This window comes from Danio aesculapii, chromosome 1 (genome assembly GCF_903798145.1).
Source record: "Danio aesculapii chromosome 1, fDanAes4.1, whole genome shotgun sequence".
NCBI classification, from domain to species: domain Eukaryota; kingdom Metazoa; phylum Chordata; class Actinopteri; order Cypriniformes; family Danionidae; genus Danio; species Danio aesculapii.
In genome coordinates this window covers 48,781,866-49,070,223 of record NC_079435.1, presented here as the reverse complement: position 1 = coordinate 49,070,223, position 288,358 = coordinate 48,781,866, and the positions used below count along the sequence as shown (strand labels likewise).

The following is a 288,358-nucleotide window of genomic DNA, read 5'->3' as shown; positions in this document are numbered from 1 at the left end:
ATAGTAGGTAAATATAGTTTGACTGAACAAATCAATCAAAGCGACGTTCAGATACTGGTGTCAAATATCATGTTAGAAGTGTTGCTACTGTAAGTTAATGGGTAGAGCTTTGTCTTACCCCAGAAGGCACAGGGCGTCAACATGACGTCAGATTGACGTCATACCCCAGTGTCGTGGGGGTGTTGCATTTTGTTTAGAAATGCAAATGACGGGTTGACATTAGAACCCAACGTCAGGCCGACGTCAATGTTCAACGTCCAACCAAAAAATCAACCAAATATCAACGCCTAATGATGTTACAACTTGACAGTGTGTGGACGTTACCACTATGATGTCTATCAGATGTTGGATATTGGTTGCCATACCTCACGAATAAATGTCAGTATTTGACGTCAATATGACGTTGGTTTAAGATGTTAGCTCGACGTTGGATTTTGGCCACTTTCTAACACAATCTAAAATCTACCAAATATCAACGTCATTTGATGTCATTATTGGACATCAAAATAACGCTGTCCTTAGACGCTGGCTAGACATTGAATTTTGGTCACCTGACGTAACAACCTAAATCTAACCCAATATTAACATCTTATAACGTTGTGTGCCTGCTGGCACTGTACCTGAAGCCGAATTTGTCCATGGAGACGGAGAGGTGGCGCGGCTGACTGGAGCACCCGTAGGTGTTGCGATCGTCCATAGGGATGATGTCTACATCACTGAAGATAAAACAATCATAGTCGTACTCCTTCAGCGCCTCTGCGTAACCCACATTGAGCAGTTTGGCCCTGTTGAATGTGTTCTCTCCATCCTAAACAAGCAGCATATAATGAAGATTAGATGTCATGCACTGTAAAAACGCTGGATTCCACACAATTTCTTCATGTTGTCCCAACACAAATTAATTATGTTCATCATATTTCCACACACACAGTCAAAAAATGACTTCTGCTGCTTGTTCAAACTACTTATTTAAAATGAGTTGAATCTGCATAATTCTTAAGTTTTTTTGGGGAAACAACTTCATTTTTTTTACTTTAATCCACTTTAATTTGCTAAAACAATTAAGTTAACTTAATCGATTTGTGTTGTGACAGCATTTTTACAGTGCATTTTTAGTGAATTGTACATAAAAAAATTAAGTTGCCCCCAAAGAACTTATGAATTGAGTTGTTTCAACTCATTTTAAATATTTAGTTTAAACAATCAGCAACAGATTTTTTTTTGCACAGAGTGAAGAAAACAGAGTGAAGAAACTGAAAACTTATTTCCAATACCTAATAAAAATACTTAAGCATGTGATTGTGACATTGTATCTCACAATGTTTACCTTTTTTGTCACAATTGCAAGGCTGTTCAAATTACTTATTTAAAATGAGTTGAAACAACACAATTCTTAAGGTTTTTTTGGTGAAAAACTAATTTTTTAAAGTTAAATCCACTTTAATTTGCTAAAATTAAGTTAACTTAATCAATTTGTGTTGCGACAGCATGAAGAAATTGTGTGAAACCCAGCATTTTTTACAGTGCATTTCAGTGGATTGAACATAAAAAATTAAGTTGTCCCCAAAAAAACCTTAGGAATTGTGTCGTTTCAACTCATTTTAAATAATTTGAGTAAACAAGCAATTGGAAAACCTATTTCCAATACTTAATAAAAATAATTACGAATTAGATTTTTTTTGTCACAATGGGGTATATATATATATATATATATATATATATATATATATATATATATATATATATATATATATATATATATATATATATTCTTACAATTGTTTTGATTATTATCATTCTGTCGTATGTCACTAATAATTTGTTGTGTTGGTTAGAGCCATAGACAGATTTCCACTCAGGTGGATAATAAAGTAATAAAGACATACATTGCAAGAGAAAAAAGTTGTTGAAATTAAAACAAGCTCCAATAAGAAACGTCTTTCTTTTAAGTAGGAATGTAAAATTGTACATAATAAAAATGCATATTTCACTCCAAAACGATCACGAATGCCTCACAAATTGAAGAAAAAAAGTAAAAAATGCAGCCTCACAACCTGATATATTGCGGCTGCCAGATTATTAATGTCAATTCACAACATTCTATTTTGGTCTGCCCATACTGTATTACATTTCTTTTTATAAACAATGAACGTTTTTACCACATACTATCACGTTTCTGCTGAGTCATGATAACACAGCAAAGTGCAGATATAGTGTGAGATATTAATTTTGAAGCTTTAATGATTATAACAAGCACTTTTAACTTACATAGGACTAACATCAATTTAAATGTGTAATTTATTCTTTGTTGCTAACATTTTATTTGGGTCAAAATAATTTTGTAAAAAAATATTGTTGAATATAAAGGTTTATTTGATTCTGCCGATTCTGTTTGATAAGAATGTAATAACCACAACTAATTCAGTCAATCAGACATGCATGCATTAATAAACAAATACAGGCAAAAGCACTAAGCAAAAAAACTTCATCCGTCTCAGTTTTCATGGCAGTTTGCATGCTGATTTTCATGTGCACAAGGTGAACAGAGCATGAAAAAGAAAAAGAAAAAACAGGTCAAGGGAATCTAGGAAATAAAAATAAAATAAAATAAAATAAAATAAAATAAAATAAAATAAAATAAAATAAAATAAAATAAAATAAAATAAAATAAAATAAAATAAAATAAAATAAAATAAAATAAAATAAAATAAAATAAAATAAAAAAAAAAATAAATAAAGAAAGAAAGAAAATATAAAATAAAGTAAGATCATTTTAGCTTTCGCTGCTAGGAAAAATATACTGATAAACTGGGTCAGTGACAATCCCTCATCCTTGAAAGGGTGGCACAATATTATTAGGGAAATGATTGCGTTAGAAATTCTTACCTGTGTCATTCATATGTCCACTGAGTTTTTTCATCAAGTCTGGACTCCTTACTTAGACCTTATTGATGTTTCTTTAAGCTGCATTTTGAGTTTAGGGTATGTCATAATTGAATTTATGTATTTTATTTCATTATTATTTTATCTTTATATGCTTTTTTCATTTTGTTTGTTTATTTATTTTCGTATTAATATTATCATTGCCTTTATGCTATTATTTATTTATTGTCACTTTATTATGCATGAATGTACGTATTCTGTTTATTAATTTATTCTTTTTTTTCTTTAGCTTTGCATTGTTAAAATAGGCATTGTCTGTTGGTGTGTTTCAATGTATTTTGTGATTAATAGTTGAAATGTTATTAAAAGATAAATAAAATATATATAAATAAATAAATAAAAATAAAGTAAAATAATTTTTAAGATTTAAAAAATAATAAATAAAAAAAAATAAAAAAAATAAATAAAATAAACAAATAAAATATTAAATAAAAGAAACCGGATATAAAAAAAATAAATATTAAATATTAAATAAAATAAAAATATAAAATAAAAAAAATTATAAATAAAAATAAATAAATAAATAAAATATAAAAATAAAAAATAAAATAAACAAATAAATAAAATAAAATATAAAATAAAATAATATAAATAAAAATAAATAAAATAAATATAAAATAAAAATAATAAATAAATAAATAAATAAAATTTAAAAATAAAACTCAAATAGATTGTAATGTTTTCTTTGCATTAATTATTTACAGATTTGTCTCAGGCGTTTGAACCACACTCTACAACAGTGTGCATTATTAAAACTAATGGACACTCAAACAAGTGTGGTTTTGAATGAATCTCAATGGCAGTTACATTTGAGCTCATGTTAAAGGGATATTTCACCCAAAACAGAACATTCTGTCATCATTACTCTCCCTTCACTTGTCACAAACCTCTTTGAGTTTCTTCTGTCAAACGCAAAAGAAAACTTTTTGAAGAAAGCTAGAAACCTGTAACCATTGTCTTTCGTAAGCTTTCCCTACTATGGAAGCCAATAGTTACCCAATTCTAACATTCTTAAAAAGAAAAAGAAAAGATAAAAGAAACTCATAATAGTTTGGAACCCCTTGAGGGGTAAAATAAATAGTGAACTTGCCCCTATAAGACTAAGCTATTGACGCAAGCAGCTTCTATAATGAACAAATACTTCAGATTCCAGATTGCATTTTTAACATTGCAGTCAGCAACAAAATATCCCACATTAGGTCATAATATGCACTTTTAAATGCATAAAATTGTCCACACACCCAATTAAACAGAGAGAAACAGGTGTTATATGTCCTCTTTGGGGGGTTTCAGACTACAGTTTTGCTTTGTTATTATTGCACAGGAAGTTTTAAAGAAGTCATACCAAGCATGCTGACTATGCAAAGCCAAGTCCACCTATTTCCATACTTCAAGGTGAACATCACCTGAAGAAAAAGCCAACACACAACAGTATGCACACTATCTATCTATCTATCTATCTATCTATCTATCTATCTATCTATCTATCTATCTATCTATCTATCTATCTATCTATCTATCTATCTATCTATCTATCTATCTATCTATCTATCTATCTATCTATCTATCTATCTATCTATCTATCTATCCTGTATATGTTATTTATTTTCTCCACTTGACCAATAATATCAGATTCGGTATTATTTAATCAATAATTGACTGAATTTGAATTTTAATAATGCATTAGTGTTAAACTAATAAATGCCCCATAATTATTGTTCATTATTAGTTCATGATAGTAAATACATGAACTAACATTAACTAATAAAACTTTATTGTAAAGTGTGACCAAATTTTGGAACTTGTGACAAACTTAGGACATGCTATGATTCAGATGCCTGTTGATCCACTTTTAGCAGCAATGACCTAAAGCAATCATTTTCTCTATGACCTTATCAGTCTCTCAGATCATTCTGGAGGAGTTTTCAGGACAATATCTGGACTTTGATTGAACTATTGCAACACCTTGATTTTTTCTTTTTCAGCTGTTCTGTTGTAGATGTGCCTGCGTGAAAACCCTGCCACCTAAAGCTGAATCTCAACTTAGTCAAACTGACAAAAGAAATTAAGTTAAACTTTGTACAGTTGTAAGTTGAAACCTGATTAACTGATTAAAATGAGTTAAATAACCATTTTGGAACGTAACCATTTACGTTCACACACGTAAAGCTCCAGACCAACAAACTGTTTAAACTGACTTATTTTGAATGACTTATTTTTGTTAAAGCAACAGCGAAGGAAAATTAGTATTGAACACATCACCATTTTTCTCAGAAACAAATTTCTAAACGTGCAAAATCCATATATGCGAAAATAAATAAATTTAATTCGTTTACTAATGAAGTTATGTGTAATAAAATGAAATGACGCAGGGAAAAAGTATTGAACACATGAAGAAAGGGAGGTGCTGAAAGGCAGTGAAAGCCCAGACAGCAACGGAAATCTCTCAGTAATTCTTCAGCAACCTTCTGCCCTTCTTCATTGTAAATTAATATCAGCTGCTTCAGTCCAACATCTGCATTATCAAGCTGATGAAGGTGAAACCAGAGTGGACATTTTAGCGAAACAATGATCCAAAACACAGCCAAGGAAACTCTCGAATGCTTTCAGAGAAAGAAAATCAAGCTGTAGAATGGCCCAGCCAGTCCCCTGACTTAATCCAGTAGAAAATACAAATTAAAGATCAGATTTGATAGACGAGACCCACAGAACCATCAAGATTTTTACACTCTGTTGAAGTCTGTGAATAACTCACACCTGAACAATTTATGTGACTTCATTCTCTATATGAGAGGCGTCTTTAAGCTGTCATCACCAAAAAAAAAACTTTTATATGAAGTATTAAACATGTTTTAGTAGTTCAGTGTTTCTCCTTGTGTCATTCCATTGTTAATACACAAAACTCATTTTTCAGATTTTTTTGTTTTGTTTTATTTTGATGTTTGTATTGTTTGGGTTTTTACCAAAATTTGGTTCTATTCCAGGTCAACAACTCCTTTAGAAATATTATTCCCAGAAAAAAACATGACCTGTTCAATGCTTATTTTCCCCACTGTATTTGTTCAGGTTTTATTTAGCAAATTTTAAGACTTGCCAAAATCAGATAATTTATTATGTCCCTATATAGACAATTTGGAATTTCATATTTTGTCAAAAACTTTTTTACATGACCGTATACAGAAAATGTTGAGGAAAATTTATTCCAGGACGTTATCTTTTTTCCTCTGTCACAGTGTAAATACATCTAAGAGCCAAATATACATCTTTTACACCCTGCGGCTGTAATTTTTGCGGCTGTAGAAAAATCTAACATTGCGATATTTTTTTATTCTGTGATATATATTGCGATACGAATACAGTTTCACTAGGTGAGTTAAATACAAACTATTTGGAATTTTTAAAAATAATTTAAGATTAATTGGGATGACTGTCTCCTGTATAGACCATTTTGAGGAATGTAAACAAAAACAATGGCCCCAACGTATTTCATGTTTTACATTTTTAATTTCCATAGCCTCCAAAAAGAGCCACATATTGATAAATAATGTTATGATAGCTGTTTTAACATTAAGTTATGATTGAATTGCCTCTTATTACAGTTATGAAATAGTTTGATAACAAGCAGGAAATGTTCATGGACAAAGACATACATTGAAATGGTCTATAGGAAAGCATAAAATATAATAAACAATCTACAAGCATAGATAAACTCAATAAAGAAAAATATACAAATTAAATAAGCAGCATTTTATTGTTTTATTGTTATATAAATTATAATCTACACTCAACATTGGGTATACTTGCGATGTGTCTATTGCGAATGATTACATTACGATAGGGCTGCATATCGTTTCAGCATTGATATTGCAGTATTACAGTTGATAATCAGCAATGAAGAATGTACAGTGTTATTTTACATTGAATTTGATTATGTGGGATGTGACAAAATATAAAAATGCTGATACATCATGATAATTCAACCCGCGATACAATATTAAGTATAAGTATACATATTTATTTAAAAGGTACAAAAGATCTGAATTCATTAATCAGCCTTGCACTGCTACTGTTTATCACTTAAATGGCATAATGGTACATGAGGTGGCGCTTCTCGTAATGGAGGATCGAAAACACATTAATGTTGCAATCCTACAAAATATATGTGCTGTTAATAGAAGAAATGCATCTTATTACTTTTTGGTGCATTTCCCCCTTCATTTATGTATATATATATATATATATATATATATATATATCATGATATATTGTGGATGGTTTTCCTGTGATATATTGCTGATATCACGGGCAAAATATTGTAATAATATTGTTTTGCATGTTAACCTGTGATTCCCAGCCCTATTCAGTTACTATACCTGAGTATCTGACTACTTAGTTCACTTTTGCTCTTGCATCTTTTTTATTTATGCTTGCAGTTTGTTTGATTCATTCTGCTACAAGACTATACCTATTCAATAATAAATAGAGCAATTCAAAATTGCATTTATAATCATTGTATATATATATATATATATATATATATATATATATATATATATATATATATATATATATATATATATATATATATATATATATATATATATATATATATATATATATATATTAGTGGTGGCCGCCTGACAAAAATGTGCCCTTCTGAATCAAATCAGCAGGATGCCCTTCTGGATCTTTCACTTACTTCGAAGACACTACTGACGTTTACATGGACATCTGTAATCTAGGTATTTGCCTTAATAGACAATGATATAATTAAGGTGTTTACGTGAAGTGCTTTCATGTAAGAGTTTCCTGTAATTTTGGGTGACTTTAACTTTCACTTGAACTCATAAACATTTCATTTATGCCCCCGTGACAAACTGGGGAATTAGTTGGATGCAAATAAGAAGTAAGGACTGGTGAGAGTGTTATGAAATTTAATAACACAAGCCAAATGGAAAGAAAAAAACTTTCGCATTTCGCGATGTGTGTGTGGGGTCCTTTACCGACAGCTGCGTGTGTGGATCTTGTCAGAAATTTTGGCGAAAAGTCCTACATGACGTTAATAGTTTGACTGCAATGTTTACTTCAATAATGCCACTAATATATGCATAGTCCACTCTTCATAGTAGAACAGTTTCTCAAGTAGTTTGTGATGCATTGTGGAAACAGGAGATGAGCCCCTGGTCTAATGCGCCACCTGGCTTAAGAAACCCGTTCTCAAAGACTTACTTTTAGGCATTATTTGGGTAGCACACATATTCTGAATGCCTTCGGCAGAATTCAAATGAGCCATTTTAATCTAGATTAAACTAGATTAATTCCAAGATTACAGTGAGATTAATGTACATCCAAAAAATTAATCTATGCCCACCTATAATATATATTTATATATATATATATATATATATATATATATATATATATATATATATATATATATATATATATATATATATATTGCAGAAAAATAATATATTGCAATGTCAGATTTTTCCAATATCGTGCAGCCCTACATTACAATATCGATGGTGAAACGATATATTGTGCAGCCCTAGTAGAAATGAATAATAAGTGAGTTTCTGTACCTGTTCTATGATATAAATCCCATAATCGAGCTGCTGTCTCTTTAAAATGGGGTGAAGGTAGTAGAGCCAGTATTTGAGGTGTTCTTCTCTGTTTCTGTATGGGATGATTATTGCCACTTTTTGCAGAGCCACACATTTGGTGGGTTTAGACCTGCCGCCCATCGTCAGATGCTCATTGCCTTTACGCACCAAATTAAAATCCACCGGGGTCGAAAATTCAACTCGCAGTTGACCCACTGAAAGAGAAATGGGGAGAAAGAGCATGACGATGATGCATATAGTGTTTATACAAATGAAAGAGGAAGATACCACTTATGCAACAACTATTTACTTCTTGTTTCAAACTAGCCTGCTTCCTTTACATTTCCTCCTTTGCCCCTTTAAGTCTTTGTATTTAAATTTTTTACTTGTCTTTTCACTCTTACTGATAAGAAGGCAAGGCATTATAACAATAACGATAAGTGACTAGAATAAAAAATAAATATCTATTAAATATACCTTCTGTAACTTTCATGTAAGTGTTCATTGTAAAATTCTTTAGGGTTATACACACACCGGCCACTTTATTAGGTACATCTGTCCAACTGCTTGTTAAGGCAAATTTTTAATCAGCCAATCACATGGCAACAACACAATGCATTTAGGCATGTAGACATGGTCAAGACGATCTGCTGCAGTTCAAACCAAGCATCAGAATGGGGAAGAAAGGAGACTTTGAACGTGGCATGGTTGTTGGTGTCAGACAGGCTGGTCTGAGTATTTCAGAAACTGCTGATCTACTGGGATTTTCACACACAACCATCTCTAGGGTTTATAGAGAATGGTCCGAAACAGAGAAAATATCCAGTGAGCGCCAGTTCTGTGAGGTCAGAGGAGAATGGCCGGTCTAGTTCAAGCTGATAGAAAGGAAACAGTAACTCAACTAACCACTTGTTACAACCAAAGTATGCAGAAGAGCATCTTTAAATGCACATCACGCCGAACCTTGAGGCAGATGGCTACAGCAGCAGAAGACCACCATAATCTAGTACCTTGTTGAATCTAAGCCACACAAAGGATTAAGGCAGTTCTGAAGGCAAAAGGGGGTCCAACCTGGTACTAGTAAGGTGTACCTAATAAAACGGAAAGTGAGTGTATTTAACAATAAGTTTTTCTTTCAAGAAAAAAATTTCCAAAATATTAGGTGTGTATCACCACTGTCAGCATCCTGTAGTGACACTTGCACTTGTGTTTGCAAACTTAATGAACAGGATTAGATGTAACATTTCTAAATCTGACAGTCATTGCTGATGTTTTCATGATGCAACATTATTTATACTTTCTATATTGCTTAAAGAGACAGTTCACCCACAAACTGGAAATATACAGATCATTCATTTACTTCTTTTGCTGAAACAGGGAGCAGAAGTATGCAAAGTAAATAAACTCCTATTACAAATGTACAGTTTAAATATGGGTTTAGTAATTAAAAATGAAAGATGCTCATCAAGCAATTTAAGAGAGAGTCTTTTAAAAATTACATTTAGACTCACAAATAATGCATTTTCTGAATGTTTTAACTAACCCAGGCTCATTCTGATAACATACCGATATATATATTTCAGGAGAGCACCAAAGACGTCTCAGGAGGTACGTTTTTTAGCAGTTTTTGTTTACACGAATCCACCAGAGGCCACTGTGTACGCTTTTTAGATATCAATTTCTCTCGCGAGTGCCATTTGCTCCTGCTGCTCTCGCCTAAATCCACCAGAGGCCGCTGCTGACTGACTGACTGATCGACTGACCCACTCTCGTCCCTCTTTAAACCCAACCAACAGTGTTTTCAAAAGCACCAATTAACCCTTAACCCGTTTTCAGATTTTATCATATTCTCACACTGTTATTTACTTGTTTATTTTATTTATTGGCTTCTGTTTTTGTCTTAGCCACTTTCTGAAACCATTATTCAGCGGACTTGAACCCCGTCGTTGTGGTCAACTCCTCTCTGCATCTCAAGTCCGCCAAAAAGCATAGCGAGCTACTGGACAAACTGGTAACAGCGGGAAAGCCATCCATATGTAGGTAAGCGGTCAGCTGGTAAGCACTGAAAGGAACGGAGTCATACCACCCTGTAGCGTTTGTTTTAAAGATAAGGCTACATTATTCACGATTTTCGGATATATATATAGGGTTACGTTTTCAGAATGACCCTATGTTGGTTTTAACAGTCGATCAACACATTCACCCAAAAATGAAACTCATCCTTTACTTGGCCTTTTCTTGTTTCAGACCTGTTTGAGTTTATTTCTTCTGTTGAACACAGAATAAGATATTCTGAAGAAAGCTGGGGACCGGTAAGTATTAAGCAGTTACAGGTTTTCAGATTTCTTCAAAATATCTTCTTTGTGTTCAACAAAAGCAGTGGTGTAACGTAACAAATTACAAATACTCAAACTACTGTACTTGAGTAGGTTTTCTCAGGATTTGTAATTTACTAAGTAGTTAAAAAAAATTTGTACTTTTGCTTTCCCTTGAGTACATTTTTAGTGCTGTATTGGTACTTTTATTCCACTACTTTCCTTCAACTTGCAGTCACTACTTTATTTTTTCTTGTCTATGGGGATTAGTCCTGGGATTCCAGTCCAATCAAATCGCACAAAGAAGGTAATTCGCACCATACTGAACTACCTCAAGACATGGGTGCTTTATGATTGCAGCAAACTGTTTGGAAGCATTAAAAGTGTCTGTTTTTTTAAGAAGATGTCCAAAATCTTTACACGCATTGACCCAGAGACTGTTTAGATGCATGTCACTGATAAGAAGATGACGTATGTTTACTGTATGATGACCTTAAACACCCAGCAGGCACAAGACGTCAACATGACGTCAGATTGACGTTGTACCCTAACGCTGTGGAGACGTTGCATTTTGTTGAAAATAAAAATCGGGTTGACATCAGAACTCAACGTCAGGCCGACATCAATGTCCAACGTTCAACCTAAAACCAACCAAATATCACAGTCAAATGACAGCTTGAGGTTATGTGGACGTTGCCACTATGACGTCTATCAGACGTTGGATTTAGGTTGCCATACCTGACGAACAAATGTCAGTATTTTACATCCATATGACGTTCGTTTAAGATGTTAGCTCGACATTGGATTTTGGTCACTCCAACACAACCTAAAATCAATCAATTATCAATGTCGTTTGATGTCGTTACTGGACATCAAAATATCATTGTCCTTAGACGCTGGCTAGACATTGAATTTTGGTCACCTGACGTCACAACCTAAATTTAACCTAATATTAACGTCTTATGACATTTTGTGCATGCTGGGCAATAACTAAATGCACTACAGAATGTCGTTTACACACATCCACAAATTAGATGTAAATGCATCAGCTTTTTACAGTGTAATACTCACTACTCGCAAGTACTTTTAAAAGGTTTATTTTTTACTCATTCTTTGAGTGAGAATATTTACTTTTACTCTACTCTACTGTAGACTTGCGCTACATTTTTATGAAAGTAATAGTACTTTTACTTAAGTATGAATTTTCAGTACTCTTTCCACCACTGGACAGAAAAAAATACTGGGTTTGGGGAAGAAACTCAAGGTTTGGGACCACTTGAGGAGGAGTAAATTAAAAAAATTTGTGTGAACTACCCCTCCATACTCCATATCAGAAAAAAATACCACACCACAGAACAAAAACTTTCACTTTTAAGTTAACTTTAACTTACCCAAAAGTGGCGAAGTTTCAGGACACGACTGTAGTACTTCGGCAGGTTTCTCTTCGTCATCATTAATGACAGTCTCGTTATTATAGATACGTTTATATTCAACTACGTCAAGTGTTTCATTGACAGTCTGTCCTAACTCTCCGTGAGTTTGTGAATTAACTATATCAGAGATAAATGAAATGTGTCGATAATTCCTAAATTTAACTAAAGGCGACTCTGATAAATAGAAAATCAGTGCCACGATGAGGTGAAGCCCGCAGAGCAACACGAGCACGACGCAGGCTTTAGTAAAGAATCCCACCGACTCCGACATTCTCACAAAACTACAGAGACCGGTTCATTCACGAGGAATAAAAAGTCCTAAAACTAAAACACATCTGTCCGTTCCTTCATAGAATGACCAGCGTAGTCCCTCTCAGAGAGTTTTGTGATAGCGATCGCGTACGTCCACGTCCAGTCTTTCCGGCATTGATGAAGATCTGTCTTGAAGAGCGAGGTCCTCTGAAGTGACAGCAGTGGGCGTTTACTGTGTGCACTTGAGAGAAAACTACTTGTAGAAGGCTGGGAAACAAGTGTGATAGCTCAACCTCCAAGAAACCCTCTAAACATAATACATTTTGTAAAGATGCTCTTTAAGATTGCAATTATTTGATAGTACAATTAAAAAAAACAACACAGTAATTTTATTTATTTATTTAAATTATTGTAATACTACCTAGATCTATATCGTAGGCAACTATATATATATATATATATATATATATATATATATATATATATATATATATATATATATATATATATATATATATATATATATATATATATATATATATATAATGAAATACATTAAATATATTCCCTTGGTGTCAAAGCTGAATTTACAGCATTATTTATCTAGTCTTCAGTGTTTGATTATTATTATTATCAATTTGAAAAGCTGTAAAGCTTCATCTTTTTGTTAAAACTATGACATGTTATGCCATTCAAAGATAAAAAATATATTCATCAAGGACAAAAGTAATCAAAAGTGAATTTAAAATAATTTATAACATATAGTGCTCAGCATAATTGAGTACAACCCATTTTTAAATTGAACATTTTTTATCCATTTTTCGTCAATATAGGCAATGTATTTTTGTTGCATTTAAGCAAAACAGTTTAAATGCAAGGTAAATATTGCAAACAAAAGTACAATCTACAAAATTTCAACTAATTTTTTACTTCCAGTGATTTTTCCTTTTTTTTTTTTTTATTTGTATTTAATATTTTTCTATAACTTATAAATTTGGGTGTAGTAGTTTTATGACCGTTATCATAAGTTATTTTGTTAGATAAGCTCCAGATTTGACTTCATTACTGACTAATCTATTGTACATGCACAAATATAATACTGTATAGCTTCCTATTAAATTATGAGTTGTGAGGGGTGTACTTATATATGCTGAGCACTGTATGTAATAGACATATAATATATAATATACACTTTCCAAACAGCTTTTTTCAAATCTCTATTCATGATTTGGGTCTATGTTATAAAATTTAAATGTACAAATGTAATCAAACATATAATATGTCAAAGATGCCAAAATGATAAAATATGTCTCAAATAAAGCTCATACGTCTCGTGTAAAAAGAAGAGATAAGTAAAAGAAGAAATAAGTTGAAGTAATAGACGAATGATGTGTGTGGTGATGGGGTGGGCAAAATAATAAGCTTGTGCTTCATCCCGCTCCATTTTCGTTTAAAGAATTGTTTTTTGTATGATTTTTCTACTCGAAATTAATCAAATCAAATCAAATCAAATCAAATGATTGATTTCTGAAGTCAAATACACTGAAGACAAGTAATGATGCTTAAAATACATTTATAATTAAAATAATATTTCAGAATATTGGTGTTTTAATGACAGATCAAATATATAAACCTCAGTGAGATGTTTTAAAAACAAAAATAATATTTACTTCCTTAATATGAATAAATAAGATCTTCTCAAGTAATCCTTTTATTTTCATAGACTGTAAAACAATTTCAAGATAAGCTTTTTTTGCCTGTTGATGGATTCTTTTTAAGTTGCAATATATATATATATATATATATATATATATATATATATATATATATATATATACACAAATATTGTATATATTTTGATAAATAAAATAAATGTAGAAATAAAAATCTGTAAAAATCAGAAAAAGAAAAAAGCCAGTAATTGTTTTTGTCATAAATTGTAATACCCAAAAAGTTAAGGTAACTCAAAGTTTTTGAGGAAACCGATTGCTACAAACCATTTGAGTTAGGAAACTAATCTATATGAGTACTGTGAATCTACTCCTTTTAAGGTGAAGTACTGAGGTAGTTATTTAACTCATTACCTTCAACACTGAGTTCAAAACTCTTTTCAAGAGTTCCCACTTAGATATGCTTGGCGTATAAAGCAGGTAAGATAAGCATGCTGTCCCGGGAGAGAACCCTGAGCTCGGAGATATTTGAGTCCAGGGCTCCCGCCCGGTTGATAAGCATATTAGGAGATCCGAGATCAGGTAGGTCTCGAGAGCTCCCCCTTTAGAAAAAGGAGGAAAAGGAGGAGATGGGGTGGAAGGGGGATTCTTCCAAACGAAGATAGAGCAGTAGTGAGAAAATGATCCATTTATAGTAAACTAGGATCATTCTGATTGGATTATTACTGATTACAGATGAGTGGCCAGACGTGCTCAATCAAATCACATGCTCCTCTCGAAATTAGTTTAAGAAACTTCACTTCAAATGAGTGGAATTAACTTTCTGTAAATTTTGAGTTAACCACACTCATTTTATTTGGTAAAGTTGACTGTTGGTTTTTAAAGTGTGTGATTTTCCTGTTCCTGTATGTGATCTTCGTGACATGTCATTGTTTTGATTATTATAGTAATAATCTGAGTTGCACAAAACGAGTTGAACAAACTCCAGGCTGTTTTTCCAAAAGAGTTTTACTCAAAAATGCTTTTAGTGTAAAAAAGACGCATGTGGACTGGGAGTGACTTAATACAGGTGTCAATCTGCTGGAGGGTCACAGCTCTGCACAGATTAGCTATACCCAATAAATACCCACACCTGATCAAACTAATTGAAGTGTGTTAAAGCAGGACTGGAACTAAACTCTGCAGTTCTGACCAAAATGAACATTACCAATATTATTTGACAATTTGAAAGTAATTGAATATATAATATTCAAATACAATCTACAGTGCTCAGCATATATAAGTACACCCCTCACAAATCTATCTTTTAATTTATATTTTAATAGGAAGCTATATAATATTATATTTGTGCATATACATTAGATTAGTCAGTATTGCAGTGTTAATTTTGACAGCACATTTTGATTTAGTTTTAGTCTTAGTGTTCTGAATCATTTTAGATTTAGTCTAGTTTTAGTCAACTAAACTTCAAGGGAGGTTGGGGGTTAAATTACGGGAGTTTTCTGGGAGAAATAACAAAATGAGAGGGTGGCGGGAGATGGGTCTGAAATACGGGAGACTCCCAGGAAATACGGGAGTGCTGGCAGGTAAAAGTGCGCTTTACTTCAAGGCAGTTTTGTTATGTTGCATGCGACATCAAATACATCATTATGTTGTATTTGTCTTGACGTCAAACATGAATGTTTGTTTTCTCTCATCTGTTGCCATTTTATTATAGTTTAATCTGACAGACGCCCCTATGGAAGATGATGTAATCGCATCCCGCATTTACTGTGAAGCAGTTACTATTCAAGTGTGTGTGTGTGCGTCATGTGTCACACACTAAGATTAATTCTGGATGTTGGATAATTTCCAAAAAATGTCCCTCAATTACATTCTTGTTTTTATTAGTTAACGAAAATGTCAGTATATTATAGTTGTCGTCATCATCACTTCATTTTTATTTAGTTTTCGTCTAGTTTTTGTCAGTAGAAACTTGTTTGTCACGAAAATCATGACGAAAATTTTTCCTCAGCGGAATTAACACTGCAGTACTGAAGCCAAATCTGGAGTTTATCTAACTAACTTACAATAACAGTCCAAAAACTACTACAAATTTTAAAAAGAGGAAAAATCAGGAGAAGCAAAAAAATTGAAAAATTTAGTTGAAATTTTGTAGGTTGTAATTTTATTTTGCAATATTTAGCTTTTTTGTAATTGTATTATCTTTTAATTTCTAAATATGTTCAGTGACTAAATTTTTTTATTTTATTTATTTTTATTATTTTAATAAATATATCTGTTAAATAAAGCTGTTTTGTTTAAATGCACCAAAATACACTGCCTATATTCACTGAGAAATTGATAAAAATATAACATTTCAAAATGGGATGTACTCAGTTATGCTGAGTACTGTAAATCATTCTAATTCGATATAAATAAATTATTAGCAAAATAACTTAAAATGCTATTAGTGTATCTTTAATTTAGAGCAAAAAGACCACCTTAACGCGAATTTACCTGGGTAAAAACCCAAACCGGCTTTACGCAATGGGCCTCAGGAACTGAGTTTGACACCCCAGCTCTAAACCACACTAAAACCTGCCCCAGAACAAGTTAGTTGTGTAGTGTAAATTACCTTGGTGATAAAACCGGATAAAAATCAAACAAAACATGAACTGAAAACCCAAACTGGCTTTGTGCAACAGGCCTCAGATGATAATCATTGTTTATGATTCAAGTGTGTTGATTAGTCATTGTGTATACTGTAAATCCCTCATGCTTGTAGGTTTCCTGTTGTAAACTGCAGGTAGTGAATCAGGTCTGTTCATTTTTCTTGTCAATTTTTTGTTTACTTTCATCAAATGCATCGGTTATCAACTCCAGCTCTTACAATAAGCTCAATCAGCCAGTTCACCTCCCAGTCCTCCCTCAGGGTGAGCAACATGCCATTGAGCACTTTGTTTAGGAATTTTGTGGTCACCAAGTAGATAGTAATGACACAGCACGCTATGGCTTTTTTGTTTTAGTTTGGTTAGAAGGAACAAAGTAACTAATACCTCTCACTATACCCCTCATTACATTCAGTATGTCAACTTGTCATTGGTGTTAAGTAGTTCTTCTTTCACTGCGTGTGAATTGTATGTGAAAAACGCTGCACTGCCACTACTTCATAATAATACAGAACATCCGGAATGTATTCACAGTGCTTAAAATTTTCCACTTTTTTTTATGTTACAGCCTTATTGTAAAATGGATTAAATTAATTTATTTCCAAATTCTACACACAATACCCCATAATGACAATGTGAAAAAATATCTTTTGAAATTGTTGTAATTTTATAAAAAAACCCCTGAAAAATCACATGTACAGAAGTATTCGCAGCCTTTTCTGTGAAGCTCTAAATTGAGCTTAGGTACATTCTGTTTTCACTGATCACTCTTGAGATATTTCAGCAGCTTAATTGTTCACCTGTGGTAAATTCAGTTGATTTGACATGACTTGAAAAGGCGTACACCTGTCTATATGAGGTCCCAGGGTTGACAGTGCATGTCAAAGCACAGACAAAGCATGAAGACAAAGGAATTGTCTGTAGACCTCCGAATCAGGACTGTCTCGAAGCACAAGGCTGGGGAAGGTTACAGAACAATTTCTGCTGCTCTGAAAGTTCCAATGAGCACAAATTTGACACAGAACAAATTTCCCTGGTTTGATGAGAATGAAATCAAACACTCTGGAGTGAATGCCAGGCGTTACGTTTGGAGAAAACCAGGCACCGCTCATCACCAGGCTAATACCATCCCTACAGTGAAGCAAGGTGGTGGCAGCATCATGCTGTGGGGATGTTTTTCAGCAGCAGGAACTGGAAGACTAGTCAGGATAGAGGGAAAGATGAATGCAGCAATGTACAGAGACATCCTGAATGAAAACCTGCTTCAGAGTGCTCTTGACCTCAGACTGGGACGACAGTTCATCTTCTAGCAGGACAATAACCCAAAGCACACTGCCAAAATATCAATGAGCTTCACAACAACTCTGTGAATGTCCTTGAGTGTCCAGCCAGAACCCAGACCTAAATCCTATTGAACATCTCTGGAGAGATCTGAAAATGACTGTTCACCATCACTTCCCATCTAACCTGATAGAGCTTTAGAGGTACTGCAAAGAGAAATGAGCAAAAATTCCCAAAGAAAGGTGTGCCAAGCTTGTGGTATCATATGCAAAAAGACTTGAGGCTGTAATTGCTGCCAAAGGACCATCAACAAAGTATTGAGCAAAGGCTGTGAATACTTATGTGCTCGAGATTTTACAGGTGTTTTATTTTAAATAAATTTGCAACAATTTCCAAAAATCTTTTTCACATTGTCATTATGGCATATTGTGTATAGAATCTTCAGGAAATAGATGAATTTAATCCATTTGGGAATAAGGTTTGTAACATAAAAAATGTGAAAAAGTGAAGCGCTATGAATACTTTCGGGATGCACTGTACTCCCTGCTCTAATATAGTCCATGTTCATGGCCATTGCTCCACAATCCAGGCCTCCTCCTGTTCCATGGTAACTGTCCAGTCAATTCACCTTTATTTGTATAGCGCTTATACAATGTAGATTGTGTCAAAGCAGCTTCACATAAAAGGTCACAGTAAATAGGAACAGTGTAGTTCAGTTTGTAGTGTTCAAGTTCAGTTCAGTTCAGTTCAGTTCAGTGTGGTTTAATAATCACTACTGAGAGTCCAAATATTGAAGGGCAAATCCAACGATGCACAGCTCTACAGATCCCGAACCATGCAAGCCAGTGGCGACAGCAGAGAGGGAAAAAAAAACTTCATTAATGGCGGAAGTGAAGAAAAAAAACCTTGAGAGAAACCAGGCTCAGTTGGGCACGATCATTTTAATTTCTCTGCTGGCCAAACGTCTTGTGCAGAGCTGCAGTCTCAGTGGCGGAGGCTGGAAGCTGGCCTCAGCAAAGTCTTTCATTGCTCCACAGATCACTGCAAACAAACCAAATACTGGACATTAGTTACTAATTACTAAAACAACGTGAGATGATACCAACACTAACAACATTCCTTACCATTTACTCACATAGGGGAGGTTCTATTTTTATTTTATTTTATTTTATTTTATTTTATCTTATTTTATTTTATTTTATTTTATTTTATTTTTATTTTATTTTATTTATTTTATTTTTTATTTAACTTTATTTAATGAAATTTTTTGATAGAGAGTGTTTTGTATGTTTATGTTTTATGTCTTTATGTCTATTTGTGTTGTCACTATGTGAATTTTTTGTGTTGCACTGTTATGAGATGAGGACTCGACTTTAAACAAATCTACTGTCGGGTATAAATAAAGTAACCTAACCTAACCTTACCTAACATAACCTTCTTAAACTTTTATGAATTGTCTTCTTCTGTTGAACATAAAACAGGATACACTGAAGAATGTTAGAAACAGCAGCCATTGACATCATAGAAGTAGCAAAACACTATAGAAGTCAATAGCGACTGTTTTCCTACATTCTTCAAATGATCTTTTTTTGTGTTCAGCAGAAGAATAAACTCAAACTGGTTTAAAACAAGTAAACAGTGAGCAAAGAGTTTTCATTTTTGGGGTACTGTCCCTTTGATTAAATATTTGTATTCTGTCTTTCAGCAAATGCTTCCTTATAGTAAAAAACATTACACCACAACGCAACGTGTTTGTTTATATGTCACTTAAATTCAGCATCACTTATTCATTATACAGGTAACCTTTTTAAAACCGATCTAGCCCAGTCTTTAGGCTACTAAAAACTGATGACGTATTGTTTTCTATATGTTCGTGTTCTGACATGGAATATGCTGGGAATCACCTGCGTCACATTTTTGATTGACAGCCAGTGACGTCCTCTGTGTTTAAGTCTTTCTCTTCAACCACTGATAGGATTTTTAAAAACCCATTATCTGGCTGCAGAACTCCACATTTTTAATTGGGTTTTAACATTCATTCATTCATTTTCCTTTTGGCTTAGTCTCAGCCTTTATTAATCTGGGGTCGCCACAGCGGAATGAACCGCCAACTTTCATTCATTCATTTTCTTTGCGGCTTAGTCCCTTTATTAATCTGGGGACACCACAGCAGAATGAACCGCCAACTTATCCAGCGGATACATACTCATTCACTTACATACACTACGGACAATTTGGCTTACCTATTCACCTATAGCGCATGTTTTTGGACTTGGGAAACCGGAGGACCTGGAGGAAACCCACGCAAATATGGGGAGAACATGCAAACTCCACACAGAAACGCCAACTGACCCAGCCGGGGTTTGAACCAGCGACCCTCTTGCTGTAAGGGCACGTGCTACCCACTGCGCCACCGTGCATCTCTGGGTTTTAACATTACATTTGATGACATCAAGTACAATAATAAAAAATTTAATTTAAATAATGAGAAAATAAATAAAACTAATCAAAAATTAACAAAAGAAAAATGTAAACATTTTGTAATGTAGTAATTAAACAATTTAAGTCAGAGGAAAATTCTGCAGATAATGGTAATGATGGTAACGATGAAGACAATTTACATTTGTGAATATAATATTTAGGGGCGACACGGTGGCTGAGTAGTTAGCATTGTCACCTCAGCAAGAAGGTCGCTGGTTCGAGTCCCAGCTGGGTCAGTTGGTATTTTCCTTCGGGTGTTCCGTTTCCCCCACAGTCCGAAGACATGTGGTATACAGTAGGTGAATTGGATTAACTAAATTGGCTGTAGTGAATGAGTTTGTATGGATGTTTCTCAGTACTGGGTTGCAACTAGAGGGGCATCCGCTGCGTAAAACATATGCTGGATAAGTTGGTAGTTCATTCCGCTGTGGCGACCCCTGGTGAATAAAGGAAAATAAATGAATGAATGAAAATTTGAAACCATTATAATAGATAAATAGTTTCAAATATATTTAATTTTAAGTTTAGGTATAACTAAGTAGCTATAAATTATTAGCCACAAAAGACAGATCGATTTGAGTGTGGCTTTTTTGCATAATTTGTGTGTGTGTTCTCTGAAACTAAAAACAAACCTACCTGGGTAAATCTGAAACTGCCTTTGTGCAACAGGCTTCAGGACTCTAGTGGATTGAGTGACTTAAAGTTTGGAGAGGACATTAACCCTACTGCACAGTATTTACACCATTATGTCCCGCATGTCACATTAAAAAAGAAATGTGCCACATTTTCGTGTTTGTTGGCTTTTAATTGTTATTTTAAGTGATAGTTTAGACAGAATAAAATTTTCTACCATGAAACTCTATGCGCACACAGGTTGATAGGTCACCTAACCTGCTCCTGCGTCAATAACATGGCGTAGGAGATTGGTTGTGTCACCTCGGCAGCCAATGAGCTTGCTCCTCATCATTTTAAATGCTCTGCATCATTTTACGCTGGCATCAATTTTTTGTTAATTACAAACTCTGGGTTTATATCAAACACAAACTCTGGGTTTATAATATCAAGCATTGTTATATAATGTGATATAATGTTGATTTTAATTCTGGATTTTGTTGAGCTTCATGAACCACACACTGAGGACGAAATATAATGATCAGTGGTGGAAAGAGTACTGACAAATCATAATGAAGTAAAAGTACTATTACTTGCCTAAAATGTAGTCCAAATAGAGTAAAAGTATCTGTTGTAAATATTACTCAAAGAGTAAAAAGTAGCCCTTTTCAAGTACTCAAGAGTAGTGAGTATTACCCTGTAAAAAGCTGAAGGGTTTACATGTAATTGTGGATGTGTGTAAACGTAACATTCTGTAGTGCATTTAGTTATTGCCCAGGCAACACACAACATCATAAGACATTAATATTAGGTTAGATTTAGGTTGTGACGTCAGGTGACCAAAATTCTATGTCTAGCCAGCATCTAAGGACAATGTTATTTTGATGTCCAGTAACGACATCAAACGATGTTGATAATTGGTTGATTTTAGATTGTGTTGGAAAGTCACCAAAATCCAACATCAAGCCAACATCTTAAACCAACGTCATTTTGATGTAAAATACTGACATTTGTTCATCAGGTACGGCAACCAAAATCCAACATCTGATAGACGTCATAGTGGTAACGTCCAAACAACTTCAAGCTGTCATTAGATGTTGATATTTGGTTGATTTTGAGTTGGACGTCAACCCGATTTTTAATTCCAAATAAAATGCAACGTCCCCACGATGTTGGGGTACAACTTTAATCTGACATCAAGTTGACGTCTTGTGACATCTTCATTATGATGTGATTTACCTTCTTGGTTGGACAGGAATCACATGACTGATTTTTCTAATCACCAAAGACAATAAAAAATTTAAGTAGTGGCAGCAGGTTGAAGGAAAGTAGTGAAGTAAAGTACCAATACAGCACTAAAATGCACTCAAGGGAAAGTTAAAGTACACAATTTTAAAACTACTTAATAAATTACAATTTCTGAGAAAAACTACTCGATTACAGCAATCTGAATATTTGTAATTGGTTACTTTACATCATGATTTATTTTATTTATTATTTTGCACATTTTGAAGTTTGTCTTGTTTCTCATGTTATGTTGACGCCCTTTCTTATCAACTTTCAGATAGCCAAGTTTTACCTGCTGGTAAGTATTGGGTTATAAATAGATTTATTGTTTTTTTGTTGCAAATCACTTCTTGTACAGTTTTTATAATTAAGTTAAACCTGTTTACGAGGAAGCTAAGTCTGTTGATAGTCAAACCAGGCCTGCGTATCAAGTTGCAAATTTTAGTGTCGTGTCACTGACTTTGAGGTCACATGGACAATGTGAAACATTCATTCATTTTCCTTTGGCTTAATTGCCACAGTGGAATGAACTGAAATAGCATATGTTTTACACAGCAGATGCCCTTCTAGCTGCAACCCAGCACTCGGAAACACCCATACACACTCATTCACACACACTCATTCACTACACACTCATTCAATTCACCTATACCTTTGGACTGTGGAAGAAACCGGAGCACTTGAAGGAAACACGCCAACACGGGAGGAGAACATGCAAACTCCACACAGAAAACGCTAACTGACCCAGTCGGGACTCGAACCAGCGACCTATTTGCTGCGAGGTGACAGTGCTAACCACTGAGCAACCAATGTGTGAAACAGACATACGATATCTTATTCTGCAAATTATTACATCACATCTCTAATTGGACGACTGTAAAATTGGATTGCTTCAGAAAGTTAAAATTGTAGATTTATTTTAAAGACACAGATATTACTTTGGCCTAAATGTTAATAAAGATTGTAGTAATAGTTTTAATCAGCATAGTTTGAAAGTTTTTATACTTTTTTGTCATTTGTATTATGTCAATGAAGTTTTTTACTGTATGAGGTAAATGAAAATGTGTAAGATTTCCTTGGAAACTAGCTGACAAAGAGGAAGTTATCACTGACTGACTTCTGATTGGACAGTTTTTGTCTCATCAACAGCGCCCTCATGTGTTGATTTCATTGATTAGGATTCCCAGAAAATACTGTCATCAATCCTTATAGAATAGAATAGAATAGAATAGAATAGAATAGAATAGATCAAAATAAAGTAGGTCAAAATAGAATAGAATAGAATGGAATAGAATAGAATAGAGTAGATCAAAATAAAATAGGTCAAAATAGAATAGAATAGAGTAGAATAGAATAGAATAGAATAGAATAGAATAGAGTAGAGTAGAGTAGAGTAGATCAAAATAAAATAGATCAAAATAGAATAGAATAGAACAAAATAGAATAATCAAAATAGAATTGAATGCCTTTTATTGTCACTGTACACATATACAATGTACATATACATGTGCGATGAGATTAAGTGCATCTCACTACTCAATGCAAACATGTAATATAGTGGTCTCCTGTTATTCGCACTTCATCTTTATCATAAGTTCATATTTTGTTTTTATATATGCTTATGTTATGATTATAAATGATGTGACATTTAATTAGATTTTCTGATCATTTCTGATTATTTTCCATTACATAATTCTGATCACTTCTCTGGATTAACCAATTTGTGCATCTGCAAAATAATTCAGAGATTTAACAACATAAGCAGTAAAATTTAATCTCTAGCCATTATTGAAATCTGAAATTTGCACAGGATGACTCAAATAGGGGAGCACTCCCACACAAAATTATAATTTACAGTAAATATAGCGTTTTTTTGACCATGGCATTACAATGTTCAGTATTTACATCACTGTTAATAAATGCTACAGCATAGAATAGTGCTAATTATAGTCTAGTGAACAGCTAAACTGTAACAAATAATATACTTTTGTTTTTAACCGTAAGCCTAAACTAAAAATATACTGTAGTAAAAAGAATACTGTTGTTGTAGAAAACTACAGTACTGGCTAATTTGTTCATATTACTGTAATTACCACTTTAGATAAATTAAAATTTGGTTCAAAACACCAGTATCTACTATAAATTATAACTTAGGGCTGTAGCCTAAATCCAAACTCATTTGAGTAACGCTAGGCCTAAATATTTGAGTAAATTAGTTACTTTTCAGATGATTTCAGATATTAGCAACTTACTCGCTTGACCTCACAAAAATAAACCATGATTTTTTATGCAAACAAACATATACAAACAAATGTATTGTATTAGTTGTATGTAACCACAAATTTACCATGGCTTTGCAATAATAACCAATGTTTAATCATGAAGTAACACTGGCCAACTACTTCAGGTTATAATGTTTATCTTCATAAGGGTCTTTACCCTTTTTTGCCTTTCAAAAACATAACAGGTGACGTGGTGGCGCAGTGGGTGGTATGTTTGCCTCACAGCAAGAAGGTCACTGGTTTGAGCCTTGGTTGGGTCAGTTGGCATTTCTGTGTGGAGCTTACATGTTCTCCCCGTGTTCGCATGGGTTTCCTCTGGGTGTTCCGGTTTCCCCCACAAGTCCAAAGACATGGTACATGTGAATTGGGTATGCTAAAATTGACCATAGTGTATGAGTGTGTGTGAACGAGTGTGTATGGATGTTTCCCATTGATGGGTTATGGATGGAAGGCATCCGCTGTGTAAAACATATGCTGGATAAGTTGGCGGTTCATTCAGCTGTGCGGACCCAATAATAAAGGACTAAGCCGAAAAGAAATGAATGAATGAAACTCAATTCTCAAAACTCAAACTCAATTCCAACGTAATCTTCGCAAACTGACTGAGAATGTCAGACATACAATCAATCAAATGTTGGATGACCGTTGACCAGGCTGGGAGATGACTAGCCTAAAACCAGCTTAGCCAGGCTGGGAGCCCAGCCAAAACCAGCTATGTCCAGCTTAAACCAGGTTGGTCAAGGGTTTTAGCTGGTCATTTTCCATCCTGACCAGCTATGACCAGGCTTGAAATGGCTGGAAACCAGCCTGGAAATGGCTGGAAAAAAAAAAAAACTAAATCAGTTAAAACCAGCTAACAAGCCTAGGCTGGTTTAAGCTGTTTTTTTGTTTGTTTTCAGTATTAGGAAATAATCAACATACCGTGCAGACATCAAACAGAAACTTTGTTAGGGGTTAAATAAAACCATAATCTGAAAAAACCCATCAGGCCATAATTTTTATAGGTGGCTAAGATGAATGAAGAATTTGAGGAAAATAAGTAAAGAATTTGCAGTCAATTTTGTTGTGCAAAATCACATGTCTCCAGACCCAACAAATAGAAGCAAACGTATTTTCCTGCTAAGTTACACTTTGTAGTCAGTTTGTTTCTGCTACATTAAAACAGAAGTAATGTCGCCATCTATAGGATATTAAGTTTCTGTTTTGATCTGAGGTCAAGAAGAACTGATGGCACTGATTTTTTTCTGGGATCGCATCTAGCAACTTCGACACTGGTATTGAATCGTATAGAACTTAATTAAATTACCATCAAGATAATCATGCTGCCTAGTTTGGAACGTGGTGATCGACCAACTCACTAACTTGACTAAATCTAAAGTCGTTTCGTTAGTTGAATTCCGCCATTTTGTTCTGTTGATGTCTGTAAAGCTATTTTTGGCGCAATCTGTAGGTTTTTATTAAACGAGCTGGCTAACATGTTTTGGTTCGTCTGCGAGTTTATAATTAGTACGAGTTAAATATAATTAAAGCGACAGTGAAAAATCATTTACTCACCCTAGGTTGTGCCAAACCCTACATTTATTTGTTCTGCTGAACACCAAGGAGGGAGTTGGAAGAATGTCAGTAACACAAACATATCTCACCCTTTAACTGCCATAACATCCTAGGGTGATAAGATCTGTACTAGAATTGTTAACTTGTAATTGTTATTTTCACTGTACTTTAGTTCAAGGATGTTTTTTTTTAGAAGGATACTTTTTACACATGTCAGAAGGTTACTTATCAGGTAAAAAAGTGAAGTCTAAGTCATCTGTTGTAGTTGAACAGCAGGCCTTATCTGTGTTTGGACTCCTATTACACAGTAACAGTACAGTCAATAAAACACACCGGCACATCTCTCTTCAGTAGTGAGTGGCCTAAGTCAAAGGTCGTGCAGTCATGTGACTAGATATATCCATATCCTCATTCATGAAGTGAAAGCTGTACTTCATGTCAGTATATTGGAGCTCACGTTGTTATGAAGCACATCAAACTTAGGGCCTAACAGGTGTTTGTGTTCACTGAACGGGAGTCATCAGATACCTCAGAAATCATGTGAGTTACTTCTGCTTTTAATACTGCTTTTCGAAGAAACAGAGAATATATGACACTATACTTGAGAATATTAATAATATAGTAGTAGTAGTAATATATGATGCTAACATATGATAATGATTTAGTATTGAGATGTTTATAATCTTGTTTATAATACATTCAATATTTATTTTAAATTTAAAGTACTTCTGTTGTGTATTTTGGTTGTTTCCTTAGTGTTTCGTTAATAAATCCATCTATAGTGTTTATTAATTTCGTTATTTTACTATGACACATTGAAAATCACATGTAAAATGTTTATTTAACAAATAGCTGAATAATTTTTTATTACTGTTTTAATTTGATTTTTAGTTTTAAACATATTCCTAACTAACCCAAAATTTTCAGAAAGGAACCTAGAACACAACTATCTTTACAAAAGAAGTAAAAATGGCTAGTTCCAAATACAGTTGTGTTACAAGTGAGTTACATTCTCTGAGGCAATATTTATTATTTATTATACAAGATATTGATATTACACAAATGAATAAAAATTAATTATTTAAAATAAGCTGATTGTTAATGCTTAAGAATTTAATAAATATTATAAAATGGGGAGAATTGGGTTTTTAATGCAAACAAAGATCTTCGTAATGTCGCAATAATAAATTGGGGCATTTTTTTTCTGTTGATTAAGGGAAGTGTTTTTAGGTTAATAGTGTGTAATAAATCTTATCTGTTGATATTCAGATAGATAATGTTTTGAGGACACAATGACTTATATAATAACAGTAAAACAATGAGAACTGTCCCTAAAATAATGTTACTTTTGTTTTAATAAGTTGGTTAGTTTATGTATTGATGCTAATTTAACAGAATGTATCACTGTTTTCATTTAGCTTTGGTTTTATTTATGCTATATTAATGCTGTTCAGTCGCAGTCTCTGTTTTTCAGTCTTTTCGGATTTAGTTTTTCTTTCTCATCTCCTTTCTTGTATAGGGTGGAATGTCAGAATGGGATTTCAGTGGATTTATTCCTTCATTGCACTCTTGTTCCTTCTGTGAGTAATGACTTTTTCTCCAAAAAATGCTCTTTCACCTCAGAAAAACATGCAACTCTTTCTCGAGAAGAGGAGGGAAGTGATGCTTCACTATTAAAGGGGTTCTGTTGTGCTTTTTTACAACTTCAACTTCCTTTAGTGTATAATGTTGCAGTTTTGAGCCTAAAAACAGATCTGCAAAGTTACAAAATTCAAACCCAAAACATCCCAATACTGTATTGTTTACAGTACTGTGCTACGATACACCACAGGTTACAGTACACTGTAAAACCCAACAGTCAATCTTTATCAATGAAATGAGTGTAGTTAACTCAAAATTTACTGAAAGTTAATTCTACTCATTTGAGTTTTGAACTTGAAGTTAATGTGTTAATTAAATACCTCATTACTTTAACTTAAATGGAGTAAGTTTACAGTAAACATATACAGGTAGATTAATTTTTTAACCTCAAATGGTTTGTAGCAATCAGATTCCTCAAATGATTTGAGTTGCCTTAACTTATTGGGTTTTACAGTACTCAGTTGATTTGAGTTCTCTTCATTTATTGGGTTTTACTCTGCTCAAATTGCTTCATTTACTCAAATGGATTAAGTTCACAGTACTCATTTGGATTCGTTTTTGAACTTAAATGGTTTGTTACAATCGGTTTCCTCAAATGGTTTGAGTTACCTTAACTTTTGGGTTTTACAGTGTAGTAAAAACTATTGTATACTACAGTATTTATTAAAATTTCCTGTTCACTATAGTTAACACTACAGTATGCTGTAGCACTCATTAGCAAAGTTGTTGTAAATACGAAAATAGTGTTATAACTGTAGTAGCCTATGGTTCAAGAACACTATGGTATGATTTACTATAAATTAATATAGTATTTTTCACATGGACTGTTTGAAATCATTGTGTAGCTCACTTTGTTTCCCCTGCTTTATCAGTATTGATACATCCTTACACGTCCACATTTGTAATATGGTTGTATAATTTTCTCTGTTTCAGGTCTTCATTATGTTTCTGCTCTCATTAGTACAGCGGCGAGCGAGGGCTCAGCCTTTTGAGGACCGCTTTCCATATCTCAAGGGTAGATTCGGCATTGTGGTGTGAGTTATCTTTAAACAAAATCTGTAGTTGTACATTTTATATCCATCTTTGCTTTCAATTGCTTTTTTGTATGTTACTTTGCAGGCCATTAGACTTCATTGGCAGTCTAAGTAACCGATGGTCTTACGGTTTTGCATTTGGTGCCATTGCTCCCAGCGTGATTCAGCTCTTCTCTGAGTCCTACGCACCATTTTATGTGCCTAATTGGGCTAAAGGTAGTTTATCTGTGCTGGTAATAAGTTTATCATATTTTCTACAGATGCACTCCTCTACAAAATCATCCCAACTACATTATTAATTATTTCCACATAGAGCTATTCAAGTTTTTGGGTGAAAATCTCAATATATAAATCACATAAAATAAAATAAATTGCAATGTATGTTTTTTCCCCCAATATCGTGCAGCCCTACTTAAAATTGATCTGAATTTGTGTCTCTTTCAGCCATTGTGTACTTGATAGGAGCGATAGAAGTTGGTGTGGCCTACATGCCGTTCTTTGCTTGTCTTTCAACACCACACCGAGTGCTAGGAGGGGTTTTAGGTCTTCTCTACACACTCATGTGGTACATAAATTACTCCAAAACCTTTAGTCATCTGTCTAATTCTCTGTTTGCTTCTTAGTAATACTGCTGTAAAAGTATACAGTATGTGTGTTGTTGAACTGACTGTGTTGATCTGTGTGTTTTGCAGGCTCATTGTGAGACTGTATGACACGATAAGCTGTCCTGCTGGAAAGGTTAGTGAGTAAGATTAATAATTAACTTTATTAATTATTTACTTAATGATTTTCATGTTAAAATTAGGTGTAATTCCCTCAGTGTTTTAAGCATGCATTAACTGTCCATAATATAATATAATATATATAATATAATATAATATAATATAATATAATATAATATAATATAATATAATATAATATAATATAATATAATATAAAATAATATAATATAATATAAATATAATATAATATAATATAATATAATATGATATAATATAATATAATATAATATAATTATATAATATAATATATATATATAGGTTGCAGCTGGAAGGGCATCCGCTGCGTAAAACATATGCTGGATAAGTTGGCGGTTCATTCTGCTTGTGGCAACCCCAGATTAATAAAGGGACTAAGCCAAAAAGAAAATGAATGAATGAATAATATAATATAAGATATATAATATAATATAATATAATATAATATAATATAATATAATATAATATAATAATATAATATATGATATGATATGATATGATATGGTATGGTATGATATGATATGATATGATATGATATGATATGATATGGTATGGTATGGTATGTATGGTATGATATATGATATGATATGATATGATATGATATGATATGATATGATATGGTATGGTATGGTATGGTATGGTATGGTATGGTATGGTATGGTATGGTATGGTATGATATGATATGGTATGGTATGGTATGATATGTATGGTATGGTATGGTATGGTATGGTATGGTATGATATATGATATGATATGATATGATATGATATGATATGGTATGATATGATATGGTATGGTATGGTATGATATGATATGATATGATATGATATGATATGATATGATATGATATGATATGAATATGATATGATATGGTATGATATGATATGACATAATAGTTCAGACAGTAGATGACAACAGTATTTAAATTTTTTTTTCTGATTGCAGATTTAGGTCCTTATGAGAAACCAATCATCCTGTGGCCGTTCTACCTGTGTCTGTTTTTCCTGCTGGGACGGTTTGTTTACATCATTGTGAAGGCAGTAAGAATCCATCTGAAGCTACAAGCCGATGAGGTCAGATCATGGAGCAGTCTATTCTCATTTTTAATTTTTACAATTCACATTTTTTCCCAATTTTCAAATATGGTTCAGTAATTAAAAGAGTGCATTTTAACATTCCAACTTAAATAACAATACAGAAATGAAGCATTACTAAATTAACATAGGTTTTTTATTTTAACACTCAAATTACTTTTTAAATCTTTTGAAATACTCTCAGAAATGATGGTACTGCTTTTCGAACATTCTTTTTGCATTGAGAGGCACCTTTTTTGAATGATTTACTAATGGCTGCGAGCCTTTTGCACACTGTTTATGCGCCCTGTGCACCTTGCGTTTAACCACTCGCAGTTGAAAACAGTGAACTCTGAGTGGAAAAAGCATCACGTCAGTCACGTCTTTTTCATTCTCCAATCAAATAAAAGCAGAGGCGGGGTTTCCGTTGAGATGACTGCAGTGTTTGTGTTGTCAAGATGACTACAGGAAATTTTGAAGATAGAGGAGAGACTAATGATACTGTTTTGAGTTATCAAGAGCTGTATTGAATGACTCACAAATCTTGAATATCACAATATTATTTAATATTAAAATTATAACAATATCAGCAGCAACACTCACGCACAAAACACTGCTGATTCAGTCGTTGCCTAGCAACATAAAAAGTGCGCTGCACTTCTTTTTTCTCGTCAACAAAAAAGGCACTGTGGTGCGCCTTGCATTTTCAAAACGGAAAAGCGTGTTCAGTGTGATCGGCCCCTAATGAGACCACAGTGTTCACTTGTGCATCCTAAAAATGTTATTTTTATAACATTTTATAACACATTCATAATGCCTCTTACTTGCTGACATTATTTTCAGCAAATACAGCTAGAAAACTCTAATGACAGACGGCTGCTTCTCACTCAGGGCTGTTTATGCTTATGAGGGAGTGATTGTCACTAATGAATGGGACTTTCTCCCTCTGATGGCATGTACAAATAAAAAATGTTATTCACAGTGTTTCTGCTGACTCTTTTTATGAACTGTGATTAAAAAAATAGATTAAATACATTTTTACCACTAGAGGCTGGCTATATTCACTTAGTGTTGCTACACATCTGCGTTTTAGCCACTTACAAAAGTCCCCTTTTGTTTGTAACTAGAGAATCCATATTGATACTTTAAAGCTACCTTAATCCTTATGTTTCACTCTAAGAAAGTTTTTGACCAGTTATTTTGGTTAAATTGTGTTTAACCAGATAAAATGTAACATGAAATTACACAGATTATTAACATTTAATATTCAGGTATCCTGCAGAATTACTAGTAAAATATTATGTACTGTCATCTAGTCAAAATTATTTATTAAAACTATTATGTTTAAAAACGTATTAAAAAAAAAATCTTCTCTCCATTATTGAACAGCACTTGGGTAATAGTTGAAAAAGAGTTTTAATAGTTATTAATTTTACTTCTGCATATTTATAAATTAACTTACTTCTCTGATAAACAGAATGAAGAGGATCTCCATTCCCATCAGTTCAGATATGTACAAACTCTACTGAGACGTCCTCCTGAAAGGTACACTTTCACCCAATATGAACACACATTAACTACCGCTGTATGTATTCACAGACATTTTGTACTGCTACTCTATTATCCTTTAGCCCACAACCGAAGAGTTGGTTCAGAAGAAAAGTGTACGACTGGGATCCATACTTTAAATTCCCTAACAGAATGATTGGCACATCCATTATCTCCTTTATTGGCTTGTACATGGTAAGTTGGCTCTCAATATTTTAAGATTTTGGATTGCAATAACTTAACACAAAGCCATTCAGGTGTGTTGTGTGTATGTAGATGACACTAGCAGACTACAGATTGAGCGAGTACACCTTTGACAAACTGGACTCTTTGAAGGACTCACTTGAACAGATAGCATTGTCCTGCAATCAGACTGAGAGTGTGTTCACATACCTCATTCCCAGCATCAATGAGTTCAGCATTGTTGCACGAAGTAAGATGTGGTCTTCTTTTTATAGTCTATTTTATTTTATTTTATTTTTTTATTTTATTTTATTTTATTTTATTTTATTTTATTTTATTTTATTTTATTTTATTTTATTTTAAAGTTTCTTCAGTTGCAAAACTTAGTCCAAAGTCTAGTCTTTGTCCAAAGACATGCGCTATAGGTGAATTGAATAAACTAAATTGGCTGTAGTGTAGGTTTGCGCATGTGAGTGTATGGGTGTTTCCCAGTACTGGTGGTTCATTCTGCTGTGACGACCCCTGATGAATAAAAGGACTAAGTCGAAGGAAAATGAATGACTAATGTTCTCAGAATGTTATCTAAAATTTTCTTAGAACATTGCATCTAAATAATATAGATTTTCTAAAAAACGTTTCCCTAACGTTCCCAATATGTTATAAAAAGATTATTGTGGAAGGTTGTTTCAAAACAAAACGTTTTTTAGACAATATATTGACATTATTTTTGGTTATAATAACGTTACTCAAAAACATTCTTAAGTTATTTTTACGTTCTTTATAATATTTTAATGTTTTTCTATCAATCTTAGAAGAATGTCCCAAAAATATAATATTAAAATAATGTTGCATGCTAATACAGTATATGCACAATATTTAAGGAATGCTATGGAATGTTTTGAGAAAGTTCGCTATTATCTGGGTGACTTTAAAAAATATATATTAAAATGTAGGCCAAACCTTCGACTGGCTGGGATGGATGGATGGATGTTGAAAAATAAACTGGATGGATGGATGGATGAATATTGAAAAATAAATTATATGGATGGATGGACGGCTAGATGAATGGTTGGATGGATGGATTGATATTGAAAAATAAACTAGATAGATGGATGGATGGATGGATGGATGGATGGATATTGAAAAATAAACTAAATGGATGGGTGGATAAATATTGAAAAATAAACTTGGATGGTTGGTTGGTTGGTTGCATGGATGGATGGATGGATGATTGGTTGGTTGGTTGGTTGGTTGGTTGCATGGATGGATGGATGGATGGATGGATGGATAGATAGATGGATGTATGGATGGATGGATGGTTAGACGGTTGGTTGGATGGATGGATGGTTGGGTGGATGGATGGATGGTAGGATGAATGTTGGAAAATAAACTGAATGGATGGATGAATACATGATGGATTGTTGGTTGGATGAATGCATAAATGGTTGGATGGATGGTTGAATAGATGCATAAATGGTTGGATAGATGGATGGATGGATGGATATTGAAAAATAAACTAGATAGATGGATGGATGGATGGATGGATGGATATTGAAAAATAAACTAAATGGATGGGTGGATAAATATTGAAAAATAAACTTGGATGGATGGTTGGTTGGTTGGTTGCATGGATGGATGGATGGATGATTGGTTGGTTGGTTAGTTGGTTGGTTGCATGGATGGATGGATGGATGGATGGATGGATGGATAGATAGATGGATGTATGGATGGATGGATGGTTAGACGGTTGGTTGGATGGATGGATGGTTGGGTGGATGGATGGATGGTAGGATGAATGTTGGAAAATAAACTGAATGGATGGATGAATACATGATGGATTGTTGGTTGGATGAATGCATAAATGGTTGGATGGATGGTTGAATAGATGCATAAATGGTTGGATAGATGGATGGATGGATATTGAAAAATAAACTAAAAGGATAGGTGGATGGATATTGAAAAATAAACTAAATGCATGGATGGACAGTTGGTTGGACGGTTAGTTGGGTAGTTGGATGGATGTATGAATGGTTTAATGGATGGGTGGATGGATGGAGGGTTGGATGGATGGATATTGAAAAATAAACTAAATGCATGGATGAACAGTTGGTTAGACGGTTAGTTGGATGGATAGATGGATGGGTGGATGGATGGATGGATGGATGGATATATAGATAGATGGATGGATGAATGGGTGGATGGATGGATGGATGGATGGTATGTTGGATGGATGGATGGATGGATGGTAGGTTGGATGGATTGATGGATGGGTGGATGAATGGGTGGAGGGATGGATATTGAAAAATAAGATGGATGGATGGATGGATATATGGATGGCTGGTTGGTTGGATGGATATTGAAAAATAAAAATGTTTAAAACTGACAAGAGATTTAATATTTAATATTTTTCCAGGGTCTTGGTTGGCGACAACCATTTTTTCCACGCTGACATCTGTTACTTACACATTTCATGTGCTGGTATGTTACAGGTATGCTCACCTTAGCATTTTTTGTATAAATTCTTTCATAATTGCCATTAAATCATTAAAAGTGAGCTGCACATCTGACTGCAGGAAACATTTGAAGAGGTTGTGGAGGGGACAGAAGTCTTTTCTTCCAGAGAAGTTTCATAAGCCAAGTCCTGCAGTCAGTGTGGTGAGTAAAGATTTGAGTTTTCATCTCAGACTGAGGCTAACAACAACAAACAGTAGCATTTTAAAATAGGTTTGCAGATCATAATGCCAAATGCTTCTCTTCTCAGGCTGCCATAACAAGATATTCAGGCTGGCAGATTGCTTTCACTCTGTGGGGTATGTACTGTAAAACACCCCCAAATTCACACTATATTGTTCAGTTTCATGCTGTTGGAGGATTAGGTGAGGTCAGCTGATAGAGTTTATCATCTGTTCAGAGAGGTCATTAACTTCCCGGCCATCGTTTTGTGTTTGAGTGAAGTATTTGATGATGACATAATTGACTATATTGATTTTTTTTCCTCCAGGGTTTCTGATAGTTCACTTCGTACAGTTTCTGTTTGCCTTAATGTTTGTGTATGGAGTTGTTTTACCAATCCAGAAAGGACACATTCTCAGCTGGCTTGCCAATGTAGGCATCATTCTGTGAGTCCACTGAAGTTACCTCTTAACTAAATTGCTTTTTCAGAAGACATTTTTTAATATGACAGCATTATAACTTGAGTAGTCAAGTTTTTCTGTCATTTATTTCCATGACTGCAAAGCCAAGTTTTTATTCCAATCTTCGGTGCCACATGATCATTCAGAAATAATTTAGCTGATTTTAACATGTTAATCAATGTTTTTTCAACATTTAGTTTTTATTATTAATGTTGGAAGCAGTTGTGAAACAGTGATACATTTTAAACATGGTTTGATAAAGAAAATAAATATACAGTTGAAGTCAGAATTATTAGCCCCCCTGAATTATTAGCCCCCTGTTTATTTTTCCCCAATTTATGTTAAACAGAGAGAAGATTTTTTCAGCACATTTCTAAACATAATTTAAGACATTTTCAAGACACTTCTATACAGTTTAAAGTAACATTTTAAGGCTTAACTAGGTTAATTAACTTAACTAGGCAGGTTAGGGTAATTAGGCAAATCATTGTATAACAATGGTTTGTTCTGTAGACTATCGAAAAAGGGGCTAATAATTTTGACCTTAAAATGATTTTAAAAAATTTTAAACTGCTTTTATTTTAGCCGTAATAAAGAAAAAATATTATCAGACATACTGTGAAAATTTCCTTGCTCTGTTAAACATAATTTGGGAAATATTTAAAAAAGAAAAAAATCAAAGGGGGGCTAATAATTCTGACTTCAACTGTATATATATATATATATATATATATATGTGTGTGCTGGAAGCACATCCACTGCGTAAAACATGTGCTGGATAAGTTGAAGGTTCAGTCCGCTGTGGCGACTCCTGAATAATAAAGGGACTAAGCCGAAAAGAAAATGAATGAATATATGTATGTAGATATAGTGTGTCCACAGTCATATTGGCGTGATATTAAGACAATAAGCCTCTTTTTTAAAATTTCCTGACGTTAAAATAGGATCGAAATACTTCTCATTTTGAGGCCGACTGCAACATGACGTAGGAGTGAGGTTTCCCCGCCCACTGAATTGATTGGCAGCTGCATATTAACACGTCTCCAACATCTGAAAGGTGTAATAAATAATGTGATAGGTGTTTTGAGCTGAAACTTTACAGACACATTCTGGGGACACAAAAGACGTCTCTTAAATCTTGAAAAAGGGGTAAAATAGGTGCTAAATCTTAGGCCTTAAAAAGTCTTAAATCTACTGAAATGTTGTGTTGTAGGTCTAAAATCGTTTTAACAGGTCTTAATTTTAGTGTTAATTGGTTTTTCTTAATTTTATTATTATTGTAGACTGAAGTAATTGACCGCCATGTTTTGTTCCATTCTTGGAAAGGATTATAGGGTTTGTGAATGGATATATTTGAAAATAAATAAAAAAATATTCGAAAATTATAAAATCTTTTCTAACTGGGATATTCGTTTAGCCCTGTATAAGTCTAAAATGTAATTCTTAATGGCCTTAAAAATGTCTTTAAAAGTCTTAAATTTAACAGAAACTCTGTTTAACAGAGCAAGGAATTTTCCCACAGTATTTCCTGTAATATTGTTTCTTCTGGAGAAAGTCTTATTTGTTTTATTTCGGCTAGAATAAAAGCAATTCTTAATTTTTAAAATCATTTTAAGGTCAATATTATTAGCGCCCTTAAGCTATATATTTTTTGATTGTTTACAGAACAAACCATCATTATACAATGACCTGCCTAAATAACCTAGTTAAGCCTTTATATTGTACTTTAGGTGGAATACTTGTATCTTGAATAATATCTAGTAAAATATGAAAAGAAATCAGTTATTAGAAATTAATTATTAAAACTATTATGTTTAGAAATGTGTTGAAATTGGGGGAAACAGAAATTGGGGAAAAATAATCAAGTGGGCTAATAATTCAGGAGGGCTAACAATTCTGACTTCAACTGTTCAAGTCTTTACTGGCATTTTGAATGCATTCTTACTGAATGAAATATGAATTTATTCCCAATAATTATAATAATAATAATTCCACTTTTTTTATTAGTGTACTTTTTCATGCATTCAAACATTTTGACATATGGAGAACTAGTCTAATATTTATCTAGAACATGCATAAGTACCACTAACCTGTGTTGTTTTTTATGTATTTGCAGGTTGACAATATTTATAGTGATAGCTTTGGTGGTCCTGCAGATTATTTTGGTCCAAGTGTTTTTCCTGCAGGACAAACTCTCACCTGAAGACAAAGAAAAGCCCCTTGCGATAAACAATAGGTAATATGATTTCCACACCCACAAAAATATTTTAAATTCTTTAAATTTGACTGACGACTGGCTCAGTGGTTAGCACTAACTATTGTATATTCGTCGCTGGTTTGAGGCCCGGCTGGGTCAGTTGGCATTTTTGTGTGGAGTTTGCATGTTCTCCCCATGCTTGTGTGGGTTTCCTCTGGGTGATCCGGTTCCCCCACAGTCCAAAGACATGCGCTATAGGTGAATTGGATGAACTAAATTGGCCGTAGTGAATAAGTGTGTGTGTAAATGAGAGAGTGTATGGATATTTCCCAAAACTCTGTGCAGCCGGAAGGACATCCGCTGCGTAAAACAAATGCTGGAATAAATGGTGGTTCATTCCGCTGTGGCGACACCTGATAAATAAGGGACTAAGGGAAAATGAATGAATAAATATGAATTTAATCAGTCATAATGCTAAGGTGTTGTCTAAAGGGATTTCTAAAATGATTTGAGAGATAAAAAATATTAAACATAAAAAGCATTTCACTTTTTTTTTTCTAAAATGAACAATTTCTCTCTTCTTTTTCCACAGAAAAGCATTCCACAGCTTCAATTACTTTTTCTTCTTCTATAATGTGATTATGGGGTTGAGCAACTGCATTTTACGCCTTGTGAGCAGCTGCATTGTGGGAACATGGCTGGTGTCACGGATTGATAGGACCATCATGCAACGGGGCTATGAATCCATGGATCCAGGTAATGTATTCATGTATCCAATTTAACTGATAATTAGAATGTTAATTATCTTATAAATGATAATTTTAATTTAAATGTCATGATCCGATCTCGTTAAATAAATGTAATTTGAAATGTATTTATCAAGTGCATGATCATGACCTTTTGAATTATACAGTTGTTGAGATGAATGCACCAAAATCTAAGTACTGCATACTTCACCATTGAAATAAATTATCATTTTAAAATAACCTAATTAAGTATTTTCAATGAATTATTTTTACCTTTAATAATATAATTCTAATACAAGGATTTATGTAGTATTTTTGCTCAGTGGTTAATTTTCATTCTTTTCTTTTTTGTTGTGCAGGATACAGTACATGGATAGGAATGATTTTTGCTGATCATTACCACAGTAACCCAGTTATGGTGTCTTTCTGCCATCTGCTGCTTGGCAGAACACTGGAGAAAGGAGGACCTGCAGCGTCTTCCTATGCAACATTTAGCAATAACACAGGTAATAATAATAATGACAGATAAAAGACAGCACAGATGTCTTTAAATTGCCCCTATTATTCTTTTCTAGATATTACCTTTATTGTAGAGCATTATATAACAGTTTGTGAGAGGCTTGCAGATTTGTCTCTTCAAAAGAAGAACTGCCCCAAATGAGTGATCAGTTTTTTTCCAATCTTGCTTACTGCACAAAAATATGCAGGTTTTTAACAATTAATGCCAGCCTATATTTCTCATTAGCTCATTAGTTCACCCAAAAAATTTATTCTGTTATTCATTACTCACCTGGGTGGCACGGTGGTCCAGTGCTTTGTAAGAATGTTTCTGGTTCCCCCACAGTACAAAGACACCTTTAGATGGGTGAAACAAAATTAGTTGTAGTGTATGAATATGTTTGTATGAAAGAGTGTATGGGTGTTTCCCAGCACATGGGGTTCATGGGTTGTGGCAGGAAGGGTATCCGCCAGTAAAACATATGCGATAGTAATTTGTGTTGCATTCCAAGTAATTTGGCAACTCATGAAAGCAGGGACTAAAGCCATGGTCGGTCACACTAGAGTTTTAGCATGCAAAAGTCTGTCGTACGTTGCTGTGAAAAGGGGCAGGATAAAACAAGATGACGTGAAACTGATGAAATTTGATATTTCTGTACAGGGAGGTCACGTTTTAGTCTTCCATTGGTTTCATGTAATCACCTGATGTGAATTAGAAAGTCGGAGTTCCCCATGCTTAAACTGAAATGCAGCAACATGCGAAACTTGTTGCAAGAGCTTGCGTTCTGGTCTGCTACATTCGTATAGGTATGAACGGATGTCTATGGGACAAAAGTGCATTGTGACCTTGGTTTAAGCCAAAGGAAAGAAAAGGGGTCTGGATGCTGTTCCAATCTGAGCTGCATGCAATGCTTTTTAATGCCCACACTTAACCCCACCCCTAACCCTACCCCTCGCAGTGATGTCACTAGCTCTATTGAGTGCATTGTGTCTGACATTGCATCTCTAAGATATGCAGTCTCAGCTTGCAAATCCAAGTCTGCATTCAGATACTATTGACGGAAAGTGCGTGTGTGAACAAGTAGTAACTCATATACCTCATGTCATCCCCTGAGGCTTTCATTCATCTCAGAAAACATATTAAGAGAATTTAAATTAAATCTTAAAGCCAAATACTATAAAATTTACTTCATCTTTGTTTTCAGGGTGTGCGTTTACTATGAGCAATACAATGTCTGCGTACTATGTGAATATGTCATAATGCCCGTTGTAAATGTGTGATAGAAGACAAAGGTGAACAAGGTCATTTTTACAGATTTTTTTGGTTGTATCTGTGGAGTTCTCGGATTTCATATAAAATATTTTTATTTGTCTTCTGAGGATGAATTGAGGTCTCAGGGGATTGCAACAATGTGAGGGGGAGAATAACTATTAACAATAATAAGAACATTCTTTTAGGGTGAACTTACTCTTTGACGATGTCTACTTTGACTTTGTTTCCCCAATTAAGAGTTAATTTCATTTATACTAAGGGGCTGTTGAATAATTTACTCTGATTGGCTGTTGAACGTTCTAAGGTGTGCAATCATTTTCAGGGAACCGCACTGCGGCGAATGATTTCAGTGCCGACAGTCAAAATTCAGATCAAAACAAAGAGGATGAGCTTCGTAAGAAACTAGTGCTACACACAGGTACTACTGCTAAAAACTACAAGACTAAAACCTGACAAATGTCCTTAAAACATCTGAACAGTGTCTTTAGGTGTGGTAACCATAGTGTAAGCAGAATAAATGACTCCAGTCCATTGAATTATGAAAAAATAACATCCTCAGTAACCCGAGGTGTGCATTATTTCTGCACAGCCTGTCATTTGTGTCAAGAAGATGCTGTTTTTCGGAAGCAGATCAACTCTGCAAATACTTCCAATGGATGAGGATTCTGAAACTGAAAATCAATGTCAATATGTAATGTAATGGGCATCTTGTTTTTGACAGAAACCAGACCTGGCCATCTGACAATCTACAAATCAGTAGAGTGCTTTAGAGAGAGCAAAACCTTTAGCAAACCATTTGAAAAGAGATGATGCTGCAGTGTATGATAGATCTCTAAACCAGCATTAGGCACCTTTGAATTGATATATACGAGGCGCTTTATTAACCCTATATCAGGTAGAGAAGCATTCAGTATATGGTAACGTCATTGACATTGAATACAATATATTTGTTTTAATGCAATAACATTTCAAAAGTCTTGTAATAACCCCCAGTAACACAGTTTTCATGCTTTATTAACCCTTTATCAGGTGGAGAACCATACAGTATATGGTAACTTCATTGACATTGAATACAATATACTGTTAGGTCCATTAATATTTGGACATCGACACCATTCTAACATTTTTGGCTCTATACACCAACACAATTGATTTGAAATGAAATGGGATGTGCATTAACTGCAGACAGCTTTAATTTGAGGGTATTTACATCCAAATCAGGTGAACGGTGTAGGAATTACAACAGTTTGCATATGGGCCTCCCACTTGTTAAGAGTCCAAAAGTAATTGGACAATTGGCTTCTAAGCTGTTCCATGGCCAGGTGTGTGTGTTATTCCCTCATTATCCCAATTACAATGAGCAGATAAATAGTCCAGGGTTCACTACAAGATGTAAATCATTGGTGAGCCTAAAAACAGGAAGGCCAGATTAAAGTTCTCAAAAGCCTTCACAGTGCTGGAACAACATCCTATAGACAGATGAGATCAAGACCAACTTGTACCAGAGTGATGGGAAGGGAAGAGTATGGAGAAGGAAACTAACTGCTCATGATCCTAAGCAGTGAAGCATGGTGGTAGTAGTGACATGGCGTGGGCATGTATGACTGTAATTGAAATTTGTTCTCTTGTATTTATTGATGATGTGACTGCTGACAAAATTCAGTAGGATGAATTCTGAAGTGTTTCAGGTAATATTTCTGCTCATATTCAGCCAATACTTCAGAACTCATTGGACAGTGCTTCACAGTGTAGATGGAGAATGACTCAAAGCATACCGCAAAAGCAACCAGAGTTTTTGAAGGGAAAGAAGTGGAATGTTATGCAATGGCCAAGTCAATCACCTGAGCTGAATCCAATTGAGCATGCATTTCACTTGCTGAAGACAAAACTCAAGGGAAAATGCCCCTAACAACAAGCAGGAACTGAAGACAGTGGCTGTAGAGGCCTGGCAGAGCACCACCAGGAATGAAAGCACAGTGTCTGGTGACGTCTGTGCGTTCCAGACTTCAGGCAGTAATTGACTGCAAAGTATTTGCAACCAAGTATTAAAACGTGAAAGTTTGATTTTTGATTATTATTCTGTCCAATTACTTTTGGACCCTTAACAAGTGGGAGGCACATATGCAAACTGTTGTAATTCCTACACCGTTCACCTGATTTGGATGTAAATACCCTCAAATTAAAGCTGACACCTTGTTTGTTTCATTTCAAATCGATTGGTGTTGGTGTATAGCGCCAAAAATGTTAGAATTGTGTGGATGGATGTCAAAATATTTATGGACCTAACTGTATATTTTTAATGTAATAACCCCCAAGTTACAGTTTTCACGGTTTATTGACCCTTTATCAGGTGAAGAACCATACAGTATATGGTAACTTCATTGACACTAAATACAATAAATATTTTTTAATGCAATAACATTTCAAAAATCTTTTAATCACCCAGAGTAACAGTGTTTTAATGATTATTTCAATGAGTGCCCTAAAAAGGGTTAACAGAAGTCTGTTTTTCTGTGTGTTGGTTTAACAGGGTGTTCAGTAGGGGGCAGAGTACGCCTGCGCTGGCTTGTCCTTACAACACTGCTGAGGAATCCTTCACTCATCCTGCTGAGAAAGACAAAGAAACTGCCACAGACCGACAGTCCTGACCCGCTCCTCTTGGCCCGAGCCATCACCTCACAGGCTCAACAAGCAGATGCAGTCTGTAACAAAACTGCTGAGACAGAACCAGCACCGCTAGACATCTGAAAGAGCTGAAGCGTGAACTGGATCTTGGAGAGCAAGAGTATCAGGGTTTCTCTCTGTGTAGAGACACTGTGTAGAGAGAGCTTTTTGTCTCCTTTTTGAGGGTCATTGATATACTATTGCACTACGTTTGGAGATGTAGACGTTTTGTTTTTGTACAAAGGGTGAAAATGGTTGATGGATTTTCTGGATGCTAATTTTTTTGTTCAATAAAATGCTCTTGAGAATGAGAATCTACTTTAATGTGCAACTATGCTCATCAAGCCGTTAAAAAGTCATCAGACAATTGAACTCAGACAAGTCTGCATTTGGAGATGCGCCGGATTCTTGTCATGAGCTTCTAATTATCCTTTTATATTTCTTTTGTTTGTATTTTGTAATACAAAATGCACTCTTAAAATAAAGGGGTTTTAATGGCATTTTACATCTGTGGAATCCACAAATATTTTAGTATTGGGGGAAAGGTGTGTTTTTGATTATGCAATTGTTTTCACACTCTTTTGTACGTCTGTATTTGATGTTACCATAATTATAATTCAGTTATTTGAAATAAAGAAAGATAGGCCCATGTCTCTGAAAGGATTTGGTCAAATCATCTGTAATATCTTTGTCTGATTTGTTTCTTCTATTCTTTTTATAATTTGATAATTTAGGATGGTATGGTTGTCATATAACCAGAGATGGGTATAACTCATAACTACTAGCTACTGGGTATAATTTCTGTATTGTTATTATATTTACTGGGACACAATAATGCTATGCATTGCATTGATATTCATTACAATTAGTAAAGTCAATATAGTTTAGTTACTTGCATTACAAATAAAGTGTTAAGAAGAAAAAAATAGTTACATTAATAGTTAAATTAAAATACGTTCCTACTCTCATCTACGGTCATGAGCTTTGGGTCATGACCGAAAGGACATGATCTCAGATACAAGCGGCCAAAATAAGTTCGCTTTGCAGGGTGGAAGGGTGCACTCTTGTAGATAGGGTGAGGAGCTCTGTCACCTTGGAGGAGCTCGGAGTAGAGCCGCTGCCGCTCCACATCGAGAGAAGTCAGCTGAGGTGGCTCGAGCATCTGTTTTGGATGCCTCCTGGACGCCTACCTAGGGAGGTGTTCCAGGCATGTCCCACCGGGAGGAGGCCTCGGGGAATACCCAGGACACGGTGGAGGGACTATGTCTTTCGGCTGGCCTGGGAACGCCTCGGAGCTGGAGGAAGTGTCTGGGGAGAGGGGGATATATATATATATATATATATATATATATATATATATATATATATATATATATATATATATATATATATATATATATATATATATTTATTTATTTATTTATTTATTATTATTTTTTTTTTTCTGTAATATTTTTAAATCAACATTAAATTACTGAAAAAAATACAATTTTTACTTGTAGAGTATTTTTTAAGGTTGAAGTGTTTTTAAAGTAACTTATTAAGTAATTAGTCATTTAAAATCTTTTTACATGTAGTAATTAGTAATGTAATGTAACATAAGTAGTATTCAGTCATTTGTAATAATTACTTTTTTGGAGTAACTTACCCAACTCTGCATATAGCCCACCATAGACATGTTGTTTTAAAGAATTCCTTGGTAGGCCTAGTTATTAAGTTATCAGCATGTATAGCCTCATTCATTTATTTGTACTAATAGTAGTCTATTATACAATATCCTTTCAGAGGCTTGAGATTTTCTCCACTGATTCCTCCGTGAATAGTTTATAAATTTAGTTAGTTCGACACTGGTGTGTGAGCGCATGACTGTCATCACCCTGAATTCCCTCATCAGCATGAGGTTTATTTAGCATTTTTTGCCGTCAGCGAAGTTACAGAGCAATATTATCCATTTTTAATTTGTGCTTAATATAAATGCTGAAGAAGAAGAATTATTATCCGAATTATTATATTATCAGCTTTTCGGGGAAGTCCTTTTTAAATAGTCATGACTTTTGGATTTATTTGTTAAATAATGACCGGGATTATCCGTAGCCGATTTTATTTTGTTTTTTATAATGTTTATTTACGTATTTTGGGCGGTTTGACATTTGACCTCAGTACTTCTTCGGATGACGTATTACGTAGTTGGAGAGGTGTAGTCGCGATTACACGTGCGTGTGCGCGCAGTAACGGCGAAAAAAAAACAAGCGTGAAGAGAAAGCGACAGGTGAGTTTTAATAAATCTTCGATTAATAATGAGATAACTGAAATACTATTTCATGGTTTGTGAATTAAATAAGTGTACGCTAAAGAAGCGTAAAATAAAGTAAAATCAGACACATTTCCTTTAGCTAATGTTAGTTAATTAACGTTATGTGGTGAAATTTAACGACATCCTTCATATCGTCCACCTAAATTCTTTTAGATATTTAATCATTCAGATTTAATCAAGCAGATTTTTGCTCAGTTTTTCCATAAAACTTTGACTTTTGTTTTGATGCGTAATATGGAAAGTTGTCCACCATTAAAATGTTGTATTTTGTTGTCAGCTTGACAGACACGTGAGCTGTAGTAACGTAATAAGTCGATTAATGCAGAGATTGAAGCAATAATTGACGTATTTTACGGTTTGAGGGTGAAAAGTTTCTTCCTAGTCTTTGAAAAACGTAAAAAATAAAGTTATTTTAGGTACATATGGTTTGTTTAGCTAGTTAATTACTGCCTGATGATATCTAGCCTTCATCTCTTCCCGCTTAAATAGTTATTCATGTTATATAGAAGTAATTATTGCTAATATTTTCCATAAGAGTGGGTCATCCTTAATGATGCCTCATACATAATGAGTCCTGCTTACAATATAAAATTTCTGTGGGCTGTTTGTTCTAAATCATATTCATAATCTGTACGACGCATAAAACCTGTTTGCTCCCTAGATGGGAAGATACATATATTTTAGTTGTTTTTAGTGAATGCGTATATGTTGGTTTCGTCTTTTTTGTGGAAAAAAATTGGAGGTGAAATAAAATGATCAACAAAAATGAATCAAAACAAAGCTGTTATTATAGACTTTACATATAACTCCAGTGACCTGAACAAAATGTTTTTATTCAAAGATAAACTGTTTTGCATGCGCCTTTGGGTATGATCAATGCCTTTAACGTTATTGTTATGTACTGTTACAAAATTAATTATTAACCACAAACATAACTTATTAATCCTTCAAAACATTATATTAACATCTCTGACTTCAAATGTGCCTGTGATGCCCATGATGCTGTCCAGCTAGGCATGGGCCGCTATAAGATTCTGATGGGATGATAACCTTGGATATAAATAACACAGTGTCGCGGTATTGAGATTACTGCTCTAAAATATGTTCTTTTTAAATGTCAGGGTAAAAAACAAAAACTTTTTCCCTTTTGATCACAATATATTTTAATTTAGGAAACATTAAATATATTTTGGAGCAGTAAACATGTCTGGCTAATTAATTAAAATGAATCATTGACTTCTGCTGTCTTCATTTGTTTTTACAATTTAAAACAGCATATTTGGATATCTTTTCAATAGACGCTGTTGTCCTTAAAAAAAACAAAACAAAAAAATGTAAATAAAAAATCATACCTTCGGAACGGTAAAGCAGAAAATTTTGACGGTTTTACAACCTTGACTTTTCCAAACCGCGGTTATACCTTGAACAGGGTTATCATCCCATGCCTATGTCCAGCTTGGAACTCTTTTAGGTTATAAACATGCTTTCTATAATGGGCACAGATGTGGATGTCCTTATAACACTGGCTTTATGCTTAAATGCAGGATGAGTGACGTGGAGTTGGTTAAGAAGATGCTGCGAGCTGTTCTTCAGAGCAGTAAGCACGGTGTGGCCATGGCCCGACTGCAGGGAGATTACCGGGCTCTGACAGGAGAGATGATTCCCTTCAGGAAGTTTGGACATGCCACTCTGGAGAGTTTTCTGCGCAGCATTCCTGGCGTTGTGCGGCTCGAACGCTCCATTGCTGGAGAGGTGATGCATTCGTAGATGACATGTCATATGTTTAAACAGGATGTCCGCCGATCCTTAGATCTTAAATGCCATAGTATAAAGATAAGGCCTTAATTAGTCTTAAATCTGTGTTTCAGAGGTCTTAAAAATGCAATCGAGCTGACCCCATAAAGATTTTTTTTCTGCTTTCTGTCTATTTTTCACTCAGAAATAGGCAGAACCCAATAAAGAAATGCTTGTGAGGATTTTGTTTCCACAAGCAAATTTTGTGGGGATTTCACTCTGTTATAGATTTTGACAGCTGTGTCAACCCGTACATTAGCAAATAAAGAAGTAGAGATGTATCGATCAACTGGCCAGGGAACTAAATCAGATTGAGCGGCCTGACTGATGATTCTGCTGCATGCCAATTATTATTATTATTAGTTATTATGAGTGAGCTAAGACCATTTTGATTTTTTTTTACTCTTTTTATCTAAAATAAAGAGTGTTAAGGATGCTAATTACTTAAAAAGTCTTAAATGTTACCCTTAGAAACCTGCAGATACCCTGTTAAAAACTCTGTGTCAGAGTGTCCGCGGGGTCTTAAAAAGTTTTAAAAGTTGATAAATCAATGTAGAGAAATTTAAGGCCCTTAAAAAGTCTTAAATACAATTTTGCAAGGTAATCAATTTGATATCATTTTTGATTATGCAATGTATGGTTGTATGCTAAAGTTCGCCTGAATTAAATCTGCGTAAATCAGGGTGCTATATAGTTTTTGAAGTCAATGAAATCCTGCTAGATTTGACATCATGCTGCTTTGTTTACTGCATAAACCAAGGCAACACCGTTATTTCTGCAGCTCTATAGGTGCCAACCAGCTGGATTAGCTAGATTTAATAGATTTTTAGTCAATATATGAATAATGTTTTAGTTTTGGATTAGTTTCTTACATTAATATTTACTAAATATACTGTAATTTAAAATCTCGCCAGTGTTTCTGGTTGAAACCCTAAAGTGGTTATAAGGTCTTAAAATGTATGGAAAGAGTCTTAAAAAAGGTCTTAAAAGGTATTGAATTTCACTCGCTGATTCCTGTATATACCTATGTGTATGAGCTTCATGATGAGCATCAGTGAGGTTAATTGTGTCTTTGTTTGGCAAAGGGATGGGGGTAAAATTGAAATCAGTTACTTGTTAATCAGCCGTCTGTATTTTAAATATAAAGCTAATAAGTCTCAAAATATTATGAACAGACATGCTGTTGTTTTTTTCTACTCCTTAAATTTTAGCATTCTATGCCAAGTTCAGACTGCTATTTTTCAAAGTACTTGTGTCATGGATGTTTTCACACTGCATGACTATCTGAGGTTGCGTTCTGTCGATGCTGTGTCTACACTGCAAGATTCATCAGCGACAGGATTTCACACTACATGATTTAAGATAGGAAGAATCGCTGGCACCTTTGTTCAAACTACGTTTCACAACCAAACGCATGCGAGAAGTGACATGGAAACAACGCGAGGTCACGTAGTATATCTTTTGTTAACTACTTAATGAGAAGGAATCCTTAAGTGGGGTAGAAAATGTATTCTGCTCACCTGGCTTTAAAGGGAACTAGCAATTTCTCTCAAACTTGTTTTTTTTTTACCCGGTTGTGGGATTGCTCAGATGACACGTCAAATAGACACAGGTGCTCCTGCCAAATCTCCACTAGTTTTTTCTCCATTTCTTGGGTCCATATAGACTGAAAATGAGCGCTTTTAACTTCTCATTTCACACTTATTTGAACACATTTCACACAGCATGATTTGAATCGCCGACAGGTCTAGATATTTATATTCATCGGCAATTCTCTCAGGTTGCGTCTTTGATCGTTGAGACTGTGGGGTTGTTACTTGCATGTATGAGTACCGATTTGCCTGTGATTTCAGCCATTTGTCAGCAATTTCTCAAAACCTGTCACCGAGTCAAAATCCTGACTAAAATCATGCAGTTTTAACTCGGCATTAGTAAAGTCAACTTACACCATACATCTTAAAACATTATTAAAAATAATTAAATACATTAATATCAACTGAAGTAAAATTTATTAAAAGCTTATTTTATTTTTATCTATGTGTTATTTAAATTATGTATTACATTCTTTAAGATACAAACTAAACAAAGAAAATTTCAATAAAATATACACACAACCAAAATGAAAATGTCAGAAAAAAATTAATTAAACTGGCAATTTAAAAACTATAATAGCATCTTGTTGCCAAAATAACCCTGCTAAACTCAATGAAAAAGTAATTTTCAGGTGTTTAACCTTGATATTACAGTCCACAGTCTATGTAATGTAGCATGTCAAAGCCAAACTAAAATGAAATGGGCTTGTCTGATTGTAGGTGATGTGTTTTGCTGGCGTGTGTGAGGAGACGGCACACATCGCACAGCTGGTCGCCCGGCAGAAGGATGTGAAGAAGACCGGCTGCTCTAAATTATTAAAATTCCGAATGAGAACGAGGACTTCCCATCTATTTTCACATAATGGTAACATCCAAATACACAAACAAGAAGAGTTTTAATAATTCAGTTTGGAATTGAAGAATTTAAGGAATTGTTTACCTCAAATTAAAATATTCTTACTATTTAATGTCCCTCAAGTGGTTTCAAACATTTATGAGTTTCTTTCTTCTGTTGAACTCAAAGAAGATATTTTGAAGAAAGATAAAAACCTGTAACCATTGACTTATGGAAGACAAAGACTACCATAGCTTTTTTCAAAATATCTTCCTTTGTGTTCAGCAGAAAAAAACTCATAAAAGTCAAGGGTGAGTAAATAATGACAGAATTTTCATTTTTGTGTGAACTATGCCATAATTTATCTAATCGCCCTTGTACGTTTAACTTTTTGACATTTGGAAATGCTAGTTTGTGTGCCCACATCCCAAAAGGGAGCTTATTAAAAGGTTTTATTGCTCTCCCTTTGCCCACCAAGCTTGTCTGTATACGTGGGCTGAATATCAGTGCCAGTTGGTTGCGATTGCAGCCTATTGCTACAAACTGTTTAGCATCCAGCACTGTCATGCAGGCCTTAGAGGTATGTGCTTGTTTATTGGTTTGGTTGAACTGTTTTGGTCTTTGCAGTCAAACCTCGCTTGTCTCTGCGGCAACCGAGCAACATGACTCATCCCGGTCGAGGCTCTGTGACGAGTTTTTTACTCTACCCAGCGGAAGCTTTACAGTACCGACCTGCCCTCTTCTAGGGCTCCAGCTTGGCAGATGAACAGGAAATCACCAGTGTGAGTGACGTGAGACAAAACACTTGATCATCAGACTAAAAGATTCTCAATAAATCCAAATATGTGTATGATTTTAGGCCTGAGAAGACTTCGTTTGTACTCAACAAAATCAATACAAATATAAAGACTCCGCCCAAAAAGACCAGTGGGACACCAGGTAAGCATTACTTTGTGCAGTGAAAAATATTTAAAAATAACCCAAGTTAGTACCAAATCTAAAACTTTTTCTGCCCTGATACGCTGTAGAAAAAATATCATTTACAGTTTTTCTCAATTGCTTTGGCTCAGTTCTCGATTTAAATTTTTATTTTTCAAACCAATAAGTTTAAAACTCTGAACTATTAGCTTATTTTTCACTTAAGCGTGGTGTTTCTTATTGGTTTAAGCAAATGCTTTGGTGCATGTGTGCAAACAGTAGGTACTATTTTCTGTAGTTTGCACAAAAACTGATTGCATATGGCCGGTTGATCAAAACTGATGAGTCAGTTTTTATTTAAACTTTCCACAACTTCTCACTCATTTTTCAGTGTGTAAGTAATCACACTAAAACAATCTATTCAATTATCAAACATTTATATATGCACAGTTATACCCTAAATATCTAATGCTGACATTGTAATGTCTGCTAAATTGGTAAATTACTTGTAATTGCAATGCAATTTACATCATCTGTTTAACCAATCAGTTTTGGGAGCATAAATATACATGTATATATGTATGTATGTATGTATGTATGTATGTATATATATATATATATATATATATATATATATATATATATATATATATATATATATATATATATATATATATATATATATGTAGATATATATATATGTATATATATGCCTATATATATGTATGTGTATGTGTAGATTGCCCACAGCACAATCACTACCTTTTTTTGAGAATGGAGAACTTCCACAATCCTAAACTGCATCAACATGCTTGTGGAAGAGCAATTGGAAGACGAGTAATCTCTGGCAAGGCTAACAAGAGCGACAGGATGTCCACAAGAATATTTTTTTTTCATAGATGCTATTTTGTTGTATTGTTTTTGTTTATTTGTGGTAACATACAGTAAGAAATATGAAATATACAGTACAGTAATTGAACAAACAAGATTGCACTTTAAATGTTATACATTCATACAAAAATAAATGTACTGTATGAATACAAATGTTCATATTTTTGTCTATGTACTATTGATTCTTTTCAACAGATATAAGTTTTTTTTAATCTTAATGTTCTTGATTGACTGTCTTGCTAAAAAAAACAACTAATTTTGACCTGCAAGGCTCACACGATAACAAATACACTTTATGATTTGATGACAAATTACTGACATGATAAATAGATTTTGAAGCATGAATGAAATGTTTTGGGTGAGTAACTCCATTTTGCAGAAATGCAATAAGGTTCTGACGTTCCATCAAACTGTTTTGACATTTGCACTCACAGTTTAGAAAATGTTAAATTGTTTCAAAAAATGTGCCAAAGCAATTGAGAAAAAATATATAAAAAAAAAGTAAATTAGCATTTTTTCTGTTTTATTTTTCTATAATCATTCTATTAATGTTCGTTTTTTTGCTGTTGCATAAGCTCTGTGGTTACTACAAGGTTTTGTTTTTGAAGATTAACTTGATGTACAAAACCTCCAAGCATAAACTTTTTGTTGTTTACATAACTCATTATCTGCAACTAAAAACTGATTTATCTAAAATATCTTGTTGTTTTTTTTTGGAAGAAACCAGATTGGTCTTAATCTCTGGGTTGCTAAAATTGTATTTGTTCGGCATATACCAGTTTAGCCTTAGATTGCTTAAGGTGTATAAGCGGTTTAAATTCGATGTGATGTTTGTTTGTGTTGCTGTCTTCAGCTCAGCAGAAGCCTGTGAACCGAGCTGATGTTGAGCTGGTTCAGGGTCGAATCAAACAGCTTTTGCAGAAATACTACAGTGGAGTCTGGCTGTCTAAAATCCCTCAGCTCTACAAGAACATGTTCCAGGAAGATCTTCACCTGCTTAAGGAAGTAGAGAAGTGGACACACATTTGCACTGTGAGAAAACTGAAATAGACAACACACAACTACAAAAATCCACCATGCTTCTCTCTGTCTAATCCTTTTCCTTTTTTAACTACAATAGGTTATTTTATCAGGGCTTATTATTTTTTTTATTATTATTATTATTATTATTATTATTAACAAACATTTAATTGGATTAAAAAAAACTAGGGGTGCAATGGTTCAATGTATTCATGGTTCGGTATGTATCATGGTTTTAGAGTCACGGTTTCGGTACAGTACGGTTTGTGCTATGTTTAGAAAAAAATGGCTACAGAAAAATTCGAAGAACAATATACATATTTATTGGGTAACAAACATCTGACAATGCAATAGGCTTCACACATATGACTGTAGATTAAAATGTTCTCATTAAGTCAATACAAATAGGGCATTTTGTAAATTGTATGTTCAAATAAAAGGCTTAAGAAAAACAAAGAGAGAAAAAGCTTAAACTTCCCCTTTTTTCTGTTTTACATTTTGACACAGTCTCAACAAATTATGCAGATAATAATTATGTCAACACCTCTTAATAATTGAGCTCTTTTAGAGTATTGATTAATGATTCCTTCTTTTGACATTACCAAGGCAGCAACGCATTTCTATTAACAATTATTCCAGAGAGCTTCATTATCACTTATCAGCACTATCATAGTGAACAAAACTTAAGCAAACTGAACCACGGATCACAGGGCGCACCGGACCGTGGGAGGACAATGGGATGATACGATTTTTTACCAAGAACCGTTGCATCCCTAATATATGCAGTCATGGAAAAGTCATGGAATTTTGATATGGCATTTTCTATGCGTATTTTCTATAGGTTAGTTGTCTGTACTAAATATTTTCACATTATTAGTGCTGTGTAAGCATTATTTCAATACAATTTACATAGATAGAAAAATGAATTCAAACTAAATAAATTGCTGTGTGTTTTTCAATATCGTGTAATAAATTTTAAACATGCATTGTTATTATTATGATTTATTATGTATCTGTAAGCATTAAAATTTACTTAAAAGCCATGAAATTTTAGTAAAATGTGTTTGAACCCTGGATATAATTTAATAATACAAATTTTTAATAATAAATAAAAAGAGGTCACTATAAAACCTCTTGCAGAAAAAGTTCTTGTTAATTTTTTAAACGTCAAAATGAACGCTCATCTAGAAATGACACAAGGACAAATAAATAAAAGTGTACACGATTTTAATAGGTGTTATAAGATGTTTGTTTTGTTTCTCTTATCTGTCCTTAGGTTGAGAAGCCGCGCAGCAATAATATAGTGGACCGTCTGGTGTATCCTTTCTTGGAACCAGTCCCAAAAGCAAGCCCTGTGCCAGTTAAATCACCATGCAAGCAGTCTCCTAACACTGCCTCATCAAAACAGCCAACACTTACTCAGAAAACTACCCGCACTTTCAGAACTCTTGCTATTAACATCCCTCAGTCAACCCCCAAATCCCAGACACCCCTGAGTCCAACATCACCTAACTCCACCATGATGGAGTTTACTCTCTCTGAAACCTCCAAAACTCAGCCCCCCTCGCCCATCACCCCTCCCTCCACTCCACCAGCTCACCAGCCTCTGACTCCAGAGCTCAAGGAGAAGCTGCGGCAGCTGCTCAATAAATACAGCCAGGGCCTGTGGGCTCATGCACTTCCTCAGCTTTTCCAGGAGGCCTTTGGGTAGGAAAACGTTGTATGTTGCCTACTTTTTCACTTTGCAATGCCTCTTGTGATTTAACTAATTGCGACGTTTCAAATTGCGATTAATTTCAATAACCCTTATAAAAAAAGATAGATAGATAGATAGATAGATAGATAGATAGATAGATAGATAGATAGATAGATAGATAGATAGATAGATAGATAGATAGATAGATAGATAGATAGATAGATAGATAGATAGAGAATTATTCAATTTTATATATTTTTTTAAATATTTTTTTAATTTTATTATTATTTTTTTAATGTTGTTTTTTTCAATGTCTTGCAGCCCTAAAATAATGCACTAACAACATTTTATTGATACAGTTTCCTTTTAGACTGCATTTAGCAAACAATAAACGTCTTTCATTTTTTATTTTATATTTTCTTTCTTAATTTGAACTTTCAAAGTGGATTTCAAATTTCAAAGTGGATCATTTTTTGACGAAATTGTTAGTAAATAAAAATAATTAAAGAAAATAAGTTAAAATTTAATATAAATATTGTACCGTAGTGTTAATATTTTTGTCATATTTTATTCTTTATTCAACCTTGATGAATATACAGTAACTAATGTCTTTAAAAAGTTTAATCATACCAATTCCAATCTTTTGTATGATTTTTTTTAATAATGATTTCATATCAGGCTAGGTCTGGGAGATTAATTGAAATTGACATTCAGAACCAATAATCGATCAATTTTTTTCCAGGTCAATTTTTTTCAATTACCTTACCGTGTGTGGAGTCACGTGACCCCACTCTGTTACTTTTGTGTTACTTTGCACTACATTAACGATGATTGGAAGCTGTGCCAGAGAAGTCTTGAGACGGCATATTTTCCATTACATCAAAATGATTATTTGATATTAAAACATTTGTTTACAGAAGATGCAAGAAATGCATTGTTTAAAATATTATTTACAGGATATACAAGAGTTGTTTTATTTAGAAGACAAATTGCTTATTTTTTACTTTTAATATGAAATACATTGAAACTATTTTGTTTTCAAAAGTGCAAGCTATTTATTTGTGACTTCAGGCAAGGTGTGTTTAATTTCAGTTGTTCAACATTGATGTTCATGAAATAATCATAGATAATAGTGTGCGTTTCCTTCAATTATTTTAAAATCAAGTAATGCACCCTTCATTCAAAAATCTCTCACTTGTAATATGTGAGCATATTTACTGTACAAAATCTGTCAGTGAACTTTAAGGGCAAAATAAATAAAATCATCGTTCATTAATCGTAATCGAGTTAAAATGTTCAAATCATCAAGATTTTGATTTTAGGCCAAATCGGTCAGCCCTATAGCAGGCATCAGTAAATAGTTTTTTTAAAAAACATGATGGCTATCTCTCTTTTTTTTCTCTTACAGTGGGCATCCTCTGAAATACTTTAATTTCTGTTCTTGTGTCTCAGCTGTGCATTTCCACAATATGTCCTGGAGGATCTGTCTCTGTTGGCAGATACATGTATGGTTGAATACCCGATGCCAGACAATCGAAAGAGAGCCATACTCTACACACTGCCGTGCCAGGTGCAGACGCAGCCTCGTTCTCGCCCACCACCATTGGTCCTACCCTGCACCAGCAACCCGCATGTTCCTCCTCTCATTATACCGCCCACAGACTTTCACTCGGTTTTAGTGATCGAGATCAGCAGCACCAACAACGTTGTAGTCAGGTAGCACCAACTAAATCAGAACTGTACTATTAATACATAATACATCTCTGGTACATCTGCTTTGTTTAAAATTGTTGCTGTTTTTTTAGGTTTGCGGGCGAAGGCTACTCTAAATCTCTAGAGATGATGGAAGAGGAGATGCAAAACTTCTATAACAAAATTGGAGCAGGACTTTGTCTTCTTTCACCAAAAGTTGGACAGCTCGTGGCAGTAGCTAGTAGCGATGGTGCTATGCTGAGAGCTCAAGTCCACCAGCTCTCAGAGGACAAAGTTAAGGTAGTACAGAGATTTTCTCGCAATATATAAAAACAGACTTATGGTGGCTTGAGAAAGCCAACATACTTTTATACTATAACTTATTTTCATCTTCCGTCTTCTTTTTCTAAAGCCCTGCTCACAATGTGAGATTTCACCCACGATTTTGTCATCTGAAACAAATTTGGGAAATCCTAAAAGATTCCTGAAATGAAGATTTCAGACACACTCCGGCAGTGTGACAAAAGCTTCAATGAGTGTCAGTACAAGAACCAATAGGAGCTCTGAATTTGATGACACAATCTATGTGACAGCTCAAATGACAGCGGGGAAATGCCAAAACAGTTTTTTTCTTCCTGGTTTTATTATTGAGACGCCGTTTGCAAAAATGCCGCTACAGAGTGTTTACGTTTGCTGTGAGAAATCAGAACGCGGGATAGTGAAAGTGTCATGGGTGGATGACGTCAAACTCCGTGGGCGTTTTCTTTCATGTTTTGTGCGTCTTCGTTGTCGTTCAGTCTTACTTTATGACAGCTGAGATCTTACAGTGTGACATGGGAGCCATGTTCGTGCAGTCTGACATGCTACATTCATTCAGGATTATAAAAAAATCGCAGTGTGAGCCAGCCTTAAGTTAATACTTTTAAAGATGCATTACTAAGAAAATAGAATGAGGGATTTATTAGCATTTTGTTAAACCCTGCACTACAGAAAAGTTCAATGACCAAACAAGGTGTCAAATGCAGCTCAAAGTACTAGCAAAACAAGTCTGAACTCGCATTATAAGGCCCCGTTTACACTGCCAGTTAAATGTGAACCAATTCCGATTTTTTTTCTCATATGACACACAAATCAGATCTGTTCTATGACCGTGTAAACACGCATTCGGATATTCAGAGACCGGTTTCAGGCCTCCTTCATATGTGGAAATAAATCAGATATAAATCGAATATGTGACAATGCGACTATCATGTAAACAGGCAGATCGGATTTATTGAGGCATTCCGTTTTGTACGTCATTAACCTGGCAACAATGTGGTACTTCTCAACGGTTAAATAACGTAGAAGGAAGAGCGTGTGTGGAGATGCTGACACGGTAAACATCAACAAAAGAGGAAAGTGGTCAATTTGCTCTCGTACCCATAAATTCCTCTGAATGGTGGAGGACACCATATATAAACCATTGGCGCAAGCTGCGATGAAGGCCCTTTCCCTCCTCCGCCTCAAAATCATTTTAAAGTTGCGTGAACTTCGAACTTTAGCAGAGCTAAAAGCAAGACAATTTCTTCCATCGTGGCTAGTGTGGCACGTATGCTAGAACCCACCTTTACGCGTGCGCGACGTCGTAAATTGTATAGCAAGTGTAAACGCGTGAATTGGATATAGGTCTCAATTAAAAGAACATGTAAACAGACAGGCAAAAAAATCAGATATAGGCAACAAATCCGAATTGGGCATCAAGACCTGACAGTGTCAACGGGGCCTAAGAGAGCTTAAATTTTAAGAGGGGAAACTCTGAATTGTTATAAAGCTTAATGGCATTATTAAACTTCAAAAGCTGATTATTTCATTAATTAAATGTGAGATGAAAGTGCTTGGTGTTAAAAAGCTTGTTCAATTGTAATACCCTTCCAAATGTATTGTCTTGGCCCAGTGTTTCTCCTGTTTTTCACAATTGTGCTTTTGTTTCATCTCAATTTTAACTAGTTCACCAAGAAACACAGAAAACTGCACCAAACTTTAACACTTCTCACTGGATTTTGCAGTGCTTTTGATCCTTTTCTTTGTCATTTAATGCTGTGTTGCTTCTAAATGTGTTGCTTCTAAATGTTTTCTTGTTTTATGTTCTGTTTCATGGAAACATAATACTATAAGTTAGTTTTCGAGCCCTACTGTACTATATATCTTTCTCTAAATGGCAAGTAATGCTTGAGCGAATTAACAGAAGTCGATTTGCATTAAATTTCATTCAAATTCTTTCTTTTTTAGGTTTACTTTTTGGATCACGGCTTCTTTGATTTGGTTAGCAGGAAGACGATTTTCCAGCTGAGAGATCAGTTCCTGACTCTTCCCTTCCAGGCAACCACATGTCAGCTTGCAGGTAGTTTTCATGAGAATTCTATGTTATATGTGTGACATGGTATTAAGCTGATTTGTACTTCTGTGTCAAGTATTTGCTGCGTTCTGTCTGTGCTGCTCTGGCAATAACATTACTAGCAAAAACTAGTAGGCAGTGTAAACCTGTTGAGCAGTGTGATGCTACTGTAGAAGTAGCTCATGCTCGCACTCAAATTAATGATGAGAGAGGCGGAAACTGCCAAAGTGTATTTGCCATGCCGTTGTGTCCAAGCCAACCAATCACAAGTTTTGCGCTCTAACATGTAGTTGCATTTTTTTTTTACCACATGAGCTCAATTCAGCAGAATAGTTTGGCCTTTATCTGATATAATTAGTTTTTGTGTTCAGATTCTTGGTCTTTGTTTTTTTTAGAGTGTTCATACTAGGGCTGATCAATATATCATTTGAGCGTAGTTATCGCAATGTGTATATCTGAAATAGTCACACCGCAGGATAATGTTATATAATTTATTAAAGATTATAAGAAAAATCGATTAGCCTATTAAATATTAGTATTTTTTTAATTATTTATACAGCGATGACCTTGTTATTTTACATTTGATAGTTCAATTTCTGTCCTTGAATACTGTTAGACTCCCTAAAAAGCCCTAAAGCACTGTTTATGTATTTATATATGCTTGTACTTTATTATAATTTATGCTGATGCACTGCATAGAAAAAGACTTGATCATCCAAGTCGATCTAAATTGATGAAATCTTTTTCAAATAGAGCTATTCAAATCATCTAAAGAAATTTCATTCATATCGCAATATACATCGTAGCAAAGCAAAATATTGCAATGTCAGATTTTTCCAATATCGTGCAGCCCTAGTTTATACAGTCCAGGCCTGGAAAAACGATTTTAGAAAACAAATAAACCAAAAATATTTCGGAAAAGTCATGGAAATTAGTTAAAAATATCTGTGTACTTGAATATATTTGAGATGATTAATAAAATCATTGGGTACATTTTAAATACAATTGCACATTTCATCTTTTCACGTGATGTTGTTTGTGAAGGGTAAAAAAGCAACTTGCAGTTTCAGCTTCGCCTCTTGCATTCATCGTAATTCAAACTATATTTTGAGTGTGGTGTCCAGAAACAATCTCTAACTACAGGGGAAAAATACTGTGGGTTCTAAAAGCTCATTTGTACGATTACAAGTCTCATGAAAACACAAGGCAACATTTCTAAAAGAATTTCACAGCAAGACACTTTCTCAAAACTATTTTACAGATATAAAAATAAATAGACTACATAGATTGTCACATATTTTTTGATATGCTGTAAAAAATCTGAACTTGCATTTTTCTATTTACCACATGTATTACATTACATTACATTGGGTCATAAATATTTTTTAATTAAAATATTAGTTTTTATAAGCACATAACAGAACAAAAACATTTACACAATCTTATATTCTTTATAAAAATTATAATAAAAAAACTGTTTAACTAAGATGTGAAATAAAAAAAAAACATTAGTCCATCCAAACATGCACCACAGAGAATAAATAATACAGGCAATCAAGTTCTACTTGGTCAAACTCAAAATATTGAAAATGGAGAATGGAAAAATTAAGTAAAAGTGTCCATGAATCAAAAGTGCCCTACTTTCAACTTTTTAAAAAGAAGCAAGGAAGAGGCCATAGATTTTTTTTTCAAACTTTTTAGAAGCATCTTCCCTTGCAAAATGAGTTCTTTCAAGCTTAAGAGCAGCAACCGTTTCAGTCAGCCATTTATGAAAAGTAGGTGATAAAATGGACTTCCAATCCATCTAGATCACACTTTTAGCCACCACCATACCAAGCATAATAGACATTTGCTGATTATGTGACCAAGGTCATGAATATTTACCTGAAAGTTTTGAAATTCAGTTTTGAATTTTAGTAGTAAAAATGTGTATGAACCCTGTTTTTAGGTCTGGAACCATTCAGCACAAATGTGGTCGTTCTGAAGACTCTGCAGTCATTAGCTGTCGGTCGATCGCTGCTGGCTGAGATTGTGGAGCGAGAAGATATGCCACTTGTTGTGCTGTATGACACTTCAGAGAACTATGATGTCAATGTGACCGCTGTATGCTTGAAGGCCCTGCAGGATAAGTCCATGGAGAATCCTCTACAGGTCTGTGAGCTTTACAAATAAATATATATATATATATATATATATATATATATATATATATATATATATATATATATATATATATATATATATATATATATATATATATATATATATATAATTAAACATTTAAAACAAAAAAAGGCGTGTTTTCCTCCGTCTTTGCTCTTCAGGTGAACAGTGTATATGCAAACGTGTGTGTCACAAATGTGTGCTCTGATGGCAGTGTTTACTGTCAGTTGCCTTCTCGAGGCCAGGCCAAACTCAAAGACATCATGGACAAGATTGAGGCACATTTCATCTCTCAGGTAAAATTGTTCAATTCAACGATTTTGAGATTGTTGTTTGGAGGTTTATGTGATTGTGGGAGGATTACATGTCGTTTATTTGTTTATAAGTTAACATGGGAGCTGTTGGTGTCCAGACCGTTCTGCGGGAAAGTGTGTCTAGCCAAATACAAAGGCAAATGGGCAAGAGCAGAGGTGAGTTGTTCTGTGTTTCTCTTCAACACTCATGTCGTATTTTAACTCTCCACATAATCATTTAATTGGAAATTAGGACTGCAAGGTATATCAAAGTAGAATCTAAACTATAGTTATCAAACTGCAAGTGCTGCAACCCACATAGTTTATTTATACACATGATACTTGGCCTGTCACGATATCTATTTTTGATGGTACGATATATAGTAACAAAATTTATTGCGATAAACGAAATTATTGTAATATTAAGACCATTTTGACGCTATAATAGCATCACAATGCAAGTACACTCTTCCAAAGAACACATAATATATTTTTAAGAATATTTATTTTAATTATAGTCGTTTGAACAATTTAATAAGCAGGCATTAGAATCAGAATGTGAAAACGGATATCCTAAACAAATAAATAATAAATTTTAACATAAATGTCCAAGGTAAAAAGAACTAGAAAAAAGTAACAGATCTATTTTCAGTCATCATGCATCCACATGAAAATATACTTTAGTAATTTATATTACATACTACAGTGTTTTTTAACCATACTAACACTGACACCTCCAGTAGAGATGGAGGTGCTGCACAATCAGCTAAAATGTGGTTAGAACAGGGTTTTTTTATTTATAAATGGGCAATATATATTGCACTACCAACAATTATTGAGGACATGGATGCGTGTTGTACGATATATTGATTATTGTGACAGGCCTACATGATACAGTGTTCTTATTTTACAGTAAAGGCTGCTCTCATGCATTTAGAAATGCAATGTGCCACTCCTTCAATAAATATACAATGAAATGTGTTCGTACAATTGGTAATAACCAGAGTCATAAAATCATTAGGACCTTTGTGTGTTTTTAACTAGACTAAAAGCTCATTTGTTTAATGTTTGAAAATAAATGTATATCAGTGTAAATTTGAGCACCTATGACCACAACACCATGTAGATCAATAGTAATCGCTTGCTTTAAGAAAAAAAAAATTCTGCATTTTTATTCATGCAGATGCTTAGGGCTCGGCAATTTGACCTTTTTTTTCTGACAAAAAATGCTTGGAGTTGAAAGTTATTAACCTATATAATGTGTGTGTATATAAATGCTAAAGTAAAAAGCTGTCGTTTAAAGATCAACTATATATATATATATATATATATATATATATATATATATATATATATATATATATATATATATATATATATATATATATATATATATATATATATATATATATAAAATCAACTTTTATAATTATAAAAATATAAATTAAACCAGTTTATATAATTACCATGAAAGTAAGCAACAGTAAAAGTAAACTCATAATTATTGTTAAAAACTGTTTTATCAGTTGAAATAAATTACTCACATTAGGCTAGTGGGTTGCATTTTATTGCTTTTATTTATAACTACAGGAACCCAGACGGGAGCGTCACGTGTTAGGATGAAAACTGATTTTCATTCAAACAAATCGATGTAAACTTCACACTCGAGTTAATTGATAAAATTGATTTATCGCCCAGCCCTAGTAGATGCACTCCCTACAAAACAACACTTGCTGCATTCAAGAAACGACTAAAAACTCAACTATTTAGTCTCCACTTTCCCTCCTAATCTGTAACTGCCTCTCTGGCTATACCACTAACTGTGCCCTCTCAAATTTATGCTTTGCTTCTTGGACTTTACACACCTGAAACTTGTCTATAGCACTTGTTCACTGCTGCTCTTATAGTTGTGTAAATTGCTTCCTTGTCCTCATTTGTAAGTCGCTTTGGATAAAAGCGTCTGCTAAATGTCTAAATGTCATTCAACTATTACTCATTTCCATGTACAGCTATTCATGTCATCCAGTGTAAATTCTTGTCTTTATATTACATTACATTTTGCTGATCTAAATATAACCATGTTTGTTTTGTTTTTTTTTCATGTACAGTCCTGACGTGATTTTATTGTTTTAAATAATTTATTTCTATATATATTTTTAATTTAAACATTTTATTTGAATGTTGGTTGCATCTATGTTTAGATCATTAACCTTCATGGCAGTCAGGTGTTAGACATCCTGTTTTTGGATCTGGGGATTCCTGCTTCTCTGGAGGTTAGTGAGCTCAGAGAGATCCCACCGATCTTCCTCAAAGAGCTCATCACCATACCTCCTCAGGTACACGCAGTCACCTCGCATTCATTTCCATTCAGCTGTACGTGTATGCTGCTTCACATTAGTCTGCTTAATGAATGAAAATACATGTTTCTGCCTTTGTAGGCTATAAAGTGTCTCCTGGAGGATCTGAATGTGGACAGGGCTGTTTGGCCTCCTGAAGCTGTCCTGTGGTTGAGAGAGACTGTGCACAACAAAGCTCCCAGTTGCATGAAGGTATTGATCATCAAGTTATTGTTGTTCCCTTAGAGATGTACAGTCAAACTAGAAACTTATACAGACACTAGATGAAGTTTTAATTTTTATTTACAAGTGGGTGCAGGATACTATGGTATGGACTATGGAAGGACACCAACAATGCATTGTATTGAGTGAAAATCATCAATTTTTTTCTCGTATCCCAATAATTATTAGAATATAAAGTAAAGATTACACTGCATAAAGACATTAGCACATTTTCTACTGTAGTTATATCAAAATGTGAAACTTTTATTAGTTTTATTATGAACTTTTATTAAAGGGCACCTATAATGAAAATCATCTTTTGTAAGCTGTTTGGACAGGACTGTGTGCAAGTATAGTGTGTCCACAGTCATAATGGGGTGTTATAAAGACAATAAGTCTCTTTTCTTAAAATTTCCTGATGTTAAAATAGGATTCAAATTTTGAGGCTCACCGCAATGTGACGTAGCAATGCGGTTTTCCCTACCACCGAATGTATTGACCGCCGCATATTAACATGTCTCCGTAGTAACACGTATAATCATATCAACATGACAGGACGTGCGCAAAGCAACTGGGATTAAAGATCTGTTCGGCTCGCTGTGATCATAAATCATCATCAAATGTGATCAGGAGTGAGTTTAAAACGTTTTTAAAACCATGCCCTTGTGTAATGAATTACATCAATTTACTTCAGCTTTACTTCATCACCACAGCTTTTGGTGGTTTGTGGACACTAAATTAGGTTTATTTTGTACATTAACATAACCAATATCCATACAGCAGTGGATATAAACATGTATCCTGTCACATTTGTGTGCAAAAACAGTGCAAAGTTGAATGTGAGCGCTGTGTGTGTGAACTTTGTAACAACATTGTGTGACTCATCGTTTTAACTCCACAACAAATACATCAAATAATCATTGGGAAAGTTCTTACTGTAGTATTTCTCACAAACGTTACATGAGATCTGCTTCCTTCATGTCTGTCACTGTGCTGTTTATCTGATGCAGCAGAGGCGGAGATTGAGGCACATTCTGACAGGCACATGGGAACGGTGGGCAGGGAGAACCTGCATTAAAGGCACAGGCCACTAAAACAGCTACAGTGTGTTTAAAGCAGATAATTCCAATATTCTGAAAGGTATAATAAATAATGTGATGGGTGTTTTGAGCTGAAACTTTACAGACACATTCTGGAGACACAAAAGACGTATCTTATATCTTGAAAAAGGGGTAAATTAGATTTAATGCCAATTTTCTCTTTTTTTGGAGGCCTTTGATATTTTTAAAATTGTTGTATCTGGGCTATATATTATCCTATCCTAACAAAATCATACAAAAATGGAAAGCTTATCTGATGTAGATATTTCAATTATAAAAATTACCGTTATGCTTAGTTCTAAGCACAGAACTAAAGCAAATAAATTGTGATGGCTTAAGAAGCTGAAAGTATCTAAATCATCTTTGGTCTGACTGTCGAACTCTTTCGGTCATTTAGTGAAAGTTCTTGTAGATTCATACGACATCTAAACAGACTGTTACAATGTACACTATTGTTTGTGTTTAGATAGTGAAGCTTGACGAGACCAGAACTGTGCACATTTACCTCTTCTGTGGCAATGAGGCTCACGACCTTCACGACAGTGTAAACCGCCAGCTCGCCTCCTGTCCTTTCTGGAAGCAAGACGTCTACGCCAGCAAGATCAACAAGGCTTCAGAACTGTTCTCACCTGAGGCAGGAGACACATCCGATTCATCTCCTGCTCCATCTAATGCCCTCACACTGCCCCCTCAGTTGAACTTACCACTGGTTGGACAGAATATGGATGTGTTTGTGTCTGTCGCATGCCACCCCGGACACTTTGTGCTGCAACCATGGCAGGATCTGTACAAGCTGGTGGTGCTGATGGGAGAGATGGTTCTGTTTTACAATAAACAGGAAGTCACCCCAGTCGATATCCAGAAGAATAACGTCTATGCTGCCAAGATTGACAACAAGTGAGATGTGAATGGTATCTCTGATCATAGTTATTCCATCTTCTACAGAAAATGCTTAACTCTCTTTTTGTTGTGATCTTTCTCTTTATTTATAGTTGGCATCGTGTTTTGGTTAAGGGGCTCCTGACCAATGGCTTGGTGTCTGTGTATGAACTTGATTATGGGAAGTACGAATTGATCAACTATTCCCAGCTCCAGCCGCTCATCGAGGAGTTCAGGCAGCTACCGTTCCAGGGCATTTCTGCTCAGCTGGCTGGTAAGAGACAAGCTGGAGCCCACTAGAGCTAAAACAGTAATATGTTTTAATAGATTTGACTTTTTTCAGCCCAAATTTTTGACATTTTTGCTCTGAAATTGCTTAAAGTCATAGTTTACTCATAAATGTAAATTTGCTGCTAATGTACTCAAGACATCAAATATCAGTGTTTCCCCTAGGTTAACCGTTGTTTTTTGGGAGGGGTGGGGGGGGGATGTGTTGAAGGTGCGGCGTGGCTGTTCAGACTGACACAGACACAAGGAGTCATGGTGTTAATTTGTTTCTTCTAATGACAGCAGTAAAAAAAACTGAACCATTATTTGAACTGTACAACCGTACAAGCTAAAAATTAACATTTATTTTTTATTCACAAAGTGTGCAGCTTTTGTCACTGCAGTGAATCTTTATGGGCTTCTGGAAGAACATTTCAAGTACACTACTAGTACATTGATATTAGTATACCTACTAAATAAAGTATACTTTTATACTTGACCTTTACTTAAGTATACTTCTTTTTCCTAAGGGTATAATTACTAACTTACTTAGTAAGATCACTCTTGTACAGCGTTAATCAAATTATGTGCTATAACATGTAAAACAGGATCATGAAAGGAACGCTTAAAAAGCAACTCATGTAAACACCTTAGTCTTATTATTCTCTTAATTAGATTAAAGCAAATAATTTGATTACTGATGTCCATGTAAACGTAGTCAGTGAAGACTTGTTAAGTTAATTGATTGGTTTGTGCAAGAAACTGAACATTTACAGCATAATTGCCTTAACAGAATATCTATATAATCTATATTCAGTGAATTAAATCAATAATGGTAGGAGACCAGTTCAAAGAAGAGTGTTGCGAATCTGTATCCAAGTTCAGGGCATTTAGCTGAAGAATCCAGGGTGTTCACAGGGTGTTATGCCTTAAGTCTTAAATTTACTGAAATATTGTGTTATAGGTCCTAAATAATTTTACACAGGCCTTATTTGTATATGTAAACATACCCAATTGGGTCAACACTCATCCAATCATCAACAGTCCACCTGAATAGAACTCTTTCTTACAATAACATGTTTAAAAGTTCTCCATGTACTTATTATAGGCTGAAATTTTCTAAGTCTGAAATTTTATTCACAGTGGTCTTAAGTTCGTAAAATCAGCCCTAAACCGAATAGATGCAGCTACAATCCTTGCGATTATGTTATGACAGATTTTTCTCTGAAATGCTTGTTTTCAGATGTCAAGCAAGAGGTCTGGTGTGAGGAAGCGTCCATGGTGTTTCGTAACCATGTGGAGAAAAAGCCTCTGGTGGCCCAGATCGAGTCCATTGAGGAGGGCGAGTGGCCCTGGGAGCGCAAAATCTCAGTCTACCTAGTGGACACCACACAGGAGAGCAACGACATCTGGATCCACAACATTATGAAGGAGTTTTTAGATGAGATCAGCAGAGATGCTTGAGACTCTCAGAACTGCACTTTCCCAGTACATTTGCTGAAACCTTGATCCACAAGACGTGTTTGGTGGACGCATGTCATGTTAGCTCATTTTATTTTTGTACGTTCCTGTTATCAGTTGTCGTTCTGAGCGCTATTGGCAAAGAGACTTTATTTTTTGTCGTTAATAATAATATGTCATTCCCATAATAAATTGTTACCTGAACATCTACCCTTACTGTCTTTGCAATAGGGTCATTTGTCTTAGTTTGGTTTGCTTTTTTTTGTGAAAGACACTAATACTTTAGCATCGTTTGTGCTTTTTGATTTTGCACTTTGGTTTGTTTGCTGTGTTTTATGTTGTATACAAGGAAAATGTCCTGATTGTTAAAGAACGTTTGTGTTTAGGTGTTCAGGTTTGTTGTATTAAAAAAAAAGACACGACACAATTGCGTGACTGTCGTTTTTCACTGCAACATAATACAGCCTTAAGTTTTGAGGAAAGCCTCTGATTGGTGGGAAGAATGAAAAGCGTCACTTGATTGGCAGGACGCCGCGGTGGGCGGGGCCAAGCACTCGTGCTACTCCGGGTTTGTGGAAACTCTTTGATCACCACCGACTGGACTTGTTGAAAAGGGCTCGAGCGGTACCTACATCTAATATTTGGACTTTTCTCCGCCGTGTCAGTCGTCGTTCTTCTATGAAACGTGGACTTGAGGATTCATTTCTAGAGGCTGCAGCGCGTTTGTGTGAATTAACAGCTCCGAAAAGAAACCATATCTGGTCAAAGTATTCAGCTGTCACATGCGCTATATATAGTGTGGGATAAGCGCTGTCTGAAGTAAGTGAGAATGATAGACGCTCCGGCACTAACACGCTTTGTTTTCCTCAACAAAATGCCTTCAAACACATACATGAGCTAAGCTCGGTGAAAACAGTTTATTTGAAGAGCAAAAGTTGTTATGAGTTTAGAAATGTGTTTTTTAATGTATGTGTATAGAAGTTCTATATCTGGTAAGCAGCTGAACTTAAGTCAGTGACTTATTAAATGAAGTGGAAAAGCAGTTTGTTTGCGGAGATGAAAATGTGTTTATAATTACTAGTTCATTGATTGGGGAAATCTAAACTGGATGTATGATGGAGTTTACTGGTTAATGTCCTTCTGTTGGATCCACCAAGGACAATGGAGATGGTTTAAAGAGCAGAGGCCATCTTTCAGTTTAACTAGTTACCTCATCCTAAAATCTATTATCATATTATATACTATATAACTGCATTTATCTGATGTTTAAAATATTCTGTATTCATTATTTCTTTATTCATTTAGCATGCGTATTAGAGAAACCGGGAATCCACAGGGTCCTAAAATGTTTTAAATTTCAAAAACAAAATTTTAGGCCTTAAGAAGCCTTAAAGTCACTGAAATAATGTCTTGTAAACTGTAAAAATTGCTGGGTACTACACAATCCATTTATGTTGGGACAACATGAAGGAATTAAGTTTTTACAACTTTAAGTGGATTGAACATGAAACAAATTGTCCCAAAAATCCTCAAGAATTGTGTTGATTCAGCTCGATTAAAATAAGTAGTTTAAACAAATAGCAAACATAAATGTTTTGAGTGTAGGTCTTAAATAATTTTAAATGGGTCTTAATTTTCTTTTGTTTATCTAAAGCTACCTAGTCGATCCAATCACCAACAATACATCTTAATAAAACTTTTATCAAAACTATATTCATAACATATATTCAGTGTTTGTGGGGTCTTAAAGTCTTACATTTCAAAAATAAATTTTAGACTTTAAAAAGTCTTAAATTCACTGAAATATTGTCTTATAGGTCTTAAATAATTTTAAACAGGTCTTAATTTTCCTTTGTTTATGTAAAGCAACCCAATCAATTCAACACGTATCCAATCACCAACAATACATCTCAATTAAACTTTTAGTAAAACTCTGTTTATAATTAATATTATAACAGTTTGTTGTGCATTTAGTTTATTAAAATTGTTATTTTTAAAGAGTTTTTTTCTTTTTAATATGTACAGTATACAACTAGGGTCTGCTTGTTTTTGACATGTTATTTAAAATATGTGGCTAGAAAATTACTAATTTGAATTAGTTTTTTGATCGGGCGTGTAAAAAAAAAAAAAAAAAAAAAAAAAAAAAAAATATATATATATATATATATATATATATATATATATATATATATATATATATATATATATATATATATATATATATATATATATATATTTATATTCTAGGCCATTTTTAAAAATCCTTAGTGTTTAGCCCTATACAGTATAAGTCTAAAATTTCATTCTTGATGGACTTAAAAAAACTTGGACTTTGTGAAACTTGCAGAAAACCTGAGAAAGCAAACTGACGTTCACTGACACATTTAAACGTCAAGGCTGCAAATTAGTAAAGCATATTTACTCTCCATAGTTAAAGCAAAGTTAATTTTTTTCTGCTTACCCAGTATGACAGTGAAGAAGTACCTCAGATGCTTTGAATAATCCACTTACTATATATACTGTGCTACTGTATAATGCTGATTTTCATCAATGCCATCTACACTACCTGACAAAAGTCTTGTCGTCAGTCCCAGTTGTAAGAGCAGCAAATAATAACTTGACTTTTAGTTGATCATTTGGAAAGTGCCGGAAGGTAGATTATTCAGAAGAATCATCTGTTGAACTGCACCCCAATCATCACACATACTGCAGAAGACCTATTGGAATCCGCATGGACGCAAGATTCTCACAGAAATCAGTCAAGTTTGGTGAAGGAAAAATCATTATTTGGGGTTACATTCAGTATGGGGCATCCGAGAGATTTGCAGAGTGGATGGCAACATCAACAGCCTGAGGTATTAAGACATTTGTGCTGCCCATTACATTACAAACCACAGGAGAGGGCAAATTCTTCAGCTGCATAGCGGTCCTTCTCATACTTCAGCCTCCACATCAAAGTTTCTAAAGGTCAAAGTGCTCCAGGGTTGGCCAGACCAGTCACCAGAAATGAACATTATTGAGCATGTCTAGGGTAAGATGGAGGAGGAGGCATTGAAGATGAATCCAAAGAATCTTTATGAACTCTGGGAGTCCTGCAAGAACACTTTCTTTGCCATTCCAGATGACTTAATTAGTAATTAAAAGTATTTGGAGAGATGTATGGATGCAGTCCTCCAAGCTCATGGGAGTCATACACAATATTGATTCTTTTTCCACTGCACCATGACTTTATATTCTATACTGTACATCAGTTCTGTTAAGTGACAAGACTTTTGTCTAAGCAAAGTCAGACCTTACTGTCGTTATTAAATAATTACAAATCAAGGCATGATCATATTTTATTTTGGTAAAATAAGTGGAATCTAGAGGTCTTTGCCTTTCATATGAGCCACTTCTGATACCAAATGATCAACTAGAAGTCAAGTTAGCATCTGTTGTTCCTAAAACCTGGATAGGGGATGACATTTGTCAGGTAGTGTACATGAACTGTCTTGAACAGGCCCATAAATGTATCTGTCTCTCTTGTCTGCACTTAGGTCCTGTGGTTTGGGGGCTGAACAGTTCCTGCTTTTTTTTTTTTTTCTTATTATCTTTTTTTCTGTCCGCTTCTTCCCCATTTTTATCATTCATCATGCTTCGTAAGGAGATGGAGAAGTACCGGGATGTGGATGAGGATGAGCTGTTGCAGAAGCTCAGTGAAGAAGAGCTCCGAAGACTCGAGGATGAACTTGAAGAGCTTGATCCTGATGTAAGTGCACTTAAAACACATCTCCGATTAGACCTTAAGAGCTTCATTAATTCCCACATGATTTATGTGCACGTACAGCTCAATTGTCTCTAAATACTGCTTTAAGAAAGGTTCATAAATGCCTACATTAAACCTCTTTTTCTTTTCTAGAAATTTGGTATTTGTACTGAGTTGTTACATGAAGGAAGCAAGTTGTATTTATTTAGTTTTGATTTATTATTATTATTATTATTATTATTATTATTATTATTATTACTATTATTATTATTATTAATCAGCATGGTGTTGCTACTAAAAGTAGTAAATTTTTTTGTCTGGACTCAGTTTCTATATGGACTATGATTTAGTTTTTTGTATAATGGTGTTTGTCTGAACTGTGTTTTATCAAATGAATGTGACTGCCTTGTACAGTGGACTGCATTTAAACCATCTAGGTTTAATGCAACCAATGCAAACACTCAAAAATTAACATTATGGGCAGCTTTTGCATAGAGGGAAATTATGGTTTTAGGGTGTTTTGCTCAAGGGCCTCAGAATAAGGATTAAATGTGGAAGAGACCACCATTCATTAACTTTACTCACATAAACTGAACCCACAACCTTTACATAGGTTACAAGTTCTACTCTCTAAACAGTAGATAACCATAGAAATGTAAAAATACCACTTTATTCCTGTGGTTTTTGCTGGTCTGAACTGTAGTTTTGTTTGAACTGTAGTTTTTGTTTGAGTCTGGTTTCTTTGTTTTAACTTTTTTTTGGTGGTGTTCAACTGGCCTGATGATAGTTTTACAGTATTAAAGGGTGTTTGTTTATTATTTTAGATAATGTTATGATGTACAGTATAATGTTTGGTGTTTGCTATACTTTAAGAAGCCCACTTTATTCCAGTGTTTTTGTTTTACTGGAATTTTGTTTCAAAGTCATCTTTGATCAGCTTAGCCTTTTAACATGTATGATGTTTGTTTGACAGGAATGTGTTGCTATACCTAGTCTGGTTTGCTTGCTTGCCCTGGACAATTTTTTAGTGGGGTTTATTTGAGTGTTTGTTAGACTGTTTCATTTTGTTGTACCTTATTTAGGGCAAGATGACTATATATAAAAGGTCTAACGATAAAGCGTATTCGCATTGAACCGTTCGGTACAAGACTTTCGGTTCGGTACGGATTACAAACTGAACAATTCAGTCATCCCAAATGATGTGACAGGCAAAATACTGCAATCCTCGCCCACCTCCAACACGACTCCAACCCCCCCAACCATTGAAAACTGCTGTATCGAAAACATACTGAACCGTGACACCACTGTGTCGTATCGAACCGAACCATGATTTTTGCGAACACCACTTATATATATATATATATATATATATATATAAAACAGTCAACTATTCCAGCATAGGTTTACGCAGCGGATGCCCTTCCAGCCGCAACCCAGTACCATGAGACACCTATACACTCTCACATTCACACACACACACACACACTAATACACTACGGCCAATTTTTAGTTCATCCAATTCACCTATAGCACATGTCTTTGGACTGGGGGGAAACCAAAGCACCTGGAGAAAACCCACACGAACACGGGGAGAACATGCGAACTCCACACAGAAATGCCAACCGGCCCAGCCGGGACTCAAACTAGTGACCTTCTTGTTGTGAGGCCACAGTGCTAACCACTGAGCCACCGTGCCGCCCTGATTTAGTCGTTTGTTGGAGATTGTCTTAGATGCATCTTATTTAAGAAGCCCACCTTATTCTTGTCATTTTTATTCATCTGGAATTTAATGTAGTACGGCTAGACTATGGTTATTACTGCATGCAGAAGTGTTTTTTGTGGCATTTGTTTGACTGGGTTGTGGGTTTTGTTTTTCTATAGTGCTGTTTGTTTTCTAGACTCTAATTAAACTGTAGTCTAGCTTTTTCTAGCATTGGACATTGTTTCAGTGTAACTTTAGTTTGAGAAAACAACTTTCTTGTTGCAGTTTTTGTTCATCTGGATTTTAATACAGCCATCATTGTTTGGCTAGAAACTATGGTTACGTTACATTACGTTATGTTGCGGGGCGGCATGTGGTTAGCACTGTCGCCTCACAGCAAGAAGGTTGATGGTTTGGGTCACTGCTGGGCCTGTGCCAATTTCTGTGTGCAGTTTGTTCTGCGCGTGGGTTTCCTCCAGGTGGTCCGGTTTCCCCCACAGTCCAAATACATGCGCTATAAGGGAATTGGATGAACTAAATTGGCCGCAGTGTATGATTGTGACTGTGAACGAGTGAGTATATGGGTGTTTCCTAGTACTGGGTTGCAGCTGGAAGGGCATCCGCTGCAGAAAACATATGCTGGAATAGTTGGCACTTCATTCTGCTGTGGTGACCCCTGATAGATAAGGGACTAAGCCGAAGGAAATTGAATGAATGAATGAATATTAAATGGCATACGGTAGTGATTGTATTTTTTGTGGCATTTGTTTGACTGGTTTGTGGGTTTTGTTTTTCTGTAGTGCTGTTTATTTTCTGGCCTCTACTCTAATTAAACTGTAGTCTAGCATTTTCTAACATTGGACATTGTTTCAGTGTAGTTTTAGTTTGAGAAAACCACTTTCTTGTTGCAGTTTTTCTTTTTCAGGCCTGTGTTGCATCACACTGACGTTTCCGAGTTGACTATCACAGTCAGGACTGAGACGTTTCACAGTGGCTGCTGGAGTGGGCATTGTTGTATTGCGGTGGTATTTTTGGGAACACGTTGTAATAAAAAGTGTTCTTTTTCTCACTCAGACCACAGTTTTATATTTGCTCTTCAGGAATCTGGTTTGACTCCAGCATCTAAGCACTTCTTGACAGATTTAGACACAGCTTGAAGATAAATGGCCAGCTGCAGAGATGAGGGAAAAGAGAATTTCTTCTCCCATCCTGAAATGTTCAACCTGAGGTGCAGAAGTTTACCATAAATACTGCTGCTGGAACAAAAATTAATCTGTGCGAATGTAACAAAAATAAACATTCCCCACCAAAGCAGAGCCTTTCCCCGAAACATTAAACTGTGCTTTAAATGTACTAGTGGAAATCTCTTCTTTTAATTATTTTAAATGTCACTTTAGGATTCATCTCCGCCTCCATTTGTTGGGTTTTATCTGAACTAAGAATAAACAGTTTCAAGGTGTCCTATAAAGTTCTGTTCTCTCTGAAATGCTGTGTGTTCTGGATTCTGTCACCACATTTAATGCGCACATACATATACAGTACACATCCCCCAGTCGCTCTGCGGGCCTTTTTTCTGGATATGGGCTGATAGGCTGAAGAATGTTATCATTGCTCTGTGTGTTTCAGGCAGCACAAGAGCACTAGACACAAGAGAGAAAACCTGGTTTAGCTCAAGCTTAAGAAATCTGATAAAGTCAGAATTATTAGCCCCCCTGTTTTATTTTTTTCCCCAATTTCTGTTTAAAGGAGAGCAGATTTTTTTTCAGCACATTTGTGAACATAATAGTTTTAATAACTCATTCCTAATAATTTATTTTATCTTTGCCATGATGACAGTAAATAATATTTGACTAGATATTTTTCAAGACGCTTCTATACAGCTTAAAGTGACATTTAAAGGCTTAACTAGGTTAATTAGGTTAACTAGGCAGGTTAGGGTAATTAGGCAAGTTATTGTATAACGATGGTTTGTTCCGTAGACTATCAAAAAAAATTAGCTTAAAGGGGCTGATAAAATTGACCTTAAAATAGTTCTAAAAATGAAAAACTGCTTTTACTCTAGCCGAAATAAAACAAATAAGACTTTCTCCAGAAGAAAAAATATTATCAGACATCCTGTGAAAATTTCCTTGCTCTGTTAAACATCATTTGGGAAATATTTAAAAAAGAAAAAACATTCAAAGGGGGGCTAATAATGACTTCAAATGTAAATTACTTTTTTTTTCTTCTTCAGTAGGACAAATATTTAGTAGCTTGTAGCACTTTTTGAGGCAAGAACATTTACAGTGCTCAACATATGAGTACACCACTCACAAATCTCTCATTTAAATTAATAGTTTCTATAGGAAATGGTTTACAATATTATATTTGTGCATATACATTAGATTAATCAGTACTGAAGCCAAATCTGGAGCTTATCTAACAAAATAATTTATGATAATGATCCAAAATTAGTACACCCAAATTTATATGTTTTAGAAAAATATTAAATGAAAAAAAAAATAAAAAAAAGAGCAGAATTCAAGAGAAGCAAAAATGGATAAAATTTCATTGAAATTTTGTAGTTTGTAATTAGTTTTTCTAATATTTTTCATGAATTTAAATGTATTATCTTTCTGTTTCTAAAGATGTTCAGTGACTAAAATATTATTTTAATAAATAAATTTCCATTTAATAAATCTGTTTTGTTCAAATGCACCAAAATGTATTACCTACAGTTGAAGTCAGAATTATTAGCCCCCCTTTGATTTTTTTTTTTCTTCTTTTTTTAATATTTCCCAAACTAAGTTTAACAGAGCAAGGGAATTTTCACAGTATGTCTGATAATATTTTTTTCTTCTGGAGAAAGTCTTATTTGTTTTATTTCGGCTACAATAAAAGCAGTTAAAAAATTTTTAAAGCCATTTTAAGGTTAATATTATTAGCCCCTTTAAGCTAATTTTTTTAGTCTACAGAACAAACCATTGTTATATAATAACTTGCCTAATTACCGTAACCTGCCTAGTTAACCGAATTAACCTAGTTAGGCCATTAAATGTCACTTTAAGCTGTATAGAAGTGTCTTGAAAAATATCTAGTAAAATATTATTTACTGTCATCATGACAAAGATAAAATAAATCAGTTATTAGAAATCAGTTATTAAAACTATTATGTTTAGAAATGTGTTGAAAAAATCTTCTCTCTGTTAAACAGAAATTGGGGGAAAAAATAAACAGTGAAATAACATATAAAACAATGTTTACTCAATTATTACGTTTACACTATTATTACTGTTAATCCTTAGTTATTTTAAAACTTCACCCAAGTAATGTTACATTATGAAGTATGTACACTTGTGCAATCTTTCACCTAAACTGATACTAAAAATCTTCAATAATGTTCTACTGAAGAAAACATTGTCTCACCTCCTGCAAATCTTAATTTTGGCAGAACTGTCCCTGTAATATTTCAATATGATAGTTTGATTTCAGAACTAATGTTTATGAATGATACTGTTTTCAGAACGCACTGTTGCCGGCGGGATACAGACAAAGGGATCAGACTAAGAAAGCTCCGACAGGAACGTTTCAGAGAGATAACCTTCTGGCTCACCTCGAGAAACAAGCCAAGGAACATCCAGACCGGGATGATCTAGTTCCCTACACTGGTGAGAAAAGAGGTGAGAAATGCAGAACAATGAGAACTTTTAGAAATGAATCTTTTCACTTAATCTTTCCTTAATGTGTCATTAAGTGAATGTGCTTTACATCATAGGATAAATCCTGAATTATTATTTATTTTGTCCTTAAAGTTTTTACTTCTTGTCTAGTATGGATAGAATTAGATATTGGGATTAGTAACAATGTACAGTAACTAAGGGTGTGACGAGACACTTACTCCACCAGACGAGACATGAGATTGGGTTCACGAGAACGAGGCCAGATCTTTACAGTATTTTAAAGAAATCTTCAATTATGGAATACATGAATGGAAAATATTTTATTCAACTGAAAAAAAAATCACAAATTGCAAAACTATTTACGTGCTTTTTAAAAAAAACCTACTTGTATTGATTGTTATTTTACTTCTATTTTAATGAGTTCTATGTAGTGAAGGCCATGCAAACACCGCAAAATATTTGCTAATAGATGAATGGAAAATACATTTTTATTCAACTGAAGAAAAATCACAAAATGTAAAACAATTCAGGTGCTTTTTTAAATCAACTTGTAATGATTGTTATTTTACATTTAATTAACTGTGCAATAAAGGACATGCAAACACTGCTAAATATTTAGCTATAAACTCTACTGACAGGCTTCTTCCCTGTACAATTTCACATGAGAATCAAACTCCTTTCCTTAAACTTTTAAAAAAAAAATGTATGTAATCATGTCATTTTTTTTGTTTTTAATTTTTCAACAGTTTCACAAACGGAACAGCTTCCGTTTTTTTTTCCGGACAGCATAAATGTGTGTTCAACGATCATTATAATGATGACTAAGGCTTATATTGTCGCAAAATGCAGCTAAAAGTCCTACACAACAGAAATAGTTTGATTTCGGCGTTTACATGTCTGTACTGCACTTTAATAATGTGACTGAAATAGAAATAGTCCACATTTCTTAATTCGATAAGTGTTTCCAACGATTATGACTTTAAGCATATCTAAAGTGCTATTCCATCGTATGTTATGAGCCGTGGTTAATAGCGTAATAATAATGCGTGTGGCTGCAGTTGTAGCAGCCTCTGCTTTTGGATGCTGCAACCTTTGAACTCTGGTGAAGAAAAAAAACGGTAACTTAACACTCACTCGCCTCAAACACGTGACGTGCAACTCCGAGACCAGCCTGTCAGGTGTGTGCAAAGCACTTGATGTGCGGTTCTAATCCAATCCTGCCTCCAATCTTCAGTGCTAAATTCACCCTCATGCTCCATCATAACATCACAACTCATCACACAACTTTTTACCTCGACGAGAAATCTCATCGCGATTTAGTCTCATGAGATCTCATAGCCCGAGATCTCATCACATCCTTAACAGTAACACATTATATTGACTTGGATTACACTTTTTGATGGCTTCCTTTAAACATGTTAGTGATTATATGTACGTCAACTAAGATTTATAAGCATATCATAGACTTATAGGGTTAGTGAAACAAGCTGACGTACAGTTAACAAAATTATTAGTCCTCCTGTAAATCTTTTATTCTTCAACAATCATTTCCCAAGGCTGTTTAATGGAGGGAAGATTTTTTGCAACATATTTTCAAACATAAAAGTTTGACTAATTTCTAATAGCTAAATTCTTTTATCTTTGCCATGATGGCAGTACATAATATTTTACTAGTTATTTTGCAAGATACTAGTATTCGGTTAAAGTGCAATTTAGGTTAAGGACGTCAATGTTGTTAGACAACATAGAATAAACAATTTCTTAATAGGGCTAATAATATTGACCGTGGCATTTTTCTTTACATTTTTCATTGCAGCCAAGCGAAAAGAAATACCACTTTCTCTTGAGGAAAAATAAAATAGGAAATACTGTCGAAAATGTTCTAGCTCCGAATTACAATTTCACGGGAGATAATTAGTTTGTCTTCAACTGTTCTTGTAAAGTCCCTTAGACCCTGTTTTAGAATGTGTTTTAGTTGATCAGATGTTTGAATTCTCTACTTGTCCACTTTCTTGATTTCTTTGAAGCCTTTTCTGTGGCTGTTTTCTAATCTTTTATTTTTTATTTATTTATTTTAAAAGAAAGAAAGAAAAGGTCATCTCTGTTTGCATATAAATGTAAAAGACTGCTCTCAACTTCAGCTCTGATAACCTCAAAACTAGACCGAATGCTGTAGAACTGGTTTATAACCAGGACTGGTAAGAGAACATTGCATTTTATTGTATATTTATATTAATAACTACACTGCACAAGTCCTTGGGTTACATGTATTTTTGTCAAACTCTGCAAGTGGTAGCACTTATTAAGCATCTTATTAATTACTCAGAAATGTGTTTACAGAACAGGATTGAGCACTAAATGTTGAACTTGTCCATCAATGTGTACATGGCCAGTGTTAAACAAGCATTATCAATGCTGAAACGATGGCCCATACTATATATTTTAAAAGATTTAATATATGAGCAATTCCATGCAAATGTCAACCTTGCCACGGAAAAAATTAAGTTTTCGCCAAAATAGCAAAACCGTTTCTGTGTTTTTTTGTGTGGGCTTGTATTTTACAGTGCTTTAAAAATACTCAAAAATGTTTTCAAACAATTATATTTGATTTACCAAAGTCACACAAGTGGCAATTTCACATCCGTCACATGCATAACAGAGAGACGTCACATCCATAACGAAGCTTTTTCCTCATAAATGCAAACTTGTAAAATCAATCATGTTTGTTCTATAGAGAGCCAACTTTTATCCTTTTGATTAGCCTCGTTTCCTTTGGGTTGTGCAGTTTAATTCACAGAATTTCTACAAAGTATGTTGGATACTGTAAACTTGCAGACTTTTTTTTGTCACATCCATATCGCATGTTCATTTTCCTCATTTAAAATATAAAACAAGTTTACAGATTGATCTTTTTTGCTCCCACAACTCTGTGGCTAGTTGTTTTGAAAAATAGAGATGTTTCAATATAATGTTAACATATACTTCCTTGTCAATTTATGTTTTGAGATTTTACTGCAAATGTCACATCCATAATGCTGGAATTGCTCATATACAGTTTAATACATTTTCCCTCTTGCTCTCTGTATTTGTGTAAATGTGTGTTTAAAGGAAAACCGTGGGTGCCCAAGTCAAAAGTTGTTGACCCTCTCCTGGACGATGTCACTCTGGAGCCTGAACTAGAGGAGGCCTTATCGAGCGCTACTGATGCTGAACTGTGTGATATAGCAGGTACAATACAAGGATTCAACATTCATACATTCTTAGGATTCAAGACATTAAAATGTGTATTTATGATATGTGTAAATATAATTCTAACATTATATGTTTGTGCACAATAGAGTTTAAAAAAGTCATTATTCTTTAACCTTACTTCATCTTGATTAAGTCATTATTGAATTCAGCACTTTCTACTCACTAATTTCTTTATTAATTCATATTAAATGGGTGTCAATTTATTGACTTATTCTCACTTCCTGTGTGTGTGTCTGTCTCACTGTGTGCATCTGTCGGGTTTTTCCTATAGTTTTCTCCACTCCATTTTCACGTCTTCACTCCTCCTTCTGTCTGTCCACTTCCTTGCTCCATCATTATTAGGCTACGGATCCCTCCAGTAGGTTTATTTGCAACATTGCATGCTGCTTAGTGTTTGCATGGTATGTTCAGCATGTGAAGTTATCTGCATAATCCATGATCTTACTGTCCTTTTCTTTTGAGACGCACTTTAAACTCACAAGAAAGAGCCGCAACGTTCTTCAAACTTCATTGTTTTGTTTTAAAAAAAGGAATTTATCATACAGATTTGAAGCAACAGGGTAAATAATACATTTTTATTTTGAATTGAATTAGTTCTCCACATGTGCATGTCCTGAAACTGCGTGTACCTCTCTTTTTTTCCATAACAATGACTCATCCATGTGCGCTACAGACACAGGCCTACCAAAAAAGGGGAACAAAGTTTTCTGTAGGCTAAAAAAAACCCTTCTCACTGTCAGCCACTTACTTTTCCCCTCATTTAGCATGATGGAGCGGTTTCCTTTAAAATGAGGTCAATAGTTTTTTCTTTGGGAATCTCGGTATAAACGCTTAACAGTTGTACAGTATATGTACTGTACAGGCAGATTGAGCTTCATATGGGAATGAGGTTAGTTCAGTTGTCTTTGGCGCAGGGTCAACAATCAGATGCGGTTTACACGCCAGACTCATAAATTGCACTTTCCTCTCAACTCGCTATACAGATGTTTTGCTGTGCTTTTTCATGTTTAAGTCTGTACTAGTTTGACTGACTGCATTACTGCTCTGATTCTGGCCAATTTATTAGGTACAATTTATACACCAGGTGTTAGTGCAAATACCTAGTCAGCCAATCATACATTGGAAAAGCAGTACATTTAGGCATGTAGGACAACCTGTTGAAGTTCAAACCGAGCATCAGAATGAGGAAGAAAGGTGATTTAAGTGACTTTCACTGCATTCTTTATGGGTGGGTTAATCCCTATGCCCTAATCACTTTGAAGGGTTTACCCTCCAAAGTGACAGCTTTGAATGGATAAGGGCATAGGGAACGCAGTGTTTTTTCCCCAGGTCTTTTAATTGACATTTTACTCTCTAATACAACAATTTCAAACTCTTTTAAAACTAGAGACGAATTATCTTTGCTCCAAAATAGCCCCCATTCCACTGCACCATTTCTATACATTATATTATGCACATACTTAATCTGTTTTACATTATATATATATGCATAAGCAAATGCAAGTAGATACAAGTTCTCTTATATGTTCACTTATCTATTATACATATTCACTCACCGGCCACTTTATTAGGTACACCTTATTAGTATGGGGTTGGACCCCCTTTTGCCTTCAGAACTGCCTTAGTTCTTCGTCGTATAGATTCAACGAGAGATTTTGCTCCATATTGACATGATAGCATAACGCAGTTGCTGCAGATTTGTCGGCTGCACATCCATTATGCAAATCTCCTGTTCCACCACATCCCAAAGGTGCTCTATTTGATTTATGTCTGGTGACTGTGGAGGCACTTTGAGTACAGTGAACTCATTGTCATGTTCAAGATACAAGTCTGATAGGCTTTATGACATGGCGTGTTATCCTGCTGGAAGTAGCCATCAGAAGATAGGTACACTGTGGTAAGTGCATGTGGAACTGCAGCAGATTGTCTTGACCATGTGTATATGCCTAAATGCATTGAGTTGCTGCCATGTGATTGGCTGATTAGAAGTTTGCTTTAATGTCGGCGCCAGTGGTGTAGTGGTTAGTGCGTCGACACATGCATTCCAGTGCTCGCGGCGACCCGAGTTCGATTCCGCCTCGTGGGCCTGTACAAATCCTTCTCCTCTCTCTGCTCCCCATGCTTTCCTGTCAGTTCTCTCTACTATTCTATCCAATAAAGGTGAAAACTCAGAAAAAAATAATTATAAAAAAAATAAATAAAGAAAGAAGTTTGCTTTAACAAGCAGTTGGACAGGTGTACCTAATAAAGTTGCCGGTGAGTGTATATAAAATGAATCACAATAGGCTTAGAAATATAAAATAAAGAAATAAAATTAAATAGATAAAAATTTCAATAAAATGGAGGGAAGAAAAAATGTGAGCAGCAAATCAGAAAGAGCTTTATTGCCAGGTATGTTCGCACATACGAGGAATTTGTTTTCGTAACAGAGCTTCTACAGTGCAACAGAATTGCAGAGACAGGACGAAAAACAGAGAATAAATATATTTTAAAAAATAGAAGTAAGTAGTGAGTGCAAATATACAAATTGACAAGTGTATGTAGAGCTATATTACTATATGCAACGTTATATGTGCAGCTGTTATGTGCAAATTGGCATGTAAAGGGTGTTGTTAAATAAGTGTATATGTGTATAAAAGTGTATAGCAAGTAGTGATGTTGGTTCCGCAATTATTATTATCAAGTGTTCATGAGATGGATTGCCTGAGGGAAGAAACTGTTTCTGTATCGGGCTGTTCTGGTGCGCAGTGCTCTGTAGCGTTGACCAGAAGGTAAAAGTTCAAAGAGGCAGTGTGCTGGGTGTGAGGGGTCCAGAGTGATTTTGGCAGCCCTTTTGCTTTACTTTGAAGTAGCTAGTTTTGAGCACTTCGGTTTAAAACAACACTTCAATATGGTGGCCATGATTTTCAGAGAGTGATATATTCCATTTGGAAAGCACTAGTTGATTGGATGTTGGTGACAGATGTGCTGGTCTGAGTGTTTTTATCTCTAGGGTTTGCAAAGAATGGCTCGAAGAAGAAACTGAAAAAATATACAGTCATCAGCAACAGGCAACAATAACTCAACAGCTTGCTGCAAAAAAGATCTGCAGAAAACATCTCAGAATGCTCGACATGTCCAACCTTGAATCAGATGAAAGCTACAGTGGCAGAAGAGCAGGCCGGTGACACTCCTGACAGCTGAGGACAGCAAACTGAGGCTAGAATTCAAACTTGACCATGGCAGTAGCTGGCTTTCCATCACCCTGTGTTAATGTGTATTTTGAAGTATTGCTTGAGAAATGAGTGATGAAAATGCCAAATTTCGAATAAAAAATTTCCTTAATTCGCAAAAAAGTTTCTATGCTTGCATGAGATGGTTTTGGACTTGGCAAAAAAAGTGTTAATGCGAATGATGGGAAAACGAAACACTTTGGGTGAATAAACTTTAATATAGTGAACATTACACCCATGTGACTAAAGGTAATACTTCTAATGAAATTAAAAAAAGAACTGAAATGTATGGTGGCCGAGGGAGCTTAACATGCTGCAATTTAAGTAGCTGTATTAATGACAATTTTGAGCAAAATCCGGCCAAAATGAATTTCGTTTTAAGTTTCGGAAGTGAACTTTTTGGGGGAGTTAGTTTTGGTCCTAAACACCTTTGAGCTACCATTGGTCCGTTACTGTTACGCTATCGGTCAGTGTGTCCTGGAATGCCTTTTGAAGTAACTCTTTAACCTGTTTCATAATTAAGCAGGTCAGAGTCAGAGAGGAAAAAAACATTCAGCACAAAAACACTAAGTTAGCAACATGAATAAACTGGAGGGTTGAGTAGCAGAGCAGGTACAGATGTATCCACACATGTACATTGCTCGCAAAGAGATTTTAAAGACTCTGAGCACAACCGCGTCTGATAAACTTCTAAACATTGTTCCATATAGAAAATAGAAAGTGAATGTGGCATGCCATGGTGGTGCTTCTTGCTGGAGAAGGCTGTTTGGGTTCTGTGAACCTGTTATTCTCTCATACCCGCTATTGTTGTTGTGTTTAGCAGTCCACTTGAGCAGTGTGACACATTTACAACCGCGCATACTGTAGCCTTTTCAAACTTCTTTTTGGCCTCAAATGAAGAACAAAAAAGAACTTTGATTGAACTATTCTGATGCCTTATTCAGCTGTCTCCATTATAAGTGCTTTGTTTACTGTTGGTTACTAAATTACCATTACTATAGTCAACCCCTCTAACAATTCAATTGAAACAAACCTAATTTGCGTTTCGTTTTTTTTTTTTTTTTTTTTTTTTTTTTTTTGAACTTTGTAAAAATTCGCTTGATGTTAAGATGGAGACCCAGCCACTCAAATGGCCTCCACAGTCAGCAGATCTCAATCCATTAGAGCAGCTTAAGGATGTGGCGTAAATGAAGAATCCCATTATTGATGTGCAACTGACAAATTTGCAACTGTGTGATTAATATTATGTCAATATGGAGCAAAAATCTCCAAATTTTGAATTGTTGAAGCACATTGTCGAATATATGCCACATTGAAATAAGGCTGCTCTTAAGACAAAAAAGAGGCTTAACCAAGTCCATGCAAGGTGTAGCTAATAAAGTGGCCAGAGAGTGTGTTATAAAATATAATGTATGTGTATTATATTTTATATGATTCATTCATTCATTAATTCATTCATTTTTTTCAGCTTAGCCCCTTGTTTATCTGAGGCCAACTATTCCGGCATATATTTTATGCAGTGAATGCCCTTCCAGCTGCAACACTGTACTGGGAAACAACCATACACTCTCACATTTACCCAAGCACTCAAGCACTACGGGTAATTTATATTATTCAATTCACCTACAGCGCATGTCCTTGGACTGTGGGGAAATCCGGACGAAACCCATGCGAACACGGGGAGAACATACAAACTCCACTGAGAAATGCCACCTGGCCCAGATGGGACTTAAACCAGCGGCATTCTTGCTGTGAGGCAACAGTGCTTCCCACTGAGCCACTGTGCCACCTATCATATACATATACGTCAAAAATAGCAGCTGCAACTCCTTTTGTTAAGAAGGTCGTATTAATGGTAGCTATTAATACTTTTAAACTTTATTACTTATTTTAAGCTTGTCTAACACTATAAGCAGGGGAAAAAATAGACTGTGACCCCTTTCCTCCGTCAACGTCATCCATCTTCAGTTTTCCCCCGCTTTCTAAATGTGTATTTCTCTTTCCCTTGCTGCAGCTATTTTGGGCATGCACACACTGATGAGCAATCAGCAGTATTATGAAGCTTTGGCCAGCAGTACCATCGTCAACAAACAGGGCTTGAACAGTAAGTCCGTTCAGCAGTCATCTTGTACAGTATTTTTGACTGAATTGATGTTTTATATTTGCCGGCTTGATTTGTCCCTCAGGTTTGATTTACTGCATGCAATGTTTTATTATAAAATAATGTTTATATAAATATATATATATATATATATATATATATATATATATATATATATATATATATATATATATATATATATATTTATTTTATTTTTTTTTTTTTTTATAATAATAATAATTTAATAATTTTTTTTACTTTATTTATAGAAGTTTTTATGAAAACATAAAACCCAACAGTGTACATCATGTACAGTGCATCCAGAAAGTATTCATAGCGCTTCACTTTTTCTACATATTTTTGTTACAGCCTTATTCCAAAATGGATTAAATGCATTTATTCCTCAAAATTCTACATAATACCCCATATTGACAATGTGACAAAAGTTTTTTTTTAATTGTTGCAAATTTATTAAAAATAAAAACCCTGAAACCCTGAACCCATTGGCAGCAATTACAGTCTCAAGTCTTTTTGAATATGATGCCACAAGCTTGGCACACCTGTCATTGGGAATTTTTGCCCATTCCTCTTTGCAGTACCTCTCAAGCTCTATCAGGTTGGATGGGAAGCAACGGTGTACAGCCATTTTCAGATCTCTCCAGAGATGTTTAATAGGATTTAGGTCTGGGCTCTTGCTGGGCCACTCAGGACATTCACAGAGATGTTGTAAAGCCACTCCATTGATATTTTGGTGGTGTGCTTTGGGTCATTGTCCTGCGGGAAGATGAATCGTCGCCCCAGTCTGAGGTCCAGAGCACTCTGAAGCAGGTTTTCATTCAGGATGTCTCTGTACATTGATGCATTCATCTTTCCCTCTATCCTGACTAGTCTTCCAGTTCCTGCTGCTGAAAAACATCCCCACAGCATGATGCTGCCACCACCATACTTCACTGTAGGGATGGTATTATTCTGGTTATGAGCTTGATGTAGCCTGGTTTTCTCTAAATGTATCGCCTGGCATTCACTCCAAAGAGTTCAATTTTAGTCTCATCAGACCGGAGAATTTTGTTTCTTATGGTCTGAGAGTCCTTCAGATGCCTTTTGGCAAATTCCAGGCTTCCGTCTGACCACTCTACCATACAGGCCTGATTGGTGGATTGCTGCACAGATGGTTGTTCATCTGTAAGGTTCCCTTCTCTCCACAGAAGAATGCTGGAGCTCAGACAGAGTGGCCATCGAGTTATGATCACCTCCCTGACTAAGGCCCTTCTCCCCCGATCACTCAGTTTAGATGCCCGGCCAGCTCTAGGAAGAGTCCTGGTGGTTCCAAACATCTTCCACTTATAAATGTTGGAGGCCACTCTGCTCATTGGAACTTTCAGAGCAGCAAAAAAATTTCTATAACCTTCCCCAGCCTTGTGCCTCGAGACAATACTATCTTGGAGGTGTACAGACAATTCCTTTGTCTTCATGCTTGGTTTGTTCTTTGACATGCACTGTCAACCCTGGGACCTTATATAGACAGGTGTATGCCTTTTCAAATCATGTCAAATCAACTGAGTTTACCACAGGTGAACTCCAATTAAGCTGCTGAAATATCTCAAAAATGATCAGTGAAAACAGAATAAAAACAGCCTCACGGCAAAGGCTGTGATTACTTATGTACATGTGATTTTTCAGGTTTTTTATATTTAATAAATTTAAATTATATATTTTTTATATTTAATCTTTTTTTACATAATATTTAGGAAATAAATGAAATTAATCCATTTTGGAATAAGGCTCTAGCATAAAAAAATGTGGAAAAAGTGAAGCGCTATGAATACTTTCCGGATGCACTGTGTATATGTTAACAAATTGATCTCTTATTATGTTATTACCTGATACCAACTGGAGCATGCTCCAAAACACTAGCAAACAATACAGCAAACAGTTATACAGCGCCATCAAAAAAAATCTCAGCCAGACTAATGGAATAAGAAACAAAATAAAAGTAGCTTGTGATTAATGTGAGTAGTTGTATACTGTGTATTATTCTATTAATGTGATGTAGTATTGTGTTATAATGTCTGGCACTGCCCTGTATGCTTTGTTGTAATTAAAAGATGTATTATATATACACACACAGGTGTAATCCAGTGTACTCAATATAAGCCAGTGCCAGATGAAGAGCCCAATGACACAGATGTAGAGGAAACACTACAGAGAGTCAAGAGCAACGATCCAGACCTCACAGAGGTGAACCTAAACAACATCAAGGTGCCAGTTGCTCTCATTTATTTACACTTTCTCTCAGAGGTTCTGTATTTCTGTATGTAGTTTTAATGGTTTTCTCCTTCAAGTATGTTGTATTTTTCTTTATTCTGGTGATTCTTAGAATATTCCAGTGCCAACTTTGAAAGCATATGCTGAGGCTCTTAAAGGGAACAGTGTTGTGGAGCGTCTCAGCATCGTCGGCACCAGAAGTAACGATCCTGTAGCCTTTGTGAGTTCAGATTTTTTTTAAGTTCTGTAAAATTCTAAATAAATAAATAATCAATGGATCAGTAATGGTGTAGAATATAAAAAAGTAATTACATGTAGAATAACTATGTGAGCATACAGTTGAAGGCAAAATTGTTAGCTCTCTTGTGAATTTTTTTTTATTCCTTTTTAATAATTTCCCAATTTCAAGTGGTGTTTAATTTTCACTATTTCCTAAAATATATATATATTTTTGGAGCATTTTTACGGAGACCTAGAACTGACTTGATGGTGGGGGAAAAAATGGGTGGAATTTTATAACGTTTTTGTGTTATCTCGCAAAGATGTTTTTCATCAAACACTTCCTGTTCACTTCATACATGTCAACCCTCCCATTTTTGCTGGGATTCTCCCGTATTTTACAATTCTGTCCCGCTATCCTATCATGAACTATTTTCCCATAATTCTCATATATTTTTAATCTTGAAAGCTCGCTGAAATTAATATAAAAATGTCTGCATTCACTTTCTTTCCATTAAAGCTGTGCGTCGATCATCGCCCTTCAAATGCAACCTCTGAATCAGCGAATGCATGTATAAGCGCTGACTGACGGGCGCGCTTTGTATGATAAACTGATCCCAGATCAGCTTCTGTACATGCCATTTAAAAAATATATTTTTCTATTTGTTTTTCTTCTTCCACCCATTTTTTTTCCCCAACATCACGTCCCTTCTGGGTCTCTGTAAGTTTAAGTTTGCCTTGAATAAAAGTATTTTTGAAATACTAATTCGTTTAATATTAATTCAAATTAATTTAAATGGTCAAATTATTAGTCCCCTTAGGGTTTTCTTTTTAAACAACTGTTGTTCTCATTTACCTCGCTTGCGTAGTTAACCTATTTAAGCTTTTAAATTGCCCTTTAAGCTCAATTCGAGTATCTTTCAACATAAATAGTAAAATATTATGTACCGTCATCACGACAAAGACAGAACAAATTAGTTATTAAAACTATTATGTTTAAAATGTGTTGGAAAAACTCTTGTCAAACAGCTAGAATTTTTTTTAAAGGAATAAAAACTTTACTGAAGGGCTAAATAATTTGACTTCAAATGTAAAATTAAATAAAAATGTAATTTTATTAACCTGGAATGCATTTAATTGAAATGAAATAATGTTAGAAAAAATTTTTGAAATCTGTTTTTAAATAAATACTGCTTTTAAAAAAACCTGTTCATCTATAAATGCTGAAAAAAATAGTAGTATTTTCCCACAAAAATATTGACCATTTAAGAAAGCACGACAGTTTTATTCATTTATTCATTTTCTTTTCGGCTTAGTCCCTTTATAAATCTGAGTTCGCCACAGCGGAATAAACCGCCAACTTATCCAACACATGTTTTACGCAGCGCATGCCCTTCCAGCTGCAACCCAACACTGGGAAACACCCATACACACTCATTCACACATACACTACGGACAATTTAGCCTACCCAATTCACCTATATTCACCTATATCTATATGTCTTTGGACTTGTGGGGGAAACCGGAGCACCCGGAGGAAACCCACGCGAACGCGGGGAGAACATGCAAACTCCACACAGAAACGCCAACTGACCCAGAGGTGTTTGACCAAGTGGAGTTTGCATGTTCTCCCCGTGTTCGCGTGGGTTTCCTCCGGGTGCTCCGGTTTCCACCACAGTCCAAAGACATGCGCTATAGGGGAATTGAATGAGCTAAATTGGCCGTAGGGTATGTGTGTGAATGCAAGAGTGTATAGGTGTTTTCCAGTGTTGGGTTGCGGAAGGGCATCTGCTGTGTAAAACAGCTGGATACATTGGCGGTTCATTCCACTGTGGCGACCCCTGATTAATAAAGGGACTAAGCCGAAAAGTAAATGAATGAATGAATGAATAATAATGAAATGCTTCTTCAGTAGCAAATCAGTATTTCACATCGATTTATGAAGGATCATGTTACACTGATAAGTAGAGTTATGATGCCGGAAACAACAATAAACTCAATTTTAAAATCAATTAAAATGGATCAAAATAGTCACAATTTATTTTAAGGTATTATTTTATTACTTTTGCCTCAATAAACTCCTAATTTGCTGTGTATTATAAAGTTATTATGGTAGCAGTTGGCTTCAGATATTGGATAGGATTTGCGATGTAGAATCATGAAATCAAAATCATGTACTTCATAAGTACAAATAAACAACCACTATTTTAATAATAGGCAGCCATACTGAGGTAGAAACATCTGGAAAATATTTGACAGAAAAAAATAAAGAAATAAATGTTTTTAAGGCCTCATTTGTTTGATCAAAAATACAGCAAAACAGTGATATTATGATGCTGTTAACAACAATAAACTCTGTTTTAAAACAAATTAAAACAGATAAAAATACATCATATTATATTTTAAGGGTACTATTCTTTAAATTGTGCCTTAATAAACTTCTAATTTGCTGCTTATTATAGTTATTATAGTAGTAGTTGGGTTAATATATTGGGTAATATTAGCAATGTAGAATAAGATCACGTACTTTATAAGTACAAATAAACAACCGCTATTTTAATAATAGGCTGTCTCACTGAGGTAGAAGCGGTTTTAGAATTGATATTGGTTATTATTGAGTGAAGTATTTTAGATATGTGCATGTTTGGGATCTGGAAATAAAGAAAAAATAAAGAAAAACATGTTTTAACGCTGCATTTGTTTGATTACAACAAACAACAAACTTTGTTTTTTTAAAAAAGTTACAAAATTAGTTTAAAATAAGTTAAAATAGATATAAATGCTGTCACATTTTATTTGAATGAATTCTGCCTTAATAAACTCATAATTAGCTGTTCATTAATGTAGTAGTTGGGTTCAGATATTGTGTAGGAATAGCGATGTAGAATAAGTACAAATAAAGAACCCATATTTTAATAATAGGCAGGTAATAAGCCACTGGTTAATAGTGAAAATTGGTACTTAAGCTAAAGTATTACCACAATTTTGACCACAGAATGTGAGTGCTAGTGCATGTGTTAAACATTGCGTAATGGTTTCCAGGCACTGGCAGAGATGCTGAAAGTGAACACCACTCTGAAGAGTCTAAACGTGGAGTCAAACTTCATTACCGGAGCTGGAATTCTGGCTCTCTTGGAAGCCTTAAAGAGCAACACTACACTGCAGGAGCTCAAGATTGACAACCAGGTACACACACACACACACACACACACACACACACACACACACACACACACACACACACACACACACACACACACACACATATATACACAATAATAGTGCAATATGAACTGTTATCCATGAGGTCAGGGCTTCAGTCTGAATATACTGATGATGAAGAGGTGATTGAAGGAATTAATTAGTTTTGTTTTTATTTTGTGTGTGTGTGTGTGTGTGTGTGTGTCATGCAGAGCCAGCCATTGGGTAACAAAGTTGAGATGGAGATAGCTAATATTTTGGAGAAGAACACTACTTTGCTGAAGTTCGGGTACCACTTCACCCAGCAGGGCCCACGCTTACGAGGATCTAATGCTATGATGAACAACAATGACATGGGTAAGAAACACACACTGAGAAAGAAGCATTTTTAGAAATAATATTGGCTTTTCAGCACCATTTCTCTAAATAAGTGTCTTCATTGTCACATGAACCCACAGAAATCATTCTGAAATGCTGAGTTCAACTATTTTGTTCCATGATTATTTTATTTTAGGATGTACAGTGCTCAGCATATATAAGTACACCCCTCACAAATCTGTCTTTTAAATTCATATTTTTAACAGGAAGCTGTACAATGTGATATTTGTGCATATATATTAGATTAGTCAGTACTGAAGCCAAATCTGGAGCTTGTCTAACAAAATAACTTACGATAACGGTCCAAAAACTAGTACACCCAAATTTATATGTTGTAGAAAAATATTAAATACAAATTTTAAGAAGAGGAAAAATCAAGAGAAGCAAAAAAATGTAAAGATTTTGTTGAAATTTTGTAGGTTGTAATTCTTTTTTGCAATATTTTGCTTGAATTTAATTGTATGATCTTTCGATTTCTAAATATGTTTGGTGACTAAAATATTATTTTAATAGATATATCTGATTAATAAAACAGAATACCAAAATATATTGCCTATATTCACTGAGAAATGGATACAAATAATCGTTTTCAGAATGGGGTATACATATATATATATATATATATGACGTTAAGAGCAGTGTATTTGTTTTTGCCCCATTGACTTCCATTATAATGACATTTTTTTGATTGCAAAACCATGACACCATATAATCATGCATTCTTGATTGGAAAGAGGTATAACTTGTAATTTGTACTGTTGATCATCAGTTTCAGCGCAAAAAAAGTTTAATTTCTGGCTTTTATAAGGAGTTATAATATATTGTGTGTGTGAAAGTGTAAGAGAGACCTTAGTGCCTTGATATGAGAAAATCAAATTAAGCGCCTCTCATACATAGTAAACACAGTAAGTGTATTTATGCACACATACTATAATCTGATGTTTCACTCCATAGAACTCCATATAAAAGCCAGAAACCTTTTTGTACAGGCCTATTTAAAAATTTTGATTAATTGTGTTAATTGTGCCAACTGATGATCAATAGTAAAAATGACAAATTACATCTATTCCCAACAGGAAAAAACAACAAAAACCAAGAATGCATGATTATATGGTGTCATGAGTTTTCAATCCAAAAAATTTTGTTGTAATGGAAGTCAATGGGGCAAAAACAGCCGCAAACATAACAAACGGGTAGTAAATTTGAGCAATACACAAGGGTTATTATACTGTAGCCTTCTTAAAAAAACGTTTTAAAATAAAATTTCACTCAGAAATGAAAATCTACCCACCCTCAGTTAGCTCCAGACCAGGATATTTGGAAAAATGCTGGAAACCTTAAGCAACTGAGATCAATAATAAGGTTGAAAATGCTATGGAAGTCAATGGACATTTTTTCTAATGCCTTCCTTTGTGTTCAGCAGAAAAACAATGTTAAACAGGTGTGTTTGAAGAAGTGGAGGGCGAGTAAACGTTGGCAGAATTTTCATTTTTGAGTGAATACTGTAATTTCTCAAGAACAAATCCAACTCCAAGCTTTTAAATTGATGGTGTGTGTGTTTGTATTGTTGTTGATGCATGTATGTATTTCCAGCACGTGTAGTTCGGTCGGACTCAGACGGTGCGATCACATTCACTCTGTCAGTCCCTGAGCTGGAAAGAGCCTTCTGTAAAAAGTTCAAGTTCACGTCAAAACCCAAGTAAACACAGAGTCTTGCCCTCCTCCTCTTGCTCTGGGCTCTACCTGCTGTCTTTTGACTCTTGTACTTTTGCCTCCTCGCAGTACTTCAAGCCTATGGATCATTTTGAGCTTTTGTTCTTTTTCCTCCAGCTCCCTTCAGTGTCTCCATTGCTGCATTTCTCTCCATCAAAGCAAATTCAGAACCTGTCTCTCTCCATTATCTGGTTCTTTCTTCATCATTTTGTTTTTCTGTCAGTCTGTTGTGGTCTTTGCTTGTCTGTCCAGTGGGTTGTTTTCAGGTTTAGTCTTCACTTTCTTTGAGAAAGTATTCTGGTGGGAAATGTCATTCAAATGCCCTCTGGCTTGCTGTGCATGCAAATCTCTCTCTGCAAGGAATAGTTCACTCAAATTTGAAAAATCCAGTATTTTACCAAAACATGAATGACTGAATTTGTGTGCAAATGGAGAATTAATCGGAGGGTCTCATTAAAGGTAATAGGGTATATGCCAAAGCATGCTAATAGGACCTTGAATTTGCCAGTAACCTAGGTTAAGCACTTCCGGTCAATTGTATGCCAATGCAAAAATCAGCACATTTAAGGTCTGTTTTCTTTAAAAATCAGCGATCTCCACTGGCTGAGTGATATCCGATATAAAGTGGGTCTCAGATTGTACACGAAGCACTGCATTAAATAACATTTTCCCCGCCATGTCTTTATAATATGAGCATTTATTTTACCCCATTATATTCAATGGAGCTTCTGCGCTAGCCTGCCGAATCTGACAGTCGCGTGCGAGTAAACAGCTTTTTGTCTCGTTTACGCTTGAGCAATGAAATTAATGCCAAAGTTTATTTAACTGATTGTATTTTATCTACATTACAACATCGATGCTGTAAAAGGAACCGTATAAAATGGAAAAAAAACTCACAATAACAGGTCACTGGAAGTTTATCAGTATGGGAAAAATACTAGCTCGCCATATACCCTATTGGGAATATGAGGTTCTAAAAAGATAAAGGCAAAATAAAAGTAGCCCATTCAACTTGTATGTTCTATTCAAAATCTTTTGAAACCATTAAAACTCCTCTTTATTTGAGTGAACTGTTCCTTTAAGTGCAATTATTCACTTTCTCTCTTTTGAAATGTATAAATGCAATAAGGAGTGCAAAAATTGTAAGTATGAAAGAAAATACATCAATAATTAATTATTTTCCAGTTAAAGTGTATGGAGTAATTCAGAGCGTTCATGTAGTTACGAAATCGTTGTACACTTTCCAACTTTTGTTTTGTTTAGTTTCTTTTATTAAAAAAAAACAATCAGTGTTTAATGAAAAAATAGATATTTATTTAAATTTTAGATTTTTTGTTTTGTTTTATTTTTGTTTTGATTGATTTTTGTTTGTTTTATTTTTGTTTGTTTGTTTTTTTGTTTAGTTTAGTTTTTTGTTGTTTTGGTTTTGATTATTTAATTTAATTTAAGTTTTTTTGTTTTGCTTTATTTTTGTTACTTTGTTTTACTTTGGTTTTGTTTATTTTAGTTGAGTTTAGTTTTGGTTTGATTTATTTAATTTTATTTAGTTTTGTTTATTATATTTAAGAAAAACATTCGTTGTTTAATTAAAAATACATATATAAATATATATATATATTTTTTTGTTTTATTTTAGTTTTGCTTCATTTTGTATAGTTTTTGTTTTGTTTATTTTAGGTTATCTTTTAAATTTTGTTTTAGTTTAGTTTTGTTTATTTTAGTTTAGTTCAGTTCAGTTCAGTCTAGTTTTGTTTTGATTTTTTTATTTAGTTTTGTTTATTTTATTAAAAAGACATTTGTTGTTTAATATATATATATATATATATATATATATATATATATATATATATATATATATATATATATATATATATATAATTTATTTTAAGTTTATTTTTTTATTTTTTTATTTTATATAGTTTATTTTTATTTTTGTTTTGATTGATTTTAGTTTTTTCTTGTTTTTATTTGTTTATTTTAGTTTTGTTTATTTTAGTTTTTTATTATTTTAGTTTTGTTTATTTAATTTAATAAAAAAAATTGTTTTTGATTTATTATTTTTTGTTTGTTTTATTTTTGGTTTGGTTTAGTTTAGTTTAGCTTAGTTTTGATTCATTTTTTGATTTATTTTATTTAGTTTTGTTTATTTTATTTAAGAAAAGCATTCAATGTTTATATTTAATATTTAAAAATATTTTAATTAAAAACATAATGGCATTATAACATTATACATAATAAAGTGTGACATATGGCATTACTATAATGTTTTTCATAAAAGAAAAAAATGGGTTAAACTATTTTACGGTGTTTTAAGGTGTTCTTGTTTCAGTACAACTATTAATTTAATGATAAGTAATATTAATCACATTCCTAATATATATTTAGGGTCAGGTTTAGGGTTAGTGGCATGTAATAATGCATTATTAATTGTAATTACTGTATTAATTACATGGAACATGTAACAGGAACACCTTAAAATAAAGCTTTAGCAAAAAATACTGCAAATGTTTTATTTCCTGGAAAGTGATGTACTCTTTTCGTTTGTGTATGCAGTAAGAAAGAGAAGGCTTGAAGGAGGACCCATCTTTCCTAAATGTCGGACAAACGTGTAGCAGCATCAGGACTCCTCTATGGCCCGGGACCTGCATCACACCCCATCTCATCCCAAATCCTCCCAGCATTTCACCAGCAAGTCATCTAAAAAAACGTTCAATTCAGAAAGCCATTATTGTCCAAAGTCCCAGATCCAAAGAGCTGAAGGTACCACCCTCTGTTTGCCAGACACATGGTTACTCATGGCGGAGTGTTTTACAGATGTGTAAACTACCTGCCATAACATTAGCAGGGAAAAATCACCTACTTATGCTGATGGAAGCAGCAAAGATGAAAATGACGCTCGGTTTATCACAATGTTCTCAGATGACCTAATCTTCTAGCTGTAAACATTCTGACCTTACAGCCTGGCGTATTGCTGTTTGGAGGCTCACCAAAACCATCAAACTTGATTTATTGTAGCTGTGGTTTTGCCCTCTCCAGGCCAGTTTGATTCTCACTATAGTTTTAGTACTCGCACTCATTGCATAGAAGCATGCTGTTACTATATGTTTTACTCTTTGATATGATGTAATTTTGGCCTTTTTAAATGTTTAACAACTAGTAAAACTATTGCTGTATGATGGTTTTTAGCATGCATATTTCAGGTGAGCTCTGCTATGTTTTGTACACTAAGTGGTGCTTTTTTGTTGAATCCTCATCCTCTCCTCGGGTCATTCTGACCTTCCAAATAATACTATAAAATACTATCTATTAAAAAATATTATGAACTAAAATTAGGGTTCTTTTAAATGACAGAAGAATTTGATACTTTTGTTACAATTAACTAGGAAAACATAGACAAAAATTAGAAGATTCTTTTTTGTGGGTCAAGACTCTTTCACTTATGGGTCAAACCCACATATGAGTTCATGTGAAATGGGGATATTTTATTATTTATTTATTTTTACATTTTAAACATGTCAATTTAAATCTGAATGCAAACAAAGCAAATTCAAGCATTAGATTGGAGTTTGAAGCTTGCATGATTGCATATTTCAGTTTATTTGTTTTGTATAGAATCTATATTAACATCTATAGAAACCATAAACTCTAAAGTTTATTTGATGTTGTTGTTCCCATACAAGAGGTCATCAGAGAAACCCGATGACCCAGTGCATAATACATTTTAATGCTCACTGTTAAAAATGGCTGGAATTTAATTATTATTACATTTATTACATTATTACATTACGTTTAATGCAATATAATTACATTACATTTTTTGAGATAAACAAATAAAATACAAAAAAATCTGCATAAAGATTAAAAATTAACAAATGAACTGATTAAAAAATTCTGCACACAAAATTTAAAAAACAGTACAGTGTAAAATGCTGTTAGTTACGGTACTGTTCGGTTTACTAAAAAGTGAGTAAACCCATTACTTTAAAAGATTACTTTAAGTTGAGTAAACTCGTTGTAACTTGGAACTGTTATGTTGACCTAACTTAATTTGACCTCATTTTTGTAATTATGCACATGGTTCATTTACTTCAGGGTTCAGGGTTACTTCAGTTTTTACTATAAAAATTCCATGACTTTTCATTACAATTTTCATGACCTAATTCAATTTTCATGACCTAAAGTTTCATGTAATGTCTACATATACGTTTACATTTACGTTTACACAGCACATCATAAAACACACAATAATTTCAATTTATTTTTATATCTATGTAAAATAGATGATGCGTACACAGCACTAATAATGTGAGAGCATGTTTTGGCCAAGAAAATAAAAAGAAAAAACAACCAACCTCAATTCCAATATACTGACGTTTGTCAAATTAATTTTAGATAATCTTAATAGTTTGTTAAACTAGTAATCATTGGTAAAACTACTTGTATTATAAAGCAGCGATCACACTGCACTTTTTGCTCCGTAGACTTCCATTCATAGGCATGTGAATATAGACAGGAAACGCAGGCATGTGCGACAAGTTTCGCATTTCACTGCATTCGAAATTTTAAGCTTGGAGAATTCTTACCTGCAAAATCACATCAGGTGATTGTGTGAGACCAATAGAAGATTTTTAATATGGAGCAATCGCTCACTTTTATTAATGTCTAATCATATTGTTTAACCCCACTCTTTTCGCAGCGATGTACGACAGAATTTTGCAAGCACAAGCTCTAGTGTGACCGCAGTCAATTTGGCCAAAAATGTCTGCTAAATGACTAAATGTAAATGTAATTTCCATGACTTTTCCTAAACCTTGAGGGTTTTTCTGTTTTCCAAAACTTTTCCAGGCCTGAAAATGCCATGTCAAATTTCTATGACTTTTACAGATTTTCCATAACCGTATGAATCCTGGTACGTATTAATTTTAAGGGAACTGATTTACTCACTTTTTAAATCTACTAAACCAGGGGTGTCCAAACTCTGTCCTGGAGGGCCAGTGTCCTGCATAGTTTAGCTCCAACTTCCTTCAACACACCTCCCTGGAAGTTTCTAGTACACCTAGAAAGAGCTTGATTAGCTGGTTCAGGTGTGTTTAATTGGAGTTGGAACTAAAATATGCAGGACACTGACCCTCCAGGACAGTTTGGACAACCTGAACTAAACGCTTTAAAATCAATGGGTTTACTCACTTTTTTAAAAATTTTAAAATTCCATGTGAAATCAAAATCTAAAAGGGTCTTGATTTCACATTGTTATTCTTTAGTTGAATATTTAATCTGTGCAAGTTAATCCACAGAAAAAAAACTAAAGAAATTTGTTTTGCCAATCCTCAAAGTCATTTGCTTCTGTGTTTGGAGTGGTTTGATATCCTGCTCTGTTGATGTCAGTTCGACTGCTTCAGTCACAGTATTCTTAACCACACCCCCTTTTACTGGCAGTTTGCCATAGATATTTACATTAGATATCGCCTACCCTGTTGGAAGGAATGCATCAATAGAGCCGCCATTTTAGTACAGGGTGGCGCTCCTTTAAAATGAATCCTGGACCAAGGTGCAGTGAAGGTCTGGCCATCCAGAGCCAGAGATACACACATATACACATATATCTATGTTGGGAGTTTTCCCGGTGGTCAATATGCAAATATTTTTTTTAAACTACGAAAATGATAATTTTACATCACTTTTCTACATGGATGGATATGTGACCGCACGAGCATTCCTGACAAAGAGCGTGTGTTTGTGTACATGGAAATGTATTATCCTCCCTCCCTGTTTAATTTGATCTAATCCGTGTCCTGAAACAAACCCCCTCTCCAGCTTTCACTTCTCATTCTAACAGAGGGAGCGATTCGTTTGTGAATGAATCTCCGTTATGAACGACTGGTTCACTTAGCCGACAATGATACAAGTTTCTAACAGTATCTTGTTGTCATATTTCATTTACATTGTTTGCTTATTTTATTTAACAAAACTAGCATAAGCCTAGTATTTAGTGTGAGTTGGTGCTGCTTTGCCTTATGGTGAATGCAGTAAGAGACTGTATTATCATCAATAATGTTACTTGTTTAGAACAAAAGTTCTTCACATACAAAAATATAAAAAAAACGAAAATCTTACCTATGAAATGTTGTGCCTTTGTGCTTTGTTTTTTTTGTTTGCTTGTTACTACACCCGTACACAGCGCTAAAGTCCAGCATCTTCACATTGGCACACTGTCTTTGACTAGTGCGGTTGAATGGCATTTGTCCTGAAAGCACTGTACAAATGTGGCCGCGCTATTGACGCATGCTCAGGGTCCGTATGGGATATCTAGTGTATATATCTATGGCAGTTTTCTATGAGGGAATGATGTGTACAAATCAAGCCCCGCCCCTACTCAATATTCCATTTCAGTTGGAAGTATGCATGGACGTCAACATACTGAAATAAGAATCAGCAACTCCAGATTCACGCAGACTTTAGTAAAGCGAACGAATCACTTTTTAAAGTGTGACACTTCGGAAACAAAAACTGGAAGGAAGGATGAGGGTTTAACTTATATCACCAAGATGCAGACAGTTTTTGTCACTCATGTCGCCTTGAATCACAAACTCACTTGATAATCTGTGTGAATGTACTTTAATTGATCACTCGATAACAGTGAAAAGCCTAAGCTCAATGTACTTTCACTGTTCAAGCATATTTATGTCATTATTTATATATATATTTTTATTATTTTATTTGGGAAAACTTAACTGTCGTGTTTAGGATAAGCTGCATTTCGTTTTCGCAGTTAGCAATAATATATCACATTTATTGTAGTGACAGTGATTCTTTTATGATAGGCATTTATCATCAAATGAATGTGGTCGATGTGTGTTCTCAGTCTTGTGCTCAGCAAATGCACTTCTACTGATGATCATAGCACAGAATAGAAAGCCATAAAACTATATATATATACAGTATATATATATATATATATATATATATATGCATTATGGCATATGTTCTCATTAAGTAATGTCCAGGTTATATTTCACCCAAAATCAATTATAATTAGTTTAAAAAATAACATGGACTGGCTTAATTTTAGCAATGTGGAAAACACAGAATCATTAATACAGTCATAAACACACAATTATTTGTTAAGAATAGATATGTTTTGGGAAGTCTGGCTTTTCTTGTCTCCTTTTCTGAAATCACAGTTATTTTGACTCACGGATTAAATAAAAAACAGTAACAGTTGTTTTTTTCAGCATACATTGCTCAGCATAAATGGGTACACCTCTTACAGATCTCTCTTTAAATTAATAGTTTCAATACGATGCTTAAGAATAATATATTTGTCTACATTTGAAGGCAGAATTATTAGCCCACCTGCTTATTTTTTCCCTCAATTTCTGTTTAACCGAGAGATTTTTTCAACACATTTCAAAACATAATAGTTTTAATAACTCATTTCTAATAACTGATTTATTTTATCTTTGCCATGATGACAGTAAATAATATTTGACAAGATATTTTTCAAGACACTTCTATACAGCTTAAAGTGATATTTAAAGGCTTAACTGGGTTAATAAGATTAATTAGGCAAGTTAGGGTAATTAGGCAATTAATAATGATGGTTTGTTCTGTAGACTATCGAAAAAATATAGCTTAAAGGGGCTAATAATATTGACCTTAAAATGGTTTTTAAAAAATATAAAACAGCTTTTATTCCAGCCGAAAAAAACAAATAAGACTTTCTCCAGAAGAAAAAATATTATCAGACATACTGTGAAAATTTCCTTGCTCTGTTAATCATCATTTGGGAAATATTTAAAAAGGAAAAAAATTCAAAGAGGGGCTAATAATTCTGACTTCAACTGTATATATTAGATCAGTCAATACCAAAGCCCAAACTGGAACTAATCTAAAAATAAAAAAATAAAAAAAACACTTTGGTCACAGACCAAAAATGAGTACACACACATTAATATGTGGGGGGAAATTAATAAATAAAAATATAATAAATTGTAAAAATCAAGATAAACAGGTTTCTTTTGTTGCAATAGCTCATTTGAATTTAAATGTATTATCTTTCTATTCTTAAAGATGATCGGTGATAATGGATATCACTGTTAATTAAAATTAAATGTTTCATTTAAATGCATTCATAATTATTGGCTATATTCACTGAGGACATGGATAAAAATAGTCATTTTCAAAAGGGGGTGGACTCATTTATGCTGAGCACTGGATGTCTTTATATATGAGGACATAGACATGATCTCCAGAGCAAAATATGATCAGATATTATTGTATTTCTCCTGAATTGTCATTATAGTAAGTAGCAAAGAACCACAGATCTACTGTATATAGATCAGTGGAAAGAACCAATATGGAAATGTTGTTGGTTCCGATAGCTCTCTATATTTGGAAGATGATCACCAATATATTAACCAATAGACAAATCTTTATGTGAATTTATATATTTATAGATAAGCCATTTAAAAATATTTATATTCATATAACAATATCTATGATTTCTGATATATAGTGCACTGCTAATAGCGAGGTTTTTACTGTGAAATATACCAATAACCTAGTTTAACTCTGTAGAACTAATAAAACAAATTAAACCATGTGTTTTTCATACATCTTGACATTGAGGTGAAATATAACCTGGTCAAACAGTCTCTCGGCAGTTTTCATAAGACTAGCCCACATATTCAGCCTGGCATGTTGCCGTGATTTACTTTAGAAATTTTTTTTGTTTTGTTGTTGTTGTCCGTAGCCGTCTCTTTACTTTCCCAGCACAGTAAAAGTCAGTGTGTTATGTGGGAGTAAACATTTTCCTGCTGTTTAAAAGACTAAACATTTATAGACCAGAAAAGGAACATTTAATGTTGCAGGCCCGTAATCATTGCCATAGAGAGCCTGAGCTGGTGCGCGTATGTACATTTTTATTAGTGCACCTTACTGTATGTGGTTTATTGAGTTAATAAAGACGGAAAAAGTTGTGTGGAAATGTTGCTCTCAGCAGAAACTCTGTTTATTAAACTGTGTCGGGAATAATATTTCAATATTTCAATATTTTATACTTGGAGAAGCTTACTAATTTCTGCTTACAAATGATTATTGAATTTATATGTTAACAAATGCTTTTAAAAATAGTTTAAAATTAACTTAAATGTTTAATTTGAAGTGTATTTTTAGAGGCAGTGAAATTGAATTGGTTTTTCCTTCTTTTCATATCCGTAGATTGCTTTGCTGCAGTGTGACAAATGTATTTTTAACCTGCAAGTATATACTTCAGAAATGTAGAGTTTTTTTGAAAGAAGTCAAGTTTAAAAAATACAGTAAACAGGGGGGATGGGGGATACGTCCCCCTCACTTTCAGAGACAGACCATTTAGAAACAGGTTATTAATAATTATATGAACGTAAACGTTTGGATCTCACACAGCTGTCTGCACCACTTTTAAAATGCCCACTTCGCCCCTGATAGTAAAATAGTAATATTGTTAATTATTTTAAAAATGGTATGTTGCTTTGTTTTTATTTTTTACTTTTTCAATATAGACTTCTATCCAAAAATGTTTATGAAATATATTTTTATTTAAAAATAAAGTAAAAAATTGCTAGTTTATATTAAAAATTGTTAAATATAATTTCTCGCTTTAATGGAAAAATTCCTTTCTCATGACCATTGATCTGATTCTTAGTGTCACATGATCCTTCAGTTGGTTATTTAGTTAGTTTATTATTTTTGTGGACAACATGGTACATTTTTTCATAATATTTTTATTCATAAAAAATTCGAAATAAATCAGAACAGCTTTTTTTTTTTTTACATTTCAGTTTCTACCAGTTTCAATCATTTGAACACATCCTTTACTGAATAAAATATATAAATTCAAAAGATTTTTTATTTAATATTAATTGAATAATATTACTATTATTAACGTTCATTCATTGAAACTATTATTATAAATTATTTAATGAATTTTATTATAAATTATCATCATTAATTGAAAAATAATAAGATTAGTAAAATCTCAAAAATCTAAAATTAGCATATTTCTCAGCCTCCTGTGCTCATTTTCCAATTATTTCATTTTAAAGGCAATGAAAACAACCTCTTCTTTGCCATAAAAGTAAAATGACTTAATCTACACACGAAAGCCTGAGAGAAATGCTCATTTTAGACGAAGATTTCAGATGGAACTGTTCATATATAAGGTAATATACATTTGTAAAATCTCCATATGTAATATTAGCTTACACATGCATCATTCTACTCTTTAAAGGGGCTGTATGTAAGTTTTTGACTCTTCTACAGCATAAATATACCATAATATGTTTGCAGATATTTCAGAAGCATGCCAAGTGAACTTTCTTGTTTATCTGAAAAACAATGCTGAAGTCTGATATTCTTCTTTGAAAATGTTTGGTATGTGCCAGAATGTCTGTCTTTGTTTTGTTTCTTTTAACCCGCCCAATGCCAATTATATTTCAGCACCCAGGTTGCCTTGGCGGAAAACACCGTACTTCATTTGTTCAGTCAGAAATGCTCACAAAGCATGCGCTCATGAATGAAATGCAACTTCTGGTGAACAGTAGCAGAATCCGAAATTCTTCCACATGAGGTTATTAATTAGCAAATAATATAAATATTTCAAGCGTAAACATTAGGTGAGCAGGTTGCATTGTAACCCAGTGTCCTAACAACGCTACGTGACGAGATTTGCAGTGATAAGAAATTTGGCTGTTTGCACCAAACGAAACACTAGAGAAATTTAAATACAGCCATTCAGAAGCACAGAATATGCACTCACTCATGAAATGGTAAAGTCTATTTAAAACATTTTAAACCTCTTTAACATTATTAAATGTAGATGCTGAATCACTGATATGTGTTGGTTTTGAGTCTAAATTTCAAATGGTTTATTTTATTTTCATATCTGAGGTGAAGTATCTGCTGCTGCTTTCAGTAGTATGGCAATAAATGTCATGTAAAATGCCGTTCAAACTCACATCGTTAGCATTTAACACTGAATAAAGCAAATGAGGTGTCCCTGACATGATCATAGTTCATTCTGTTGTTCACCTGTGAGAAATAGAAGTCATTTCAAAAATAGAAATTTCAGGTGTTGGTTAGGACAGAAACACCTTTTAGTATGGAAAATATTTCTTCTATCGAGTGCTTTTAGTTAGAAAACTGTTCAAATCAGCCTTTAGGCTCGATAGTCAGGCACACTCACGTCAATCTGCCAACCTACGCTTGTGTTTGCTTCTCAGAGAAGGAGCCGGGTGAAAATGTGTTTTGATCCAGGAATGCAATAGCTATTTCAACCACTGGGTGTCAAACTTGCATACTACACCTTTAAATGTTTGATCGCTGTCTGTTTTCAGTATTGAAAGACAAAAACTACACATGTGTGACTGGTTTATTACAGTGCCATACTCCTCAATCCTTCCAACAAACAGAGCATCATTTCATCATGTTTCTTTAAATCATCAGAGCCATTCATACACTCTTACGATTTTATTTCTTGTTGTACTGCAAGCCAAGCAAACAGAAATACGTTATTATTGCTGAGAATGTTTTAGATCACAGACAAAAAAAGGAAATAAATAAATTCCCTCATGGCTCTAGATCAGAGAAGTTACAGTCCAGTCCAAACACAAAGAGCGTCCATCTGAAACCGACTTACAAATCACATTTTTTCTCTCTCTGTAAATTCAGAATGTCGTAAAGCATTTCGACGAGACTGCAAAACTGAATTGAGGCATAAAATGATGACACTACAGTGTAAATGTGACAGTAACGTTGGCCAGAATGAACTAAACGCCGTCGTGACAAATGTACAAAGGTATTGTTCTTTAGCTTACAGCATGAGAAGATGTTATTGCCTTCTATATCTGATTTATCAATCTCTGCAGCGACAAAAACAAGATGTCTGAGCACACAAACACTATGGACACATGCAAGACCAGAACAGCGTCAAACGAGGTACTCTTTTACCCCCTCGTGTTGAACGTGAAAACCTTATTTACCGATAATACAAAACAGTGGAATAGACACGATCGAACAATTCATGCATATATATATTGCTGTTTACGTATTGAATAAGAAATAACTGCCGAAGAGATGACGTGACTCAGGTAAAGATAAAATATGGCTTATATTCTCATAATTAAATCCCGCTTGATTGATTGTTTTAATCTGTCGCTAAATATCTAAAGCTCCTCACGAATCGAAATGTGTGAAAGGTAAATGGTGTTTTGCGTTTCTAGTGCGCCTTTCCTCTCGCCCAACTCTGAACACGTTAAAATATTTTCTAAAGCTGCGAGTGCTCGATATTTTTTTTTCGTGTGTTACTTCTTAAGCATGTCCTGCAGTGGTCCTGGTAGATACTTCATCACCGTGTCCATGATGTTTTCCTCCTCGTCCTCGTCTCCGCAGCCGGACGGGACGGCTTTCTTTGGACGGGTCATACTGCCTTCGCATGCCTGCTCCATCGCCGCCGCCTCCTCCGCTTCCGCCACCTCTCGTTTCTTTATACCGTACTGCAGAACACAACAGATTTTATATTATTAAAGTGTGTTCTGTAGGACACGAAAGTGTTCAAGGTTAAGGTACAAATAAAATCAGAACTAACCATAATGATTTTGTTATCTCATATTGCTAGTTTTGTGGTAAACAATTAATCTTTGCTTGTCATTAAGAAAAAAAGAATAAGCCCTTGTAATCTAATATTAAAACTGTTACTGTTTGTAATTTACTGTTTGTTTTCAGTTAAATTCTCAGATTATGCCTGTCTGAGGTATTGGGTGTGGCTAAAATACTTAACCACTCCCAGGGTGCCAATTACAGGAGGGTTTGGGGGGGATTGACCCCCCCAATTAACACTAGATCCCCCCTGAAGGTCATCAAAACAAGACGTATGGGGGGTCAGCCCTTTAATAGTAAGAAATAGCTTTATCTAAACTCTGATCTATATATTAAATATTAGTAATTAAAGATGTATAAATTAAATAAACATTTAATCCCACCCTATAACAGTTTATACCATTGTGAATGCATTATGGTGCCAATCAATGCCAGGAAAAATATCCTTTAACAGTCTGAAACTGGCAGTTCTAGACCACCGATAGACATCTTAAGTATTCACAAAACACCGTTTTTGGAAAATAGTGTTTTTATCTGCATGTAGCCTAAAAAAAAAAATTTGACACATAATTTGTATAGTTTGACCAACAGTAACCTTTAAAGTCACTAAATATCCCTCAAAACACTGAAAACGTATACATTTTATTAATAAATTAGATGTAATTTCAAGGCATTCATAAATCTGATCCACTGAAGCATGTTTTATTAAAGTTGACCCCCCCCCCCCCCCCCCATCATCATTGTATATTTCGCAACTTGACCATGCCCCTCCAACTGTCAGTTTTGACAACAATCAACCATAGATGGTGATTAGGAGGAGTCTGTTAGGTTATAATAACTCTCCCGATCTCCATTTCCCGAACTTTTATGATGAAATGCCTACTTTACTACATCCAATCATCTCGCAGTAGAAAAAACAAGCTACGCCCACTATTTTCACATTTAATATTTTGTTTCTCTAGGAACTTCATCAAAACATGTTAGTAACATGTTTAAATCCGTTCAGCCGATCTCCGGGAGAACTTTTAGCTTAGCTTAGCATAGATCATTGAATCGGGTTAGACTGTTGGCAACTCACTCAAACGTTTTAACATATTTCCTATTTAAAGCTCGACTCTTCTGTAGTAGATACATGATGTACTAAAACTGATACAAAAAGAAAAGTTGCAGTTTTCTAGATTGATAAGGCTAGGTGATATTGATCTTTTTCTTCGCGTATGTAAGTAAGTGGTTTGACCATTTTTTGCCGTTTATTATTTCAAGTCATTTCTCTCACAGACAGGTAAATCGGAAGTAATCGGTGCCTGAAAAATAGTCCCCAGCACTAAGCCCTACACTTGCACCCCTAGTTAGAATCTGTATAATATCATTGCAAAATATACAGTTGAAGTCAGAATTATTAGCCCTCCTGTATATTTTTCCCCAATTTCTGTTTAACAGAAGGAAGATTTTTTTCAACACATTTCTAAACATAATAGTTTTAATAACTCATTTCTAATAACTGATTTATTTTATCTTTGCCATGATGACAGTAGATAATATTTTACTAGATATTTTTCAAAATACTGAAAATTAAAAACTGCTTTTATTCTAGCCGAAATAAAACAAATAAGACTTTCTCCAGAAGAAAAAATATTATCAGACATACTGTAAAAAATTCCTTGCTCTGGGGTGCATTTCCGAGAAACCATCATTAGCCAACTAAGTTCACAAGTTCCGTCGTTACAAACATAGTTAATCATCATCATCATCATCATCATCATCATCATCATCATCATTATTAGAATTATTAATATTATTATTATTAAAGTAGGATTTTCTTCATTTCCTAATAAAAAATCAATATAAAATAAAATTTCCGAATAAATCGCCTCATTATTTATTTATTTATATGATTAATATATGATATTAGAATACGTGCTAGCTTTTGTAAGTGATAATATGTTTTAGAATAGAATGTGGAATATTTTCAATAATATTTGTAAAGGAAACATTGGCTCTATATGAGCCGTTTACATATATTTCAATTAATATGGAAAACGAGTGCATTTTTTTACCAAAACTAATAGTGTTTTTTTTTATGCATGTGCGTGTAAAACAAGAAATTATGGGGTTCTTCTCTAAATAGGTAGTTACTCCACCCCATTTAGAGCATCATTACGGGCATTTTCTGTTATAACTAAAGTGGATTAAATGATGGATCTGCGACAGAGAAATTACGGGTTTTGGGAAACACTCGTCACTACATCGTTCTTTTCCCAAACGATGCATCTTACTATGATAGTTCAGCCACGAGTTACATCGTTGTTTGGGAAACGCACCCCCATTAAACATCATTTGGGAAATATTTGAAAAAGAAAAAGAAATTCACAATATTAATTATAATATATATTATTTTTTCCCTATTGTTGTTAGTCCATGCACTGGGAACCAATGGCAACCAAGACCGTTGTTAATCAAAAATCTACGAACATATTTTCTTCTTATATTCCTCCAACAAGACTGTGGATTAAAGGTAATATTTTTGTAAATAATGTTCAGTCGTATAATGGTCACCTTCAGTGTATTTAATGGGTGATTATTTTGTTTTGCACAGGGTTTATAATTCTTTTGATTTTCAAAATGTCAGTACTGTAGCCATTGACTTGTATTTCTGCATTTCTCCAAGGACCACCATTTCAGGAAAAAACATCTTCCTGGCCTGAGGGTGAGTAAATTAACATCAATTTTTCATTTTGTGGTGAACTCTCCCTTTGTGGATGTGGAAAAAAGTAAAAGCCGAACTTGATGACTGTATGCGAGTGTTCCCGCTGCTCTCTCACCTTGTCTCTGATGCCCTGCCGAATGTTCTCTCGCTCGGCCTCCATCTTGGCATGTTTGGCCTTTCTCTCCTCCTCCTCCTGTCTCAGAGCTTCCTGTCTCTCTTCCTCCTTCTCTTTTTCTGCCTCTGGGTCTTTGTCTTCTTCTCCTCCCAGCATTTTACCAACATCAGGGGGACCTCCTGCAAAACAGATCATAAATCAAGTTTCTAGAGAGAAAATACATTCACCTCAAACATTGGTGATTCAGCATGAAGGCAACATTATTTTTATTAGCTAATCATACACTAAATAGCCTAATTGTATCAGCAATATACACGCACTGTCCGATTTATTAGGTACATTTATTTATTTATTTCAGGCCGTATAGCAAATCACTCAAATCTTGTGTCTATTAAATATAAATCTGAGACTACTGTAGCAAAAACAGCTAAAACAATAGAAAGCAATAGAATAGAAACAATAGAAAGCATCCTGACCAACTGCGTCACAGTCTGGTATGGAAGCTGCTCTGTTGCTGAGCGTAAGGCACTGCAGCGGGTGGTGAAAACTGCCCAACGCATCACAGGGACTACACTGCCAGCCATTGAGGACATCCAGAAGAAACACTGTCTGCGCAGAGCACGCAGTATTCTTAAGGACACCTCTCACCCTGCTCACAGACTGTTTTCTCTCCTGCCTTCCGGCAGGCGCTTCAGGCTCCCCCGGACAAAAACCAGCAGACTGAGGAACAGCTTTTTCCCCAGAGCTGTCTTCCTTTTGAACTCTGCCCCTCACTGACTCTTTTGCCCCCCCCCAATACACCCCCCACACTCCTCTAACTTATACTCCTCACAATCACTGCACTATTTAACATTTGCACATTTAAAGTTTGCACATATTCATTGCACTGATTCATTTACTTGAACTGTACATACCCACAGCACATGGACATTTGTAATTATGTTTATCTATCTGCCACTCCTGATTATTAATAGCATCCTGTACATATATTCATTTATGCAAATCTCTGTTCATAGCTAATACAACCTGTATACAACCTCTGTTCATAGCTAATACAACCTGTATATAATGTTGATAGTACATCCATCTGTAAATATCACCATAGTTTTTCTATAACTGCACTTTATAACTTATACCTGTATCCTGCACTTGCTGCTATTGCACTGCTGGTTAGACCGAAACTGCATTTCGTTGCCTTGTACTTGTACATGTGTAATGACAATAAAGTTGAATCTAATCTAATCTAATCTTTTAAACATCCGATCACTCAACAATAAGTCACTTTTAGTCAATGATTTTATCAGCTCAAATTGCCTTGATTTTATGCTTTTAAATGAAACTTGGCTAGATGACAGCTGTAGTGCAGCAGTTCTGAATGAAACAGCTCCTTTAAACTTTGACTTTTTGAGTGTTTGCAGAGCCAATAGGAGAGGTGGAGGCATTGCTGCCCTGTTTAAAGATGTCTATGAGTGTAAACAAGTGTCATTTGGTGACTTTTTGTCTTTTGAATATCTGAGTATAGCACTAAAAGGTGCTCCACGTATCTTACTGATCATTATCTACAGACCTCCAAAATATTCTCCAGCTTTTATTGATAATTTTACAGAGCTGTTATCAATAGTAACCTCTGAATTTGACTATTTTACCATTGCTGGGGATTTTAATATTTACATTGATAATCCAGAAATCAATGCTGTAAAAGAACTGATGACTGTTTTGAACACTTTTGATCTGACTCAGCATGTTCAAGGACCCACACACAATCGTGGACACACTCTTGATCTACTTATAACTAAGGGTTTACACATTTCATCAACTGTTGTTAAGGATGTTGCACCATCTGATCATTTCTGTATTTTCTTTGACATATTGATCACTCCAGCTATTAAAGACAGATCTGTCTCTGTCAGAAAGAGATACATAAATGAGAACACTAATGAGCAGTTTATGAAGGCCATATCGCTAGCACCAAGTATATCTGCAGACTCTGTTGATTCTCTTCTTGATTTGTTTAACTCTAAAGTTAAGAATGTCATAGATGACATTGCTCCTGTTAAAGCCAAGAAGATAACTAGCAGCCAAAGGGGATCTTGGACTAGGTCCCCAATAATACAAATGACGAAAAGACAGTGTAGAAAAGCTGAGCGTATGTGGAGAAAGACGAAACTAGTAGTCCATTATAATATCTATAAAGACAGTCTTCGTGCTTTTAATATGAAACTAAAAACTGCCAGGCAGACTTTCTTTTCAAGCCTTATAAACAGCAACGTAAACAATGCTCGTAAACTCTTTGCAACGATAGAGAAACTCACAACCCCCCCCAGTCGGATTCCCAGTGAGCTACTCTCTGAAAGCAAATGTAATGAGTTTGCTCATTTCTTTACTGACAAGATCAATAATATCAGAAAGGCAATCAGCTCATCCAATCAGCCAAATTGTGTCGACGTCAGACTAGCTCAACCACAACTTAAGAAATCAGACATTATGTCCGATTTCATGGCAATTAATGGCAAAATCTTAGAAGAGATCGTGCAAATTATGAAAACATCAACCTGCAGTCTTGACACGCTCCCCCCATCATTCTTTAAAACGGTGTTTACCTGTTTAGAAATGGATCTTCTAAAAGTGGTAAATGCTTCACTTCTCTCGGGGATTTTTCCTAACTCACTTAAAACTGCAGTTGTTAAACCCCTCTTGAAGAAGAGCAACCTGGATACCACCATATTGAGCAATTACAGGCCCATCTCAAATCTCCCTTTCATTGGCAAAATCATTGAAAAAGTTGTTTTTAACCAGGTTAACAAGTTCCTAAACTACAAGGGGTGTTTGGACAATTTTCAATCTGGTTTCAGACCACATCACAGTACAGAGAGCGCCCTTATAAAGATAATCAATGACATCCGCCTAAATACAGATTCAGGCAAACTAACAGTGCTGGTACTGCTCGATCTCAGTGCTGCATTTGACACTGTCGATCACAGCATACTTCTGGATAGGCTGGAAAACTGGGTTGGGCTGTCTGGGACGGTCCTCAAATGGTTCAGATCTTACCTTGAAGGAAGAGGTTACTATGTCAGTATAGGTGACCATAGGTCAGGGTGGACACCCATGACATGTGGAGTCCCACAAGGCTCGATTCTGGCACCACTCCTGTTCAACCTTTATATGCTCCCTCTGAGCCAAATAATGAGAAAGAACCAAATCTCCTACCACAGCTATGCTGATGACACTCAGATCTACCTAGCCTTACCGCCTAATGACTACAGCCCCATTGACACCCTCTGCCAATGCATTGATGAAATTAACAATTGGATGTGCCAAAACTTTCTTCAGTTAAACAAAGAGAAAACTGAAGTCATTGCGTTTGGGAACAGAGATGAGGTTCTCAAGGTGAATGCGTACCTTGGCTCTAAGGGTCAAACAACAAAACATAAGGTCAAGAATCTTGGTATGACTCTGGAGTCAGATCTGAGTTTCAATAGTCATATCAAAGCAGTTAGTAAATCAGCATACTATCATCTCAAAAACATTGCAAGAATTAGATGCTTTGTTTCCAGTGAAGATTTAGAGAAACTTGTTCATGCTTTTATCAGCAGCAGGGTGGATTACTGTAATGGCCTCCTCACTGGCCTTCCCAAAAAGACAGTCAGACAGTTGCAGCTCATCCAGAACGCTGCGGCCAGAATTCTGACCAGAACCAGGAAATCAGAGCACATCACACCTGTCCTCAGGTCTTTACACTGGCTCCCAGTCACATTTAGAATAGATTTTAAAGTATTATTACTGGTCTATAAATCACTAAATGGCCTAGGACCTCAATACATTACAGATATGCTTACTGAATACAAACCTAACAGATCACTCAGATCTTTAGGATCAAATAGATTAGAAATCCCAAGAGTTCAGTCAAAGCAGGGTGAATCGGCTTTCAGCTACTACGCCCCTCGTTGCTGGAATCAGCTTCCAGAAATGATCAGATGTGCTCCAACATTAGGCACATTCAAATCAAGACTGAAAACACATCTGTTTAGCTGTGCCTTTACTGAATGAGCACTGTGCTACGTCCGACAGATCGAACTACTATGTTTTTCTCTTCTTTTTAATTCTTTTATAACTCATTTTATCAGCTTTTATTTTATTTTATTTTTATTCTTACCATTTTTATGTTTGTTTTTTATTTCTCTTATAATTGTTTCTTTTATTCCTGTTTATGTAAAGCACTTTGAATTGCCACTGTGTATGAAATGTGCTATATAAATAAACTTGCCTTGCCTTGCCTTGCCTTACACCTGTCCAACTGCTCATTATTGCAAATTTCTAATCAGCCAATCACATGGCAGCAACTAAATATTCTTGTAGACATGGTCAAGATGATTTGCTGCAGTTCAAACCGATCGTCAGAATGGGGAAGAAAGGTGATTTTAGTGACTTTGAATGTGGCATGGTTGTTGTTGCCAGACGGGCTGGTCTGAGTATTTCAGAAACTGCTGATGTACTGAGATTTTCACGTACAACCAACTCTAGGGTTTACAGAGAATGGTCAAAAAAAGTGAAAATATCCAGTGAGTGGCAGCTCTGTGGGCGCAAATGCCTTGTTGATGCCAGAGGTCAGAGGAGAATGGCCAGACAGTAACTTAAATAACCACTCGTTACAACTGAGGTATGCAGAAGAGCATCTCTATATGCACAACACGTCAAACCTTGAGGCGGATGGGCTACAGCAGCAGAAGACCACAGCGGGTGTCACTCCTGTCAGCTAAGAACAGGAAACTGAAGCTACAATTCGCACAGGCTGACCAAAATTGGACAATAGAAGGTTGGAAAGATGTTGCCTGGTCTGATCAGTCTCAATTTCTGCTGTGACATTTGGATGTTAGGGTCAGAATTTGGCATCAACATAAAAGCATGGAACCATCCTGCCTTGTATCAACAGTTCAGGCTGGTGGCGGTGGTGTAATGGTGCGGGGGATATTTTCTTGGCACACTTTGTGCCCATTAGTACCAATTGAGCATCGTGTCAACGCCACAGACTTCCTGAGTATTGTTGCTGACCATGTCCATCCCTTTATGACCACAGTGTACCCATCTTCTGATGGCTTCTTCCAGCAAGATAACTTGCCATGTCACAAAGTGCGAATCATCTCAGACTGGTTTCTTGAATATTACAATGAGTTCACTGTACTCAAATGGCCTCCACAGTCACCAGATCTCAATCCAATAGAGCACCTTTGGGATGTGGTGGAATGGGAGATTCACATCATGGATGTGCAGCCGACATATCTGCAGCAAATGCGTGATGCTATCATGTCAATATGGAATAAAATCTCTGAGGAATTTTCCAGTGTCTTGTTGAATCTATGCCACGATGGATTAAGGCGGTTCTGAAGGTAAAATGGGGTCCAACCTGGTACTAGTAATAAACCTAATAAAGTGGCCAGTGAGTGTATATTATTTAGGCTTAAATAGCAAAATGTATTGTTATCACTGTTTTCAAGTTTTGCTGCTGAATATTTTTACTAAAAAAAACAAGAATATATAGAAAAGAAAGAAAATGGCAGCAGAATAACATTGATTCATTAATTTATTTAAAAATGAAGTCTAACTGACCTCAAAACTTTTGAATCGTAGTGCATATTTGGTAGTACTTAAATGCAATTTGACAGTAGCAAAAAAGTCTGTTTATCAATGATTGTATGACTGTAAGTTTTAAAGGTCCCGTGAAATTAAAATAAAGTTTTTAGATGTTCATATGTTCTTATTCAGTATGTTAGTTTGAAGGGTATCTATAAGCTAGTGAGCTCCAAAATAGTGACAAAATTTTGCATTTAGAAGATATAAACCTGCAAACATCCAGAGCTTGGTGTTTGTCACTTCATGGATCAACAATTTTTTTGGCATTATCTCATATTTCAGTTTCTGACCAAAATTCTGAAGGCGAAAACAAAACACAATTTTTACTGGATCTACAAATATTTTTAGATATTTGGACAAGAAACAAGATAAAAGCAACCATTTTATTTTAGCATTGTGATTATTCAATTTCTGTACATGAATGCTGTTAGACTCCCCTGAAACCCGTCAAATAGAGCTATTTAAAGGTTCAAGACACCCTGGAGTACTTTTTTGAGAATTTAACAGATTTGTGTGTGTTGAGCATCATTTAAGACAATGTTACCACCTGTTTGCTTTAATTGTGGGGAAAACTAGATCATTTTGAGCTTTTGTCAGCTAATTTTGTCTTCCAGGTTTATTTATTTTAAATTTTTTTGTTTTTGTGGTAGGATCAAAATCGTTGACGTAGCGCACATCTGCGAGTGGAGTGACGAGTCAGTTTCTCATTATTCATAGATGAGTTTTCCAATCCTATGAGAAGACCCTGCTTCTTAATTATTCATGAGAGCATGTGCATTCCGATGACAGACTAATATGGACAGACCACAGTACCGCCAAGCTGTGAGACCACAACACGCAGTATTTAGTTGTTCATGAAGGCTTGTATGTGATCGTTTCCATGATCCATGGGCCAGCGACACAGCAAAGTTGTTGGTTTGCAGCAAGCATTTTTGTTGGGAGAGCTGTACGAAAATTGGAGAATGGCGGACTTTGTCTTTTATCAGTTGAGTTCATTACCATTCAGACACATCGCCTGTATTCGTGCTCCTGTTTGCCTATGTTTAAAATCCTGCAGATTACCGGCAGGGCTTATGGTTGGAATAGATAGGGAAAGAGACCTGCTGTACTGCTATCCACTGTGTCTGCATTCAGACCCGGGGATTTAAGAGGAGAGACGTCCTCCTCATTTATAGTGTTTATATAAACACGATTATCTTTGTAATGATATAACAAATTGTGCTTATTTATTATGTGAAATTACGAACAGCCTATCGTATATGTAGTGGCATCAAATTACTTTCTGTTTATTTCTTTGCATTTTATCCTTGTAAACTATAAAATAATCCATCTTCTCACATTTTGTATCGGATTATTTATTGTCTTGAGCTGTTGATCCAACTGACAAAAGCCCTACTTTTTCCCCTGCTCTGCCGGCTACGCCCACTCCTCCCTCAGCTCGTAGTGCTCCACGCCCATCATGAAGCACTTTCTGAAAAAATTCAGGGGTAGACTTGAACTGAAGAAGGGGGCTTTCATGATCCTTTAAACCATCATGTGAAACTGTATTCCTATCGCAATATTTATCGCAGAAAAACAAAATATCGCAATATCAGATTTTTCCAATATCGTGCAGCCCTAGTTGATGCATATTTGCCTATTTTAAACTACTTCACGAGACCTTTGACAAAAATTGTCCATAGCTCATATTTATTTATTATTTTAAGTTGCATTATGAGATCTTAATCTCTCCTTCGACCGCTTTTGAATATTTAGATCTGCATTTTAAGTGACTTTTATTGACATTTTATTAGTTTGAAGTTAAATGTAGTCTGTGTTGGTCATTAAAATCACAGTACAAAAAATCAAGCCAAGAACAGGGAGTACTTTTCCTTTCAACAGATTTATATTTCTGAGAATGTTGTTTTGCTGTAAACTGAGAAACCACCCCGCTATGTTGAGCAGAAAAAAAACTAAAACGATGACAAGCAAAAATAAAAGTCAAAAAGCCTATAACCAACTCAGCAAAACAAAGTTAGCTCATAAATAATACATCTAGCAGAGCAGATCCAGTAACCCGCAGGCACACAGACATCCCAGAGCATTCAGAAAAAAAAATATCAGATGAAAAAAAAATCTATCCATCTACTGATGCCTCAACATGCTTCACAAAAAGCCTGGTGTCTATAGTCCTCCCACATACACACACATGCACAGGACATCGCATTCAGATCTTCTGCAGCAAAGTCTGAAATATGAAGCCACGATATATGTGACAAATATCATGCTTTGAATGCTACCTGAAGGAGAGTGGGAGTGTGACATAGCCACACACACTCGCAAAGAAGCTTGTTTTTGTGAATTGTGGGGACATGTCATTTGTTTCCATTGTGTTTACTGTACAAACTGTATTTTCTATTGCCCTCACTGGAAACTGTACAGTTTTCCTTAACTGAAAATGATTTATAAGCTTTTTGATTCAATTCAACTCATCTTTATTTGTGTAGCACATTTACAATGTAGATTGTGTCTAAGCAGATTCACATAGAAGATTAGAGTGAATTGAAACAGTGTCAGTTTAGTTTTTAAGAAATAGGGAAATCACCAATGTCCTCATAATTCACCATCACCTTCCAATACCATGTCATTATACACATTTGTGTCCTGATATGTCACAAAAACACACACATACAGTTGAAGTCTGTATGTAATGAATTTTTAGCCCTCCTGTTTCTGAACATAATGGTTTTAATAACTCATTTCTAATAACTTATTTATTTTATCTTTGCCATGATGACAGTAAATAATATTTCACTAGATATTTTACAAGATACTAGTAATCAGCTTAAAGTGTAATGTAAAGAATTAATTAGGTTAACTAGGCAAGTATTTAGGTTAGGTTAATTAGGAAAATCATTGTATAACAATGGTTTGTTCTGTAAACTATGAAAATAAAATATTGCTTAAGGGGGCTAATAATATTTATTTTATTTATTCATTTTTTAATTGGTGTTTAATGAGACCATACATAGTAGTATACAATACAACATAGGACAAATTACAGATTGTCTTAGTTTTCTAATTTTCCCACTATCCCCTCAAAATGAAATAAATAAAAAATTATGAATTATAATAAACAAACATATCCTTACAAAAATGAACATATCCTTTAAAAAAAGCCTGAACATATCCTTATTAAAAACTATTTTTTTTTTATTTAATAAAAATGAAAAAGAAAAAAAAATATGAAATAAATTATTTGAGCAAGTTTATAATAAAAGAGTTAAAAAAGGGAAAGAAAATAAAAAAAAATGAAAAGTTCAGATTAAGGAGTCAATATTTCCTCTTTCCAATTATTTACTGTGTATTAGAGCTGATATCAACTGAACAGGGTAAGCCTTTGATATAGTCTAAAACAGGAATCCAGGTCTTGTAAAAAGATTTGAGTGATCCTGCAAGTAAACATCTTAATTTCTCAAGTTTTATGCAGCTAAAGAGTTCTCTGATCCACATGTCATGTGATGGAGGAATTACCTGTTTCCATTTGATAAGAATGACTTGTCTAGCTAAAAGAGTGGAGAAAGCAATAACCCTTTTGAGATGCAGCAGTCAAGTCAACTCTCTCTGAAATACCAAAAAGGGCTGTCAAGGGGTTAGGGTCTAGATTTATGTTTATAGCTTTATTAAGTGTATCAAAATCACTGAACCAGAAATTTGTCAGTTTAGGGCAACTCCAAAACATATGAAGATGGTTAGCAGGAGACTGCTTACAGCAATGACAGGCATCACTTCTATCAGGAAATCTTTTGGCTAATTTGTCATTGGTTAAATGAGCTCTATGGAGCACCTTACATTGCATTAGGGCATGTCTGGCACTTATATAGGAGGAGTGGACCATCTTTAAAATATCTTCCCATTGATCTTCTGTAATGCCAATACCATGGTCATTTTCTCAAGATTCTTTTAGAGAAACCATAGGATTTACATTTAGTGTGCTTATTAAATTATGAATAGCCGATATTAGATGTTTCTGGCCCATATCTAAACCAAAAAAATAGTCAAGATGATGTTCAGGAGGGCGGTTAGGAAAGTGGGGAGACAATTTCTTAACAAAGTGTTTGACCTGAAAGAAACAAAATGGGGCTAATGTTATTGACCTTAAAATGGATTTAGAGATTTGAAAAACCGCTTTTCTAGCCAAATAAAAGACTTTCTCCAGAAGAAAAAATATTATTAAAAATACTGTGAAAAATTCCTTGCTTTGTTAAACAAATGGAAATATTTGAAAATGAAAACAAAAATTTAAAGGAGGGTGAATAATTTTGATTTTAATTACACACACACACACACACACACACACACACACACACACACACACGCACACACACACACACACACACACGCACACACACACACACACAAACACACAAACACACACACGCAGGCAGAAAGAGGGAGATATCCATTTCTGTGGTCTGGCTTTCAACACACGCTGAAACACAAACTGTACATCATCAGAACATTACACCACGAGATGAGCGATGTTCTAACAAGCGCAATATCAAGGGAGAAAGAGAGCTAATGAAGGCCCATGGCTGCAGATGGGGCTTTGTTCAAAGAGCTAAGATGTACAATGATAACATGCACAAGAGCGCAGAGAAAAAAAAGAGCCCTTATGCCTGAACACTGTCAGATGATGTTGACTGTTGGTGATGCAACCGTCCTAAAAAAGCCACTTTGTGATAGCGAAATGCCTTCATAAGCTACTCATTAATTGAAAGAGGAGTTTAACACCTATAAGCAGACATTAATAAGCGCTGCACTGTAACTGCAGCCTGATCTTACAAGGAAACGTAGCTATTTTACGTTTAGTCAGTTTAGTGGCTAATTCATACAAGTGCATTTGTATGAAAACTTACAATTTTAAAAAGGAGGCGTGGCACCTGACCCCGCCCCTAAACCCAACCGTCATTGGTGGATGAGCAAATCTAAATTGTACAAATGAGATCGTACGAATTCATACGAATTAGGAATTAGCCACTACATCACAAAGTTACGAATTGCCGTGAGATTGTTTTGTTAATTGAAAATCATTTAGTTTGTTTATGGTATGTTTATATTGAAAAAAGTCATCTAGAATCATATTATACACTGCATTTGAATCTTTTTAATGTAAATTTATGTGTTGATGCCAAGTAATGTTACCAAAGTTGGGGTAACACTTTGAAATTAGGTTCCACTAGTTAATGTATTTACTAACATGGACAAAAACTGAGCAATACATTTACTACTGTATTTGTTCATGTTCATTAATGTTAGTTACTGAAAATAAAGCTGTTCATGTTAACTCACAGTGCATTAACTCGTGTTAACAAGCACAGCTTTGGATTTTAATAATGCATTAGTAAATGCTAAACTATGATTAATAAATGCTGTACAATTATTGCTCATTCTTAGTGCATATTAGTAAATACCTTAGCAAATTTTGTAATCAAGGGAAAGTCGTGTAAAAACTGCTAAATTCATTCATTCATTCATTTTCCTTTTGGTTTAATCCCTTTATTAATCAGGGGTCGCCACAGTGAAATGAACCACCACTTATAAAGCATATGTTTTACGCAGTGGATGACCTTCCAGCCACAACCCAGCACTAGGAAACACCCATATACACTCACATTCACACACATGCACTATGACCATTTTAGTTTATCCATTTCACCTATAGCTCATGTCTTTGGACTGTGGGAGAAACCGGAGCACCCGGAGGAAACCCACACGAACACGAGGAGAACATACAAACTCCACACAGAAATGCCAACTGACCCAGCCCGAACTCGAACCAGTGACCTTCTTGCTGTGAAGCAACAGTGCTAACCACTGAGCCACCAACTGCTAAATATTCTTTTTTTATATTCACATTGGAACAGTTAGAGTTTGTATGATTATATTCGAATTGTACAAATTTGATGTACAATTGTGATGCTTAAATTTGAAAAAATTGATAACGTTTTATCAATGAATCACAAAAACTACTTTATTCAAGAGTCCAGTTGAATTTTTTTGACATGCCGTATTTACAGTAGCTGAACTTTAGCTTCAAAAATAAATGCTAAAAGCATTGACAACTATTCCGTATCTATCTGACTGCTAAAGCAATACCATGAAATAGCTTAAGGGTGAGATTTGGGTTTTACTATGGTATATTTGTTACTTTCTTAGCGCCAATAATAATTGTTAACTGGCTTTCTGTGCAGATTATTAATTAAGCATCAGCAGGCAACAGCTTAAAATATATATAGCTGAAGTCAGAATTATTAGCCCCCTTTTGATTTTTTTTTTGATTTTTTAAAAAGTTTTACAGAGCAAGGAAATTTTCACAGTATGTCTGATAATATTTTTTCTTATGGAGAAAGTCTTATTTGTTTTATTTCGGCGAGAATAAAAGCAGTTTTTAATTTTTTAAAAAGCATTTTAAGGTCAAAATTATTAGCCCCTTTTAAGCTATATATGCATTTTTGAAAGTCTACAGAACAAACCATCGTTATACAATAACTTGCCTAATTACACTAACCTGCCTAATTAACCTAATTAACCCAGTTAAGCCTTTAAATGTCACTTTAAGCTGTATAGAATGTCTTGAAAAATATCTAGTAAAATATAATTTACTGTCATCATGGCAAAGATAAAATAAATCAGTTATTATAAATGAGTTATTAAAACTATTGCGTTTAGAAATGTGTTGAAAAAATCTTCTCTCCGTTAAACAGAAATTGGAAAAAAAAAATAAACAGGGGGGCTAATATTTCAGAGGGGACTAATAATTCTGACTTCAACTGTATATCTGAGAATATAAGTACAGCATATGCTCTTTAAGTGTTTTCTATGATACAGAGTGCCTCTTTATTTTTCAGAGTATACTGTATACTGTATGTTATAGCCATGTTTTTGACTCTTAAAAATAAATATTCAATGCTGCCCTTATGAACATTTTATTATCGTTACCATGGATTATTGTAGATTTAATTATCATTTGTATAGCCACAGTTTTACTATAGACACTATGGCTAAACAATGTTTTTTGTTGTTTTTGCTTTATTTGTAGTAAAGCCATATGGTTAATTTTTGTAATGGTGTGGTCAGTTTTTTTAAAAATGGTCCTCAAATTTTAGCTTCAAGAAGAGTATGATAAAAATGAGCATCTGCATCGGCATGGTGAAACACAAATTTTCACCAGTCTGGTTGACTTTACAGTGTTAACATATGGTGTTTTGTTTGCTCCAATTTCAGCGTTTTGTACCTCTCCACAGATGGCATCAAAACGGTTCTCTTTCTGAAATGTTAAAACAAAGCTGCTATTTTCATAGTTTTTTTCCCACCTCTAGTCTTTGAAGACTCGCAGTCACACACACACTACTCTCAAATCAAGTTTACTCTTGGGAAAGGTTGCATCATTTTACCATTTCTACATCACGATGGGAAAACAAACAAGTCCTTCTCCCCATTTACTTAATTATTACACAAACTGTCTGACTACATTGGTCGTACCATTCAACTGTTTAATAAATGTTAATTGATGAGGAAATAAATCAGATTTGCTATACCAAATTTACAGCCCTGCTCTTTTAGATGTCTAAAAAGTTTTTTTATTTTGAAATATTTAATATTATGGTAAGGATTGCATCATTTTGATCATTGCTACATCATGATGGGAAAACAAGTCATTTGAAATCAAGTCCTGTCTTTCCATTTACTTACTTTTCACGCAAACTGCCTACATATACATTCAGCCATGCTTTTTGAAGGTTCAGATATGTTAAAGTTTAAGTTAAATTAACAAAAATCTGATACATTTTTTTTTTTTTATGAAAAAATGAGAACTGAAATAAGAAAGAGAGATTCCAGATTTGATTTCTGAGACTGGTTGATGTCTTTTATTTTGAAATAATTACGATCGGGAAGGGTTCTATATCTTCTACTGTATATATGTATAGACTTCTATATCTTAAATATTTTCTTAATTTTGTTATTTTCTAAATTTGTCAAGCTTCACCTTTCCTCTGTTACGCTCTTAAAAATTTGATTTGATTTCTGAAACTGATTGATGTTTTTTTTTTTTTTTTTTAAATATTTCCGCTTTAGAACGGTAGCATAATTTCGACCATCTCTATACTGTTATAGCAAAATGAGACCCCTGTATCTTTCCATTTTCTTCATTTTTACACAAACGAATTATACGTTTGTCATCTTTTCACTGTTCATTTCCTACGCAAGTTGACAAAAACAACTATTAAAAAGTTCAGAAATGCTTAAGAAATAAGCAAGAAAGCTAAACTAAGCCTTTCCGCTCTTAGATCTCTGAGAACCGGTTGATGTCTTTTATTTTGAAGTATTTACTCTTGGGAAAGCTTGCACAATTTTGGTCATTTCTACGTCACTAAAGGAAAACAAGACTTCAATATCTTTAATGTTTTCTTAATTTTGAATTAAAGAATGTACACTTCGTCTGAAATCGCCTACTAGTCGGTACTACTCAATAGGTACAGCATTTGAGTTTAAATCTACTACTCGACCGTTAAAAAAGTATGTTCTATACAGTATGAATGTGAGCAGTATACATCCGCCATTTTGTCATGATCACGTGACCTACCCACGTCAGTTGTGTCGCTTTACACTCATTCATGAATTCTTTCGTGTGGCATCATGGGATAGCATAGCATCTATTGGATGCGCACTTCAGAATCTCGCCGGAAGTAAGTCCTCCGGGTACTTCTCACATACTGTTTTTCGAATTCTATGAATTCGGAGATACTACTCGGCTCGCATACTGTTTTTAACGTACTACATAGTATGGAAGTATGCGATTTTAGATGTAGTCTTTATTTCTTTAATTTGGGTATGTTGATGTACTTTCAACTGAAACTAAATATTGAGTAGGGGGCGGGGCTTTATTTTGGCACATCATTCCCTCATAGCAAATTAGCGGTAAAAGGGGCGTGGTTCAGATGGTCATAGTAGAACCGTTTTTACTTCTTCAAAGAACATTTTTGTGAAAAGTTTCTACATTTTTATTGGATGAAGAACCATATATAGTAGCTTAATTGATGCTGATTACTCACTAGTTATTCCTTTACTCTTTTTGCTGTTTATTTAATTAAAAACAAAACAAACAAACAAAAAATACAGCTAAAACAACTTAATATAAACCAAAACGTTTGTACAATGTAAATAAAAAGTTATACAGGTTTAAAAGTCTTTTGCTGAATGCATGTTTCAATGAACATTTTTCATAATCTATATATATATATATATATATATATATATATATATATATATATATATATATATATATATATATATATATGAGGAAGCTGTTTTCATGGATGTTATGTTAAAGTCCGCATGAACCAGAAGCTGTAGCTGCGTCCCAAATGGCACACTATACACTATACCTGACAAAAGTCTTGTTGCCTATCCAAGTTTTAGGAACAGCAAATAATAACTTGAGTTGTTCAAATAATAACTAGTTGATTATTTGGTATCAGAAGTGGCTTATATGAAAGGCAAAAGCCTCTAGATTACGCTTAATTTACCAAAATAAAATATGATCATGCCTTCAATTTTAATTATTTAATTAGGACAGTAAGGTCGGACTTTGCTTAGGCAAAAGTCTTGTCACTTAACAGAAATAATGTACAGTATAGAATATAAAGTCATGGTGCAGTGGAAATAGAATTAATATTGTGTATGACTCCCATGAGCTTGGAGGACTGCATCCAAACATCTCTGCAATGGCTCAAATAACTTAAAGTCATCTGGAATGGCAAAGAAACCGTTCTTGCAGGACTCCCAGAGTTCATCAAGATTCTTTGGATTCACCTTCAATGCCTCCTCCTTCGTCTTTCTCCAAACATGCTCAATAATGTTCATGTCTGGTGACTGGGTTGGCCAGTCCTGGAGCAGCTTGACCTTCTTTGCTTTCAGGATCTTTGATGTGGAGGCTGAAGTATAAGAAGGAGCTCTATCTTGCTGAAATATTTGCCCTCTCCTGTGGTTTGTAATGTAATGGGCAGCACAAATATCTTGATACCTCAGGCTGTTGATGTTGCCATCCACTCTGCAGATCTCTCGCACACCCCAATACTGAATGTAACTCCAAACCATGATTTTTCCTTCACCAAACTTGACGGATATCTGTAGGAATCTTGCGTCCATGTAGGTTTCAATAGGTCTTCTGCAGTATTTGTGATGATTAGGATGCAGTTCAACAAATGATTCATCTGAATAATCTACCTTCTGCCACTTTTCCAAATGATCAACTAGAAGTCAAGTTATTATTTGTTGCTCTTACAATTGTTATCGACAGCAAGACTTTTTTCAGGTATTGTACAAATCAAATGGCTTATTTTAATAAACAAAAAAATTATATTTAGCTGTGTTTTATTCTACCTCTGATTTTCCCCAATTATAAACATATTTGATATTATTTCAGTTCAGTCACAGGAAGTGACATCGTTCCTACATCATGATGGGAAGCAAGCAACATACATACACACATATATATATATATATATATATATATATATATATATATATATATATATTTTTTTTTTTTTTAATTTACACAGATTTACTGTATTTTGTTAGGTCTTAGGTACAAACTGGTTATTAAGAGCAAAATCAGGAACAAAAATGGAGTTCATTTTAAACAAATTGCTAAAGTGATTCTAGAAAAATTTAGCTTTGGGCTGGTCAACACCTTTGAACTACCATTGGCCAGTGTAATATTATAGGTGGGCGAACTACCATTGGTCAGTGTAATATTATAGGTGGGCGAACTACCATTGGTCAGTGTAATATTATAGGTGGGTGTGGCTCTGAGCAGATAACTGTTACATGTTATTAATTAATTATGAAATGTTTAAGTATGTCAAAGTTGTACAATAAATACATATAAAAACAAAAGCTACAGCACTATTAGCCCTTCTGCTTTCATTGAATTAAATATTAATTGATTCTGACGAACAATCTAAAATATAAAATAGTTTTCAGATAAATGCAAAAAAAGAGCTTTTTTATTTTATTACTAAAGTAATAAGACTAAAGCAGGTTCTGATACAGCTCCATTTAACCACACCAAACTTAGTTATTTTACAAGGTCCTATCACACAAAAATATGCTAGATAATAAATATATCTATAATAACACCATTAAAATGAACTCTGATAAATGAGTTGTTAAATTATGTTTTGGAATTAGCCATGGAAGCGGTCCATTTTCTTCAACTAAAAAAAATTAAATTTTATAAATATATATATATAATTATATATTTTTAATGAAAATTTTATTTGAATGGCTCAATTTCATTGATATTTACTGATAGACACTGTATTGAACGAAATGAAAAACCTCTAAATTACGGCTGACTTCAGTGGGTCTTCATTCGGGGCGGGGCTACATTGTTTAGCCTACTTTTTTCTAAACATTTTTCACTTTATTAGGTACACCTTACTAGTACCGGGTTGGACCCCCTTTTGCTTTCAGAACTGCCTTAATCCATCGTGGCATAGATTCAACAAGGCACTGGAAATATTCCTCAGAGATTTTGCTCCATATTGACATGATAGCATCACACAGTTGCTGCAGATTTGCCGGCTGATTGAGATTTGGTGACTGTGAAGGCCATTTGAGTACAGTGAACTCATTGTCATGTTCAAGAAACCAGTCTGAGATGATTTGTGCTTTATGATATGCGTTATCCTGCTGGAAGTAGCTGGAAGTGGTCATAAAGGGATGGACATGGTAAGCAACAATACTCGGGCACGCTGTGGCGTTGACACGATGCTCAATTGGTACTAATGGGCACAAAGTTTGCCAAGAAAATATCCCCCACTCCATTACACCACCACCATTAACCTGAACCATTGATACAAGGCAGGATGGATCCATGCTTTTATGTTGTTGAAGCCAAGTTCTGACTCTACCATCCGAATGACGTTTTTCCAATCTTCTATAGTCCAATTTTGGTGAGCCTGTGTGAATTGTAGCCTCAGTTTCCTTTTCTTAGCTGACAGGAGTGACACCCGCTGTGGTCTTCTGCTGCTGTAGCCCATCCGCCTCAAGGTTGGATGTTGTGTGTTCAGAGATGCTCTTCTGCATACCTCGGTTGCAACGAGGGGTTATTTGAGTTACTGTTGCCTTTCTATCAGCTCGAACCAGTCTGGCCATTCTACTCTGACCTCTGGCATCAACAAGGCATTTGCACCCACAGAACTGCCGCTCACTGGATATTTTCTCATTTTCGGACCAATCTCTGTAAACCCTAGAGATAGTTTTGCGTGAAAATCCCAGTAGATCAGCAGTTTCTGAAATACTCAGACCAGCAGGTCTGGCACCAACAACCAAGCCACGTTCAAAGTCACTTAAATCACCTTTCGTCCCCATTCTGATGCTGATTTTAAACTGCAGCAGATCGTCTTGACCATGTCTACATGCTTAATGCATTGAGTTGCTGCCATGTGATTGGATGATTAGAAATTTGCATCAACGAGCAGTTGGACAGGTGTACCTAATAAAGTGGCCAGTGAGTTTATTTTGTAGTTCATTGTTGAAAAGTGCCTATATTAATGATATAAAATAATGACCTTTAGTACAGTGTCATCCAAGCGGAACTATATCTAGAGAGCATCTCTATGGAATTGCTGTATATTACTGAGATAACGTTACTATAATATGCACACCAGTGTCGCTTTCATAGCAGTAGCAAACCCTTTTCTCTCCGGTGCGTGGAGTTTAAACGGCACGGAACGCACGTGACCGCCATACTGCAGCACCGACTCCAGTCTTTCATTGCAACTTCTAATCTCCCAAAGCGAAAACGTACACTTACCTCCCATAGCTGCCTTCAGCAGGAAATTCATGATGGCTTTTCAAGTGTTTCAGTCCTGGTACTCGACACTTCAAAATTTATAGGAGCAGCGATCGATTTACTGCCGGATCTGCCAATAAAACACATCGATTTTAATTATTATAATTGATGGTGATCGATTTAACACGTCAATATGCAATATTTGAATATTCAATTGACAATTTCTAATTGCCACATATAATTATAATACATTTTAAGATGTACTATAGCACACACATTTAACCCATATAAAATGCATGTATAGCTGTTGCAATATTAAAAACAGCAGCATAACTGCCTGCAGCTCAATAAATAAAGCATGAACAACTTGCACGGAACGTTTTGTCCTTCATCTCACAATGTAAAACCCTTTCCCCACCACATATTGTCATGTTCCAGCGCAAAATTACAGAGCACAGCTATCCTTCAGTGACAGATCATCAAATCCCTCCGTGGAGCTGATGCTGATAGCGACAATCAGGCTGTCACACTACAGCAACCCCATTGTGCTCAGCTAATTCAGCTGACTTGCGTTCCTGTCTCTCTCCGCCGTGCGTATTTTAGCCAGAAAAAAATATATAGGCTACCTATCAACTTCCGGGGGTCACAGATCCATAAGGTAACTTTACGACTCCCTTAATCCAGCGCAGGACGGTCTATTTAGCCACACGGCCCAATGATCCCTACAAAAGTGTTTTGCGTTCCGACCTCAGTCAGTACAGTCTTGGCGCATTACCTTACTTGAACCCCCGCCGCAAAGGCTCGGCAGTATCTAGTAGCTGCACACGCCGCTTTCAGCACCACCTTCGCCGGACAGCGCCTGCTCGTGCGCGGCAGCAGAAAAGCAGTGGTGTGAATCAATAATACCTGCTCGGAGTCCGTCCGCGGGCGAGCGTGCCGATGTGGAAGTTGTCGTGGGCCAGTTGTGCAGGATGTGTATTATCGTTAACCCGCTACGAGCATCTCCAAGCGTCTCTTCCTGCTCGCCCAGCGCCTGTCAGAGTGTTGGCCAAGGGAACTGCAAGACGGTGAAAGCCCTGTGCATCACACGCAGCCTTTTTCCATCAAAACATCCCACGTCCCCAGCCGGAGAGAGCAGTAGTCATTGATTGGCGGTGCCGCGAGTGAAACACGCCTCTGCTCTGCCAGTGCTTCCGCAGCTGATGGTTCTCCGTGTAGCGCGCGCTGCTGTCAGAGCCGAGCTGAGGAATGAAAGATGGACGGGTCTTCACCCCTCATGACTTGGGCGTCGGAGTCTCTGGAGGGAAAATGCTGATTCAGGATCTGTGGCTCAGACTGGGCTTGTCCTTTTCAGGTACAACTCACATCCCCACCCCACCCCCATGCTGCCCAGTGCTCCCAAAAGGCACTGCATTTGGTTACTCCAGGGATTAAATAAGTCACCATTGTATTACATTAAAACTGAGTTTTGCTGTTTGTTCAAACTACTTATTTAAAATTAGGTGAATCAACATAATTCTTGGGTGAGGAAGTGGCGCAGTAGGTAGTGCTGTCGCCTCACAGCAAGAAGGTCACCGGTTCAAGCCTCGGCTGGGTCAGTTTTCGTTTCTGTGTGGAGTTTGCATGTTCTCCCTGCATTCGCATGGGTTTCCTCCAGGTGCTCCGGTTTCCCCCACAGTCCAAAGACAAGTGGTGCAGGGGATTTGGGTAGGCTAAATTGTCCATAGTGTATGAGTGTGTATGGATGTTTCCCAGAGATGGGTTGCGGCTGCAAAGGCATCCGCTGCGTAAAACATATACTCATATACCCCGGATTAATAAAGGGACTAAGCCAAAAAGAAAATGAATGAATGAACATAGGCAACTTAATTCTTTTGTGTTCAATTCACTTAAAATTGCAAAAACAATTAATTAAACTTAAAGGATTTGTGTTGGGACAACATGAAGGGATTGTGTGGAACCCAGCACTTTTTACAGTGTGTATTAGTGATGCAATTTATATACACTTACCGGTCTCTTTATTAGGTACACCTGTCCAACTGCTCGTTAATACAAATTTCTAATCAGCCAATCACATGGCAGCAACTAATATTCTTGTAGACATGGTCAAGACGGTCTGCTGCAGTTCAAACTGAGCAACAGAATGGGGAAGAAAGGGGATTTAAGTGACTTTGAATGTTGCTTAGTTGTTGCAGTACCTTGTTGCCACGAAACATTAGGCAGTTCTGAAGGCAAAAGGGGGTCCAACCCGGAACTAGTAAGGTGTACTTAATAAAGTGGCCGGTGAGTGTATACATTTTCTGTCTTTTGAATGTTAATCAAATAATTATTTAAAAGAAAATGTATCACAGGAACTTTATAAAAGGGAAATGTTGCACTAAATCAACATGCTGAAATGTTTGATGAAGAATCGTGTTAGTAAATGACATTTTATGATAAAATAAACACAAGTGAACAATTTGCTTCAAACTAAATCTCCTACCTCCTGATGGAAAATCCAGACAACTGAGAATAACTTCAGAGGAACTAAAGAGTCATGTTAACTCTTTCCAAAACTGAAGACAAAAATGTAAAAGAGGAGTTTGCTGATCAATGTTTGTCGATTCAGAGTCTTTTGTATTGATTTATTTAGGTCAATCGACTCATTGGTGCAGAATAAATCTATCAGATTTTATCCAAATATCTTCAATTGTGTTCTGAAGATGAGCACATTTCTTATGGGACTGCAGGATCGTAAGGATCAGTAAATGATGACAGTACATTCAGTTTGGGGTGAACTAAATGTTCAATGTGTGAAGAAATGAACACTTTAATTCTGCTTAAACTTACCTAAACATTCAACATAAAACATATATCCCACCAAACCTGCAGAAAAAAGATGATAAATGAAAAATACAGTCACACAAAAAGCATGAAGTGCACTTTAGCAGGTGTGTGTTTTAATCCAAAGCTTCTTTCAGCATTAGTAATCAAATACACAGACAGTGCAGTAAAATTTAACCGAATGTTTGCTCAGAGTAACATTTAGGCTAAAAGCCATCTGACTCCAGGAAGAATCAATATCCAATGAACCCTTGGAGACAGAGTCACCTTTTAGTTGAGAACACACCACATGACTCTGCACGATTCAAACACACCCTCACTCTTAAGGCAACACTGCAGTGCGCAAAGGCTTTCCTACAGTCATAACACCTCCCTGTTGCTGTAGTGCTATTAAAACGTGGGCTGATGCAGCTGACCCATGGAAAGCTTTAATATTCCGCTGTTGTCCCTGCTGAGAGGAGAATGTACTGTATGTTTACTATGAGTTACAACTCAAACAAAATATAGCATTCCTCAGTATGTTGTAGATCTAAAAAGAGGCTTTTCAGACTGTGCTTAACCCTGGGGTATAATTTGTTCTGAACTATGATTTTAAAGAGATAGTTCACTCCCTCAAAAAGTGAACATTTACACACCATTACACTCTTAAAAATACAGGTTTTGTGAAGAATTTTTAACAATTATGAGCATTGTTCATTCCACAAACGTTTCTTTATGGTGGAAAAGGGTTCTTTGAGTAATTAAAACCAGTTGGTACAGTTTTCTGAGAGGTTTTTTTGTGGTATTTATGTATGCGTAGAGAAAATACGATGAAAATCAACACTCAAATAATGACGTTTGTTCAAACTACTCCATTCATTAATTTTCCTTCGTCTTAGTCCCTTTCATCAGGGGTCGCCACAGCGGAATGAACCACCAACTTACCCTGCATGTTTACACAGTTTCCAGCTGCAACCCAGTACTGGGAAACACCCATACACTCATTCACACACATATATTACTGCCAATTTAGCGTATTCAATTCACCTAAAGCACATGTCTTGGGACTGTGGGGGAAACCGGAGCACCCGGAGGAAACCCACGGGAACACAGGGAGAACATGCAAACTCCACACAGAAATGCCAACTGACCCAGCTGGGACTCAAACCAGCGACCTTCTTGCTGTGAGGCGACAGTGCTAACTATTGCACCACTGTGTCACCCTGTTCAAATTACTGATTTAAAATAAGCTGAAGCAACACAATTGTTGAGTATTTTTGTGACAACTTAATTGTTTGACGTTCAATCCACTTACATAAACACTAATAAGTTAGCTTAAGCTGTCCCAATACAAGTCGATTGTGTGGAACCCAGCAATTTGTTTTACAGTGAATAGCTAATATTTCATTATCCGCATCTTTCAAATCATCTTTTTTATTTAACATAAGAAATTAAGGTAACACTTTATAATAACTACACACTATGAAGCATTTATCAAGCGTTAGCATCTAGTGAGTTCATTATTTGTTAAGCATTAACTCTACATTAGCAGACGATAGTAAGCCGTTTATAACTGCAGTTACAAATGCTGTATTCTTGACTTATAAGATCATTCAGAATGAGTTAGTAAATGATTAATAAACTATTGAAATTAACGTTTTTATATCTTATTATTCAGGCCTTTAGTAATGGTTACTATGTATGTTAATAAATGTATGGATGTAACCAAAATGGTAAAAAGCCTTGGAGTAACGATTGATGACCAACTAAACTTCTCTGACCACATTTCTAGAACTGCTCGATCTTGCAGATTCGCACTCTATAACATCAGAAAGGTCCGACCCTTCCTATCTGAACATACAGCTCAACTCATTGTTCAAGCTCTTGTTCTCTCCAAACTTGATTATGGCAACTCTCTGCTAGCCGGGCTTCCAGCTAACTCTATCAAACCTCTTCAGCTGCTTCAGAACGCAGCAGCACGATTGGTCTTTGATGAACCCAAAAGAGCACATGTCACTCCGCTACTCACCCGTTTGCACTGGCTGCCAGTTGCTGCCCGCATCAAATTCAAAGCTCTGATGTTTGCTTACAAAGCGACCTCTGGCTTTGCTCCTTCGTATCTGCTCTCACTTCTGCAGATTTATGTGCCCTCTAGAAACTTGCGTTCTGTGAATGAACGTCGCCTCGTGGTTCCATCCCTAAGAGGGAAGATATCACTTTCCCGAACTCTCGCATTCAATCTGCCCAGTTGGTGGAATGAACTCCCTAACTACATCAGAACAGCAGAGTCACTTGCTGTCTTCAAGAAACGACTAAAAACTCAACTGTTTAGTCTCCACTTTCCTTCCTAATCTGTAACTGCCTCTCTGGCTATACCACTAACTGTACTCTCTCTAAAAAAAAAAAAAAATAAATAAAAAATTACTAATGCTTTGCTTCTTAGACTTTACACACCTGAAACTTGTCTATAGCACTTGTTCACTGCTGCTCTTATAGTTGTGTAAATTGCTTCCTTGTCCTCATTTGTAAGTCGCTTTGGATAAAAGCGTCTGCTAAATGACTAAATGTAAATGTAATAAATGCTTTATTAACTCAACTTCATGCAGTTTTGTGACCTAATCTAAAGTGAAAATTACTAATTACTCAAAATACGACATCAAATTGTATAAAACAACAACAAAAAAATAATTTGACAATATAATAGGATGCAATGTTTAAACTGTACAGTAATTTTATTTTTGATAATGTTGCAAAGATGTGTTTATTTTCATTTGATGCAGTTTCATTTGCAGTTTGTTAATCATTTACTAACTCATTCATTCTGAATTTTAGAAAAATTAAATCATTAACAAAAGATGAAAGTGCAGTTATTAAGCACATTATAAATGTGGTTGTAAGTCAAGAATACAGCATTTGTAGCTGCAGTTATAAACTGCTTACTAACATTTATTAATGTAGAGTTAATGCTTAACAGGTAATGATTTTACTATTTGCTAATGCTTAATAAATGGTTCATAGTGTGCAGTTTACATAAAGTGTTAACCCACTCTGCTTATTTGAGTTGAAACAACACAATTTGTACACTTTCTTTGGGACAACTTAATTGTTTTATGTTCAATTCACTTAAATTTGTAAAAACTACTAGGTTAACTCAATCGATTTGTGTTGGGACAGCATGAAGGTATTCTGTGGAACCCAGCATTTTTTACAGTGTATGTCAAATAACAGAACAGGAATTGGAAATCACTGTTACTCTTAATGTTGTTGTTTGTTTTTGCATATTTATGTTGTCAGTGTCACAGATTGGACTAATGTCTGTTTACATAAAGGCTCTATAATTCTACAACTGAGAATGGACTTTTTGTATTATAGTGTAGGAGTTATGTAAATGGTCTTTTCTTCACTTCAGCTGGAAGCAGATGACAAGTCACTGCTGTAGAAGAGTAAAAATTTGAATGTTTCGAGTATGGTGTCATTTGGAGCCTGAGTCTGTGCTGTAGTTATCATTTAGGGAATAGTTTCAAAAGTCTTGGCCAAAGTCTCGAGAAGGGCATAAACAGAGGTTGGAACCAGCTCCGAGTGGGTGGGACTACAAGTGTGCTGTACAAGCCTGGAGTTTTTGTTTATTTAATGTCTTGTACATTACATAGAGTCCAATATTGTGCTTTATGAATGTCTACACCTACCCCAACCCTAAACCCAAATTCACAGTAACCTAATGTGTTTATTAACATCTACACCCACTACAACACTAAACCCTACCTCACAGTAAACTGTTGTGTTTATTAACATCTACACCTACCACAACCCTAAACCCAACCTCACAGTATGCTGCTGTGATTTTATTAATGTTTATTCCACCTACACGTCCTAAACCAAGCCTACTTGTGGCATAAGTCCCTCCCACTTGGGGGTCACCCAACCTACTTGTGGCATAAGTCCCTTCCACTTGGAGATCACCCAACCTATCCATCCTCCCTCCATTTACCCCCCCCCCCCCAAATTACTAAATATGTTAATTTGGAGCTGTTTCTTTGTAAATAGACAGTTAAATGGTTAGTAATATGTTTTATTACTAATATTTACAAAACAAAAATAAATAGTATACATTAGCAGCAAATACATCAGCAAACAGTTTAGCTTATTAAAATTAATAGCAATTATAAAGAAATAGAATCAAGCCATCAAATCTCATTAGCCGTTTCTGTATAACTTACACATTCTGTATAACTTACACATTCTGATTAAAGAGCAATGAATGAATCTCATTTATTTAGATTATTTTTCATTGATTACATTAAATAGGTGTCACTTTAAAAATGCACACATTTAATGTTATAATAAAAGCATTCGATTGCTTTCCTAACTGTTTATGCTCATTTAGGACAAAATTTGTTGTGTTTGAAAAAAAACCCCCACCAAGATCGACATCTTTATATATTATTATTATTAATTATGTGTATATGTCTGTTTAAACATGCACCCAAAACCCAGACTTTCCCTCCGCTTCAAATCGCGTGTACAGAATCCGTTTGGGAAACAGTATCTTTTTATCACTATGGAGCGCATCAGCTGACAGTCACTCACCGCTATATGACTGATTTGAGGATTGCATATGAAGGGGGGACAGCACCTGTTATGAACAGGAAAGGGAATCCCACCGTTTTTATATTTATTTCAGAGTGTTTCCATGCCTAAACAAAGCGAAAGCACAGAACAGACTCACATTTAAGAGTAAGGGGTGGCCCCTGGTGGTTCGGTGGTATGGGTTGCGTATAGCGAGGATCGGCTCTTTAATGTTTATTTGCCACCCTTCAAAGAAAGACTGAAAATACGGGAGAAATACGGGAAAATACCTTTACGGGATGATACCGGGATAGAACTGTAAAATACGAGAGAATCCCGGGAAAAACGGGAGGGTTGACAGGTATACACCCAACCCACTTGTGGTGTAAGTCCTTCCCACTTGGAGGTCACCCAACCTACTTGTGGCATAAGTCCCTTCCACTTGGAGGTCACCTAACCTACTTGTGGTGTAAGTCCCTCCCACTTGGAGGTCACCCAACATTCTTGTGGCGTAAGTCCATCCCACTAGGAGGTCACCCAACCTACTTGTGGCGTAAGTCCCTCCCACTTGGAGGTTACCTAACCTACATGTGGTGTAATCCCTCCCCCTTGGAGGTCACTTAACCTATTTGTGGTGTAAGACCCTCCCACTTAGAAGTCACCCAACGTACTTGTGGTGTACGTCCCTCCCACTTGTAGGTTACCCAACCTACATGTGGTGTAAGTCCCTCCCCCTTGGAGGTCACTCAACCTATTTGTGGTGTAAGACCCTCCCACTTAGAAGTCACCCAACCTACTTGTGGCGTACGTCCCTCCCACTTGGAGGTCATCCAACCTACTTGTGGCATAAGTTCCTCCCACTTGGAGATCACCCAACATACTTAATAATACCCTCAACTTGGAGGTCGCCAGGCTGCAGCGATAACTACTTGAAATTCTCTCTGAAAAGATTTATACTGTGTTTCTGTGACTGTCAAAAATATGTTAATATGAGGTTGTGAGTATTAGAGCGTATAATTTAAAAATGTCAAATGATGACATATTATAGTTGGACATGAACACTGAGGATAAACTTGATAATACAACTGAATGTGAAAATTTCCGTCCAATCAGTGACACAGCAAATATGCAAATAAGGATGTTAACATATAAATGTAAAGTGTGAAATGGTGATTATGGAAGACCCTGAAGTAACCACCCCAGGTCATTTATGAACAGTGTGAAGCATGAAATCCCAAGAGTCTATTTAGCTATGGCTTCGAATGACCCAGGATTAACCATTTCAAGTGTGAAAGCCTTAAAGATTATCAAATCGGACAGCAGATGCAGATCATCGGAGAACAGTTTTCCCAATGCTCTTCTCATTTTTTAAATTAGCGGACATCCGCTTTCCTTCATTTCTTCTGTGTTCCTACATCTGAGTTTGACGAAGTAGGTATAGTGGGTCATTATATCAAGCAATGCACAATAGGTCCACCGAGATCATCAGAAGCATTGATTGTGAATGTAGATCAATACTGAAGGGCCAGGAGAGAGAGAGAGATGGAGAGAGAGGATGGTTTATGGTCAGACTGTTTCTGCTGAACTTTTTATTCCGCCAGCATTTATCTTTTCTGGGCTGCAGCCAAATGGGAAACACTGATTTATTGGCTCTCTGCGCAGAAAGCTGAGTGGACACAAAAAAATAAGAGAACAGAGCAGAGACGCCGAGGATTGAAGGAGAGGAATAAGAGAAATATATGACTGAATGGTCTCGTAAACATCTTGCACAGGTCGTTTTCATCTTTGCCATCTCCTTTATTACGGTGTAGAGTGTTCCTGAAGAGTTCCCTCAGCTTATGCAATGCCATGGAATATATCACTGAGATTTTTCCATTTTATTTGGGTGAAATATTGACAAATCTTACTGTTAGAATTTTTTGATTACATTTTTTTGCCTAACAGTTGACTTGTACGGTGGCCAAGATAGTTCAAATGTGATGCTAGTAAAATAAAAAACATATATATATATATATATATATATATATATATATATATATGGAATATATATATGGAATATATATATGGAAACTCTTAGAACAATCAGTGCAACCTAGGCTTATGGTAAATATGTGCCTCAGCCTACATTTTTGCAAAGCATAAAATACATTGCTCTGGGTACATTTTGTTGCACCTTTCAGATGACAAATGGACTAGAGGGTGCCGTCTATATTTTTTGTGAATCTAAAATGTGTTTTTTAGGGTGTGTTTTGTCACATGTTGAACCACTGATCTAAACCTTTTCCTATAAACCCAACCAATAATGTTTTCAAAAGCAAACCTATGAGAAAAACCTTTATAATTTTTGGCTTTTATCTCTTTTGTGGATTCGAACCAAGCAGCAACATCCCACTCTCCCTCGTGAAGCTAATACGGAAGTAACTGAAACTGCAATTCATAAAAATTCCTCTAGGCCTGCATATAATAGAGCAAATTTCTATTAAGTCCAATGTTAAAATAGTCAAATTTACAGCAGAATAAAGAGTCTTTACAGCATGGTACAAAAAAATAAATGATTTACCCTTCATGACAACTGTGAGGGGCGTGAATAGTTTTATAACTCACCCGGCATATACATCATACTTTTGTGTTGTTTTATGTGGCTTTACAAAGTCAATTGCCTTTTGGAATTTTTTCTTACAATTATCAGATGATATGGCATGCTGTGTGCACTTAACTGTGTTCATAAACCATTCAAGTGGCCTCCATTTCCCAGGTGAGTGAAATTACATACTTATGTACCATATCTATAAATGTATTTGTTTTATTTGAGATCATTTATCATTTATAATTTTCTTTAGAACTTGAATGTACTCTGGAATCCGACAGATTGATTAGCTGTAGGCTATAAATCAGTCATCTGAAATGTTGTCCTATAGTGTTATACTGGATTTCATAAATAGGCTTGCATTTACTAACACAGACTATATTTGAGTTAGAGCAATGCTTAGTAGCTTAATTGGTTACAACAGTGTTGTTAAAAGACTAAACACTTTATTTATTATAGTATACAAACAAGCACATGTCAGAACACAAACGAGTTGCATGTAGTGAAGTGTTAAGCGTTTCTCCCAAAGAAAAAGCCCAACTAAGCAAGGTGTTAGCAGGTATCTGTAGCTCCGCCTCTTTGCCCTTATTTGGTCACGTGCCCTTAGTCGGTGCGATGATGCGCGAACAAAATGGCAACGATTGTTCCCACTTGTAGCTTCATTTGCGCTTTTCAGAAACCTATGGGTGATGTCACGGATACTACGTCCATATTTTTTACAGTCAAACCCAAGTGCTCTGCAGCAGCATACAAGGTGAGCTACCAAGCAGACTGACCATGCCAGAAAAGCCCATATGGAGATTGATAGCTGAGGCAAACATGTTTGATTACAAATTATAGACACTGTTAAGTTGTTCAATAATATGTTCCTGTAAATATCATTAGTGTGAAAAGGAAGAAAAGTAGTCAGTGTCATATTGCTGCATAGCATTCATTTGACTAGCAGCTGCAGTCAAATGCGTTGAAATGCGTTTTTGTGGATTCATAAAAAATGTAGGCTGAAGCACGTATTTCTAATGATTTCAAATGAGATCTGAGAGTAACAAAAATGTTCAAATCAAATTTAATTAACATCAATTGTGCATTTTAACAGATTATTATGACTAAAAATAACAAGAAACCATCTAATCAGCTGTATGAACTCACGTCTCAGATCTCAGACAACACCATTTGGGCTTCCCTGTTGTGGTCTGTGCTATTATTGTGTTTTTCTGTATTTGCATGTGTTGTCAAATTGGTGTCGACCACTCTCGACCACCGTTTGTCCATATATTACCCATATTTAAATTGAAACACCAGTACATTTAATTTTTATAGTGATGGAGGGTCACAGTTGTGGCCCATATTCCAAATTTAGGGTCCATATTTTGTGATTCAAGGCGATGCAGTGGCACAGTAGGTAGTGCTGTCGCCTCACAGCAAGAAGGTCACTGGTTCGAGCCTCGGCTGGGTAAGTTGGCGTTTCTGTGTGGCGACCCTGGATTAATAAAGGGACTAAGCCGAAAAGAAAATGAATGAATGAATTTTTGATTCACAAGTGTTTTCTGCTTATTTACGATTGTGAATTGCATTTTGGGACCTTGATCTCTGCTCTGTCGACTTTTGATGTTGAAAATTCAACTCTACAGTTTAAGAAAGTGAATTTTATTGAGATTTTAGTAGTTTGAAATTATATAATGTATAAGAAATAATGTATAGAGAAATAAGTCTGTAAAATAACAGAAAATGTACTGGCAGTTTATTTCAAGGTTTTTGTACTGTAATATACAACACAAACCCAGACGATATATCACTTTAACCTGATAAAAATCTTAATAAAAGTCTCTTTTTCAATCTTGTCAAAGTTGAAAGTTATTGGAAGAAAGATCAAGCTCCCATAATGCAGTTCAAAAGCTTAAATAAATGGGGAGAAACAAAATAAATTAAACAAAAATCACAAAATGGCATTTTTACAGTGCAGAATGAGGAAAACATTCATTTTCCATGAATGAATAATCCAGAAGTGAAAAGTAAACCTGTAATTCCAAGAGGTTGTGTCCCAGATGACACATTTATTGCTATTACAGTCTGGTCTACGGCTCTTATACATTATTTTGTCAGATTTGGAGTCTGACATGGAAGTTATTGTTCAGAAAAATGTGTGAATAAACATCACAATGACTCGGTCATAATTTTATGAACTATTCAAGATGAAATCTTCATGGAGATATGCCAGTTTTAGAGGCTGTTTTGTCGAGTCAGCTTTACGCATTTGCCAATCACTTTAAGTGCTCTCTGCATTGACAGCTGAGCATATGAGGTCATCCTTCCCATAAAAAGGATGCATTACACTATACGTTATTATCTACTTTTGTGTCAGCTGTATGATGTTTTGAAGATTATTTATTAGCATTGGAGGCTAATAGTCGCTGTATTACATAATTAAAGCACATTTGAGTCCATTAAACATTCATTTTTTTAATTTAGGGAGCCTCTAACCATTGACTTTCATTGTATTTGTGTTTCCTACCATGGAAGTCGATTGTTAAAGTTTTTCAGCTTTCTTCAAAATATCTTCTGTAGTGTTCAACAACAAAAAGAAAGAGTAAATAGTGAATATTTTCTTTTTTTGCGTCTATCCCTATTCATCCCTTTAAATAGTCCAATGTGGGACATGACCTTAATCTTTCTTTTTCTCAGTTAACTAAGTGCATTATTAAGGTATGTGCAAAAATGTGATGATTGTTTTTTCAGTGTAAACACATTGCTTGTTTTACAATCTAGCATGTACAATGTAGCATGTCTACATATAGACTCCAATTTGACAACACATGCAAATACAGAAAAACACAGCACAGACCACAACAGGGAAGCCCAAATGGTGTTGTCTGTTGTATTGTTGTATGTTTTACAATATAGAAAATATAGTGTATTTACACAAACTGGGATACACCATTCATCTGTTCAGTTAGTTATTAGACTGCTTATCCATTACATAATATTGCTTTAATTTAATTTGCTATCATTGTCCCAGCAGAGACAGTGTTTTTACATTTAAACCTTCAATTCTGAAACTGCTAATGCAACAGGTTAAGTGTTGGAATCAAAGATTGATATTGATGGTAATATACAGTACAGTGAATGTGAAAATGTACATTTTAAATGGGCCAATATAATCAGAAATCAGTCTCTGTTGTAAACTTGTTTAGATCAGTGCTTCTCAATGCTTCACATCCCTGGAGGACCACCAGCTCTGCACATTTTCTATGTCTCCTTAACCAAACACCTCACTCAGATCATCAGCTCATTAGCAGAGACTGAAAGACCTGTAATGGGTGTAACAGACCAAGGAGACATCCAAAACATGCAGTGTTGGTGGTCTTCCAGGAACGTGGTTGAGAAACACTGCTTCAGATGATCTAAAAAAATGAAGACAAAAAATTCAAGAAACAGTTTAGCTTAATATTTTGGTTTGAGTGTATTAAGTTTGTGTGTTTAAGTTTGAGTGTTTAAGTTTGAATCTTTAAGCCTTTAATTGGGAATTGACAATGGGCATGTTATTATAGAAATGTGCAGCACAATAAACTAAATTTTGTTCTAGTGTTGGGCAAAGATTAATCACATTAAAAGTTTGTTTTGAGATATGTGTGTATATTCTATATATTTCTAATGCATATGTGATATACACATACATAAAAACTAAACTAAAACACGTTTGTTACATAGACATTTTAAATTATATAAGAGGTTTTTATGGGTTCCTTTTGGTTATTTGCTATAGGTTTTTGGTTATTATGGGTTAATTTATGGATTATTATAACCCAATTCTGGGTGTAATAGGTAATAGATACTAACCTGGCTGCTGTGTTATTTTTTAATATATATATATATATATATATATATATATATATATATATATATATATATATATATATATATATATATATATATATATATATATATATATATATATATATATATATATACACACACACACAGTTTAAGTCAGAATTATTGGCCCCCCTTTGAATTTTTTTAATATTTCCCAAATGATGTTTAACAGAGCAAGGAAATTTTCACAGTATGTCTGATAATATTTTTTCTTCTGGAGAAAGTCTTATTTGTTTTATTTCGGCTAGAATAAAAGCATCATGGCAAAGATAAAATAAATCTAAATCAGTTATTAGAAATGAGTCATTTAAACTATTATGTTTAGAAATGTGTTGAAGAAATCTGCTTTCAAAAAATGAACAGGGGGCTTATAATTCAGGGGGGGCTAATAATTCTGACTTCAACTGTATATATATAAATTGTATCATATACATTTTATATCTAAATGTAAATAAACCTTTTCTCAAATATATGCATGCATGTGTGTATTTATATATACATACATATACAAAGTTTATACCTTCATGGCCAAATTGCATTTAAAACGGATTTGTTAATAGCCTAATTAGCATAACGCACAAAATAATTTTGTTTAGGAGGAAAATATATGTTGGATTAACATTCATTCAAAAAGTAAAAACCCTAGTGAACTTGGCTAATGAATTTAAAAGTTTAAAGTACATTATTTTTCAGTGTAGGTCACTAAAACTGTGCAAGTAGCAAATGAAGTAACAATATTTTCTGCTTTGACACAATGTAGTCCTGACTAATTAGTCTAAAAAAGAAGCAAAGCAGCCCTTGTCTTCACATGCTTGTGAAGTGACAGATCGCCTCATTAGTCTGTGTTTGGAGCTCGTGTTTGCTTTCAAAGTGCCCTTCCCTTCTCTCTCACGTTTCACTGCGACACCCCGTTAAACCCCAGAAACCCCTCCCTCCCCTTCCCTTCCACAAAGCCTAGATTGCAGAACGAGTCGCTTTCGATTATGCAATCCGGTCCAGCTGAACGCACATCATGCAGCGCCTGCACCGCAATGCAGCACCGAGGCGCACTCACTGCTGCCGTCTCCACCGCTGCCGCACGACCATCATCATCATCGTCCTCTTCTTCATCTCCATCATCGTCTCGCGGGATTCACTGGGCGTGTGTGGAGTATCGATAAGGCAGATTGATGCAGAGGAGAATGGGCCTGTGATCATCCATCTCTCTGCTGCTGTCTGTGGGCTGATGATCATGACTGTAAATCTGTTTCTGCGGCATGACGCTTTTGTGTAGCTTTTGTTTGAGCAAGAGAGAGAGAGAGAAAACTTAATTTAAAGGGAAAAACACTGTTAATTGTGAATTCTTGTTTCTTTTAAGTGGAATTATCATTTTTCTAATATAATATAATTTAGCTACTGCAATAATAAGTTTTTAAAAATCCAAACTCAACAAATTATGGGTTATTGTTGCTGTCAGGGGCAGTTTTAACCAATATGCAAGGTAAGCGGCTGCTTAGGGCCCCAGGAAATCTGAGGGCTCCCATATAAATACCTAAAAGTATATATTTGACCTATAAATTATATATAACATCAATTTCTATCATATTTTGTGTGACGAGGGTAAAAATAAGAAAAATAAAAGTTTAATGACTAATAATTCTGCGCAAATGTGTCCCTCAATCATGGAGCAGTCCAGCAGTCAAATTAGGTGAAGATTTATTTTTAAAACAAAATAGTTTATATATTATTTCAGTTAATTCATTTTAAGAAAAGAAATCATTTAAAAAGTTTTACAAGATGCTTTATATGTTGTTATTTTGCATTAAGACAAAATATAGAAAAGCAGATTGAGTGATATAAGAAAATAAACAGCAAAATAAACCAATTAAGAATAAATTAAAGTACAAACTTTTGGCTCCCATGGCTAGAATTGCTCAAGGCCCCCAAATCACTAAATCCATCCCTGGTTGGTGTAACACAGACTAAACCAACTGCAGGGTTCATTTTTCGAAAATAAATTTATAGGACCAAAATTAACTCAATGTTTATGTTCGTACATATTTTACCCAATTTGGGTTAAAGAAACAGCATTTTTAGAGTATCTTTGTTTGAGAGTGAAACATCCTAATATAAAAGAAAAACAAAGATAAAACACTGTGATGTGAACTCTTTTAGTGGAATTATAATTTCTCAGTATTTTCTTCTGGGGCGACATGGTGGCTCAGTGGTTAGCACTGTCAATTCACAGCAAGGAGGTCGCTGGTTCGAGTTTGCATGTTTTGCTGGCGTGGGTTTCCTCCGGGTGCTCCAGTTTCCCCCACAGTCCAAAGACATGCACTATAGGTAAATTGAAGAAATTAAATTGGCTGTAGTGTATGTGTGTGAATGTGAGAGTGTATGGATGTTTCCCAGTACTGGGTTGCAGCTGGAAGGGCATTCGCTGTGTAAAACATATGCTGGATAAGATGGCGGTTCATTCCGATGTGGTGACCCCTGATTAATAAAGAGACAAAGCCGAAGAAAAATGAATGAATGAATGAATGAATGAATGAATGAATAATTTCTTTATATTTTCTTCTGCAGTTTAGGTTCCGCAAAAATATGTTCTAAAAAAATCCAAACTCTAAAAAATGATGGGTTATTTCAACACAATTCTGGGTGTAATAGGGACTAATTTAACTGCTGGCTTAATTTTGTTTTCCAAAATATAGTTATTGTGTTTTGTTAACAAAATACATAAAAATAAAACCTTGTTATGAAAGATTAAAACACCAGCAATCGAACAAATGGTTAAAAAAGATGGAAATAAATGCATAGATTACATAAATAATAATAATACATAATTAAAAAATAAATAAGTAATGACAATGTAATAAGTAATACATATTTTTGTACATTGCATTCCACCGCTTTCCAGTGTATTGTTTTGTATTTTGCTGGTTAAACACATTTGTTAATTATTCTGCCGGAATATAAGACATCTGAACACGCGGTTGAAAGCTTAAACATCAAGTAATGTTGCATGGTCCACCTAGTTAAGAACGTTTTGGAAAAGGGTCCATATTTTAAAAAAATCATTAATTCATATAATTTAATAAATGGCTTAGGATCAAATTTAACCCTATGTACTTTGAGTTAATCCATATTTTACATGTATCGAATTTTAATTAGACTTACATATATTAAATAAAAAATTTATATTGTGTTTAAAAAATCCAGAATTTCTTAGTGAATAAATGAATGAATGATTGACTGCTATTATTATTAAACAACAATAATAACACGATTATAAACCTATATATAATATAAAACTATGAATGATTATAAAAAATAATATATTATTATAATTTATTTCATGTATCAAAATGAATAGCCTATATACAGCCTGTTTCGAGAGACTAAAATTTACTTTATACATGTAATATCCTCTGTTTTTTATAAACACTTCCATTTGATTTTAATTAATTCAAATGTGTTTATTTCCCGATATCTTTAACTAAGTATTCAATTTCGTTCTTTTTGTTTTGTTTATAGCTTAAATAGTAGGCTTATGGTAGACATTTCATTCATTCCTTCATTCATTCCTTCATTCATTCCTTCATTCATTCATTCATTCATTCATTCATTCATTCATTCATTCATTCATTCATTCATTCAAATCAACCCAATCAATTAATCAAAAATCGCCTGTTTTTTCTATTTATATTATCATTACAAATATCTGTGCCAAATATTGTATTAAGATTGGTCAATTAAAAAGCATTAATATATATATATATATATATATATATATATATATATATATATATATATATATATATATATATATAGAGAGAGAGAGAGAGAGAGAGAGAGAGAGAGAGAGAGAGAGAGAGAGAGAGAGAGAGAGAGAGAGAGAGAGAGATTATATTGATTTGTATGAATAATATGATATATTGAATAATAATGTGATATTATTTGTTTTTATTTAATTATAAATATCTATTTTTTTACAACTACTAAAAAGAGAGAGAGAGAGAGAGAGAGAGAGAGAGAGAGAGAGAGAGAGAGAGAGAGAGAGTCAAAATATGAGTGATAACCTTTAAGAGGTATTTTAATGGTATTATATTTAAATATATTAAAATTTAGCTTAATGTTTTAAGTGAGGAAACTTTCCTTTCAAGGTCAAAACAGCGAAAAATATGGCAAATAAAAAAAGTCTTCTGTCGGAGGGTGGCAGAAGTGAGCTGAGTGTGGCGAAGTCCGCTTCTCCAATAGAAACAGAGGAAGAATAATCTCCCACTCCCTCAGTTTTTACGCGACGCGACCAATCTTCTTCTGTTGATGATTAATTAAGCATATCTTCATTTGGTTTATTCGACTATATAAACTCATCAAGGGAATGTACCACAGATAATCGCATCGAACGTAAGTAACGTGCTTATATGACTTTCTAGCATTCATTTGACCGGTGGATTGTGTGTCTAAACTCACGCACACACACAGAGCAAACTTTCGCCACGTTACATTTACTTTACTTTTGACTCGCCTGCTGGCGTTTATCGTTAGCTGTGTTTTTAAGTTGTCTTTCATTTTTTTGTGTAGTCAGTATTTCAATATGTCGGGTAAAAATGTACAGTCGCTGTTAGGGATTGTTTATGATATCTGTAGATGAGTGTAACGACACAATCTGTCGATTCTGTATGGTGGATTTCTTTATAAAATATTATTTCCACATTTATGTTTACATATTATGGTTTTTTTTTTGGATAAATTAAGCTTTAAACCTTTGAATAAACAGTTTTCATTCATATGGATTTCATATTTATTCATATGGCTAATCGCATGGATTTGCTGTTACAAAGACACAACAATAAAAAAAGAAGTACTATATTATTGTAAAACATTAATAATGAATGTTAATATAATTAATATAATTCATTCTCTGTTTTATATCTAGGATTAAATATTCTAATATTCATATCTATGCATATAAATAAAGTTAATATTTTTTTTAAATTTAGGAGACATCCTTTCATAAACGTACAATATCTGTCCCTGAAATAAAAACATAAAAACAGTGAATAAAAAGTATTTCATCCTAATAATTTCTAAAATAGACCGATGGTTGATATCTGTGAGTTTTTCTGTAAAGGAATATGTCATTCATTTGGTTCTCAGATTTTTTTGTTCTTTACAAATGTACAAACCCCTGTCATTATCCTTGTCCTCAGCCCAATTGAACCTACAACTTTTAATGGTTTTTGTTATGCTAAAAACTGTTATTTAGAAAAAGAAAACCACAGAAAAAGCAAGTTTAAGTTGTCATCATTCACATTAATTGATTAAAAGCACGACATTATAAATAAATTCTACAAATAAATACTATTTACATCTGTCCACATGTTTCTGTCAGTCCTGTCACATTTGGATTAAATTTAACATAAAATGCGTGCAATACACCTTTAAGGCCATGACTCGAAGGAAGTGGCATTATTTGATGGTGGAGAAGCTGACAGTGATCAAGGATGTGTTCTGTCATTGAATTCTATGATTTTATGCTTGTCTTTTGTAAGATTTTCTTCATCACAGTGAAAATGTACGTTTCTGGTAGATTGTCCCTTAGAACAGTAAGATTTTCCCCCTCATAATGTATAACAGTAATTTTGTAAAATATTTTGATCAATTTAATATAACTGTTTTTTATTTTAATGAATATAAAATGCAATTTATTCCTGCAATTCAGTCTTCAGTGTCATTGCTCTTTTAATCAGAACCACATAAGAAATCATTCTGAGATGATTTAAAATGATTAGTGTGTTGTTAGTTAATGTTGACAACAGTTGTGTGCATTTATTTTTGATTATTTGATGAATACAAATTTAAAAAGAATTACATCTGAAATAAAAGCTTTTGTTATTATATACACTGCTGTTCATACTTAAAAAAAGAGAAAGAAAATAAGTTAATTTATTAAAAATGTTTGTAAGTGACTGTAAAGTCTGTTTGTATTTTATTTCTTTTTATTTTCTGTTTATAAAACAGACTTATGAAAAAATTATATATATATAATGCATCCGGAAAGCATTCATAGCGCTTCAGTTTTTCCACATTTTTTTATGTTACAGCCTTATTCCAAAATGAATTAAATTAATTCCTCAAAATTCTACACACAATACCCCATAATGACAATGTGAAAAAAGACATTTTGAAATTGTTGCAAATTTATTAAAAATAAAACCTGAAAAATCACATGTACATCAGTATTCACAGCCTTTGTCGTGAGGCTGTTTTTATTCTGTTTCCACTGATCACTCTTGAGATGTTTCAGCAGCTTTATTAGAGTTCACCTGTGGTAAATGTGGTCAGTTGATTGGACATGATTTGAAAAGACATACACCTGTCCATATGAGGTCCCAGGGTTGACGGTGCATGTCAAAGCACAAACCAAGCATGAAGACAAAGGAATTGTCTGTAGACCTCAGTGACAGGATTGTCTCGATGTACAAGGCTGGGGAAGGTTACAGAGCATTTTCTGCTGCTCTGATTGTTCCAAAGAGCTCAGTGGCCTCCATCATCCGTAAGTGGAAGATGTTTGGAACCACCAGGATCATAGTATCACGGTATTGTGTTTACTGCTGTTAAATATATATATATTTTTTAATTAAAACAACTTTTTTCCCCATTTAACAAAATATATTACATTTTAGAAAACATTTATAATATTTTGCAACAGTAACAGTGTTCTCTAGGATTTTTTCCAGCTATGGCGGCAGGCCTTTTTTACATTGACAAATGTCGTGAGCGCAGTATTAGAAGTCGAGATCGCATTTATGTAATAGCCAACGAGCATGCAGATCTCTTTGGTTGCGTGCCGATTTTTTCTGCTCGTGCACAAAACGCCCCCTCAAATATAAGCCGCTTTAATAGCGCGCAGATCTTCTTGTGCGCTCTCAAATAAATGCTGATGTAACGAGTATGTCTCCAGCATTTATTAGATTTGCTAGGAATATTTATGAATGTCTCTGGTATTAATGCGTCCTGAAATGAAGTAAAACGACTATACGTCGTGTTTGCTGGCCTCACGCATCACGCACCTGTCACAGTCAGCCTGTCAGTCAGTCAGCATGTAACCTTAAATGGTTAAACAAATGTCGCACAGCACTACTAGCACTACTACGGTTACAGAAAAGTTTGCTCTGTTATAATTCACTTACCTTTTAAAACGTTTTGGTGCGATTATCACCCGCTATTAAAAAAATAGAATGTTTTGAATGAGAAGCTGTAATGTAGCCATGGCGGGATGAATCTTGGCATGGTGCCCCGCCATGAAAGATTGAATGTAGCGGAAACCATGAGTAAACATGTCAGGCTACATAATTAAAATTAAATTACTAGTGTACTATTTATATTAGCTTCAAAAACACAGATTCCCGTACAAGACATTAGAAAAACTTTTCACACACCTTAGAAATGGTATAACAAAATATTTTTGCGGTTTTAATACCTTGACTTTTCCAAACTGCTGTAAACCTTGAAAACGGTTATCATCGCATGCCTAGTTTCACATCTAAGTTTGGTCACTTGAGCCAATGAAAAATAAATCACTTGCATTAAACAATATTGTTTTAAGGCCATGAAAGAACAAAGGATATTGAGTTTTTGGTTTAATACGCATGCACTGGCCTGTGTGAGTAACCTTAAAATTTTAAGTTGGTCAAACCAATATTTTTTAGTTGAGCTCTTAATCAAAAACATTTATATTTAGCTGTGATTTGAACTTAAAATATATTACTCGAAAATTAAAACAAATAATGTTAAACTGAAATGAAAGATACATTTAATTGGATGAAGCAGTGGTTCTCAAACTTTTAAGCCAGCGACCCCCAATGTAAGATCGTCAAGAACTCACGACCCCCCCCCCCCCACTACCAAAGCATATCCTAACAATAAAAATAACTTCTTTTAAGCTGTTCACAATATTTTAACTATATTTACTATACATTACAGGGCTCGAAATTAACAGTTTGGTAGCTATTAGAATTAACAGCTGGTAGAATTAACAGTTTGGTAGCTATGGTGCTCCTAACTTTAAAATTTAGGCTCACCGGCCAAAATTTAGTCATACCCACCAATCATGAGCACCTTTACTACAAGTTTTATAAACATATTTATTGCATTTGAAATCATCACAAATAAAAACTAACAAGCAAAAAAATCTATATGCATGCTTGAGGAAAATATGACTCAACGAAATCCCATTATTATCACAAGAAAATACATTTTTATAACATAATTGAGTGACCAATAGATGCATGGACCGCTCACCGGCCCTGCATGCACTGCTTGACATTTTGTTAACCATACGTTAACTGTGCTTTGTTCCCACAGGTGGTGTGTGATAATGCACAGATTCTTTTGATGTATACCTTATAATTTGCATATGTCATTTTAATAGCAACGTCATGAGCTGCAATCCTAGTCAGTGCAAGCCCTTTTGTGATGGTGTACATGGTGTTAATTTTTACATATAGGTGACATTTGCACGGCTGACAGCATCTGGCGATTAAATGAAGGATTAAACAGAACCTCTTGTGCCTAAATTGTGTAGATGTGGCAAACAGTTGCCTGAAAATTTCGTCCCACAGACTTTACAGTGAATGCTTTAGTTATTTTCATAGCAGACTTGAAGCCAATGGAAGTCTTTTATCCACTCTTCCAAAAGTGTAGATGGCGGATTAACATTCATGATCAGTAATCAGATGTGCCATTGTTAGTAACTTTAGGTGGTTTCTAAAACATAATCTGTCAGTGTTGTTTTCATTCTCTCATCTTCAGCGTGTTACATTTTACATTTTCATTGACTGAGTGATTGACTGCTGATTTTTAACCAATCTATTCGCGTTTAGTTCTAGAGCAGTGGGCCAATAAGAAGAGCGCGAAGGCGGGGCAAGCATTGCGGGCTTTGTTTACTGCGGCAGGTTGACATGACAACAGTTTTAAACTGTTCCTGAGTGCTGCGTTTCAAGTGCAAAGTGCAAATATCTTTAAAAAAAATCTGAAAATATTAGCTTTCACTTGTAATACTGAAAAATATATATTATAATCACTGAAAATTACACAAATTTTAAATCACGGGGGTCCCGACCCCCAGTTTGAGAACCACTGGGATGAAGTACTGCTTGACTTTTTTTTTCTTCTGTGAGGATTATCATAATGCACTCATTCATTCATCCATTTCTATTGTGATCAGGTGGTCCTGTGCATTTGCTTGTCTCTTATTCTGCCAATAGGTGGCATCATTTCTTTCTCAATTTTCTTTTTTTTTTTGGATATATCTTCAAATTAACTTTCACATGCAGGCCTGTATTAGTATCCGCTATCATTAAAAGCTTCAGGAACAGCCTGCATCCATTAGCTTTCTGTGTGTTTTGGTTTTGACTCGTCCTTCGCGTCTGCTTAACTGTCATTTGGTCCTTTTATTTTTCTGTGTCTCGTCTTTTTAAAAATTGGACAAGCTTGAAGCTCCCATTCATAATAAACTCAGCATCTTGCTATTAATCTGTAATATTCAGTCAATATACCAATCAATAATCAATATAAATGAAGTGAAATGTATATATTATAGGCAGCTTCAACATCTTTTTAAGAGCAAATGAGTTCAAGGTGTTTTATTTTCCTGTTTGCCGTACTCAATGCAGATCACTGAATGTATACGAGTGTCAGTGTAATGCCTGAGAGCACACACACACATACACTGATCCCTGTCCACCGCACCTATAGGTTTAATGTTCTGCACACAACACACACCCTTATATGTGTGTAAAGAGACTTGTGTGTCTGATGAGAGAATGCAGGTTCATGTAATGATGCCAAGAGGTGCGTTTACCTGATTGGAGGGCACAGGTTATGAAGACGTGGCTCTTTTTTCACGGTCACTTGAAAGACGCACTGAGCTAAAGAGTTTTTGTAATGTCATTGCATATCATTTAACAGTTTTGACAGCAAGTCAGCATATCTGTTATAATAAAACATTATTATTATATTAGTAAAAACACTTCTTCTTCTTGCTATGAATAATAAATTGTTGTTATTTTTATTAACACTACTGCTACTACTACTACTACTACTGCTACTACTAATAAAAATAAGTTATTATAAAAACAATTATAATTATAACTTATTATTATTTTTATTATTATTACTATTTTTATTATTATTAAGGATAATAATAAATTGTTGTTATTATTATTTCTATTATTAACGACAATACTACTACTACTACTACTACTACTACTACTAATAATAATAATAAAAATGAGTTATTATAAATAAAATTATTGCTATAATTATAACATTATTATTATTACTATTAATAATTAATAATATAAATTGTTGCTATTATTATTAACTGCAATACTACTACTACTAATAAAAATAAGGTATAAATAAAATTATTATAATTATAACTTATGATTATTATTATTATAAGTACTACTAATAATAAATTGTTGTTGTTGTTTTTGTTATTATTATTATTATTATTAACAACAATACTACTATTATTACTACTAATACTAATAATAATAACTTGTATATAACTATGTATAAGTTATAACTTGTATGTATTATCATAATTATTAATATTAATATATTGTTATTATTATCAACAATACTACTACTACTACTACTAATAATAATAATAAAAATAAGTTATTAAAAATAAAATTATTACTACTACTACTACTAATAAATTGTTGCAGTTATTATTAACAGCAATGCTGCTACTACTACTACTACTTATAATAATAAAAATAAGTTATTATAAATAAAATAATTATAATTGTAACTTATTATTATTATTATTATTGTTGTTATTACTATTAATAACAATAATGCATTGTTATTATTAACACTTAAACTACTACTACTACTATTACTACTACTAATAAAAATAAGTTCTTATAAATAACATTATTATAATTATACCTTATTATTATTATTATCGTTATGTTTATTATTATTACTATAATTAATAATAAATTGTTATTATTATTATTATTATTATTATTATTATTATTATTATTATTATTATTAAAAACAATACCACTTTTACTACTACTACTTTTACTACTACTACTACTACTAATAATAATAATAATAATAATAATAATAATGATAATAATAAAAATAAGTTATTATAAATAAAATTATTATTATAATTATAGCTTTATTATAATTTTTAATTATAGCATTATTGTTGTTGTTGTTGTTGTTATTATTATTAATATATATTCAGATTTATATCATCTCAACAAAACTATAATAAACTGTTTGTCTATAATGTTTGTCGTTGCATATTTCAATATTATTTTAATTGATTTATTTACTTTGGCATAAAGTATTTATATATATAAATATTTTGTTTGATTTGCCATTTGGATGAGGTTAAGTAGTTTCATTTCAAAGATATTAAGTAAAATAATTATTTATGATACTAAAAAGCAGCTAAGTAAATCTAAGTAGCATTAAAACATTTTCAAAGAAAAAAATGCCACTGCTTAAAAAAATGATTACAAATCTATATATTTTGATTTGGTTAATTATTTTGTTGTTTCTGATGGAGTTTTAATATTATGCTTATTTAATTTTATTTATATAAATTATGATATTATTAAATTTTGCACCATTCTGTGGTTTTGCTTGCTTCAACAGTCCTAATTTGCCCTCAAAGCTTGATCAAATGCAACAAAAAAACTTCCTCTGAAAAATCCGGTTCAATTAGCCAACATATTTCCATTCAGCTGAATTATGGAGGCAATTAATAGCTGAAACTTGAAAGCATGTTGTGGAATTGCAGTTATGGAATGTATAAAGGATGTACAGAGGTGCACATTCTTCAGATTCTTCTTCTATAAGGAAGTGACACAACAGTTAAAACAAAAGCAGGTTTGTGTACACATGCACTGCAAAACGTGTTTAGTTGACTTTAAAAAAATGGAGCCTTAAAATTAAGTAAATGAACTTTGCTATACAAAAAAAATGAGTTAAGTGAACTTAACAGCTCTAATTTAACAGAATTACTTGCATTTGTTTAAAGTAAAATCAAATTTGTGAAATATTTACTTTGAAATGAATCGCTTTTTGGCAGCTGTATGTGCTACAGTATATTACTTCAGTGCTAAAGACGATGCAGTGGGCGTAGACTCCCTGCTCTCCTCTGTCCCAGCCAGCCAATCAGTACGCACCAGCCTATATGACCCACCCACTGAGGCGGTCCAGCCAGAGCTGCTTTGTGTGAAGCATGCAGAGTAGCCGCTGTTCTCCTCCCACTCGCTTTAATGGCTGTCAGAGGCTGAAAAGAGGCAGAGCAGCTACATTTGATTCATTTCATTCATTGAGCAGCGGATGAGAAAACTGCGCTTGCACACACACACCATGATGCCAGGACATGCTAGAAACCCACACGTGAGTCGGATGCCATTTTGTCATGTGCTTTTGCTCATTCCTTACATCCCTGCCTCCCTCCCCCCTCTGTAATGAGTCTTGTGATGCCTTTTAGCAAGGATGATGATGATGAGGAGGAATGAGTGAGTGTGTGTGTGTGATGGAAACATGGTGGATTTAGTAGGATCTTGATGTGGATTCTTAGTCAGAAGGATGTTCATTGAGCAACTTCTGGTTTCTATTTTTATTTAAACCTGAAAATCAGGAGCTGGTGCATGGGACAGATGCCAGATTCATTGGATTTACAACATTTTCTTTAGGTTAACTGGTTGCAAACAATTTAACAAACAAATAAAATTGAGTAATGTTCAACTTGTCTGCAAAATATTAAGTAAATCCAATTACCCATTTTTTTTCAGTGTAGGACAACAGTGATGGAGATTTCCCATAAGGCCTAGCACCGCTTTAAACTGTGCCATATGCAGGTCTTTGTGGTAGACATGTAGACATGAAGTTGTTCCTGTTGATGTTTTTTTGGCAGTAGAGGAAATATTATGTACTGTCTGAGAGCTTAATGCCACGAGGGTTAATATTTGTTTTGCGCGAAGTTGGCTCATTTTATTGCAGGGTTTTTCAGTGATGTCAGATGAAATGATAGTTCAGCCAAAATGAACAGTCTGTCGTTATTTCCTCCCTCTTCGCTTGTTCAGAATTGATTTGAGTTTCTTTCTTCTGTCAAACACTAAAGAATAGGGCTGCACGATATTGGACAAATCTGAAATTGCGATATTTTTCTACGATAAGAATAAAGTTTCAGAAGATGGTTTAAATAGCTCTATTTGGTTTTCTGAGGAGTCTAACAGTATTCGGGAACAGCAATTGAATAATCACAATGCAAAAAAAGGCTTTTCTTACTTAGTTTTGTCTTGTTTCTAGTCCAAATATCAAAAGAATTGTTAGAACAAGTAAAAATATTGTTTCGTTTTCACTTTCAGAAGAAAAAAGTGAGTTTTTTTGCTTGTTTAAAAGAAATGATCTGCCAGTGGGGGAAATGAATTCTTGTTTTTGCTTTGAAATGTAGATAATTGGGCTAGAAACAAGACAAAAATTCTCAGTAAGAAATTATTATTATTATTTTTTTGCATAAATCATATAAAGTCCATATAAATACAACGATTAAATACAATACTGTAGCTCCTCGTCAACTATAATTCCAATTGTACATTGCATATCTTTGTGATGGGACTATTGCGGATATGCGACATCAATGCTAAAACGATATATTATGCAGCCCTACTAAAGAAGATATCTATTTTTTTATAGAACTCTGCTAGCTGGCATCCATTGACTTCTACACTGTAAAAAAAAGTTTAATCAAAATAACCTTATCAGTCCATTGAACTTATGTTATGTTAAATTGACAGTTTGTGTAACTTATAAAATTAGGTTACAACATGTTTAACTTAGTTTAGTAAGTTACAATTAAATTAAAAACATATGTTTTCATGACTAATTGATCATAGATTTTTTTTCCCACAATGTAGTAATGTGGAAGTGCATGGATCCCAGCAAAAAGCATTTTTATTATTTCTTCTTTCGTGTTCAACAGGAGAAAAAACCTCATGAACTTTTAAAACCACATGATGGAGAGTAAATGATGGGGTCATTTAGATTTTTGGATAAACTACACTGTAAATAATGTTGCGTTCCACATAATCAGTTTACAAATTTAAGTGGCTTGAACATAAAATTAAGTTGTCACCAAAAGTAAACTAATTTTCTTTAGGTTTGTAATTTGAACAAAGAGCAAACTTAATTTTCTTAAGTGTATTAATATAGGGTTACTCCACTAATGTTGGAAATTTGAGGTCAGTAAGATTTATATTTGAAAGAAATTAATACTGACATTCAGCAAGGATGCGTCAAATTGATTTACATTTGTTTTACATGATATAAAATGTTTTAATTTAAGTGGATTGAACAAAATTAAGTTGTCACCAAAATAAAACTCTGAAAAGTTTGTGCACTGAAAAAAAAATAAATCGAAGATGATGCCTTGGATTTACTAAATTTCTTCAAGTTAAGTGGTTGTAAACTATTTATTTGGGCTGAATTTAAACGAACAAATTAAGTTGAACATTTAATTTGTTTGTTTAAATTCAACATAAATTGTTTTCAACATTTTTGCAGACATCATTATTTTCAATGTAGTTTGAACAAAGAGCAAACTTAATTTTCTTTAGAGTATTAATATAAGGTTACAGCAGTAATGTTGAAAGTTTTGGGGTCGGTAAGATTTATATTTGAAAGAAACGAATATTGACATTCAGCAAGGATGCGTCAAATTGATTTACATTTGTTATAAATTATATAGATTGTTTTAATATTAGTGGATTGAACAAACAATTAAGTTGTCACCAAAAGAAAACTCATTTTCTTAAAGTTTGCAGTTTGAACAAACAGCAAACTTAATTTTCTTTAGAGTATTAATATAAGGTTACAACACTAATGTTGATTTTTTTTTATTTTATTTATTTAATTTTTTGTGTCACTTTTGAAAGAAATGAATACTGACAATTAGCAAGGATGCGTCCAGTTGATTTACATTTGTTATAAATAATATACACTGTAAAAAATGCTGATTGCCACACGTTTGATTTGTGTTGGGACAACATGAAGAAATGAAGTTAGCTTATTCGTTTTTACAAAAATAAGCCGATTGAACATAAAACAATTAAGTTGTCACAAAAAACTCAAGAATTGTGTTGTTTCACTTCATTTTAAATAAGTAGTGTGAACAAACAGCGAATGTCTGTTTGTTTGAGTGTAGATTGTTTTAAATAATTGCATTTTTAGAATCGTGTTAAATAAAATGTTAATGTTTCCTGAAAAATATTTAGCAGCACAAATGTTTAAAAACTAAGAATTGCATTTGAGCATCAAATCTGCAGTGATTTTAGAAGGATCATGTGACACTGAGGACTAAAAATTGAGCTGTCAACACATGACTGAATTACATTTAAAAATGCATTAAAATAGATTAAATTGAAATAATTTTAAACATAATTGCAGCCACAAAAAAATCTTAAAGACCCCAATATTTCAATGGTAGTGTACATCCTTTTGCAAGACAGTGAAAATGTTCATTCGTGTGTCCCTCAGTTTGTGCGCTCCAGCTTGATTAAATCCTTGTGACATGTCAAGTGTTGCAGTACAGTATGAATGTAAAGTACTGTATAACTCATCTGTTTTATTAAATTAGCAACTTCAAAAGTGTATAGTTCTTCAAGCCTTTAAACTATTTTGAGTGTATTTGTGAATACATTAGTTAGATATTAAATTGTAAATGCTGAAGTGCATTGATTGTTTTTATAATGTTAAAAAAAAGTTCGGAATTTTCCACTTTTTTTGATCCGTGATTTTTGTTTTGTTTTGTTTACTGAATCACAATAATTATATTCAAGAGAATATAATTCAAAAGGGAAAGAAAGCGTTTCTTTTTTTTAAAATGTAAATATTTAAAATGTTTAGGGAAAATACTTGCTGGATACTTAAAAATAATGAATAAATATTTCATATTTTATAGATTAATTAGTTATATTATTTCTATATGTATTTATTAATGATTTTTTTTGTAAATTTATTAATTAATTAACAAAGCATACAGGCTGAATTAACAATATAATGATGTATATCAATTCAATGCTGGATATTGTTTAATTTTATACATATTTGTAAAAAAAAAGCTGCCAATGTTTTCAAGAACATCTTAATTTTTCATTGAATCCATCAATTTTTTGAGTGTTCGTCTTTCTGCGGCAGCTGGTTTGTCGTGTTGTTTAGTTCTGACAATTTACATGGGACATGAACTGTCGCATTTGTTTTGAGACGGAAGACTTCGACTCATATTTGACTTATTTGCATCATCCCTAAGACACACCCTTGAGGCATTCCTGTGTTAAGGCTAGTTTCCAATTGAACACGAGTGGTTAAAAACCCCCTAGATATATCTGCTGAATGTATGCAAAGAATGTTGAATGAAATCATTATGACCGTGCGCTCATCTCAGTGTAAGTCAATCAGAAAACCTCAGCTATTTGCTTTTGAACAACAACGTCTTGCTAAATGAATCGTTTTTTGGTCTTCACTGAACTGTAAAAACTGTGGAAAAGCAATATAGATAATAATAGAATACTTTAATATAGTAATATAGAAAACAGAAATATTATTGGAACAAAAATGTGTATATTTTAAAACATATGTAGGTTAAATCTCACTATTATTTAATCTGTTAGGCAATACAGGGTTAAATACAGTTTGCCTGATTTCCCCGTAATGCAGTGGGACTTTGGCACTCATAATGATAGCCCCTATATTCCATGTACTTTGCTACTACTATACTCTCCAATTGTGCTGTTTGCTTTTTCCACCTGTTAAAAAAATGTTGATTGGTCAATGTCCAAACACAGAAGTAAGCGTTTGAAGGTGCATCTGCTCATCGAATTGTATAGGCATTATTAGTCTGGCAGGTCACTTTTAGAACGGATACATAGTCTTAGAATCCTCTAAGAAGTAACATCACAATATATATACATATATACCTCTTTTTCTTTCCTTATTCTGTTTTCATGCCTCAGAGTGTTCAGGTCAGGAATTCTCATGTAAGTATGATTCTTCTCAATTTGGCAACCCCGGCATGAAAGGCTTGCTCTGATTTACTACAGTTATAATTTATTTGTTTTCGCATTCGTTTAAATAAATATATACACAGTCATTTAAAAGTTTGGGGTCAGTGCACTTTCATTTTTTTACAAGCAGTTTCTAAAATGTTAGAACTTTATGTGATCAGTAATAGAGTAAAACACTGTACTGTTTGGAAGTAATAGTTTTCTGTAATATAGAGTTTTGGCAAAACACTAATATTATACAAATTAAAAGGCTTTTAATGTATTTTAAAATGTATGTTGTTCCTATAACACCATTATTTTAGTACACATCATTACTTTCTGATATAAAAATGTGGAATTTTTATCATGATTTAACATTAAAAACCTTATTTAATTCATGTATTCGGTTGTTGTTTTTAATTGTATATTTTTTAATGAAATGTTTTTGTCATGAAAACCTTTGTTGTTGACATGGTTTTAAATAAAAATACATCATAATCATGATGTATGATATATGAAATGAGATATATGAAATCACAAGGCTTATTATCATTATTATCAGTGGTAAAAATTGATTTATAAAAATTTTTAAATGTTTTTACTGTCACTTTTGATCAATCTACAGCATCCTTGCTGGAAAAAAGGAGTTACTGAGCCCAAACTTTTCTTTTAAGTGTAAAAGGCGATTCAGTTCCAATCTGTGAATGCTTATTGGTAAATGCAGAGCTCAAGCTGTGCTGAAATACGCATTACATGTTCTGAAAGCATCTCATTTCACTTCAGTTTACATGTCAGGGACCGAGAATGTGAACGCTTAGTTACCATTAGACAAGATTTTTACAATGAAAACACTTTGATGGATGCTTGGGTATTACCAGGAAGAATTTTACGTTATTTATCAAATATTGAATTGAAAAAAATCATATTTAACTTTTAATGTACAGTTTTTGTGAATTTTATTTTATTCTATTTAAAAAATAGTGTATCATCTCTTATTGAAATATGAAGTTGTCCTTATCATGTAATGTTTTTATGTATATTGATTAGGGCTGCACAGTATATCATTTCAGCATCGAAGTCACAATGTGCACACCCACAGTTGTCACATGCAAGATATGCAATGTTGAGTCTGAATTATAGTTGACCAAAAGCTGTAGAATTGTATCTATTTACTGTAATTATAAGGAATTTCTGCAAATAAATATGAATTTTTTTGTCTTGTTTAAAGTCCAAATATCTACATTTTAAAGCAAAAGCAAGTTAATTTTACTTACCCCTCTGGCAGATACTTTTGCTTGTTTTAGGGACAAACTCTTAAATTTGACCTCTATTAGTTCTCAAGTGGAAAACAAAACAATATTTTTACTTGATCTAAGAATGTTTAGATGTTTGGACTAGAAATGAGACAAAGCAATGTAAGAAAAGCATATTTTTCTCATTGTGATTATTCCATTTCTGTACCTGAATACTATAACTGCCTGGAAAACCGTACTATTCAAACTATCTTGTGAAACTGTTCATATCAAAAAAAAATTCGTAATATCAGATTTTTCCAAAATCGTGCAGCCCTAATATTGATCTTGAAGTTGCTGATGTGACAATAAATAAATAAATAAATAAGCAAACATATCGGGGACCGTATCCTGTAGCAACAGGAAGGCACTGAATAAAAATTCCAAATTGTTTATAAAAATTTCTAAAAGAGTAAAGCTCTCTGTTATGTTCTTCTAGCAGGGATTAATTCGCACTAGTTCTTTATTTTAAATCAACTCAAAGCAGGGTTTATATTTCTAATCGTGTTTCTCATTTAGGAGCTTTACTATCTGAGGATGCAACGAGCGCAGGAGAAGATGGAGCGGTCGGAGAAGCCAAAGAAAGAAAGACTTCGCGTATGCGTGGCCACTTGCAACCGAGCGGACTACTCCAAACTGGCACCCATCATGTTCGGCATCAAATCTCACCCGGACATTTTTGACCTGGAGGTGGTGGTGCTGGGTTCACATCTCATTGACGATTACGGGTAAGAAAGCTTGAGCAGAATTGAAGTTGCGTCATCTCTTTAACAAATCTGCACACTGTAAAAAATGCCGGGTTCCACACAATTCCTTCATGTTTTCCCAACACAAATCAGTTAAGGGTGTACTCACACTATGTACAGTTGCCTTGAACCAAGCTGAAGCACGCTTGTCCCCCCTCCCGTCTCCCCCGACGGCCCGCACTCACATTACATTCGGGCCTGAGCGCGCTACGTCACAGATGATGTGCTGTTCAGTAAACGCTTTAGATCAACACAGTGAGGATTTCTTTAGTAAAATCGTTTTAGCTGTTTGGGATGCGGTGACACGCAGTCAAATATTTCGCTGAACAGATTAGCCAAACAACCGTACAGTCCTCGTGGTGCTGGAATTAGGGGTTTTGCTAAAGGTGCAGCTGTCGTGCTGTGAGGGGTTTGCGTCTTTAATAATCTACGACAGTTTGAGTTCATTAATCAGTAAGAATGATTAATAAATCCATATGAAACAGTCCCTTAAAAGTCACGTGTCGGGCTCAAGTGAGCCGCGCTCTGGCACACCTCTTCCAACCGGGCCAGGGCTAGCCAATTGAACTGCGCCTGAGCCCGATTCAGAGCACTCGCACTTCTCAAACGATGCGGGAAACAGGCCTCGGCACGGTTCGGATAGCATAGTGTGAGTACGCCCTAAGTTTGTTGTTTTACCAAATTTAAGTGGATTGAACATAAAACAATTAAGTTGGCCCCATAAAATCCTTAAGAATTGTTTTTCAAGGCAAGTCAAGCTTATTTATATAGCACATTTAATACACAGTGGTAATTCAAATTGCTTTACATAAACAAGAATAAAATAAAATAGAATTAAAAATATTTAAAAACAGATTAAAACCAGAGTAAAATGTGTTAAAACAGGCTTTAAAGGAATGAAAATGAAAAGAAAGACATAATAGTGCGATCTGTCGGACTTAGCATAGTGTTCATTCAGTAAAGGCACAGCTGTGTTAAGTCTTGATTTGAATGTACCCAGTGTTGGGGCACATCTTTCTACTCGTTTTAATAAGTAGAACTCATTTTCTGTGTATATTTTGAAAAGGTAAATTGCGTGTTGTAGCAGTTATCGTCAAAACAGTTTTTATTTATTCAGTGCAATGGAACAGATATTTGGTCCATGTGTTGAATTACTTGACTTGAAGTGTGTCGGGTCACAGAGGATATGTGTATGTATGTTAATGAATTGTTGCTTATCTGTAACGTTTATGGTCTTGTCGGGCAGGTAAAAAGGGATATATAGAAGTCGTTAAAATAGGAGTGTCCACTGTACACTCACAAAATATACTGATGTATAGTTGAAGTCAGACTTATTAGCCCCATGTATATTTATTTTTTCAAGATTTTTTTCAGCACATTTCTAAACAAGAACTAATTTTTATTAACTGATTTATTTTATCTTTATTTTATGTGCCATGATGACAGTAAATAATATTTGACGAGATATTTTTCAAGATACTAGTAATCAGCTTAAAGTGACATTTAAAGGTTTAATTATGTTAATTAGGTTAATTATGCAAATTAGGGCAATCATTGTATTACAGTGGTTTGTTCTGCAGACAATCAAATAAAATTGTCTAAGGGGGCTAATAATATTGACCTTAAAATGGTTTAAAAAAATAAACAATGTGTTGCTTTATGCAGACTTTCTTTATTTCGCTGTGATATTTTTCCTCTTTATTTCCCTGTAGTGGCCAAAGTCTCACACATTCACAGAACTTTTTGTAAAATGTACAAAATTTAAAAAAATAAGTGTGTATTTTACTTTTGGAAACAGTAAAGAAAATATCAGCACCAATTAGAAAACCTTTTACTAACATTGCAGTTTGCATATTAGGAATTAAGTGTAAAAACCGTCATTAAACTGTCATGTTAACTGTGTCAAATACACGCTGTAAACAAAATAATTGTTGGATCTATTTGCGATTACTGTGTGGATAAATATGATGTGGCTACAGCAACATCATTTACCTTGTGCAGTGGTAATTCTGGTTTTATAATTATGTTTATATTAGTCTAAAGGTGCATGGGTTCAGATTTCATGAGCACTTTCACATTTTTCTGATATTCTGTGCTCTTATCTACTTTCTAAAAAGTCAGGGAAAATCCCAACTTCCAAAAAAATAACTATTTACATGCTTAAGATATTTGCATTGTAAGAATATACTGTGCATCTTCAGGTTTAGAAATCTGTTTTCTCATTAAAATCTGATGATTTTTATGGGTTCAATTGATCTTTTTTTTTTTTTAGCTCTAGAGTGCATTAGTGGCCAACTTTTCTTTATTAGCACCAGTTTAGGATTTTTTTTCCCCATTTCTTTCCCCCTAAATGTCTTTGTTAAAGCCTTAAAAGCTCTGTAAAAATACTACCAACCAGCTATTATGTGTTTTCGCAATCATAACATTATAAAACTGAACCAAAAAAATAATGCTTCGAAGCAATAAATAGAAAGTATGTGAACATTGGTCAATGTCTATCTAGTGTCTGCTTAGTGTCTGTAATGATGAAAATATCTTGCCAAAATCACATTTAAAAATCAGTCAACACAATCTCACGGCAGTTCGTAATTTTTTGATTTAGTGGCTAGTTCGTATGGGCCGAGCTCAGTTTGATGAGCTGTTGTCCGGTGCCGGCAAGAGGATTTCCACTTGGGACAACAACAGCCACTAATGTCATAATCACTCCCCTACAAGACCAAGCTCATAATTGGTTAACGTGGCACAAATGTACCCTGAAGTTCAGATTACTCAACTCGAGCAAGTTTAGATTTTTCAAACGCACAAAGTGATGAACTCCCGGCTCTTCATTTGCGCAAATCGCACCGCAGGATGTCTATTCGCGTTTTTGCATTGACTTAACATGTAAATCACTCGCGCTAGACGCTTCATTTGCGTCTGGTATAAATGCAGCATTAAAATTATGCACTCCAATTAGCCACTAAAATATATATGCAGTTGAAGTCAGAATTATTAGCCCCCCAGTGATTATTTATTTTTTTCTTTTTTAAATATTTCTAAAATTATGTTTAACAGAGCAAGAAAATTTTCACAGTATGTTTATGTTTTGTCAATTTAATTCGAGTGCATAAACTCAAATTTTTAACGTTTAAAAAAACTGCTTTTATTCTATCCAAACTAAAAGAAATAAGACTTTCTCAAGAAGAAATATATACTGTATACAAACTACTGTGAACATTTCCTTGCTTTGTTAAACATCCCTTAGAATAACCAGATATTCGAAAAAGAATAAGAAATTCACAGGAGGGTGGTATAGTGGCAAAGTAGTAAGCACAGTTGCCTCACAGCAAAAAGGTTGCTGGTTCGAGTCCTAGATGGGGGCCTTCCTGTGTGGAGTTTGTGTGGGTTTCCTTTGGGAACTCCAGTTTCCCCAACAGTCCAAAGACTTGCGCTATAGGTGAATTTGAAAAACTAAATTGGCCATAGTGTATTAGTGTGTGTGTGAATAAGAGAGTGTGTTCAATATATTAGATGAGTAGAAACATGGATTAACATTTAAAAAAACATTCATGTTGTGCAGTATAATTATTTTATCCTAGGTTTACAGAGCTTTAATAGTAAGGTTGTGGATTAAGTGCCACTCTCTCAAAAAAAAATAAATAAATAATCCAACACTATGAACACAAATAGTTCCAAATAGTAGATTAATTTATACTGCATTTTTTATTAGCATCATGAACTAATGATATTTGACTAAATTGACCCCCAACAGAAAGACATGTACTAGGAGTCATATGGTGTAACCAGTTACACCGCTTGACATTTCAACTTAAAATCAATTTTGATTATTATTATCATCAACATCTATGTAAGCACATGGGCTTGGTGGGAATATTTCAGATAAAATTTTTAAATATAATACTTATTTTTATAATAATGATCAATTATCAGTGCATTCCTGGGGTCTTACCATTTGATATGCATATCTAAGAATAGCTGACCATACCCTAAAAGGTCAAAGAATCTCACATTTTAAAGAGAGTTAATAACCATTGCATGCAGCAGTTAGTCTTATCAAGAGTCCTTCTCTGTGATACAATTTCCTGTCTCACGGTCTTGTGCACAATATTAACAAAATGGCTCAATAAATGGTGGATACACCATCTTGACACTTGAGGAATTTGAGGTGACAGACATAATTCCCCAAATTATAATATTTAGAACAATTGAGCTATATTTACCTTTATTTACTATTAAATATGTCTAATGTAAAATTATGCCAAACTAACTGATATGTTTTATTGAGAATTTCACATTTTTTTAAACAAGATAAACTATTAGGTACCATTTTTTTACCACATCGACATTCTTGCAATAATCCTATAAAAATGATCTTAAAATAGATTAAAAATAAAATAATAATATAAAATATATATATATTTTAAGAAGGTAGAGTATGAATGTGGAGTTTTATTTAATATTTACTACGCTTGAGAGGAGTGGGTGGAGCTAAAGGCACGTTTACTTGCTGGGACTCTATGATTATTGGTATTTCTAAACTAATTTTAGTGTTAAAAATAAATGTTTTAAAACAAGAAGTTGAATTAATGCGAACAGATGATTTCAGCATATCAATATACAATTGAATAACAACCTCAGAGATCACACCAGGTCTATGTTTACATGTTTGCCAGTTATTATAAAACATCATAATAATAATTCCACATTTTTTTTCATCCGTTTTACCCTGACTGTTGCTCGCTATATGGCACCACAGTTGCTTTACCAGTATTAATAGCTTATATTCATATATATTGTAAGGACAGTTGAAATGGTCAATATAGTTAAGGTTAGGATTAGGGTCAGACGCTTAATAATTTAGTTTCTGTGTGAAAGAAGACAGTCGTTTATACAAGTTTGTAATGTTGACTGAGTTTTCATTTATCTGTGAACAGTCTGATCTGTTCTGTCTGTAAGTTCATAACGTCTCACAGCAGTAATGTAAAACAAACAAGCGAAGTCGTTTCCAGTAACACTGTCTGCCTCTGGGTTTGAGAGATTCATTACATGATTCAGCACTATTTCTCACCGTTGCCTTGGAAATGTTGGTATGCGGCTCTTGACAGTGGGAGTTTGGCTCTCTCGGTGACCAGAAGTCATTGTGTTTCATCACTGAAGCCAAACCAGCCTTTGCTCCTCCATTGGTCAGTGAAACTTGACATTACCTATGGCGAGCAAAGATATTTTCTTTTAGAGTTAATGGGATGAGTGCTCTGTACCAACTTGGTTTTCTACATCTTAAGTACTGCAGGCATTAAAGATGTTTTGAGGTGAGCAATGTAAATTGTTATGGGGTGGCAGATTTTTATTCCTCATATCTTTTGTTAAAATGCATTGACAAGTTAGCTCTGCAGGTTGTTTGTGTCTTTCTCTGTAGCTGCTGTGACTCTATATGGGGTATTCTTCATGCTTTTAATGCACCAGTTTCAGACGAGAGCAAATAGATGACGTTTTGACAGTTCAGCTAAAAAAAACCTGCTTGTTTGAATTGAATTCTCCTGTCGAACTTAAAAGATGATATGGTGACTCAAACAACAATTCTCGCAATTCTCACTATTAACCAGTGGTTTATTACCTGCCTATTTTTAAGATATTGGCTTTTTATTAACATTCTTAAAGTACATTTTCTGCAGGATTGTATTGCATATTCCCAATCCTACCTAAACCCAACTACTACCTCAATAACTAAGCAGTTTGAGCCAGAAGTGACGGTTTATTATTTGCTGGAGTTGTGCCTTAAAATAAAGTGTGAGGAAAGATATTGTAAAGAATGTCGGTAATCCTAAATGTAATTTGACTTCCATTTATGGATTATAAATTCTTCCGAATAATGAATGATTAACTTAAAGGTTGTGCTTTGGTTATCTGTTTTTGATTTAAATATCTGTTTATAATTAAAACAATCATGTTTAATTGTGGGATTCATGCAGAAAAACTACATTACCCATAATGCTGTACAGAAAATTGACCAATCGGAGAACCTTACAGAACCAAGTAATACAAATTTTAATTAAAAACAGCTTTGAATTAATTTTCCATCATATATAAAGGCTTATTTTACCCAACAAAATTAAAATAACCTCATGATTTATTCTCCCTCACGTGGTTTTGAACATTTATGAGTTTCTTCTTTCTTCCAAAAATTACCTCTGCCTTGTTCCAAACCTATTTAAGTTTCTTTATCTGATATTTTGAAGAATGGTGGTTGCTGGCACCCTTCAACTCCCCATAGAAACTTACTATGGAAATCAATGGATACCAGTATTTTAAAAAAAATATCAGACAAAGAAACTTAAATAGGTTTGGAGCAAGTAAAGGCCGAGGTAATTTTTGGGGTGAACTGTCCCTTTAATTTGATAATGTGAGTGTTGTAAGTTGACCATTTTGTAAGAGCAAGATATGGAATAATTTATTTTTGTAAATAACGTATCATTTAACTCAAACTCAACACACCTTAAGCAATTATAGTAGGAAAAATCAACTTGTCAAAGTGTACGAATAAAAACCCAAGCCATCCCACACACTATTAATACTTGCTGAACGATTTATTAAGTTAAATGGGACTTTTCAGTCTCACAACCTTCATCAGACATTGAGAATAACAGCATATTTATGAAAACATTCATATTAAAAACATTGTTAATAAAAGAAAATGTATCACATTGTGTTAAAAAAATGTTATTAGTTTCATTCAAATAATCAATTAAAGGGGACCTATTATGGAAAAACACATATTGTGTGGCAACAGTCTGTAAATATAACCAGCTTGTAATGGTAAAAATGTGTCAATTTTATTTTTTATATTCACACTAGGGTAATCCTGATGATCCAATCAGGATTTTTGCAGCCGATACAGAGTACTGATTCTTGGTCATGGCAATCGGCTGATATTGATTACCAATTCTGATGCTTCAAGCTGTATAATGCACAAAGTACATTTTCTCTCCAAGTATGATACTTAAGTGGAGATTTCAACTTGCCTAAGAAAATAAATGAAGAATGTGGCATATAATCCCTTAAACATACATGATCTGTTTTCTTGCTCATACACTCTCGATGCTATGATTTGTGGGGTATTTTAGCTAATTTGAGACCGTCACAGAGCCGCAAATATGCAAGAGATTCCTTTAGGAGAGGTCATACGGTTTAATGAGAGACTAGATAGTGGTTGATCGCTCTGCTCGTGTCACAGCAGCTCAAAACATTGAATATGCAATGGTTGTGACAGAGTAAATCAGTGGACGCGTCGCACCAATAAACTGTATATACGAGGTCACACCGCATCTGTGTGTATGTTTAGCAGGTATTATTTACCTCACGTGTTTAGCTGCTTTATGTATAACCCAGGTGCACACATGCATCTTCCTTTGCTTGTAAACTCAATCAAACACTTGCGATTAGTCCATGAGATCTGCCAGATGAGCAAGTACCGATCGAGTCATTAAATGGGATTATCGGCCGATACCGAGCATCCCTGATTCACACTTTCTAAAAACAGTATGCTGAAAGATTTTGATTGACGTTTTATCTTTGTATATGTCATCAGAGGGGGAAAGCCCAGCCTATTAGTGACAATCTCTCCCTTATTAGCATAGGACATTAGTCTTGTTTTTGAATCTGCCACTATGCTGACACACATGCATTTATAGCTCCACCTTCTTTTGAAACAAGCACAATCTCATTTGAATTTAAAGCGACAGACACCAAAATGACACAATTAGGATTAAAGCCTAAAAGGGGCAGACTCAATGAGTTATAAAGACTTATTTGTGTGGTATTTTGAGCCAAAACCTCACACACTCTAGTAAGCACATCAGAGACCTATTTTACATCTTGTAAAAAGAGGCGGTATAGATCTCTTTCAATCTGTTGATTGTTCTTAAATTTATTAATCCTCAAAATAATGGTTAGTTGGTGCCTTGTCCTATTTAATCATGATGTGCCTTTCTCTTTCCCAGAAACACGTTCCGTATGATTGAGCAGGATGACTTTGACATCGGCTCCAAGTTGCACACCATCGTTCGCGGTGAGGACGAGGCTGCCATGGTGGAGTCTGTCGGTCTGGCGCTCGTCAAGCTTCCCGATGTCCTCCAACGTCTCGCGCCCGACATTCTGCTGGTTCACGGCGACCGTTTCGATGCTTTGGCTTTGGCGACGGCGGCGGCTCTGATGAACATTCGGATATTGCATCTGGAAGGTGGAGAAGTGAGTGGAACCATTGACGACTCCATTCGTCACGCCATCTCCAAACTGGCACACTACCACGCCGTCTGCACGCTCTCTGCCGAGAGACACCTCATCTCCATGTGCGAAGATCACTCTCGCATCTTATTGGCCGGCTGCCCATCGTACGACAAGCTGCTCTCCGCCTACAAACGAGACGATTATGCTGACATCATCAAGTCATGGATCGGTATGTAGATGAATGGAATCTATCTATCTATCTATCTATCTATCTATCTATCTATCTATCTATCTATCTATCTATCTATCTATCTATCGATCTATCGATCTATCGATCTATCTATCGATCTATCGATCTATCTACCTCTATGTATATATTCTTTGATGGCATGTTTAATGGTCAACTTGTCAAGATCCACCTATAGCAAACAACAGTAATTCAGTGATCAAACCTATCCCTGATAGACAATATCAAGTCCCTCCTCACACTTTTATCATGTTCAAGAGACCATTTCACTCAAATATAGATCAAAATATACATATAGAGGACAACTTCTGTTTCATGCTAATTTTATGTTTGATCATAACGAATGATCTCTGGCTCTACTAAAACTTGCTGTTTTGGTTGATTTAATAGAGTGAAGGAGCTATGACGTCACCTTGTAGGCTAATTGGCTGCTAGCATAAAACTGGTTCCCTCGATAAAGTCCCTATAGGATTTTCCCATAGGATTTTTGAAGATTGCTAATTATAAGCTCTGTTTTCAAACACAGTTCATTACACTTACACGTTTTGTCCAACCGGATAATCCTCACACGGAAATACACCTTTTAGCCCTTTTGGATCTTAAATACAAATGCAAGAATTGAAAAGCCAACATTAGGCTATAAACGGACTGTAGTGCATTCAGGGCGCTTACCTGTGACGTCAGCCATCCTGCAACAGGCAACTTTTTAAGCTTATTTTTAGAAATATGGTCCATAACAAAGATTTAATCTTTCGGCTTGTTATATTATAATCCATGATATATTATAAACAAATAAATACGCAAAAACACATCTGTATACGTGCGTTTTGAATAGTTTTTGACATAAGAAATACATTTTGTTTTACTTTGCAGATGTTGTAAAAGTATTAAAACTGTATGTATAAATGTGCCTATATAGTATTATCATAAGACGTATTTAAATAAGTGTATCGCTCGCGTGCACACAGCTCGCTTACCTTAAGGTGAGGTGTGAGGGACAAGTCTATATTCCTGCAAGTTCTATCATGGACACAGAACATTCAGTATTGTTTTTGTGTCATGAAGTACAGCGAAAAGCAGCTCATACAGTCACATATGCTTTTAATTTTAAGGAGGAGCATAAATACTGCAGTTATGAAAGAGTTAAATGTGTAAACAATGAAAAACTAGTTGAACACATTAAAATGACAGTTAATATGTATGTATTTTTTACACATATATTCACACGTTTGCATTCCTGAGAGCTGGAAAGAGACCGGCTGCACTGGTAAGCAGTATCTTTGTAACATCATTTAATTAAAATAAATGATCAACAAATTAATCTGTTTTTACAGGCGAAGGCATTATCTACACACGCTATGAATTTTCAATTAGGAAAATACTACAAACTATAATAAAAAAAATTAATGAAAATACTTAACACACAAATGCAAATGCCCAACGCAAGCGAGCTGCGTTCAAGACCAGCTCAGCTCAGTGACGTATGTCTCTGACACCGCCTGTAGTCCCATTTAGCAACTTCATAACAACTGTCTTTTTACAGAAGCGTAACTGATTTTAAAAAATCAAGAGTGTGATGTAACTAATGTCTTTTAAGTCGTAGAATAAAACGTGAAAGTATCTTGAGTTTGTGTTAGCCACAGACCTTATTTAAGCGATTAAACCGAAATGCCATTTAAAAAAAAACATTTACTTTGGGATGAGGGAACCAGAACTGCTAAAATGCTAACACACTTTAAGGTTTTTGCACACAAATTGACGTCATAGTTCCTTCACTCTATTACATGCAGTTGAGGGACACACCTTTCCTTTTACACTTATTGTTTGAATCCAACGTGTCTTCTTTCAACTAGGGTTGGATATCCTTTGTTTTTGTATTTTTGTGGATTTTTTTTGCCAATCCTTTTCAAATCAATGCTTTTTTTAAAAAAGTACCCTTGCCTGAAAGAAGTGTCTGAACTGATTTTTAAATAGTGGGTGACGCTAAATAACTGTTGAATATTGCTAAAAATAAATCTTTAAATCTAACAATAACTATATATTCAGGCATTGAATCACCATTTACTTGTTCCAAACCAGTTCAGTTTTTTTTTCACAAAAGCAGGTATGTTGATAGTTGGAAAAACAAATACTGTGGAAGTCAGTGGTTACAGGTTTCCAACATTCTTCAGTTTATCTTCATTTGTTTTCAACAGAAAAAAAAGAACTCAAACTGGTTTGGAAAAAGTAAACATTGATTTAAATGAGAGTGTTTTCATTTTTGACTGAACTATTGCTTTAATAAAAAGAAGCAAGTTTCCAGTCCTCTACTCCAGTTCATGGATTTGAGGGGCATCGAATCCATTTGTTATCCGGATCCGAGCCACTACTCATTTGAATGGGCTATATGCACACAGACTTTTAATTTTCAGCCAGGCATTACAACGGCTTGTGGTTTTTCCGCATAAGGTCTTTCCATTACAAAATTGTCACGTTTAAGGTCTGATTTCTTCAAAAATCGGCAATCTTCACTGCCTGTTAGATATACGATATGAAGTGGGTATTAGATTGGACAAGAAGCACTGCATTAAATTACATTTCCCCTTGGCATGTCTTAAAAATATTTTACCTCAGTATTTTCAATGGAATTTCTGTGCTAGCCTGCCACTGACGGCGCTAGTGGTTACAACGGTCTTACATCTTGTATTATGCTTGAACAGCTAAATAAATGCTTAAATCAATTTAACTGAATGTAGTGTTATTACATTACAACATCGATGCTGTAAAAACAACCTTGTGAAATTGAAAATATTTACATTAAGCTTTACATTAAGCTTTCACCAGAAGTTTATCCGTGGCTCTTAAACTCTATCTAGGCGTAGAGACCATTGAGAAAATAATCGTTTATGACCGCTTTTTAGTCACAACACACATTAAAGTGAATTTTATATAAAATCATATTGTACAAATCAGGATCTGGCCTTGCTGCATCACAAATACCAACATTTTAACAATTTATAAAAAAAAACACTTTTTGGACATCGGATATTAGGCATGGATATATATTCCGATCGTGATTTTCGAAAGTATAACATCGCTTTGTAAACGTTTATTATTACCATTTGATGAGACTCCCAATACAGTTTGTTAAAGCGCTTAGACCCGGAAGCTGCTTCGTGTGACGTCACACTTAACAAGCAGATTGAGGCAAAGAAATGGCATTCTGATTTGGATCATTGCATACTAATCATATAGGTATATACTGATCATATAGGTGAACATGAGAGGATGCTTAATAGTACGAAGTAAGCTTTTGGAATTTGCATATGAGTAGCTAGCACTGTGGTTTTGTGTTAGAATTAGAACTGGTACGAGAACATTGTGCTTTTTACAATATATATATTTTTTACCTTTAAAGGTGCCATAAAATGTACTGGGTGGCTATGAGTTAACGTATAATCTGTCTTTCCATATTTTGTGTTCTGGTAATGAGATGTCTGTTGCCTTACCCATAGTTTCCTAATGGCTGCCTCTTTTTTTTTTTAAATAAGAGTCCTACATATAATAAAAATAGGATATATAATAAGCTGGGTTAAACTTGGAACGCAGGGATTTTTGTCACTGTTGTAATGTCACTAGGAAATATTGTGGCCAATCAGATGCTCTTGGGGGCGTGCTTATTAATGATCTCAAGTGTGACAACAATCAGTGATTCAGTCAACCAATTTTTCTGAGGCCTTTTGCTCAAGCTAGATTTGCTCAAGCTAGATACAAAAGAACGAGGAAACAATGGAGTTCAGGGCTCATGCAATGTCATGTTTTAGCTATGACTAGGTTTATACAGTTTCCCTTTCTATTGCACCTTTAATGGCACCAAGCTAATGATTCTAGAGATGACAAAGTTTCAATTCATTCAGATTAACAGGCCTCAGCAATACATTGCATAATATTTAACATTTAGGTCAGTAGACGGAGAAGAGTGGGCTGTTTGAATGCACTTTACTCCACAGGAGAGTTTACTCTACAAAGCACCATCTCTGTAAATGGTTAAAAGCATTGTCCACTTATGATTGGATTTACAAAACCACATCTTAATACCCAGATGTAGACATAGACCTAATGTGTATGTTTTTTTTGTTTTTTTTGCTAAATAGGGGATGACGTGAAGGAACAGGACTATATTGTAGCCCTCCAGCATCCTGTTACCACAGACATCAAGAACTCCATCAAGATCTACGAGTTAATGCTGGATGCACTCGTCTCCTTCAACAAGAAAACTCTCATTCTCTTCCCGAATATTGACGCAGGTCAGCTCTTGCTCTCGTTTTTTTTTGTTTTTATTAATTTCTCTATGAGGTTCTTTTTTTTTTAAAGTCCCTCCAGGATTTTGCAAGTCCATTGAATCTACATTTATACGTGATACGAGCGAGAATACGAGATTTTTGTGTATTTTCACACAGGATTTTCACACTTCTTGAAGGTACTTGAATTTCAGGCATATGGATTCAATCCCTGGAAAATACTTAAAAACAAATATGGGTCCTGGAAAGTGCTTGAATTAAATTTGAAATGATTTGTGATGGTGTTATTTCAACAATTGTATTGTGCGGCTGTCAGAAACAGAATGGAAAAAAATGAGGAAATCTTAATTTAAAATACTAAAATTTAAATCTTTTACAAGAACTTTGTCAAAATAATCCACTTTTTTAATTAACGTAAACATACAAAAAAAGTATAGTAGCAGAAGTCATAAAAATCTAATAATAAAAAGCAGAGAATGCAAAAATCTGAGTAAACGTAACAACAAAGTCCTGCTGTGATTGAGTAAAGTCACAGTTTTTATGTAATACATCAGAGGTGGTCAGAGGTCCATCTTTTTTTAAAGACATCCCCCTTGTTTCTTAAGTAGTATATAAATTGTTCCATTAGTATTGTTTTATTCAAAAGTTGTATGAACAGATCAAATGCTGGAGGCCGTAATGTACATTTTATCAGTATTTCAGAATCCATGTTTGAATATTACCAGGAGTGTTGGGAAAGTTACTTTTGATGGTAAAGCATGGCAATATTGAGTTACTCCCAAAAATTAACTAGTTGCGTTACTTAGTTACTTTTCGTGGTAATGCGTTACGTGACTTTTGAGTTATTTTGAGTTACTTTTGCATTACTTTTAATTACTGATAACTTTTTTCTTTCTTTTTTTAATAAAGGAGTTCTGTCAAGTCACTTTATAACCTACATCTTTATTTACCTTTAAAAAACACATCAAAAAATAATATTTTAGGATAATGTTATCTGAAAACGTTCTGACCCCTGAGCTATACATGCCATATAAACAGATTAAGGAAAGTTTAAAGCAATGCGTTTGCTATTGTACATTGAGACAATCCTGTTTACCTTTTCTTCAATGCATTCAAAATAAGCAACACATTCTCTCATTGACTACGTGGTTCACTGTGACTAATTTAATTCAGCAATTTTTTTAAAGCTAATTAATTAAACTAAAAAGTAATTCTTCAAAAAAGTAACTCAAATTAACTTATTTTTTTTCAAGTAATGCGTTACTTGTTACGTAGAAAAGTAGTATTAATACATAATTTGTGTAACTTGTAATGTGTTCCCCCCAACAACGATTAACAGCATTGAATTCTACAAATTTTATTAATTTTTGAAAATGACATGTTCAAAACATCATCATTACTCTGATATTTGAACGTCAATATTAATTGTAGATGAAGTGTTAGACAGAGTAAGGACTTTCATGGGGCTACATGGGGCTTTATTTTATTGAACGTTTACGCGGTCAGTATATCGAGTCTAAATATTGTTAAATATAATGCAAGAGAGAATCTGATAATGACAAATGTCTCGTTTTACCAGTGAAAAAAATGGCCTAATGACAAGCATATGTCTCAAACATAATAATTCAACCTCAGAATTATGAACAGTTGTATTCTGATGTAATAATTTTACTGTGCATTAATGACCAGGACTGTCTATTCAGGTCCACCATTCTAAGTCTATACAAAATTTAGCATTGTGAACCAACAGTAGACCTACACATAGGCCTCATATTATTGTTATTTTACCATATGTTTTAGAATAACAATAATAATAGCCTACTTATATTAACCTTTATTTTACATCTACAGAATCGTGAGAAAATCGTGATCTTGATTTTAAGAAAAAAAAAATCGTGATTATCATTGTAGCCAGAATTGTGTATCCTTACTGTATATGCTGTGGGTGGGAATTACAACGGTGCTTGACTTAAAATCAACAGTGCTTTAAAAAGTCCTTGAATCTGTTCTTCATAAAAGAGTGGGAACTCTGTTCGCAGTAAAACACAAAAATTAAAGCAACTGCCATTTGTTTTGAGAAAGCAGTTAGTTTAGGCTGCAAATATATATTTAATAAAAAAGCCCCTGCACCTGCACCCAAAGTGCCCTATAGGCTGTAATGTACTGTCTTCTGCCCTGAGTGTGTGTGTCTGTGTGTTTTTCTCCCATTGATAAGCTACACATGACCCTCAGCCACTTTATCATCCGTGAGTTAGAAGATAACTTAAGCAAGGATTCCAGAGATAGACTACACAGTTATGGTTTGTTTTGAGTGTTAGTTAATGACAGGTAGACGCTACTGGAGAAGCAGTCAAAGCAGAGCTGTTTTGTCTTGCTTTAAAAAAAAAACTCCAGTCTGTTTACAGAAACACCATCAGTCTAAACATCACAAGGGCACTGACGCCGAGGCCGTCTGTTAGCCATGCTGTTTTTATGCACCTGAAAATAAAGTGATCCGTTGAAAACGCATAGCTGTGTTTCCACTTGACCGTGAGGAGCTTTAAATGTTATGAGAGAATATCTGCAGTACATTAGTATTAATAAGTAATATGATAATTTGTCAATGAGTGACGACAATTCAAACATAATTCTTTGTTTTGTGTTTGCTGTGCTTCATGTAGTGACAGTTTACTGGTATTTGTTCTTCATTCACTTTCATTGGACAGTCTTTTATGAGTGCTGAGTTTTATCCAAAGTTAAACTCTCAGTGCTCCTAAAAATGTAAAAAAATCTGTTAAATAGACAGTCAAACGCTCTCATGTAATAACTTTCTAGTATTATTATTATTAGCCAACTTTTTACATGTAACATAAATGTGTGTTAATTAGTAATTATGTTACTGTTATTGTACTATTATTTATTTTTTTAACTTTTATGTACTATTGAAATATCTTTAATATATTTAGTTTTTTTGGTATTCTTTAGTTTTCATTTTACTTTTAATTTAGGTTTTAGAAATCAGTGGGATTGTTGTAAATATTAATTTCTTCTTTTAAAACTTAACCTTTAATGTCAATTAAACTTGACTAACTTATTTTATTGTTGACGTTCTTTTTATATGTTGTTCTTGTTTTTCATGTTTTGTTCATCTAATATTTATTTTTTATTTTGTCTTAGCTATATCAATATTCATATTTTATTTAATGTTAGCTTTCAAATAGCATTTTTTTTAAATTTATTTTAATAGTTGCCTATATGAAAGACTGTATCTATCGGATGTATGTGTCTCTCACACACACAAAGTCAAAAATGAAAAAGTTTAACGTCTCACAGATTCATCTTTTAAATTCATATTTTAATAGGAAGTTATACAATATTATATTTGTGCATGTACAATAGATTAGTCAGTACTGAAGCCCAACCTGGAGCTTATCTAACAAAATAACTTACGATAACAGTCCAAAAACTAGTACACCCAAATTTATATGTTGTAGAAAAATATTAAATACAAATTTATAAAAGAGGAAAAATCAAGTGAAGCAAAAAATTGAACAATTTAGTTGAAATTTATGTAGGTTGTATTTTTTTTTGCAATATTTTGCTTGAGTTTAATTACTGATCTTTCAATTTCTAAATATGTTTGGTGACTCGAGTTTTCCAGAGAAAGCCAAGTTAACCCAATTAAACTAATTAAGTCTTTAAATTGTAATAATTTGGATTTCAACTAAATTTGTTTATATATTCTTTATTATTAATCCCCAAAATGTACTCTCACAATCTCAGATTTTCTGTCAAAACCTCTCTGAATATAGTAGTTGTTAATATTGTGCTGTTAATGGCACACTGCTCTGTGTTTGTGTCCTGCAGGCAGTAAGGAGATGGTCCGTGTGATGAGGCGGAAGGGAATCGAGCAGCATCAGAACTTTCGCGCAGTAAAGCACGTACCGTTCGATCAGTTCATCCAGCTGGTGGCTCACGCAGGCTGCATGATCGGGAACAGCAGCTGTGGAGTTCGGGAAGCCGGAGCGTTCGGGACACCTGTCATAAACCTGGGCACTCGACAGACGGGTCGAGAAACGGGTCAGAATGGTCACAAATATTACCTGTCAATGCTTAGAGAGAAATTCAGGCATATGAAGATAGTGTTTTGTGATTTTTGTCTTGAATGAACAGTAATACAGTAAATGTTTATGAATCTGTTTTACCAATGTATGTGTTTTTATTATAGGGGAAAATGTTCTACATGTGCGAGACGCAGACACTCATAATAAAATCTATCATGCCCTCGAGCTGCAGTTTGGGAAACGCTACCCCTGGTAATATTTTTATTATTCTTAAGCATTTTTTACATTTGTACTTAAAAATACTTGTATCTGCATACATTAAATATCAGTTAAAAATCAACGTTATTTTAGAATTATTTATGTACTTGTATGGGTCAATATTTTAATATTAAGATTTGTGGATGTTGTACAGGTTTCTTTGTTTTTTTTTTTCTTTTTGTATTTAATTTTTGTTTAGCTTTTATTGTATTCAGATATCATTTATTTGAGGATTTTGTTTTAATGTTTTTCTTTGTTCGCTTTGTTTCATCTTTAGCTTTGTTTCAGTATTTTTAGATTTTTAGTAATTGTTTTTGATTTTGATTTATTTAGTTTTTTAATCTTTTAAACGTTTCTTATTTTTATATTTAAGTTTAAACTTTTTAAGCCCCTAAAAAATCATTCTAATCAGTGTTATTTTAGTATTATTTATATACTATTGGATTATAATATTTTGAATAAAAAAAATTTAATTTTCAGTTAAATTTTACATTGCAGTGGTCCCTCACTATAACGCATTTCGCCTTTTGCGGTCTCAGATTTTTTTAGTGCAATTTGGCTTTTTTTTTTTTTTTACTAGCACATTGTGTTCTGTGTCCTGATTAGAGTTGGGTACTGAAACCGGGTGCCATAATGTCAAATAATTGTGTCACTGATTTCCATGTAAACGTAGTCACAAACCCTAACCCTAGAAAACAGGTGTTCCCTGATTTTGATGACAGCCTTTACACAGGTTTGTGGTAAGCTAATGTAATGTTAATTGCATTATGCAAATCTTAAACTCATGCTAACAAACAATGATCAAAAGAAATATATAAAATATGAATTGATGTACACTTTAAACTTTAATTATATTGTTCAATTAAAATGATTAAAATATATATATTTTTTGTGTCAAATAAAAGATTGTAGAGTCCACCATAATTTTGTGTCTCAAATGTATCGGTTCAGGCCTCGTCGATATGGGCCACCTTTATCAGGCTTGCGTTTCCACTGCCAAAAGTGTACCCTTTTGGTGGGCATGGTGTACGACAGAAAGTTTCAGATGATGTCATTTTTACTCGAGGAAATGTCACAGTAAAGCTGTACAGGTCGTTCACACATCATATGAGAAGCACTTCTCAAAAAACAAATGCTTTATACACAAAAATACTTGTGTATATATGTTCATCACTAACCTTTCTATTAACATGATTTAATTATAACTGCAGGTTAATGATATAGCCTACTGTAATGTCTGCAATTATATGTAATAAATATATAAATGAAACGTATAGGAACACATACAGACCCTTACACACTCAGATTTGTTATCAATTACAGAAAAACTACACACTGTAAACATTTAGTCCTTATTTGGGTACAAAAACAACACACAACATATAGCCCACAGTCAGTGCAAACCTCTCATATGTGTCTTTAATCTTCACCAGCACATGTAACCTCTGTTAGAAAGTAATTCTGCATTCCCGAGTTCATAGTAGTCCAAAGGGTGATGATAATAGATAAACATGGCAGTTTGTTCATGTTTTATGTTGCAGAAAGCATGATTTGCTTTTTCGGGCTTCTCCTGTTTTTTCGCGCTTCACTCTCGCATTTATCCCTTTCTGAAAGAATCAGATGTCAGAAGCGCTTCAGTAATCACGCACACCTTATTAATATGAGCTCAAGAAGTTCGTAATTTCAGATATAGACACGCGGTGAGCTCTCTGGAGAAAGTGAAACCGCACGCACTTTTAGACGGGCTCGTAAAACAACAACAGGACACTGCAGATTTTGTTCTTCTTGGCTTTGTGACTGTTAATCAAGATGACGACAAGGTTTGTTTGAGCTCAGGTCGACTACGGCTTGTTATTATATGTATATATTATTACAGTGTAATGTCTGGACTGTGTATTTAAAACATGGCGGTTCCTTTGTGTTCATTCTCCTGCTTCTGGCAGTGACACTTCTCTGTAAACCAATAGCGTTCAGCTGCACGTCTAGCTCCGCCTTTTGGTACCTTTTTGTTGGGCTTAGGTACCCTTTGGAAAGGGTGCCCAAAAAGTGGTGCAGTACAGTTCACTTTTAGGTCCCTTTTGACAGTGGAAAAAGCGTACTGAACCGTACCAGTCAGTGGAAAGTATCGATTTAGGCTATAGACCATTGTCAATTAATCTCCTTCATGCCGTGTCTCCTGTACAGTACAGAATGTGTTCAGCTTTCCAAATTTACATAAATCTTCAATCGCTAGCAGTGCGACTCTGAAGTGCTGGACTGTATGTTTGCAAGTTTTCTCCCCTATAAACACCAAAAGGCAGTGGAAGATGCTATCCATCACACAAAAAGTTCTAGACATGCTAAATGAGATAGAAATTACGCAGCTGTAGGGCGCCATTACAGAGAAAATGAGTCTTTGGTTCATTACATTCAGTTTTACAGCTTTAAAACAACGATAGTAATTAAAAAAATAAAGCTGAGTACTTTGCGTATTTCAAATATTGCAGCTTATTTTTAGAACGTAACTCCTACAATTAATGAGGGACCACTATATATTTAATTTTTTGCTTTTGTATATTTTAAATGTCATTTTTATAATATCTCTACTCAGATTTCAAATGGTCAGTCAATAAAACTCTTTTGATTTTGATGGAAGTCTCTTTAATACCTCAGACTCTAAACTTGTCATGTATGTTCCATCTTTATCTGCAAGCTCCAAGATCTATGGAGATGGAAATGCAGTCCAGCGCATCTTAAAGTTCCTGCAGACCATCGACCTCTCAGAGCCTCTGCAGAAGAAGTTCTGTTTCCCTCCAGTGAAGGAGTGCATCTCGCAAGACATTGACCACATTCTGGAGACCCAGAGCGCACTTTCTGTCGACCTGGGTGGAACAAACCTGCGCGTCGGCATCGTCAGCATGAAGGTATAGACCTTTTTGTTAGAACGGAAAATTACCCATTATGCTTTGCGTGTATGCGCAAGGAGAATGCTAAGAACTTCGGGAGGGCAGCTGATGTGTATAAACGGTCACATTTGGACAGCTTTGAAACGATAGTTTTAATCTATTTTACTTGCTTTTAACGTCTTTGAACTAATCCTGTTGTCGATCAGCGCCACCTCCTGGACTGATCATTTTAAAAATGTGATCTAATATGATAGAAAACAACTGCTGCGAGGTATTTTTCCCTCGTTGTCAGACGACATCTTGTGCCGTTTAAATGAAGCCTCATCATCGCTAAAGTGAATATTTTCTCTTCTTTTCAAATGTGACCAACCCAAACATGTGTAATTCACCAAAATGTTTGACACACACGTAGCCTGTACTGTCTCACTAACACAATTGATTTAATAAATGTCACAAAGTGCCGTTTTGCAATGTTAGAAAAACTACACAACAATAGAAGTACTACACAACAAAAACTAACTACATGAAAAAGAACTGCTCCCGGTTAGAATCAACAAGCAAATCAGCCAGAATAGTATCAGTAACAGACTTTTATTAGTAATTTTTGGAAATTGCATGGCTTAAATACCTGCTAGATTCATGCCAGTAATATGGCTTGCTCTTTATAATGCAGTGAGGTGTTGTTTGTGTGTGTGCATTGAAGTGCTGCGGAGTACAGTATAACAGCTGACAGGTCTGAACTGACGCTGTATTTCAGCATCTGATCTGACGGCAGACACTGAATTAGGAGAAAGTTTTTCTCTCACGCTTGAACCACATCTGACAGAAGCATAACAGCTTTAACACACATCTTTCAAAATCAAAGTTGTGCATCACAAAAACACTCCGCAAGCCACTCAAAACGATATTGACAACCATTTTCAGATCAAGATTTACCAGTTGTAAACGCTGTAAACGGAAGTTCTTAGCATTCTAGCGGAAGACGCTGGCCGCTATGGCGGCCTTCATGCAGCAACGAAGAAAAAGGTTTATACAGAAGCACATATGATATGATGATGTAATAATTCACCAGTGAAAGTGCAGACGTGAACTCTGAGATGTGGAAAGTTCTCAACATCTGTGTTTGCTTATGCCAGGATGTGAGTGTTTGCCTGAATGTGACGTGGACACGCATGTGTGCTTGTTTTATGCTGCAGGATATGTCAGTATTTCATTCGTTAGACATGAACTGTTTGATCAGAAAGATTGTGCAATCAGCAAACAAGAGTTCTTGCACTGCAAACTGACGGAAAAGCCATTTGATGTGCTTCACTTTCAATATTTGCTGATGGATGAAGCATTGGCCTATTTAAATGCATACTTTTGGACTCTTTATTTTACTCTCTTTACAGTGTTTCTCCAAATTGACCAAATTATTTTACATGGAAAAAATATCCACTGTCTGTTTTAGAGCCAATGCTAGATATTAAAACCAAAACAGCCTGTCAAAAATAGACAGCAGCCAATGAGAGGGAGAGAACAAAAGCTGAAGTGACGAAACTAAGCAAACGATGCAAGTCACAACAGAACACAAAAAAGCCGGATGTCATTTCAGAGTATTTTTAAAAAAATGCTAACGATTTGCAAATCCCTGGTAGTGAGCAAGAATTACTGTGGAAATGGTACTTAAATGCTGCTTTGATTGCGGTTTGTTTATGTGCAGAACTAGTTCTGGTTTCCCTTTGTGGAATGACTATACAGAATACCGCCCCCTGTGGGTATGGAAAGATACAGCGTCTAGAGCAGGCACAGAACATACATTCTTCTTTCAGCTGGCATGTTTTCGCAGAGCTTTTTGGTCCAGACGTGAGGTGAAATCAGTTTTTGGGCACTTTTTTTTTGTCCACACAAAAATGTATATCCATATTAATGGATATATGAATATAAACGCGTATCTGGGGGCTCAAACCACGACCACGTCCGACCAAGGTGAAGATTTTCCGGAACTCCAGGTACAGCATGGTCATGTGGACACTACTATCGGAGTTTTTGCCTCATGACGTCAGTGTGCTCACTGTTGTCTCCTTTCTTATTGGCCAAAACGGCTGGGTTCACATCAAATTCAGAAGAAGCGAATGAGGCAAATTTCGAACGTTCTCGGCTAACGCATTGCGTATTCCGCATTGTTCGACCACAGGATGGTATTGCGCCTCTGTTCTCACGTTCACATTAACTTATGCAATTTACGTATGCAATTTACTCACAAAATTGCTTAATTCCCCATTTGGTATGAACCCTGTTGGTTTGGGGTGCGTTTTTTTTTCTTTTTAATGAAAGCAGGGAAAACTCAGTTTATAAAAAAAAAAATGTACCTGTGTAAATGGCCTTGGTCTGTTCAAGGCTTAAAGGGGTAGTACGTCGGATTGAGTGGTTGAACTAGGTATTACAGTCCAATTTCAAAATATAGGAGAGGGTTTTTTTCACCCGGCTTCTTTGATGCAAAAACGGGTTGCCAGATTGACGACACAAGCAGTGAGCATGCCTCATTGTTGATCCTTACAATGCAAGCTGCTTAGATCAAATTTACATTTATTATATTTATATTAATGCTAATTAAAAACTACCTCATGGGGATTTTTATAAATCAGTGTCTTATTTTGGAGGCTGCTACCGTTTTGTGGAGATGACATTTTTGGCAGCACCTGCATATATTGAGGCATGAATGTAACCCAGGGTTCCAATATAAACTTGGCAGTAGGCGGAGTTGCACAGACAAAAACAAAGACAGACAGTCTGACACTGAATGCACATTTTCAAAGGAGAATAACTGATTTTTGTATTGCTTTTCAAATGGACAAGTACACTGTAAAAAAATGCTGAGTTCCACACAATTCTTTTATGTTGTCCCAACACAAATTAACTTAATTTTGCTAATTGAAGTGGATTGAACACAAAGCAATTAAGTTGTCCCAAAAAACCCTCAAGAGTTGTGTTTACAATAACAGTAATTTTTTGAGTGTATGCTACAATGTTTCTTAAATATCTGCAAGCATTTTATGGTAGTTTTATGCATTAGTAGCGTCAAAAACGCATATAGAGCAGCTTTAAAATATATTGACGATGTGCATTTGTGTTTCAGGGTAAAGTGGTCAAGAAGTATGTACAGTTAAATCCCAAGACGTTTGAGGAGAGGATAGAGCTGATTCTGACCATGTGTAAACAGGCCATGGCAGACGCCGTTCACCTCAACTGTAGGATCCTGGGTGTGGGTATGTCTGCTCTTGACCATGCTTTAAACTTCTGTTTAAGAAGTAAACAGAGAAACAATTCCTCCCTCATAGATCAGACCTATCATCAATGGTTACATTTTAAACAAGTGGCAAAAGGAATGGGATACATGGATGAATAATAAATTGTATGAAGTTCACCCTGAAATTTCAAACCAAACCTAATACCTTTTAAGATGAGATTTGATCAAGTGATTTTTACCTGATGTCATGTTGAACAGACTCTACTCAATGTTTGTTATGCTAAATTCCTCTTTCTGTAAAAAGTATTATATGTGGACTGTTCCGCTTTTTACTGCAGAAGTTTTTTTGATGAAATGAACTCACTCGGAGAGTTATTTGTTAAGTTTTAACTGGAAAAATTATATAATCTTTATCACATGTATTTACGTAAAAAACATATTTAAATTTATGTATTTATTTGTCTGGATTTTATTGTATTTATTTTTAATTAACTGTTTTAATTATTGTATTTTTTTGTCTATCTACTTGCATTGTCTTATTTGTTTGTAAACAGCTCGTAACTATGCAAAAAAAATTTAAGTCTGAAAATGAAGTTGTATCATATAGTATTGTATCATAAAATAGTCGTATTGTATTGTGCTGTAGTGTATCCTGTCGTAAATAGCCGTATTCTATCATATCGTAAAATAGCTATATTGTATCGTAAAATAGCCGTATTGTATTGTATCATAAATAGCCGTATTGTATTATGTTGTTTCAAATCATAAAATAGCTGTATTGTATCATAAATAGCCATATTGTAATGTGTTGTTTTGAATCGTAAAATAGCTGGATTGTACCATGACGTGAAATAGCCATATTTTATTGTATCGTAAAGTAGCTGTATTGTATTGTATCGTAAAATAGTCGTATTGCATTGTATCGTAAAATAGCTGTGTTGTATCGTATCTTAAATTAGCCTTAATGTATTGTATCGTATCGCGAAATAGCCGTATTGTATCGTATCGTATAATAGCCTTATTGTATCGTATCATAAAATAGCCACAATGTATTGTATCGTAAAATAGCCATATTGTATCATATCATGAAATAGCCGTATCATAAAATAGCCACAGTGTCACACGTAAAATAGCCATATTGTATCATATCATAAAATAGCTGTATTGTAAAATAGCCACAGTGTATCATATCGTTAAATAGCCATATTGTATCACATCATAAAATAGCCACAGTGTATCGTTAAATAGCCATATTGTATCATATCATAAAATAGCCACAGTGTATCGTATCGTAAATAGCCAAATTGTATCATGTCATAAAATAGCTGTATCATAACATAGCCAAAGTGTATCATATCGTAAAATAGCCATATTGTATCATATCATAAAATAGCTGTATCATAACATAGCCACAGTGTATCGTATCGTAAAATAGCCATATTGTATCATATCATAAAATAGCTGTATCAAAACATAGCCAAAGTGTATCATATCGTAAAATAGCCATATTGTATCATATCATAAAATAGCTGTATTGTAAAATAGCCACAGTGTATCGTATCGTAAAATAGCCATATTGTATCATATCATAAAATAGCCACAGTGTATCGTAAATAGCCAAATTGTATCATATCATAAAATAACTGTATCATAACATAGCCAAAGTGTATCGTATCGTAAAATAGCCAAATTGTATCATATCATGAAATAGCCACAGTGTTATCGTATTGTAAAATGCCATTGTTGCTGACATGACATTAAATAAAATAAATGATGATGTCTGCTTTTCTGCCATATCCGTCGATACATTTACTTTCTCATTAATGCTGTTTTTTTGTCTGTTTCAGGTGTGAGCACGGGGGGCCGTGTGAACCCTCAGGATGGCGTTGTTCTTCACTCCACCAAGCTAATAAAGGAGTGGAGTTCGGTTGACATCCGCACGCCCCTCTCCAGCGCCCTTCATCTGCCCGTGTGGGTCGATAATGATGGGAACTGCGCTGCCCTGGCTGAGAGGAAGTTTGGCCATGGCAAAGGCGTGGAGAACTTTGTTACCATTATCACTGGAACCGGTTCGTTCCCTTTTTAAGCTCTACTTTTTATGCATCGTTGCACATAAAAAAACATGAATGACAGTGGATTTAAAGTTATACCCCAAACATCCAAGCTTAACTTTTTGTTCAGCAGCCACGTAACTTGACTGTTTTTTTCGGCATCAATGTCTTTATGTATCTGTATGTATTAATTAAATAAAGTCAATAAAATTGAGATATAGTAAGTAAATAATTGAGAATATACTGCTATATAACCATTGAGAGACCATTTTCAGTTTCTTTAGATTTATGCATCTGAGTACAATGTTGATATTTGTTAAATTATACAAAGGTTTGATAACATTTTGTCTACATTTCAGATAAAGATATTGTCCAAAAATGACAGTTGGGTAGAATAAAATTTTTTCTATTTGTTGTGATTGAAGATTTACATAGTTTTTCCACTAAATATTGTTGGTATTAAAAATGATCTAAACATAAATTATTTTAAGGCAAACCAATGCTCTACATGACATTTATATATATATATATAATAATCTTTTTTCTTTTTTACATATTTCCCAAATGATGTTTAACAGAGCAAGGAAATTCACAGTATATGGGTTAGGGTTAGTTAGTCTTTGTTTTATTTCGGCTAGAATAAAAGCAGTTTAAACTTAAATCTATTTTAAGGTCAAAATTATTAGCCCCTTTAAGCTATATTTTTTTCGATAGCCCACGGAACAAACCATCGTTATACAATAACTTGCATAATTACCATAACCTGCCTAATTAACCTAGTTAAGCCTTTAAATGTCACTTTAAGCTGTATAGAAGTGTCTTGAAAAATATCTAGTCAAATATTATTTACTGTCATCATGACAAAGATAAAATAAATCAGTTATTAGAAATGAGTTATTAAAACTATTATGTTTAGAAATGTTGAAAAATACTTCTCTGTTAAACAGAAATTTGGGAAAAAATAAACTGGGGGGCTAATAATTCAAGGGGGGCTAATAATTCTGACTTCAACTGTATGTGTCTGACTTCATGAAATACGGGTTTCTTACATTGGGAACCTCCAGATTTCTTAATTGTCCTAATAAATAAAGATGAAAGCTGATGGAATTGGCGTTTTTTGATGTAATGGGCTAATTCTGCTATTCTTGGTGTCTTTTTATATGCAGGTATTGGAGGTGGTATAATCCAGCACAATGAGCTGATCCATGGCAACACGTTTTGCGCAGCTGAACTGGGACACATCGTGGTGTCTCTGGAAGGGCCAGAATGCATGTGTGGAGGCCACGGCTGCATAGAGGCCTATTCGTCAGGTCTCGCTCTGCAGAGAGAAGCCAAGAGACTCCATGATGGTAAGAAAACAAACAAAAAGAAAAAACACAAAGCCGAGTGACTTCATACCAGCCTCACTCACTCTGGTGAGTAGGTAGATAAAAATCAACTTCCAGTTAAGTTTAAGTTCAATTCTATTAGTTGTTTCAAAGCTTACCTGAAAAGAATAAACACCGTAACTTGATTTTTACAGCTTTTATAAGCAGAAACCACTAAGAGTTGTGTTTGTAATAGAAGAGCTGTGAATCTCAAATCTGCTGGCAAACAAAAGGAGTTTGTGTTTTAATGACACACTTCTTTTGGCTTTTGCTAACAGAGGACTTGCTGCTGGTGGAGGGTATGACTCTGAATAACAAAGAACAGGTGAACGCCATTCATCTGATCAACGCTGCTCGACTCGGCAACTCCAAAGCAGAGACCGTCCTTCACACTGGTGAGATCTTGCATACACATCATTCTCACACACGTCTGAGAAGCTGAGATGTCACAATGCTGGAATCTATACCTTAGTACTCCTAAGTCAGTGTGAAATCAAAATTTATAATGTTTATTTTGCTAGCCAACATTGTTATTCTTAATGTAGACCTATTACACAAAAAAAACAGTTTTATAAGGGCTTTAAACACAGCTGTGTGTCAAAAGTCTGTAAATATAATCAGCTTCTAATGGTAAAAAGATATTTGTTTTATTTTTTAAAATCTCACTTCATTAAAAACAGAAACACTTTGACTGACATTCTAGCTTTAGACTTTAGTCTTGTTTTTGAATCTGCCACTATGTTGACACATAGGCATTTGTAGCTCCGCCTTCTTTTGAAGATCTCATTTGAATTTTAAAGCTACAGTCACCAAAATGGTGCAATTTGGGTCAAAGCCTAAAAGGGGCTTTAAGAAATTTAGAAAACTTTATTTGTTTGGTATTTTGAGCTAAACTTTTACCTACATGCTCTAAATCAGAGACTTAAATCAGGAAACCAGAGACTTATTTTGCTTCTTCTGAAAAGAGGCATAGCAGGTCTCCTTTATTAGTCCATTTAAGTTAATCCACTAAAAATATTTATTTGTTTTGGTTAGGGATGTCCCAATTTTCGAGTCCGAGTCTGAGTTATTTTATTTTGGTCCTAATGCACCCAACACAGTCTGAGCTGGGATTGAACCTGTGCATGGGAGTCAGTTGCTCTAACAAGGAGGCTAAAGACCATGGCCTCTAGCATCTGTCCCAAGAGCACCTTTTGAGGTCAGAGAAGTGAAGTTTACCTGCATAGCATTTGGCTAGCTGGCCTCCGTTACACTCACCCACCCTAAACCTACAGACACATTCTGGAGACACAAAAAACGTCTCTTAAATATTGAAAAAGGGGTCAAATAAGCGCCCTTTAAAGAACACCAACATTTAGTATCATCGCTGCAGCATTCATTGAAATCAAAATTGATCAATCGATTGACAGTCTTAGCATCAACACACATCAAAACTTGATCACTTTTGAAACAGTGTTTTAATCGGTCTTCACTTATCTTTCCCCACAGCGGGTACAGCTTTAGGTTTGGGCATCGTGAACATCCTGCACATGATCAACCCGTCTCTGGTCATTCTGTCTGGGGTTCTGGCGGTGCACTATGAGACTCCGGTCCGCCAGGTGATCGGCCAGCGTGCGCTGCTCACCGCACAGGGGACCAACGTCATGGTGTCCGACCTGGAGGACCCGGCGCTGCTGGGAGCCGCTAGTATGGTGCTGGATTACACCACCCGCAGAACTTACTGAGATATCACTCACAGACTCACAGAACCAGGGCCAATCATGTGCAGCATCCTTGCTTTGAAGGTTTTTTAAATCGTGTAGTAATATCTGTAGGTGCTGTTTGCGACTAATTTTAAATAATAAAAAATAAAAGTTTACATTTACATAATTTAGTGTGTATTAGGTAGATTTATTATGTATATGTAAATACACACGTCCATCTATATATGTTTATACATGTATAGAAAATGCTTATTTATATTAATGTATACAATATTTATATATATATATAACATATATTAATATATATGTAATTTTATGTAAATATTTTTAAAGTATTTGTGTATATGTGTGTGTGTGTGTGCGCATTAATACATTATATAAATATACACAGTACACGCATCTTATGTAAATACAAACTTTTATTTTTGTATTTTGTCCTGATTAATTGTTAAACAGCACTAGTCTTTTATTATTTGGGATCAAGTATTGAAGAATAAATTAATTTTGGGGAGAGAGCTCTTATTTAATGTTTGTACAAAGGAAAACACACTCTGTGTGTGTCTTGCGTTCTGTTGTTTGTGTTTTTTATTGTTTTTATAAATATTCCTATGTAAAATGTTTTACATGGGTAAAATCATGGCTAATTTGTTGCCTTTTTTGTCTTCCAGAATTATGTTTAGCTTCATTAAACCAAACATGTTTGAGTTTAGTTTTTGCTTTGAACACAGAAGAAGGTCATTTTTCATAGCATTTTTTTGCTATGAATATCATATCAAAACTCAGATACATTTTTTGAACATCTCGAGGGTGACTAAATGCTAGGTGCATTTTAATTTTTGATAAAAAGACATTCAGCGGTATGAATCGGAAAAAATGCCTGTCTGCTATGTTTTCAAGCATTGATAGTAAAAGCACTGAACACGGTTACCTTTTCTTGCTGGCGAATTTATTTAATATATTCGAGTTCTGTTGTAAACATATTGAATATACATGTGGGCCGAAGACGAGATGCCCCATTTATGATTTCCACATCAAATACAATGGTTTTATATACACTGAAATCCTATTAAATAGAGGTAGAAATTCTTTTGTAAAAAAATTTATCTGTCAAATGGTTGAGAAAAATAATCTTTCATTGTCATTCACTGTCTCACTTGTGCTTCTGGAATTGTCTAAAAGAAACAATGATCGTATATAATGTTGCTATATTTGAAAAGCTTGTTAATAATTGGGTAAAACATAGTTGTTTCAAGAATAGTGGAAAATATAAAGATTTAAAATTACATTTATTCAGATTTTAGGGGCACATTGTGCGATTCTTAATATATACACTCACCGGCCACTTTATTAGGTACACCTTACTAGTACCGGGATGGATCCCCTTTTGCTTTCAGAACTGCCTTAATCGATATAGATAGATTCATCAAGGCACAGGAAACATTCCTCAGAGATTTTAGTCCATATTGACATGACACAGCCACACAGTTGCTCCAGATTTGACGACTGCACATCCATGATGCGAATCTCCCATTCCACCACATCCCTAAGATGCTTTTGGATTGAGATCTGGTGACTGTGGAGGCCACAGAAGTGCCACTCACCGGATATTTTATCTTTTCGGACCATTCTCTGTAAGCCCTAGAGATGGTTGTGCATGAAAATCCCAGTAGATCGGCAGTTTCTGAAATACACAGACCAGTCCGTCTGGCACCAACAACCATGCCATGTTCAAAGTCACTTAAATCACCTTTCTTCCCCATTCTGATGCTCAGTTTGAACTGCAGCAGATTCTTATATAAACATATGATCATATACAGCCGTCCCCCCACTTTTAAAATGTCCGCTACGCCCCTGGTCTTGACCATGTCTAAATGATCATGTGATTGGCTGATTATACATTTGCGTTAACGAGCAGTTGGACAGGTGTATCTAATAAAGTGGCCAGTGAGCGTGTGTGTGTAACATAAAATGATTCTTGTTTTAAACATGCCAGACTGTATTTTGTTAAAATTGAAACATTTTTAAAACGTATTTAGTTGTAAATTTATAAATATAAAACTATTAAAATTTATATAAAGTATTCTAAGGCCAAATAATATTTTAGAGAGTTCTCAGAAAAAATACTATTACAGGGGATCGTTTTCTGTTATATAGAACAAATAAATATTGTATGTGCAAATACAATATAAATATATATTTTTTGGACTTTAAATAATTTCATACTTAAAACATATTTTCACATTTTTTTAGCTTGGTGTGTGTGCATATAATTACTTAACAACAAAATAATGATTTCAGACTTAGTAGTATTGTCTTCCACAGTTTAATATTATAGCTTTCTCATTTTTAGTCGACAAATAATGTTGAAATAAATAAAACTTTAAAAAGCTCAGGGCTTTGTTAATGATTTACAGTCATTTTTATGTTTCTAAAAGACTATATAAGTCTAAAATACTCAATATACATCTCTGCACATGTGCATACATGTGTATTTCAGGTGACTATGAGAGCCACAAAACCTTATTTTATGTGTCATTTTATAAAAAACTGGAATATTTAGTAAGTAAAAGGTAATATAATAAACGTAAGTAACTGAATGTGAGTGGTCTTTTATTTCGAAACACTGGGCGTGTTCACTAATAAACCCGGAAGTTCAACTGACTCCATCTCGGCGTTTGACGCGTGTAGTAGTCAAAAAGGAGTGTGACGGTCTATCTGTAGTCTTCAGACAGACTGCTCTAATTTCTGTAGCCTTTGTCGTGTTTGTGCATTTACTTGTAAAAATGCCTCTGAAATTTGAATTATGTCCCGGCCGCATGATCGGAGGAAACAATCCGTGCTTCATTATTGCAGAGATCGGACAGAATCATCAAGGAGACATTGAGATCGCCAAGAAAATGATCAAAATGGCAAAGGTGAGAGTTTATCTGCATTTATAAACCGTGATTGAGCTCATCTGCATATCTTCTGTAAGTCTACAAGGGTTTAGCAGAATATATTGCGTTGTTTAGTCAGTGTTCGTAAGTTAATAGTGAGTTTTAAAGCGCTCGACAGGTTTACAGAGACTACTTAGGATACTGACTTCAAATGTTAATTACAAACATGATTTATCATAAGTTTACCGTAGAATATTTCTGACATTAACACCATGATGTGCAAAAACATTCCCTACCTGTCAGATGTTTGAAAACATTAAGACGTTGTAATGCTTGTTTAAAATAAAAAAATACAGTAAAACATTGCAAAAACCGCTTCAATTTTAAATGGCTTGTTTTTGTTTTTAGAATGGAACCCTCTTATGATTCAAAACTGAATTTTCAGCATCCTTAATTTAGTCTCGTTTCAGTATGTTCCGAATTCAGTATGTAAAATGTTCCAGCATACCGAAAAGGTTTTAGTATGGTTTGTGTTTATGTAAATGACACAAGTGTGGTGCTAAATGGACCAGAGGAAACACCAATAACGGTCCATACACCATACTATTCAAGCAATGCAACTCTTTATTGCTGGTACACACAGCTGATGTCAATTATCACAATAAGTCAATACGATGCTCAATTATAATCATGAATCATACTTATGGACATCATTATACAACAATCGAAATACAACAAAATTGCATCAAAGGCTCATAATGCGAAATAAAGATGAGTAATAAGGATTGCATGATTAAAAGACCGATAATGAAACCCCAAGCAATTTAATACAAGTATATACAACCTCAGAGACGTGCCATCATTTTCCTCTTCAAACACTGGGGAGCCCATTGCAGTCATATTGAAAAACCAACATGTGTGTCCGAGAATGCCAGGTGCTTATCTAATGGCTGAGCTTCCAATGTTTCAGCAAAAAACCCTCATCTTTATAGTCAAAATTTAGGTGCTGGCCAAAGGTTGGCCTATTAGGGAAGAGAGAAGAGTGAGGTGCACAATATTTCTGATTGCAAAGCACAGATTTGAGGTTTGTAGTGTCAGCCTGCTTATCGTAGAATCAATATTCTACCTCCTGAAATTTGGAGAAAGTTAACCTTAAGGTCCTGAGACCCTTCTCTGGTCATTTGGTCATACTTGAGGGTTAATATTTTACCTCCTGAAATTTGGAGAAAGGTGTGAAGTTAACCTTAAGGTCATGAGACCCTTCTCTGTTCATTTGGTTGTTCGTTGAGCACAACAGGACAAAAAAAAAAATTACCCATTTCATACAAGTCTTTAGCATTCTAATATGATACTTTGCTGCTCAAAACCATTTCTGATTATTATGAAAGTGAAATACTGCTGTGCTGCTTCATATTTTGCGAAAACTGTTAAATTACCATTTGAAAGTACCATTCAAAATTAAAATCTTTAGTTTTAAATATAATTGCATGTATCAAGGAGATATTGTGTAAAATATATTATGCTTACCATGTTACAAAAGATTGTATTTAATATAAGTGCTGTTATTGTGAACTTTGTGTTTATCAAAGAACCCAAAAAAGGAAAATGCATCGGTTTCAAGCAGAAAAATTTCAACCATGGTATTATGAACCATTATTAATGAGTGAGAATCAATAATAATTTTATATCAGGATAATATACACTTGCCGGCCACTTAATTAGGTCCTCTTGTCCAACTGCTCGTTGAAGCAAATTTCTATTCAGCCAATCACATAGCAGCAACTCAATGCATTTAGACATGTAGACATGGTCAAACCGATCATCAGAATAGGGAAGAAAGGTGATTTAAGTGACTTTAAACGTGTCATGGTTATTGCTGCCAGACGGGCTGGTCTGAGTATTTCAGAAACTGCTGATTTACTGGGATTTTCACGCACAACCATCTCTAGAATGGTCAGAAAAAGTGAAAATATCCAGTGAGCGGCAGTTCTGTGGGCGAAAATGACTTGTTGATGCCAGAGAATGACCACACCGGGTGTCACTCCTGTCAGCTAAGAACAAGAAACTGAGGCTACAATTCGCACAGGCTCACCAAAATTGGACAATAGAAGATTGTAAAAACGTTGCCTGGTCTGATGAGTCTCGATTTCTGCTGTGACATTGGATGGTAGGGTCAGAATCTGGCGTCAACCCCATGAAAGCATGGATCCATCCTGCCTTGTATCAACGATTCAGGCTGGTGTGGTGGTAATGTAATAGTGTGGGGGGATATTTTCTTGGCACACTTTGGGCCCTTTATAACCAATTGAGCATCGTGTCAACGCCACAGCCTACCTGACTATTGTTGCTGACCATGTCCATCCCTTTATGACCACAGTGTACCCATCTTCTGATGGCCACTTCCAGCAGGATAACGCACCATGTCATATAGCGTGAATCATCTCATACTAGATTTTTGAACATGACAATAAGTTCACAGTACTCAAATGGCCTCCACAGTCATGAGAACTCAATCCAAAAGAGCACCTTTGGGATGTGGTGGAACGGGAGATTCACATCATGGATGTGCAGCTGACAAATCTGCAGCAACTATGTGATGCTATCATGTCAATATGGACCAAAATCTCAGGAATATTTCCAGTACCTTGTTGAGTTTATACCATGAAGGATTAAGGCAATTTTGAAGGTAAAACCCGGTACTAGTAAGGTGTGTCTAATAAAGTGGCCGGTGAGTGTATAAAACCGTAAAAACAGTTATTTTAATCTGAAATGATATTTCTCAGTGTTACTGTTTTTATTGTGTATGTATAATCAAATGAATGCCTGATCTTAAAGGGATACAGCTCTTATTTCCTCACCTCAAGGTGATCCAAACCATTAAACTTATTATTCTGCTAAACACAAAAGAAGATATTTAGTAGAAGGCTGAAAAAGTGTAACTATTGTTGTTAAAGGTTTCTAGCTTTCTTGAAAATTTCTTCATTTGTGCTTAAAAGCAGAAAGTCAGTCAAAAAGTTTTGCATAAAGTAAAGGGTGAATAAATGATGACAGATTTTTCAGTTTCTGGTTAAATATGCTTTTATCTATCCCAAATACAACTATGCAAAATTTCCAAACAATTTTGCTCTTTAAAAAAAAGACAGTGATGATTACTGTTATTTATTTATTTATTTATTTATTTATTTATTTATTTATTTATTTTTATTTTTTTTTAAATTTTTTTTATAAATGCATGATTAAAATAAAAAATACTTTAAACATGTTTGATTTATTATCTGTCACCATTACATTTTAAATATTATTGAAATGATTTATTTTATATGTTGTTTTCTGTGTGTATCTAATGTTTCTGTTTATGTGTATTTTCCCCCTCTTCTCCTAGGACTGTGGTGCAGACTGTGCAAAGTTTCAGAAGAGTGAGCTGGAACATAAATTCAATAAGAAAGCTCTTGAACGGCCGTACACCTCCAAACACTCCTGGGGGAAAACATACGGAGAGCATAAGCGACACCTGGAATTTAGTCATGAACAGTACAGGGAGCTGCAGCAGTACGCCAAACAAGTGGGCATCTTCTTCACTGCGTCTGGAATGGACGAGGTGAGCCACTTACTGACCAAGAAACCAGAGTAGACCACTATAAGTATTATGATTGGATGTTTGAGTTTTTTTTGGCTTCAGAATTGCTGTTAAGAGAGAAAGAAGACTTTAGATCTAGATTTTATTTTGAATATGTAAAAAAATAAATAACTACAATTAAAAACAAATAAAACCGCACAATACAAATTTTGCTCATGCATGACCAGAAAGGAATAGGAAGAATCATGTGCTGTTTAATCCTACCCCTTCTCCAATCTACATCAAATTATAAATAACAATCCATAATAATAAATCAAATTAACACCATGATTGTGTTATCTCATGCTTATCTTAATACACTTTTGTAGGAACACCAATCACATCTGTTTTTCCATATAGGTTCTGAAGACCATATACTTCTATGGTTCCACAATGACACTCCACACACAGAAATGCAGAAACATCTTAATGTTGTACGAACATTACTATGGAGTGTGAAGGATGTCAATAATAGTTAATGCAAAAGACACGATGTACATGAGAAGCCAAATTCACATGCATAAAACCAAATTTGCGTGTGCAAAAAATAAATAAATAAATACAATTATTTATACACACACACACACACACACGCACACACACACACACACACATATATTAACAAAAACAATTCACGTGCATAAAATAAAAATACATTTTCATAAAATACGTTTTGCAAATGCAAAACGCCATTGTACAAAAAGTTTTGAATGTTTAAAATCTGCGAGTTCATCCTGAATGAGTGTGCAAGTCATATTTTGTCAAACTGTTTGTGTGTGTGTGTGTGCGTGCGCTGGTTGGTTGGTGTGCTCAGTTGCTCACTTGGTTGGTGTGTGCGCTGGTTCGTTGGTGCGTGCGTTCGTTCGTTCGCTCTGTTGATTGGTGCGTGCGTTTTTGTTAGTGCATGCCTGCAATCCTTCGTTCGTTTGTTTGTTGGTTGCATGTGAATTTGGCTATGCATGTGTACATCGTGTCTTTTGCATGAATTATTTTTGAGATGGACTTCTGGGACACTATAAAATGATATCTTTTCTCCATTAATTTGTAGTTTTGATTTTAAACGATTTGAAATATCTTTGATCGTTTGATCTTTAATTTGGAATGTAATCATCACACAATATTAATAGGTGTTTAGAAATGTCATTACCCAACAGTGATGATGCTGACAAGACATTGAATGTTAATTGTAGTATTTCTGTCTTTAAGATGGCTGTAGAATTCCTCCACGAACTCGATGTGCCTTTTTTCAAAGTTGGATCTGGAGACACAAACAACTTTCCCTACCTCAAGAAAACTGCCCAAAAAGGTCCCATTTTTCCCTTTATTGTAGCTCTTATCATTGGATGGAGTCGTGCTAGTAATTAAGGAGGTTTCAATACTGATCAGTTTAGAGACAAATTCATGGAAAATACACTGTTGGTGTTTGTATATCTAAAAATAGTAGAATCGGTTACATATGAAATGTGTTCAGTTCAGCAATAGACACCAAATTTAGTGCATTTGAATTAGCACATTATTTTTTGATTGAAGTATGACATTATGGCTGAAGAAGTCACATGAATAAATTGCTTTAGATATTACCATGATTTACAGAAGACACCAACTATAATGTCATTCAGTGTAACAATAATTTATATACCCCTCAAAATTGTGAGGAATAGTTAGAACAAACTGTATTTAAGTATATATCAAATGACTGTAGAGGCCCAAAATAATAATTCATTGCAATGTAAATGTTTATACTTTTATACCACTAAAAGGTTTTCTTGTTTAAGAGATTTTAGTCAGTTAAAATATAGCAATTTACTATTACAACTTGTACTTAAATAGGATTTAAATTGTATGTTTAATCTTATTGAAGCAAATTTAACTTGTAATGCTTGTGTTTGGATTCAGGACGCCCCATGGTAGTGTCCAGTGGGATGCAGTCCATGGAAACCATGCAGCGTGTTTATAAGATTGTGAAGGAACACAATCAGAACTTCTGCATCCTGCAGTGCACAAGTGCATATCCACTTGAACCTGAGGACGTTAACCTGCGGGTTATCACGGTAATCAATCCAGCTCTTTTCCGTTTCCATTTTATGCAGTACAGCCATTCTCCACCAGATCAGCTATTCAGTTTCTACTTTGTGACCTTTTCTAAAGTTCTGCTATTAAATAATAATTTGATTAGCTAATGGTGTGACTCAATGGTTAGCACTGTCACCTCGCTGCAAGAAGGACGCTAGTTCTCCCTGTGTTGGCATGGGTTTCCTCCGGGTGCTCCGGTTACCCCCACAGTCCAGAGACATACGCTATAGGTGAATTGGGTAAACTCAATTGGCCGCAGTGTATGAGTGCATGTGTGTATGGGTGTTTCCCAGTACTGGGTTTCAGCTGGTAGGGCATCCGCAGCGTAAAAACATATGCCGTATAGTTGGTGGTTCATTCCTCTGTGGCGACCCCTGATAAATAAGGGACTAAGGAAAATTTAATGATTTTTATCAAATATTAAGATTCTGTAAAATCTTGCATAACCATATAGTTAAATGATGTATAATAAGCATTTTTTCCCCCAAACCTCACAGGAATATCAGAAAGAATTCCCAGACATTCCCATTGGTTACTCAGGTCATGAAAGTGGGATCAACATCACAGTCGGGGCAGTTGCTCTGGGAGCGAAGGTCGTGGAGCGGCACGTGACCCTGGATAAGAGCTGGAAAGGCAGCGATCATGCAGCGTCTCTGGAACCAAAAGAGCTGGCGGAGCTGGTGAGGTCCATCCGCATAGTGGAGAGAGCTTTGGGGACTGGACTGAAACGCATGCTGCCCTGTGAGGTGCCATGCCATGATAAGGTACAATAAAGCCCAGTTCAAATACATCCTTCCTTCTCACTTTCTTGTTCATTTCTAGTGGTGTTAGTGGTGCTAAAAGGAAACTTACTATTGCTCATACTTGGCGGTTAGGGATTTTTTTGGGGGGTATTAATCCTGCAAATGTGCTTGATTGCTTTAGTAATATTTATTTACCTATTATATTCAATATATAAATAATTAGTTCATTTTACTTTTAGTTTGCTTGCCGATTGTATTTAGTTGCACATGAATGACAACTTGTTTCCACTTAAAACGATTTTTAAAAAGTTACCAATTGTTACCTTTAACCACACATTCTTTCTTACCTTTTTGGGCATACTTAAATCACATAATTGATCACAGTTCAGTGAAAAAAAACTGTCAGAATTTAAAGAAAGGAAGTTACAAATTGTAATCCTGAGATCACATCCCATAATTTGATTTAAAAATAATTTTAGAAATGAGCAATCCCATGCAAATGTCAACCTTGCCATGGAAAAAAGTTTGCACCAAAATAGAGAAGCCGTTTCTATGTTTTTTGTGCAAGAAAGTATTTGACAGATTTTGGAAAATACTCAAATGTCTCTGTCAATGTTTTTAAATGATTATATTTGATTTACCAAAGTCACAGAAGTCCAGTTTCACAATTCACATCCATAACAGAGAGATGCCACATGCATAATGAAGCTTTTCCCTCATAAATGCAAAAATGTCAAATAAAATAGAATCTAAACAACTTAAATCAGCATTATTTCTTTTGGGTTGTGTAGTTTCATTCACAGAATGTCTACAAAGTTTATGTCCATAACAAATTTTTTTTTCCTCATTTAAAATATAAAAAAGGTTTCCAGATTGATATTTTTCTGCTCCCATAACTCTGTGTTTGGTTGTTTTGGAAAATATAAACGGATGTTTCAATATAATGTTAAGATATACTTTCTCTGTGAATCTATGTTTTGAATTTTTCCTGCAAATGTCACCTCCATAACGCTGGAACTGCTCAAATGTAACTTGGAAATTGAAGTTGAAGGACATTGGAACTTTTTTTTTTTCAATTGCAATTGAAAAAAGTAAAAATTGTATCTTTTTTTTTCTTAGTATTTTGGGACAGAATATTTTTTTTCTTTGTAAGTTTCTAATCTAATATCTCAATTAAAAATAAAACACTATGCAAAAGACATGAATGATCACCTAAAATAAGCCCATTTCTGAGTTAATTTGCTAAATTAGTCTCTGTTCTGTATATAGTTGTTGATTGCATTCGCCTTTACATCCTCCTCCTCCTCATACTGCATGTTTTACAGCTCTATTCTCTTTCTCTCTTATGTTGCATTCCTGCCACTGCATTCCTTTACCCATTTCCTTCCAAAACCTCCTGTCTTAACTTTCTTCTTTTTACCATCAAATTCATCCATTCGTGACTCATATCATACCCCATAACATTGCTTCCTCTGACATGTTTTTTTTTTTCATGTGTGTGGGATGTTATTTGTTGAACAGCACGCTCACGTTGTCTTCAAGATATCTGCTCTGTCAGGACATTCCTAAAATTTTTCTTCATCTTTTGCTCCTCTTTAGCTTGGGAAGTCGGTGGTGGCAAAGACCTCCATCCCAAAAGGTACAGAACTCACCCTTGACATGCTGACAGTGAAAGTAGCTGAACCCAAGGGTGTAGCTCCAGAAGACATCTTCCAGCTGGTGGGGAAGAAAGTGACCATGGATGTGGAGGAGGATGAGAGCATTACTGAAGATGTAGTCGACAGCTATGGCAAAAAAGCTAAAGCTTGAGGAAAGCCTACTCCGGAGCATGAGATTCTTGATCAGACTGCAAAGAAAAGTTACATGTTCCAGAGCCATGGTTAAAATGATGCTTTGTTTTTGAGGCAAAGACTAAAAATTCAACAATGCAACAAATACTGTGTACAAAGCCAGACTTGTTTATACAAGGTATTATTTGCCAAATACTGTTGAATAAATAATAGATTACAAGACAATGGAAATCTGTCTCATTTCAATTCTCTCCACACCACCACCAGTGTGCAGCATCCACTTGGATGATGCGACAGCAGCCACAGGACAACGGCCCCAGTGCGCTCACCACACAACAACTATAGATGTAGTGAGGAGACAGTGATAGAGCCAATTCGGTGAGTGGGGATGATTAGGAGGCCATGATTGTTAAGGGCCGAGAGGGAATTTGGCCAGGGTACCAGGGTTACACCCCTATCCTTTACAAGAAGTGCTATGGGATTATTATTGACCACAGAGAGTCAGGACCTAGGTTTAACGTGTCATCCGAAAGACGGCACCCACTGACAGTATGGTGTCCCCTTCACTATACTGAGGCATTAGGACTCACACAGACCACAGCATGAGCGCCCCCCTGCTGGCCTCACTAACACCAATTCCAACAGCAACTTGGTTTTTTCCAAGTGGTCTCCCATCCAGGTACTGACCAGGCTCAGCCCTGCTTTGCTTCAATGAGGACTGCAAAGTGATATGGCTGTGGCAAGATAAGTCAATATCAATGGCCGTGCTGGAACTTATCTAACAAAATAACTTACGATATTGGTCAAAAAAAGTACACCCAAGTGTATATTTTTTAAATATAAAAGATAATAAAAATGTATACAATTTTGTAGTTTGTAATTTTTTTTGTGCAATATTTCGCTTGAATTTAAATGTATTACTTCTATTTTTAAAGATGTTCAGTGACTAAATAGTCTCATGAAAAAAATATGTTATATAAATCTGTATTGTTCAAATGCAACAAAATATATTGGCTATATTCACTGAGAAATTGACTATTCATTTTAAACGGGGTGTAGTCATTTCTCCTAAGCACTGTATATAGCATTTAATTAATAATTTTCACAATATTTGTATTTTTTAAATTTTTTTTTTTGCAAATCAATGATCTAAATGATTATTCTCATTTTTGATGGATGTTAACAAAACGATTGTCCCAATTAGGCATGAGATTCTTACGGTATGATAACCTTGGATAAAAATATTACGATTTTTACGGTATTGTGTTATTGTGCACGTTATTTACTGCTCTAAAATATATTCTTTTTGCGTATCCGCAGAAAAAAATACACCTTTTAACACAAAACACTATATTTTATTTTTGAGAAACATATCTGGCTAAATAATGAAAATGAATCATTGACTTCTGCTGTTTTCATTAGTTTGAAAAACACTGTTTTCTTTCATTTAAAACAGCATTTTTGTAGATATTTTCTGCTGGAAATCCTGTTGTTGTCCTAAAAACCCATCATCATCATCAACAACAAAACTGTAAATAAAAAAATCTTACACACCTAGAAACGGTAAAGCAGACAATTTTGGCGGTTTTTAAACCGCGGTATACCTTGAAAATAGTTATCGTCCCATCCCTATTGCATTTCCTGTTTTATGTTAATTTCTATGGCCTCCCAGAACCCAATATTAGCCACATATTGATAATGTTATGATAGCTGTTTTAATATTAAATTGTGATTGAATTGCCTCTTGTTACAGTTATGAAATAGTTTGATAACAAGCAGGAAATGTTCATGGGCACATTGAAATGTACTCAATGTACACACAGTATATACTCCAGAGGTTTGTGCGTTTATATATCTGTGTTTAAGTTATCTATACAGTAAAGCAAGTGTTTTACTAGTTGTCCGGTGACCTTGAAAAGACCCAGCATAATCGTGTCTGTAAAATATTCTGTCAGTTTGTCATGAGAAAGCCTATTTATATTCGTTAGATTGATACGTATGCAATTTCATTTTGCTGCAACGCCCTATCAGGGCACGCTGCTGGTCACGGGACTCGCGCAGCCACGGTTTAGTCATTTCATTGGCGGACGACTAAACTCCTCGTCGTTTGTATGGACGACGTAAATGCCAGTCAAGAATAAACAACCCTGATTGGCTGAGCGGCCGTTTCCTTCATGTCCGTTTTATCTTAAGCCCCTCCCCATTGACATTGGAGCCGTAGACGAGGAAGACAGTAGGGTGATTAGTGTTTTCGGTTGTTCTCCCTTTGAACACATCCAGCAAGCCATGGACGATTTTGATATGCTCAGTGCCCCTCAAGGAAGCGCAGGGAACGGTGTCGGGGCAGACGAGGACCCGGCGGCGGCATTTCTGGCCCAGCAAGAGAGCGAGATCGCGGGCATCGAGAATGACGAGGGCTTCAGCATCCTGGACAGCGGAGATGTGCCTTCGTCCCTGAGCCAAGACCAGGACGGTGGGTTTACACGACATGTTATTTACACCACATCGATGCTAAAAATTAAACGCGTGCCTTGTAGTTTTAAATACGAACGTTCAGAAAAAAACACTGAAACAAAGAACTCCTTTATTCGCTCATTAGCCAGCTAGCCTTCATCTATGAAGTGCCGCGCGTGCAGATAACACTGCCAAAACACGTCCATAATAGCCGCTTAAACGCATTAATGCTTCACACACTGGACTGGCTGTTAAAGCAAGCAGGAAAATGGCGTTATCTGTTGTCAATTCAGTCAGCTCTTTATGAGTCTCCCAGTGGTAGACCTCTCAAAACCTTAAACGGTTTTATCGTCATTTTATTAGGTTATAAAACAAATGAATGTTTTATTGAAACCCATTTGGCACTTTTTGTTTAGATTGATTATTTCAGTTCTGGTGGTATTAGCGAAATTCGAGTTCCTTGAACGCTGATGTTTTTTTTATATTATATAATGACCTTTGGACTGAAGGCTATATTCGTGTGTTCAAGTTCATTAGACCAGACATCCTTTAGATTATTGAGGTAAAGCTGTTTTATATTTGTACATTTGGTCTTTCTCCCTAATAATAGGATTTCAGAAAAGTATTCTTTGCTAATTCTAAATAGTGAAATTATATTGGCAGCCAATGACTGTCAAAGTACAACATTGTTCACAGTCAAATACGTAGTGGTAATGTTGTTTTGAAGTCATACATGTGATCTCAAGCCGAATATTCTAAGTACCATGGTAAACAATAAAGGGAGCATGTCAGAAGCTGTCACTGAATGGATGTGCAAATATAAAAGCAACTTTACCTCAATCTTTAGATTTAGGTATAAAAAACAAAGCGTGGTTTATGTTTGCTCCTTAAAACTAAAGCCGATACTGAGAACTGATTCATTGTCATGATCGGCCGATATAGAGTACAGATTCTGTTGCTTTAAGCTTAAGTGGAAATCTCTCCTTACCTAAGAAAATAAATTAAGGATGCTGTATATAATCCCTTAAATTTGTCTCTTATAACTATTTAGGTGTGAACATGTCAAAAAAATTGGTAAGAAAAACGACTAACAATGCAATTTGGAAACTACAATAAAGAAAAAGTTTGGAGCGCATATTTGATGCATAAGAAGTTAAAATGCAAACCTATAAATCCATTACTTTACCAAAAGGAAACAGGCCTATAAACTTCTGTTTATTGCCATAAGTAAATTACAAGAGGTTATATTATTAAAATATTAATGTAAACATTTTTTTTAAATATATCTAATATTTTCTGCCAGGTTTTAGTGAACTTGCAATATTGTCAAAAACACATACCTTTCAGTTTTAAAAAGGCCTAAATAGCTGCAAGACCATTCAAATATTTTGCTCCTCTTCAACTAACACAAACACTTGCATTCAGTTCATGAGAACGACCAGATCAGCGAGTACCGATCGAGTCATCAAATGTGATTATCGGCCGATACTGATCTCCGGCCGATCAATTGGAGCACCCTCTAGTTAAAAGGCTTGACTGGATATTCATATCTTTAAAACCAAGTCACTTTAGCACACATATGACGTCTAAAAAGGTTTTATTCAGTGGTTCAAATGTGCTTGTCATGATTATAAATGTTTGATTCGATTAACTGGTAATGCCAGGAATGTTCGATTCAAAGGTTCCATTGAATCGCCTTTAATGATTCAAAAATAGAGATTCCAAAACGAATGTTTGGAGGTTGTTGCTTGATCAGATATGGTTGCGGCCGGAAGTTAACGAAAATTATTTAAATTATTTATGAAATTTCCCATTAATTGTATTTTATTAGCCTCTACCCCCACCCCAACTCTAAACCCAACCCCCACAGTAACGTAAAAACAGTAGTTGTACCGAGTATTATTTATGTTATCTAATTACCCAATAAAATCATTTTTTTGCGTCTACCGCTACCCTAACCCTAAACCCAATCGTCACAGTACTTTAAAAATATTAATTATTGTTATACAGTGTCATAAAAAAATGCTGCTATATTGATGTGCATATCGCACTTCCGGCCAGCCGTGTGTCCGATCTAGACTTTACCATGTTAGGAATGCATCTGTATATCCACGTCATGCCCTGTCTTACAATTAGCAAATCATAGCAAAGTTCCTATTGTAGAAATGAGGTTATTAGTTCCAAATGTTTGAATATGCACTAGATTTTAATGATTGTGGTAAAGTTGTTATATTCCACATTCGTTCAGTGACAAATTGTTACATGCTCCCTATATTGTTTACCATGATTATGGCTGCACGATATTGGAAAAGTCTGACCTTGTGATATTTTTTTTCGCAGCGATGTATATTAAAATATGAATATAATTTCAACAGGTGATTTGTATAGCTCTATTTGGAAAGATTTCATTCATTTAGATCAATTGAGATGATCAAGTCTTTTTCTTTTCAGTGCGTCTGTATACATTTTAATAATTTACAAGCATGTATAAATATGAAAGATCAAAAATAAAAGTCAAATAGACAGTGCTTTATGGTTTTCTGGGGAGTCTAACAGCATTTTAATGTAAAATAACATGGCTTCATTGTATAAATATATATATTTTTATATAGCTAATCCTGCGATGTAACTATTGCCAATGCACACATTGTGGTATCGATGCTTAAACGATTTATTGTTTAGCCCTAACAATGATACTTTGAACATTTGGTCTGAAATCACATGCAAGTGTCTTTATTTAGCACTATTTATTTGACTCTAAACAATGTTGTACTTTCATAGTCATTGGCTGCTATTATGATTTCACTATTTAGAATTTACAAACTATACTTTTCTCAAATTATATCATTAAGGTGAATATAAAACAGCTTTACCTCAGTCTTTTAGGGCCCTCTCTTAAATGTCCATCACAAGCATCTCATATCAAAACGAGTCTTTACAGGAACAAAAACTTAGCTTTTGATTGATTAGTAAACACTTTAAAAATTAAACATTTTGATATTAAACATGTAGATTATAGTCTTTTTTTTGGTTTAACTACAATAACCAGAGTATTACCAATCACACACACGTGTCTGATATTCCCTGTTCACTGGCTGTTGGCTTGAATGTTGCCCTGGCCGAAAGGTTTGAATAAATGATGATAGGGATGTTGTTTCACTGGCACAAAGGCACAGTTTGACTTGGGTCTAGAATGACTGAAGACAGCAGTTTTGGAAGTAATATGCATGGCACTGCAGAAAAGCAAAATATCAGGCTTAAAAATCGATTCGTGTGAATTGACAACATTTTGATTCTCATTTCTGATGTAAAACTCTGATTGCTTAATGAAAATGTTCAACTCGCTTCAAGTAAAGAAAAGTTAGCTACATGATGTTTTCCACTGATTCAGGAAGAAAGGAAAAGAAGTCAGCAAAACCAGAGTCTCGGGCAGGCGGAAAGACTATATCCTGCTCACAAATTCAATATGGATTCTTGGAAAATGGCTATTCTTTCTGTGCATTCGGCAGATAGTTTTATCCAAAATAACTTGTAATTGAATTCCAAGTGTAAATAAGTCAGTCTATGACTGTACTAAGGGTGATTTGATGAATTATGAGATCTGCATGACTGTTTGACTAGAGAAGACAGTAGTTATTTATTAACATGTTCTTTTTCTTTTATCCTGGCAGGTGGAGCAATGAATGGAGATCTGCATGGGGTAAGGCCTTGAATGCTGTATTTCGTCTTGGGTCCTGTTTGTACACGTTTTTAACATGAAGTCAAATGCACCAGTTTTGACCACTTATACTTCAACCATTCCATTTTATAGTCAAGCTTCACATCTCTTTTGCTCAAAGCAACACTACAAGCTGAACAAACCTGCATAATATAAGAACCATATATGATAAGTTCATATTGATTACAATAAAAAAGTAAACATAAATGTCTTGCAGTGTCTTGTAATAAACCCTGAAAACAATCTAGTGTTTTTTTTTATGTTTATTTCAACGAGTGCCCTGTAAAGGGTTAATACCTGGTGCCAAACCAACCTTGTTTTAGTTTTATTACATCATAGTTGTAAGTGGGAGTTTTTCTCGCATGTATTTGTACTATATTTGTATTTACACTGCAATATATTTTTAGCTTTTGCTTGTGTGTTGATAATAGGAACAAAAGACTAAATCTAGACCTCATTTGATCTTTTGTTTCCTTTGAAGCACTGGGTTTAAATAGCTGAAAAACGACGTGTATATTTAGCCAATATGTGATTATTAACCTTATAAAGCCTACTGTAGTTTTATTTTACTCTTGTGCTGTAATGAATTAGCAAGGTTTAATAAATGCAATATTTAATAGCAGCATCATATATGATGCATCTGCTTTTTAATTTGATCATCTCTTAAGCCTGGTTTATGCCTGATGCGTGCGCTTGAGTGTGTGCGGTGGATGTGACGTTATCGCTGGGTTTGCGGAGTTTCGCTTTGGGTGAGCGACATAATTTCGGCTGGTTGAGTGCACGATTTTTTTTGAGACTTGAGCGAACAGTTTGCGCGGTGCGGTGTCGCGTTTGATTTGAGTTGAATATGAAACACTTTGAAGAGATTCTGTCTGAAACAGTACCACTGTACTGACATCTTTATGATCCATCCATGAGTGATCATAGAGATAACCAGATGACCAATAATTCTTGGCTAGAAATTGCAACAGCCATGGGAAAGAAAGTTTTTGTTAAAGCATTTGGAAAAACCTGAGGGATAAGTTTGTTTAAGCCAAAAGAGGCCATGGCAAAAGTGGAGACCCAGGTACACTATTACAGAATATGCTTTTTCCACTATTTATAGGTTTTACACTGATGTGTAAATTATAATTTTGAATTTAAAACAGTTTAATAACTATTATAAATTAATAACTAACTAATAAATAATAAATTTCCATTATTAAATAATAAATAACTATTATTATTAATAACTATAATAAAGGCACAAATTATTTCTTTAATAACTGGAAAATAATATTTGAACCTCTCGGTTTACAAATATACTGATGCCCTTTTTTTTTCAATGTGTGGAGTGGGCTAAATCTAAGAAAATCAACAGAGTTTTTTTTTGTAAGTGTACTTTTTTGCTTTTATTCTTGCCATAATAAAAATATATTTGTAGAGCAGCTCATGCTCTGTTGTCATTAATATTCTAATAAACTTTAATAGGTAAAATCTGTCTAAGATATGGACAAAAGCAAGTGATGCATCAAAGTTTGATTTAAAAAAATATATTGAATGGTTATAAAAAATACTTATAATATTAAAATATTTTATAAAAATAATAATAATAATAATTAGTAAAAAAATCTTGAATGATATTAATGCTATGACGTAGTTCCGGAAACGTTCTACTTGTCTGTTTATCTGTCTGATTTTACGGTGGGTTTCTTTTGACCGCCCCCTGTCGTTTTAAATAATATCTCAACGGCGAACACTTCAAGTATAAAAGCCTTGTCTGTTTCGTGAGGTGCGCACACAGTCAGAAGAGGTCTGTAACGCAGCTCCAGGCGAAAGTATAAATCAGGCTTGAGTCTTCATTGTATGTGTTGAATTACACATTTTACCCCTTCAAAAAAAATGAAACATTTAAACATCATCTTACTTTAACCTATCAGATTTAAATGATTAAATACAGAATAACTGAGATTGATTTTTGCATTTTAGCTAAATTGTCTTCTGCACTGTTCTCACTCATTTGCATGACAAGCTTTTACATCTTTCATTTTTGTTCAGTCAACCCAATTGCGTAATTTTATATTTAAGAGTACATTGCTCCTATATGACACAATGTGTATATATGTCTATGTATTATGTGTCAAATATCATACAATGTTTGATGCATGAACAAGTAATTGTGACTCCAAACAATTTTCAGGCTTTACGAAATAAGCTAATTTCTGAATGCCCAGTTTTACATGTATCTTCTATTTTAACTAGCTAGTTTTGTTTTTCCAATTCAAATATATATTAAAATTTATAAACATAATGGACAAATCCCTGAACCAGACGCCAAAATTTAAATTCCTCAACTAAATTGGATACTGGTGTTGTGTGGTTTGGCTCTGTGTGTTCTGTAGGAGAGTAATGGCCCTTCAGATGTATACGCGGCCATCTCCAGCGTGGATCGGTTGCAGGCCGAGCCGGAGAGTTTGAGGAAGTGGAGAGAGGAGCAGCGAGATAGGCTGGAGGAGCTCGGTAAACTTAAACCTGACCTGTAGATGCTTTTATATAGATGCATTAAAAAGTTCATTTGGGGTTGATGGATATTTCTCTTCAGATGCAAACTCGCGTAAACAGGAGGCCGAGTGGAAAGAGAAGGCAAAGCTGGAGCTGGAGGAATGGCACACCAGGCAGAATGAGCAGCTGGAGAAAACCAAAGTCAACAACAGGTACAAGACACTGTTCGGGCAGATGAAATCAACAAGGGAGGCAGAGTTTCTGGCTTTTACCTTGTGGTTACACGGTTTAGTTCCAACCCTGCTTCAATACACTTACCCGGAGGTTTGAAACAAGCCACAAGGACTCCATTAGTTTGATTAATTTAATTTGTGATTAGTATAAATTTTTGATTAGTGTTTAATTAGGGTCAAAGCTAAACTGCAGAGCTGTGGCCCTCCACGAACTGAGTTTGACACCTTTGCACTAGACCGTGCATGGCTCCGTTTATTACTCCATTTGTATGTTAGAAAAGGTTTTACACAGCATTTAAAAAAACACTTCATGGGATTTTTATTTTTTTTAAATAAATTTGCTCAAAACAGAAAAACAATCAATAACAAACTAACAAACATCCCCAACACTTATTTTCCCTTTGTAGCTTTATAAAAAATAGGCATCTCGGTAACAGTCTGCAAACAAAAGGTTCTTGATCAAGCCCTCAAGTGTCATACAAATGCGCAGCAAGTGTATGTATGAGTGCAAACACAACACCATTATAGTAGTAAAAAATAAATGAGATAAAAATAAAGTAAAATAGACAGGTTTTTAAAAAATTAAATAAAATGCAAACCCATTGGACCCTCCCAGCATGAGTGATTGTAAATATTTATCATCTTCAATAATATTGTAGTTTTTTTTTTTCTAACTGATGTTCACAATAGCACAAAAAAGATCCAAGAATCTTATTCAATTCTTGTATTTTATAGAATTGATTATCATATCAGTTTGATTAGATTTAATGTAATAATTTAATTATTAGGGCTGCACAATATACAGTTTCAGCATTGATCTTGCAATGTGCGCATCTGCAATAGTCACATCACAGTTTAAATGTTGGTATTATATTTTAGGATGAGCGAATATTCTAAAAGCATGAGATTTGTGGACTTGAATCATAACAAAGTTTATCATCTGCATGTGTTATCAAGTGTGTATGTGCTTGTGCTATTATTGTACAGATGTAACTTTTATGGCCCGTTTGCACCGAGTGGTACAGTACGGTACAGTTCAGTGGGCTTTTATGGCCGTTTCCACTGTCAAAAGGTACCAAAAAGCGAACCGTACCACTTTTTTTGGGTACTCTTTCCAAAGGGTACCTAGCTCGACAGTAGGATAACAAAAGGCAGAGCTAGATGTGCGACTGAAAGCTATTGGTTTACAGAGATATGTCGGTAGCTCATGCACAAGCCAGGAGAATGAAAACAAAGTAAGCGCCATTTTTAAATACACAGCCGAGACATTACACTGTAATAATATACACATATAATAACAAGCCATGGTCGATCCGAGCTTGTCGTCGTCTTGATGATCAACCACAAAACCAAGAAGAAGAGCAAAATCTACCGTTTGCCCCGTAGTTGTTTACAAGGCTGTCTAAAGCGCGGTCGGTTTTCGCTCGCTGCAATCTTATATTTGAAATACTGTACTTCTTGAGATCATGATAATAACGTGCGTGGGATTTATTGAAGTCCTTCTGGCATCTGATCCTTTCAGAAATGGACAAACGCGAGAGAAACAAAAGGAGATTGCCATTGGTACACTATTGGCAGTGGAAACGCAAGCCTAATAAAGGTGGCCCGTACCGACCTGTACTGTACCACTCAGTGGAAACTTAATAAAGGCCATAATAAAATAATTTGTTCAATGAATAAATGATTATACAGCGTTATCTTACATATGATTATTCAAATTTTGTACCTGAATACTGTTTGACTCCCCAATGAAACATAAAGCACTAGCTTTTATTATGCTATAGTTTTAAATGATATTTTATACGTCATTCACACCCAGAATAATCCCCAATCAGTCTAAATAAACACGCTATCTGGTGAAATTGTATTTATATCGCAATAAAAATAGCAGGAAAATAAAATATTTTTTCAATATCGTGCAGCCCTATTAAAGATAATAACTTATTGCTGACTGCTGCCACCTACTGCTGGTTTTAGTGCCATGTTTATTTATACCTGACAGGATAAGTCAAGCTAATGTGCCAGCACAAAAGCACGCCTAATAAAAGAATGTTTTGATTATTATCGAAACAAATCCTCCCAAAATATAACATTTTTCAATATCTCATACCTCGATATCAAATAGATACAATAACATTAATCATTATTTTACGTTTGATTGAGCTGTAGCTCCAGTGTTTCAATGGTGTCTGGCTGCAGATTAGCACTGTCAGGCACGCAATAGAGCAGGTGACATTACTGTGAGGGGTGGGGTTAGGGGCAGGGTATGTGTAGATGTTAAAAGAGCATGCACCCGAGAGTGCACATGCAGCTGGTCTGCAGCCAGCCTTTTTTTTTTTTTTTTTTTTTTTTGTAGTCAGAAAGAACAGTGAAGAAGCAGATCTGACAATCTGACCTTGTTCAATGGTCATGTGATTGTGTCCTTGGACATTTTTCCACTGTTTTAGGTCACATGATCATAGCTGGTCCATTCAGAAGCAGGTACTGTATCCATCATCGCTTTAGGATTTTGTATTTGAATGGGGGGAAAAGGAGCTTTATGAGAAACTCTTTATCAGTTAGTGAAGCATCTGAGAACTTTATCACAAGAACAGGTATTAAGTCAGAAATCATATGTAACTTAAGTCGCATGCTTTGACGAAAATTACCGCCCTTACTATTATGCCGCCCTGTGGGGCGTACGTTTGCCGCCCTCATTATTATGCCACCCTGGGCGGTCGCCTAGGTCGCCTCTATGGACGCGCCGGCCCTGGTTTTGGTACAAATTTAAATGCCACGTCTCCTTCAGTCTCTTTCAGAATATGTCTTAATTCCTCTGGATGTGAAATGGTTGTCTGAGTTCTTTGTCTCTTTCTCTCGCTCTCTCTCTCTCATTTGTGTGTGGTTTGTCATCTTGTATGTTCTTGGCCTGGTGTTAACACTGGCTCTGTATGAGTGTGGTTTTTCTCCTTTTTACCGCTCTCTCTGTTCTCTCCCGCTTCGCTGCTCTCCTCTGGGACTCCCAGGGTGCTGGATGAGGATTTCTACAAACAACCCTTCGCTGATCTGATTGGTTATGTGTATGTTGCTAAAACTAACATCCTTTCTTTTCACATGCATCTCTCATTCCCTCGTTTCCCCGCATCTCATCTTTTTTTCCATCACCTGTTAACCTCACACATCTCTAACTAAACTCTCCGTTCACTTCATGTTTAAAGCCAGTTTTTGTTCAACTAATCCGACCAATATTGTAGCACACACTGCATGTTGTTCATTTATATATTTTTATTTTAGGTTCATAGATTTTATATTTGTCTTGTCCATTTCTTTTCCATGGTCATTCATAAAACGTTTAACTCATTTTTTTTGTCATTTGTGTTGTGCTTTTGTTTCGTAGTGTGTGAATTCTGTTGATATTGAAGATATACTGTGTAAACATTTGTATAGATGATGATTAGTCAATGCTGTTTATTGTCTTTTATTAATATTAATTAGATTATTCGATATGTTAGTGCTATTTAGTGCAGTTTTAGTAGTGTTATCAGTAATGCAGTGAATTTCTTCACTAAGTATTAGTGTGTTTTCAAGCAACTACGTCTCTGGCTGATCCTAAAACCAGCTGCTCAGTAAACAAGTTAGATATTGAATGCTAAAGTAACACAAATGCTTTTTAATGCTTTCTAAAACTTAGTCTTTGGTATGTATTTTGATATATCTGGATATCAGTTTGTTTTTAGAGGTGCACTAGGCCTTTATTATCTTTTAGTATGATTAATAGAAATGTTTTTATTATTGAAATATATACTATAAAAGCTCTCTGTAGAAACAAACTGTTGAATTGAAATGCTTTTAGGGCTTTAAGATATCTGTGATGTGGAAAATGCGAGAGCGTCAAAATTGCTACATTGATCTTGTATTTAAAGGGGCTGTTGCAGCAAATCAGTTACATTCCCGCAAAACATGCTTTCTAGCATGAAAATGTTGTTGCGCTTTATCAAATTCATTGAACTATGGAAGATCAAGTTGTTGCGTGTGGTGTGGCTTTGATCCACTTATTCAATATGTCTGATAGTCTGAAGCAGTAATACTGTTTTGTATTGTCGTTTTAGTTAGCATGAGATTCACATTTTTTTTGTAAGAAGAAAAAAAAAAACATTAATGCACAAACTCGCCAGTAACGATGTTTTAATGTATGTCCCTGCAAGAAAACATCGTAAATAATTGGAAATCCAGCGACATTAACAGTCAGACCCTTGGGAATCAAAGTTCACAGGACTGTGTTCTGTGGAATCCTCAAGCGATGGACGTCTACGCTTCGACTGGTTGTTTCCAAACCGCGTCATAGCTCATAACCATAAAGTTCACTTGATTTCAACCAAAGTCTTTTTAAGGCAAGTCATTTTACTTGGCGGCCATCTTTGAAACGCCTCTTGGCATTATGCTCAGGAAATTCTGCTTGAACGGGGAAATGTCAAATTCTCCAAAATTGCTTGCCAATTTTACGATTAAATTTCATATTACAAATCAGCAATGAAATTAAGCAACTGTCTCTTTAGTTTCATTTCTAAATGTTCGAATCATAAAATCTGCAGAAATTCACGTCTGGTCCGAGCCCCTCCCCTGGAGAATAGTCAGTCTATAGCGATCACTGATTGGCTCTTGTACTGAAAGGCGGGGCATCATTCGCCATATTGATCTTTACACTTTTCCCCATTCAAAACTATAAGAGTGACAAGTCTTTGGCTGCATCCGAAATGCATACTTCCATTCTATATAGTCTGCTAAAATGAGTATGCGAGCTGGGTAGTATGTCTGAATTCATCGAATTCGCAAAATCAGTATGCAAGAAGTACCCGGATGACATACTACTTCCGGCGAGATTCTGAAGTGCTCATCCCGTTCACTCTGCGCTACCCCATGACGCCCTGCGAGAAAGTTCATGAATGGGAGTGAAGCGACGCAACTGTCGTAGATAGGTCTTGTGATCATAACAAAATGGTGGATGTAGTACATCAGAGTTCTATTCATACTGCTCACAGTCATACTGTATAGAACGTACTTTTCTAACGGCCGAGTAGTACGTTTAAATTTAAATGCAGTACCTACTGAGGAGTGGGTGGTTTCGGACTCGGCCTGTGTTCCCACTATCCTTGCCGCTGTGCCACTTATTACTGCTAGCTCCCAATAAAAAATAGAATGACTTCTAGCTATTTTGACACTCTTGACGTTTTTTTTTTTGTGAACCGTTATATCATGACAACACATTTAATAAAAAAATATATATATACTTGTATAAAAGTTTACGTTTATACATTTCAATTGAAACTTCTATACATTTAACATCGAAATGCACATCATTTTAATTGTAAAATTTAATGTTTTCAATTTATTACAAATTTTGGTTAATAGAAATATTATTATTATTAAGTGTTTGTGCACCTTTTATCTCATGGCTGGCTCTTTGGCCGGACACCTAGTTGCTTCCGTTAGACAGAGTTTTCTTATTTTATTTCGAAGTATGTTGTGCAGAGCTGTCCCAGGCTAGAACTGTAACTGCCCTCTTAGTTCTGCAGCCCTCATGTTCATCACAGACCTCTTACTGCTTCTGCCTATTCTGCAGAACTAGCATAAACATTAGCTGCTTTTCTTTTTTGCTTGGTCAACATCTCTCAACTGAAGCGCCAGTTGAGATCGCTGAACGCCATATAAGCGGCTCACACGCACACACCTCAATGATGGCTGCAAGCTAAGCGCACCTAGAATACACTCCTAAGATGACTTGGGTTTTGAACAGTGCATGCCTGCTTTGGTCATCTGCATAAATCTCATTTCTTTTGGTTTTCTATATATCTGACTTGTGATCTGTTTCTCCTTGTTTTTCTTTTCTCTATGCACCTTTAAGCACTCACATTAACCATCCTTGCTACCGCCTAGACCAGTTAAGTAAAAAAAGAAAATGACTATAACCAAAAAAATCTTAAAACAAGACAAGAAATCCAAATATGCTCAGGAAACAAGCCATTTACTGCAAATTGATACACCAATGAATTGCTGTCTTTATTACCATCAAGATGTTTCTCTTCTAAAGTTAAGATTCTGGATGTCATTTTGTGGTGATGTGTTGGTGCACTAGTCCTGTGCGTTGATGTAATTGATTGTGACCGTGATTTACCTCATTGGCTTTTCATACCCATTTTGCTGTGTATACTGTGTATGTGTATATATATAGTGGAGAGGCTAATGCAACTCTACTGGACTGAGTCCACGGCAGCGGAAAGGGTTGGTAACGGGAATAGTCCAATATGGTCTCAAAAACCTTTAGCGTGTTTGGCTTGCCAGAAACTTGGTTTAGTCCCCCCTCCCCATGCTCAGCAGAAGGCCCCGCTTTTGGTCACTGCCAAACGCATGGCACGTTCAGCCTTTGCTCAAAGATTTAGTGGTTAAAATAAGCCAATGGGCCTGTCAATGGCTACATTGAAGGCTCATTAGCGTACGCCGTTCCTCTGACCCTCAAGATGAGGAACATCCCTCAATTCAAAGTACGACTAATTGTTTTAACCAACTGAATCGCTGCAAAACTTTTTGATTATGGCTGTTCTGGAAACCTTTTCCTGCCTTCGAGATGGAGACTAGCTCTGGTAATGGTGGGTTGGGGGCATGATGCTCAAACTACCATCTGTTTTGGATGTGGTCACTTGAAGAATGTCTCTGAATGTATCGGTGGATGGGAAATAAGCACCTGGACGCTCCTGCTTTTGGCGCACGCACCTCTAACCTCCTAACCAAAAAGCTCCTTGTGAAACATTTCAGATTTTGGACAACTCCATTCTGAGTTCATTGGAAATTGATGATTGCTTGAAGTTCTGGAGGCTTTGAAGGGGGTCAGCGGTGCTGTGCTCAAGCAGGACGGGTCTACGATTGTCCCCTGTGTTTATCTTAAGCTGATTTTGGTTTGTCGTCGGCAGGGCGGCTGAGGAAGCCATGGTGTCGGAGCTGGATGAAAACAGTCCTGGCACAGAATGGGAACGCGTGGCGCGTCTTTGCGATTTCAACCCTAAATCCAGCAAGCAGGCAAAGGATGTGTCCCGCATGCGTTCAGTGCTCATCTCTCTTAAACAGGCTCCGCTCGTCCGCTAAACAACTTCAAAATAAAACAAAACCAACAGTCCCAGCAACCATTGGGTTTCACAACATTGATTTCCTTTGTGGCCCTTTCCCAATGGCTTTGAGCTCCATATGAATAATCTATATTATATTATATGTATGTGTAATATGATATAGTTATGTCTATAAATATTTCATCTATAAATATATACATACATGCATATATATAACAATGTTTTTATTTTTGGTGTCTATTTTATGGACCAAACTCCATGTTTCACTCATTGTTCCTCCCTGTGTAGAGCCAGCGTGTGGCATTGTGACACTATCGATCTATGCATTTCCCTCGTGAGCTGTTGGGGAATCCAGTACTGATGTCTTGTGTATGTTGTATACAGATGGTGTGTGTGTGTGTGTGACTGTACATAAAGACTGGTCTTCTACACTTCATTGTAAGATTATGGCACAAGTTGTTGTTGTTGTTTAACAGAGCTGTACCCCGGTAAACGTTAACTCATGTTGTCCATTCTGTTTCAGTATGATTAAACGCATTTGAAATGGTAAGTGTTTGTGTGTTTGAGTTTGGAGGACACGGTGAGATCTGCTTTTACTTTTTAGGTTTCCTTAAAAATCCTTTACTTTAGTGAAGAAATTTAGGTGTAATTTAGGTAACATTTAAATAGTTTTTCAAAGGAAAATAACAGTAATATTATAGATGATTATTATTAGCTCTGCACAAGACGTTTGGCCAGCGGAGAAATTAAAATGGTCGTGCCCAACTGAGCCTGGTTTCTCTCAAGGTTTTTTTTTTTCTTCACTTCCGCCATTAGTGAAGTTTTTTTTTCCCTCTCCGCTGTCGCCACTGGCTTGCATGGTTCAGGATCTATAGAGCTGCGCGTTGGATTTGCTCTTCAATATTTGGACTCTCAGTAGTGATTATTAAACCACACTGAACTGAACTGAGCTAAACTGAACTTAAACACTACAAACTGAACTACACTGTTCCTATTTACTGTGACCTTTTATGTGAAGCTGCTTTGACACAATCTACATTGTATAAGCGCTATACAAATAAAGGTGAATTGAATTGAAAATACTATTACAGCGCTCCGCATAGAGTACAGCCCATTTTGAAAATGAATATTTGTATCCATTTCTCAGAGAATATAGGCAGTGTATTTTGGTGCATTTAAACAAATCAGATTTATTAAACAGATTTATCTATTAAAATAATATTTTAGTCACCAAACATATTTAGAAATAGAAAGATAAAACAATTAAATTCAAGCTAAATATTGCAAAATAGAATTACAACCTACAAAATTTCAACTAAATCTTTTACTTTTTGCTTCTCGATTTTTTTTTTTTTTTTTTTTTTTTTTTTAATTTTTTTTTTATTTGTATTTAATATTTTTCTATGACACATTTGGGCCACTAGTTTTTGGACCATTATCGTAAGTTATTTTGTTAGATAAGCTCCAGATTTGGCTTTAGTACTGACTAATTTAATGTATATGCACAAACATAATATTGTGTAGATTCTTATTAAAAATATGAATCTAAAAGATAGTTGTGAGGGGTGTACTTATATAAGCCGAGCATTGAATATCAATAACCTAATCTGACAACATAAAATAATCTGATACCTGTAAAAACTAACTGGTGAGCTGTTGTTGAAATATTGTAAAGTAATCTAGATTATTGCAGTAAAGCCTCAAAATGTCGTTTTTCCAAGAGATTTTTGTTTGTTTCATAGTTGCCATCTTGAATCTGGCCTGTCTGTGCCACATTTGAGGCAAAATAAAAATACACATTTCATTGTGTAATCATTATAAATGTTTCAACTGTTATTGCAGTATTTATTTTGATTAATACATTTAGATTGAAAGATTTTCCCCTTTTAAACTGTATTAAGCTGCGGTCACACTGGACTTTTCCTCCCATAGACTTCCATTCATACGCACACCAATACGTCAGACCGGAAACGCAGGGTCATGCGTTAAGTTCCGCAGTTTGCTGCGGTGCAAAGTTCAAGCTTGGTGAACTCTGACCTGCGAAATTGCATCACTTGACTGCATGAGACCAATCGAGGATCAAAACAGGACCTCTCTGGACAGAAGTTTAGAACATGGAGCAATCGCTCGCTTTTTTTTTAATGTCTAAACAAATTGTTTTATCCCGCCCCTTTTCGCACGACGGAATTTCGCACACACAAAGCCCGGTGTGACCGCAGCTTTATGCCGGTGAAAATATGGCTGTTGTGACCTTAGGTTTAATTTTTTTTACTCATTATACTCAAATGTGACAGAACAAGGCTTTCCTTATGAAAAGTCTGTTATTTAGATTTTCAACCTAGTCCCTTTATTAATCTGGGGTCGCCACAGCAGAATGAACCGCCAATTTATCCATCGTCCATACACACATGCACTACAGACAATTTAGCTCACCCAATTCACCTGTGGCACATCGGAGCACCCGGAGGAAACCCACGCGAACGCGGGGAGAACATGCAAACTCCACAAAGAAATACCAACTGACCCAGCCGAGGCTCGAACCAGCGACCTTTTTGCTGTGAGGTGATCGTGCTACCCACTGCATCACTGTGACGACTTTAGATTTAGAAATGTATACAAATATTTGGCTAATTCTCATGGTTCTAAAAGCAGATGGAGTATCTCTGAGGATGGCACAATTTGAAATATTGGTTTGATATTGAATTAAAAAATGGACAGAGGGTAATAAAATACAAATCTGAACAAAACATTCAACAACCCCTTTAGTGTAAATGATTATGGTTATTGGCTGTCTGACAATGGCACATGTTTAAAACTAGGACAATGAAATGCGTGTTCTAGAAAACCCTAAACTCATTCATCAATTTAGGTTTGGTCATCTTCGAAATCACTTCTCAGAAAAAGGTCATGCAGAGACTCCATCATGGCCAATTAAAATGTGCTTAGTTACAAATTTACTACAACAACAACAACAAAAAACACATTCAGTAGTAGAAGGCCAATCAGTTCATTCACTACAGATTTCTTCCAATGGAGTGATTTCATTGATGATGACGCGACAAAAACAGCTGCTGTTCATCTATGCTAAAGTCTCCAGATCCATCATGGACGCCGCTTTTCTCCGTTGTGACATCACGCTCAGCTAAAACAGAGATGGGGGAGGGTGTTCAGTACAGGTTCTGAAGAGAAATAGATTTATGCCAGCAATAAACGAGCATGCCCAGTGAGCGTGACATGCATTTATAGAGACTGGTGTATAACATTTGAGAAAACCAGTCTCGACGAGCAGCATATTCTGTTACGGTATGTATGCGCTTCAAAACAAAAATGTTGTCTCAGACTACTTCTAAGCTATTCTTGTAATCTTAACAAGAAAAAGAATCTCTCATTTATAAAAACTAATATCGTCAAATACACAACCAGTGGGACAGACCCCCAACTAAAGCTCAAGCACTGGTCGTGTATTTAATATAACAATCACGATAATAGTAGCACCTCATAATTCTCCATGCAGGAAATCCCCTGTATTTGCATGAACACCATGCACAATTGGCAATAGATGTGAAATATGTTTGATCAGTTTTACGTTTGTTTAGATATTTCCAGAACATTCAATACAACAATTAAAGAATTCTCTTTTTTTTTTTCAATTTGCAGTGCATTGTGGGATTGTAATTCCCTGACTACACCTGTAAAGTTCACAGTGTTTTACATTTGTGTTTAAACTATGCTTCTGAGTGGTTCATTAGTTAAAGAGTGTAAAATATGGCAGACCTGTTGTGAAGCACTTGCTGCACGCTGCTCTGCCTGAGAAAGACGCCGCTGTAAACGAGTGTTCTTCTCCTGCTGTTCTGAGACCTGCCTCTCAAACTACACAAGACCAAAACCACAGATTCAATCACTTACAGGAGACATTACAGCCACGAACAAAGGTGTACATTATTATTTATCTATGATTCTAACAAGATCCAATGTCTCTCGTTTAGCAGAAGCGCATTCACACTGCATGATTCACTGATCTGTTCAGACAGATGGCCACTTGATTGGTTTCTAAATCAATCGACTATTTTGAGCAAATTGCTGAATCAATAAATCACTCATGCAAACTTCTGCCACCTATTGGCACAAACACAAAATAATAAACAAGAATTTGGAAAAATATACATTATTGTTAATTAAAAATTTCCCCAAAACATAATAAAGAAATGTTTTTCAATCTTGCGCACCTCCAGTATCTTCTGATGGTCCGCTTCCATCTGGATCTCCAGTTCCTGAACGCGTTGTTTCTGTCTGTTCAGCTCTGACCTGTACCCATAAGTCATTTCAGTTTAACCAGGGTTCCCACACTTTCATGAACAGCAGATTCTAAACTTTTTAAAGCCCCATTCATTTTATATTGAGCACCTTTGTAAAGCTGTGGTCACACTGCACTTTTCTCCTCATAGATTGCTAGTCATACACATGTGAGTGCGTCAGACACGCATGGTGGTGGGACAAGTTTTGCGTTGAAAAGTTGAAGCTTGATGAACTCCGACCTGCGAAATTGCATCACTTGACTGCCCGAGACCAATTGAAGATCAAAACATGATCTCTCTGGACAGAAATGTAAAATATGGACCAATCGCTCGCTTCTTTTAAATGTATAATTATCCTCTTTAATCCCACCCCTTTTCACAGCACCGTACTACAAAATTTCGCACTCACAAACTCTAGTGTGACCGCAGCATCAGTCCCACCCCAGCTATATGTAGCACCATAGAAGTCCTAACAGTACTTAACATTTCACTTACTCTATTTTTTTCAGCTTAAAAATGTCAGTAATTTTCAGAAATGTTCAAAGAATTTGAATAAAATTTGTTGAATTAAATACTGGTAATATTCAAATGTGGTTTCTGAAATATTGATCAAACCTGTATTATTTATCAGTGTTATTGTACAAGTTTACAGATTATTTTTCGTTCTGTTTCTGACAATTGAATACAACTGTTGAAATAACAGCATAAACCAATTTAATTCATTCATTTTCTTTTCAGCTTAGTCCCTTTATTCATCAGGGGTCACCCGACTGTTATGTTCATCCCACTGTCATGACCGGAGTAACCAATTCTTTCTGGTATTTCTGTAAGGTTTGAGGAAAAACTTGCTTATTATACATAATTTAACTCAATGGTTATGCAAGATTTTTTCCTTTTCTTCATTCATTAATTAATTTTTCTTCAGCTTAGTCCCTTTATTAGTCAGGGGTTGCCACAGCAGAATGAACCACCAACTTATCCTGTATATGTTTTACGTAGCCCAACACTGGACAACACCCATACACACTCATTAGCACTCATACAATACAGCCAATTAAGTTTATTCAGTTCACCTGTCTTTGGACTGGGGGAAATCAGAGCACCCGGAGGAAGCCCACGCCAACATGGGGAGAACACGCAAACTCCACACAGAAATGCCAACTGACCCAGCCGAGGCTTGAACCAGCGACCTTCTTGCTGTGAGGTGACAGTGGTACCCACTGCACCACCATGATGCCGTTTGTTTTTGTTTTTTTTCTATTTATTTATTTTTATTTTTAATTTTCTTAAACATAAACATATGTCCTTGAAAAAGTGCTTTGAAAGTGTCCTCGAGACTTTTTTTGACATTTAAGTTTCACTGGCGACGCGGTGGCACAGTGATGCGAGAGCTAGCCCTCTGCAACTCTCACATGGTCGCCCACTAAAGCTAAGCAGGGCTGCGCCCGGTCAGTACCTGGATGGGAGACCACATGGGAAAGCTAGGTTGCTGCCGGAAGTGGTGTAAGTGAGGCCAGCAGGGAGCACTCAACCTGCGGTCTGTGTGTCCTAATGCCCCAGTATATTGATGGGGACTCTATACTGCTCAGTGAGCGCCATCTTTCAGATGAGATGTTAAACCGAGGTCCCGACCCTCTGTGGTTGTGAAAAATCCCAGGATGTCCTTCGAAAGAGTAGGGGTTAACCCCAGCATCCTGGCCAAATTTGCACACTGGCCTCAATCCATCATGGCCTCCTAACCATCCCCATATCATAATTGGCTTCATCACTCTGTCTCCTCTCCACCAATCAGCTGGTGAGTGGTCTGGCACAATATGGCTGCCGACTCGTCATCCAGGTGGATGCTGCACACTGGTGGTGGATGAGGAGATTCTCCCCAATGTGTAAAGTGCTTTGAGTGTCCAGAAAAAGCGCTATATAAATAAGGAATTAAGTAATATGCTGGACAAGTTGGTGGTTCATTTCGCTGTGGCGACCCCTGATTAATAAAGGGATTAAGCTGAAAAAAAAATGAAGGAATTTCACAAAATATTTACAATAAAAAAAATGTATATGCAATTATGACAATTCTGAGTATTCAAGGAGAAACCCATTTAAACACATTCATATTATTTGGAATAAAAATTTGGTAATTGACATTTAATTGAAATTTTATACATTTTTTAATACTCATGAAATGCAGTTTTCGATGAATAAGAACAAGTAAGTCTTGTTTTGTAACCTTATTGTGCATGTTACATTCCAATGTTTAGTCTTTGTAGGAGTCTGTTTAAATCATTTCATTATCTTTTCGGCTTAGTCTCTTTATTAATCTGGGGTTGCCACAGCGGAATGAACCACCAACTTATCCAGCACATGTTTTACACAGCAGATGCCCAGCTGCAACCCATCTCTGGGAAACATCCATACACACTCATACACTACAGACAATTTAGCCTACCCAATTCACCTGTACCGCATGTCTTTGGACAGTGGGGGAAACCGGAGCACCTGGAGGAAACCCACGTGATCTGTTCAAATCACTAACTGTAAATATGAGTAACGTTGAATCTCGCCCTGGCAAACCAGGCATCTGTGGGATCTGTGAGTGTGTGTGTCTCAAGTGTTTTAGGTGTGTTGACCTGAGGCTGCTGAGTTTCTGCTGGAAAGCCTGTGTGAGGTTTTTGGCCTCATCTTTGTATCGGCTGATGGTTTTCTGTTGAGCGAGCAGAAGTCTGGTCAATCCAGCGCTGGAGTTTTTACTGCTCTCCTCCATCTCTCTCAGCCTGGACTCCAAACCCTGCTCTTTCACACACATCTCCTGCTCCATTGAGGACACCTGCATACACACACACCAAACATCGGTTGTAAAACGATGCAGTTTTCTACAGTTTTATCACTTCAGTTGTTCCCCTTTAAATAAATAGTTTACCTTGTGTTCAAAACTGACATTTGGGGTTAATTGACTCACTCTCTGGTCAACCAAGATGCAGGTTAGTTTTTAGTAGAACATTAAAGAAGGCCTTTAGTTGAAACTCTGCCAAATTAAAGGGACAGTTCACCAAAAAAATGAAATTCTGTCATCATTTACTCATCCTCCATTAGTTTCAAACCTGATTCTCTCATTCTGTTGAACACAAAACAAGGTGTTTTGAAGAATGTTGGAAGCCAGCATTCTTCAGAATATCTTGTTTTGTGTTCAACAAAAGAAGCTCAAACTGGTTTTTGAACAAGTAAAGGTTGAGTAAATGATGACAGGATTTTCATTATTGGGTTACTCATGGTATTTTGCATAATTATTTATATATCTGTATCTGAGATAAAATCTTGGAACATTATATTTGTGCCTTAACGGATTGTTCCTGGATTGAAAATTCATTACAAACCTAAAAAATTATATATAGTTGTAAAAATTATATAATTAAACTCCCTTGAAATGTTTTTTCTTTTTTAAATATTTCCCAAATGATGTTTAACAGAACAAGGAAATTTTCACAGTATTTCTGATAATATTTTTTCTTCTGGAGAAAAGATTGTGTTTTATTTCGGCTAGAAATTATTTACATTTTTTTAAACACCATTTTAAGGTCAAAAGTATTAGCCCCTTTAAGCTATATATTTTTTCGATAGTCTACAGAGCAAACCAATTGACCTAGTTAAGCCTTTAAATGTCACTTTAAGCTGTATAGAAGTGTCTTAAAAAATATCTAGTAAAATATTATTTACTGTCATCATGACAAAGATAAAATACATCAGTGATTAGAAATGAGTTATCAAAACTATTATGTTTAGAAATGTGTTGAAAAAAATCTTCTCTCCGTTAAACAGAAATTGGGGGAAAAAATAAACAGGGGGGCTAATAATTCAGGGTTACAGACTTCAACTGTATATATATTTTTAGATTTGTGATCTTCTTACACATATAGCAATGAAAATCCCAATCATACTTGCATAAAATGAAAGAACAAACCTGATTGGTTCTGAATTGTGTTTGCACATCAATGTTTATTGTTGTATTGCCATTCAAGTCAGCAGCACAACCTGCAAGCGCATTAATGTACTTAACAAACAAACACCCTGACCTGATGCAGAAGACATTCATGAACAAAGTCACAAAAGTGTTCTTGGAGCTTCGTTTGAATGCAGTTGAACCACTGAAGTCACAGTGAATGCTTTTGGTTCCTTTTTTGGACTTTGAAAGTCTCATGATCATTTCTGTCATTGGAGGATGAAGGAGCTCTCAAGATTGCATCCAGAATACCTTCATTTGTGTTCTGAAGATGAACTAAGGTTTCAGGGGGATTGGAACGACATGCGGGTGAGTAATTCATTAACAGAATTTTTATTTTGGGGTGAACTAATCTTTTAAAAGAAAAACAAACCCTTAATAAAATGTTCCAAATGTCTTCTTTTGCGCTCCACCAAAGTCATGAAACAACAATAAAAAGAGTGAGGGCCTGGGACACACCAAGCCGACGGTCGGCCGTTGGGCTTCTTCGGTCCGTTGGTCAGGCTAGTTGGTTTGGTGTGCGCTACACATCGTCTCATAACCCTCATTGGGTTAACGTCGGAGCTCATTGGCCTGATTCAGCAAGCTAAATCAGCATTGGCCATAGAGCAGGGGTGGGCAAACTCGGTCCTGGAGGGCCGGTGTCCTGCATAGTTTAGCTTCAACTCTTATCAAACACACCTGAACATGCTAATCAGTGTCTCCAAGATCACTAATCATCTATAAGCAGGTGTGTTTGATCAGAGTTGGAGCTAAACTGTGCAGGACACCGGCACCAAAGAGTATAGGTCTAAAACTGGATTCCTAGAGGGCCGCAACTGCACAGTTTTGCTCCAACCCTAATCAAACACAGCTGATCCAACTAATCAAGGTGTTCAAGACTACTAGAGACTATTAAGCAGGTGTGAGTTGGAGGTAGTTGGAGCTAAACTATTCAGAGCTGCGGCCCTCCAGGAGTTTAAGACCATTGCCATAGAGAGCGCTCTGACTGATTATTCAGCAACGAATCAGAGCGCGAGTGATGACGTGACGTAGCAAGTAAACAATTAAAATCAAGAAGGAACACAAAGAGGCAAGCTGTAATTTCTCAAATACTTGAAAACAAAATGGATTATCAGATTATCAGACATATTTGCTGGAGCGAATCCCTCTGTGACAATTACTGTTATAATGGCACTGAACACTGCTTTGTTTACACTTGGCATGTGTGCCTTGGAAGTTCCGGTGTCCTGACATTTTATCCTACCCATCAGATTATGCTACCAACACTGTATTTGAATAGTTCTGAGGTTAGGGTTAGGGATTAGGTAGGTTAGGGCGATATTACAGCTTTATATCAAACTACTCCACATTAAAATTTACACTGGTAGCAAAATCTGATGGGGAGCTCATTGCGTCATCTAAATGCGCTACCTACTTTTTAAATGAGAGGTAGGACAATCTGACAAGGTAGAACAAATCATCAGAACACTGGTTTGCCATTGTGTATTGCCACCCCATCAACCTGGTTTCACCAAGTAACACGTTCCTGGATTAACATCTATGTTGATCCTGGAACAACATTCCAATCAGCCAATCAGAATTAAGCAATATGTTAACTGTTTATGTTAAGTTTAGGCTTACGGTTAGGTTTATATACTTCTAGATGATTGTTATCCAACTACTACCCCACTTTGATTTTGGGAATCATTTACAGATATGGTTGGGTGTAGGGGTAGATAATAGGTATGGATTACATTTTTGAACACAAATGACGTTCCAGAATCAACATAGTTGCTAATACAGGATCGCATCTCACTTGGAAAAATCAAGACATTCGCTGCCATCAAGTATGCAAAAAAAGACAGGCACAGAACGCACACTTTCATATCAGACAGCTTTTGTCTGTTTGGTGTGTTCTTGGACAGCTTTTTAGTATAGACAGAATCAGATGTGAGCTGATTCGAAGTGACAACACAGTTGGGATCGTCAGCGCTAGTTGTTTAGCATCAGCTTGGCCCTTCAGGACACAATTTTTTATTTATTTATTTATTTTTTAAAATCAGTTACCTGTTGTTTGGCTCTTCTCTGAGCGAGCGCACACTCTTTGCGCAGTGTTTCCATGTCTCTGTGCATCTGCTGGTTTTCCTGCTGCAGTGTGAGTCTCTCCTCACTGACTGCTGTGCTCTCCTGTCGGGCAGTGGTCAGTGCTAACTGAAGCCTCCGTACCTCATCTTGACAGCGAGCAAGCTCCTCTGAATACCTGCACACACATCACAGGAAGCAGAATGCCGTTGTGGATTCACCTGCGCATTTGGCTGACATCTACTATATACACAGTCAAAATTATTAGCCCCCTTGTGAATTCTTTTCAAATATTTCCCAAATGATGTTTAACAGAACAAGGAATTTTCACAGTATTTCCTATAATATTTTTTCTGCTGGAGAAAGCTTCGTTTGTTTTATTTCGGCAAGAATAAAAGCAGTTTGAAATTTTTTCAAGTACCATTTTAAGGTCAATATTATAAGCAGTCTTAAGCTATATATATATATATATATATATATATATATATATATATATATATATATATATATATATATATATATATATATTTGTTTGTCTACAGAACAAACCATCATTGTACAATAACCTCTTTCACACCGTGATACCAGTAAATATTCAGAAAATTTCTGGAAAGACTTTACCGATAAATGAAAAAAAAGTGTTGTTCACAAAGGCAAGGACCTTCTGGAATTTTTCTGGAAAAGACCATTCACACATTCATTCAAAATACCGGTAAACTCTGACATCATTAACCAGAAATGACCTCTAAACGGCCGCACTTGTATTTGTAAACATAGAGGAAGTCAAGCTTTTGTTGATGATTTCACTTTTATTTAAAGCTTTAGCATTCTTGCAGCTGCTTTGTCCCAGAAATATCCAAAGGCAGAAGTGTGAACCGCAGCTAAACATTTACACATTTGATGACATTACAAATTGTGTGGAAGGATAAATATTGTGAAAAACTTTGATGAAAAAAATGGAGGAACACTTTTGCATGTCGAGATAAAATACGTGTGTGCTTGTGCTCACCGGAGCACTCCTGCACTTCCCGTGCACACACGTCAGGCAACTGACGCAGAGCTTGAAGGTAAACAAACGGCGGTTTATCATTTTATCAATCATTCTTTACACAGTTGGCATTAAGAAGGAACATAGAAACCATAGCTGACTAACATCTAGCTAAAAACTTGTCTGGAAATTGGAAAACTTGTCTGGAAATGGTTTATTTTCATAAACAGCATGGATGCGAATGTGTCTGTATGTTCTGACTGGCTGGAGTAGACATCTCACGTCAGCGTGTTCTAGATGTGAATGCACTCTTTTCGGCAATTTTCCTTCTGCGAGCAGCATTCCGGCAAATTACCGGTAATGTTACAACTTCTCTTTCCGGAAAATTGCCTGAACGAATTTACCAGTATTTTCAAAAACGGCCTGTTCACACATACAGACCTTTCCGAAAAATTGGTGGTAATGTATTGCCTTCTTTCCACTGCACACAACAAAAAAAACAAGCGACAGACCGGTAGTCATTCAGTTCCAATGGAGAGTAGTCCGGGAGCTGCGGGGTGTTTCCGATCATCTTCGTATGCGGAAAAATCGAATCCGATTTAAACTGCGGATCCGTTAAAATATTTGAACTCCTGCGACTAGACCGTATGCGACTAGCCGACTGGATATGATGAATTCCGTGTGCACAGGAGATGAGAAATACTAGTACTATGTGTTGAAAAAATCTTCCCTCCGTTAAACAGAAAATGGGGAAAAACACAAAATACAGTGGGGCTAATAATTCAGGAGGGCTAATAATTCTGACTTTCGACTGTACATACAAGTGTGTATGTGTGTGTTCTTACTCCATCTCCATCTTCTTCATCTTGTTGTTCATGCTGTTGAGTGCGAGTTGTGTTTCATCCTTTAATCGTTCAGCATTTAAACACCTCTGATGAAGAGCCTCCATCTTCCTCATCTCAGGCTCTCCAACTCGGCCTTCTTTATAGACCTGCAGCAAACAAATTACCATTAATTATTTTTAGTATTTAGCATTTGTTTACTGCCATACCTGCTTCATTGTTATTAAATGGGAGGTGTAAATAAAACATTTAACATAATTCCACAAATACATTCATTTGGCTTATTCTCTGATTTATCACAGGTCACCACATCGGAATGAACGGCCAGCTATTCCAGCATATGTACTAGAAAACACCTATACACTCTCACATTATCATATTCAATTCACCTATACCGCATGTCTTTGGACTTTGGAGGAAACCAGAGATCCTGGAGGAAACCCATGGCAACACAGGGAGAACATGCAAACTCTACACAGAAATGCCAACTGACCCAGCCGGGACTCGAACCAGCAACATTCTTACTGTGAGGTGACAGTGCTAACCACTGAGCCACCCACCACAAATACTTTTATGAATAAAATAAATATCACTTCATCATTTCTTTTAATTAACTTTTGATAGAAATAGTTCATCAAAATTATAATCAAAATAATTGATTTAAAAAAAGAAGCGTTTATGCTTAGCAAAACTGTATTGACCAAAACGTATATAAATCAAAAACGCGATAAAAATAGTAATATTTTGTAAATGTTTTGATCACCAGTTCTGTTTATAGGTGAAAATGCATCCAATCGAATTGGTTTGTAGTCAATATTAGCTTACCCAATTTACCCATAGCGCAAGTCTTTGGACTGTGTGGGTTTCCTCTGGGTGCTCCGGTTTTCCCCACAAACACGGGGAGAACATGCAAATTCCACACAGAAATGCCAACTGACCCAACTGAGGCTCGAACCAGTGACCTTCTTGCTGTGAGGCAATCGTGCTACCCACTGCACCACCATGACGTCACATCAATTATCAATGAAAAATATTTTTATAGAATCATTTAAATATTCATTCATTAATTGTCCTTTGGCTTAGTGCCTGATTTATCAGGGGTCGCCAGAGCAGAACGGACCACCAATTATTTAAATAAAAATATTATAAAATAATTATGTTGCGGCATGGTGGCTCAGTGGTTAGCACTGTTGCTTCCCAGCAAGAAGCAGGGTGTGGATTACAGAGGGGTTTGACCCCGCTAATTAACACTTGATCCCCCCTGAAGGACATCAAAAAAGATGTTGGGGGTGTCAGCCCTTTAATAGTAAGAAATGGCTTTCTTCAATATTAGCTTTCTTAAATATTAATAATTAATAATATAGAATTTAAATTTGACCCCCCCCGTAACAGTTTATACCACTGTGATGCATTCAATCACACCAATCAATGGTAGGGAAAATATCATTCAACAGTCTGAAACTGGCACTTCTAGAGCACCGAAAGACATCTTAAGTAATACCCCTGATCGTCAATGTATAATTTGCACACTGGCAAAAAGGTCGCTGTTTCGAGTCCCGGCTGGGTCAGTTGGCATTTCTGTGTGGAGTTTGCATGTACCCCCCCGTGTTGGCGTGGGTTTCCTCTGGGTGCTCCGGTTTCTTCCACAGTCCAAAGACATGCGGTGTAAGTGAACTGAATAAACTAAATTGGCTGTAATGTATGTGAGAGTGTATGGGTGTTTCACAGTACTGGGTTGCAGCTGGAAGGGCATCCACTGTGTAAAACACATGCTGGATAAGTTGGCGGTTCATTCCGCTGTGGCGACCCCTGATAAATAAAGGGACTAAGCCGAAGGAAAATGAATAAATAAGAATAATTATATTTAAATAATTACATACAATTCTTTTTCATTGATAACTAACATCCTTTTTAAACATTTATTACATTTTTATATAGCCAATAATAGTCTGTAGTCAGTCGATTAATTAAGTTTTTTGATATACAGAAAGACTCAACTATGCTAATATCACAGCAGCACACATTATTATAGCATTTAATTTTGTGTGAACAAAAATATCAGCATTTATTTCCACCTTTTCCAGCTCTTCCTCCACAGCTTTTCTCTCCCGATGGGCTCTTTCAATCTGCGTCTCTTTATCAGCACATTCCTGAACACGTAACCAGAGGAAACATGTTAATGCACATTTAGCGGCGGCTATATCTGAACGCATCTTCACATGTGCTGATAAATGGCTCACCAGTTGTAAGGCAGAAAGCTCTTCAGCCATACGATGAATCTGAACATTGCACTGCTTACGGACGCTCTCAACCTAGAAAAGACAGAAAAGGAAACCATTCGGAATATAGGAGTTATACTCAAAGATGTTCAGTAAAAATACATGAACACAACAATCGCAAATTAGCTCAATGTTAAAACACTAGAATTAGAAATCTCACTGACTTTCATACAAGCTTTTTATGACTGTAGAGCTAAAAAAAAAGTTAATTTAAAGGGGAAGTTCACACAAAAATTAAAACTGTTTCTCAAGTGGTTCTCAACTTTAATGAATGGAAAAAAAAAGCCATGAGCTATGTTTCCTAAAGCCTAATGAAACCCTAAGCCAATGGTCTCAAACTCAATTCCTGGAGGGCCGCAGCTCGCACAGTTTCAACCACCTCCACCTCAGGTGTGTTTAATTAGGGTTGGAGCAAAACTGTGCAGAGTTGCGGCCCTCCAGGAATCCAGTTTGAGACCTATGGCCTAAGCCAGACTTGGGCATTTTACGGCCCGCTGGATTTTTTTGACCGGCCCACATGAAGTATTTATTTAATTTAAATTCAACTGCAAACAGGGCCTTGCAATGCGCAGGTCTGATATCCTGAGTCAACAAAAGAGGACTTTCACATATGGCATCTTTTCACTCAGTTTTGGCATTTCAAATGCTGATGCGCACAAATAGGACAGGATGTACATGCAGTATATCACGCTCATGTTTTCCAGGCATCACGAGTTTTTAAAAAAATCGAAAATTTCAGAGTGCCGCAAGTGAACCACGTGGACTTTCACATATAACGTCTTTTGCAATTAACAGTATTGGCTGGCCCTCTAAAACCACTCCAGAGTCTAATGTGGCCCCTTGTGGAAAAAATTAATTTGCCCACCCCTGGCCTAAGCCTTTCTCTAGAGCCAAATTGAATGTGCTTGAGACTAAACCAGTCACCTCCAGTTTATTCTCAGGGTTTCACTAAGTTAAATTTATGACTTTAAGAAATTTTTAAGACCATTATGAATAAAATTTTAGATGGATGATAGAGATATTTTTCTTTTTTCCTATGATTACTGACATGCGCAGGAACCACCAATATTAATTACAGCAACCTAGACCACACAGAACCTAAAAGGGACACTTACAAATTTAAGTTGCTTACAAAATTACAAAATTAAAAATGCCTCTTTTATGGAGGTGTTTATTATAACAAAGACAACATATACAATTATTTTTATCATTTTAAACAGTGTTTTATGAAAATTCTTTAAAATGATACCAAACGTTTGCATTTACACCTCTGCATGTGGATTTGGAAAGCTTTTAAATTTGGGTATTGGAAAAATACAGGCGGAAATCCCCAAATAGCGCTTGACTTTAAGAGGTTAATAAAGATTTAAGGCCTACAACAAAATATTTTAGTAAATTTAAGGCTTTTTAGGGTCTAAAATTTTGTTTTTGAGATTTAAGACATTTTAAGACCGCACAGACACCCTGATTCTTTTGTCTTCAGTCTTTGAATAATTGAAGAACACTAGCAGCAATCACCTCTTTCCTAGTGCGCATGGCAGCATTCTGGATGAGCTGCTTCATGGCGTCCTTCATCTTCTCCAGCTCTTCTACTCTCTGTTTCTCCCTCAGCTGAGCCTACAGGAACACACACACACACAATGATTTGAACTGATGTTACAGTCAGGTGTGGTTTGTGGTTTTTGTGGAGTGTGACCTGTTCTCTTTGAAGCGACGCCTCTTCGGCCAGCTGGATGGAGCTGCGGAGGCGACTGAGGGCTTCAAATTTCTCCTCTTCCAGAGAGGAGCAGCGGCCCTGCAGTTCACCAACCTGCCGCTCGCAGTCCGTCTGCTTCCTGCGCACAGACTCACAGTCCTGCGTTGCCGATTTGAGTCTGCAAAACAAACACATGAGCAATTCCATGCAAATGTCAACCTTGCCATGAAAAAAATAAAGCTTTTATCAAAACAGCGAAACCCTTTCCAAGTTATTTATGTAGGCTTGTTTTTTAAAGTAATGTAAAAATACTCAAAAATTTCTCAGTCAATCTTTTCAAACAATTATATTTGATCTACCAAGTGGCAATTTCACATCTGTCACATCTATAGCAGACAGATGTCACATCCATAACACAGACATTAAAAAATGTCATATAAAATAAAATTTAAACTTTTTTTTCAAGTTGTTTTCTACTGTGAGCCAACTATTATTCTTTTGATTAGCATAGTTTCTTTTGGGTTGTGCAGTTTAATTCACAGAATTTCCACAAAGTATGTTGTTTACTGTAAACTAGGGTTGGGTGATGTTGACCAATTTGGCATTGTACGATGTCTAATGTGAAACATTGTGATGGATAATGGCATCGTCGTTGTAGGCGGCAAATTAATTAGTTATAAATAAATAATTCATTCATAACGAATTAATTATTTGTAGCCTACGTTTCAACTCCGCATGGTCTTTGTTTTACCCATAACACATAAATTACCACCTCTCAATCACCACGGGTCTCTGGCATGAATAGGCAGAGGGATCTGTGTCGTTATAATGGCATCAACAAACTTGGTTTGTAAAAAAGGTGGACAACCAACAGTACCTGAGGTCTTCGCTAAAATTACTAAGTACAAACGTGAAAGCGAAAGATTGAAGCAGTGTACTGACGCTGTGACACGTTACCTGATAGATTCAAAAGACTGAAGAGTTGTTAGATAGAGACAAGATTGATTAAATATCACATTTAACAACTATAGTGAGACGTGATCCAGTGTTACATCCTTGATAAACTGTCTGAGGTGCACTGCTCTCTGGGGTTTTGTGCTTAAAGCACCCGCTGACTGCTGAAGCTCAGACGGGCGCATACACTGCAGCGCATGACAGTGTGTGGTCATGTGATGAGCGTTTTCAGCGGTATAGTGTGGACGGAGATCTTTTCATTTTAAAACTAAGACGTATTAGTGTAAACGGGACCGTGTGTATTTTTTCGTGAGCGGGTTGCTGCTGCGACAGGGGCGGGGCGGAGGATCGCGATGTGGGCTCAGCATAGTGATGTCTATTGGCCATCGGCGATGGACGATGGCATTGTCTATTGACCCAACCCTACTGTAAACTCGCATACTTTTTTGGTTACATCCATAACGCGTGTTTATTTGCCTCATTTAAAATCTAAAAAATGTTTACAGATTGATATTTTTCTGATCCCATAACTCTGTAGTTAGTTGTTTTAGTAATATACAAAGTTTATATGTTTCAATATAACATTAGCGTATACTTTCTGTATAATTTCTGTTTTGAGTTTTTACTGCAAACGTCACATCTATAACACTGGAACTGCTCACATCCATTATATTTACAGATGTCGACAAAATTGTTGGTACCCTTCCACTGAAGAAAGAAAAACCCACAGTGGTCACTGAAATAATTGGAAACTGAAAAATGAATGATGTAGAGAAATTAAACTAATGAAAATTGGACAGTGCTTTCGAATTCTGTGGTTCAACAGAAGCATTAATAAATCAAACCAATGAAACTGACCTGCACTGGTAGAAGTTGCGTGGAAGTCATTGATACTCGTAATTTTGTGCAGTTGTTTTGGAAATTTACAGATCATAAAATCCTGTCGTACATCACAGCGTCCAGATGATTTTCACATAAACTCAATTGTTTGTGTCAAGATATTTGATCTTACGATCGTCTAAATTTGCACATACAGTACACATGTATGGCTGTCTTTACAGCTCTACCCTTAATGATGCAATGCAAATACTGTTAACAGTTTTTAGCTAAAAGAAATATAAAGGCTGAATTATTTTTTTCGTGCAATACACATTTAGATACATATACAATTTAAGCCAGATGACCTGGGATGATTTTGCAGATGCGCTGCACAAAATATAATAAATAAAGAGCAAAGATACAAATGAAATAAATAGAACCAAACCATCTTTATGGTTTTCCAGGAAATAATCACATGTAAAATAATATTGTCCTTACTTAAAATAAAAATGTCCTTACTGTGACAGTTTAACTAGTTTGTTTGACTGTTAAATATACAAATATACTATTCCGTCACACCGAAATGACCATTGCTAAAGCTCACCTGGCCTCCAGCTGGTTCAGGGCTGCTTGTAGTTGCTGTAATCTCCGGTCAGATGCTTCTTCTCTGCCCTGAGCCTCTGCTGCATCCTCTTCCTGCGCGCACACACACACACACACGCACACACACACACACACACACACGCACACACACACACACACACACACACACACACACACACACACACACACACACACACACACACACACACACACACACACACACACACACACACACACACACACACACAATTATTACAAAACCCTTTCCATAAGGACAATAATAGCAGCATTCATAGCGTCTGCAGGCTGGTTTCTCTCACCCTCCTCTGCATCTGATCCTGGACATTCTGCACGAGTCTGTTCATCTCCTCCACTTTAGTTGCAGCAGATCTCTGATCCAGCTTTGCTTGCCTGAAACATCAAACATATACAAAATCACACAACCTGCCCAGTAATTTAATGTAATATGTGCCAAAACTGATCTTCAGAGTGGTCTATATATTACATTTTTATTCTATTATATTTATCCCAGCTTTTTTACATGTTTTAAAAAAGCATTTACTAAAACAAACAAACAAACAATCAAGAGAGGAAAAAAACTTGCAAAAAAGTTTCTTTGATGTTTTCTGGCAAAAAATGTAAAGCTTATTTAATTTTATTCAAATTATGATATAAATAATCAATAACAATGACATCAATTAAAAAGGTTGCGTACTATAATAAGTGTTACGTTGTTCTTTAATATTAATGCTTAGCGTTTATTGACACCATGTGGCCGTGGTTATTATATCGGTTAAGAATTAGAAGAATTAGCGATTTTACTGTCTTTATTACAAACATGCTTTGTTTTAAAAACGTTTTAAACTTATAAAAATCACAGAGAGTTGGAACAAATAATTAAATCCCAGTTTCTTTGCAAACAAATGTTGTGTGGACATGTTTATACATGTTATTATAGAAACAAGGTGCCTGTCAATCAATTCGGTGGGCGTGGAAACCGCACTCCTACATCACATTGCTGTGGGCCTCAAAAAAAAAAAAAAAAATAATAAATTAAAAAAAAAAAAAAAATCACTGAAATTTGGGTCCTATTTTAACGTTAAGAAATAAAAAAAAAGAGATTGTTGGGTTTTTATTACTCCAACATGACAGTGGACACACTATACATACACACAGTTCTGTCCAAACAGCTTACAAAAGTTGATTTTCATCATAAGTGGTGCCCTTTAAATAAGAGCGGCATATTTTTGCAGTGTGAAGTCATGAACAGTACCTGAGCTGTCTGCGCAAGTCCTCCAGTTCAGCGCTCTGCTCCGCCACAGTCTTCACAAACTGCTGATTTGTCTGAGTGTGACAAGACAGACATGAACGCCGGCCGGGCATAACGCCAAACACACACAGACTGCACTGAAATCCACATGAAAGATGCTCGAAGGGGGGTTTAGAAGTTGAGGTGTGAAAAAGCTGTGGGTTTGAGAGCTACACTACTCATTCAATATTTATGAACAGAGTAGTATTTCTCTCCACACACTCACACACACATACACAAGGCTGAACAATGAACAGCACTCACAAACACACAGGTGATGTTTGACTAGTACAAGGAAATTTATGTGTGTGTGTGTGGATAAGACAGTACAAGGATTAGGCCTTTAAAACCATTACATAACCACTGACTACACACAAAACCCTCTAATGGCACTGAAATCACTAATAAAACCTATTATAAAGTGATATGAACATATAAAAAGATATTGGCAACACATTTTGGAAAATTTGGATCTGATTGGGCAATGAAAAGTTGTTGATAAGATCATATAAGTCAGGGGTGCCCAAACGTTTTCATATGAAGGGCCAAAAACCAAATATTCAGAGCTGTGGGCCGAAGGTAAATATATCAAACTATATTACATTAAAGTTGCCATGGGTAATTTCCTAATTTATTAAATAATATTTCAAAATAAATAAAAAACACTACTGTAAATCATATTAATTAATGCAGTATAACTTTTTAAATGATAACCCAATGCAATGAAAACCTAAAAAAAAAAAAAATCACATTACTAACACAGTGGAGTTCAATGGTGAATATACTAGTCAAGCGGAATCTGCCTTTGCTCACTAAAGTCTCTGCATTGTCGGGTGACATTTTACACTAAATCTGATTAATTTACACCATTTAATTGAAAAATTTCATTTAACTTTTACAATAAAACAAACAAAGGGTTATATTAAATTTGAATTGACAATCTCAAATCCATCCCCATTATTTCCCTCTCTTGGAACCTCGTTTGGGCATCTCTGATATAAGTAATACACTGAAGCCACTTGGCCATTATCACACATAAGCAGAGTTTACAGGGGTTAATTAAAGCAAATAAACTCATAAATGTTGATAAAATTTTGTAATGATTTTATTATGCTAGAAGAATAAAAGAAGCCACAACTTGATAAGAGAGTGGCATTAATATAATACGGCAGGTTATATTAAAAGTTACATTTTATTATTTTATTGAAATTTTTTTTTGTATATTTTCTGTGTTAATCTTAACGTTTAAGTCTATTTATTGTCTTTAAATTTAAATATGGTTAGTGTTTATCTTTTTTGTTATTTTATTTTTAGTTATTTTGTTTTACTTATTATTTTTCCTTGGTAATTAGGTTTAATAATAAAATGAATAAACACTTTAAAATTCAGTTTTTCTGCATTTATTAGGTATGAGTTTATGTAAAAAAAAATAGTTTATTTCTTTAAATGTTGATAACATTAATATGGTTATTGTTTAATTTTTTATTTTAGTATTTAATTTTTTGTTATTTTTGTTTTAAGTTATTATATTTCCTTGGTGATTAGGTGTAATAAAAAATGAATAAACACTTTAAAATGGGTTTATGTAAAAAAATGTTTTATTCTATAAATGTCTGATAACATAAATATGGTTAGTGTTTATTTTAGTATTTTATTTTTAGATATTTTACATTTTATTTATATTTCCTTGGTAATTAGGTGTAATAATAAAATTAAAAAAACACTTTCAATTCTATGTTTTCCTGCTTTTATTAGCTATGGGCTCATGTAAAAAAATAATATTTGTTTTATTCTATAAATATCTGATAACATAAATATGGTAAGTGTTTGATTTATTATTTTTTTTAGTAGTTCATTTTTAGATATTTTAGTTTTGACATATTTCCTTGGTAATTAGGTGTAATAATAATAAAACGCTGCATTTATTAGGTATGGGTGCATGTAAAAAAATAATATCTGTTTTATTCGATAAATGTCTGATAGCATAAATATAGTTAATGTTTCAAATTTTTTATTTTCATGTTTCATTTTTTGCTATTTTGGGTATTATATTTCCTTGGCAATTTGGTGTAATAATACAATTAAAAACACTTTAATATTCTGTTTTCCTGCTTTTATTGGGTATGGGTTTATGTAAAAAATAATATTTATTTTATTCTACAAATGTCTGATAAGATGTCTTGAAATGTTTATTTTTAATTTTTTTTTTTATATAATTTTTTAGGGGTTTTCACCTTTGTTGACAGGACAGTGGAGATTTACAGACAGGAAAGTATGGGGAGCAGAGATAGGGGAAGGATCGGCAAGGGACCTTGAGCCGGGAATCGAATTCGGGTCGCTGCGAGCACCTGGGTGCTATGTGTCGACGCACTAACCACTAGGCTATTGGTGCCGACAAGATGTCTTGAAATTTTTTATTAAAAATGACAATTGTTCAGAATGACACGTTATTTATATATTTCACATATAAATATACATTGAATTCATCAGTCATTCATCAGCTCTTCCAGAACGCTACTGCCAAGATTCTGACCAGAACCAGGAAATCAGAGCACATCACACCTGTCCTTACGTCTTTTCACTGGCTCCCAGTTACAATCAGAATAGATTTTATATTACTAATTGTCTATAAATCACTAAATGGCCAAGGACCTCAATACATTACAGATCACTCAGATAATTAGAATCAAGTAAATTAGAAATTCCAAGAGTTCAGTTTCAGAGTGAATCCGCCTTCAGCTTTTATGGCCCCTGCTGCTGGAAACGACTGCCAGAAATGATCAGATGTGCTCCAATGTTCAAGGCACATTCAAATCAAGACTTAAAACACATCTGTTTAGCTAAAACACATCTGTTTTAATGAATGACCACTGTGTTAGGTCCGACAAATCGCACTATTTTGTCTTGCTTTTCTTTTTCATTCTTTTATGAGCTGTTTTAACACATTTTAATCTGTTTTTGTCTGTTTAATCATTTTTAATTCTTTTAAACATTTTTATTTTCTTGTTTCTTTTATTCTTGTTCATGTAAAGCCCTTTGAGTTACCATTGTGTATGAAATGTCCTATATAAATAAACTTGCCTAGCCTTTGCTTCAATAAACTCCTAATTTGCTCCTTACTAATAGTTATTAAGGTGGTTTAGGTATTGGGTAGGATTAGGGATGTTAGCTCAACAACATGAATGCTAATAAGTATGTGAGAAAGGGTCCCTAAAGTGTTACCAGTTTTGGTTGATTGGCATGATGCTGTAGGGGAGTGTATCATGCATAATATATAATAAACACGCTACAAGCGTAGAAAATTACACCAAAGCAAAGACAAAAGTGAAATAAACATTGCATGCATTATGGTTTTGTATATGTAAATGTAAAATTTACACTGCAAAGTTAACTCAACATTGCAAATCTATGCGATGTGACTACTGCGGATGCACACATTGCGATATCGATGTCTAAATGATATATTGTGCAGCCCTAATTCTTTTCTCTTCTAAAATTAAAATATTATTACATGTGTAGAAATGAATCTAAACATGTCTGAAAAAAATGTAGTCTTACCAAATCCAGCTTCTGATTGGTCAGCTGGAGTTTCTGGGTGTGCTGTTGAAGCTGTGCCAGCTGACTCTAGAAAAGCACAGTGATTTTCAGTAAGAGCTACAGACAAAGTATTTCAATAATTAATCAGTGTGTATTATCATAAGCTTCAAGCCACAATTAAGCCAATATTTCACAGCCAAGAGCTAATATTGAATTCATATATTCAAATAATTGAGCTGAGCATGCCTTCTGGTTTATGTATGATTGTGTGAAAGTGCTGGGGGTCTCTTTGCTCTGTTAACTGTCTGAATGTAGTTCAACACTGCCCTCTGGTGTTCAATGATCACATTACACAGACCACAAATCAAAGAAAGTCAAGCCATTACAGAAAGATAGATGTCTGTACAACAAAAGTGTTTTAAAACCTTAATCTCAAGCATGAGTTAAATACATTTTATTTATAAAATTTGGTTTGTTTATACTCTTATAACCCCCCCCCCCCCCCCCCCCCCCCACACACACACACACACACACACACAAATACCAAACACTTTATTGAAATAAAATAATTGAAAATAGGGGGGCTCATTAGAATTTGGTTTTCACCAATAGAGTAGAGAGTGGCCAAAATTATCATTATTGTTCATGATTATAGAAAAGGAAAGAGGAAAAGAGTTGACCAGAAAACCTGAAGGATCTGGAGAGATTCTGAATAAACAAATGGTCTCTAATCTCTTTCCATGTTTCCTCCAACCTCATCAGGCAATATAGAAGATTTAGAGCTGAAATTTAGGCAAACAAATTTTACAAAAAATGATGCCAATAGTTTTAACAATAAAAATGTACTATTGTATACAACTAAAATATACCAATCCCCCAAATTTTCAATTGATTTATTTCAATGAAGGCTTAGATTTATAATCTAAAAAAAGAAAGGATATACAGTTGAAATCAGAATTATTAGCCCCCTGTATATTTTTCTTCAATTTCTGTATAATGAAAAAAGATTCCTTTCAACACATTTCTTAACAATAGTAAGAATTTAACAATAATTTCTAATAACTGATTTATTTTATCTTTGTCATGATGACAGTACATAATATTTTACTAGATATTTTTCAAAATGCTAGTATTGAGCTTGAAAGTTTAACTAGGTTAATTAGACAAGTTATTGTATAACAACTGTTTGTTCCTTAGACAAAATTTTTGCTTAAGAGGGCTATTGATATTGACCTTAAATGGTTTAAAAAATATTTAAAACTTCTTTTATTCCAGTCAAAATATTCTCTTACATGTATTCATGTAACGGTCATACTAAAATAAACAGATAATAGACATTTTACTGATCTAATTAAATGTAATTCAGACAAAATAATGTTAAAAAACTACAATCAAAAAAATACAACTGAAACAAAAAACTGTAAACAGTGTCAGCATTTTTATTATTTTATGATATTTAACTTTTTGTTAACCAGCAAAAAAACAAACAAAACTGCATCCCTTCCAATTCAGTCATTCACTTTCATCCACTACTTCAAAGGTTCAAAACACCAGAGTACTTTTTTTGAGATTTTAACAGATTTGTGTGTGTTGAGCATCAGTTAAGACAACGTTAGCACCTGTCAGCTTTAATTGTGGTGGAAACTGGATAATTTTGAGCTTTTGTCATCTAATTTCATCTTCCGGGTTTAAAATCATTTTTATGGGCGGGATTAAAGTAGTGCGAATCTGCTAGTGAAGTTATGACGCGTTGGTTTCTCATTATTCATAGATGAGTTTTCTTATCCTATGAGAAGACCCTGCTTCTTAATTATTCATGACAGCACATGCTTTTCCAAGGCAAGGTAGACCTGCCAACTAAGCTGTGAGACTCAATGACTGGGTGAGACCGCGTCTGCGGACTCCGCATACGGCACACAGTATTTAGCCATTCATGAACGGTCGTGTGTGTTTGTTTCCATGATCCATGGGGTTTGTTGCATGGTTTTTCCCCAAGATGCTGTCAGGGCAGATACAGCAATGCTGTTTGTGTGCTGCAAGCATTTTTGTCAGGAGAGCTGTACAGGAATTGGAGAAGTGAGGACTTTGTCTTTATCAGTTCAGTTCGTTCCCATTTAGACACATCGCCTATCCATGCTGCTGTGTTCACCTATGTTTATAATCCTTTAGATTACCAGCAGGGCTAATGGTTGAAATAGACAGGGCAAGTGACCTGCTGCACTGCTATCCACTCTGTCTGCATTCAGACCCGGAGATTGAGGAGGAGGGAAGTTCTCATTTATAGTGTTTATCTTTATAATGATATAAATAGTGGCTATGTGTATATGAAATTATGATTAACACATGTAGCAGGAAATTAAATTACTGTTTATTTCCTTGTATTTTAACTTTGTAAACTAGAAAATCATGCGTCTCCTCACAGTTTGTGTCTTACTTTGTGAGCCAACTGACAACAATTGTTCGCTCTCCTCTCTCCCCTGTTCTGCCGGCCACGGCCACTCCTCCCTCTGCTTCCATCATGCAACATTTTTTGGTAGACTTGAACTGAAAGGTGGGGGTTTCATGGCCCTTTAAGTAGACTATGTTAGTGGAATAATGTTGAGGATAGTGAATGAATGATTTTCGAAACGGCCCATGTTCATCTTTGAGGTGAATATAAAGATAGTAAGGCCCAAACTGATTGGTCAAGTAACAACTTTTGCATGCAAAAACACAAATGCTTGTCACACAAAATAAAAGTAACTTACCACACCTCTCTGTGTATAAATATTGCATATACGATTATCGTATTTTTTTATATCTATTGTGCACTGCAGCCCTAGTAAACAAGAATGCAAATACCTGCATGTGTTGTCGTTCAACTGCATGTATTTGTCCATCACTCACGGAGCTCTGGATCTGGGTCTGAAGTCGATCCAGCTCCTGTGAAGCTGTCTGCCACATCTGAAGAACTCGTTCTTTCTCCTGGAGACATAAAATTGCGTTAAACATACTAATGTTGTGGACTTTCTCTACAGTGTATCTAAACTCCTTTTGAAATAGATTTGAGATGTGAAATACCAATGTCAGTGTACAGAAGCAATATTAATTGAACTTTAAAAACGTGTACAGCACGGACTTATAAAGCATAAAACACATGACATCAAGGTCATTGTATTTATCGGCAGGGAAAATCTTTATTTATTGAAATGAAAAAATAAACTAAATCTTTTTTAAATGTTTAAAGTGTGCACTCTTTTAAAGGAATCTGCCAAATGCCTAAAGTCTATCAGTTTTTTTGCAACATTTAGGGCAGAAATCAAGATAAAAGAATAAGAATAAATAACTCTCTCATAAGCCAATACTGTAACTATAGCAACCGTGATATTTTGGTGTAAATATTTACTCGTAGAGATCGCAATAGATTTCTTTTTTTAAACAACTACAATTATAGTTTCCAAAATGTTTTGGTTGTGACTCAACTTTAAACTACTTCTTAACAATTGACTTATATTTTCATTAAAAAACTTTTTAAAATGTAAAATGTCTGTGAATAGTCCTGAGTGTTCATGCAAATGGCTTGCTTAATTCAAACCTGATTCATTAAAACAGACAGTTTACAAGAACTGATTTGCATGAATGAATCACATCCCCAGATCTATCACCTTTTTTTCCTGCTAATGAGGTTTGGACCAGATATGCCATTAAAATATTTTACTCTTCATGCTCTCATTCATTTGCATAACAAAAACGGGAAGACTATTACACTTCCAACATTCACATGATTACTCATTCTGTATCGCTGTAAACCATGGTGAATATATTTTTTAAACATCTGATCCATATGGAATATAAATTAGACATAATATAACAAACTATAACGACAGTAACACTTTACAAAGAGTAAGATTTGCTATATTATTTAAAATCCTTGTTAGAAATAAACAACACTTTTCATATATATATATATTATGTTTTATGTACTATATCTAGTTTTATTCCATCATTCTTACTCAATCTGGATTTCAAAATAAGTAAACAGCACAAAGGTCACCGATTAAGTTCACGTTAGCTTTGGGCAACTAAATATGTTTACAAGATACAGCTTTTTATTTTGTTAATGTAATAAGAAACATTGAAATTAGCATGAAATAACAATAAAAAAAAAACGCTCCTACAGCATTTATTAATAAGAAGTTAATGCAAACTAATGTTAATAACTGATGTTAACAAATAAAACTGACGTTGAAAATGAATAAATACTGCAAAGTTTTGCTTAGAATTATTCATTCATTCATTTTCCTTTGGCTTAGACCCTTTATTTATCAGGGGTCAGCACAGCGGAATGAACCGCCAACTTATCCAGAATATGTTTTACATACTCATTCAAACATATACACTACGGACAATTTAGTTTATTCAATTCACCGCATGTCCGCCGCAGCGCATGTCTTTGGACTGTGAGGGAAACAGGAGCACTCGGAGGAAACCCATGCGAACACGGAAAGAACAAGCAAACTCCACACAGAAATGCCAAGGACTTAGTCCCAGCCGGGACTTAAACCAGCGACCTTCTTGCTGTGAGAGGACAGTGCTAACCACTGAGCCAATGTGTCGGCCACTCATATTTATTGCTACCACATAAATCGATATGTAAATTAACGTAGTTGTTTACATACAGGGTGTCTGCAAGGCCTTAAAAAGTCTTAAATTTCAAAAACAAAATTTTGGGGTTTAAAAAGACTTTAATTGACTGAAATATTGTCTTAAATCATATTAAATTGGTCTTAACTTTCCTGTTTATGTAAAGCTACCCATTCAATCCAACACACATCTAATCACCAACAATACATCGCAGTAGAACTTTTAGCAAAACTCTATTTATAACTAATATTATAACAGTCTGTTATGCATTTAGTTTATTGAAATTTTTAACATTTTCTTAAGGTTATGTTGAAAAAAATTGCATGTCTGCTTGATTTTACACATTAATCAAACCATGTTTTAAGAAATAACTAATTAGAATGAGTTTCTTGATGGAGCTAGTAAATACATTTTTTCTGCTGTGCCATTTAAAAAAATCCTTAGCATTTAGAACCTATATAAGTATGAAATTTCATTCTTGATGGCCTCAAAGGTCCCATGAAATTAAAATTGTTTTGATATTAGCACCAGTAATGTTAATTTTTAAGATATCTATAAGCTAGTGGGCTCCAAAACAGTGACAGAATTTGTGTTTAGAAGATATAAAACTGATACAAACATGTAAAGCTTGTAGTTTGTCACTTCTGCCCTATATGGAGCAAAGATTTTTTTCACGTAACCTCAAACTAGTTTCACATTAAATCATAACCAATCGAATGCTCTCTAGTATCTGACATATTCCGCCCCCTTTAAGATGCTTCTTATTTGCTTTTCATTTGATGCACTTGAGCTCCAACGCTCTCACTGGCGGTGATAAAAATAAAACGCTATTGGCAGTTTTATAAAAATGGGAGGAGCAACACTATGTCCCACCCTCTTGTGTTTCTGTTGAGATTATATCAAACATAGAATAAAAATGCATAATTCAAAGCACTTCATGGGACCTTTAAGAAGTCTTAAATTTGACTTTTTGCAGAAACCCTGCACATATAATATAAATAGTGGTGGGCCGTTATCGGCGTTAACGTGCGACTTAACGTGCGACTCTTATCAGGTAATAAAAAAATATATCGTCGTTAATCTATTCTCAAAGTTGAGTTGGGAGCTGGGTCTATTCTGTGCAAGCTATAATGACTTACGCCTTGATATTATAGTGCGGATGTATACCTGGTCGAATTGCACTGTAGGTGGCCTGAACGAGTCTTCGATCCTGTGTGTATTCTTACTGTGAAATTACCACATCAAATGAAATGCTTTTTAAAATGAATGACGGTGAATGAAAGTCAAACCAGTGAGCCGTCTGACAAAAAAAGGGCCTTTCTGAATCAAATCAGCAGGATGTCCTTCTGGATCTTTCACTTACTTCGAAGACACTAGTGACTATGTTTACATGGACATATGTAATCTAGTTATTTGCCTTAATAGACAATAATATAATTAAGGCGTTTACGTGAAGTGCATTCATGTAAGAATTTCCTGTAATTTTGGGTGACTTTAACTGGAGTTCGGCAGTTTCACCTTCACTCATGAACATTTCATTCATGCCCCCGTGACAAACTGGGCTATTAGACGCAAATAAGGAGTAAGGACTGGTGAGAGTGTTATGGAATTTAATAACACACACCGAATGGAAAGAAAAAAAAAAACTTACGCATTTCGCGATGTTACATGATGGCAATAGTTTGATCGCGGTGTTTACTTCAATAATGCCACTAATATATGCATACTCCATGTCTTAAATCCATTTCTGTTTAGTTCAGTTATGACTTTAGTCAGATTAAGGTAATCAAAATAAATAAATCGCTGTTTCGAGCTTATGTAGGCCTACAGTTCAAAATTTATGATTAACTCAATAAACAGTTAGTAAACACAAGTACATCTTATTGAACATTTATTTTCATCACCAATGATCATAGTAGAACAGTTTCTCAAGCAGTTTGTGATGCATTTTGGAAACAGGAGATGAGCCCCTGGTCTAATGCGCCACCTGGCTTGAGAAACCCGTTCTCAAAGACTTACTTTTAGTCTTTATTTGGGTAGCACACATATTCTGAATGCCTTCGGCAGAATTCAAATGAGCCATTTTAATCTAGATTAATCTAGATTAATTCCAAGATTATCTAGATTTAAAAAATGTATCTATGCCCACCTATAAATATAATATAACATAATATAATATAATATAATATAATATAATATAATATAATATAATATAGGCGGTTCGTTCCACTGTGGTGACCCCAGATTAATAAAGGGACTAGCTGAAAAGAAATATGAATGAATAATATAATATAATACAATACAGTTATAATTGAATTATCCTTTTAATTCTGCTTATTATCTGCACCACCTCTACAATAGGAAAGTGGCTAAGCAACATCTCACTGGGTGTTTAATTTATACCTAATTACTTCATTCTCAGTTAATTAGGAAATTAGAAATGTAAATACGAACGGAAAGTAGCAGAAAGTCCACAGACTCAAAAACAAGTCACTTGAGGCTCAGTGAAGCTTTCGATGTGATTCGCAACATAACATTCTGCTGAACGGCTCCCTAAAGGAGGGCAAAGATGCGCGGCGTCGGGCTGAAAGTGGAGCGCTTGATGAGCGACGCACTAATATCTCATTACACCCTAATGTCAAGTGTTGATATGTAATCCTCAGGAGCACCTGGAGCGTAATTCATGCTGATTAAAACCCATTCCCTCCTCACAAACACGACCCGCGCTGTCTCATCACGTATTAGCTAAAAGAAGGAAGCTTTAAAGACAGAATAACCCTGGATCACCCCTGCACTGTGGGAATCCAAGCGCCTGTGGGTTTGTGGGAACACAGAGAGACTCATCGGAGTTTAGAGGTGGTTTTTGGAGCAGGTCCGGATATTCACCTCCACTGCACACTTGACCTGCTCCTCCAGATTGCTAATGGCCATTGCGTCTGCTGCCGCGTCTCCTTCTGCTCCGGCTGACAGAGACTGCAACTGCTTTTCGATGGAAAGTCTCTGCTCTGCATGAAGCCTGCCAATGGAAATTAATATACATGGTTAACAAGTCAGTCATCATGAACACCTTCAGGAATTAACCGCAGACATGCTTTAATTTGGTTTAAAATGTCATGACTTTGAAGTCTTAGTGATGGACTGGCAGTAGCACACTTAGATTTGTTAATCAGAAATTAAATCTTTAGTGTCACATGATGCATCCGAAATGATTTTGATATGCTCGTTTGCTGTTCGATTACAATTAAGAATATTATAATTAGGTTTGACTCATCAGTGAGGGATGTTATTACTATTCACAACAACTTGATATAAATGAATTATTTATTTTATGATTATATTTTTTTTCTGCTTATTTTTGTGGGATTGATTTTGCATTTGAGGATTCTCTGATGAGTAGAACGACTGAAAGAACATTATTATGCATTTATAATAAAGTCTTGTAATATTAAACATGTCTTAATGTTACTTTTGATTAATTTAATGTGTCTTTATTTTGTTTACGTACACTACCTGACAAAAGTCTTGTCGTCAATCACATTTGTAAGAGCAACACATGATAGCTTGACTTCAAGTTCATCATTTGGAAAAGTGGCAAAAGGTAGATTTTTCAGACGAATCACCTGTTTAACTGCATCTCAATCATCACAAATACTGCAGAAGACCTATTGGACCCCGCATGGACCCAAGATTCTCATAGAAATCAGTCAAGTTTTGTGAAGGAAAAATCATGGTTTAGGGCAGGGGTCACCAATCTCAGCCCTGGAGGGCCGGTGTCCCTCCAGGGTTTAGCTCCAACTTGCCTCAAAACACCTGCCTGGGTGTTTCAAGTATACCAAATAAGATCTTGATTAGCTTGTTCAGGTGTGTTTGATTAGAGTTGGAGCTAAAATCTGCAGGACACCGGCCCTCCAGGAACAAGTTTGGTGACCCCTGGTTTAGGGTTACATTCAGTATGGGGGTGTGTGAGAGATCTGCAGAGTGGATGGCAACATCATCAGCCTGAGGTATCAAGACATTTGTGCTGCCTATTACATTTCAAACCACAGGAGAGGGTAAATTCTTCAGCAGGATAGCGGTCATTCTCATACTTCAGCCTCCACATCAAAGTTCCTGAAAGCAAAGAAGGTCAAGATGCTCCAGGATTGGCCAGTTCAGCAACCAGATATGAACATTATTGAGCATGTTTGGAGAAAGATGAAGGAGGAGGCATTGAAGATGAATTCAAAGAATGTTGATGAACTCTTGGAGTCCTGCAAGAACGATTTCTTTGCCATTCCAGATGACTTTATTAATAAGTTATTTGAGGCATTGCAGAGATGTATGGATGCAGTCCTCCAAGCTCATGGGAGTCATACACAATTTTAATTCTTTTTCCACTGCACCATGACTTTATATTCAATACTGTACATTATTTCTGTTAAGTGACAAGACTTTTGTCCAAGCCAGACCTTACTGTCCTAATGAAATAACTAAATATCAAGGCATGATCATATTTTTTTATTAATATTTTGGTAAAATAAGCATAATCTAGAGGTCTTTGCCTTTCATATAAGCCACTTCTGATAAAAAATGATTAAGTTATTATTGGTTATTCCTAAAACTTGGATAGGCGACAAGAGTTTTGTCAGGTAGTGTAGTTTTATGGCTATTTTCATAACGGTTTTCAACATCGCTAATAATCATACATTTCTTGAGCTACAAATCAGCATAAGAAAATAAATTCTAAGAAAAATAAATTGAATTTTAAGTAACATTTGCATATACAACAGCTATTTTAACATTTTGTAAAAATATTTCATAATATAAATGTTTTTATTGTACTTTTGGCCAAATCTGGAATGTTATTCACACAGAAAAAAAGCTATTTTACAAGGAAATCACATTTCACAATCCAGAATATTCTAGAAAATATTGTAGTAGATGATGTGTTAACTTTTTAAACTTTCACTGCCTAAAAAAACAGAAGGTACATTTGGTTGCGCTTAATTTAAGGGGTCCTAACTATTAATGTGAAATATTAATTGATTACATGTACTTACTATATGAAATGGTTTTAGAACGCGAGTATGGTTTAGTTGCATCTAATTATACATAATTTATTGTAACCACTACAGCAAGTGCAAGAAACGTGTAACAGGGACACCTTAAAACAAAGTGTTACTGTATATTTTAAAGCCATAATTCAATTTGATTGTATATTTAGTATTGATTTGTGCTTTTCTATTACATACAGTTAAAGTCAGAATTATTGCCCCCTCTGATTTATTAGCCCCCCTGTATATTTTTACCCCAATTTCTGTTTAACGCAGAGAAGATTTTTTTCAACACATTTCTAAACATAATAGTTTTAATAACTCATTTCTAATAACTGATTTATTTTATCTTTGCCATGATGACAGTAGATAATATTTGACTAGATATTTTTCAAGACACTTCTATACAGCTTAAAGTGATATTTAAAGGCATAACTTGGTCAATTAGGTTAACTAGGCAGGTTAGGGTAATTAGTTATTGTATAACGGTGGTTTGTTCTGCTGACTATAAAAAAAAAAAAAAAAAAAGCTTAAAAGGGGTAATAATATTGACCTTAAAATGTTTTTAAAAAAAACTGCTTTTATTCTAGCCAAAATAAAACAAATAAGACTTTCTCCAGAAGAAAAAATATTAACAGACATACTGTGAAAATTTCTTTGCTCTGTTAAACATCATTTAAGAAATATTTCAAAACGAAAAAAAATTCAAAGGGGGGCTAATAATTCTGACTTCAACTGTACAACAATGCTGACAACTAAATGATTGTGTGAGGTGCAAAAGTTCTAGAATGAATAAAACAACAACAACAAAACAATTACCACTAAATTAGAGCAAACTTCACAAACTTTCTCCCAACAAAGTGAATTATCTTAAAAGGTGTGCTGTTATTACCAGAAGCACCTCATCTTGCAGTGCCGAAGCTGTTAGCACTGACTGACTTCGATAATAAATCAGTGTCTGGGTGGAGAAAATCAGCAGGAGATCTATTCGAAAGCTCTTACCGCTCGTTTTCTTTAACCACCTGCTCCAGGCTGGCTTTGACGTCTGTCATCTGCCTCTGACGGAGAGAAATAAGCATGGGAGTGAGTGCTGGGAGGAGGAGGCTGATTGAGAGAAAGTGTACTTTTGAATGGCAAACTTATTATAGCACAAATTCACTTGGAATGGCATTAAACTGCAATTTATAGCTGACAGCATGAAATCAGACACGTCGAGTCCTGACAGCTCACTGCAATGCCAGCATTCATGTGTTGTGAGCGTATGTGTGAGGCTGTATAGTTGTGAGTCTTCATGCATTGTGTACCTGATAGAACTTGAGCTGCGTCTCCATCTGTTGAATGTGCCTGTCGTATTCTTCTATTAGAGGAGCCATTAGACTGAAAACACACAACCGGGCCATAAACAATATCAAAACGCCATAAAGCTTACATGATATCATTCATTCAGCTTCCTTCAGTTTAGTCCCTTATTTATCAGGGGTCGCCACAGCGGAATGAACCGCCAACTATTCCACCATATGTTTTATGCAGCGGATGCCCTTCCAGTCACAACCCAGTACTGGGAAACACCCATACACTCTCACATTCACACACACACACACACACACACGCACACACACGCACACACACACACGCACACACACACACACACGCACACACACGCACACACGCACACACGCACACACGCACACACACACACACACACACACGCGCACACACACACACACACACACACACACACACACACACACACACACACACACACACACACACACTACAGCAAATTTAGTTTATTCAATTCAATGTCTTTGGACTGTGGGGGAAACCGAAGCACCCGGAGGAAACCCACGCCAACACAAGGAGAACACGCAAACTTCACACAGAAATGCAACTGGATGAATTTCAAAAGTGGATTACACATAACAGTACAGTTCTAACTCCAATTGTGGTACACTGTATTACATAAATGGCATAATTATACTGCTCTGGAGAAAATGAAAAGACCACTTCTAAATTTTTAATGATTTATGATGTCATTAATATGCGTTTTGAGTAAAATGTTAATTAGTGTTTTAGTTTATAAACTACTAATAACGTGCCTTCAAAACTGTAAATAATAATAATAGCATTTAGAGATTTTGTTGGACAAAAAGAGGTCAATATAAAATATTTTTGAGATCTTATATACCTAAGACATACATATACAGCATATTTACATTTACATTTTGTCATTTGTCCAATCAACTTACAATTGAGGAGGCATTAAGCAATTCAACAAGAAGAGGCATTACACACAAGAAGTGCTGATTACAGAAAGGAAATGTTTGTGCTCAGAGAAGTTTGGAGGGTTTTTTTTTAACTCTTCGCATACTATACGGCCTTGATAGTATTTGAAAATAGAATAAGTATGTCCCAAATCATAGTATGTTGAAAAAAGTATGTCAAAGGTTCCCGGATGGTTTACTATTTCCGGTAAAAATTTTAAGTGTAGAACCGTCCATAATCTAACCGCTGATATTTCCCATAGTACATTGCGTGTTGGATGTGAATTAGATTAGAACTACAAATGAAAACTGTAAATAAACTACAAACATGATGAACACGCGAGACCAACCGTCAAGTAGAGAGACTTCGGTAAAGATGTTTGTATGACTGTTAATTAATATCTTGCCAACTGGAAAATATTTAAAAATCGCCTTTTCTGTATATTTCATCTGCAACAACAATTCTGAACTTATATAAAGACGTGTTTGGACATTAACATATGAATGCATAGTTATGCAAAGAGCTGAGGAGATTTCTCCTCATGAAAAACTCGTGAATAGGAGATTATCCTGCTGCTGCTTCTACAATAAGGTAGAAAATTAAATAACAGAACTGTGGATGGTGTGTGGATGATTGACAGGTCTCATAACTAAGCAACATAACAATCTGTTAATGAGGAAGTAGTCAGTCACAAAACTTGCACACTCTTCTGTATTTATTTTTCCTTCACAAAAAAAAGTACATACTTTTAGGGCGCAGTATAAGTATGCAAATTGTTACACAGCAATTGTTTTATTCTGACTCACAGAAATTAATCCAGGCAAACAAACAAACAAACACACAATATTATCTGAGATCGCTTCTACTCTAATTTTGACTATTTTATATATACACTCACACACACGTACATACATGCACACACACACACACACACACACACACACACACACATAATTCAATACTATCCACATCTTAGAGTGTATAAAGGTGTAATACAGCATTACAATGACATCTGTTTGTTTTTTTCCTGATGAAAAAAAACTTATTTACAATGATTTATAGAAGACAGCTACTAGAATGAAATAAAATGTAACAATAGTTTATATGCCAAAAATCTAAAATCATTTGCTGACATATTAAAAGGCTGTATTTAAGGATCACAGTGCAGCTCCAAACTACGAATTAAATGTCACTGTAAATCTGCAATGACATTATCTTTCAAACCATTAGGTTTTACAAATGTGTTTTCTGACACTGAAAATATAATAAAATTCAGTATGGTAGTTATTTGATTTTAATGAATACAGAAAAAGTATTGTGTTTTATTTTGATATGTATGTACATCTGTTACTCTGAAGATTGTCATGATCATGAAATTTTAATTTCACAGTTATTTAAAGTATTAGTATACAGCTTGTTTACATTTTATTTGCTACAGTTTATATATACACACACACGTGTATAGAAAGCAAAAGAATTAAACGTAACAATAGGTTTAAGTACACATAAATAACTACATGCACACATGAATGCACTATTTGAGGTTTTTATTAGAAATTTCTGCCACCCTCTAAATATGAAATCATCTCCACTGGGACAGTGTTGAAGATAAATAATCATTATTTTAAAATTCATAATGGGCTGAATGCATGCTAGAGGTGGGGGATCTAGAGCTTTTAATATTTAAAGGCCATTCTAGATTTATAGCTAAATATGGACTCACCCTCTGTCTGAGAGCCAGGGAGCTTCTATGACCGCATCTTCCACCTAAAAAAGTGAAAGTTTATCTGAGTCCAGTCATAAAACACTGAAAGTGCTTTTTAAAGCTGTTAGTCCTCACATTCTCTCTAACATCTTCTTTTAGTGTTATGCAGAAAGAAACACCTAATTAGATATTTTAAGGGATAGTTCAAAAACTTACTTTTTACTTTCCATCAAATGGTTCCCAAGCTTCATACGTTTCTTTTTTTTTCTGTTGAACACAAAATAATATATTTAAAGAATACTGCAAACCTATAACCATTGACTTGCATAGAAGAAGAAACAAATACTATGGAGGTCAATGGTTACCGGTATCAACATTCTTCAAAATATCTTTTGTGTTCAACAGAAGAAAGAAATTAGAACAGATTTGTAATTTTTGGGTGAACTATCCCTTTTAATGATATATTCACTACCCGTCTTATCTCATTATCTGTCAAATCAGACCTACAAACAACACAATAAACAATAAAATAATTAATCATAAATCCATCTAATCATACAACTGACCTGTGATACTGAGGAGGGAGGGGGAAATTCATCTTGATATCGACCAAGGACGGAATTAAGACGATTCACTGATAAGACACAAAACAAAGTTCAAGTTCTTATGAATATACATGATTATACAAGAATGTAACTGCATAGCATCATTTCCATCGACTTTCACCTTGATCTCGAAGAAACTCGACTTCTGTTGTCATTTTTGAATCTGCAACAGCAAGAAACTTTGTTAGGTCGTTGCATATACAAATGTAACAATGCTATAATAACATTTATGTTACTATGTGGGTTGGTAAGGATATACTAAAACTTGATTTTATACTGTTTGCTTATCATTAGATGTGTACTGTATGTATTAAATGTTGTGAAATATATAAATAAAAAGTTTGATTATACACTTTTAAAGTTTACACAAGCAGTTGTTAAAATAAAAAGGAAAATTAATGAACAATAATTAATATAAAACAATACTAGTAAATTATTACTGTCATCCTGTATTCTAGGTAGTATTGATAAACTGCCAGGGTAAAAGTATTAATACATGAAGTAAGAACGTCGTCTCACGGTTGCTGCATGTCACACGACAACGTTGCTACAGCCATCTCGCGTCTTACATTTCTACGCTGTAACAATGTAGCGAGCAAGTAAGTGGCGACGTTGCTTTTAAAAAGATGCACCGTTGTACAGACATCGCTACAACGTAGATGTGTTTGTTGGGTAGGTGATATGTAACAATTTGTCTTACTGAAGCAGTCGGCTTATAAACAGCCAGCACAAATGATCTCTGGAGACTCTCTTTTTTGAGAGAACATTGGTTTAGCATTGAATTTACTGACTCTATAGAACTAAACCACTATCACTTTTGTATAATCGAGTCAACGGGCATTACAAAACTAGAGTATAACGAAGTTATTCTTTAATAGAGTGAATAGAAAAGAAGCGAGTGTTCTGTGTAATCTCAGCAACAGCTTGAAGCGTTGGTATCCAGGTGGAGATTTACATTAGCAGGCTAACTGCTATACGTTTATCAGCAATCATTTTAAACGCGCTGGATAGTCTGAAGCGATTAAAAACGTTTGTTTTTTGGTATTATATATGACGAAACAGCAGATATTCGTAAGTAAATGTTATACAACAATAGAAGTACCTACAAATCCTTCCGCCTCGCAGTTTAAAGAGCCTCCCAGCCAATCACGTTCATCTACACCAACGCTCAGATTCATCCTCGGAGCCAATCGGGTTTATTCTTTGGGACGCGGTGCCACTCTTTAAAGTGTTCCCGGGAAACTTAAACTTGCTTGCGTTCCGTGCTGTTTGTGGAGTTCCTGTTTTTGTGTGTGTGTGTTTTGTTTTTAACAAACTGTGAAAATTGAGATCTTCGCTGTGAACGAATAGGTTGATGACTGTTTTCTTTACTAAATTCACATATTTTATTTACTACTAACTATGTGCTTATGATTTTCTGCTGTATTGCATTTATGACAGAAATCAGGAAGTGTTTTTCCTTGATAACAAGTTTTATGTTGTCTGAGGTCATGCTTATCAATGACTGTTGAACCTTACTGCACATCAGATAGTCTAGTGTTCTAAGCTGAACAGAACACAACTGTGCTTATTTCATTGAGTGAATTACATATATTGTCTGAGTTGTAATAGTTTCAGGTCTTGCTGTGAAAGAAACTAAGGTTTTACCATGCTCATCAACAGTATCTGTAGTGGTTGTGTCCTCCTGACTGCCATGGATTTCTATATCAGACACACATGGGACAGCTTACCCGTGGATCACAAGCCGGTCAAGATCCGTTTCTCACCTGGCGAGGACGGTTTGTTAATGCAGGTGACTGCGCCTTTCTTTAATGACCCCCCTGCACCAGCTGGACCACCTGGAGAACCGTTCCCTGGTCTCTGGGACTATGAAGGTATGTTCATCTACACTGAAACAAAGATTCGTTGGATTTACTTTTTTTTTTTTAAGGTATGTGGTTACAAACAATTTATATGGGCTGAATTTAAACAAATTAAGTTGAACATTACTAAATTTAAACTCAGTCCATATAAATTTTGTAAATACAATGATTTTTTTTAGTGTACACTGATCATAAAGTGTGAAAAAAAAGGTTTCTATGTTTTTATATGAATATATAGTCTATAAACATGTATCATTGATGTTTGAAATATCTAGTATCAATTAAATTAAAGACATTTAACTGTGGTGGGAACTTTAATTAGAATCTGAAAAGAAAAATAATGTATTTTCTGCCATTTTTTAGTTTATGTTACAGTCTGCACTCTTGTTTTTTCCAGTGGTAGAGTCCTTCTTCCTGAACAGCGAAACTGAGCAGTATCTTGAGGTTGAAGTCTGCCCGTAGGTTTAGCCTGTACTGAATATTTCAGACATCAGGTGAAGATTTTGTTATTGCTTACATGTAACTGAAATAATATTTTAATATCACAGACATGGACAACACCTTATTCTGCTGCTGAATGGAAAACATAATGCATTTATGGTAAGGAAATGCACAACATTACTTGGTTTAGTAGTTTTCAGCTTTTTGTAAACATGTAGGTTGGGATCGGTAAGAATTTATTCTTTTTTTATTATGTCGTACCAAAGACATCATAAATTTAATCATTTATGGTCTTTAGTCTCTTTATACTATAAATGTTTCTATTATTATATATTTATTATCAATATTCAGAACATAGCTGGTCAATATTGTTATGGAAACATACTATTTTGGAGCTCTTGATGAATAGAAAGAATATTTAAAAGATCAGACTTAAATTTGACATGCAAATAAAATTTATTGTAACACAAATTCCTTTAATGTTTGTTCTTGTTTTTAAAATGTTCACAAAATGATTATGTATTAAAACATTTTAGAAACGACAACATTGAAGATATGTTAGAAAGTTAATAAATGAAAATGTATTTAATAAATGATTTACTTTTTTTAAATATATAAAACAGTACATGAAATACAGTGCTCAGCAAAAATGAGTCCACCCCTTATAGATATCTTTTTACAATTAATACTTTTAATGAGATCCTGTATAATAAGATATTTGTGTATATATAGTTGAAGTCAGAATTATTAGCCCCACTTTGAATTTTCTTTTTAAAATATTTTCAAAATGATGTTTAACAGAGCAAGGAAATTTTCACAGTATGTCTGATAATATTTTTTCTTGTGGAGAAAGTCTTATTTGTTTTATTTCAGCTAGAGTAAAAGCAGTTTTTAATTTTGTTTAAAACAATTTATGGTTAAAATTATTTGCCTCTTTAAGCTATATATTTTTTTCGATAGTCTACAGAACAAACCATCATTATACAATAACTTGCCTAATTACCCTAACCTGCCCAGTTAACCTAATTAACCTAGATAAGCCTTTAAATGTCACTTTAAGCTGTATAAAAGTGTCTTGAAAAAGATCTAGTAAAATATTAATAGAAATGAGTTATTAAAACTATTATGTTCAGAAATGTGTTTTAAAAACTTTTCTCTCCATTAAACAGAAATAGCAGAAAAAAATAAACAGGGGGACTAATAATACAGAGGGTGGGGGGGTTGGGTGTTAATAATTCTGACTTCAACTGTACATTAGATTAGTGAGTACCAAAGCCAAAACTGGAACTAATCTAACAAGGTAACTTAAAAATAGTACATTTCAAATTAACAGTTGAATCAAGAGAACCATAAAAGTCATTTAAATGTATTATCTTTCTAATCCTAAAGATGTTAGGTAACCACTTATTTGAATATACCCGTTTAATATTTTTTTGTTTAAATCCACCAATATATTGTCCTCATATTTATTCAGAAATATTAACTTTCAGAAGTGTGCTCATTTATGCTGTGCACTGAACCAGCAAGATTCTTAACACTCAATTTTACATAAATGTTTACAACATAGGCTCATTCTGAAAACGTAGCCCTATATACATTTCTGGAGATCGTGAATTATGTAGCCAGAGGTACATATGGCTGCATTAAGTCTTTAAAACAAACGATACGGGGTGGTATGATGCCATTCCTTTTCGCGCTGACCAGCTGACCTCTTACCTGTGGACGGCTTTCCTGCTGTTACCAGTTTGTCCAGTGGCTCGCTGTCTACGTCGATGGACTTGTGATGTGGAGGGGAGTTGAATGTGACGACGGGCTTTGAGTCTGCGAAGAACCGTTCCAGAAAGCTGGTAAGACAAAAACAAAAGCCAAAAAATGAAATAAACAAATAAATAACAGGGTGAGAATGTTGTAAAATCTAAAAACGTGGTAAAAATCAGGCGAGGGCTTTTCTTTTGATTGCTTTTGCAAACACTGTCGATTGAGTTTAGGGAAGTGGGTGGGCGGGTCAATTGGTGCTTTTGAAAACACTATTGGTTGGGTTTAGGGAAGGAGGAGGGTGGGTCAGTCAATCTGTCAGTCAGTCAGTTGACAGCAGCCTCTGGTGGATTTACATGAGAACAGTAGGCGTGAATGGCACTCACAAGAGAAATCTGAGATCTCAAAAAGCGTACACAGCGGCCTCTGGTGGATTCATGAAAATAAAAAACTGCCAAAAAATGTACCTCCTGGGATGTTTTTCCCCACTCTCCAGAAATGTATATTGGGGTAGGTTTTCAGAATGAGCCTGGGTTGAATGTTTAAAGTAATAAATTAGTAGAGGATGTAGAAAACAGAGAAATATATAATGTAGATCTCATTTTTCAGCATTACATTTATATATTTATTTATTGTCTTTTTTTTTTTTACTATACAGCAACAGCTCCCTCTATCATTCAGAGCCAGTATAGAGGACAGCACATGGCATGGAGAAGCACTTTTACCTTGGAGGTATTTCCCTCAGGGCATTAATAAGATGAATTCCTATGCCATCCATGGTTCTGGTGCAGGAAGGACCTACGAGTCTCTGTATCCTGTGCCTAGAGAAGACCTACAGGAAGGACAGGGACCAGACTTGTAAGTTTCAATATCTTATTTCGCTTACATTTTATCAGCTATTACCATCACTGAACATTTCTCCTCTCATCCAAAACAGTCATCGACTTGAGTATTTTCAAGACTTCACTCTGCAAAGCATCATGGGAGAAGACTGGGTTCAGCCAGAGTCTGACCTGTGGGATTTAGCCAGGAAATGACCGGCTGAAAATTACAAGCATAGTCCAACCTGTCTCATAACCAGCTTTTAATGCAGTAATTACTTGTAATTTGCTTCCATGTCTATGTTAGAGCACAAACTCCACTGCAGTCTAATCAGAGTTAATGATGTGGCTTGTTTTAATGTGGGTGTAATGGCACAATAATGGCTTTTATTATCACAATTTAATAAATCTTCCTTCAGTAAAGCGGCACTAATCTCAGCAGTAAGTATTCCATCCAGCACCAAATATCAACGCATGTGTAGTAAATGGGAATGACATTTTTATACAGAAATGAGATGGTAAAAGGTGGAAGTAAAACATTAAATAAACAATTGATAACAATTAACTTTTTTGTCCTGTTTTGGAGATTGGAAACGGATTCAATTCATGTTTATTTATATAGTGCTTTACAATGTAGATTGTGTCAAAGCAGCTTAACATAGAGGTTCTAGTAAACCGAAACTGTGTCAGTCCAGTTTTCAGCTGAATTTCAGTTCAGTGTGGTTTAATTTTCACTGCTGAAAGTCCAAACACGGAAGAGCAAATCCATCAATGCGCAGCTCCACAAGCCCCATACAGATGTAACTACTTTGTACAGTATGAAATATGAACTGAAAAGGGTCACGAAACATCAAAACACATTTTTTGAGATGTTGACAGTCATATATTTGTCCCACGTTGCAAAAAACACTATTAAGACATATATTTCACTAAAAAGTGAAAATTGGTTGGTTTAAAAATAAATTAAATAAATTGAAAATAAATAAAAGAATTTTTGAAGTTACGTCACAGCAATGAAATCATTGTGTAAATTCCAGTGTGTAAATTGGCTGTCTGTACTGGCCAATACAAAGTGACGTCATTGAGTTTTCAGCACATCTGTTCATTAATTCATGAGAAAAATTTGGTTTGAGCCAATTAGCGCGCTCTATTGTGAATGAGACGCAACTTTATTTATATGCTTGATATAGCGTCGAAGACTCCTTCATACAATCATACTGTTTTACTATTTTAAGTGTTTATTTACAAATGTGCATTTAAACTGTTTTATATTACAGTTTTATAAAAATAATGAAATTGTTTAATAAAAAATATGAAGAGATACTTAATTTTTTTAAAATACTAATCTATTATCATGTATCATTACATTTTTTTTTTTAAATCTGTACATTTGTTTTAAATTAAACACTGAAGCCTATAGGCAAATGACAAACTGGCCAGAATATTCAACTTTCCTCAGTCAGAATTTGACCATTTGAATAATAAGAAAAATTCTAAAATAATAATTGGTCTTTCGAACCAGCCTTTCGAACTTATTAAATTGTATGAAGAGAGGATTAATTATTTATATATTTTAATAGCAGTTAAATACATAATAACAGCACAAATATATATATATATATATATATATATATATATATATATATATATATATATATATATATATATATATATATATATATATATATATATTTGATGTTCACTCTTGCTTGAAACCTACACTTGGTGAAAATACCCTGGCCCTTTAAATGCTACTGTTCCGTAGAGGAGCCATAATAAGTGTAATTATCCCTTTAACATGTGCCAGGATGATCTTTTCTGTTTTATTAGGTCTGTTGCAATATTAAATAAAAGAGGTCTCCTGCAGCTTTGAAAATCTGACATTAGTTGGTGTAAAACTTGCAACGACATAAAAAAAACCTCTTCTAAAAACAGCCGAGCTTTAACTCTCTCAACAAACCCATGCGTATAATCAATAGTTACTGCGTAAACTACAAATTAGCAGTTAATAAGACGGAACACGAGTTTATAATTACAGCCGGTGTCCGTTAAATGAATATTAACAGTGACTAATTACCGAGCCGCAGCTCTCTCGCTGACGAACTCCTGACACGAGCGCTGACTGGAGCGCGCACTGTGCGCGTGAGCTGAATGCGCGCTCTGTACCTGCGAGCGAAGGTCACGGCTGATGAAAGAAGGGCTCGATTAAAGAGATTTTTCGAGGGGAAAAGCGTTTTTATGCAGGAATTTTTGATATTATAACTTCTTTTAAACTTTAAAGCTTACAATACGATTGCATTAACTCTGATTCAAGGAGAAAAACATACCGAAATCTTTTAATATTTGGTTTGTTTTTGAATAGTCTTCTTGTTTTATTATTGATTATGCAAATGCTAATTGTATTAATGCATGCATTTAATTATGCTGTTGTAAAATAACCATTTAGGGATTCAAAACTAAAGTTTAAGGACTTAATAAAGGAACCATTTCTAAAATTATATGCTTGAACACACTCAGGGCCATTTGAGTATATGGATTAAAGATAATACTACAATAAAAATTATATGATAAATTAGTCCTGACAACTTTTAGGTCATTGTAACTTATTAAACTAAGTTAATTATGTTGTAACTTAATTTTAGAAGGTTCACAAGCTGTTTTAAGTCAGTTTAACATAATATATATAAAAGTTTAATGGACTCATAAGGTTAATTTGATTCAGCTGAAACATTTAAGGCAACTAGGATTTTCAACAGCGTAATTTTACTGTATAAAACCTCATGTATTGTCAGAAGTTACAGGTATTAGTTTTACTTAAATATGGATATTTCTTTTACTCTAAAACTTGTAATGAAGAAAAAAATCCCTTACATCATGGATGGCCTGAGGATGATTAAATTAACAGCATTATTTTGTGAAGAACTATATTATAAAGGTAAATAATTAAATATATGCAGCATCACATTTAAATAAAAAAAGATGTCACCCAAATTCATTCTTGGGAATGGAGGGAGATACACATTACTAATATATTTTGCCTAAATAAAAGCAGAAAGCAAGAATCACATCCAGGCCCTGCGCTCAAATTACACACACAGACTGGGAGTAATCGCATTTGTTCTCTCCACATGCAATCTATTCACTGGGGGAAATAGCAGAGTACAAATTGCTTCTTGTTAGGAGCAGAGCGAAGTCAATCAGATGGCCTTCCACTCATGTTTTTTAAATCAGGGAGAATTTATGCGCTGACATTTTATAATTGATAGGAGGCCTGTTGAAAACTGAATGGCTAGATTGGGCATGTTTTCAGAGGTATTTCTACAAGCCCTACACTGTTCGCAGGCATGGAAATGGAATTGATTTCATCGAACACACATTAGATATGACCCCCAACCCTGGAGGAGGAGGAGGATGAATATCGTCTCTCCTTTTTTTTTTTTTAAGTGAATAAATCATGTTTGTTATTTGATTGCATTATATCCATAATGGACCTGTTTACCTGTCACTTCTGCCCCTTCCATCCATTTGTCACAGACAGGTAATATCTGCACTAAAATACTGATATTGAAAAAACATTAGCAAACAAATATTTTGAACCAGCAATAAAATCTAGCGACCCTTATTTAATAATTTTTAAAAAAATATCAGTAATAATTTAGATGAGCAATATCACACGAGTAGCAGTGCAATGTGGCTGTATATCAGCACTGGTGGGAGGCATGCGTTGCCTTTTAGGGTGCTTTCACGCTAGCCCTTTTGGTCTGCACCCGGGTTCGTTTGACGTCAGAGTATGGTACGTTTATCAAGTGTGAACGTGTCTTCTGAACTCAAGTGTGCATCCACGAACTGTACCCGAGTCCGCCTGAAAGAGGTGGTCTGGAGGACGGTTCACACGAACTCTGGTCCGGTTCACTTCTGGTATGAATGCAATTATACCAAATAACGGAAGTAAACCGCCAACAGTACAACAAAATATCGTTATCGTTTTCATAATGTTCATTCGAGTGTGTGTGTGTTTCACGTACTGTACTGTACCTTGGTGACAAGCGGAACTGAGCCAATCACAGTGATAATGTCTGCTTGTCTCCTCCAAAAACAGCTTCTGCAGACATTGAGTTAAGTTCTGAATGTTTCTAATATTTTTGCGGCAGACAGACGCGAGTCGCTTTCTGTATGTCCAAAGCCAAATGATTCAGTAAAAGCTGAATGACCGCGATGTACGTACATCTTTTCATTTTGGCGCTTTGCTTTCATGTCCGTCACCTGGCAACAGCCATACACACAACAGCAGCTCAATGATGCAAGCGTACTGTACTAGCGTACAGAAGGAAAAAAGACAGTGTGAACAAATCAGCTGGCAAGCAGGCAAGGGGGGACAATCGAACTTGGATACGGTCCAGGCAATTGAACCAAGTGTGAATGCACCCTTAGTGTCCCACCAGTGCTGATATACAGCCACATCGCAGTGCTACGAGTGTGATATTGCGTTTATACAACAGTTTGATGGCATAATCATGTATATAAAAAAGAAAATCAACCACGGTGAGTGTCATAACCCTTTTGTAAGAGGAACTACTTTCTTCCGCCATTCATTCACATCTGCAGCTGATGTCAGAACAGCAGAAACCATTGCTCATTCACAAACGTCACTTTAGAGCTAGTGTCAGATTTATCTCTAGCGTAATTTTTAGATTATGATTAATCTAAATTAATTTTAAGATGAATGAAATGCATGAAATGCCATCAGTCTACAAAGATATCTCCCAGTATTTCTCTGTTGCAATCTGGAGATGACAATATTACTATGGTATAAATACAGCACTACAGCATACAAAAGAGAAAGATCGACTTAGAAAGTCACTTACGAGTTTATTAATGATTTGATCAGCTGTAGTTTGAAATTACGCTGGTTTTCTCTTAGCTTATTATGCGGTCTTTGTCGCCATCTTGTGGATGATTATCGTCAACCGTCTTTGCTCAAAGACACAAGTGAATCTGTCTGATGAAGGGGGCGTAACTTGTAGTAAGTTGGCAAGATGGCGAAAATACTTAACAGAACATTTTCAGCAAATGTTTCATGAGTTTTCTCCATATTTATCCACAACCAAGTCATTTGATATATTATTATATTCATTCATTTAGCAACTCCACTCTACGTTTTGTCATGAAAGTTAGCCTACTCGACATCGCCCCCTGTAGTTGCAAATAACAGTACAATGTAGTGATGGGAAGTTCGGATCATTTTACTGACTCGGATCTTTGAGTCTTGTTCATCGAGATGAACAAATCTTTTTTCGAGTCATTTCGTTCATTTGGTTCAATTTTCCAAAATATTATTAAAATGCTACGAATTGCTTTCAAACACATCTACAACAAGCCCAAAAGGTTGATCACACGACAAATAAGTCATAAATAGAAGAAGTAGAAAATAATAATTTAATGTTTACCTGCTCTTTTGTCTATGAAGGTATTTTTGTCTTTTAGCTCAGCTCACCTCTTCATGTCTTCAAATGTCAGTGATTTGTTCACGTTAAACGCATTGGCCCGTGAGGAACGAATGACTCAAACCCGATAGAAGACTCGAGAGGTGAACGGATTAATTCACTTTCCGGCTCTAAACGCAAATGATAGGCTTTTGCCTTTCCGTGATAAACGACTCAAAAGACTTGAACGATACCACCTGCACAAATGTGCGCAGTCTGCGCACGTGCGGATGAACGAATCACTCCCTGAGAGGACTCGTAGTTCCGAGTCATATTGAAGATTTATTCAAAATGAACGAACTATTCAAGAACGACCCGTGACTAGTACAATGGCGAGTTTGTATGAAGTATGAAAGAATCCGCAACTTGCGGCTGTACATTAATAACTGTGATGGTTGGGTTTAGGTTTAGGGAAGGTGTAGACGTTAAAAACTGTGATGGTTGGGTTTAGGTTTAGAGAAGGTGTAGACGTGTAGAAGCCAATACGGAAGTAACTGAAACTGCAATTCATCAAAATTCTGCTGGTCCTGGCACCATAACAGCAAATTTCAATTGAGCCCACTGTTAGAATGGCCAACTTTACAGCAGAAAAAAGGTGTTTACAGCCTGGTACAAAGAACGATTTTGGTTCATATAGTTATTATTACCCTCCATGACAACTGTGAGGGGGGTGAATTTTTTTATAACTCATCCATTTCCTTTATATTAGGTTATATTAAGTTTGCATAATTAAGGGCGTGGCCACTTGAGTGACAGCTAGGTCTCGCTGGTCGCTGTCACTTCACCTCAGCTAAATCGGGCAGATAAGCTACTGATCTCGGCATATTCATCGTATTTTTGTTTTGTTTTATGTGGCTTTACACAGTCAGCTGCCTTTTGGACTTATTTCTTACAATTATCAGATGATATGGGATGCTGTGTGCACTTAATTGTGCTTACAAACCGTTCACGTGGCCTCCGTTTCCCATGTGAGTAAAGTTATATACTTATACACCATCTCTATAAATGTATTTGTTTTATTTAAGATAATTTATTATTAATATTTTTCTTTAGACCCGTAAAGCACTCCAGAATGTGACAGATTGATTAGCTGTAGGCTATAAAACAGTCATCTGAAGCGTTATCATACAGTGTTATGCTGGATTTTATCAATAGTCTTGCATTTACTAACACACACTATATCTGAAGTGTTTGGACGTATTTCGCGTTTTCCTCCTGTTGAAAAACGTCATAAAAAATGTTTAGTGGCTCAATGTGTTACAGCAGTGTTTTTAAAAGTCTAAACACTTTATTGATATAGTGTACAGTCAAGCACATGTGGTCAGAACACAAACGAGTCGTAGGTAATAAAGTATCAAGCGTTTCTCCCAAAGTAAAGTCTGCCAGGTCTAAGCAAAGTGCCAGCAGGTGTCTGTAGCTCAGCTCACTCTCCGCCTCTTTGCCCTTGTTTGGTATCCCGCCGTGGGTGCGATGACGCGCGAACAAAATGGCGACGATAGGCCGCGCCTACTTGTAGCTTCTTTTGCGCTCTTTAGAAACCTATGGGTGATGTCACGGATACTCCGTCCATATATTTTACAGTCTATGCCGCAGACAGACCCTACTCCAATAACAGGCTGATAGCCACCGACGCGCTGTCTCTCAGAAATTATAAATAAGTTAAAACCGGCACTATCCTTATAAATAAACTGCATAGTTGCAATCTAAACAACTACATTCTCGACAAAAAAATCCTCAAAAGTACATTAAGTTGCTCAACAGCAGCAATATTTGTAGAGTGTCTTCTGCTTGTTGCTGTATGTGGGCGGAGTAATACACAAGGGTGAAGGGTTATGAGGCTGGACGAGTGGCAGAATGTTGCACGGCTATCAGCCAATCAGATTCAAGAACCAGTCAGAACTGTTGCATAAGTATGTATATGTTTTAGTTTTGCTCATCACTAAAAAGTATCAATCATTGCACTCTGAGCTCCAAAAATGTGTTTCCATGGCAACAAAAGCTTTTGTGGATGAAAGGGGCTGTCAGGGAGAATATTTTCCTTTATAACTCTGTCATAATCATAAACATTAGTACAATACACTCTCTCTCGCACGCACATCAGTGAAGCCCATTAAAGGCCACTATAAAAGAAAGAGGCCTTAAAGTAAAGGATGATAAAGAGCCACACTCGCAAAGCGGAGGTTATTTTTACGGATTTTAAGGGGAGGGGATGATGATAAATCTGAGTTGGGAGGCAGTAATAAGAGAGGATGGCAGGCAACACAACATTATCGGGCTGTTTGTGCTGTGTGGAAGTGCTGGAGGGAGGAGGGCCGCCGAGGAGAGCCTTTACCCGTGCGACACCCTCTGATTGATAGCGGAATAAAGGTCGTTCCGTGTGATGAATGAATATTTCGATATAACCCAATCACGGTGCACAGGAAAACGAATGGCTGGATGAGAACGAGATGAGCGGGTCCACCGAGGGCAGCGTACGCAGGGCCAGCAGAGGCACTAAATCACAAAATAACAGAATTGAACTTTATATGGCCATAAACGGGAGAGTATGTGGAGGGACGGAGTTGAAAATGTTAACCTGGATACTCTCAGCTTTTCTGTCAATACTAAACCCATGAAGGAAGCGCGAGACGGAGCCAAGACTCTTTCCTCAAGACATTTAGAGGTCATGCTCTAAAGCAAATGCGGAGCTGTTCATAAAGTGTTTAAATTGCAGTGAGATGTTGTGTTTGTGCACGACAAAACGCTCGGTTTTGATGGAATATCAGATTCCATTTGACGGAGAGCCACAGATGGGTGAGCTGAAGACAAATGCGGCAGTTAGACGGCCAAAATAGCATCTTGGTGCTGATGTGCACAGCATTGTATTGATTAATATCACTGACAGAACTAACTGGCAAAACAACAGTTACGCTCTAATGGGAAATGAAAAGCCTGCAAGGATGAGATAAGTATCTGTGATTGCGCATTAGATAAAAAGAGAGTCACTGAATCGATTCTTTCAAAACGCTTAGGCTATGTCCAAAATTATCCCTTTTCCACCCTATTTTGTAACATGGAAGTGAGCTGTTTTCCATTTGAAGATATATGATATATAGAAGGGGGCGTCATGGTGGCGCAGTGGATAGCACAATCACCTCACAGCAAAAAGGTCGCTGGTTCAGTTGGCATTTCTGTGTGGAGTTTGCATGGTTTCCCCGTGTTGGCGTGGGTTTCCTCCGTGTGCTCCAGTTCCCTCCATAGTCCAAAGACATGCGATATAGGAGAATTGGGTAAGCTAAATTGTTTTTTAGTGTATGTATGTGTGTGAATGAGTGTGTATGGATGTTTTCCAGTGATGGGTTGCAGCTGGAAGGGTTGGTTTATGCTGGATAAGTTAGCGGTTCATTCCACTGTGGCGACCCCAGATTAATAAGGGACTAAGCCGAAGAGAAAATGAAGGAATGAATGAATAATATATAGAAAAAAAGTAATCAAGGCTCATCTCTGAATATAATCATCACTTAGGCGTGAATAACAAATTCATATACAAATAAACCGCTAATTAGCCAAAAGTGAAATATCGTGAGATTGTATTATGAGATTGTAAGTAAGTAATGTGTATTTATATAGTGCATTTATCATGTTTGGCCATACGCCCAAAGCCCTTCACAATCATGAGTGGGATCTCTCCACCTCACCTCCAGTGTGCAGCATCCACTTGAATGATGCGACAGCAGCCACAGGACAACGGCGCCAGTGTGCTCACCACACACCAGCTATTGATGGAGTGGAGAGACAGTGATAAAGCAAATTCGGGAGATGCTTTGGAGGCCATAGAGGAAATTTGGCCAGGACACTGGAGTCACGAGAAGTGCCATGGGATTGTTCATTAGCATGCAGGTAAATTGACAGTATGCAGTAAAACTGTGTGTGCTAAAACCTGTATATTTATAAATACAACAGTTTTCAATATCAAGCAGACCTTTTGTATTTAGCTAGAATAACAGTAAGCAAATAACACCAAGTGTTGTGCATTCAATGGGCACCATTCTTACTCATACACAATACTGGTGAAATCCATAGGGACATTATCAAGTGCACTCATCCATTCTCATAATGCACCTTAATAACAAGTGATTTATTTGGTTCCTCTAAGTTCCTCAAACAACCTTTTGTGTAATTTAAATGTTCTATGGATGTTTCATTGAACCAGCTTCTCCACGAAACCACCAAAGACAATAAAGAACCTTCATTTTTAGGAATAATCTATAATCAAAGTCACTAGATAAAAACACTGGCTTGCCAATAAATTCACATGTCTCGCCAGAATATGGCAACTAAATTCACCCACTGTACTATATTTAATGCAATTGATAACTTTTTGATTTAATGTCTAATTTGTGTGAATTTGTACAATCTCATGCATACATTTTAGAGCTCATCCCCCAGAAACAGTTTTTATCAGCACACCTGGCATTAAAAATCATGCACATTCATATGGATAAACTAGATTAATTTGTACAAATCAGACACTTTTCTGACAATATGTAAAATAGATCATGTTGACTATGTAAGGAATGATATTTTTAACCACAGCGGTTCGAACTGTAGTTCTGCCGAATGACTAAAAAATGATCAGTATGATGGTAAAAAACTGTACATTTCTAGTCAAACCATTCTGCAATCTTATACCAAGAACAGAAATAAGGGCAGTATTAATAGCTTAAAATGTGGGAGAGCGTTGCTATTATGTGATTGTATTGTATTGCAATATGGAGCAATTAAGTGTTGATGTTAAATCAAAAGTAATTCACAAATGCTTGAAAATGAAATGATTTAATGACAATAATTCTCTATGGTTACAACTGAAATTAATTACAAATAACTGTATAAAAGGATAAAATATGAAATGACAGAAACATATGATATTAATTGCGCCCAGCTTAAAAGTAAAATAAAGTTACTTGAAAGAGAGAGACAAAGAGAGTAGGTCCTGAAGATAGCCTGATAGCAGTAGAGTCAGAGAAGATAGACTCCAGGAATAGACTTCAAAATAAAAGGTCGTTCAGACTCAGATAATAAATAAAACATAAATAATTAATGGTTTTGTGTAGCCCAATTGATCCACGGACCGGTACCAGTCTGTGGCCCCAGTGGTTGAGGACCACTGTTATAGACTGTAGAGCTGTGCTATGACTGCTGGGTAAATTTACTTCTTCACTTCATGTGAAATCATGTATAATTGCCCCTTTATCCACTGTACTGTTCACACACAATGGCTTTCCAAGTGACCATATTCAGTCCCTTTGGATTTAAGCAGTGGTGGCTGGAGTGTATAGCAAGTCCAGTGGAGGAGCTCTAGATGCATACATTTGCTTTATGATTATTTTAAGATTAAAGTTGTTGAACATTTGCCAGTTCCTGCCTTTTTGTTCTGTGAATGTTTGTGATTTTGAGCAACTTCCACAGTAGCATCACACACATTTCCATTGTAAATCCAAAACATTTGCAAAGAAACACAAGACAGTGGAACATAGAAATCCCACGACCAGCATTTTGAAAATGTTATGTCCACAGACATATAAACTCTATCCCCTTTCCCACACACAGACCTTACAGTCCTTCATTCACGTCTAGATCACGCTGACATGAGACGACTACTTTAGCCAATCAGAACACCCAGACGCATTCACATCCGCGCTGTCTATGAAAATAAAAGCCTTTGAATATTTTTCCAGACACATTTAGCTGCTAGATGTCAGTCAGATAACGTTTCTATGTTCCTTCTTAATGCCAACTGTGTAAAAAAATTAAAGATAAGATGCTTATGATAAGCCGTTGTTTGTTTACCTTCAAGCTCTGCTTACTTCAGTTGCTTGATGCGTTGCGTGTGTACGTGAAGCAGCCGGTGAGCACCAGCACGCACTCATATTATGTACATCTCGAAATGTGAAAGTGTTCCTCTATATGTTTTCATCGAATTTATTCCCAACACTTATCCATCCACAGAATTTGTATGTAATCAAATGTTTACAAATACAAGCGCTGCGGTTTAGAAGTCGTTTCTGGTTAATGATGTCAGAGTTTACCGGTATTTTGGAATGGATGTGTGAATGGTCTTGTTCGTAAAAATTCCATAACGTCCTTGCCTGTGTAAACATCGCTTTTTTGAATTTACCGGTGAAGTCCTTCCGGAAATTTTTCGGATATTTATCGGTATATTACTGTGTGAAAGGTCACAATGTCAGCTATGTGCAAGATATGCACAGTGAAGTACAGCGATTACTCAGCTCCGAAGTATAAATCAGGCTCTTCGGTCTAATGAATGCACCGGTTACTCTGTTGTAGAGATATACAATTGGTTTGGTTGGTTTAAGACAAAGCAAAAATATAAAAGTGGTCAATGTTTTGTCTAAAACAATGTACTTAATATTGTTGTTAACTGTTGTATTATAGAAGTATCACACTGGAAAGGATGTTCTGTTATGTGTCAGATGATCTCTGCTTCTGCAGACGACTAAAGCCATTTAGAAAGATTTCAAATTAATTGTTGAATAAGGCTTAATGGAGTGTGCTGCATGCTAATTACCCACAAAACATTAAGTAACCATTTTCGAAAAGCATCAGCATGGTCAATGGAAAAAAGAAATCATCAATTAGTTAATCAAGACTCTTTGCTTAATTAACAGAGAATGTCTTAGGCGTCTTGCCCTTTTCTCAATTACGAAAAGCTCCGCACAATCCCACAAAACAAGAGGGCATTATTTGCTTGTCAAATACTATCATATTAACATTATATTTCATAAGGCATCATAATGCGGGTGACTGAACCTGGGAGAGAGAGAGAGAGAGAGAGAGAAGAAGAGCGAGGGAGAATTTCATTATTGCTTTTTCCTTAGTCATTTGCTTTTGTATCTTGTGGCTGCGATGCTATCAGAATGCCATAGAGTAGATATCAAGCAGGCCAAAGATAAAACTGACACGTCTCACTCCAGTTAACTCCACTTTCTCTTTCTGCAGACAGAAATGCTCATCTGCATGTCGAATAGGATCATCTCTCGCACTCAGATTAAAGTCAGGAAAGCTCAGACAAATCTGCTCATGTTTCGTTCTCTTTTTTTTTTCTTTGTGTCACTTTGCTTTCTGACACCGCACCATCTGTCTCAAGGCATGAGTTTCTCAGCATTATCCAATTATCTGAGAGGTAAGGCATGTACCCTCAGGTTGCTACCTTGACAAAATCAATAAGGATTCATAATGTCTGATACTGCTGTCTTCGGAGTACACTGTGATCTTCTGTGAGGAGAAGAAAATAGGGAAGAGTATTGGCAATAAAACAAGTTGGACATCGGAGAGGAATTTGCTTTTGTGAATCAAAACCAATAAGCTTGCTTGTACAGAATACTGAAATGATTCGGTGTTATGAACACAATGCTGTACAGGATGTAATGAGCAATTACAAAACAATTAATGTTTATTGATGATGAGCAAAAGTTAATGTACTGCTTGCATAAATAAAAGGTCTTTACACTCTTATGGTGGCATAAATCTCATGTTTTTTGGATTGGAAAGGAAAAATTGTTTAAAGATAATTCAATGTATGTTCTATAAACTTATATTCAGACATTATAATTGCTAATTTTAAATAAAAATGTGTAAGTGTTGACTGCATTGTCATGCTCAAATTGAGGTACAGCTTAAGTCTGACTTCAACTGTATATACAGTTGAAGCTAATAATTCTGACATATATATATATATATATATATATATATATATATATATATATATATTTCTTGTGGGCCTACTTATAACTACATATTCTGAATGATCTTATTCTGCATCCCTATCCTGATACCTAAACATACATTAATATCTATTAATGAGCAAATTAGGAGTTTATTGAGGCAAAAGTCATAGTTAATGGTTTACTAATAGCGAGAAGTGAATAAATTAACAATAAATTCTTTTCAAATAACGCTATTCGAACATTTGGGGATATTGCACAGATACAGTATGTCACAATATATATCGCAGAAAAATAAAATATATTGCAATGTCAGATTTTCCAATATCATGCATCCCTAATACTAACCCAAACTACTGTATATATCAATTTAAACTGCTAAAAATGGCAATAAAAGCCACTTTTTCAAACTTTTCAACATCAAAAGTTCTTGGAGGAGAGATCAAGATCCCACAATGCAATTCAAAAGCATAATTAAAAAAACATAAAACATAAATAAACATAAAACATAAATCATAAAAGGTTCATTCATTCATTCATTTTCCTTTCGGCTTAGTCCCTTTATTAATCTGTGGTCGCCACAGCGGAATGAACCGCCAACTTATCCAGCATATGTTTTACGCAGCGGATGCCCTTCCAGCTGCAACCCATCACTGGAAAACACCCATACTCACTTATTCATACACTACGGACAATTTAGCTTACCCAGTTCACTTATGCCACATGTCTTTGTATTTGTGGGGGAAACCGGAGCACACGGAGGAAACCCATGCGAACATGGCGAGAACATGCAAACTCCACACAGAAATGCCAACTGGCCCAGCCGAGGCTCAAACCAGCAACCTTCTTGCTGTGAGGCAATCGTGCTACCCACAGCGCCACTGTGACACTCCAGAAAAAGGTTAATTTACAGATTTTTTTTTTGTTTTTTTACAGTGAACATAACATGTCATTTAAAAAAAAAATAACACAAGCTGTTATTAAAATATGCTGCACAAGAAGAAGAAAAAAATCCCTGGAGAGCTAAAACACTTGCAATTAGCAAATATGACACACATAATTCAAAATACATGCACCCTTAACAACTACATCTAAAAAGTGAACTGTTTACCCTTTTGTGATGAGCATTTAAATCTCCGGCCTTGATAAAACCACAAATAAGCCCATCATCCTGTGGTTGCTTTAGGGCGTGTATTTAATATTGACATATCCCAGCTGTCACAGGACATCTGCATGCATCCAATGCCTTTCCGAATTAATTACAATTATAATTTTACTCAGTGCTGAGAGCAACCAGCTAATCAGGACTCCAAGTGCTCGTACGTCTCTTACAAATTGCACTAAAAATAAAGAAGCGCGTGGCGAGATCAGAGGGACTTCACCATCAAGATTCATCTAATGTGTCATTTAGAATCAAGGACCCTCCATTTGGGATCATTAGGACTTCTACTGGAATTTAAAATGCTTTCTGATCTCAATCTAGAAATTGGGATTTAAAGGCTAAGAGGTGCTGAAAAAGAGTCCCAGAGGGATGAATTCTAATGCAGAATCTATATACCGCTGCGGGTCAGTGAGGAAATACAGTAAAGGTTATGTTATTGTGAAATATTATTACAATTTAAAAGTTTTCTATTTAAATATATATTACATTTGAAATATTCCAGCTTCATTTTCAGCTGCCATTACTTGTGTCACATGATCAAGCAAAAATCTTCCTATATGATGATTTAGCAGATCTTTGATATCGAATATTATTCATTCATTCATTTTCCTCCAGTTTAGTCCCTTAATTCATCAGGGGTCACCACAGTGGAATGAACCACCAACTTATGCAGCGTATGTTTTATGCAGCGGATGCCCTTCCAGTTGCAACCCAGTACTGGGAAACATCCATACACACTCATTCACTACATTTTCGCTTACCCAATTAACTTATAGCGCATGTCTTTGGACTGTGGGGGAAACCGGAGCACCCAGAGGAAACCCAGGCAAACACGGGGAGAACATGCAAACTCCACAGAGAAATGTCAAATGGCCCAGCTGGGGCTCAAACCAGTGACCTTCTTGCTGTGAGGCGACAGTGCTAACCACTGAGCCACCGTGTCGTCTTTAACAAATATTAGTGGTGGTCAATTATTATTAATGATAATTTAATTTTGTAATATTATAAATGTGTGTGTGTGTGTGTGTGTGTGTGTGTGTGTGTGTGTGTGTGTGTCATGGCAAAGTGTTTGTGTGTGTGAGGGTGTGTATGTGAGGGGGAATTGTGTGTGTGGTTATGCCTGGATGAAGTGTGTGTGTGTGTGTGTGTGTGTGTTTGTGTGTGTGTGTGTGTAGTTTTATCTGGATGAAGAGTTTGTGTGTGGTTATGTCAGAGGGAACAGAGTGTGTTAATGTGTGTGTGTGTTTGAGTGTGTGTGTGTTTGTGTGTGTGTGTGTGTGTAGTTACCTGTAGTTATGTCAGGGTGAGTGTAAGTGTAAGTGTAAGTGTGTTATGTCAGGGTAAAAATGTGTGTGTGTTTGTGTGTGAGTGTGTTATGTCAGGGTAAAAATGTGTGTGTGTGTGTGTGTGTGTTTGTGGTTATGTCAGGATGAATATGTGTGGTTATGTTAGAATAAAGTGTGCCTGTGTGTGTATGTCATGGTGAAGAGTGTGTGGATGTGTTCCGTGTGTGTACAGAATGTGTGTGTGGTTATGCCAGAGAGAAGAAAGTGTATGTACAGTATATGTGTGTGTGTGTCTGTCTGTGGTTATGTCAGGATGAAGTGTGTGTGTGTGGTTATGTGAGGGTAGAGAGAGTGTTTTTTGGGGGTTTGTATATATGTCTGGGTAAAAAGTGTGTGGTTATGTCAGGGTGAAGAGAGAGAAAGTGTGTGTGTGTTTGTGTATGTCATGGTGAAGATTGTGTGGCTGTGTACTGTGTGTGTATAGAATATGTGCATGTGGTTGTGTCAGGGGGAAGTGTGTGGGTGTGGTTATGCCATGGTGAGGAGAGTGTGTGAATGTGTGTGTGAGTGTGTGTCAGGGTGAAGAGTCTCTCTGAGGTGTGGACTAGACTTCTGTCATCGGCAGATAAGAGGCAAAGAATGAAGTAAGCACTTGGGGTTTGAGGAAAAAAGTGACAAAAAGGCGACAGCAGTAAGGATGACCACACACACTGAGCTTTACCAGGCAGCATCAACCCTTAGCGACTGTTTCATCTGCACAGTGACTGCAGCGATCGCTCACTGACTTTATATCACACTGACCATAGATGTGACCTTCACTCTGCCGTTTAAGGAAGTCACACATCAGCCCTGGCCCCGTCCTTCACTTCCGCTCTTACACTTTTACAAACACACTGGCAATAAAACAAATCCATGAGCATTTCTCAAAGCCCCTGTGAAATCAAAGTAAAGGTTTTTAGATGTCAGTATCAGTACAGTTAAAGTCAGAATTATTAGCCCCCCTGTTTATTTTTTTACTCAATTTCTGTTTAACGGAGAGAATTTTTTGTTTCAACACATTTCTAAACATAATTGTTTTAATAACTTATTTCTAATAACTGATTTATTTTATCTTTGTCATGATGACAGTAAATACTATTTTACTAGAGGTTTTTCAAGACACTTCTATACAGCTCAAAGTGACATTTAAAGGCTTAACTAGGTTAATCAGGTTAACTAGGCAGGTTAGGGTAATTAGGCAATTTATTGTATAACGATGGTTTGTTCTGTAGACCAGTGTTTCCCAACCCTGTTCCTGAAGGCACACCAACAGTTCAACCTCTCACATTTTCAACCTCTCCCTAATCAAACACCCCTGAATCAACTCATCAGAACATTAGAAGAGGCTCCAAAACCTAAAGTTAATGGGTCAGATAAGAGAAACACCGAAAATATGAACTGTTAGTGTGCCTCCAGGAACAGGGTTGGGAAACACTGCTGTAGACTATCAAAAAAAAAATAGCTTAAACGGGCTAATAATTTTGACCTTTAAATGTTTATTAAAAAATTAAAAACTGCTTTTCTTTTAGCCGAAATAAAACAAATAAGACTTTCTCCAGAAGGAAAAATATTATCAGACATACTGTGAAAATTTCCCTGCTCTGTTAAACATCATGTGGGAAATATTTAAATTTATGTGATCTGACTTCAACTGTATATGGAAGACTAGTAGCGAGGGTTAGAAATCAAATGATCAGTTTAATAATTGAAGCATAGGTGGCACAGTTGTTCAGTGGTTAGCACTGCCCAGGTAGTAAAGAGTTCTGGCCCAGATTTGGCATAAATCTGGCACAGAAGGCATTCATCCGGCACTGGCATACAGCATGTGGGCCAAGCATGGCCCTCGTTTGGCAGGGGTGGCACTGTCTTTAAGGCGGCACACAATACTTGGGCCAGATGTAAATTGTTGTAATTGGCCCAGATGTTAATAATTGATATGTGGGACATGTAAGTTTGGCCTATCTTGACCCACAAAAAAAGTCTTCCAATCAGGTCGCTTTAAGAAAAAGCAAGCCCATAGCACACCTATAGCGCAATGATTCATTGGATTATCAATTTCATTGGAGTCTTGACCCACCAACATATCTGGCCCAGTTCAGGCTCAGTTATGGGTTAGTAACTTGGCTGAGACTTGGCTCAGATATAGTCCATGTTTGGCCCTTTTCTGGAAGCCTTACTTGGTCCAGTCATGTACCGTAATTCACTCAAGCATGTGGGCCAAGCAAAAGCTGATTGTGTGGGCCAGAGCTAGGCCAGAGATATTTTGCTATGTGAGTGTCGCCTCACAACAAGAAGGTTTGAGTCCTGGCTGGGCCAGTTGGTATTTTTGTGTCAGTGTTTTCATGTTCTCCCCATGTTCGTGTGGGTTTCCTCAGGGTGCTCCAGAAAGACATACACTATAAGTGAAATGGGTAAACAAAATTGGCCATATTGTATGAGTGTGTGTGAATGCGAGAGTGTATAGGTATTTCCTAGTATTGGGTTGCAACTGAATCCGCTGTGTAAAACATATGTTGGAATAGTTGGCGGTTTATTCCACTGTGGTGACCCCTGATAAATAAGGGACTAAGCCGAAGGAAAAAGAATTGATGAATAATTGAAGCATTAAAATGTATATATAAATCACAATTTACATCAACAAATAATGGACAAATAAATAGACGGGCGACGTGGTAAATTGCCTCTAGTTTATGTATGTGAATGATAGTGTATGGATGTTTCCCCTTGATGGGTTGCGGCTGGTTCTGATTTGATTTGTTTGGACTTTTTTTTGAAAGAATGCTGTTTATCTTTCTCCAGGAGAAAAACCCCAGAAAATATTGTGAAAAAGTTTCTTGCTCTGTCCCAGCAGGCACAGGATGTCAACATTGACATTGTGCTCTAGTTTCGTAGGGACGTTGCATTTTGTTTGGAAATCAAAATTGGGTTGACGTCAGAACCCAATGTTGGGCCAACGTCCATGTCCAACGTTCAACCAAAAATCAACAAAATATCAACATCTAATGATGTTACAGCTTGATGTTGTGTGGACGTTACCACTATGACATCTATCAGACGTTAGATTTTGGTTGCCGTACCTGATGAATAAATATCAGTATCTGACATCAGTATGAAGTTGGTTTAAGATGTTGGCTCGACTTTGGATTTTGGTCACTTTCCAACACAACCTAAAATCAACCAAATATCAACATTATTTGATGTCATTACTGGACATCAAAATAGCATGGTCCTTAGACGCTGGCTTAACATTGAATTTTGGTCGTCTGATGTCACAACCTAAATCTAACCTAATATTAACGTCTTATGATGTTGTGTGCCTGCTGTTATTACACATCACTTGGGAAATATGTAAAATATAAAAATTCTAATACTAACTAATCATTTTGTCTCCATGTGTATAAGTTAGAATATAGGAGGTAAATTTATTGTGTAAATAGGTGTAGCTATAAGTATATTTAAATAATTAAATGACACAAGTTTAAATATATATAAATGTGGGTTGAAAAAGCCTTTTAACCATTCCGATAACTGCAATTAACATAAATTAACTCTCAGATATTACAGGCATATTTCTAGCTCAAGCAGACTTTAATTAAATGGAAAAGAGCAGAACATTCATTTCTATAAATTTCTATTTTTGAGTTCAATGTTGCAACAGACAACATGCGAATTAGGAATAATATCAGAATTTTCACTTTCCCTCAAACAATTCCTTCAATAACTGCAGGATCCAGCAGTAAAACAATTCCATCCTTGGTTGGCCTGCCGCTTCTTCACTCTGATTGGACGCTTTTTTTGTGGCATGTGCTGCCACATGAAACCATTTGGAGAAGTGTTCTGCTGACCCCGCACATTAAGCACATTTAGTCTTTATGGGGGATTATTACACGCCATTAGCTGGTGTATTGTGTATGAGATGATGTAAGACCTCAAAGAGGACCCTCTAGCTATAGTAAACGGTTAGTCCTCTTTCTCTCTCTCTCAATCTCTCTATCTGCCCGTCTCTCGGGAGCGAGCGCAGCTATGTAAAGGCCTAAATGGATCCACTCGGCTCTGATGGTCTCCTGCGAATCAAAATGGATATGGGGTCTTGACCTTGACGTGGCCATCTGCACTCGCCCTGGGTACATCACAGCACTTTAAAATGAGTGCGCATGTAAGTTTACTTCAATGCAGAAGGAAGCTGTTCTGAGACTTCTAATTTATCACTAGCAGATAAGGAGATAAATAATGAAGTGCTGTAAAAGGTCAAATTGTTTGTTTATAGAGTTGAAGACAATATGACTATATAGCATCTGCTGTGTAAAATATATGCCAGATTAATTGAGATGAATTAGTGGTTCATTCCAAGGTGGCAACTCCTAATAAAGCAGTTAATAATTCAAAGGAAAGTGAGTGAGTGATATATATTTCTTATTATATTTTTATTTAGTAGAATGTCTCATTTTCTTTCAGTTTGGTTTGGAAAATAATATTAAAATTGAAAACTGCTTTGGTCAATATTTTGTTATGGTCAATACGCTCACCGGCCACTTTATTAGGTACACCTCACTAGTACCGTGTTGGACCCCTTTTACCTTCAGAACTTCCTTAATCCTTAATAACAAAGATTCAACAAAGTACTGGAAATATTCCTCAGAGATTTTGCTCCATATTGACATGATAGCATCACACAGTTGCTGCAGATTTGTCGGCTGCACATCCATGATGTGAATCTCGTTCCACCACATCCCAAAGATGCTCTATTGGTTTGAGAACTGGTGACTGTGGAGGCTATTTGAGTACAGTGAACTCATTGTCATATTCAAGAGACTAGTATGAGATGATTCAGGCTTTATGACATGGCGCGTTATCCTGCTGGAAGTAGCGATACTGTGGTCATTAAGGGATGGACATGATCAGCAACAATACTCAGTCAGGCTGTGGCATTGACATGATGCTCAATTGGTACTAATGGGCCCAAAGTGTGCCAAGAAAATATCCTCCACACCATTACACCACCACCACCACCCTGAACCGTTAATACAAGGCAGGATGGATCCATGCTTTCATGTTGTTAACGCCAAATTCTGACTCTAACATCCGAATGTCGCAGCAGAAATCGAGACTCATCAGATCAAGCAACGTTTTTCCAATTTTCCATTGTCCAATTTTGGTGAGCCTGTGCAAATTGTAGCCTCAGTTACCTGTTCTTAGCTACCAGGAGTGGCACCCGGTGTGGTCTTCTGCTGCTGTAGCCCATCCGCCTCAAGGTTTGACGTGTTGTGATGCTAGTCTACATATCTCGGTTGTAACGAGTGGTTATTTGAGTTACTGTTGCCTGTCAATCAGCTGAAACTAGTCTGGCCGTTCTCCTCTGACCTCTGGCATCAACAAGGCATTTGCGCCCACAGAATTGCTTACTTTTTTTTTTTCCTGACCATTCTCTGTAACCCCTAAAGATAGTTTGAACTGCAGCAGATCATCTTGAGCATGTCTACATGCATAAATGCATTGAGTTGCTGCCATGTGATTCGCTGATTAGAATTAATTTTTTTGGAATATACACAAATTAATATTTTGACGGATGCAACACACCAAAAAAATTTAAATAGAGGCAAAATATTAATGAAAATGATAAACAGTTGAAGATTTTTAGCCTTCATGTGACATATTTATTATTTTTCATTCATTCATTCTTCATTCATTTTCTTTTTGGCTTAGTCCCTTCATTAATCAGGGGTCTGCCAACATATCCAGCATATGTTTAACGCAGCAAATGCCCTTTCAGGCGCAACCCAACACTAGGAAACACCTACACAGCAAGAAGGTCGCTAGTTCGAGTCCCGACTGGGACAATTTGCATTTCTGTGTGGAGTTTGCAAGTTCTTCCCGTGTTTGCGTGGATTTCCTTCGGGTGCTCCAGTGTCCCCCACAGTCCAAAGACAAACGTATAAGTGAAAGGAATGAACTAAATTAGCCATAGAGTATGAGTGTGTTTGTGAATGCGAGAGTGTATGGGTGTTTCCCAGTGTTGGGTTGTGGCTGGAAGGGCATCCACTGTGTAAAACATATGTTGGAATAGTTGCCGGTTTATTCCACTGTGGTGACCTCTGAAATAGAGAAAATTAATAAATGAATGACTCATAAGTTTAATTTGTTTCAGCTTTAAAATTTAAGGCAACCAGTATTTTTTACATAAATTGTACGACACAATCTAACAAATTAGCCACTAAACTGACAAAACCTAAAATAACTACATTTCCTCGTGAGATCAGGCTGGTTTTTCCCCATCATACTGATACATTTTTTAGTCTTATGGCAAAAGACAGTTCGAACCGCTTAAGTCTCCATTATACAGTGGGGTCTGAAACGTCATTAAATTTCCTTTCAAACATGACAAATAAGGTGAATGAATAAGAAAAGTAGCCCAATGAGGAAACCTGTCAGTTTCTGATTTCCTGAGTTTTGGAGTCTTTATAGCACTTGTCACATTCTGTTAGGGAAGATGTGAATAAGAATGTTGAGTGTGTCTTTTAGCTGATCCCACCTGATCTTCTTTCCCTCATCACTCTGAACTCCTGACAGCAGCTACAACTACAGCTGTCTGCCTTTCCTTGAGCATTTATTATTTTTATTTAAAACGGTGTCAATCCTCCCACACATATGGGTTATCATTATTTCTGTGGATTTTCCAAAAACCTGGTGAGCTACCGGAAAAAAAATGCATTTTAAAGCAACCAAATGTATCAAATGAAGAGGATGCATTGTTGTAATTGTAATTGATCAGTTGTATGCGGTATCCAGTACTAGCTATTTTAAATTAAATGAGATAAAATTAGATTTGGTGGATTGGATCTATTTTATTTACACTGACATTATAGTCAGTCAACATTTTTGGCACAAGTTAAGATAAAAAATTAAACATGAAAATCTTTTCAATATTCAATATTTATTTTAACAGCATTAAATTTTATTTGACATGTAACAGAACACATTTGTTTAATAAACCCAACAAATGAAGCCAGTGCTGTTGCTAAATGTAAATTATAAATGTTGCCGCTTCAGAAAAATATTAACAACTAAAATGCAGTTAGATTCTTTTATTTTAAATCTTTCAGCCCAAACTAACCAGCTTCTTCTTACATTTCTGATAAAAATGTGTAGTTTGTTCCTCCTTTTTTCCCATTCAACAATTAAGCTTTGGTAGTGTTGCACAGCCCATTGCATGTTTGTCTTTGGATTTGATAAATATCTTTTGCTTTTCTACAGTCTGTTATGTCTCCATTCAACAACAACAACAACAACAACAACAACAACAACAACAACAACAACAACAACAACAACAACTAACTAAACAAATAAAAAGTGAATGTATGTAAACATGCATACAGTATATAAACACTGAAATTAATATTTCACTTTACCTAAAAAGCATATGTTATGTTAAATGTCTCATATGTCAATTAGATTTACTAATCTGATATTAACCTATTATTAACTTCTTGCTTTACTCGGTGTTGATTGAAACCATTTTAGATAACATGAAGATTCAATGATTCCATTATTGATGTGTTGTAAAACCTGAGAATATTGAGAAAACGAGAAGTGAGTTAGACTATGGGCCATTTTGCATCTGTTTGTAATTCAGTTAATAATTACATTTCAATGTTATATATCTGAGATCTCTGAGGAGTGTGCAGCCCTCAAACAAACACTAACTCTTTTTTTTTTATTTTCATGCGCTCTCCCCATCTCTATTTCGCCATTCCCCACACATCCACAGCCTCACAATAACACAAACAAGCTCCCTCTGCCAATGTCGCACTGCCGTGTCTACCTGTTATTGATATGAGGAGGAATGATGGAGGAGGCTGTCTCCGAAATCAGCGCCAGCCACAGAGAGAGACAGGAGACAGGCTGCGTGATCAATAGATGGCACTGTGGCTCTTTCTTTCATATGTTCAACGTATGTGTACGTGTGTGTGAGAGAGAGCGTGTATGCCAAGGTCTGAGCTGTACTTAATTACACTGAAGCAAAATCATCAAGATATAATGAAGCGCAGGGGTTTAAACATGAGCACCTTACACACACACACATGCATACACACAGAGCCCTTGAAACTCACTCCCCAAGCATCTCGTTTTATTTTCGTCGTGTCTAAATGACATATTTTTGGACAAAACATATTAGAAACGTTGACATTTAAACACAATGGTCACTGACAGTATAAAAATTACAAATCGTGTGTCTTGAAAGCATGAACGTACTCTTAATGTTATTTTTAGAGGCGTTATTTTTAAAGAGCATAAGTAACTATTATATTGGCAGATATTTTAATTTTAATTAATTATTCATTTATATATATATATATATATATATATATATATATATATATATATATATATATATATATATATATATATATATATATATATATATATATATAAATATATATATATATATTTAAAAAGCAAGAATGTCCAATTTTCATCTGTCAGGTGATACAATGAGAAATAATCCTTTTGGATTTGCATAAAATAATGTAATATATATGTTTTAAAAGCTACTAAAGTGTGGGGTAGTTAGAGACAACTTACAGAAGTAAAATAGAAATGTATTTTTAACAATAACTTATAAATGTTAAGACAGGCAGGCCTGTTAGGAGGTCTGAGATTGGAAACTGATTATATATGCTGGTGCTGAACCCATCTGTTCACATTAATTCAACTTATTTTTAAAGAAACCATGTTTCATGCAGAAAAATGACATTACTCTTGATGCAGTGTAGAAAATTCCACCAAACAGAGTCACAGGAGGGAATGTGCAACAAAAGAGAGCATTGGCTCCTCCCACTCCCAGATATTAGAGTGTTAAGCCACTCCCATTTCCACTACACAATGCATGCTGTGACCTTTTAGTGTATAAACTGGGCTACCAATTTTGGTTTTAGCTTTGAGTGCAATTTTTCCCCTGGCCACTTTTTAGTTAGTTAGTTAGTTGCTTGCTAGGTTGTTTGGTTTGTTGGGTTGGTTAGTTAGTTAGTTAGTTAGTTAGTTAGTTAGTTAGTTAGTTAGTTATTTGCTTGCTTGGGGTGCATTTCCCAAAACCATCATTAGCCAACTAAGGTCGCATGTTCCGTTGTTATAAACATAGTTTGTTGATTTGCCGTTTCCCAAATCCGTCGCTCCAATGAACATTCACAAACTGCGTCGCAAACTTGAGCACTTGCAACCACACGTCTGGAGCTGTGGTTAGAAACAAAGTTCCTGGCTGTGTTCTATTCCCAGTTATCCCCCCTATGCCCTATTTATGTAGAACATTCTAACATTCAAAGTTGGAATTATTAAAAATAAAAAAGCATTAAAGTAATCTCCCTTAGGTGTAATTTGCTTTCAAACTATTTTTACAGTTCAGTTTTAGCGATCTTCATGTTTACAATTGTGCTCCTTTCACAGTGCCCTTTGAAAACATTGATTTCATTTTGAACACAGCCTCAAGCGAAAGCTATAGGTGACCTATTTGGTTGGTTTGTTGGTTGGTTAGTTAGTTGCTTGTTTGGTTAGTTGCTTAGTGTGTTGGTTAGTTAGTTAGTTAGTTAGTTAGTTAGTTAGTTAGTTAGTTAGTTAGTTGTTTGCTTGGTTTGTTTGTTTGTGTGTTTGTTTGTTTGTTGGTTGGTTGGTTGGTTAGTTAGTTAGTTAAAGCGATAGGTGGCCTATTTGGTTGGTTTGTTGGTTGGTTAGTTAGTTGCTTGCTTGGTTAGTTGCTTAGTGTGTTGGTTAGTTAGTTAATTAGTTAGTTAATTAGTTAGTTAGTTAGTTAGTTAGTTAGTTAGTTAGTTAGTTAGTTAGTTAGTTAGTTAGTTAATTAGTCAGTCAGTCAGTCCGTTCGTTCGTTCATTGGTTGCTTTGTTTGTTTGTTTGTTTGTTGGTTAGTTGCTTGCTTGCTTGCTTGGATTGTTTGTTTTTTTGTTTGTGTGTTTGTTTGTTTGTTGGTTGGTTGGTTAGTTAATTAGTTGCTTGATTGGTTGCTTGGTTTGTTTGTTTGTTGCTATATTGTTAAATACCGGAGTGAGGGAAGGATGGTTAGTGCAGCGGCAGCATTAATGCAGTCGATGTATTGGTCTGTTGTGGTAAAGAAGGAGCTGAGCCGAAAGGCAAAGTTCTCAATTTACTGGTCAATATATATTCCTACTCTCACCTATGGTCATGAGCTTTGGGTCATGACCAAAAGACAAGATCTCGTATATAAGCGGCCGACATTCTCGCTGCATTAACCATTAATCAGGAGCTTTCTTTTTTAGGGCATGATTATGATGTAGGGCCTGTTGTTGGTGTTCCAAGAGGAAATTCTCTTGACGACACCTGACAACAGTTCATCAAACTGGGCTCGGCTCAGTCGGAAGCACCGCTGAAAGCCTCCATCATTCAGGTATAGTTTCTGGAGGAGCTGATGAACTCACAAAGATGGGTGCACCTCTGTAAGGATCTAGTGGACTCGGCGTGGAATGAATATATATTGTTTTTCCGCATTTAAAAAGCACATAGAGCACATCTACTATCTCAATAAAAACCATGTTAGCCATTGAGCATCGACGGTAGAGTCACAGGGGCAGATGGAAGCTGGCTGGTGGAGAGTAAGTGCAGAGCGTGGGGGGCGTGGGATTTGGGTAGGGGTAAAGGGCTGGAGAGTGGGGTGTGGGGGTAGGGGCTTGGTGGCGGTAAGAAAGTGTGAAAAAGTGGATGTGTGGTGTGAGAATAATGTCAGTTGTGTAAGTCTGCATGACAGTTGGCAGCTCTGATAAAGTGCCTTAAATTTCACTCAAGTGGGCAGTATTGTTTCTAGGCATAGGCAAACTAGTTGGCCATCTCGGGTGCCACCACCTGCATGGGCAACAATGAGCACCCACCTGCCTCGTCCCCACCTCCCAAAGAGTAAATCTGTGTCAATCTGTGCTTTTGAAAACACTATTGGTTGGGTTTAGGGAAGGAGGAGGGTGAGTCAGTCGATCGGTCAGTCATTCAGTCAGTAAATAGCGGCCTCTGGTTGATTTATGCAAGAACAGCAGGTGCAAATGGCACTCGTAAGAGAAATTTGATATCTAAAAAATCATGCACAGCGGCCTCTGATGGATTTGCGAAAACAAAATTGCAAAAGAAAGTACCTCCTGGGATGTATTTAGTGATTTCCAGAAATTTCTTCTTAGCTTCCTCTTCTTCTTAGCTTCCACTGAGGACTCTGATGGTGAGTGGCTGATGGAATCCCAGGGGTCTTGCTGCTCTGCATTTTCTATAAAAAATATGAATAGACATAAAGGCTTTTGAGGTGACACGGTGGCGGAGTAGGTAGTGCTGTCGCCTCACAGCAAGAAGGTCGCTGGTTTGAGCCTTGGCTGGATCAGTTGGCATTTCTGTGTGGAGTTTGCATGCGTTCGCGTGGGTTTCCTCCGGGTGCTCTGGTTTCCCCCACAGTCCAAAGACATGCAGTACATGTGAATTGGGTAGGCTAAATTGTCTGTAGTGTATGGGTGTGAATGAGTGTGTATGGATGTTTCCCAAAGATGGGCTGCAGCTGGAAGAGCATCCGCTGCGTAAAACATGTGCTGGATAAGTTGGCGGTTCATTCCGCAGAGGCGATCCCGGATTAATAAAGGGACTAAGCCAAAAAGAAAATGAATGAATGAATAAAGGCTTTTAGCAAGCTATACATATTTCTTTTGCTGTTTAATATGTGTGTGTGTTGGTTGTCCAACAATTTCACACACACTAAATATTTACAGATACCATATGGATACCATACATTACTATCAAACAAAACTACTATCATCATTTCAGAGGAACTAGTAAAATAAGACTAGCGTGAATTAAAATAGCATGATTCTTTAATACATGAAGCCTGAGCACCTATTGATTTGCATCTTATAAACACAACCAAGACTTAAAAATACACTCTGGACCACCCCTTTAGAAGATACGGTTAAAAAGAGTGATTCTTTTGCGATCGGCCATCACTAGTTTGCACTAGTTTTGACCCCTGCCTGCTGAACATTCTCCTCAAATAAAACTCCATATCTGTGTCAGTATTCATCGTTAAAAGATTACAGTTACATTTATTTTTAATTAAATTACATAGCACTGTTACTCCCCAGCACGATGTATACCCAATGATAAAACATTCTTCAAAGCATCTCCTTTTATGCTACTCAGAAGAGAGAAAGTCAAACAAGTTTGAAAACTTCACAAGGTTGACTAAACGACGATGACAGATTTCAGACAAACTCTCCCTTTATCATTTGCAGGAATATTTGCGTGACGGAAACACTGACTGTCTCGCCTGTCGTGAAGTATAGGAACAGAAACAGAAAATTATGTCTTTCTTTGTCAAGTCTGGATGAGTCCTACGGCATGCCTGTGAGAAAGCTAGACAGAGCGTTTATAACTGTCTAATGACTGGACGACGACGTGACAGAGCGGCGCAGGCCTGGGCTTTGTTCAGCTTCATGGATTGACAGGGACACCCTACGTGGCCGAATTTGGTGTGTGTACTACTGTGAGTGTAATGACACAGCCGACGACTGGGTTAGGGATGACATGCCAACACCTCCCACAGACACAACATGCTTGCGGTTCATCTTGTCTCCACAGGAGACTGCATCTAATGGGTAAACAAACGCAACCATTACCAGGTCAGAATGGGAGAGTAAACATACAAACGACTGCGCAGAAAAGGGCAGAAAAACAGCCCAACACAAGCAATTTCACATCAGACATCAAAGGCTCGGCGTAAATATCGCAGGTAATTAATTACAAAGAGAAAAGGTCGACGCGTGTGTGTTTTGAGCACGTGAAAAAGTGCACATCTGAGTTGGGGTCGCTGAGTGACAGGGGAGAGATAGAGAAGGAACTTGTGCTGAATTCAATTTGGGTTACGGTGCTGGGGAGACAATTAAGAGTGACGCACACAGGATGACAGAGGAAGGGAATAATTACATGAGAGCATGAGGGAGAGGAGAAGAAAGAAAGAAAGTAGTTGAAACATGGAAGGTGGGATGGACTCGTGTGGAGAGACAGAGGGAGACGCACTGATGTGTGACGGCCCCTTCTACAGGCCTGTCAGAATCACACACACACGCACACAAGCACACACACACACGTCATCGACTCAGACACCCGGATTCTGAAACAAACAGGTGGAGAGTCATGCAAGGCCTGTTGGAGTAGAAAAACTTATTGCTCATTTAGACTTTTAAGAGAAAATCGTCAAAGAGTTCGATACTGCCTTCACAATCTGCTCATTAAACGTGAGTCGAAAGCAACATTCTAATAGGGATGGGAAGTTCGAATCATTTTACTGACTCTGACCTTTTGAGTCTTGTTCATTAAGGTGAACAAATCTTTTTTCAAGTCATTTTGTTCATTTTGTAAAAATATAAAAATGTTATGAGTTGCTTCCAAACTCATCTACACCTACACCAAACGTTAATCACACTACAAACAAGTCATAACTTAAATAATAATTTATAGTTTACCTGGTGGCGACGCAGTGGCGTAGTAGGTAGTGCTGTCGCCTCACAGCAAGAAAGTCGCTGGTTTGAGCCTCGGCTCAGTTGGAATTTCTGTGTGGAGTTTGCATGTTCTCCCTGCATTTGCGTGGGTTTCTTCCGGGTGCTCTGGTTTTCCTTACAGTCCAAAGACATGTGGTACAGGTGAATTGGGAAGGCTAAATTGTCCTTAGTGTATGAGTGAGTGTGTATGGATGTTTCCCAGAGATGGGTTGCGGCTGGAAGGGCATTCGTTGTATAAAACATGTGCTGGATAAGTTGGCGATTCATTCCATTGTGGTGACCCCGGATTAATAAAGGGACTAAGCCGAAAAGAAAATGAATGTTTATCTGGTCTTTTGTCTATGATTATGTCAGCTCAGCTCTTCTGACAGGTCTTCAAATTTGAGTAGTTTGTTCACATCAGACAGTCCCATATAATTCAACTAATGCACACAGTCTCCAAAAGGAGCCATGTTTAGTTCACCTATCAAGTCTTCTGGTTTTTGAGTCTTTCGTTCATCATCGTAGGCAGCTAGCTCTCTGCAACTCTCACATGGTCGCTCACTGAAGCTAAGCAGGGCTGCGCCTGGTCAGCATCTGGATGGGTGACCATATGGGAAAGCTAGGTTGCTGCTGGAAGTGGTGTTAGTGAGGCCAGCAGGGGGTGCTGCGGTCTGTGTGGGTCGTAACGCCACAGCATAGTGAATGGGGACTCTATACTGCTCAGTGAGCGCCATCTTTCAGATGAGATGAGATGAGATGTTAAACTGAGGTCTTGACTCTCTGTGATCGTTAAAAATCCCAGGATGTCCTTCAAAAAAAGAATAGGGGATTAACCCTGGCATCCTGGCCAAATTTTTCCACCGCCCTCCATTCATCATGGCCTCCTAACCATCCCCATATCATAATTGGCTTCATTACTCTGTCTCCTCTTCACCAATCAGCTGGTGTGGTGTGGCGCATTGTGCAATATGGCTGCCGTCGCATCATACAGGTGGGTGGATGCTGCACACATGGTGGATAAGGAGATCCCCCAATGTGTAAAGTGTTTTGAGTGTCCAGAAAAGCGCTATATAAATGTAAGATTTATTATTATTATTATTATTACATGACAGCATGTAAAGAGAGATAACTCAAACCTGAAGACTCGAGAAATGAATGAATCAAGCCTTTTTCCAGCTCTAAATGCGTATGATTGGCTTCTGTCTTCCACATGATGAATGAACGACTCAAACCCAATAGAGGACTCAAAAAAGGAACTAATCTTCTACTTCATCTGCAGAAATGTGCACATGCGCAAATGAATGAATCCCTCCCTGAGAGGACTCCCTAAGAGTCATACAAAAGATTTGTTCAAAATGAGGAATAAACCATCACTACATTCTTCACAATAAGTTTTTAAATGCGATCAATGGTTCTATAAATGAAGTCAAACATTCATAGAACCTTTACATTTTACAGAAAGTTTTTAATGGTGGAATAATATTCTCTAGATTTAAGTCAGCGGGAACCTGAATTTGCTGAGACTTTTATTTCAGTATATTGATGTACTTCCAACTGAAATGGAATATTGAGTAGGGGGAGGAGCTTTCTTTTTGTGCATCACTGCCTTGTAGTTAACTAACGATAAAAGAGGTGTAGTTTTGCGTCATCAATCTGACGTCAACAGAGAAGGACTGTTACTCTAAATGTGGAAACAAATGGTCAGACTTTAATTCAAGATTACCAAAACTAACATTTTTATTTTGTTTGACCAAAAATAACAAGCAAAATAAACCTTTGTAAATTTAGATTTCACACAGACTTTAAGAAAAAAAATGGTTTTTAATTTTTAAAAGTGAATCAGAATATATACTGCATGTAGGAGGCTTAACATTCATGTGGAGTGAGAATTGCAGCTCAACAAAAATATAAATGTAAATACACTGCGAAAAAGTGAATCAGACAGACAGTCTACTAATACTCAAATGGACCATCAAAATAAAGTGTTACCATTTTAATGACATGGCTGTCAT

The 288,358-nt window shown here is 35.4% G+C and overlaps 10 protein-coding genes across 21 annotated transcripts in view; 7 read left to right on the top strand and 3 right to left on the bottom strand.

Moving 5' to 3' along the window:
• Positions 1 to 12,746, bottom strand: part of b4galt1 (UDP-Gal:betaGlcNAc beta 1,4- galactosyltransferase, polypeptide 1) — a 22,838-nt gene extending 10,092 nt beyond the window's left edge. The window contains exons 1-3 of the mRNA XM_056461850.1: positions 12,256 to 12,746; positions 8,529 to 8,764; positions 621 to 808 (exon numbers count right to left, since the gene is read on the bottom strand). Coding sequence (XP_056317825.1) covers positions 621 to 808; positions 8,529 to 8,764; positions 12,256 to 12,568 — 737 coding nt within the window. The 5' untranslated portion in view covers positions 12,569 to 12,746. The remainder of the gene's footprint in view (positions 1 to 620; positions 809 to 8,528; positions 8,765 to 12,255) is intronic.
• Positions 12,747 to 26,872: 14,126 nt separating this feature from the next.
• Positions 26,873 to 43,792, top strand: stra6l (STRA6-like). 2 transcript variants are annotated; one of them, XM_056461838.1, is made up of 18 exons: positions 26,873 to 26,907; positions 27,887 to 27,947; positions 28,942 to 29,042; positions 29,128 to 29,258; positions 29,487 to 29,607; positions 29,735 to 29,784; positions 30,746 to 30,873; positions 32,351 to 32,418; positions 32,505 to 32,616; positions 32,698 to 32,854; positions 35,018 to 35,093; positions 35,178 to 35,259; positions 35,366 to 35,414; positions 35,606 to 35,723; positions 37,855 to 37,974; positions 38,528 to 38,691; positions 39,041 to 39,187; positions 42,983 to 43,792. In XM_056461838.1, coding segments are annotated over exons 1-18 (1,905 nt in total). In that variant the 5' UTR covers positions 26,873 to 26,905; the 3' UTR covers positions 43,201 to 43,792. The 2 variants fall into 2 exon arrangements, with proteins under 2 accessions (XP_056317813.1, XP_056317802.1); XM_056461827.1 differs by lacking the exons at positions 26,873 to 26,907; positions 27,887 to 27,947; positions 28,942 to 29,042; ... (1 more) ...; positions 29,487 to 29,607; positions 29,735 to 29,784 and adding an exon at positions 40,775 to 40,870 and having other exon boundaries at positions 30,679 to 30,873.
• Positions 43,793 to 49,568: 5,776 nt separating this feature from the next.
• Positions 49,569 to 67,221, top strand: tdrd7a (tudor domain containing 7 a). Its single transcript, XM_056449173.1, is given in 17 exon segments — positions 49,569 to 49,681; positions 50,279 to 50,346; positions 50,348 to 50,433; positions 50,511 to 50,590; positions 52,314 to 52,492; positions 53,757 to 54,187; positions 55,629 to 55,892; positions 55,982 to 56,168; positions 58,137 to 58,248; positions 60,191 to 60,393; positions 60,567 to 60,701; positions 60,792 to 60,875; positions 62,900 to 63,034; positions 63,137 to 63,247; positions 64,823 to 65,253; positions 65,349 to 65,509; positions 66,746 to 67,221. Coding segments are annotated over 17 exon segments (2,925 nt in total). The 5' UTR covers positions 49,569 to 49,644; the 3' UTR covers positions 66,967 to 67,221.
• A 272-nt stretch (positions 67,222 to 67,493) lies between these two features.
• On the top strand, positions 67,494 to 101,396 carry tmod1 (tropomodulin 1). Of its 2 annotated transcripts, XM_056461807.1 has the most exons (11): positions 67,494 to 67,782; positions 70,500 to 70,711; positions 75,913 to 76,069; positions 79,178 to 79,297; positions 84,548 to 84,637; positions 86,763 to 86,893; positions 87,012 to 87,119; positions 90,161 to 90,304; positions 90,532 to 90,676; positions 92,291 to 92,396; positions 94,964 to 101,396. In XM_056461807.1, the coding sequence occupies exons 2-11, from the start codon at positions 70,595 to 70,597 to the stop codon at positions 94,980 to 94,982; spliced, it is 1,137 nt and encodes a 378-aa protein (XP_056317782.1). In that variant the 5' UTR covers positions 67,494 to 67,782; positions 70,500 to 70,594; the 3' UTR covers positions 94,983 to 101,396. The 2 variants fall into 2 exon arrangements, with proteins under 2 accessions (XP_056317782.1, XP_056317790.1); XM_056461815.1 differs by lacking the exon at positions 92,291 to 92,396.
• A 2,403-nt stretch (positions 101,397 to 103,799) lies between these two features.
• On the bottom strand, positions 103,800 to 127,676 carry cplx2a (complexin 2a). Of its 4 annotated transcripts, none has more exons than XM_056461770.1 (4): positions 127,247 to 127,676; positions 126,362 to 126,470; positions 107,866 to 108,044; positions 103,800 to 104,940 (listed from the first exon to the last, which is right to left on the bottom strand). In XM_056461770.1, exons 2-4 carry the CDS (start codon positions 126,390 to 126,392, stop codon positions 104,749 to 104,751), a joined length of 402 nt encoding a protein of 133 aa, XP_056317745.1. In that variant the 5' UTR covers positions 126,393 to 126,470; positions 127,247 to 127,676; the 3' UTR covers positions 103,800 to 104,748. The 4 variants fall into 4 exon arrangements, with proteins under 4 accessions (XP_056317745.1, XP_056317761.1, XP_056317753.1 ...); XM_056461786.1 differs by lacking the exon at positions 127,247 to 127,676 and adding an exon at positions 127,116 to 127,211; XM_056461778.1 differs by lacking the exon at positions 127,247 to 127,676 and adding an exon at positions 126,967 to 127,075.
• A 16,738-nt stretch (positions 127,677 to 144,414) lies between these two features.
• On the top strand, positions 144,415 to 187,813 carry gne (glucosamine (UDP-N-acetyl)-2-epimerase/N-acetylmannosamine kinase). Of its 3 annotated transcripts, XM_056461740.1 has the most exons (13): positions 152,473 to 152,591; positions 157,208 to 157,231; positions 159,049 to 159,257; positions 167,273 to 167,727; positions 171,879 to 172,031; positions 175,872 to 176,084; positions 176,233 to 176,320; positions 179,019 to 179,229; positions 182,330 to 182,459; positions 184,288 to 184,509; positions 185,658 to 185,840; positions 186,137 to 186,253; positions 187,347 to 187,813. In XM_056461740.1, the coding sequence occupies exons 1-13, from the start codon at positions 152,532 to 152,534 to the stop codon at positions 187,580 to 187,582; spliced, it is 2,301 nt and encodes a 766-aa protein (XP_056317715.1). In that variant the 5' UTR covers positions 152,473 to 152,531; the 3' UTR covers positions 187,583 to 187,813. The 3 variants fall into 3 exon arrangements, with proteins under 3 accessions (XP_056317733.1, XP_056317715.1, XP_056317724.1); XM_056461758.1 differs by lacking the exons at positions 152,473 to 152,591; positions 157,208 to 157,231 and adding an exon at positions 144,415 to 144,551; XM_056461749.1 differs by lacking the exon at positions 157,208 to 157,231.
• Positions 187,814 to 190,218: 2,405 nt separating this feature from the next.
• On the top strand, positions 190,219 to 198,890 carry nansa (N-acetylneuraminic acid synthase a). The gene is made up of 6 exons (XM_056449053.1): positions 190,219 to 190,476; positions 193,820 to 194,035; positions 195,260 to 195,359; positions 195,950 to 196,104; positions 196,624 to 196,890; positions 198,469 to 198,890. Exons 1-6 carry the CDS (start codon positions 190,345 to 190,347, stop codon positions 198,676 to 198,678), a joined length of 1,080 nt encoding a protein of 359 aa, XP_056305028.1. The 5' UTR covers positions 190,219 to 190,344; the 3' UTR covers positions 198,679 to 198,890.
• Positions 198,891 to 200,846: 1,956 nt separating this feature from the next.
• On the top strand, positions 200,847 to 215,192 carry clta (clathrin, light chain A). 3 transcript variants are annotated; one of them, XM_056461634.1, is made up of 7 exons: positions 200,847 to 201,132; positions 204,785 to 204,813; positions 207,213 to 207,330; positions 207,413 to 207,524; positions 210,551 to 210,604; positions 213,427 to 213,462; positions 214,490 to 215,192. In XM_056461634.1, the coding sequence occupies exons 1-7, from the start codon at positions 200,946 to 200,948 to the stop codon at positions 214,659 to 214,661; spliced, it is 708 nt and encodes a 235-aa protein (XP_056317609.1). In that variant the 5' UTR covers positions 200,847 to 200,945; the 3' UTR covers positions 214,662 to 215,192. The 3 variants fall into 3 exon arrangements, with proteins under 3 accessions (XP_056317609.1, XP_056317617.1, XP_056317625.1); XM_056461642.1 differs by lacking the exon at positions 213,427 to 213,462 and having other exon boundaries at positions 214,490 to 215,188; XM_056461650.1 differs by lacking the exons at positions 210,551 to 210,604; positions 213,427 to 213,462 and having other exon boundaries at positions 200,849 to 201,132; positions 214,490 to 215,188.
• Positions 215,193 to 217,633: 2,441 nt separating this feature from the next.
• Positions 217,634 to 253,402, bottom strand: sclt1 (sodium channel and clathrin linker 1). The gene is made up of 22 exons (XM_056461596.1): positions 253,350 to 253,402; positions 252,369 to 252,410; positions 252,209 to 252,276; positions 251,661 to 251,704; positions 248,977 to 249,049; positions 248,675 to 248,730; positions 245,526 to 245,655; positions 240,858 to 240,980; positions 238,038 to 238,103; positions 234,444 to 234,514; positions 233,491 to 233,581; positions 233,172 to 233,263; positions 230,795 to 230,972; positions 230,617 to 230,715; positions 229,060 to 229,131; positions 228,895 to 228,969; positions 226,823 to 226,968; positions 224,975 to 225,167; positions 221,559 to 221,755; positions 218,869 to 218,947; positions 218,417 to 218,512; positions 217,634 to 217,784 (listed from the first exon to the last, which is right to left on the bottom strand). Exons 2-22 carry the CDS (start codon positions 252,400 to 252,402, stop codon positions 217,722 to 217,724), a joined length of 2,046 nt encoding a protein of 681 aa, XP_056317571.1. The 5' UTR covers positions 252,403 to 252,410; positions 253,350 to 253,402; the 3' UTR covers positions 217,634 to 217,721.
• Positions 253,403 to 253,508: 106 nt separating this feature from the next.
• Positions 253,509 to 257,691, top strand: c1h4orf33 (chromosome 1 C4orf33 homolog). 3 transcript variants are annotated; one of them, XM_056461673.1, is made up of 6 exons: positions 253,509 to 253,597; positions 253,910 to 254,121; positions 254,507 to 254,567; positions 254,658 to 254,709; positions 256,964 to 257,163; positions 257,243 to 257,691. In XM_056461673.1, exons 2-6 carry the CDS (start codon positions 253,941 to 253,943, stop codon positions 257,340 to 257,342), a joined length of 594 nt encoding a protein of 197 aa, XP_056317648.1. In that variant the 5' UTR covers positions 253,509 to 253,597; positions 253,910 to 253,940; the 3' UTR covers positions 257,343 to 257,691. The 3 variants fall into 3 exon arrangements, with proteins under 3 accessions (XP_056317648.1, XP_056317657.1, XP_056317638.1); XM_056461682.1 differs by lacking the exon at positions 253,509 to 253,597 and adding an exon at positions 253,717 to 253,734; XM_056461663.1 differs by lacking the exon at positions 253,509 to 253,597 and having other exon boundaries at positions 253,763 to 254,121.
• The last annotated feature ends 30,667 nt before the right edge of the window (positions 257,692 to 288,358 follow it).

Bases quoted from the DNA above. Each gene is read 5' to 3' on its own strand.
- tmod1 (XM_056461807.1), top strand. From the start codon at position 70,595: ATGCTTCGTAAGGAGATGGAGAAGTACCGGGATGTGGATGAGGATGAG. The intron at 76,070-79,177 runs GTGAGAAATGCA...GTGTGTTTAAAG, and splicing joins CTACACTGGTGAGAAAAGAG to GAAAACCGTGGGTGCCCAAG. The intron at 90,677-92,290 runs GTAAGAAACACA...ATGTATTTCCAG, and splicing joins GATGAACAACAATGACATGG to CACGTGTAGTTCGGTCGGAC.
- gne (XM_056461740.1), top strand. From the start codon at position 152,532: ATGAGAAAACTGCGCTTGCACACACACACCATGATGCCAGGACATGCT. The intron at 172,032-175,871 runs GTCAGCTCTTGC...TGTGTCCTGCAG, and splicing joins CTTCCCGAATATTGACGCAG to GCAGTAAGGAGATGGTCCGT. The intron at 185,841-186,136 runs GTAAGAAAACAA...TTTTGCTAACAG, and splicing joins AGCCAAGAGACTCCATGATG to AGGACTTGCTGCTGGTGGAG.
- c1h4orf33 (XM_056461663.1), top strand. From the start codon at position 253,896: ATGCTCATCAACAGTATCTGTAGTGGTTGTGTCCTCCTGACTGCCATG. The intron at 254,122-254,506 runs GTATGTTCATCT...TGTTTTTTCCAG, and splicing joins TGGTCTCTGGGACTATGAAG to TGGTAGAGTCCTTCTTCCTG. The intron at 257,164-257,242 runs GTAAGTTTCAAT...CATCCAAAACAG, and splicing joins GAAGGACAGGGACCAGACTT to TCATCGACTTGAGTATTTTC.
- cplx2a (XM_056461770.1), bottom strand. From the start codon at position 126,392: ATGAATTTCCTGCTGAAGGCAGCTATGGGAG. The intron at 108,045-126,361 runs GTAAGTGTACGT...TCTGTTTTGCAG, and splicing joins GCTGAAGGCAGCTATGGGAG to GAGGTCCCCCTGATGTTGGT. The intron at 104,941-107,865 runs GTGAGAGAGCAG...TGTGTTCTGCAG, and splicing joins GGCAGGGCATCAGAGACAAG to TACGGTATAAAGAAACGAGA.
- clta (XM_056461634.1), top strand. From the start codon at position 200,946: ATGGACGATTTTGATATGCTCAGTGCCCCTCAAGGAAGCGCAGGGAAC. The intron at 201,133-204,784 runs GTGGGTTTACAC...TTATCCTGGCAG, and splicing joins CCTGAGCCAAGACCAGGACG to GTGGAGCAATGAATGGAGAT. The intron at 213,463-214,489 runs GTTAAGTAAAAA...TGTCGTCGGCAG, and splicing joins CCTTGCTACCGCCTAGACCA to GGCGGCTGAGGAAGCCATGG.
- stra6l (XM_056461838.1), top strand. The intron at 29,785-30,745 runs GTGAGTAAGATT...TTCTGATTGCAG, and splicing joins CTGTCCTGCTGGAAAGGTTA to ATTTAGGTCCTTATGAGAAA. The intron at 32,419-32,504 runs GTACACTTTCAC...ATTATCCTTTAG, and splicing joins CTGAGACGTCCTCCTGAAAG to CCCACAACCGAAGAGTTGGT.
- sclt1 (XM_056461596.1), bottom strand. From the start codon at position 252,402: ATGACAACAGAAGTCGAGTTTCTTCGAGATCAAG. The intron at 230,716-230,794 runs GTCACACTCCAC...GTGTTCCTGTAG, and splicing joins CGTCGCTTCAAAGAGAACAG to GCTCAGCTGAGGGAGAAACA. The intron at 218,948-221,558 runs GTCAACACACCT...TTATGGGTACAG, and splicing joins CAGAAACTCAGCAGCCTCAG to GTCAGAGCTGAACAGACAGA.
- nansa (XM_056449053.1), top strand. From the start codon at position 190,345: ATGCCTCTGAAATTTGAATTATGTCCCGGCCGCATGATCGGAGGAAAC. The intron at 194,036-195,259 runs GTGAGCCACTTA...TCTGTCTTTAAG, and splicing joins CTGCGTCTGGAATGGACGAG to ATGGCTGTAGAATTCCTCCA. The intron at 196,105-196,623 runs GTAATCAATCCA...CAAACCTCACAG, and splicing joins TTAACCTGCGGGTTATCACG to GAATATCAGAAAGAATTCCC.